The 226,094-nt window shown below is 38.0% G+C and overlaps 1 protein-coding gene, 1 long non-coding RNA gene and 1 pseudogene across 13 annotated transcripts; 2 read left to right on the forward strand and 1 right to left on the reverse strand.

Moving 5' to 3' along the window:
- Positions 1-17,674: 17,674 nt before the first annotated feature.
- On the reverse strand, positions 17,675-217,958 carry Fgd4 (FYVE, RhoGEF and PH domain containing 4). Of its 12 annotated transcripts, none has more exons than XM_040280817.2 (17): positions 217,329-217,953; positions 91,117-91,266; positions 80,888-81,071; positions 74,899-75,406; positions 59,734-59,823; positions 57,494-57,639; positions 56,894-57,050; positions 50,225-50,363; positions 47,546-47,604; positions 47,067-47,213; positions 39,248-39,420; positions 35,131-35,161; positions 34,827-34,919; positions 34,375-34,500; positions 28,185-28,325; positions 24,199-24,339; positions 17,675-23,165 (listed from the first exon to the last, which is right to left on the reverse strand). In XM_040280817.2, the coding sequence occupies exons 1-17, from the start codon at positions 217,603-217,605 to the stop codon at positions 22,908-22,910; spliced, it is 2,820 nt and encodes a 939-aa protein (XP_040136751.2). In that variant the 5' UTR covers positions 217,606-217,953; the 3' UTR covers positions 17,675-22,907. The 12 variants fall into 12 exon arrangements, 10 of the variants coding, with proteins under 10 accessions (XP_040136751.2, XP_077871038.1, XP_077871040.1 ...); XM_078014912.1 differs by lacking the exon at positions 217,329-217,953 and adding an exon at positions 150,357-150,380; XM_078014914.1 differs by lacking the exon at positions 217,329-217,953 and adding an exon at positions 136,795-136,936.
- On the forward strand, positions 77,251-77,421 carry LOC101978709 (small ribosomal subunit protein uS14 pseudogene; annotated as a pseudogene).
- LOC120888327 (uncharacterized) lies at positions 110,680-121,209 on the forward strand. Its single transcript, XR_005731874.2, has 3 exons — positions 110,680-111,216; positions 117,939-118,122; positions 119,178-121,209. It is a non-coding gene; the product is annotated as an uncharacterized LOC120888327 (long non-coding RNA).
- Positions 217,959-226,094: the final 8,136 nt, after the last annotated feature.

Below are 226,094 nucleotides of genomic sequence, written 5' to 3' on the forward strand. Positions count from 1 at the left end.
CTACATCCCCAGACCCTTATTATTGAACCCAGAAGTGCTTTACTCCTGAGCTATATCCCCACTTCTTTTAATTTTAAAGTTTGAGACAGATTCTCATTAAGTTACTGCAATTGACCTTGAACTTGCCATTCTCCTATCTCAACCTTCCTAGTCCTTGGAGCCCAGCCCCTGGAGCCCAGCCCCCAGACCTTTTTTAAATTTTTATTTTAAGACAGGGTTTCACTAAGTTGCTTTGAACTTGCTTTGACACTCAGACTCTCCAGTAGGTGGGATGACAGGGGCCACCAGGATGCCTAGACTAAGGACTTTTTATTCTGAATGAAATGGGGAACGTCTAGAAGGATCTGACTTGTGCTTCAATAGGTGCCTTTGGTTTCATTTTTGAGAATTTGAGGGGAGCATGCTCTGATTGAGAATGGGGTGGGTGCTATGGTTTGAGTATTCCTGCTAAAACTCATTTTGAAATTTGCTATTATAACAGTATTGAGACAGGACCTTTATTTTCTCACAATATTTTTTGGCACATTATAGTTGAACATAATGATGCGACTTGTTGTTACATGTTCATGCACATACTATAAACAATATAATTTGGCCACTTTCACTCCCCAGCAATTTACCCCTCCCTTTCTACCTCCCACTTCTTGGTCCCTTTCCTCTAATGTTCTCCTTTGATTTTTAGGAGCTCCACCCGCCCTCCCAACTTTTTCTTTTTCTCTCTCTAGCTTCTGTATATGAGGGGAAACATACAACACTTGACCTTCTGAGTTTGTCTTATTTCACTTAACATGATAGTCTCGTTCTATCCATATTCCTGCAAATGCCATAATTTTATTTTTCTTTATGGCTGAATAAAATTCCTTTGTATATATGTACCGCATTTTCTTTATTCATTCGTCCATTGATGAACCTCTAGGCTAGTACCATAGTTTTGACTATTGTGAATTGTGCTGCCATAAACATGGGTATGCATGTATCACTATAGTATGACTTTAATTCTTCAGGATAAATACCAAGGAATGGGATAACTGGGTCAAATGATGGTTTCATGTCTAGTCTTTTGAGGAAACTCCATACTGATTTCCAGAGTGGTTGTACTAATTTACAATCTCACCACCAGTGTAAAAGTGTTCCTTTTTCTCCACATCTTCTCCAGCATTTATTATTCTTTATATTCTTGATGTCTGATATTCTGACTGGCATGAGATGAAGTCTCAGTGTAGTTCCCTAACTGCTAATAATGTTTAACATTTTTTCATGTATTTGTTGGCCATTTGTATTTAATATTTTGAAAACTATCCGTTTTTTATTTGCTCATTATTTATTTTATATAATTTGTAGATGGACACAATATCTTTATTTTGTTTTATTTTTATGTGGTGCCGGGGATTGAACCCAGTGTCTCATGCAAGTGCTTTACCACTGAGCCACAGCCCTGGCCCTTCATTTGCCCATTTATTAATTGGGTATAAATTTTCTTGAGCTCTTTACATATTCTAGATAATAATCCTCTACCATAAGAGTACATAGCAAAGGGCTGGGGATGTGGCTCAAGCGGTAGCGCGCTCGCCTGGCATGCGTGCGGCCCGGGTTCGATCCTCAGCACCACATACCAACAAAGATGTTGTGTCCGCCGAAAACGAAATAATAAATATTAAAATTCTCTCTCTCTCTCTCTCTCTCTCTCAAAAAATCACCTCTTTAAAGACCTTAAAAAAAAAAAAAGAGTAGATAGCAAAGATTTTCTCCTATTCTGTGGGTTCTCTGTTCATGTTCCTAATTGTTTCCTTTGCCATGTAGAAGCTTTTAAATGTGATGTCATCCCACTTAACTCTTGGCATTATTTCCTAAGTTTTTTTTTTTTTAAAGAGAGAGTGAGAGAGGAGAGAGAGAGATAGAGAGAGAATTTTTTAATATTTATTTTTTAGTTATCGGCGGACACAACATCTTTGTTTGTATGTGGTGCTGAGGATCGAACCTGGGCCGCACGCATGCCAGGCGAGCGCGCTACCGCTTGAGCCACATCCCCAGCCCATATTTCCTAAGTTTTAATGGTCCCATTGAGAAAGTTGATGCCTGTGCCTAAAAACTGGAGTGTTGATCTTATTTTTTCTTCTAAGAGTTGCATAGTTTCTGGTCTAATTCCAAGGGTTTTTACCTATTTTAAGTTGATTTTTGTGCAGGATGAGATATAAGGGTCTAGTTTCATTCTTCTACATATGGATAACCAGTTTTCTCAGCACTATTTGTTAAAATGGATATCTTTTCTCTTGAAAGGGTAAAGTTTCTAAGCCGCAAAGCCTGAGTTAAAATGTAAAGGACCAGGTATTGTTAAGTTCTTATGCTACACTCAAAACCTGAAATTCCTGTAGCTGTTAGGACAATTCCTGGGACTGCCCAGTAGATATTCCCCCTGACCATTTAGTTGTTAAATAACCTGGACCCTGTGCAGTTTGGCACGTAGGCATTCAGGGCCCAAACCAATCAGTTTAAATGTATCCCCCTCTTTAGGAGTGACCTATCACCCCCGCCCGACCTGTTCCCACCAATGAATGGACTAATCATGTTTGAGAGTTGTTGTTCAATTTTCCCGTGCCTCATGATGATTGCTCTGATGTATGCAAAGTCCCTGCCCTCCCTAAAAAAGTGTACTTAAGCACTGCTCAACCCCTGCTCGGGGCTCTTGGCCGCTCTCCCGTCTTGAGCGAGCCTGGAGCCCCAGCGTGCTGGATTGGATCCTCAATAAATCCCCTTTTCCTATTGCATGAGCTGGTCTCTTGGTGGTCTCTTCCTCCGACGTTTGCCGGACCCTTACACTCCAATGTATGTTTTTGGCACTTTTGTCAAGGATCAGATGACTGTTGTGTATGTATAGATTTGTCTCTGTGTCTTCTATTGGTACCATTGTACCATTGGTCTGTGTCTGTTTTTATGCCAGTACTATGCAGTTTTTGTTATTATAGCTCTGTACTATACTTTAAAGTCAGATATTGTGATTCCTCTTGCATTGCTTTTTTGGCTTAGAATTGTTTTGGCTATTCTGTGTCTTTTATTCTTCCAAATGAGTTTTAGGACTACTTTTTCTAGTTTTGTAAGGAATGTCATTGGTATTTTGATGGGGGAGTGCATTGAATCTGTATATTGCTTTTGATAGTATGATCATTTTAACAATATTAATTCTGCCTATCAATGCACATAGGAGGTCTTTCCGTATTCTGAGATATTCTTTAATTTCTTTCTTCAATGTTCTATAGTTTTCAATGCAGAGGTCTTTCACTTCCTTGGTCAGATTTATTCCTAGGTATTTTATTGTATTTTGAGGCTACTGTGAATGGAATTCAAGATGGTGGGTTAGAGGAAGGCTGTATTATCAATCACTCTGTGACTCGAGATTCAAACGGCAGGATTACTGTTTCTATGCAAGGTGGATGAAAAAGGGATTTCACTAAAACTCAATATTGGACCGTTAGAGTATCTTACAGACTCAGAAATTGGGGTACAAATTAAACAAAGCAGAAAGATGACATTGGCGCCAACCCGGCTGTGGAAGCAGCAGCAGCAGTGGTAGCAGTGCTGGTTTAGCACAGAGGGAGGGAGAACACAGAAATACAACAGATACCTTTAGTATAGAAAAAAACTGAGATCAGAAAAGCAGGCTGCCTTTAGCTGATCCAGAGGCTCCACTGTGCACTGGTGCTTAAAAAGTGCCCCGTGTTTCCCAACTGGCTGAGGGGAACTGAGGCATGAGCCATCTTGAGACAGCCATGCTGCAGCTGCTGCTGTGGAGCCAGGAGATCAGATCAAACACTGCTACTCTGTCTTGGCAAGAACCTACAGTGTGGCCTAGGGTGTACCTAGCAGAACAGGAGAGAAACAGACCCAGAGGATATTTTACCCAGGGGGACACACGTCAGAAAAGTAAAGGGGAGCCCAACTTGCTTCTCCTTTGAGTGTGAGTGTTCACATAACCAGCTGAAGCAGGTCAGGAATCTGACCAGGCAGGTCTGAACACACTCAGGGACTAAACCTGAGAAGGCAGCAGAAGGGATGAAGGATTGGTGTCCCTGCCCCAGGAGTAGAATTCTTAAGAGGCTGCTGAGATCCAGACTCTCATCAGAGATGAGCAACTCCCGGGCCCTAAGGGTGTATTGATCTAATCTCTCTAGAGAAGACACCACCCAGCAAAACCCCTGAGGCCTAAATAAACCTAAGCCCCAGCTGTCTGAACTGCTCTCAGAAAATGCTGCAGTAGCCCCACCATGAGAGTGCACAGATCTGGTCTGTGCAGACAACTCCAATTGACAATACTTCCCATCCTACCTCATACTGGTGAGAAGTTGAGAATTATTTGAACCAGTTACAGTCTTAGACTCTTACTGGCAGTTTGGTGAGCAACATGGAAAGAGGAAGGGGTTAACAACCCCCAGCCCTTACTCTCACTCTCAGTACATAGCTCAAGAAGAAATGGAAAGAAAGACCGTTGGTCATGGACAGTGATCATCTATTCTTGTTGAATATTTTGACCATCTCAGTGAAAATGATTCCTCATTTTTCATTAAGAATCTTTATTCAGAGACTGGGGTCAAGATGGCAGAGTAGAGGTTACTTTCTGAAGTGCTCTGTGGCACAGGACCAGGAAAGAGGACAAACGGCTTCTCTTTGAGGTCAGTTAAAAAGAAATCCGATTGGGATTTAATACTGGACTCTCAGAACAGCCTAGGGACACAGAAGTTTTGACAGAATAAAATTATTAAAAATAAGAGAGAGGGCTGGGGATGTGGCTCAGCAGTAGAGTGCTTGCCTTGCACATGTGTGGCTCTGGGTTTGATCCTCAGCACCACATAAAAATAAGTAAAATAAAGGTATTGTGTCCAACTACAACTAGAAAAAAAAGTTAAAAAATAATAATAATAGGAAAAAAACCCATGTCTGGCACCATTGGTGCCAATGCAGATCCGCCACAAGCAGATCAGAGAGAGAGTCTAAGAGAACCTGAATTTCAGGTGGCACTGACTCTGTCTTTTGAGGACTAGGGTTTTTGATTAGTATTAACTTGGTTTTGTTTAAATTGTTTTTCTGTTTGTTTTATATTTTCTCATGTCTATTTCCCTTGATATTCTTCCTCTCTTTTCTTTTGCTAATAGTCAAATTTTATTGTTCTCTCTTTCACTCTTCCTTAACTCTTTACTCTCTCTCACCCTCCCTTTCAATTATTACATCCTACATCTCCTTCTGCATTCTTCTTCTTCACTTTTTTGACATACCAAACACTTTTGTAAACATAATATCTCCACTGTTGGCAATTTCCTACCATACCATTTCTGTTTATAGTGCCAATTAACATTGTAGATGCCAACATAGGAAATAAGTATATAGTTTAATGCTAATATTGATTGCATTGATTGTTATTATCTGTCTCCCTCTAAAATGTGAGGTACTATAAATCTTCAGGAACAGTATAAATTTAGATTCTTACTGCCATCTCAGGTCCTCATAAATAAGCAGACATAAAAACATGAAAAAAGCAAGAGAACAAACCATCCTAAACAAATCAAAATACCTTAATAAGAGAATCCAATGATATCACAGCAGAGGAAACATCAGAGAAGGAATTTAAAATTCATAGTTGAACTGATCTGTGAGGAAAAAGATATTCTGAGAAGTGAAATCAGAAAGAAAATATGAGAAGTGAAAGATCACTTCAATAACGAGATAGAACTCCTGAAGAAGAATCAATTGGAAATTCTGGAAATGAAGGAATCAATAAACCAAATTAAGAACTCAATGAAAAGCATCACCAGCAGACTAGACCCCCCTTGTAAAGAGTTTCAGGCAATGAAGACAAAATATATAACCTGGAAAATAAAGTTGACCTTGGAGAAAAGATGTTAACAGAACATGAATAGAACTTGTAAGAAATATGGGATAACATGAAAAGACCAAACTTAAGATTTATCAGAATAGATGAAGGTTTGGAGATACAAACGAAAATAATACACAATCTTTTCAATAAAATAATATCATAAAAATTCCCAATCCATAAGAATGAAAAAGAAAATTAAACACAGGAGGCTTACAGGACTCCAAATGTACAAAATTACAACAGACCTACACCAGGGCATATCATTATGAAAATGCCCAACATATAGAATAAGGATAAAAATTTAAAGGCTACTAGAGAAAATTGACAAGTCACATTTAGAGGGAAACCAATCTGGATCTCTGCTGATTGAACCAACCCAACCCCTAAAAGCAAGTGTATACACACACACACACACACACACACACACACACACACACACACACACACACCAATCCCTGAAAGAAAATGGATGCCAACCAATAATACTATATCCAACAAAATTAAGCTTCAGAATTGATAATGAAATAAAAATCTTCAACAATAAATAAAAGTTAAAGGAATTCACAACTAGAAAACCTGCACTACAAAACATACTCAATAAAATATTTCATGAAGAAGAAATAAAATATAAAATTGAAAACCAGCAAAGGGAGGAACTATACTAGAAAAATAGTTAAAGGAAAAACTGATTCAAATTAAAAATCAGAAATAAATCTAAATAATAGGAAATAAAAAAAATATTTCTCAATAATAACATTGAATATAAATGGCCTAAACCATCAATCAAAAGACACTGACTATCAGATTAGTTTAAAAAACAAGACCCAACAATGTGCTCTCTCCAAGAGATTCACCACATAAGTAAAGACATCCACAGACTGAAGGTAAAAAGATGGGGAAAATCAAATCATTCACATGGATCTTGTAAATGACTAGGAGTTTCTATCTTCATATCAGATAAAGTGGACTTCAAACCAGAGTTAATCAGAAGGGATGAAGAAGGTCATTTCATACTGCTTAAGGAAATTATAAATATTCATGTTCCCCAAAAATGTGGCACCTATGTACATCAAATAAACCCTTCTCAATTTCAAGAATAAACAGACCACAACACAATAATACTGGATGACTTTAACATGCCTCTCTCATTACTGGATAGATGTGTCCAAACAAAACTTAACAAAGAAGCTATAAAACTAAGAAATATAATTAATAACATAGACTGAATAGACATATATAGGATATTCATAAAAAATGAATGAATATGGGCTGGGGTTGTGGCTCAGTAGTAGAGCGTTCACCTAGCATGTGCGAGGCCCTGGGTTCGATCCTCAGCACCACATAAACAAAAATAAAGGTATTGTGTACAACTAAAAAATATTTTAAAAAATGAATGAATATGCTTTCTTCTCAGCAGCACATGGATAATTTTCTAAAATAGACCACTTCTTAGGCCACAAAGCAACACTTAGAAAATTCAAAAAAATAGAGGTAAGGCCAAGTGCAGTGGTACATGTCATGTCTGTAATCCTAGTAGCTGGGGAGGCTGAGGCAGGAGATCATGAGCTCAAAGCCGGTCTCAGCAACTTAGCAAGGCCCTAAGCAACTCAGTTAGACCTGTCTCTAAATAAAATATTTAAAAGAGCGGAGGATGTGGCTCAGTGGTTGCAGTGGTTGAGTGCCCATGAGTACAATACTTGGAACCAAAAAAAAAAAAAAGAGAGAGAGAGAGAGAAGAAATAATACACTGCATTCTATTAGATCATAATTGAATATTAGAAATCAATGATATAATAAAAAATAGAAATAAAAAATAGAAACTAACACCTCAAGATTAAATGATTTGCTACTGAATGAACAATGGATAGTAGAAGAAATTAGGGATGGAATTAAAAAAAAATACTATGAGGTCAGGCACACTGGCGCATGCCTGTAATCCCAGCTTTGGAGGCTGAGGCAGGAGAATTGTGAGTTCAAAGCTAGCCCTCAGCGAAAGCAAGGCCCTAAGCAATTCCGTGAAACCCTGTCTCTAAGTAAAATACATAATAGAGCTGGGGATGTGGCTCAGTGGTCTCCTGAATTCAATAACTGGTACTCCCTCCCCCCCAAAAAATACTTTGAGGTAAATGAGAATACTGACCCAACTATCAAAATCTCTGGGACACTGTGAAGGTGGTTCTAATAGGTAAGTTTATAGCACTGAGATAATTCATTAAAAGAACAGAAAGTCAGCAAATAACTAAGCTAGCATTACATCTCAAGTCTTTGGAAAAAGATTATCCAATCAAAACTAAAAGCAGCAGAATGTAGAAAATATTTAAAATCAGAGCCAAAACCAATGGAATTGAAAAAAAATTCAAAAATCAACAAAAATTTCATCTTTTGAAAAAAAATTAATAAAACTGATAAACTTTTAACAATGCTAACCCAGAGAAAAAGGGAAAAAACTCAAATTTCCAAAATTTGTGATGAAAAAGGAAATATCACCATGAACACCACTGAAATACAGAGGATAATCAGAAACTATTTTGAAAATTTTTGCTTCAACAAAATAGAAAGTCTTGAAGATATCAACAAATTTCTACAGAAATATGACCTACCCAAACTGAACCAGGGGGACACAGAAAATTTAAAAATATAAATTTCAAGCAATGAAATTAAAGATGACATGAAAAGCCCACCAACAAAGACAAGCCTAGGACTGGATAAATTCTCAGCCAAGTTCTATCAGACCTTCAAAGAAGAACTAGCACCAATCCTCCTCAAACTATTCCATGAAATAGAAAAGGAAGGAGCCCTTCAAATTCATTCTATGAAGCTAGAGTATCACCCAATTCCAAAACTATACAAAGACACATCAACAAAAGAAAACTTCAGGCCAATATCCCTGATGAACATAGATGTAAAAATTTTTAATAAAATGCCAGCAAATCACATACAAAAACACATAATAAGATAATGCACCATGATCAAGTGGGTTTTATTCCAGGGAAAGTTGTTTCAACATATGGAAATCAATAAATGTAATTCACCACATCAATAAAGACAAGAATCACATGATTATCTCAATAGATGCAGAAAAAGCATTCGACAAAATACAGCATCCATTTATGTTCAAAACACAGGAAAAACTAGGGAATAGTAGGAACATACCTCAACATTGTAAAATTTATCTATGCTAAGGCCAACAGCATTCTAAATGCAGAAAAACGGAAAGAATTTCCTCTAAAAACTGGAACAAGACAGGGATATTCTCTTATACTACCTTCTATTCAACATAATCCATAAAATTCTAGCCAGAGTAATTAGGCAAAAAAAATTAAAGGAGATATGAATAGGAAAATAAGAGCTCAAACTATCCCTATTTGCTGATGACATAATTTTATATGTAGAAGACCCAAAAATCTCCATCAGAAAACTTCTAGAGCTCATAAACAAATTCATCAAAGTAGCAGGATATAAAATTAACACTCATAAATTAGTTGCATTCCTATATACCAATGGTGAATCAACCCAGAAGGAAATTAGGAAAACTATCTCATTCACAATAGCCTTAAAAAAAAAACCCTTGGAAATAAATATAACAAAAGAGGTTAAACATCTCTATGATGGAAAGTACAGAACACTGATGAAAGAAATTGAAGAAGACCTTAGAAAACCTTAGAAAAAACCTCTCATGTTCTTGGATAGGCAGAATTAATAATGTCAAAATGGTCATACTACCAAAAGCGTTATACAGATTTAATGCAATTCCTATTAAGGTTCTGATGACATTCTTCATAGAAATAGAAAAGGCAGTCATGAAATTCATTTGGAAAAATAAAAGGTCCAGAAGAGCCAAAGCAATCCTTAGTAAGAAAATTGAAGCAGGAGGCATCACAATACCAGAACCTTAAATTATACTACAGAGCTATAGTAACAAAAATAGCATGATATTGGCATCTAAACAGACATGAAGACCACTGGAACAGAATAAGAGACACAGAGACAAACCCACATAAGCACACTTATCTCATAGTAGACAAAGGCACCACAAACATGCATTGGAGGAAAAATAACCTCTTCAACAAATGGTGCTGGGAAAATTGGAAATCCATATGTATCAGAATAAAATTGAACTCTTATCTCTCAACCTGTACAAAAGTCAACTCAAAGTGGATGGAAGATGTTAGACCAGAAACAGTACATCCACTAGAATAAAAGATAGGCTAACACTCCATCATGTCAGCTTAGGAACTGACTTCCTCATATAATCAAGAATAAATAAATCAGATGGTATTCAAACTAAAAAACATCTTCACAGCAAAAATAAAAATCAAGAGCACAAAGAGAGAGCCTACAGAGTGGAAAACAATTTTTTTGCCAGCTGCACCTCACATAGAACATTAATCTCAGTAAATATAAAGAATTCAAAAAACTTAATGCCAAAACAGACAAACAAATAAATGAGCAAAAAAAACACAAAATAAAAAAACTGAACAGACACTTCACAGAAAAAGAAATACAATCGCTCAATAAATGTCTGAAAAAATGTTCAACATCTCTAGCAATTAGAGAAATGCGAATTAAAACTACACTGAGATTTTATTTTAACTCCAGTTAGAATGACAATTATCAAGAACACAAGTAACAATAAATGTTGATGAAGTTGTTGTAAAAAGGGTACACTCATATATTCTTGGTAAGACTGCAAACTGATACAACCACTCTGATAAGCAGTATGGAGATTACTCAAAAAACTTAGGACGGAACCACCATTTGATCCAGTTATCCCACTCCTTGGTATATACCCAAAGGACTTTAAAATGGCATACTGTGACACAGCCACATCAATGTTTATAGAAACTCAACACTTAATACCTAAGTTATGGAACAAACTTATGCACCACATAACAGATAAATGATAAAGAAAATGTTCTATACACAATGGAATATTAGTTAGCTATCAAAAAGAATGATTTTATGACATTGAAAGAAAATGGATGGATGTATCTCTCTGATACATGGTTGCTAACATACAATGAGAGGGGAGGGGAAGAGTAGAAGTTTAGTAGATTAAACAAAGGGGAATGAAGGGAAGGGAGAGGAGAAAAGAATAGGAAAGATAGTGGAATGATTCTGACCTAACTTTCCTATGTACATATATGAATATACCACAGTGAATCTCTACATCATGCACAACCACAAGACTGGGATCCTATTTGGAATAAGATGTAGTCCATGTTTGTATAAATAAGTTGAATTAAATATATGAAAAAGCAGAGCCTGTGTGTATTAAAATGGATCACAAAATAAAAAAAAAACCCTTTTTCTTTTTTGTTTTGTGGTTTTATTTTTGTGTGTTTTTGCTGTGATGATTTGTTCATGAACATGTATACATATTTCATTCTTTCTCATTTTTAACATTTTTAAAGCAAAGTTATTTTTCCTTGCCTTGTCTTTTGAGAGTTAGGGTTTTTTATTGGTATATTTTGGTTTTGTTTTATATTACTTTCATTTTTCTGTTTCTCTTGACTCTTTCTCTCTTTTCTTCTGCTAACAGGAAAATTCTATTCTTACTTTCACTCTCTCAAACTATTCCTTTTTTCCTCTTTCCTTATACTCATCACATGATAAATCTCTTCTGCATTCTCTGTTCACTTTTTGAAGTGTAAACTTTATATCTTCCTCTTGTATTTTCCATTCTCTTACCTATACTCTTATCATCTATTAGCACTAATTGGTTAGTTATATAAACTCCTGCCCCCACCATTAATGCTGTTTCAATTATTACTGCTATGGATGAACAAAGTTGACACCTATTGTTTGCTTTAATGCCAGATATTGTTCATGGTTACTTATTGTATTTGTAATTGCTAAATCTACCATTTATATGTGGCAATTAACTTTTGAGATGTCATTGTTTGCACTGGTTGTTGCTGTTGTTTGTCTACCTCTATATTGTGAGGTGCTGAGAACCTACAGGGGGACACTACTAGTTCTCAGGGTAACACTCCTACTGAACTAAACTCAACCCCAAAATAGCACATCTTGTTCCACACACAATTTAATAAGATTCAATCTTCAGCCATCCTTTAATGCAAAGAATAGAAGAGACAAAAAATGAAACTAAACCCAAGTAGAAATGGCTAGGGAGTGAATCCCTGGGTCCCACCTGTGGACATCCACTGCTACAGCAAAAATTGAGAGAAATAACACAAAGGCCGTAGACACCACACCTATGACAGGGTCTCAATCAAGATCACTCTAAGAGGACTGGGGATGTGGCTCAAGCAGTAGTGCGCTCGCCTGGCATGCGTGCGGCCCAGGTTCAATCCTCAGCACCACATTCAAACAAAGATGTTGTGTCTGCCGAGAACTAAAAAATAAATAGTAAAAAAAAAATTTAAAAAAAGAGATCACTCTAAGACAGTTTGGCAAGTGAAGATTGTGCCCTAAAAAAAGCCCACACTAATTGTGGAAGAGAAATCCATTCCAACAGATGCATAAAACCCAACACAGGAAGATAAGAAATGTGAAAGAACAAATTAACATAGCACCTCCTCAAGGTCATAATTCACCAGCAAATGATGCCAAAAATATTGAAGTAGATGAAATATCAGATAAGGAATTCAAAAGACTCATTATAAAAATTGTCACTGAATTCCAAGAGAATACAGAGAAACAACTGAATGAATTAAGAAAGTCAGTACTGAAAATGAATGAGAAATTTAACAAGGAAATAGAAAAATTGAAAAAGAACCAAACAGAAATCTCAGAAATAAAAGACACAATAAGTCAAATAAATTGTTCAGGTGAAAGTGACTCTAATAGAGTAGGCCATGCTGAAGACGGAATCTCAGAGCTAGAAGAGAAAATGACCTTGAACATTCACACAGTATTTAAAAAAAGAGAGAAGAAAAAGAAAGAAAAAAAAAAGAAAAAGGAACTGTGATCAAAATATACAAGAATTCTGTGATGCCATGAAGAGGCAAAATTGGTGAAGGCTGGAGATGTGGGCTAATAAAATGGAAAAACTCTTCATTGTAATAATAACAGAAAAATTTCCAAACCTTCAGAATGAGATGGACAACCAAATACAGGATGCATTCAGAACCCCAAATAGACAAGATTTAAAAAAGTCTCTTCACAACACATTATAATTAAAATGCCTAGGATACAATTTTTAAAACCTCAAGGGACATCAGGTCACATCAGGTCACTTTTAGAGGCAAGCCAATCAGAATAACTTATGATTTCTTAGCACAAACTCTACAAGCCAGGTGGGTTCAGAACAATGTGTTCCAATCCCTGAAAGAAAATAACTGTTAATAAAACAGTTATATCCAGCAAAGGTATTATTCAAAATCAAGATGAAATAAACATTCCAAGAAGCCAGACATGGTGGCACACACCTGTAATTCCAGCAGCTTGGGAGGCCGAGGCAGGAGGATCAAAAGTTGGAAGTCAGCCTGAGGAACTTAGCAAGACCCTGTCTTAAAATAAAAAAAATAAAAATAAAAAAGGCTCTGGTAGTGGGCTCAGTGGTTAAGTGCTCTCCCACAAAAAAAAGAAAGAAAAACAAACAAACAAACAAACACCACCTTAAAAGATAAGCAGAAACTAAAAGAATCCATGACTACTAAACTGGTACTATAGAACCTACTCAAAGAAATACTGCATGTGGCTGGAGTTGTGGCTCAGTGTTAGAGGGCTTGCCTAGTATGTGTGAGGCATCAGTTTTAATCCTCAGCACCATATAAAAACAAATAAATTAAATAAAGATATTGTGTCCATCTATAAGTAAAAAAAAAATTAAAAGAAATACTGCATATGATAGAAATAAAAACAAACCCTGGCACTCACAAATAAACAAATCTCATTTGAAGAGTAGCTAAGCAAATGAGAAACAGGACCAAATTAAATGTGATAAATAAACCAAAGTGGCACGAATTAATAAACCTCTCTCCATAATAATATCGAATGTAAATGGTCTCAACTTTCCAATTAAAAGACATAGCCTGGTAGAATAAATTAAAAGAAGACCCAATTTTATGTTGTTTGCAATAGATACACCTTAGAGGCTAAGGCAGCCATAGGCTAAAAGTAAAAGGATAGGGGCTGGGATTGTGGCTCAGCAGTAGAGTGCTTGCCTCACATGTGCAAGGCCCTGGGTTCGATCCTCAGCACCACGTAAAAATAAATAAATAAAATAAAGGTATTGTTTTAATAAAAAGTGAAAGGATAGATATTAATATGGAGCTTGAAAACAAGCAGGACTGGCTATTCTCATATCCAGCAAAGCAGATTTTCACACCAAAATTAATCAGAAGAGATTAATTTCACATTCATAAAGGGAACAATTCAACAAGAAGATATAATGATAGTAAATATTTATGCCCCAAATATGGTTGCAATTAAGTACATTAAAAAATAACACTACTCAAATTAAAAGCCTTAGATAGATTCCAATACAATAATCCTGGGTTATTTCAACATACCTGATAGGTCTTCCAGATATAAACTTGGTAAAAACTCTTTGGTCCTGAAAAATATTATAAATCAAGTGGACCTACATACATCTAAGGAATATTTCATCCAATGACAGCTAAATACAGTTTCTTCTTAGTGGCTCATAGAATCTATTCCAAAATGGACCACATTTTAGGCCACAAAGCAACTCCTAGCATATACAAAAAAATTGCTATAATTCCTTGCATTTTATCAGATCTTAATGAAATTAGAAATCAACATAACAAAACCCTACAGAAATTATATTAGCACATAGAGATTGAACAATAGCCCCCCTTTAAAATTATTTCTTTTTGTACCAGGGATTTAACTCAGGGGCACTTGACCACTCACTCACATCCCCAGTGAGACCCTGTATTTTATTTAGATACAGGGTCTCATTGAGTTGCTTAACACCTTGCTTTTGCTGAGGCTAGCTTTGAACTTATGATCCTCCTGCCTCAGCCTCCTGAGCCACTGGGATTACAGGTGTGCACCATTGCACCTGGCTGAACAATCACTCTTTTGAACAATGAATGGGTGATAGAAGAGATCAAGGGAGAAATCAAATATTCTTAGACTCAAATGAGAATAGTGATACAATATACCAGAACCTCTGGGACACTATGGAGGCAAGTTTATAGCTATGAATGCCTACATAAGAAAATCAGAAAGGGGGCTGGGGCTGTAGTTCAGAGGTAGAGCATTTGTCTAGGATGTGTGAGGCCCGGGTTCGATCCTCAGCACCACATAAAAATAAATAAATAAAATAAAGGTCTATCTACAACTAAGAAAATATTAAAAAAAAAAAAAAAAGAAAACCAGAGAGATCCCAAATAAATAACCTAAACATGATTCCCAAGGTCTTTGAAAAAGAACAAAGCGAGTCCAAAACTAGTAGAAAAAAAGGAAATAATTAGGGCTGGGGCTGGGGTTCTATGGTAGTGCACTTGCCTGGCATGTGTGAGGCACTGGGTTCGATTCTCAGCACTACATTTATTTATAAATAAAGGTATTGTGCCCACCTACAACTAAAAAATATTTTTAAAATAAAAAATAAAAAGCTTTCCAACAAAGAAAAAAACCAGGACCAGATGGATTCTCACTTGAATCCTACCAAACCTTTAAAGAAGAACTAATCAAATTATTCCATGAAATAGAAAGGGATGGAACACTTCCAAATTCATTCTATGAGACTATTATGACACTCACACCAAAAACAAAAAAAAAGACAAGGAGGAAAGAAAACTACAAACCAATATCCCTGATGAACTTAGATGCAAAAATACTTAATATTAGCAAATCATGTTCAACAACATATAAAGAAGAATGTACACCATGACCAAGTTGGTTTTATTCCAGAGATGCAAGGATGGTTTAATATAAGCAAATCAATAAATGCAATTCATCATATTAACAGAATTAAGGACAAAAAAATCACTTAGTAATCTTAATAGATGCAAAGAAGGTATTCATCAAAATTCAGCACCCGATCATGATAAAAAAAAAATCAAAGAAATTAAGGAAAGAAGGAACTTACCTGAACATCATAAAGGCTGTATATGAAAAACCCAAAGCCAACCTCATAGTAGATGGGGAAAACCCAAAAACATTTCCTTTAAAATTTGGGATAAGACAAGGATGTTCACTCTCATCACTCCTATTTAATATAGTGCTAGAAATTCTAGCCAGAGTTATTAGGCAAGAGAAGGAAACAGAAAGGATACAAAAATAGGAAAGGAAGAAGTCAAATCATCACTGTTTGCAGATGATATGATCCTATATTTAGAAGATCCAAAAAACTCCACCAAAAGACTGCTGGAGCTAATAAACAAATTTGGCAAAGTAACAGGTTACAAAATTAACACAAAAATCAATAGCTTTCCTGTATACCAATTACAAATCCACTGAGAAAGAAATCAATAAAGAGGTGGGACCTTTAAGAGTCGATTAGGGGGCTGGGGATGTTCAGCAGTAGAAGTAGTGCCTAGCATGCATGAGGCCTCGAGTTCAATCTCCAATACCAAATGCAAAGAAATGATTGGTTAGATCACAAGAGCTCCACCACTGGGCAGGGTTGGGGCTTTTATAAAAGGGTGAATTCAGCCCTCTCTTGCCCTTATGCCTTTTGGTGACTGTATCGCAGATCAGCTAAATCACAGTCTGAGAACTGACAAGACTTCCAGGTGATTCCTATATACTTTAGTTTGAGAGGCCTGAAATTGTGTGCTTTCCACATTTCTACCTGGAATAATGTGGACACAAAGAAACCATATTGATGATCCAAGGGCAACGTTAAGAAACCCTTTAACTGATGCAAATTGCTTTTAAGTGTCAATCAATAAATAGTTAATTCTCTGTGGTCAAAAAAAGCTAATAACCTTCTAAAAAGGATTATCTCTGGAAACACTTATGAAATCATAAAGAAAGTCTCTTAGGATTCCTTTTGTTTTAAATATAAAGCCAGAAAAGTAACTGGGGGGTGTAGCTCAATACTAATGTGAAGTGTGTCAAGAAATACTTGGGCTGGGGATGTGGCTCAAGCGGTAGCGCGCTCCCCTAGCATGCGTGGGGCCCAGGTTCGATCCTCAGCAGCACCACATACCAACAAAGATGTTGTGTCCGCCGAGAACTAAGAAAAAATAAATAAATGTTAAAATTCTCTCTCTGTCCCCCTCTCTTTAAAAAAAAGAAAAGAAATACTATTTGTGTAGTGCTTTATAGTCAAATGGTAATTTTTTTGTCTCTTGGAATGATCATAGGAGTTTATTACTGGGATTCAAGGACATATGACCAATAGCAGCAATAAGATTTAAATAGTGGGCTGGGGTTGTGGCTCAGAGGTAGGGTACTTGTCTAGCATGCATGAGGCATTGGATAAAAAAATAATCCTTAGCACCACATAAAAATGAAATAAAGGTATTTAAAAAATATTTAAATATTTCCTTTGCCTTTTATTTATTTGCAAGCTTGTTTCACTATATTAAGACAATAGAATGTAGGCAAATACCATAATGTGTGGGGTGGTAAAGCAGTACTTCTTTGTATCCTCTCCTCCCCAGGATACAAAGAAGTACTGTTTATCAGTTCCTGGAGACAGACTTGGAGTGATTACAGGGAGAAACCACAGATTATACTTGGGAAATGTTGGCTGAATCACACGTTTTATTCTTGAAAGACTTTTATAGGTTGTTTTGTGGGGTTGTGGTGAGGGGATCTGTACTCTATCAGAGTTACTTCTTTTCCCAAGTAGAAAACCAAAATCATTGTGAACTGAATATATATGATTCTAGCTGAAATAACACCATAAGGCTTTAGAACTGATTTAAGGATGTATTTATTTTACAAGATACAAATGTTTAATATTTAATAGGAATTAAAGTGCTTAATTTTACAGTATTTTCAATTATCTGCCTTTATGACCAAATATACATATGTTACACAATATATACACTTTGCAAATATTTTACATTCATATAGCTAGAAAAGAAAACTTGTATACACTTTTTCACATTAGAGTCAATGGTAAAATTCTGATAACAGACCTTTTCAATCTTTGTCACCAAATCAAAAGAAAAATCCAGATAATATTTTCAAATATCAGTCAACTGACACTCACAAGATGAAATGCTAGTCTGGCTTTTAAAAAGTTTTATATACACACACGATTGTTTTGCTAATGAAGACTCCCCCATTGATACATTCCAATATCCATATACTATGTAATATTTAATGTAATTGTGACCCTAATGGTCCCCACAGATTATTGTTTTTTCCCAAACCTATATTTCATTCTATATGTTTAGTATTCACTTATTAAAATATACTAAGAGGTTTTTTTGATTTAATTTTTCACTAAATCTACCACAATGAATTTTAGGAAAAGGGATGACCCTCATATAACTCTCAGTGACTCCAACAAGTAAACTGTCTCGTTGAAGTCATGTGCTATTTCAGCTCAAAACAGGAAAGACTGCATTCTCACAGGTGCTCAGTCCAGAAAGTAAAAGATTATAAATTAATTTAGAGGGATGTTTTGCCTTAGCAAAAGTACAAAAAATATTCTAAGAGAATGAAACTATTTTTAAAAAAACCTAAAGGAAAACAATAACAAGAAGATACCATAGTCTATAATTTAGAGGCCACGGTCAAAGCCTGGGTGCAATGAATCACATCAGCATGCAAAAACATAGATTTGTAATTTATGGTTTATATTCCTTCTGCAGCTTAAGTATTTTTCTCTTAACACACTTTGCTCTGATCTGGAGACTATCTACCTGTGTTCATTCTTATTTGTTTCAATTTCTCATCTTATTCATCTCTACCAAATCTGTAAAGAAAGCAAAGTTACCTTCCCATGACTCAACATGTTGATTCAGGGGCATGTATGAGAATGAATTATATATTCAAAATCCATGTAAACAACTTGTTAAAATATTTCAACTATTAAAATTTCTTTCCTATGGAAAGAGAATTGAAAACCAATAAGTTTTACATATGTACATACAATAGAAATTCACAAAAAGGATTTTTAAAGAAGACCTAGTGGTCTTTCTACTTAATCATAATCTCTAAATCTAGAGAAGCTATAGTAGACAGTAGTATGAAAATAAAAAGTAGCTTGAATCTAATAAAACTGAGTAAGAATGAAGAAGTAACATGATCCACTATAGATGTCAACACAGTCCTAAGAATAGGAACTGGCTAGCCATATAGTCCTTATATTAATACATTCTTGTAGATTACAAAATTTATTAATGAAAACATTGATATTCTTGCCTTTGAAATTTTAGCTTATAAATACCATGTGCTTAATCTTAGACCCACTAACATGAACATTATGTGATGCAGGAAATTTTAATTCTCCTCTAATAGAGCACTATAGCAAGGATACTTACCAAAAAAAAAAAAAGACCTTTGTTCCTTAAAATGTACTTATGTATTTGCTCCTGTTGGTGTCTATTCCTCAGAATATATCCATTGCCGAAAGATCCGTTTAGAGATATATCACAGACAGTATGCTTAAGAACAACTTAAGGCTTTGGATACAAATGAACAAGATCTAATGTTTGAAGGTAGGGAACCCACCTTGTCTCCATAGAGATAAGAAAAAGTAAAACAGAATCATGAACTTCCACATGGATTTTTGAGAAAAGGTTTTTAGAAGGCATCAATGAATCTATAACAACCCTGCAGTACCATGGAGTTTATAGATTTCTTTATATATTTATGACAGAACAAGTGCTCTTTTAAAAAAAATACACAGGGTGCATTTAAAAGATGAATTTCTATAAAAAGTTTGGTAATTTAAAAAAATTGGAGTGGGTTGCCCAGTCAAGGTAACCTGTATATTAATTAATGGAAAACAAAATATAGCTTAATAATATAATACATATATGTGCTTTACTTGTTTCACTTTCCACACTCTTTGAGAAAGTAAAAATGATTTTGATAGCATTCGAATCCAAGAAATGATGCCCACCCCTTCCCCACCATTTACCTCCTCAGTACTCAGCAATTAGAATTATACTACATAGGAAGTCAATCTTCTATATGCTTGTGACTAGGGGTCTTCATACTAAACTTTCAATATAAAACCATATCTGGAGAGTTTATTGCTTGCATATAAGCTGGCATTACAGATGCCATTATTATGAAAGTGGCTGGCACTTTTCATTATTGAGCTCCACTTAAAACCTTGATAAAAGTCTCACACTTATCAAATGGTAGACTTTCAACAAAAGCAAAATTTAAGTGTTTTAAAAGCTGGAATGTTTTCTAATGAATATAGTTTTATCAAAGAAGTATTTTTAACTTTAGAAGAAGGGCACTTAACAAGATGACTTTGGAAAGCACCAAATTAGACAATGACCATCAAAACCCATTTGGAATGTTGATTTTAATAGGAAAGTTTCTTTCTTTTTTTTTTTTTAAGGTTCAGTTTGTCATGACTGCTCACACCAGTTGCTCTTTAACAACCTCCTCAAGGTCTCTTAGTTGAGCAGCTAAGAGTATTTTACCTTTCTCCAAGTAAATGTGTGATTCTTTAAAGAGACACAAATGAGTGAGGCTGCTACCCTGCATCTCTTCGTGCTTGACTGACTGAAGATTTTGGGATGAAAAGTGAAGATGATGACTAGGTAACCAGAAATTTCCTTCTAGTTCTGATATTTCTCCAAAAAAAAAAAAAAGTGAAGAGAGTGACTACTAAAAGCATGGCAATAATACTCTTTGTGAGTATTCTTTCCATAACCTAAGTTAGACAACACTGAATGTGTTCATGTTACTTTTATTCTAAAAGGACTTATTGGTAGGAAAAAATTGAGTTGTTTGGCTGCTCAAATAATTTTCAAAAATAATCTGACTCATAAGTTGTCTAGTTGCCATATATATATCCAATGATCTATTCACATTTACAAGCGAATAGATCATTGGATATATATATATATGCTCTGATAATCATTCTATACTTTTATTGCTTCTCTTTTCTTGAGATTAAGAAAACCAAAGTATTATCTATAGCTGTAATTTTCTCCATAACCATCCTGGACCCGTTTTTCTTTCTTATACACATACCACAGCTGGCAGCTAGGAAAGAGAAGCAATGTACATTTTCTTTCAGTTTGGCCCTGATTTAATAGGGTACAAGAAGCTATCTTTTTCTCTTTGTGGTTCTAAGTATTTGGTTTAAAGTTAATGATCATGGCTGGTATTCCTTTCATGGAGGAAAGGAACCTAATTATGTCAGCCATAATTGGTTCATTTACTCCTTTGGAGTGGTGGGAAAAAAAAAATCTTAAGACATATTTCTTAAAGCAAAAGGGCCTGAAATAAATAGCAGTTTCAAACTGAGTAAATGTAGATATTTACTCATTGTCTACATTTAAGATGTAGTCCTTACAGACTGAGGATAGTAAATTTCTAGCAGATTGGTGTATAAAAAGTGATAATGCTTGAGTTATGATAGTGTAAAAGGAAATGAAAAACTGAGGTTGAGAAAAGAATTAAATAAGCAACTCCATGTGAGATTTTAATCACCAGTAAAATAGAAAAGAAGAGCAGCAGCCTTAATGAAAAAGAATTGCAATCTATTAAAATTCCACAGAGGATAAAAGGGGGAAAAATTCTCCTATTCTTTAATCATTTGTACCTCCTGAAAACCTGCCATTAAAATATTGCTTTTTGAATCTTGTCCTCCCCACCCCCTGCTCGTCTCTGGGGAGGTGTGTGCATAAACTTCCTTTACTATCTTTCAACCCCTGCCCCCAAACATAGGCTATCGTGTGTGAATTTTGTTTCACATCTGACCAAGGAATAGGCCCACAGAGTTATCTTAAGTGTTCATCAGATATAGTCCTTATTCAACCATGCATAACAGTCACATGGAAAAAGGAAACAATGACAAAAAATGCAGTTTCCACATGTCCCAGGTTCTCCGTAAGGTCAGGTGTCTTCTATAGTTCAAGTTTTGGTGAAGATTTTTGCACACGCTGATGTTAATTACTACAACAGTTATATTTTTGTAAAAGGCAAATTAACCCGTATGACTTTGACCATCCCAGTGACTAAAATGCACTTTAATTTCAGAATAATCAAGACTGAAACATTAACTAAACCCTCATCTTATATTTAAATAGGTATTAATAGCACCTTCTAAGAGAGGCACTGTTTTAAATAGGCACAGAACAAAAACAAACAAACAAACAAAACCAAAAAAACTCTAAAAATACTGTTGGAATTCACTAATTTGCCCCATGCCACTTATGCTTTTTCTTATAAAAATATCAACACCCTTAGTTGCCAATCAGTTAAACATAAATCACCCAAAACATTTAAGTTTAGAACACTGCTCAATTCCAAGATAAAACATGCTTTTTATTTTAAAAATAAATTAGAGATGAATATGAACCTAAAGCTGAAGAGAAAAGCATGTATAGTATATATATTTATATTTAATACTATATACAGATAATTGCTATATACTTTATTCTGAAGAGTATTTCTACAAAAACAAGTATTGTCTTTTAAGTCAAAAGGTTGAACACCAATAATTTGTCCTTTTTCTTTTGTTTTAAAAGAACATATATCATTTATGCAGCTTGAGATTTATAAACTAAATAAGTTAATATTAATAGCTAAACTGTCCCTGTATTTATCACCATGGATCTATTTTGGCAACACGGAGGTATATCTTTTAAACTGTTACAGATCCTACATGTGAAAGAGAAGACATTGAGGGATTTTTTTAAATGAAAGTGGCCCATTCTAACCTGGTAGTGATACAATCAACTGACACCATTTTCTTCAAGACAAAAAGCACATATTCTAGTTCATAAAAACTCCATTTTTCACATTATTTCAAAACTTTACCGGGAGAATGGCTCTGCAAATTAATTTTACTAAGAGTACACAAATGGGAAAACAATCCCCAACAGGTGGCATTGATGAGCCTATAGTTTTCAACGTAAAGTGCTAAGAGGTGAGGAAGAAGAGCTGGGGATATCTGGAGCAGAACGTCTTGCTTGAGACCCCACGCTGCAGCTGATCCGACAGTTCAACATTCTGATTTTTTCTTAGGTTCAGGATGATCGTCCAAAGTGGCTTGGTGCTCATTTGGACCATCTGGTGTCTCACCTGTGACAGCTAAAAGAATGATTTTCAGCCACTTCTGTTTCAGTTCCTCACTGTCTGCAGCAAAGCTGTGCACAGACTTGGACTGAGTCAGTTTGAAACTGTGCGGCAGGTCTGCACTCCTTGGCATTTCATCCACGATGTAGCCCAGGAGTGGAATGGTAGCTTGGGCTTTGACATCCTGCGTAAAGAACATTGCACGAGGGAGAGAGCTGTTAGTCTGTTGTGGGTGGCCCTTGTTCCTACAAAACCTCTTTTGCTACTACTGCCCAACCCAGATTCACTCTGAGTGCTCCATGGGCAGAGGGGGTGGTTCCAATGCCCGGACATGAGGCTGATGGAGTTGGCTGAGTGAATGCATGAATGAGAGCCAGCACCCAAATTGGCCAGGACCCACTGATGCCATTACCTCCTTTCTGAGGGAGCTCATTCAGTGCTCTACTTAGTGGTACTTGGGATTTAACCCAGGGATGCTTTACCACTGAGCTACATCCCCAGCCCTTTTTATTTTGAGATAGGGTCTCTTTACATTGCTGAGGGCCTTGCTAAGTTACTGAGGCAGGCCTCAAATTTGTGATCCTCCTTTCTTAGCCTGACAAGTCACTAGGATTACAGGTGGACGCCACCAAGCCCAGCTCAACTTTTCTTAATGTTTCCTATCATTAAAAAGGTGTGCTCTCCCCTTTTACTTTTCCCTCTGCTTTCCTTTCTCCTCCTCATGTTCTTTCCTAACTCAATTTACCTTTTCTCAAACCCACTGAATAGGAATGAGCAAAGGAAGGGGATAAATGATTCACAGGGTGAAGAAAATAGCAACTACAAAATTTATCATTTTAAACAACAAACTTAAGTTATTAATTCTTTTTCTTTTTTGGTATTGGGGATTGAACCCAGGGGCACTCAATCACTGAGCCACATCCCCAATCTGTTTTTGTATTTTATTTAGAGACAGAGTCTCAGTGAGTTGCTTAGGGCCTTGCCAAGTTGTTGAGCCTGGCTTTGAACTTGCGATCTGCCTGCCTCAGCCTCCTGAGCCACTGCAATTACAGATGTGCACCACCACATCCCACCTATTTTTCAATTTTAAGGAGACACAATGACAGCCCAAGCTCTTTTGTTCTAGGGAGGAGCAATGGCAGGATTGAGTTCACTGTCCACATGTCTCCCTCTGTCCCTGGGGGCATCTTGCCTTCAAGCAGATGTGGTTTAGTTACCTGGGGGGCACCGTACATGTACAGCACAAGAGGGTCTTGCTTGGGGATCACACACCAAGCTTTCTGCCAAGGTTTTGTTTTCTCCATGTACTGAAGAAAGCTGCACACCACACTGTTTCCAGATACTTCTGCAGATTCAATCTAGAGCAATTATGATGGGCAGAAAGAATAAACAAAATAAAATCGAAGTAATTCAACTTAGGGAAAATACTCAAAGAATATGTATTCGTATAAAATGTCTTCTAGAATTGTCCAAAAAAGATTAGTTTGCAATTACATTTGAAACTCTGTCACTAACATGGAAAAATACTTAGGTCAACTCTAACTCTTACTAGAAATCTATATTTATCTATCTATTTATTTTTACATGAGCTCTCATTATTATTATTATTATTTGCATTACAATTTTTAATTTTTAATCTTTATTTCCATTACAATTCTTAATACACCTATATACCACAATTTATCATATCTCTGTATACAAGATGACACAGCCACATCAATGTTTATAGCAGCACAATTCACAATAGCTAAACTATGGAGCCAACCTAGATGTCCTTCAATGGATGAATGGATTAAAAATGTGGTATTTATACACAATGGAATATTACTCAGCACTAAAAAATAATAAAATCATGGCATTTTCAGGGAAATGGATGGCATTAGAGTAGAACTCAAATTTAAATAAACATGTATTGACTGCTTTTTAAAGGCAGTTTCCTCTGCTTGATACATGTATTTAATTTAATCATCATATCAACATTGAGAAGTTAGTACTTTCATTATCTCTGAAGCTCAGCTTTTTTTTTCCATCAGGGATTGAACTCAGGGGCACTCAACAACCAAGCACATCCACATCCCTTTTTTGAATTTTATTTAGAGACAAGGTTTCATTGAGTTGCTTAGGGCCTCACCATTGCTGAGACTGGCTTTGAACTCTCAATCCTCCTGTCTCAGCCTCCTATGCCTCTGGGATTATAGGTGTGAGCCACAGTGCCCAGCTAGAAGCTCAGCATTTTTAAACAGTTTCCCCAAGAGCACACATTTAGGAATTTGTGTGCTAGAATTTTAGCCCAGTACGAATCCAAACTATGAACTTTGAGCCACAATACTCCAACAATGCATAAATGCAATAGCAAAAAGCTAAAAACTGATCAATTGTCCTAGTACCTGAGATAATTTAAAATATTTCATTGTGACAAATTTTTGAAAAGTCATTTTATAGTTTTCTGCTTTGCTTTTAATATATTAATTACTGTCAAGAAAGGAAATAAAACCATTTAACTAAATTTTTATTTTACACTTTTATTTCTATTATTATTATTATTATTATTTTGGTATCGGGAATTGAACTCAGGGATACTCAACCACTGAGCCACATCCCCAGCTCTATTTTGTATTTTATTTAGAGACAGGGTCTGAGTTGCTGAGCACCTCACTTTTGCTGAGGGTAATTTAAACTCATGATCCTCTTGCCTCAGCCTCCCAAGCTGCTGGGATTACAGGTGTATGCCATTGAACCTGGCTTCTATTTTTATTTCTGAAATGGTGTGGTGCTACTCAGTTTTGTCACGGAATGTGAATGAGAGAGATAAGAGAATGCATACATACACTTAAATGTATACCAGAGAATTACTTTGTGTAGTGGTTAACAAACTCTGGCCAAAGGACCAGAGAGAAAATATTTCATTCTTTCCAAGCCAAGAGGCCATACCAAGTAACATAGATACATATGTGAAGAAAATAAACTTTCACAAATTTTCATTGACAAAATTTAAAATATTTAGTATGTACTTAAATTTTTTTTAAATGTGCGACTATTAATCAGAATGGAATTCTTCTGGGGAAGATAACATTTTTTTTCCCCCAAAGTGCTGATTTGTTACCAGGTGATACACATTTCTGTGTAAGAGTGAACATTAAGAAACTTTTATAGCAATTTGACTTTGTGATGATACCTAAGTGCATGCTTGTATATTTTTGTTGATCTGTGATGGTTTGGATATATAACTGATGCTTCATCACAGATAGTTTCTTGTGAAACTATCTGTGTTTAAGAGGAAACTATCTGTATTGGCAAATGACAACCTGCAAGTTAACTCCACCTGCTTTTGTATGGCCTACAAGATAACAGTAGTTTTTACAGATGAACATTTACAATCAACTTGATGATAAGAACACTAACTTTAGACTGCAATTAAATGAAATGTCATCTTCCCCCAGAGAATTATATTTTTCTTATTTGTAGACCCATATTACAAAACCTACATTTATAATATTTTTGAATTTTTATATCCAAACAATGGCTCAGCAGTGAAGAGGATAAGCTTGCAAATATAATAAATCAAATACATTGAATTTTTTCAACCTAATTTGTGGAAACTTATTTCTTTTTATTTTAAAAACACCCATTTAATATTCTTGGTCTGGCCTTTTGGTCTGCAAAGAATAAAATATTTTCTCTGACCCTTTTATGGAGAAGTTGACCACTGTTCCACAGCACACAACAGTCTAGCTGGGACAGTGTTAAGTCTCAGATGCATATATAATAAGTGCATGCATGCTTATCTCCTACTTATGGACTGCACATTGTATTTTGTTAAATGAATTAACCAAATAAGTAAATGATTTTTCCTCAGTATAAGGTTTTCTAGAAAACTAGCTACTGATTTTTTATTTCACAGAGACACCCTGAAACTCATCATTTAACACATGATCTGACTCATTATACTGTACCAGTTTCATGAGCTGCTATTAAGTGTTGGGGCTGAAGCTGTGTTCCTGGGGGTAAATGAAGAGTATCCTCCTCTCATTCTTGCCCAAGAAAGCAACATCTTGGTCTGCCATACAAGGAACACTTACATCCCATTAGGATTCAGAATTATATTTAGAATTTCAGCAAATAGGCCTATATTTTAACTTCAAACAGAGAATTTGGAGTTTAAGACCCTTTTTCAGTTAACCGAAATGACCTTTGTATATTTACCTCAATAAGCTCAATTAGCAGCTAATCAGTTATTCTTTAGAAGAATTTTTGTTAGTACCAGGGATTGAACCCAGGGTTGCTTAACAACTGAGCCACATCCTAGCCTTAAAAAACAAACAAACAAACAAACAAAAAACCCTTTTTAAAAAATTTTTAAAAATTATATATATATGTGTGTGTGTGTATACACACACATACATAATATATATATATATATAATTTTTATTTATATGTAATATATATATGCTTTATTTTGCTAAGTCCTTAGGGCCTTAAGTTGCTGAGGTTAGTCTGCAACTTGCAATCCTCCTGCCTCAGCCTCCTGATCCATAAGGATTATAAGTGTGTACTGCCTCTTTAAAAATTCTTGTTAAACCAAATCTCTAATTTTTGGATACATAGAATTTTGATCCTATTTCCAGGCTTCCCTGAACTTCCTGCCACAAAGGCCTTATAACATAAAGGCTTATATTATCTTTGACTGTGAACCCATTTCAGATATATAAGTTCTATTGAACATAAATTCACTTGAGACACTTCAGTAATACAGTTACCAGATTATGTCACTGGCTATTAAATGACTGTAATGAACTGGCTATTTATTTTAATACAATAAGTTGAAAGAGTTGTTCAGGTAAACAGTATTTTAATCTAAATTTGAAAATTTTCATGAAGTGGTTTTCAAAAGCCAATATGTTGAAATTGAAAGAAACGCTTTCCTATAAAGAAAAGATTCTATAATTTGAATGTTAGAAGACATGCAAACTAATACTCTAATATTTGGTTATAGCTACTATGTGCATGTCGGTTAACACAGCTCCTCTATCTGTCCAACCAAGTAAGTTCCTAAAAGTCAGCAAAAAGTTATCTTGCTTATTGTTACTCCAATTATTAAATACTAAGAGGAACAAAGTATATTACTTGTATTCCTCGTGGTTAAGAGAATTCTATGTTCCTGGCAGAAACACCTAAAAGATGTCCAACATTTAACATTTCATACCTCTAGAATTCCTTTCCTTTTCTTTTCTTCACTGTCTGTGAATCCACTTATTATTTGATAACAATCTTTACAGACTTTACTCAGTTTCCCACCATCATACTCAAGTTGAGCTTTGTAGTCAGAACACTTCCAGCAGACCACCTTAAATTTTGAAAAAAGGATAATGAAGAGTGAATAGTCGTCTTTAGAAGACAAGAAGGTTTAATCAATTATCAATTAATTATACATAATAATAAATAAAAAAAATCAAACACACAGGGAGGATTTTTGTTAAAACAACATCCACATAAACATTTGAAGTAAATATCAAGGTGTTGTAATCTGATGGGCTCTGCTTATCCTTTCTTCTTGACTTCCTGGAATAGGAGATCCGATCCCTGAAACCTTGGGTCCAGACCTTTATTTTTATACTTCTGGATAATTCATCCATGTCCTTAAAACTCATGATGTTCCCTACCCTGGGCTCTCTTCATATGGGGACTCCTCCCCTTTCAGCCTGTTCTTATAAATCCTATCACAAGAAATGGCCCAGCCACCCAACCAGTCATAAAAAGTAGGAAATATAGGAATCGTTCCCACCATCTTCCTACTACCTCACTCCATAAATTCACTATTTTAAGTTCTGCTGATTTTACCTTCTAAACCTTTCTTCAGTCTTATCTTTCGTATAATCACTCAAGTCTAAACTATCAGCAGGCTAGTTTGGACTACTTTTTATAGCCTCTTGACTAGTCCTCAAGGAATTCTTACTGGCTTTCAGGCCTCTACTCTTAAACCTCCAGGCTATTTTCCAAACAGCCAGATGCTTTCTGAAATATGCTAACCTGATGTGATCCTCTTCTTTTTAAAACTCCCCAGTCTCTCCTTTGCTCTTTGTTAAAGAACAAATTGTGAAGCATGGACTATAAAGTCTTGTATAACTGGTCCTCTTTCTCCCCTGGCTGTGACTTCTTCTAGTCCCCAAAGTACATGTTCCCTTGCTCTCTCATCTCTGCTTCAGTGAGTTAATTTTGCTAACTCAAATTTCACTTCCTCTTTTCAGGGGTCAGGATTGTGGCTCAGTGGTACAGCGCTTCCCTAGGATGTGTGAGGCAGTGGGTTCAATTCTCAGCACCGCATATACATAAATAAAATAAAGGTCTGTCAATAACTAAAAACAATTAAAAAAAAAAAAAAAAGGAAGAAGAAAGGTTCCAACTTCCAGAATAGAACCTGAGTCCTGTCACTGTGCTACTAAGTTTCCTGTACTTTTTGATTACAGTTTTTAATTATTTACTTGTAAGATTGTTTGTCTCCTTTACTAGGCTATAAACTCCAGGAGATATTATTCTTGAATATTTTGTTCACCAGGCATAGAATAAACATTACAGAATGTCAGTGAATGAATGACTGTAATGCAAATAAATGCATGTTACTTTTTAGTGAATGGTATTCAAATTTCTAATTACTATAGGATAATTGTTTAAAATTTTTCTAGTTTAAGAAATTACTTTTTTATAATTATTATGGAGGTATATCCCCTCACCAATGTATAGTGAACTGTATCTAAGAAATATATAAATATCAGTCAAAAAATTTTTTTCCTGCGCTGGGGACCAAACCCAGGGCTGTCTATGTACTAGGCAAAGGCTCTATCTCTGAGCCACATCCCCAATCCCTAGTCAAAATTTTAAACTAGGTTCATAGCATTTAAAATTCATGATAAAAATGGTCAGGGGTTGGGTATAGCTTAGTGGCAGAGTGTGTACTTAGCATGGACAAAGACCTAGGTTCAATACCCATCCCCTTAAAAAAAAAAAAAAAATCCTACCATTTTCTCATAATGAAATTACTTTAGGGGGATTTAGAATTAGACTTGTCTGTATCTGCTAACTCAAATCAACTGTTTTATTTATTTCCAAATCATATAGCATTTTTAAAATTTTTATTTATTTTTTAGTTGAACACAATACCTTTATTTTGTTTATTTATTTTTATGTGGTGTTGAGGATCGAACCCAGGGGCTCGCGCATGCCACGCGAGCACTCTACGGCTGAGCCACAACCCCATCATAGTATTTTGATATTCTACTAGCACACATTATTGTTTGTTGACCAAAGGCAAGCATGCCAATGCCAGAAATGATTTCTGATAAACTCAATGATGGATTTAAAAAGTCTTACTCTAAGATGTTTGTTATTTGTTTAGTTTTGATTACAAAACTAAAAACTGAGTCTTAGAAAAAGAGAAAGAATAAATCTGCAATAAAATGAGAATAAGCTAAAAGAAATATCAACATAAATTGTTGCAGGTAAGCACACAACAAATAAATCATGATGCTGCAATGCCTACAATGAAGTTCACCCATTCTTCTTAACAGAAAGGATCTAGTCTTCAGCTTGGTTCCCCCCAACCCCCCAAATTGCTGCTACCTCTTTGTAGCTTCATTTCACGCTTTCTCTTCACTCTTTCCAATGACACTCAGCTCAATGGCTGATCAAACTATGTTCAAATTTTATTTATAAGTAGCATCATTACTTTTCTATATAACATTGTAATTATTAATTTGTATCATAAACATATTATTATATAAGTAACTTAAACTTTCATAAATAACCAAAGAATATAAAACATGCCAGAAAATGTGTAAGTTTTATAAGTTTATATAACAATTGAGATATATATATATATATATATATATATATATATATATATATATACACACACTGTGTAAAAAGTCATAATATGAAATATGTAGCCATGATTAAACATATTTTTGACTCTTGATTTTTTTTTATCAATATGGCAGAATAGATACATATGAAGAATCCTTTTGCCCTCATACAACTGGCTTCTAGACACAACAAATGTAACTTTAAAACTTGACTTTAGAGAGAATTCTCCAAGGTATAAAGACTAAAACCCAATGAATAAAAAAAAAAAAACAAAAAAAAACAGTGAGTATAATTTTTAATAAACTGAGCAAACTCAAAGTTTATATTTGGAAAAAGTCCTAGGGCCTCAAGAACAGGGGGAAGTGAAACCGAGACTCCGTCATTTATACTAAACTTATCAAAGGAGGATCATGAAATATCAACCAAACATGAGCTCACAATCAGACTAGCAAAGTATTTCAGAAAATAAACCGTCAGGAACCAGAATTAGTAGAAATAACCACCAACAGACTTTGACCAGATATTGGCATTACCGGGACAGAAATCCTGAAGTTGTATAAGAAGGGTTTGAAAAAAAATAAAGTGGAATACAAAAACTATAGAAATGAACAGGCAGATTTAGAAGGAAAAAAAAAAAACTTTCAGAAATCAAAAATAAGATGAAATTGAAAATGCAAACAATCAATAAAATAGCAGTTAGCTAAGGAGAATGTTCAAACTAATAAAATTAACAAAATACAGATATGCTACAAAGAGAGGCATGGAGATAGAGACTTGGAGGGTAGAATAGGAAGGTCGTGTAACACAAAGACCATATTGTATAACATTTGAATCTTCATTATAGAGGAGTTGAGAAAATTATAAGAAATAACATATACACAATAGTTCCAACAATTTTTTGGCACCAGTACACCATAAATGGTAGCTACTCTTTTTATCATTACTGCTACTCTCTTCTACAAACTTGCTTCATTTTTCTGTATATTTTTATGTCACTTAATGACATTCCCATTTATTCACCTCATCTTAATGTGGGGAGAGTCACTCTTGAATACTCATTTTGCGCAACTTAGAACCATCTCCCTTTCAAACTTGGTCAAATCAAAGCATGGCATGTCTGACTTTCAATGACCTCATCTTTACCTACATTTTTAGTCCCAGCTAGCAACAGCCAGTCCCTGTCTTACAGTGTTTAATATCAAGCCAGCCTGTAGGCCCGATATATCAATTGTATCCTCAGTTCAAACATGCTGCCCCACTAATTCTCTGGAAGCTGCTCTCCCTTCGGCTGCCATGCCACCAAGGGAAACATCTGGGTCTCTGGCAATAGGTCTGGTTGACCATTGTTAACTCAGAGACCTGAAGAATTAACTCCATCATACCTCAGTTTCCAGAAGGCCTGGTCTCTCCAGTTGTTTTCCTAGACTCTTCCCATACACACTGCTTTGTAGTCCCCCATCTTCCTTCCACCCCTCAGAACCCTCTCACAGGGCCCTCACTCACGAATCCTCAAGTAGAGGCTGCCGGTTTCTCTCACCTCCCCTTGTGCCATCTCTGAAAACCTCAGGGTTGAAAGCTGGGGTTGGTAGCCTTTGGTTTTCTTCTTGCCCTCAGAACCCCCTGGCTTTAGCCTTTTCCCCTACTGAGCTATTGTCTCCTCATCATCTGCCTCACCACCAGGATTTTATAGCTAAAATGGATCTTAGTTCACCAGGGTATCACAATGCCTGGTGACTTCAACACCCACATGACTAACCCACTGAACTGACTTGTTAGGTCCCTACTGCCTGTGCCATTCTTACGAGGTCAGTCTCATGGCTACCCATGAGACTGTGTCACCACCGGGGATTGAACCACATTTGACACGACAAGTTCAAACATGACTTGCTTGCTGGCAGCGGTCCACTAAGATGCAGCTTTGAAATTACAGAACTCCTTCTGTCCATTGACCCTACCACTTTTTCTCAGCAACCCTCTGCTCTCCCTCTGAGCTTTCCTACCTTCTTTGTTATTAACTTAGACTTTCCTTATTTGTTATGAACTATCTGATGAAGACACCTCTCTCTCTCCTTGTTTTTCTCACTACATTGACTCTGGATAAACTCTGCCATTTGCCTCCCCTGGCCTGAGCTGAATTTTGTTAGAGAAATCATTGCCCTTAAGCTGATGACTATCCCTTTAATCTATGACCACAGACTACTAATGAGCATCTAGTCCACCTGATTCTCTGGCAGGCTTACCTTTTTCTGCCCAGGGCAAACTGTTTTATACTTAGTCTTCTCTCTTGAATCTTTCCATCTCCCCCTTCCTTCCTCCTTTACTCTCAACTTCCGACTGCCTCATTCTTCAATGAAAATACAACATTGAACCTAAACTCCCTCATTTCACACCACAAAGCCATAAACAACAGCAACCTGTCCCCATTTGTAACCATCTTTCCTTCTGTTACAATGTTCCCCTCTGCCCATCAAAAGACAGAACTTCTACCTGAAGGGTGAGTTCCACTTCTTCTTGTCTTCTCAAAGACACCAAGTCCTCTGGGTATTCTCTCTCCTACCACCTCTCTTGCCACACTGCTCATCATGTTCCAGCCACATGGCTTTTGGCAATCTTGTGACTAGAGCAACCTCTTTCCTACTGCAGGTCTTTGGCTCAGACTCACAGTCTGCAATGCTCCTCCTGCCTCCTCCCTGGGATTAGCTCTTTCTCCCTCTTTAGGTATCAGCTAAGTACCAACCCTTCAGGTAGGTCTTCTTTTTTTCTAAATAAAATTGGTTCCAAATCTTCCATTACTCCTACCTTCTCTTTTAACTTCTTGACCATTTTCTAACTCTGTTGACAGTAATTTGAAACTCTTGTCTTTCTCCATTATAATGTAAGCTCTGTGAAGCTGGGATCATTTTGTTTACCAGTTTTTTTTTTGTTTGTTTGTTTGTTTTTTGCTACTGGGGATTGAACTCGGGGCACTCTACCACTGAGCCATATACCAGCCCTATTTTGTATTTTCTTTTCTTTTCTTTGGTGCTGGGAACTGAACTCAGGGGCACTCAACCACTGAGCCACCTCCCTAGCCCATTTTGGATTTTATTTAAAGAGAGGATCTCACTGAGTTGCTCAGCGCCTCACTATTGTTGAGGCTGGCTTTGAATTTGCACTCCTCCTTCCTTATCCTCCCAAGTCATTGGGATTACAGGTATGTGCCACCGTGCCTGGCTCCTATTTTGTATTTTCTTTAGAGACAGGGTCTCACTGAGTTGCTTAGGGCCTCATTGAGTTGCTCAAGCTGGTTTTGAATTCACGATCCTCTTGCCTCAGACTTGCTGGAATTATAGGCGGGCACCATCACACCCAGCTTTGTTTCCCATTTTTTCCTCCAGGGTTCAGCACAAAACTGAGTGCTTTGCACAAAATTGGCACCAAAATAGGCTTATTAAGTGATTTTTTAAAACGATCTTTCTAAAAAATATTTTCCCAGATGATAATCTAACCACTTACACCATTACTAGTGACCTTAATGAACCAGAAATCTCACTTACATGTCCACATGCTCGACAATGGTGCCTTCTCCTTGTCAGTGCATTGAAAGGTTCCTTGCATTTCATACACATTGTCACTTCATTGTCTCGGATCCATCTTGGGGCTCTTTTCCCTAGCTCAGCAGTCTTAAAAAAAAAAGAAAGAAAAAAAGAGATATAATATTAATAGAAAAATTGTAATTTCCCTTTTTATTAAAAAAACTATTTTAATAATTGTATAAACCATGTTCTGAAACTCAAGACCCCAAGAAAAGAAATCAAAGATTCAAAGAAGTTTAAAGAGTGTCAAGAAATACTCACTACTGTATCCATCAAGAAAGAATGAGATTCTGTCTGAATAGCCAATTTTGGCATTGTGAAGGGAAAGGGTCAGATCACAAAATGATTAGATAGATCTTCTGCAACTCTAAAGAGATAAAAGAGTTTAAAACTAAGAACTTAATTCAACTTACAGAAACCTCAGAGTGAATGTCATTATCCTTTGCAATCGCATTTCTGAAGGTTTCATGCCTTTGATGAAAGGCATCAATGGTCTCTTGAAGGGCCTAAAATATAAATGAAATTCAAAGCACACATTAAAGTATCACATGACAATCATGAATACACTTTATCAAACAAATATCCATAATAGGAATCATCTTAAAATTAAATAAACTTGTTCTGATGATTATATATTTAAGTAACAGAATGATGTGCACAAATTAATGTATGCCTAGGTTGCCATAAAACAAAAATGAAAATAGAAATCAGGCTTACCTTGATCCATTCTTCTTTGTCTTGCTCGGAACTAAAACAAAACAAAATTAAAGTGAATGTGGAGAACATTAATTAATTACACCTGGTGAATAAAACTGCTTTCATGCTGTTCCAACTTCCTGAAAAATTCAAGAATGTCCTGAAAGGCATTACAATAATTACACAGTGTTTGGCAACTGAGCAAATAAATTCTTCTGAGATACAGTATCAAAATTAATAGGTAGTCTTACCTATTAATTTTGGTGACCATATATTTTGTTGGGGGCGGTTAGGTTAAGCTGCCATGCTATACTGCCCTGACATTGAGTGAAATACCCTCAGCTAATGGTGTTTATCAAGTGGCCCTATACATCTAACATACTGGACAAAGCAGCTAATCCTCCAATCTCCTAAAATACATGAAGGCTACTAGTCACAGCCCATCTCAGGAAAAAGACTGCAATTATCCTTGCATCTACAATTCATTACAGATAAACCAAAACAGATCAGCATTTTCAATGCCTGCAGGAAGGAGGTTTCACAGATCAATGGCACCAGGGCTTTATAATTTTCTTTATGGAAAAAAATTTCCTCCACTGTAGTTAAGTCCCTGTCATCCTGTTGAGCCAAGTTTTACTTCCTCTCCCCTATAAGTAGCTTATATAGCTGGCTGACTATTGTCACATTATATTTGAAAAAACCCTTTCAGGAACTCTGAATGATCTCTAAATTTTGAAGAATATCAAAGAGTGCCTGTTCATTTACCATGTTTGGTAGGCTAGAGCCAAGTGTGAGTTCCAACCTAATGTCACCTACCTCATTCCAACAGGTATCCATTATGATTGAGATAACTGGAGGTTTGTTCCCGTGACACCGTCCATCTATCCATTATTTATTATCTCTTTTTTTTTTTTTTTTGTACATGTGATATTGGGGATTGAGCCCAGGGCCTTGCACATGTGAGGCAATTACTTCACCACTGAACTATATTCTCATTTCTTTGTGAGAGAGGATTCTCACTAGATTGCTGAGGTTGACCTTAAACCTGCCAATTCTCCTGTCTCAGGCTCCTGAATCACTGAGATTACAGGTGTGGGCCACCATGCATGGCTCCAATATTTATTACCGAGTATCATAATGTGCAGGAATGTTGGTAGAATCTGTAAAATGGAAGATTCTGCTTATTGCACACCTAGAGGCTTAAATCTGTTTCTCAAAAGCAAAAATATAAGCAACTCCCTATTGCTTTGCTCTGTCACCACAGCTCTCCTACCATGGAAGCATAGTTATTTATTAGCTACTTTTAGTCTACTAAATGCAGACAAAGACACTTAACAAGAATTTAATGTCTTTTTTCTTACTTTTTTACTCTTGGCAAGTTTTTCTACTCCTTCAATTAATTTACTTATTACAATATTTTAAATTTCACTTCCAATATAAAAGTATTGCACAAAAATTAGATAAAACATAATACTTGGGGTAGGGGTGTAGCTAAGCGGCAGAGTACTTGCCTAACGTGTGTAAAACCTTGGATTGGATCCCCGGCCCTGCCTCAAACAAAACAGAACCCTCACCACCACAAAACCCCAGAATTCTTTTTATCTTCTTAAATGTGGAAGAGGAAGCATAAATGCAAGGGGTCAGTCCTGCAGTTGACTCATACCTTAGCAAGAAAAGGGGAACTCTTTTTTTCCCAGCTGGCTTCAGAAGCAAATTCTCTTTAAATATTTCCAAATATGTACCTAATTTTTTGATTTTGATTTTTGTAGTATAGGGGATTGAATCCAGGACCACTCTATCACTGAGCCATATTCTCAGTCTTTTTCAACTTTTATCTTGAGACAGGGTCTTGATAAGTTGCCTAGACTAGTCTCAAATTTGCAATCTTCCTGCCTCAGCCTCCCAAGAGTTGCTGGTATTACAGGTTTGTGCCACCATGCCTGGCTTACACACCCAATTTTTTAACTTTTTCTTTTTTCTTTCTTTCTTTCTTTCTTTCTTTATTTCGTTCTTTCTTTCTTTCTTTTTTTTTTTTTTTTTTTTTTGTGTGTGTGTGTGGTGCTGGGAATTTAACCCTCAGCCTCCTCTACCACTGAGCCACATCCATAGCCCTACACATTTACATGCAATTTTTAATTGCACATAAATCCCTCTGATACGCTTTTTGAACCCTCAATGTTTGTCTCTATTCTTGAGAGCCATTATAGATCAAATGGAAAGTAACCATTTAATCCAGATTTTTTATATTACCACATTATCACAAATATAACTAGGGGAATAAGAAATTCTTAATGAAGAATAACCATGTTTTTGATACTAATTGGAATGTTATAAAGTGATGATTGACTGTGCTTAAGAAAATTTCTCCCATCCTGAAAAGCAAATAGCCCAACTTGCTAATGGAGGGCTAACATTTCCTTGTAGGCATCCAGAAACCTTAGAAAATCTTTGCATTCTCTCCTCTGATGTAATACCTCTTGGGTTTGTAGATTTGGAAGTATGCTGCGATTTTTTTTTTGCAGTCTTTTTTATTTTCTATTTTTTGAAATATGCAGCACCTTAATTCTTCTACAATTAAGATTTCTATAATGATCATAGAATTGATGAGTGCTCCCTATTGCCAGGGCCAATAACTCAGACACTGAGTGAGGCCTCACATCAAAAGCCTACAACACAGCATCATACATTTTCTCATGAGTTTGGGTGGCTGAGGCCCAAATCCTACCATGAGGCAGGATAACCATGACCCTCAAAAGCCAAGCCCTCTACCTTTTAAACTCACTTGAAATGCTACCTGCTAATCTTCACAGTATCCCCTGATTGCTCCCTTATTAATGGGGTTTTCAATACAAATTCTTTGTGAGAAATCAAAGAATTGGCTGTTCCTTCAAACTTTCCCAGTTTGCTACACCTTCCATAGTGGTAATCTCACCAATGATCAGACCTCCTGGGCACAGATTCTAGATAAAATGATATATTCTTGCCAGATGCAGTGTCACACACCTGTAATCCCAGTGACTCAGGAGGCTGAGACAGGAGGATCACGAGTTCAAAGCCAGCCTCAACAAAAGTGAGGCGCTAAGCAACTCCGTGAGACCCTGTCTCTAAATAAACTACAAAATAGGGCTGGGATTGTGGCACAGTGGTCGAGTGCCCCTGAGTTCAATCCTCAGTACCAAAATAAATAAATAAATAAATAAATAAATAATTTTTTTTTGTTGAAAGCTTGAATATTAAACTCCTAGACGGTGATTATATGTAAATCAAGGTGAATTCACCTGGGCAACCGGAACCACATGCTGTGTACAGGGGAACAGAAGGGCTCTCTGACTCTACATGGATTATCGGCACCAACACAGTTAGAACTGGGATTGGTACTTTACCCTCAGATCTGTGATCTTATGGAGTGTCCACATTTTCGCCTTGCTAGGCCTTTGTAGGCTAAATGGAAAACTGTCTTTTAAAGCAGATTTATTTCACATCCTGACAGCACCTTGTCTTTCAGAGGTTCATGCATAAGGTAGTCAGCTATGATTGCTGTGGTTTTCCTAGTTCTTCCTAGGAAAAGTTAGTTCAGAACTCCAACCCTTTCTCTCCTACTCAATAAGGTGCATAATTGGAGCCATATTCTCGAAGTTCTGATTGCCAAAGGACTCCTTCATGTATCTTACAACTGGCTGTGGCAGGGGATCATTACTTTGATTACCCTGTCAAACATTTCTTTCCATCAAAGTGCTCCTAGGCTCCAAGAATACAGAGCCCCTAAAGGACTCGGCAGTTTAGTATGGAATAGTCATCAAACAAATATTTGAGAAGCAAGAGGAGGAATAGAAGGCTGATTAGGGGAGAGCAATTTCTTCCAAGTGTCAAGACTCTGACAACATGCAGCAAACTCATCTTTCTAGTACCTTGTTATTCTGAAGAGATAATAACTGAGTGAATGCTTACTGACCCAAGCACCGTGGGGAGAGGAAGTCATGATGTCTGTTCTTCAAGAGCTCCCAGCTCTCTATTTATATCCAGTCAGATTCCCAGGGGTCTGTAGCACTCACTTGGGAAAAAGCCCTCAGCACTACTCTTGAGCTATAATTTACTCTGATGTTTGGGATAAGCATTGGGACAGCAATGATTCTCTTACCTGGCCTGTAGTTCCAGTGTTCTCTCTTTTCCAGACACCTGGAATGTGTATGGATATTCTTCATTATGAGTCTCTACAATTTTCATTCCATCGATGCCAACCCTGGTCCGAACTGTGAATTTTGAGCCTACCAAGCTGAATCTGGGCACGCAGTACAGTAACATGTTGTTGAACTGCAAGAAACAGAATGTATATCAATACACAAGAAATAGAGAAAATAAGGAAAACTGACCAATTTTTTTTTTTTGAGAGAGAGAGAGAGAGAGAGAGAGAAGAGAGAGGGAGGGAGGAAGGGAGAGAGAGTATTTTTTTTTAATATTTATTTTTTAGTTTTTGGCAAACACAACATCTTTGTTTGTATGTGGTGCTGCGGACTGAACCCGGGCTGCACGCATGCCAGGTGAGTGCGCTACCGCATGAGCCACATCCCCAGCCCAAAACTGACCAATACTAAAAGTAGACCTGGACAGAAATTCCTTGGAATTCCAGGGAATATGGTACTTCCTACTTGAGGAAAATTTACCCCTACATTAAGATTTTTATGCTTACATTTTTTAAAAAAGAAAATCATACAATTTTTGAAATAGTTTCCTTTCATGATTCAAATATTTTACTAATATGTAAGTAAATCAATCACCTTTTTATACCACTGCTTTAAGAAAATTAGTTCAATAAGTCTGATAAAAATTTATTGAGGACCTTTGATATAGTAGGAATTGAAGTTGTTATGTTTTTTTCTTTTGTTCCTGTTTATTTATTTATAGTACCAGGGATTGAAGCAATGGATGCTTAACCACTGGGACATGTCCCCAATCCTTTATTTATTTATTTTGAGACAGGCCTCACTAAGTTGCTGAGGCTGGCTTTGAAACTGCAATCCTCCTGCCTCAGCCTCCCAAATTGCAGAGATTATAAATGTGCGCCACTGTGCCTGGCTTTTTTTTTTTTTTTTGTAAATGGTATTGAGGATCTCCAGGGTCTCATGCCAGACAAGTTCTCTATCACTGAGTTATATCCCCAATCCTTAACTGAAATTCTTTTTTTAAAATTTATTTTATTTTTTGAAGTTCTTAACTTTGGAAGTTAAATTCCTGGTCAGGTGCAATAGTACACACTGTAACCCCAGTTACTCAGGAGGCTGAGGCAGGAGGATCAGTGGTTGAGTACCCCTTGGTTCAGTCCCTGGTACTACAAAAAAAAAAAAAAAAAAAGAAAAGAAAAGAAAAGAAAGAAAAGAGCTGGGAGAAGAGGTACACACCTGTAACCCCTGCTACTTAGGAGGCTGAGGCAGGAGAATTGCAAGTTTGAGACCAACCTCGCAACTTAGCAAGACCCTATCTCAAAATAAAAACTAAAAGGGACTGGGGGAATATAGCTTAGTGGCAAAATGCCCCTGGGTTCAATCCCCAGTATCAGAAAAAAGAAAAAAAAAAGAGAGAGAGAAAAAAAATATCCTGATACGTCAGCACAGACCTATGAATCCTTGAATCTTCAAAATTTATCAAGTAAATTTACAGAAAAACCATCAGTTAGTATCAAGAGGTTTTTAAAGGAATGACCTTATTCTTGTCTTGATAAGGTGTACTTAAAAGAAAAAAAGAAAAGAAAGGTTTTTATTTTGAAACTGAATCAAAATTATTATGTACATTGTGCCTCATTTCTGGTCAACAATGAACAGTCCTTGCTAGGATCATGAACAATATAAGACTGACATAACAGAAACTGATTTTTTAATGACTTTGTGAAAGCATTTATTTCACTTTTTTGGTGAGAGGGGTACAGAGGATTGAACCCAGGGGTGCTTTACCACTGAGCTAAATTTCAAGCCTTTTTTTTAATTTTGAGACAGGTTCTCGCTAAGTTGTTCAGGCTGGCCTTGAATTTGTGATTCTCCTGCCTCAGCCTCCTCAGCTGCTGGGCATGTGCCATCACGCCCAGCTATTTCACTTTTGAATATGTTAAAGCATACAGAGAAATAAAACTCTATAAATATTTGGTTTAATTTGTGGGCAGATTTCTAAGAACAGGTCCATACTTCTTACTTCATATTTGTTATTTAAATTGTTTCAAGGGTTACATATATTTTTCTTAAGCAAGAGTTACTAGGAACTAAAAATTATCTTTTGCTTTTCCAACAGCATTTGCCCTAAATTATAACAGATTTTTTTTTTTTACATGCTTCATCAAGGTTTCTCAATTTGTTCTTTTTCAAATTTTCTCTAAAATTTTACTATAAGCCCTGACTTTACTGCTTAGGAGGTGTGTGAACCCTCATGCTTCGGGGTCATTATCTGCAAGTCACTGGTTGCTAAAAAGATTAAATGAGGAAACCGAATGGTAAGTATTTAGCACGGTACTTTGCACATACAAGTTACTTAAATTAAACAAGTTGTCTTATTTTATGCTCTTCTAGGATTTGATTCTCGAGCTTTCCTCCCAAGCCCTCTGCTTGGCTCCATACTATGTTCTAAGAGGAGACACATCAATGGATATTTAAAGCATCAACATGTTTATGTGACACAGTCCATTGTGCTCATTCTGAAAGTATATTTCTCACCAGTTGTTTCTCGTTCATCATTTTGTAACTTCCTATAACCACTGTCATCATAAATTTCAGTTCCACACAGGGGAACATAGTATTAAAAGAGCACTAAATGCATTTGACATATATTCTAGTATCATCTATATTTCTAGTAGAGGACATAAGCCTTTATCATTAACAGCTCACTAAGTGCTGTGTATGGCCACGACAGCCTCATTGTAGTAAGACAGAATTTGGAGATTTGAAAAATCTCCCAATGTTCTCATTGCCAATTCCATATTGTAGCTTGACTAAGCCCATACCTTACTAATTTTCTGGGGAAGGGGTGGCATTGAGGATTGAACCCAGGGTGCTCTACCACTGAGCTACATCCCAGCCCTTTTTGAGACGGGGCCTCTCTAAATTGCTGAGGCTGGCCTGGAATTTGCAGTCCTCCTGCCTCAACCTCCCAAATTGATGGGACTGCAGGCATGCACAACCACATCTGGCCTGTTTGCTAACTTTTTGAGTTAACATTTCTTTCCCTCTCCCTTCCAATTCCCTCAGGAGGAGATTTAGTTAAGACTGTATGTTGGAGGGGCTGCAGAGCCACCACCACAAGGACAGCTCACACTTAACCAAATTGTTTCTGAAAATGGAGTGACAAATGTAGTATTATAGCATAAAAGAGTCAAGTTACCTGATACTTGTGTTCAGGTTCGCTTTATAGTCTTGTTAGTTTATAGACGTATAAATACATGAATATGGAGGATCTTAGCATTTGCCTTTGGTAGTTATTCTCATAAGATGACAGACAGATATAAATATGTTTCTCTTTCCTTTTCATGCTTTCAGGACTACCTCCCTGAAACTCTTCCTTGGTAGGACTTCACAGAATAAATTGTAAATAACTACATATTATCCTTAAAGAACTCTGATCACAGTCTAATGCTGGGGTTAATAAATACCTTCTGTATTCACAGAGATGAAAGTAGGAGCTTTTACAGGATATAAAATATTGCTTCACAAAGATTAGGTGCCATATCTGTGAAAAAGAAGGTAGCTGGTCCTACTCCCTTTCTGAATCTTGTTCCTGTGGCAAAAGTCCTGTTACCACTACTAAGAGAATCTCTTGTCTCTGGGTTTCCCCTCATACTGAAAGAAGAAGTTGCAGCAGCCGTAGCACCAACAATGACTTTTTTTTTTCACTATAGGAGATTCACTTTCTTCCTATCCATACTTCAGAAGTGGTAATCAGCAAAGCACTGAGTGATGAGGTCATCTGTAGAAGTCCTAGGTTGTGACAAGACCTAGAAGCAAGTTCTCAATCTAATCTTTTTAAAAAAAGGGGCGCGGGGTTGGGGGGAGGAGTGGGCGTGGTGGCTTACGCCTGTAATCCCAGTGGCTCAGATGGCTGAGGCAGGAGGATGGTGAGTTCAAAGCCAGCCTCAGCAAAATCAAGGCACTAAGCAACTCAGTGAGACTCTGTCTCTAAATAAAATAAAAAATAGTGCTGGGGATGTGGCTCAGTAGTTGACTGGCCCCGAGTTTAATCCCCAGTACCACAAAAGGGCGGGGTGATCTCCTCGCTTGATCTCTAGTGTGCAAGTATTTCTAACCTCTTACAATATGTTCACTGAAATAATACAATTTCATTGTCTCACCAGTTATAATTTCATTGAAGTTTGTTTTAGAAGGTAAAAGAAGAGTGTTGGAGGAAATTTACAGTGACTGATCTGTATATTTAAAGTTTAAATAAGGAAAAAAAATTACCTAGCAAGCTCTAACAAGGAATAGAACAACTACAAAAGGCCAAGAATAAAAACTCTTGGGTCATTTTGTGGAATAATTTAGGGATTCTTATTTTAAAACCTTCAGATCCCAGATAAGGTGATTTTATTGTGTATGTGCTTAACTTCTTTTTTTTTAATTGGTTCTTTTTAGTTACGCAATAGAAGAATTCATTTTGATATAATTGTACAAGTATGGAATATATCTTATTCTACTTAGGACCCCATTTTTGTGGGTGTACATGATGGTTCAAAATTCACTATGGTGTATCATGTAAGAACACAGAAAAATTATTTCTGATTCCTTCCACTGTCTTTCCTTTTCTTATCCCCCCTCCCTTCCCTTCATTCATTTTTGTCTAATCTACTGAGTATCTATTCTTCCCTAGTTCCCTTGTTGTGGATTAGCTTCCACATATCAGTAGTGATCTAGTTAACAGAGTAACCTACATCAACATAAAGAAGTGAAAATGTAGTGTGGAAGCAAGCAAATAGAAATGAGTAAGGAGCATTTGGATATGGAATCAGATTCTAAACATAGTTTGACTTTTAAGCCAAATTTAATATCCTGTAGTAGGGAATCAAAAGCTTGCCTTCATTTTCTCACTAGAGAGAAAAGAAAAGGAAAATGCTACTTTTGAAGTTTCCACTTATAGAAGAACAAGATGTTCCCTAGGAATAAACACGACAAGCAGAGTCTCAGAGAGTGGATTCAATGAATGGAACCTACACAATATGTGATTCTAGAATGGCCTTCAAAACACATGGTTTCCTAAAATTCCTACAGCATCACTCCACTCTCCTGGGAGGTAATGGTGTGGTATGTTTGACAGCCAATGGGAACTGGATCAAGATGGGTCTTTTCCTCAGTTGCTAACTGCCATATTCCCCCCATCCCCCACGCCCAAGGCTCCTGCCACCTCTCTTCCAAACAGCAGCTTCATTTGGCTTAGCATCAAGATCCTTGACCTCAAACTATTTCCAGAATAATTTTGAAATGTGAAAATTAAACCAAGACAATTGGTTAGACACAGAACTAAAAAGTTTAACTATAGAGACTGCAACCCTAATGAGGAAGAAGGAAAAGGACCTATAATGTAAAGACAGAGCAGACATTGATTCCTGCAGGATTTTACCCAGAAAATTATATTAAGCTGACTTTTTAATTCTATGTTGTTGATGCCTGGACATCTTCATTCCTTGCTCATACTGAAGGGACTGATCCTCCCAGGTGACCCAGTTCCTAGAGACAGTCTAGGAGTCACCTGTGAGCACACTTTCTGTACGGGAGCAAACACCCTCAAACACTCCTTCCTCATCAAGCTGGGCTGCTGATTCCCCTGCCAGAATTACCCCCAAAGTCAGGCAGACAGCAGCCCCTATGCCCAGGAGCTCACTGCAGTTCAAACTTGCCCATCCCAAGCCTTTTACGGCCTTGCCCATTATCTCCTGTGGAAGCCACAAAGGCTCCTGCCCACCTTGTGCTTGTGCCCTCTGCCTCTTCACTGCTGTCCCCTCCCCATGGTAGGAAGAGCACTCCTGTTGGGATCTGTCTTTTAACCTCCTTACCATTCTTGAATAATAATATTTAGGTCTATTTAGTTCTCTGTATCACCTGGGAAAGGTGGTGTACTTCTCTTTAGCTCAAATAAGGACTTTATAGTTAGATAATATTCATACATTTTAAAAACAAAGAAAATTAATATATTACACAAATTTATCTTTTTTTTTTAAAATTGTTTTTAATATAGTAGTAAACCAACACTACTAGTTCTGGAACTCTAAAATGAAACCTTGTGCCCATTTCTTCTTCCCACCAGGCTTAGGCAACCACCAAGTATGTAATTGGTGCATTTGCCTATTCTAGACAATGGAATTCCATATCAATGGAATCAGAGTATGTGGCCTTTTGTGACTGACTTCTTTCATTTGACAGTTTTCAAGATTTCATCCATGTCATATATTATCAGTACTACATTCCTTTTTATTGACATAAATTCTTTTTATTGACATCATAGGATAGCCCATTGCATAGATGTACCACACTTTAACCATCCATCACTGATAAACATTTGGGTTGCTCATGGTTTGGGGCTAAGATGAATAATGCCATTATGGATGTTGATACACAAGTTTTTGGGTGGACATGTGTTTTCAATTTCCTTGAGTTGAACAGACTTGGAGTGGAACAACTGGGTCACATGGTAGGCAAATGTTCTTTTTTAAAAAAATGACTGACAGATACTGAACATTCCTCTTCATGACAGCTTGTATAAGGTTTCTTTTCAAAGAAGGCTGGACGCAGTAGATAGAAACTTCTCAGGCCTTAAGAACAACTCTGTGAAATGAATGCCTGGAAGCAGAAAAGTCTGCCTAGGCAGCCTCTTCACCAATGAGTCTTTGTTCTTTGCCTTTAATGACCATCATAATAAAGCTGGTTGACTGAACCACTATTCAATGTGTGCTTGCTCTTTGTCAATGCTAGCCATTATGATCCTTATTTTATTAGATACAGAAAATAATCAGAATTCACTAAGGTAACAAAGAAATACAGGTCACGTGGACAGAAACTTAAAATAATAATAATAATGGCCTGGATGCCCCAGAAAGAATACTACATTTGAGATAAGCCCCAGACTGTCATTTCCAGGAAGTGAAGGAAGGGACAAGGACTGGTAATGGTGAAAAGGAACTGTGTAGCAATCACACTTTCCCTATAAATACTTTAGACATAGCCTTACAATCTTGCCCATTCAGTTTTTTTTTTTCACTCTAGAATGATTAAAAAAGTGATTACAGATGATTAGGAGAACTGCTGTCAGGAAATAGTATGGCAACAAAATACTCAGGAAATGGTGCCCATTATGTTGAAAATGAAAGGAAACAAGTAGACAAGGAGGATTTCAGAAAGTATACCAGACCCTGCATATGCACTATTAGCATTATCATGGAATTCAAGGCTAAATTGTCTTCAATATGCTCTACTAAAGTAAATTATACCCATAAAGTAAACCAAAAATAGTTAAATTTTAGTTACTTAGACTATTCCGTCAAACTCCTAACAGTGTTTACTAAATCAAAGCAAATGTAATTAAATATATATATATATTTTAAATATATATATATATTTAAAATATATATATATATTTAAAAAAAAATATATATATATATAGTTTAAAAACATTTTATTTTTATGTGGTGCTGAGGATCAAACCCAGGGCCCTGCACGTGCTAGGTGAGCACTCTACCACTGAGCCACAACCCCAGCCCTAAAAATATTTTTCATTTTATTTCTTTGTGGTGCTGGGGATTGAACCCAGGGCCTTGTACATGCAAGGCAAGCACTCCACCAACTGAGCTATATCCCCAGCCTCAGATGTAATTATTTTGGGGAGCAAGCAAATAAGCATTGTACTTTTCCAAGATGTAAACAACAATTTTTCTTTTTGTAAATTATTCCTTTTTGGTAAATTTTTCTTATGTATCTTGCCAACACTAGAATACTCACTAAGAAAAGATAGCGTTCTTGTGCTGACGTGTTCCGCGCAGCTAGCTTGAGGATCTGTCCTTCTTTTATGAGTTCATTGGAAGGGTTTACAATGTCTTCTTCTTCTCCCAACATTTCATAAATCTCCAAGAGTTTCTTTAGGTTCTCCTGGGAAATTAAAACAAAATACAGCAAGATCAAATACAGGAGGTGTCAATTAAGTGACATGAATAATAATACCATGACCTTAACTAAAATCTGCATCATTTAGAAGGGATTGGGAGTGAATGTATTTTTTTTTGGCATAAAAATGTATCCGTAAATTGAAACCTGAGAGAATAAGGGGAGAGGGTTACTCCAGGAAAAATGAGACATTTTGCAAATGTTTTTTCTTGTTTACTTCTATCTGTTCACTTTGGTCCAAACCTACAGATAGTATTAGACTATGTTATGATAATTATCTAACCATAAAGTTCCTGTCTCCTCTAAAAACCACTTACCATTTTTCTTATTGCACTATTAGAATGGCTTGCTGCTGTAGATATAATTTCAAGTGATTCTAAATGGGAAAAAAAGAAAAGTAAATAAATATGTTTTGTCCTTCCTGGGCTACTATATAATTGAATAATTTACATACTTAAATAAGAAATCTGAGACCAAAAAACACAATGAAAGTAGCAGCAATTTCCACTTACAAACTGTATACCTTCAAAACTTAATTTGTAAGCAGACTAACTGAACTCAAAGGGTACTTCCTTGTATAAAGTCATGTACGATGATGAGGCTCACAGGTATATTGAGTTCATATAGACCATGAAAAGTCAATAAGCATTTACAGCGTACATTAATTAGATTCAAGGAACTTTGTCAGGTGCTTTCATACACAGGTAGTCCTTCTATTTTTTACTACAGTCTGAAAATATTACATGGAAAATTCCAGAAATCAAACAATAAGTTTTAAATAAGTTTTGTTACAGTGTACTATTATAATTGCTATATATTATTATTTGTTAATCTCTTTACTGTACCTAATTTATAAGCTAAATTTAAACATAGGTATGTAGGTATAAGGGGGGAAAACCCAGTACTGAACCCTATGTTTAAGACTGTGGTTTTAGGCTTCTGTGGAACATCTTGGAAGGTATCCCCTGCAGGTAAGAGAGGACTACTATAATCAATTCTTATGTTATTAAAACAGCCTTGAACAGTAAATATATTTGCTCCATATAAAAGAAATGAGGAAGAGATGTGACTTGGCCAAGGTCACACAACTCTGAGGTTGAAGGCCAGATCTGAAACTGGGTTTTCTGACTCAAAGTTCTACAACATTTCGACAGAAAGTATTTTACTAGTTTCGTAAGCAAATGAACCACTAAGCACGATAAAACTTTCTCTGTGAAAATGCACTCAGAATTCTAGCCTAGGTCTGATGAAAGGGAGTCTTCTAGAGTCAGTATTGTTTCTGGGGTGGGTGTTAGTGAGAACTCTCTGATATGGACATTGTAGGAGCTCTGGGGCTGAGAATGAAGACCTGTGAATGCTGAGGGCCTGCTGGATCAACCCCAGGGAATACTTTTCAATCCTAAGTCATGTTCTGTTCTCTTCCCTTCTTTTCTGTCTTGTGAATGCTGGCCTGCTCAATTCTGTTACCGCAGCAACCCCCTCCCTTCTGGACTACATTTTCCGTCTTCTTTGCCCTGCTGAACAGAATGCACTTTTGTTACTTCCCTTTCCACTTTTAGGTCTAAAAGTCCTTCTTCTGTGATTTCCTTAGAATTTAATTGTAACTATTAATGCAAAGCCAAAACAAGTAATGAAATGCCCTACTATGTCCCACAACTTTCTTGCTTTTGACATGAGTATCTTAGGCAAAGACCGTCTTTGAATATAGAAGACACTGCATTTTATTTACATGTTTGAGAGTTCTTTACAGATTTGGGCAATTCTGTGCACCTGAGATAGGAACCAGGTTAGAGGGAGCCAAAGTAAGATGGAGTGGGGCCACTGCTCAAGAGATGAGTTCCAGGAAGAGCAAGTGATTCCACCTCCAATCCACCACTGGCTCTGCCACTGGAACCCAGCACTTGAGCCAGATGGACAAAAAATGGGGGTGAGGCACAGTTCCTGGGGAGCACTGGGCTGGGAGAAGATGGTGAGCCAAAATCAAGCTAAACTACAAAAAGGGTAAATGGAAAGAGAAGTTTCACAGGTCACTTGGATGGTATGAGGAACATATAAGAGGCAGTTTATGTTCAGGAAAAGACTCAGGATCCAGGGTCAAAGATGTTTTATGTTCCTCTTTTTTCATACCATGGTCCCCTTATAATAGAGGGCAAGAAATTAGAAAAGGAAATTGTGGCATTAAGACTGTACATGAGTATCGTCAGTGCTTACTAAATATCAAGCCATTTTGATTCCTTAAATTTTCATCTCTTAACAGTTGAATGATTTTTCAAACTGTGCCAGAGGGCTAGAGATGTGCCTCAGTGATACAGCATGTGCTCAGCATGTGATTCGAAAGGACCCAAGGTCAATCCCCTGCACGGAGGTACAAAACCACATACACAGAAACTGTACAAGAAACCTGAAGTATTAGCAGAATTTATGAATCTTAAAACAAAACAAAACAAAACAAAACCTTTCATTTTAATCTAATGAAAGAATCAAAAACAACTAAAAGAACTGGAATAAAGTTTTCTTGAGGAAAAAGTTAATAGACAATAAAAACACCATTTCCCATTGTATCTTGGGTAGGTGAGGCCAACAGTACTTAGGTTATTTTTACATATTAAATGCCATCTTGGTATTCTTGGTATGCATTGACCTATCTAATTAAACAGCAGCACTTGTAATTTCAAATGGCTGTGTTCTTCCTGTGAGATGGTAATTGTGTATTGCTATTCCGGATGTCTCTAAGACTATAGTTTTATATTTCACAGTTGGTGATTAAAGTGAATCCAGAGTGGTAAATGTGATTTGCATTGCTTTAAACTTGTGATTTGGGCTCAAAACTGCCTTGCCTAATGGAGGCATTGATAATTTCCAGTGAGACTGTTTTCTGACAGCAATATTTGGCTACAGTAGCTAGCTGTGAGATGCATCTCACTTTGAAACAGGCTGCACGGTCACTTGATTATCTGATAATGGAGAAGAAAAAAAAAATTTAAAAAACCATTTACTTTTTGCATCATTCCAGTCCGGGGAATCGGGGGGCAATTTCCTTAGGTAGTCCTTAAGGAGCATCTCATACCGAGGAATCCGCTGAACAGGTTCCAGCATGTGATGCTGCAAAGTTAAGCTCCCACAGATCTTCTGTTTCTGTTTTTAAAGAAACATTTAAAAATTAGGTTAGGCAATCTAAAAACTCACTATAATAACTTCCATCAACTATATTAAATATATTTAGGTTTTATTTTATTTTATTTTTGTGTGTATGGTGCTGAGAATCAAATCCAGGGCCTTATACTTGCTGGGCAATGAACCACATCCATAGTCCCCTGGGTGGCTTTTAAAAATGCAGACACACAAACTCCCATCTATGAAATCATAATTTTAGAGGGAAGAAGCTATAGACTATGCATTTTAAAACACTGCATATACAAATCTAAGGCCCACTAATCTAGTATAACATCAGAAAGGGACAAAAAAAAAATCATGCAGAATTTTTTTGTGGTGCTGGGGATTGAACCTGAGGCCTTGTGCGTGAGGCAAGCACTCAATTGACTGAGCTATATCCCCAGCACCCAGTCAAGCAGAATTTTAAGCCAGAAAATTCCAGATAGCTGGCAACCACTTCAATTAGTTACTACTAGGGTTTGTGAAGTCACATTATTAAGTCATTCTACAGAGATTTTTCAAAAGATGCACCTGTATAATGAGATTCACTAACCACAAGTGCATTAAATGTCTTTGGACTTAGTCGAAACTATTTCATAAATTTCATAATGAGGCTGTCATAAATGGCATTTCCTTTGAAGGAAAAAAAAAAAAAACCTCTAGGAGAATGACAAGATCTGGCATCTTACTATCTGTTGGAACATTTTAATTTTTCATTAGGTCAAGGCATTCTTCATCATTAGAAACTAAACTCCATTTCTTAGGGCAAAATTAAGTCTATTTCACTTGCTTGCAATAGGTTGTTAACAAGAGAAGGAAAACATTCCACAAAGAAGAAACCCCCATTAAAATACTGAACTTCTACATGGTCAAGGCACTGCAGGATAAGAAAGCTGTATTAGGCCCTGGTGTTTTCATTCAAAGCAAACAAGTAACTCAAAGCCTCACAGGGAATGGAGCATTTAGCACCAACTCTGAGTGCAGGCTTTGGTGGGGAGGCAAGTGAGGAAGACTAGTCTAGGGAGAAAACCTGTGCAAGGCAGCGGTACATGAAACATCTTCCTTCAGTAAAGGAGAGCAGTTGGGATTTTGTGGAAAATAAGTATGAGAAAATAGGGTATGAAGAAGAAAAGGCAATATGAGCTAATACTATCAGAACTTCCAGAGTTTAGATGTGCTTTATCTAATACAGATTTTTGCACATGGGAGGGATATCGTTAGATCTGATTACCCTTCTTCAGGATGGCTTTACGGGGATGTGGGGAAACCAGCTTGGAAGTTGATGTTGTAGACAAGGAAGAAAGTTAATCAGGGACCGAAATTGGCATGAAACCTGGGGGAGTAATAGCTTCCTTGTAAGATATTAATTTTACAAGTTTAATGATCTCATTTGATTTCCCCTAACAGATCTATATATCCATACCTTTATCTCTAGGAAAATATGATGAATGGTGTCAAAATTTTTACATGAAGAAACTGTAGCTCAGAGAAATTAGGAGAGTGTTCTAAGGTCAAATGGTTAAAAGTAGCAGACTAAACTATAAACGAGGCTTACTGTCAGTCTACTACTCTTTCCATTGTCATGCCATTTCTTCATATTTGGTGAAGACAGACACTGCAAAGGTAGAATTTAAAGTAACTACCATCCTTAACTGAGTAATTACTATGCAACAAGCACTATGCTAAGCACCTTGAACGCGCTATCTCAGAGGCAAATGAATACACATAGGAGGAGGAAAAATGACAGGTCACAGCTGAGGCCAAACTGTCAAGCTCTGGTGAATGAGAGAACAGTTGTGTTGTCAAGTCTAATCACCTGTCAGAATTACTATCTACTTTGTGCAAGGCATTAAAAAGTCAGATGAAAAGAAATGCTTGGGAGCTAACTATAGAACATGTTGACTTTATTTATTTACTTATTAGTTATAATCAGTTATACATGACAGTAGAAAGCTCTTCAACTCATTGTACACAAATGGGGCAGAATTTTTCACTCCTCTGGTTGTTTGTGAAGCAGTCACACCATTCGTGCAATCATACATGTATCTAGGGTAATGATGTCTGTCTCATTCCACTATCTTTCCTACCTCTTTGCCCCCTCCTCACCTCTCCTCTTTGCCCTATTTAAAGTTTTTGACAGGACCTTCATGTGGAATTGTACTAGAGATTGGGGACAGAGGACTAGACTAAGGCATGTGGAAGTAGGATGTCACTGAGAGTGTGACGACAGACTGCAGAAGACAAACCTTAGGCTCTGCTCACTTTTTAGTACTGCAAGAAGGGCTGGTAAACGATTCAAAGAAGCTAGTGTTCAGAGAGGTACATGAGTATTTAATCTTGAGAAAAGAGATGCTGATAAAAAGAGCAGAGGGGAAGTGGCAGGACTTCAGACTGAGTAAGGAGACTGGTAAAACCTCCCTATAAAAATCAACTGCTGGGGTTGGGGGCTGTGGCTCAGTGGTAGAGCGCTTGCCTAGCACATGTAAGGCACTGGGTTTGATCCTCAGCACTGCCTAAAAATAAATAAATAAAACAAAGGTATTATGCCTATCTACAACTAAAAGGAAAAAAAAATTGAAAGAAAAAAAAAAAGCAATTACCAAGCTGCAAGAAAATTGACAAACAACCATTTCAGCATTTTTAGAAGTTGCTCTAAGGCATATAACAATCTGGAAAGCATTTATGCCTTAACAACTGTTGAACTTTGAGAAAGAATAGTGAGAATCTATGGCATTTGAGCCCGGGGCTGCTCCTGTCCTTTCAACTCCATCCTGTGTTGCCTGGGCAGTAAGGCTGTGAGGACCAGCAGCTTCCCTCCTGATGCTTGGAAGGTTCAATATGGAGTGGTGCACAATGCACACGCCCAGCAGCATGCTCAGTACAGTAGAAGTGAGGATCTCTGGGGTGGAGGAGTGGAGGGTCCAGTGGCTCTACTAGCCAAAAGTAATAGCTGTGGATGGACTAATCACATTCATGGCTGAGACTGGAGAGAGCCCAAGTCAGGATACTCACCTGACCACCCTGAGGCTTTGTACACATGGATACAAAGTTTTAAAGAGCCCAGTAGACTTGACAACTACCCAATCTTTAAATGGGTCCCCTTATTCACAGCCAGGCCCATAAACTGAACACGACCTTTCTGGCTCCAGGTAACCAAACACCTCTGTCTAAGAGCTGTTTGTACCCTAACCAACACAGACATATGGGTAATCCCTAGAAAACCAGGCTCACAAACATAGACATGCCAACAAACAGCTTGAAGGCAGACATCAGGGACTGCATAGCAGAGGAGTAACAGGTCTCATCCATTTTGTGTAAGTTAGTTACTAAACAAAGAAGCAAACAAACAAAAAATAATGACAACCACTTTCAGTGGAGAAATAAAAACCAGAGTTGACATGATTTTGGATTATCTGAAATATCCAATATCCAGAAAAAATATAGACAAAGAAAAAGTAAAGTGGGACCTATAAAAGAGACAAAATGGAAACCAACAAAAATGGTGTGAGTACCTTTAGAAGTTAATGTGGCAGACAGAGTCTTCAATGTATGTTCAAGGAAATGAAATGATGTTTGAAGAATTCAAGGAAAGTATGAAAAAAAATAAATGTACAAATGACAATTTTCAAGGAGGAGTCAGACATAATTAAAAAGAGAGAAGAACCAAATGGAAATTCTGGAGTTGAAAAGTACAATAACTAAAAGAGAAATTCACTATAAGTGTTGGACAGTGTAAGGGTCCAGCGAATGTCGGAGGAAGAGACCACCAAGAGACTGACTCATGCAATCAGCAAAAGGGGATTTATTGAGAATCCAGCATGCTGGGGCTCCGTGCTCACTCAAGAAGGGAGAGCAGCCCAGAGCCCAGAGCAGAGGTTAAGCAGTGCTTAAGTACACTTTTTGGGGAGGGTGGGGGCTTTGCATACATCAGAACAAATCATCATGAGGCGTGGGAAAATTGAACAACTCCTCTCATACATGATTAGCACATTCATTGGCAGGAATAGGTCAGGCGCGGGTGATTGGTCATTCCTAAGGAGGGGATACATTCAAACTGATTGGTTTGGGCCCTGAATGCCTACGCGCCAAACTGCACAGGGTCCTAGGTTATTAAACAACTAAGTGGTCAGCACCGGGCATTGTCTTAACTGCCTCAGGAATTTCAGGTTCTGTGTGCAGTTCAGAAACTTTACAATACCTAGTCCTTTACTTTTTAACTCAGGCTTTACAGCTTAGAAACTTTACCCTTTCATACAGCAGAATCTGAGATGACAAAACAATTAGGGAACTTGAAGAAAAACTAATAAAAATCATACAGTTTGAAGAACAGAGAAGAAAAGATTAAAGATAAGTAAACACTTTCATAAACTTGTGGGATAACATCAAGAATAGCAGCATTTATGTAACGGGATTAAAACAAAACAACAACAACAAAAAAAAACTTAAAGAAATAATGGCCAAAAACTCCTAAAAATGATTTTTAAAATATTAATCTAGAAATGCAAGAAGATCAACCAGCTCAATACAAATACAAAAAGATCCCCACACAGGCACATCCTATTCCAACTACTGAAAGCCAGCAACAAATAACAAATCTTGAAAGCAGGAAGAGAAAAATGATTAATCATACACAGGAAAGTACTGATAAAATTAATGACTGGTGGAGGAAAGAAAGCAGTGAGAGTGACCATGTTCAAAGTGCAGGGGGGACCCATCAGTTAAGTTATTCACTCCTTGGAATACCCAAAGGACTTAAAATCAGCATACCACAGTGATGTGGCCACATCAATGTTTAAGCAGTTCAATTCACAATAGCTAAGCTATGGAAACAACCTAATGACCTTCAACAGATGAATGGATAAAGAAAATGTGGTATGTATACACAATGGAAATATTACTTAGCCGTAAAGAAAAATAAAATTATGGCATTTGCTGATTAATGGATGGAACTAGAGACTATCATGCTAAATGAAATAAGCCAATCCCAAAAGATCAGAGGCTGCTCTGAATGCAGATGCTAATTCACAATAAGGGTGAAGGATAGAAGTTCACTGGATTAGACAAAGGAGAATGAAGGGAAGGGAGAAGGGATGTGAATAGGAAAGATAATAGAATGAATCAGACATAACTTTCCTGTGTTCCTATCTGAAAATATGACCAGTGAAACTCCACATCATGTACAACTACAAAAATGGGAAGCTATACTCCACAAATAATGTCAATATATTCTACTGTCATGTATAACTAACAAGAACAAATTAAAATTTTTTTAAAAATTCGATTTTACAAAAACAAACAAAAAGAATTTGGTATCTAGTAAAAGTATCATTCAAAAGTGAGGGGGGGTGGAGAATATGCCTGGATAAAAATAATGACTGACAGATTTCATTGTTAGCTGATCTACCTTAAAGGAAACAACAGTCATTTTTATACTGAAAGAAAATTATTCTAGAAATGGCAAATACATGGTTGAATATAAATTTTTTATAAATATATTTTTATATCCTCTCTTAACTTTTTTTTTTTTTAAAGAGAGAGTGAGAGACAGGAGAGAGAGAATTTTTTTTAATATTTATTTTTTAGTTCTCGGCGGACACAACATCTTTGTTGGTATGTGGTGCTGAGGATCGAACCCGGGCCGCACGCATGCCAGGCGAGCGCGCTACCGCTTGAGCCACATCCCCAGCCCCCTCTCTTAACTTTTTAATATACATAAAATTTTGTAAAACAATTATAAATTATAAAACATCACTATATTGTCAGATTTAAAACACACAAAAAATGTAATATATATAACACTAATAGCACAGCATGGAGAAAGAGCTGTATTAGAGCAAAGTGTCAGAGAATATAATATGAAGTAGGCTGTGATAAATGCATACATATTATAATCCCAAGAGCAGTTTCTGGAAAGTAACTAAGAGTAGTTTAAAAGGAAGGATTATTAAGATGGTGCCATTATTTATATAATACAACAGAAGGCAAAGAGCCATAAAATCCCAATCCCAAGATCGTTATGTGATGGAGAAAATGCCTTTTCAACTTAACAACTCTTTCAAAGAGTAAGTTATTAACAATTTTGACTAGAATATCAAAAGAAAATTACTATGGAATTATTAAAATGTATTATCCAGATTTGGTAGAATAGAAGAAAATCAGTATAAAGTGACCTAAAAATATTATTGTTATTCCAAAAACTCAAGGTTCATAGCAATCATTGTTTATATTCCATCCAACATGTGAAGCTCTGAAACTCGCAAAGGGGAAATTTGCTCTGCAAATTTATGTGAACCCTAATGCAGTCAGTCTCTGGTCTCATAAACAAATGGAGAATTTAGCACTTAGTATGTGGCCTGTGCCCAACAGGTATTTTAACTTCTTAGAGATATCTTTGCATAATTCAGTAGAATGGGTATCTCAGACAAATTTAGATCAGCAATTTTCGATCTAGAAGACCATATAACCTTGATAGAAAAATTAATTCGTAACTTTGAACAAAACCGTCCTGTTACCTGAATTTCTTCAATCACCGATTTGAACTGGGGAACTCGTTCTGTCATGTTTTTGACCAATTCCATTGCATTATCAAATCCCTTCACATATTCTCCATACATCTTAAGGAATGGCGCCAATTTCTGAAGGATGTCTCCAATCCGAGGAGTGGTTTCCCTGGACCGAATAAAGAAATAAATCCTTAAGTTTTTCTGTAGAACAAGCCAATTCACAGACTGCAGATGAAGTCTTCACTTTCTACACACACTCTGTGCTTCCTCAGATCCATCTTGCTGTGAGTCTGGTAGAAAATAAAGAAGCTCTTTTTCCCAGGCAGTTGAGAAATGCCATAGTAAAGAGAGATGCTATGGCATCCTTGAAGGTCCAGATTACCCCTGATATCTTGTCTTTACTAGTCAAGAGACAGTTTGGAGTGCAGAGATAAAATGCTTTTCAGATTCAGCTGAAAACGTAGCACAACTTCTTAGTCTTTAATGTAAAAAGTTGGCACAATGTCTAGCTAGAGCTGTGTGTGGCATTTCTATTTGAACTGAAAAGCTGAACAATACAGCATATTGTATGACTGCCTTAGACATATCGTTTCTGTCTACTCCTCTTACCATTCTTGCATTCGTTTCTCCAGCTCTGGCAAGAGGAATTTACTATGGAAGGCATTTATTGATGAAATGTTAGAAAAGATTTTATTCACCATCTCTGCTGGAAATGAACCTCGGTTTGCTTCTTCCAATAGTTTGCAATAAAATACCTGAGTAAAAGAATAAAGCAAATATTACTTCACTTTGTGGGTTAACCAACTAGCACTGTGCTAGGCCTGTAGCAGGACTTTTATAGCATTTTACTGAATAAATGGAGAAGTTCATGATTCAAGAAGTCAATTGTTTGAAATGTAGTAAGGATATATACTCTGATTTGGAAGAACCACAAATAAGAATTAGGATGCTTGATTTTTAACCTACACGCCGCTCCTATCTGTGGGATGTTAATAATATACCTTTCTGTGCCAGAGAAAATCCAATTGAGGTTAATAGGATTTACCCTTCCTACCTACAGCCAGAGTTAAGGGATGTGAAAGTACTTTACATGCACACAGTAACTGTGGTGTTTCATTTCCGTTTATGTTTTGAATGACTTCTCCAGCACTTATTACATATTGCCCTTTATTGAAATTGGTTGACTTAAATCTTATTTTTCCGTATTAAAATTTATGTATCTTGAGAAGGGAGGATACAGGATTTAGTTCCCACAACAGAACAGGCCAATGAGTGAACGAAAGTTCATTTCAGTTCTCAAATGTTTATTTGCTTTTTAGTGAACAATAAAACATGAAAAATTAAAACACTGATGGGGTGTTGTGGGGGATCTTCTATACAGAGTAACAAGTCTCTTAGAGACAATTAAGGAAAAAAAAATAATAAGGAAAAAAGAACCACCTTGAGCCTTAGCTATTCTCCACTAGGTCTACTATACCTCTTCATTGCCAATCTGTTAAATGTAGGCAGAAGGAGATCTGTTCCTTCATAATGTCCAGATGGTTGTTAATGTTCTAAATTCACCTCCACTGCATTTTCTTGGGAGGCAAAAAGAACACAAAATTATGTCCTTAGAGATACCAATAGGTAGGATACTATAATAATTAATATTAAGATTCTAAAAGGTCAGCAACTGTAGCTAAGTTAATTTGGCTTAAGATCAAGAAAGAAAAGAAAGAGAAAGAAAAAGAAAGAAAGAAAACTTGCTAAGAGGAAAAAGACATATCTTTACTATGAGCACCTAAATGTTCCAAGGTCTATAATTCCTGCAAGGAAAACAAGTTGCTCGAAAGGCCCAAGCTCCTCATAAATTGATTTTGTTTTATGGTGAAATTTCTTAAAAAGTGGTTATTTGAGCTATACACTATTTTAAATAGTAGAGTATATTAACCTCACTATTTGAGATAGAGAAGTTCTAGTTGAGGTTTTATTTTATAGTGAGGTCATATAAGCTGGCACCTCAAGGGTCACTGCACCAGGCACATAGATCACTCTAGATAACAAGGATAAGGTGTGCCAGGACAGTCTGTTTCCATGAAATTCCAATTTTCCAGTGGCAGAAGTGGGTTAATTCTTACAACTAACACTCAAACAGGGTAGCTTTAACAAGAGGAATTTATTTGCAGACAATCTATTAAATGTCATGTCTTTTATAGCTAATGTAGGATTATGATGCATTAATTTCCAATAGTTATAATGCATTTAAAAACTTCCCTAATAATATATTTGAAATCATACAAGGCTCCCCACCCCCATGATGAAAAGACAAAATGTGATTAAGTTGATCCACATATTCAGCAAATATTTGCTGGATGACTTTATGTCAGTTACTACTACAAGTATCTTATACAAGGTTGAACAATTAAACTCAAAATCCTATAACTGCACCAACTAAGATCACTCTCAGATTTGTTTCTGCTAAACAGAAACAATTCAAACACAATCACATATATTCATGTTAGCGGTATAACCACCAATATCTTAGATTATAATAGTAATATGGCTCCCTAGTCAGGATCAGAGTAAAGATAAAAAACAAAACAAAAACAGGCTAATGTTTAACACTGTGGGACACAGATAAAGTCATTTTGTGATTTGCACAGAAAGAAATCTCTACTTTTGTGAATTATAAAATATTCATACACAGTGAATTCACCAATAATGTTGAAAGTGCTAAAGATTTCCTTGAACAAATAGCTTTCACTGGCTAAAAACAAGCCCACTTTGCAGTTTCTATAACACTTTAATCATTAGGTTTAAATGATGTACAATGCTGAGATATAAAAGGATTCTGAAAGGGAAAACATTACCTGATCTAAGAGGTCAAGTCGGTTGACGTAAGCTCTCTCTGTAAGCAAAAGTTCATTGGCTATTTTGTGAAGTTTTTGTTCATTAGTTTCCTAAAAATAGAGCAGATAATCACACGTCAGGAAATGAACCCTGGACAATATTTCTCAAGTAATAAACACCTCTCCTCTAATGGTCTGATCAAAGCAGTTTGCTCAAGTTTCTCAGGTCCTCAATTCCTGTCAGCCGACAAGACAGAAATGTCTATCTGTTCAGACAGAAATGAACAAAATTAGAACCAAGCAAGCAATTAGGTTGGAACTACAGCTTCTTTAACTTCTGTAGCAGCAGTCAACACTACCATTTGCCTTTTCCTCGAAACATCATTTCCTTTTCTTAGCACTACACTTAACTCATTTTCACCTACCTCGCAGGCTATTCTTTGGAAATGATTTCATTACACTCTCTGATGTCTTGTCTAACTATTGACTCTATGCACAAAACATTTTGCCTTTAAAAAATACTTTAGGGGGCTGGGGCTATAGCTCAGTGGCAGAGCACTTGCCTTGCACGTGTGAGGCATTGGGTTTAATCTTCAGCACCACATAAAAATAAACAAATAAAATAAAGGTATTCTGTCCATCAATAAAAAAATACTTAAGGAAAATTTCAATTATGTCTAGTAGTAGATGAACTGTATGTGTCCCTTGCTGAGATTTGTAGATATCAACTCATTGTTAATGTCTATGTTTCACCTGTGTCCTCCCTCACCTCATTCTACCCCATTATTATTTCTTTCCTTCCATCTCCCTACTTTTGTGTATTGGGAATTGAAATCAGGGCCTTAAGCATAATAGGCTAGTACTCTACTACTGAGCTGCAACCCCAGACTTTTTTTAATTTTAAGACAGGGTCTCACTAAGTTCCTAAGGCTGGCCTTGAACTTGTGATCCTCCTGTTTCAGCCTCTCAAGTAGCTCAGATTATAGGCATGTGTCACCATATGCAGCTCCACCTACATTGTTTTCAACTAAATTCCACTTTATTATTTCCTCAGTTTGTTTGTACTTAACCCTCAGATATATTTGTAAAACCTTGCTTGTTTCATAATTCTAGGGACATTTTTTTTTCCAACCAACAATGCTGGTATTTTGCCCTAAATTTACTGAGTTCATCAATTGAGGAATTTACTGAGTTGACTAATTGAGGAAATGATGACTATATAGTTCTTATTTCAATTTTTTGAGACCACAGATTATTTACACATTATAGACTTCACATAAAAACACCTTATTCCAATGCTTCTGTAATAAGCAACATAATTTTGCACATTGGAATGAATATTACACCGAGAGCATAAAGTACAGGGCCTCCAAAATGCTAGGCAAGCATTCTACCACTAAGCTACCTTCTCAGACCTATAGAAATATTTCTATCTTAGTTTCTCTAGCTCCTGTGTTTACTACAATGCCTCCCTGAAAACACTGACATTCAATAAAATATTGCTGGGTGAGTGAAGGAGTACTAGCCACACATATTAACCACTTTGTCTATCTATTAGTACTTTGATGCCATGTCAAACTCATTTTTTTTTTTTTTTTTTTTTGGAGAACCTCTCCCTCACTACCAAACCCCAAAGTTTCCCATTCTAGTAATGGTACTATCCCTTTCCAGTTATCTGGCTTTGGAAGCTTGAATTACTTTATTTTTGGATCCCTCCCATGGAATTAGACAGCCACCAAGTCCTACTCAGGATATGTCTCCAGCATTTACCCTTTAAGTTTTCATCACTGCCACCCTGTTTTGCACATATCATGTTATGCCCAGACCAATCAAGTTTCCAAATGATCTAATTCCAAAATTTGTTTCCTTACCGGCCCCCACCCTGTATATGGCTATATGAGTAATTGGTCTAAAGGTTTGCTTTGCACACATAATCCTACTTCCCATAGAAACAAAAGCTATCAGTATCCTTCCTCTAACTCAAAAAATAAAATCCACACTCTGTGTACCATTTAGGGTAATTTAAACCTCTACTTACTTCCTCAAACTCATTTCTCACTCTATCTTTAAAGACCTTTTTCCCTCCAAACATATCAACTGAAGACATTTCATCATTATTCAAGTATGTCTTTGGCCATCTCTGCACCTTTCTTCTTTCCATCCTCTCTGCCTGGCATGCGCTCTTACTGTATGTCTCTACAGTCTAAGACTGACTTTTCCTTTGACAGTCAGCTGAATTTCTATTCCTTGTCGATGGAGACTTCTTCAACTATTCAAAGCCCTCATTCTTTGTCTTATTACAATGCACTGTATTTTTTTAAATGCATTTTTTTTAGTTGTAGATAAACACAATACCTTTATTTATTTTTGTGGTGATGAGGATCTAACCCAGTACCACACATGTGCAAGGCAATCGCTCCACCACTGAGCCACAACCCCAGCCCTGCACTGTATATTTTATACTTAAGTCATATTACATTGAGGAATTTCAACCTAGAACTTTGCTGATATACCATTTTGCTCCAGGAGTATAATAAGGGCTTTAGGAAAAAATAGTAGCAAAGTAAACCAAAGTATGTTTTAAGCCAGTAGAATCTCATTTGTGTATAGATGCTACACTTCATTTTATTGTTATTATTATTATTATTATTTTGAGATGTGTTTTCATGCTGTTGCTCAGACTGTCCTCAAACTCACAATCCTCTTGCCTTACCCTCCTGAGCAGCTGGGAGCACTAGCACATGCCACCATGCCTGGCTAGATGCTACATTGTAAACTGTGGATAAAACACTATTAAGTTCTATGAATGCTTCTCTGTGCAACATATGAGATCTACTTTATGTTCTATGTGTGATATTAATTATAATGTGAAAAGCTATGTTGCTCTTACAGAAGCAGCAGAATGAAGCATTTTTATGTGAAATCTTTATAATAATGTGTAAATAATCTGTGGTCTCAAAAATTGAAATACTAACTATGTAGTCATCTCCTCAATTAGTCAAGATTTTAATTTAACTTAATAAATTCAAGGCCAAGTACTAATATTGTTGGTTGACTGCCTGGCATCCTCTCCCACCCCCAGCTCCCCAATTTCTAAATGGCATCCAGATTTGGTTAGATAAACCCTATAGCTGTATAGTAATTTCTTTTGAGGAAACAGACCTTGAATGATTTTAAAAAATCAATACAATGAATAGTTCAGGAGGCAATGAGACAGGATGAAATATATATATATATTGAGGACTCTGGCAACAGGAGCTCCCAATTTTTTTATTTTTTTTAAAGAGAGAGAGTGAGAGAGAGGGGGACAGAGAGAGAGAGAGAGAATTTTAACATTTATTTATTTTTTCTTAGTTCTCGGCAGACACAACATCTTCGTTTGTATGTGGTGCTGAGGATCGAACCCGGGCCCCACGCATGCTAGGCAAGCGTGCTACCGCTTGAGCCACATCCCCAGCCCAGGAGCTCCCAATTCTTATGGAAAATCAGAAGAAAAGAGATTTCTTTGGAAATCTACATGAATAAGGGTTGCTGGAGTTCAATCCATACACAGCTAACCTATAACCACAGGGACAAAGCCAATGAAGTTTGTCATTGTTTAGATCTGGCTAAGTGTTATGTATGATTAGAAGTATCCCAGCTCATATAGAAAACTTAAATACTATGATATGTGATATATTTAATTGTACACACATTCATACATACACACAGTAGATTCCAGGAAACTGAAAAACCCTCAAGCAACTCCTCTTTCAAGGAGAAAGAAAATAAAATTTAAATACTTAATAAAACTAAGGTGACTTCTGAATCTGTAATAAGTGATACAAGTGCAAAATAATACATGAGAAATATCAATATTTCTGGGGATGAAATAGAAAATAACGCTATCCTTCACACTAGAAAGAACACTTGCCTGCACTGACATGACCAATCCTCTGTTTTTAAAAGTCAGATCCACTAAGGCATAATTTACAAATAATAAAATTCACCCTTTTTGGTGTATTTTTCTAGGAGGTTTGAAAAATGCATTAAATCATGTAACCACTACTACAATTAAAATGCAGAACATTTCCATGGTGACCAACCTTCTCTCCATTTCCAGATGCCCATACCAGCTCCTGGTAACCACTGATCTGTTCTTTTCCCAAAAGTCATGTAAATGGAATCACAATAAATGAGCTTTTTGCATCTTGTTTCTCATTTCGTGAGATGCATTGGAGATACCTCCATTTGTTTTCTAATGTCAATAGTTTGATCCCTCATTTTATTCTAATAATGATGATGAGTCTTCTTGACTCACACACAGTCTTTTATATGGTCTGCTTCTAGTCTGTCCTTATCTTTTAAAAAAGCAGTCCAGCAGAATTTGTGCCATCATAAAATATTTTTCATAAGACAGAAATTGTGTCATGTGTTACTACTATGCAATGAAGTCACCCTGGAGGTTTTCCACAGACCTACAGGATCTTAAATAGGATGTTTATAAGAAACAATCTTTTGCTGACTTCAAGGCATATGTTAGCTGAACTTGGCAAATTGTGAACATTCTGGTCAAATTTTGCAAAATCCAAGAGGGATGTCAGCAGTTATTAGCAAAAGCTATACTCCTTCCATACAGATGGTCTTCTGTACATCAGTTCCCTGACCTTGCTAAAGCCAACACAAACATAAGCAAAAGTAAGCTTGCTGACATACGGTTTAATCACTCACTTACATATAGGTTTGCAGAAAAGTTATTAGGAATTTTGTGGTGAGAAAATCATGGACTCATGGATGCTTGCTCTAAGTTAATAAAAAAAAAATCATAATAACAGTTAACACTTATTCACTGATGGCTTGTTATGTGCCAAACACTGTTGTAAGGATTTCACATCAACTGACTATTCTTTATAACTCAATAAAATTGGTACCCATTTTTTAAAAGTTCTATTTTTCATCAACATACATACAACAAAATGAAATCCTGATCTGAAGGAAGTCAGGTAATTGACCCACAGTCACACAGTTACAAAGTGACTGTGTTAGATTCCAATCATATAGGAGAGTCCACAACTTTAAGTAACTATTCAGTACACAGTTTGACTCTCATCTTTCTTTGCAACAAAAAATAAGATTGTGGTGTATGCCTGAGAAGACAGACTGACAAAATACAAACTATATGCTTATAAAATCCACCTAAAAATGGAATGTGGTACCTATTATTCATTTTGATTTATATATTATTTTCCAGCACAAATTCTGTTTAAAGCAAACTTTTCAGCATTTTAGTAACCAGGTGTGTAAAATCCAGCCACTTTAATGGAAAAAAATAATGGCTTCCAACTTTAAGAAATTTATTTACTGAAACACATCTGAATACCTTTGTGGGAAAATATAATTTAGCCACATGCATGGGGCTCTGTGACATTATGATACATATTTTTGTTTTGCACCATAGTTCCTGGCTCTGAACTCCTTCCCCAAAGCAGACCACAGATACTAGACTGTTACTTCCCCAATGTGGATCACAGAAAAATCTAATCTTCTTCCACCTTTCTGTCCTGGAGCTGGTCATAAAGAAATTCTGATTTATCAGAGGTCATAAGACCCTCACCTTCTGGAGGGCTCCCATCCCACACCCTGGAGGAAAGAATCCTGGAGAGAGAGACCAAGAAGAATCTGAATAGACAGGCCTTGCTGGGTTTCCCCATCCAGTCTCTGCGCAATCATACCTGTGCCATGAAGTCTCCATGGAAACTACTAAATCACTAAATGCCCAGAGAAAGCATGACAGCTCCATGCCTCTTCTCCCATATCTTGTCCTATCCATCTTTTCATCTGTATCCTTTGTAATAAACCAATAATCCAAAGTGTTTCCTTAGTCCTGTGAGCTGCCCAAGCAAATTAATTGAACCCAAGGAGGGGGTTGGGGGAACCATGATATATAGCCTGTCCATCATAAGCACACAACCTGGGGACTCTGAGTGGCATCTGAAGGGTGTGGTGAGTCTTGGGGACGAAGCCTCAACCTGTAGGATCTGACTATACCTCTAGGTAGACAGTCGGAGAAAAGGGTTAACTTGGAGGATACCTAGCTGGTGTCCCTGTTGCAGAACTGATTGTTTGCTTTGATAGGAAGAAATCCATGTACATTTTGGGATCACAGAAGTGATCTGTGTATAATGTATAATTGAGTTCAGTTGGTTTTTCATTTTATACCATCAGGCTGTATTTGACGTATGTTTAAATAATAAAATAGTTTTAAAAGTGTTGATACATTAGGGCTCTAGCCTGCAATGTTTTCAAAATAGGAAAGTTAAATAAGTAAATATTGTTACTTAATACTTGCCACTTCAAAATAATATAACTCCTACTTTGTCCTCAGGCGCTTTATTAAGAAGTCATTTATTCTGGTGATCCTTTAGGAAACAGTAATGGTTATACAATATTGATTTAATCAACAACTCACTTTCTTCTGTTAAAATCTAAACAACAGCCTTGACATTTCAAAACAATTTGAATAAATGGCATTAGAAAACATCTTACTTTTAATATCCCTTCTTTAAACTAAAGGGATTTTTAAAAAATAAATATTATATATTAAAAACCAATTCCCAGGGTATTGCATCAAAACAAAAATACATTATATCTAAACTGCCAGACTTGAAAAAGATACATTCCTCCTACAATAATAGAATACACAGTTACTTTTCTCTTCCTGTCTGATGCCTCTGCAGGCTGTTTCTGGAGCGGCTGTGCCTCTGGACCCTCTGGGAGAGCCCGCTCCTTTCTTTTTTTTTAATTTTTCTTTTATTGGTTGTTCAAAACATTACAAAGCTCTTGACATATCATATTTCATACATTAGATTCAGAATACAATAGTTACTAATAGGGCATTATGTAAAAATGTGGATGTGTAACCGATGTGATTCTGCAATCTGTATTTGGGGTAAAATTGGGAGAGCCTGCTCCTTTCCTGGGCTAGGATCAGCCTTGGCTGTTAGTCACTGTGCTCTCTGACTCATGAATGTACTTCAGTCTCAGTTCTGCCTCCTCATTTGCAGATGTCACCAACTCCTGCAGCTCTTTTCAGACCTTCTGGCATGACTCTCCCATATGGCAGGAGGCAGGACAAAGAACCCCCGCTGCAGCTCTCAGAGTTCATTAACCGGGTAGGCAGAAAATGCTTGTGTAGAGCCAGCAATTCATTCTTCAAAATCTTGGTGCCATCCACCCTGCCACATGCCTCCAACTACCAAGAGGGGGAGTAGACACAACGCCCATGGGCAATTTGTTTCCTAATGGATGCTGTAAGAGCAAAATCTTTACTTCTAGAGTGAACTGGATATGGACACTATGCTTTACAACTCTTCAAAACATGTCCTTATATGCAATTTCTTTTTTTTTTTTAATTTGTTTTACTTAGTTACACATGACACTACAATGATCTTGACATATCATACATTTGAATCAGATGGGATATAATTTCTCATTTTTCTGAGTGTACAGGTTACAGAATTACATTTAAGCAGGAAGAGTAATTTTTTTCTAAAAACATTTACTCAAAACTTCTACAAGTTCTTGCAGCTTTCCCCATATGCCAAATAAGGGTTAGATTTAAGACATGCATGTAAGTGATCTATGTAAATTTTCAGGTTTCTATGAGATCAAATGAAATTTTTCTCAATTCTGTCCAAATCTGCTGCCAGTTAATTATATTCTCTCCTATAAGGAGGGAAGAAAAGTGTGACTTTATACAGATATATGCACCTTGGTATCCCCTGAAGCCCATTCTCGCATAAAAATTTAAGATAATTTAGGGAATAAACATTTGTTTTTGTAGCACAATTCATGGATGCATCAAAATTAGATGTGTCATTTTAAATGCCGTGTCAAAGTCTTCAGAGAGGCTCCAGGTGATAATTTAAAATGAGATTGCAATATTTAGTGCCTCATAATTGGCCTATCATCTGAAAAAGCACTTTAAAATTTTATTTGTGTTGGGTAACTTCATTCTGTAATATTCCAAAATTCTACAGATTCTTTCTTACTAAATAAACAAAGGACCAGAGAAATCAAGGGGAGCTATCACAAAAGTGAGAAAGTGACAATTGTTTACATAATTGTATACACAATTCTAGGTGCTTCACATGAATTTTTTCATGTAATCTTCACAATATTCCTGATTCACAGGACTTATCCCTCTGTATCCCATAGAGGGGGTACCTCAGTTTTGAAAAAGAACAGAGAGGTGCTGAGATATTCAGTATACACAATATGTTGAATTCTGGATCTATTCTATGATGTCTTTGTCTGAGTTCACTCATCTTGACTTATAAGAAACAAGAATTTATGTGTATTTAACAAATACACAGCTCTTACAAAGCACCAAGGCACTGTTCTAAGTTTTTTTCTACTCTTACAAGCTCTATGCCTCACAGCAGCACTGGAACATAGATGTATAATCTCCACTTTATAGATGAGAAAATTGAGACTCAGAGAAGTTTAAGTAACCTCTCTCTCATATGGCAGGAGGAAGGACAAAGATCCCAGAGCCAGTATGTAGCTGAACTGGGATTCAAACCTAGAGTCTGCCACTAGTTCATGGTACAGGATTCCCTTTTTTTGTTTGTTCTTAACGCCACAGACAGCTGCTCTGTATGTAAGATCTTATCTTTCCATTTCTTGCATAACCACACTAAACTGGATCTTTCTGCACATGTCCTCCAAGCACTAGATCTTTCCAAATTCTGCTTCATTTCCACATTCTGTTCAACCCCACACCTCCTGGACCCTGCTTGACTTGCTGATCTTGATTAACTCCTACCCACCCCACCCCACCTCATTTGTTTTTACCTTCTTGAATTTCATGCCACTCAGCAAGGCTGAGGACATTACCAACTGGCCCCACTATCTTTGGCCATGGCCCTCAGAGTCATGGTCACAAGTTACCACTAACTAAAAAAGAAGCTAACCACTTTCTCCACTATGGGACAGCTCCATGCCCTTTCAGAATATCCTGCTGGCCTCATCAAGACCCAAGCTTAGAGTAACCTCTACACTGTGGCCCCTTAGAATCTCACTCAGTGAATCCCAGACTCTCCTTAAGACTCTCTTGCTAAGAACACTGAGTTCTCCTTGAGCCATGCTTCAAACTTTTGGCTTTATCTTTGAGTTCTCTCTTTCCACTGACCTTATGATGAAAAAAGTTATGCTTGATGGAGGTTAAGTACAGATGAACTTTTTTCTTTTCTTTCAAGGTAGTGCCTTCCTTGCCCATAGTATATACGCAAAATAAATTCACTCAGTTTAATTCAGTTATCCATGTTCACTGAGCTAGTTAGCCATCAAATCCCACTGAAGACCCAGTCTCCAGATTAATTCCTAATTTCAATTCTAAGTGTAGACAATGTTCTTCCCCTTAAAGCTCACCAACACGTCTGTACCCCTGACATCCCCCAAGCTTTGTGAAACACTGTCATCCCTTTACCTTGTGGACAAGCCTCATGTTCCTTTTCCCATTGTTCCTGTGCTCTATGCATTTTCTATTCCTGCACGCTTTACTTTAGTACTATTAAGCACACCAAAATATACATCATCTTAAATTCTCCTGTTTCTTGGGCTCCATGTGCTTGATTAATATCTCCAGATGAATGTCTTGCAGGTGTCATAAAGCTCCATGGTACAAACTTAACCCAATTAGCAACTGTACTCCATTCTCTCGTCCCCAGTGCCATTACTTTCCTTCCTGTTGGCCATCTCAACCATGTCACCAACACAATAGAAAATCATGGCCTTGAGAATTATGCTAAAGTGGCAGGTGTGAGGTCAGCTGGTTGGTTAAGTGATGGAGCAGGCATGTGAACTCAGGCTTTTAAATTCCAAAGCCTGAATACTTAACTAATAAAACACATTTCCAGAATATTCTAGCTTTGTAGTAGAATCTTCACCCAGACTTCTCAGAGGACTCTCAAATTCACTATGTCAAAATCTACATTTTTTTTCTCCACAAATATATGTATCATTCACCTTCTTGTAGCTCAATGAATGGTCTTTGTTTCTAAACCTCACTTTGTCACCCTCTGCGTCTTGCACCTGGACTAGTGCAGTTGCTTCTTACCCTGCTCCATCTGCTTTTCATTTTGTCTGACTCATTTTTCTAAAACCCACAGATGTGTCATCATTGTCACTTCCATGCTTTAATTGTTTTTGCAACCAGATAAGATTCAGCTTATGGAAAATTTGAATTAACATGGGAAAATACCTAAGTTTAATCCAACAAAACAGGATACAGAGTGGACATACATTATACTATTGAATGAGTTTTCAAACCATAGCTCAGAAAAATAGCTGGAATGTTAAAAAGATCTAGGTGGTACTCCCTGGGTAATAGAATCATGGGTGGTTTTTGTATTTAATGTGCTTTGCGCTACATTTTCTTGTTTTCTAGTGAGCACTATTAAGTCTTTAGTCAGGTTTTCAAAAAATCTTTTTTAAAAAAGTTTGTTTTCAAGTGGGGGTGAAGGGGAGCCCTACTTATCAAGCATACAAAGCCCACTGAAATTTGTCCTTAACTTTTCTTAAGCCTGGCCCTGGTCAGACATGGGTGCTTGCTTGCAGTCCCAGCTACTTGGGAGGCTGAGGCAGGAGCATCTCTTGAGCTCAGGGTTTTGAGACTACCTTGGGCAACACAGCGAGGCCCCAACTCAAAACAAATGAAAATAAGCTTAGCTCTCTACTCCACTTTTTCTCTAACCCTTGTGTGGCCTCATTGTGAGGCCAGACATATTTCCTGAAGCATGGCCTCTTGCTCCTGCTCACTGCTCCTACTTCCATTCCCCCCAACCCACTTTGTGCATGACCACACAGCAATCTCCCACTCCCAACTAGCATTCTTTGAACATAACTGTCTCACTTGTTTCCAAATCAGCAAGTAATTTTAAGAGTTACAATTAAACCTAGTAGAAATGGAAGGAAAAAGAGGAAAAGTAAATTAACTTGGATTATAGCACTGCTTTTTCTTTTATTTTGAGACAGGTATCACTAAGTTCTCAGGGCGTTGCTAAGTTGCTGAGCTGGTTTTGAACTTGTTATCCTCCTGCCTCACCCTCTTGACTACCTGGGATTAGAGGCGTGCGGCCTGGCTAATTGCTTTTTCTTTATTCAAAACTTACTATGGAATGTGATCTTGCCATTCCTTTCTCTATTAAATGACTATTTTCTTAATTCTTATTTTAGTATGTTTAATAGGTATAACCTCTCCAGTCATATATAAAAATGTAAAATTGTAAAAGTAAGTAAAATTGTAATTTAAAAATCAGAAATAACAAGAAAGGGAGGCTGGGGTTGTGGCTCAGGGGTAGAGCGCTCGCCTGGCGCATGTGAGGCCCTGGGTTTGATCCTCAGCACCACATAAAAATAAATAAATAAAATAAAGGTACTGTGTCCAACTACCACTTAAAAAAAAAAAAGAACCAGGAAGTACATTTAAATTTATTTCCTAAAATAACATTTCAATTAATCTCTACACTATGGATTCTTCCTTATTCATCTATCAGCCACTTTATTATACAATTTGTCATTTTGGCCAAATAACCATCTTTTAATCTGCCTGTTATATTCTTGATAAAACTATTGGTTTTGATAATTTATTAATTTGAGCTTGTCAATAACAGAGATGTATTAAACTTTCATCTTAAAAGTATAATTCTACACATTTATATCTGTTTATCATATAAAGCTAAGTATGTATCTAGCACATAAAATATTTATATCTATAAATATATATTAAATTCATTAAAAAATGTATTGGAAAATTAACCTGAGTCTTATAATAGTTTACTTAATATAGTTTGAGATATTTATGATAACCCAAATTCATCACGCCAGGCAGGAATTATCGTATTCCTGTCTCTTGGTGTCCTTGAGGGCACATGCCTGCCTGACTTGGCACACAGGTGCATGTTCACAATACAAAATTCCTTTCCCTTCTCATTTCCTGTAACTAATGGGTTTTAATAGGTCCTTTTGTAGATTTCAATCTTTCAATCTTTGTAATACATAATTAAACTTAAAGATCCAAGACCTGGTGACTGACAGCTGAAGTTATCACATAAGTGCTCACTTTTTTCTTTTAGCTTTAAAAATATACATGCACGCTTGCTTTAAGGTCTCTGGTTATATTCTAGATCACTAGTGTTACAAAAAGTTTAATCATTGGAAGAGTGTAGGTTTGCTAGAGTATGGAAGACTCTACAGATTCAAAGACTTAGCTGTTCTACATGGTAAAAAAATAAAGGTATTCTATACTCATACATGAAAGTGATTCTTCATCATAATGATTCAGATAAATCAATGAAACTGTTTACAAACTGAGACTGTTTTCAAATCAGTTCAATTATTGTTTGTTCTTGATATAATTTAATGTGTATCTATCTTCCTGAAGTTCCTTTGCAATTCTGCCTTCTATTCTTTATCCCCTCATTTTTCCACCCCTGGTGGGCATCTACAAAATGTCTAGTAGCTTAATATTGGTTAAGATGAAATTTATTTGACTATCCTCATGTAGACCTCTATATCCAGTTATTTAAAGACAGAGTAATTTTTCAGTTGCCTGAATTATGATACAATATCTCACTAAGTCTTTAAAGTTCAACTGTTAGATCTACATGTAACAGCATAAAATTAGTACAGTATCACTGAAAAGGGCCTTAAAAACCATACAATTTACACCCTTTAACTACAAATGAAGAATTTTATTTACTTGTTCAAGGTCATACTGCTTGTTAGGACACAAGCCAGAGGAGCATCTCGATTTCCTGGTCTTAACTGTTTGGTCCATGATATACTACACTAAACTCTATTTTTTAAGATTTTCTTTTGTAACTATAGTAAATATACCTAACACAATGTTCCATCTTAACACTATTAACATTTAAGCTTGCCTTTTGGAAGGAGCAAAAGCATCCTAGCAAACTGCAGAACAACAAAGAAAACAGGGTCCTCACATAGAGATTAAATCCTGTTTATAGATGGGAGAGATGTGGTGTGTGGATCAACAACTCTGCAGAGAAAATTTCCTTTTTCTTCCCACACACAGCTTGTGCCATCTACTGCTTAAAAGCCCAATTAGGAGAAAGGCCAGCTGGACCCTAATCCACTCATTTAATAAGAAAATCCTGTTAAATCTCCCTCAAACCAAGTAAGACTCAGCGACAAACATGCAAACACAGCAATATACAACATGATGTAGAAAAAGTACCACCCCACCAGTGCCAGCATCCCCAGTGAAAGTATTTCCCTTAATAAGAACAGCTCTTACTGTTTTATAAACACTTGCTGGGGGCATCATCCCAACTGCAAAAGGTGTTCTTGGTTCTACTCGGCTTCTCCTTTCACCATGGTTCAAGTGCAGAGACACTAAAAGTCTACCGCGATGCGAGATGTAAAGGATTCACTTCGCAATCAATGTCCTGTTTTCTTTACTGTTTCAGATAATGTTACCAAGCATGAGTCACTTTCTCCCACTCACTTCCTGATTTAAACTTTCACTGCTTGAGAGTCAGTATTTAAAATTAATCCACTAACTGGAAGAAATAAGCCATTTGCTCTTTGGGTCTTCCCTACCCTCAACCCAGGGGCAGTGAAAAGTTTTCTTTCATTTGGGTTAAAGTTCTCAATACAACCAACAATCATTTTTAACTCTTATATTTTAGAATGAGTCCTTTTTGAGTTTCTGCCTGTGTTCATGTCAGAACACCATAAAAAAAAAAAAACCTCGTAAGCCTTGTACTTGCTGTTTATAAATTTTCTGATAACTGCAACTTTTCAATTTTCAACCCCCCAAATAGTTATTTAGCATAATCAGTGAGAGACTGAGCAATACAAAATTTTTCTTCTCTTCAGAGATGTAAATAGCCTTAAAAAAAAAAACACAACAGTTTTCTAATCTAGGAAAATTTTGGATGATACTTATATTGTACCTGTGATCTAAGAAGTCCTAAATACTGTATAAAAACTATATTTATGAATATTCCCAAAGAACTAAACTGACATGAATGAAGAATACAATTCAAATGACCTTCTTACTGGAATTATATAACAATCTCTGCAAGTTAGTGGACATGCCAGGAGCAGCAGCAAGATTTCCTGGTTCTAATTGTTTGGTCTATGATATACTAAGTAAACTTTGTCCTTTTTAAATATTTTCCTTTTACTTGTGGCAAAAGAAACTTAACATCGTCTATTATGTTAACATTAAGAAAATTCAACATTTTAATTTACCTGAATACAGGTAAATTATGTGTGTATTTCACCAGCAAATCAGGTGTTAGATGAGATTTGTACAGGAGCAGAAACTCCATTCCGGGAGTTCATCAAACTACTTCCCTTTTCAGGAAGGACATGAACTTCAGTTCACCACTCCAGTAAACTATCTGTGGCTGTGGCAGCCACTGACATTCCTGCATTTTGCTATTTGGATTTGTAATTTGTTGTACCTGGGACACAGCACTGCCCTGAGTGTCACAGCACAAAAGGTCTGGGCCATATATTAATTACATAAAGCAGTAGAACTTGGAAAATCACTGAACCCTTCTAGACTATTTCTTCTATTAATGAACTGCTTGACTAAAATGATCTCTAAATGGCCTCCTAATTCCAAAACCAAGCCACTTAGTATTATATTGGGTATTGAGAAGAAAACTTTAAAAATGAGAAGTCTGAAAAGAGTTATAATCTGTTGAATAATTTAATACTTCCATATTAATGTCTTTCAAAGCATCATCTGCTAGTGGCAAGTTCATCTTCCATGTCTAATATTTTTTTTTACCAGATTAGAGAAGTTGAAAGAAGAAGAGCATAAAATTTCTTCTTGCTTAGCCTGTAACCATTAGGGAGGCAGCACCAACATCTAGAACAACAAAGAACATTTCCTTCCTACATGAAGATCACATGACTGTGAACTCCCTATATCAAAATTGGCACCAGGTTTCTGACCCTTGCAACTGCAATAGAGAGATCAACAGAAACTACACAGAAAGGTGAACTATTCCCTCAGAGATGGAATTAGTGCCCACAGCTTGAAACTGCCTTAACTACTGGATGGGGATGATCTGACTCACTCATTTCATGGGTGCAATGAAATAGTTTTAAACTGCTGTTCGCTGGGCAGCGCTTGCCCTGCTGTGAGTTAGCCTTGTGCTCTACCTTTGTCTCCTGGTGCTGGTCCAGCTGTTCCAGTTCCACAGGGCTGTCTCCATTTTCCCTCTCTTGAACCTTGGCTTCCGCTTCCACTTCTCTTTCTTTAAGGGGGAGCACTGCGCCTATACTTGGAGTCCTGCAGCTACCGTCAGAAACATCTCCGTCATGGTCACTTGTTGTGGGTGATGCAGAATTGATGGCGCTTTCATCTCTTTCTCCGTTCACCAAGTGTGTATCAAGGAAGGGTTCAGCAGTTTGAACAGGAGTAGCTGGGCGACCAGTGGCTGCTTGAGCCTCTTCACATTCCATCTGGTTTGGTGCTGCCATTATACCATTGGCCACACAAGTCTGTTCGCCCTGAGTCTGGTCTGTACCATTTCCCTGCCTCTGCGGTGGGTGCTCGGAGAGGAGTTTTTGTGGAGGTATGGGTGTTATTCCATGCCGTACTGGGGTCCGAGGAGCATTTAAGTTCACAGCAGAATCTTTCTTCATATCACCATAATTTGCTAATGCACTAAAAGATAAAGTACAAAGGAAGAGTGAAAACATTGGCATGGAAGTCTGAGCACCTAGACCAATTTATTGTCGTGGAAAAGGAACTTTCCCCGCTATCTCACATGGCTTTGGAAACATGGTACTGGGGATGCTATCTACATTTAAATAAATAGTTAAACAAAGATTATAAGCCTGGGTTTACCTATGGAATCTGGAACATTTCCTTAAGCTGTTTAATAATATGACTAGTTAGTAAAGATGTAAGTAGAAAATTATTTATATTTAATAAAATCATCAAGATTTTTATTTCCCTTAGAACTTTAAAAACAAGCATAGCAGAGCTGGGTGTGGTGGTACACACCTGTAATCTCATTGGCTCAAGAGGCTGAGGCAGGAGGATTTTGAGTTCAAAGACAGACTCAGCAACTTAGCGAGGCCCTAAGCAATTCAGCAAGACCCCATCTCTAAATAAAATACAAAAATGGCTGGGATGTGGTTCAGTGGTTGAGTGCCCTTGGGTTCAATCCCTGCTACCAATAAAATAAAGTAAAATAAAAATACGCATAGCAGTCCCCAGTTTATGAACTTGTGGTAAACCAGAAAGTTATTTTTATTTGCATGGCAGAACACATTCTTAAAAACTTAATTTTCCATGTTGCAATACCCTCTAACTGGTCTCCTCAGTGGTCTGTTTCCACTCTGAATCCCCTCCAGTCAAATCAAACTCAGAGGGCTTTCTCACACACTTGAGGGTAAATGATATCCTGATGTTACCTTCAAGACTGTACACCCTCCACCCCCTAGTGACCCCAACTCACACATGCTCCCCTGACCATGGTCTTGCTTTATGCCTTGCTCTTTCCTATCCCCAGTAAGCAAATGTGTCTATTTTGGGGTCACTGCAACTGCTGTGCTCTGCCTAGGACACTGGTGGCTTCTTCCTCCTCCTCATTTAGGTTTCTGCTCAGATTCACCTTTTAAGTGGCTTTTCTGATTGGATCCATCCAAAACAGCACACCCGTCACTATCTCCATATTTTATTCTTCCTTATAGACTTATTACCACTTGACATTATATAGTCCTAATAGTTCTCACAAGACAATGGAATCTCACTGCCAGTACAAATCAATGTTCCTATGTAAATACTTGCATGGCATTTTAACCTAGGATTCCAAGTTGGAAATGAGAAGAAATAAAAACAGACTAAAACTCTGCAAGGAGGCACATTGTGCTATCTTGTTCTCTGCTTTACTCCTAACTCTCTGCATAGTGCTTGATTTATGGGAAGTCTTCAATGAATATTTGATGGACTATGAATAATAATGATGATGACTGTGACAATAATACAATAACACAGACCATCACATGTTTACTAAGTCCCACAAGCTATGCAAAGCCCTTTACAGTGATCATTGTGTTTCATCCTCATAAAAACTCTGAAAGTAGGGACCAAAGGAAATCTAGGCTTAGAAAATTGCATGCAGTTGGGCACAGTGGTGCATGCCTGTAACCTCAGCTACTACAGAGGCTGAGGCAGCAGGATTGCAAGTTTGAGGCCAATCTCAAGGCCAGAAACCTAGTGAGATCTTGTCTAAAAATAAAAAGGACTGAGGATGAGGCTCCATGGTAGAGCACCTCTAGTTCAATCCCCAGTACCACACACACACACACAAAAGGCATCTTGTGGCCAGTGTCACATCTGACAAGCACCAAAGTCAGAATTCAAACCGGTAAGTCCAACTCTAAATCTCATGATGATCTTCACCTATGTCATGGTGATGAATGAAATGAAGAGCAGGTGAATAAGCCGCAGACAAAAAGACAAGGAACACTTTTGTTGTCTTGTTGCCCCTTAAAAGTAAGATGGGTCACCAACAGCTCTATGGAGACACCTGCAAAAATGTGGCCAGGGTTCTAGCTCTTGTCGAGTCTGCTCAAACTGGTACAATGTGATCCAGAAATATGGCCTCATCATGTGCTGGCAATTGTTTCCATCAGTATGTGAAGAATACAGGTTTCATTAAGTTGGACTAAGTGATCTTCCTTGAATGGATTGCCCCAAGACAGCCACTTGATGAAAGACAACATGCTAGCTCTTTGTACCTGAAACATTCTTAAAAAAAAAAAAAAAAAACTCAAGGAAAAAAAAAAGTGGGAACAAAGTCCAGTGCTGGTTATCTTCCCCAGTGCAGGTAGTGGGGGTGGGGAGCAATTCCCATGGACCATGCTAAGATGAGAGTTGCCTTCTCTCTTTGATCCATCAACTCTAGCCACAGCTGCTCTGGACAGGAGAATGGAAACAGAATACACAATAGACGGCAAGAAAGTGAGAAGGAGGGAGGGCGAAGGTAGGGGTCAAGACTAGCACAACAGGAAGAGAAGGAAAATTCAGTAGTGGAAAATGTTATACACACAAAAGTTGTAGGTGGCCAACACAAATACAAATGGAAAACATCACCCCTGATATTTGTCTTCTAGGAGAGTATATCCTTGGCCTAGATAATTTCTTCTTGGAGATTTAAGTCAAATTGTCTTCCTTATCATGCCCTCTTGGGTGCTTGTAACCTGGCAGATAGATTAACAGATCTGCTGAACCAAAATGAGGCAAGCTCAGGACTTTTTAGAAGGACTGCTTTGGATGATAGTTGGAAATTTCCCATAAGGGACATCAAGGGTATGTCTGGGGATGTGGAGATAGAAACAGAAGTTGAACCAGTACTTAGAAGATTCCTGCTACTTTGTGGATTTCAAACCTTGAGGTGAAACAGCTGGCCTTGCAGTACCCTTGAAAAAAATCAGTGTTCACCTCAGCAGAAAATATTTATTTCTAAAGTCCTGAAATCTTCATAAATTAAAAAGAATATTCTCTTTTACTTTGATAGAGATAGAGGAAAGGAAACCACACACAAAATAAATAAAATCTACTTGTTCCAAATCACTCTTCCAATAAAACTATGACAGGTGAGGTCTTAACAGCAGTATGATAAGGTGCTGTAGACCATCCTGACCAGACTCTACCCTAGCATATGCTGGTTCTTACTGTCAATTTCCTGCAGTAACTCAGTTGAGTGATCTTCCTTTATCCCACAAAATGCTAGTTTGGGCTGTGATAACTGGGATTAAAAGTGAAAACCACCCTGTAGGTATATAGACATCACTTAACAAAATATAAATACAAATTTCCCACTAAAGAGCTGTAGACCCAGGGCCACTGTCGTGGTTTAGATATTAGGTGTCTCCCAAAAGCTCATGCATGAGACAATGCAAGAAAGTTTAAAGGTAAAATGATTGGCTTATGAGAGTTTAACCTAATCAGTGCATTTATTAATCCGCCGATAGGGATTAACTGTATGGTAACTGAAGGCAGGCAGGGTGTGGCTGGAGGAGGTACATCATTGGGGTATGCCTTTGGGATATATATTTGTCCTTGGTGAGAGGAGAACTCTTTCTCTCTGCTTCCTGATAGCCATGTCCTGAGCTGCTTTCCTCTGCAACACTTGTCTGCTATGATGTTCTGCCTCATCTCAGGCCCAGAGCAACAGAATCAGCCATCTATGGAATGAGAACTCTGAAACTATGAGCCTCCAATAAACTCTTCCTCCTCTATGTTGTTCTTTTGAGGACTCTTGGTATCATCAGAGGAAAAAACAAAAAAAAAACTTGAGTAAAAAACAGCCAGTTTGTGCTGGTAATGCTTCATTGCAAACATATCATTATCTGTTTGCATTGGCAGGACTTTGCCACATGATAGTTGCCCAAACATGTTACACCCTATTTGCACTCAGAACACACTTGCTTAAAATGTCATAAAATATCGCACCTCTTTATTGAGATCAAACTTTCAAGCTTTGCATTAAGAATTGACTTTGATTGACTTTGAATTGGTGTAGCTTGAAAGAGTAAAAGAAAACTGATATTATTTAGCAGAAAAACTCTGCATATTTCATGTGTAGAGAAGAATCCAAAAGCAATGCAAGGGGTGGATTACCAAAATGGTGAGGATGAGAGGCCTCAGTCTTTGGAATACTGACTCTCTGCCTTCAGGTCTTCATAAAGCTATCCCTGAAAACCAGGGATGTGGGCTCTGGCATGCGATAATGACAGGATCTGGGCCCTAGCCCTCCTTCCATTAGGAAGTATCTGAGCATAGCTGCTAAAACCTGCAAACAGGAGGGATCACTTTTCTATTATTATTAAAGCAATTTACCCTGAGAAGCAGGGAAAAAATCTTTTTAATTAAATTAAACCATTCTTGTAAAGACTGCTATCATTTAAGATAGCAAAGGAATTAAAAATCCTACTTTGAGGGGGAGAGAAAGTTTAAAGATTTATGACCAAAGTTCGCACAATTGATCAGGAATGAAAACAGGCTTCTAAGTTACTCTTTTCCAGAATGTGTAGCTAACATGGTCCCATTTTAAATGAGGGACATTGCAGTCCTCACACAAGTCCTTTGTGCTTGGCTACAACTTTCAGGATATTCTGCAAGTATTTCCAACCTCTAATTTCACTACATAAATAATAAGAAATACCATAAATAAAATGATCACATAATGGGAAACCATTCCCAAATATTGCACAGAGATGAATGAAAACACTCAGCTTCTGGGACGAAAGCAAAGATATGTATATATATGTGTATATATATATATGTGTGTGTGTGTGTGTGTGTGTGTGTGTGTGTGTGTGTGTGTGTGTGTGTGTATGCAAACACACAAGCACACACACAGATACATATTCTCTTACCTTTCTGATAAACATTTTAAATACAATTCTATTTAAGTCAGTGATGAGAGTTCTGGCAAAAAAAAAATTCTTTAAAGAAAAAAAGTTGAGGGTCTTATATATAGAAAAGCAACTTATATGGGTTTTTTTAAGTGAGAAATATATAGTATTTCACCTGCCTTCCCCCCAGACATTAAAAAGAATATAAATTCTATCTGTAAGTACCAAACTAAAATTTAGCATGAGTTCTGTTTTAAGGAATAATATCTCTTTGAAAAATCTACCACAAGATGGTTATAGTGTGCAGGAAAATAGGGACTGAATGAATATAGAAGACTCACATTAAATAAAATGGGTCAGAAAAAAGAGAGAGCCATGGATGAGAAGCCCCCAGGAGTCACACTCCCAAACACACAAAGTGAGAAAAGCAGAGACAACTTTGTGTCCTTTCATAACCAGATGGCTGGTAATCCACAAAACAGTCAACAAGGAGTGACAGAGAGAGACATGCACAGATACACAGGAAACGAGAGCGAGCACATCTACACAAAGCAAATGATTTTATCCCTGGTGGCCTAGGGTGCTGTATGTAGGGAATGTACAGAAAATGACAATTCACTCTAGGGCAAGACTAAGTTATTTTAAAAATGCACGTGCTAAAGGCCTACCAAAGCTAATGGAATTACATACTATTTTAATTCAGAAAACCTATGGCTTTATTATCTTTTCAAAGATTGATTTCTTCCCTCTGCCTTCGCCCATTGTTAACTCTTACCTGCCTCCTTCAAAGCGACTGATGAGATCTGAAACCTTACTGGGTTTTTCTTTTGAGACACAAGAAGCAGAGGCAGGTTTAATTTCCTCCATCCTTGGTCTTGCACTAGGTAAAGCTTTATGCCTGGGGGTTTGGTGTATATTGGACGAAGGCGAATTCTGCAGATGTAATGGCTTTGGAGGCACTGTAGAAAAAGAACAGAATTCAATATTTCACCAATACATTGTTCTTTAACAATAAAGAGTCTGGTACCCTGAGTACAAAAATCTTTAGCATTATCATACTGTTTGTAAGGGGTCTTTGCAATCTGAACTGACTCTTAACCAAGTGACCTTTATTTGTCTTGGACATTTGCTTCATGTCCCATGGAAATCCTATTTCCAAATTTAGATAGTTCGTTTACTATTAATTCATTTTAAATACAGCATTGATAAACAATCTAGAAATATATGTAGGACTACAGCATCCCAGAGACAACATAGCAGTTATTCATTTAAACAGAGAAAAGAAGGTGCTAAGTTTGAAACTAATTCCTAGAGATAAACTATTGGCTACAATACAGATTTTCTAATTGAGTGATAATAACTATACCAGAATCCAGAGCTACTGAGTTAAACAACACAAAAGTCAACAGAACAACAACAAATAGCAGCAATACAAGATTTAATTCACACAGCATTTCCCATTTATGAAAGCACTTTACCTCATTTGATCTTAGAATTTTACACTTTATAGACCAGAGTCAGAGATAGGTACTGTTATTCACCTGTCATGTTTACGAACACTTACAGAAGTGATTGGCTTGGGGTAATAAGGCTAATCTAATTTGATGGCTGGTACCTAGACTCTAGGATTCCCATTATCAGTACTACTCTTCCTTGTAAACCCAGCAAAAGGGGATGGAGGGACATAGAAGTACTTTTACTACTGTTTGCCACATTATAGAGTAGGCTTGCATCGATATACCACAAATCATGTTTACTAGTAAGTTCTTCATTCAATTCACAGAATAGGAAAAGATTGGTTCCTGAGATACTAAAATCTACAGACATTCCCTAGCAGACTCTGGATATATAATCGGTATATAATCAGTACAGGTATTCCTTCACTTATGGAAAACCAATATAATTTTTCTTTTAAGATTAACACTGAGGGTAAAAGTTTATAACATGTATTTTTCTACGACTGATTTTAACAGATCAAATAGAATTATCTTCTATTTCTTTCTTAAACCATTCCATCTTTTGGAACAAGGGTAAGGAATCATGTCACCTTCTAATTACATGCCCCACTTTGCCCAGCTGGCTGCCCTGGCTTTCAGTTATCTCATCTCTTATGAACTCAGCCAGCTGACAGTTGCTGGATGCACACTGGCCTAGATTTCATCACTCCTGTGCCAGTTATCAATTTATTACAGGAAAGGAAAAAATATATCACAATGAGCTACAAGTGGAGCAGTTAATTCATTTTATTATCTTTTAACATAAGAAGAAAATCCCTGAATGAAAGAGCATGCTTCTTCTCCTTCTTCTTCTTCTTTTGAAATGAAAATAATATTGTCTAAGATACAGTCAGGGGAAATGGATAGTGTAGTATCCATTGGGAAAGAAGGGGTTTCCATAATAAGTGTGATGTGTTAATTTTAAGGAAAAAAATTCTCACACAGAAAAAAAATACAAAGTAGTAAAACAGGACACCATCCCCACACATACACACAGCAAAACACACCTTCAAGCTTTAGGAATAATTTCAATATTTCTAACTAGAATATTGAAAGGAAGTGAATATGTTCTTTATAATTCTTTATGCTACAATTGTTATAAAAGAAATCATCCATTTACAGTTGACTCACTGAACATTCCTTATCATGTGGGAGACACTGTTAGATACTTGAAAAACTGAAATATAAAGGCTTAGCTAGTTTTCAGAGATGACTCTACTGACCTTAGCAAACTAATTATGCACCTCACCCACCCATACTGGGGTTAGAAGCCAGGGCCTCCTTCATATAAAGCACGTGCTCTATCACTGAGATACACCCCTGCCCTACACCCATCTCTTAAACTGTTTCATAGTACTGTGTACCTTTTCTTCAAAGTGCTTATAAGTTTTATGCAACCATTAGATAACTAGTGATACATTAGTGACACATACAATAGCAACAAGTAGCCAAAAAATTTAGTGTTTGCTGCTAAAGCAAATACATGATCACAATTATATTTACTGTAACTAGTTGTATACTGTGTTTAGTAAATATGTGGAACACGTATAGGCACTAATCAATGTGTCATCCAGGAGCTCATATACTAGTGGGGAAAACAGTTTAACCATGTTGATAAAGGTGGGTGCTGGATATACTGCATTTTAGAAACATAGAGGAAGCATCTAATTCAGTAAGAGAGATAACCCAAAGGCACAATAAATCAGTAATATACACATTTTAAATAAAGGAACTTTGCTGATGCAGCACCTAGGAGATGCCCAGAAAGCACTTGGAAATGCTGACCCCACCATGTAAAAGATCAGAAATAGGGATCGGTGAGGGAATGGAGATTCATTGAGAAATGCAAGTGTATCTTAGAGGCAGTCACTGAAAGCATTGATAACAGCCTAAAGTTTACAGGGGGTGGATATTTCTCCTAGGTGCTCCATCAGCAAATCCAGTTCATTATATCTAAAACTCAATTTATTACTTCTTACAAAAGAGCTTCCCCTCCACCTATATTCTCCATTTTTATAAATATTTAACATCATTCATCATTTGTCTCAGAATCATTCATCAAATGCATATTGACCATTATACCCACAGACTAAATAAACAGCGTTCTGGGCACTGTGCCTATGTTCCTTGCCCTCACAGATGTACAAGTCCACCTTCCCTCTAACATTACTTCTCTTTATAAAATCATTTACAAAGTCCAGCTGATTGTTATCTCTATACTAGCTGACTAAGGCTCCTCCTTTTCCTTCCACAGTTACTGCACTAAGGCCCTCTTGTCTCTCACATATCCCCAGTGCCCACATTTAATTCGAAATAAACAATAAAAATGAAAGGGTCAGCAGTCAGGTGAAATCCTAGCTATTCAGGAGGACTGCAAGTTCAAGGCCAGCCTGGGCAATTTAGCAAGACCCTGCCTCAAAATAAAAAGGGCTAAGGATGCAGCTCAATGGTAGAGTACCCCTGGGTTCAATTCCCATGAATTCGTGTTAACACACACTCATAGTTTGTGCCTAGAAGGCGAATTTTTCATGATCAACTTTTGTTATCAGTCTCAATAACTTTTATAAAAAGATGACAACTCTAATCAATTGCTATTTACTCGAGAATTTGAGACTCCAGGCTTAAAAATGATGATGATGATGATGATGATGATGATTAGCAATGTCTTCCCTGAGTGCAAAATAGAATATTTGCTATTATTTTAAAATCAATACATTAATAACTGTCTCATTTTGTGAGTACCTGATAGCATATGAAATGTGACAGAGCATGCCCCTGACTATACTACTTTGGAATAAGGATTATTTTGAGCAAGACTATAGAAAAACAGCAAGTGTGAGAAGGACATGTTGCCTCTTTTTCTTCCTTAAACCAGAAGGGGTGGGGGAGGCCCTCTAGAAGCTGTCTTCCCTACACCAGAAGGAAAGTAACCTTCGTTTCACCACTGATGAGGAGTTAAGGCTAAGAAAACTGTACACACATAATCTGTTACAGTAACTCCTACTTTCTAGTTTTCCCTCCATAACTAAGGAAAAGTCTCTTTGTCTTATTTTCATAATTTATTATTCTTTATCCAATTTGGTATGTAAGAATTCAGCTTCTTTAGGCCTCCATTTTTCTTATGGAGACTCCATGTACATGTAAAAACTATATGTGCATTGTATATATGTACATTGTGTGTATATAAACACATATAAATTTATATATTTGTTATATAAATAAATTTTATTATATAAATAAGTATGTATTTATTATACATATTTATATTATATAATCTGTCTTGTTTCAGTTTAATTCTCAGGTCTAACCATAGACCCTAAAAGCAAAGAGGAGAAATTTTTCTTCCTCTACTCTTAGAGGGTCATGAACCAGAAAGAATAAATCTTCCTTTCTTACATATTAATACAATCCAGATTGTTAATAATCTATTATAAAACTAAAAAGAAACCTAAAATCTGAAGCTAAAGAAATCATGATTTTAGCCAGGTTCGGTGGTGCATGCCTATAATCCCAGTGACTCGGGGGGGCTGAGACAGGAGGATTTCTAGTTCAAAGCCAGCCTCAGCAAAAGTGAGGCACTAAGCAACTCAGTGAGACCCTGTCTCTAAATAAAATGCAAAACAGAGCTGGGGATATGGCTCAGTAGTCGAATGTCCCTGAGTTCAATCTCCAGTACCCACTCCCCCTCCCCCCAAAAAAGAAAGATTTTATAAATAGACAAAGAACATTGTAAAAGATTCCCCGCCCCCCGCCAATTGCACAATAGGGAAAAAAGATCATAAATTGTAGGCAAGATTTTAAGGCCACAGTTTATTATTAATTCCTACTGGTATTTAAGACAATGAGAATGGAAATGCTTAATGTTTCAATTCCTCTTTCTCTTACTATTTCATTCATTCATTCATTTATTTCAGATATTAGTTCTAGAGATATCAGGACAGTAATGTAACATCTAAAACAGGCAAAATCATTCCCACTAACAGTAGTTTAGCATGCAACTCCAATCACAACTCCAATCACTCCCTACTTGTTTTTGTACAAAAAAATAATAATTATTATAATAAAATAAAATAAATTAAAATTCTCAGGTAAAGGATGTTCTGAATCCAGAATGTGTACTACAACACTTTTCACTGAATCAAACAAACACAGGAGCACATCCTGGTAAGGAAGTGAACAATGTCAGAATTATGTTAGCAAGAATTTTGTTATGTCTACTTGTAAATAAAGACATCACAGCAGGTTGTCTTCTTTTGAAGTAGATTTCCTGGGCTTTTTCTTAGTACCTACCTGATCTCTCCCAACCCATCCCCATACAGCCGTTTTATTCTGAATCGTAAGCTTGCAATGTTTTCCTCGGGCCTTCAGGTTGTCCCAACACCTGGGAAGTCTCTTGCAATCTTTCCGCTCCACTTGGCAAACTCCCATACTTTCAACAAAGCTCACCTCAGGCATCAACTCCTTTTGAGAAGCCCACCCTGAGTATTCCACCCCTAATTTCCCTTGTCCTCCCACCGTACCTCAAAAATCTTCACTCATCTTTCTCAATTAATGTTTGTCATAATGTTTTGTAATATTTTTGAACCATCAATGTCTTCTTGGACTGGGTTTCTTTATGATATCTGAATGAGATCAGCCTACGTCTTCTGACCTGTCTGATTATACGTTAATATTCAACTCCTAAGGAAAATCAATGTATACCAAAACCAATTTATCTTATTGCTCTTATCAAAGATTCAAAAAGTAACATATAGCTACTTTGAGGAATAAAATACTTAGTAAAGGATTTTTTTGGACATTACCCAGAACCACGCCACTTAAGAAAGCATTTTGTAACTGCACAACATTAATAAATATGAGATCTAAAATCTACAAGGAATTTTGTTGTAGGATACAAAGCTTCAAAACTTAGTACTGCCCTTAGTCTTCCCCTGCACCCACATTAGTGTCCCACCCCCTTGTTTGCTTCCAGGATGCTCTGTGAGAACCTAGAGTTTTTCAACCCAGAAGACTGTTGTATTATATATGACTGAGATGGAATAACAACCAGAATAAAGAACTGCAATAGACTATTAACTCAAAGAACCTGTAGCCCAAGAATATAAAGAGGAAAAAAATAGTGTTTACCTGCACTAATAATCCAGGAACTGCAAATTAAACCCACCATATGATAATTTGTTACCATCAGATTTACCAAAAAATTTAAATCTCACAATACCAAGGGTAAGTGAGGGTATGGAGCACTATGAATTCTCATATGTTTTCAGTGAGAGAAGAAATTGATAAAACCACTAAGAATTCAGCCTTTTCATTTAAATATCTCTTATACGAATTCTTGTACACATAAACAGGGTTTTAAAATTTTTACCTTTTCATTGATTCAACAAATACTTAATGAATGACTATGAAGTTCCAGGCATTTCAGCCAACTAGTGAGCCGAATGAAAAACAATTAAAAAAAAAAAAAACAGAAAGAAAATCATGTATCAGTAGTTGGAAGTGATAAGAGAGAACAGGGGAGGAGCTAAAAGAGCAAGATCACAGGGAATGTAGGGAGGGCAGATTTCAGCACTAAACAGGATGTCCAAAGTGGGCTTCTGTGGGAAGCAACAATTTGAAAGATTTCAAGAAGTTGAATCAGTTTCTCAGGGAAGAGCATCCCAGCAGAGGGATAAAAAGCTAGAGACTACTAAAGTCTGGAGCCCAACGTAAGTGCAGCAAAATGATTAAGTGAGCAGAGTAGGTGTTGAGGTCAGGGGGGGCCTGATTTTGTCAAATTTTATGGACCCTGGAAGTGATTTTAACTTTGCAAGAAATGAGAAGTCACTGCAGAGTTCTGGGCAGAGATGTAGCATTGTGACCTACATTTCAACAGCACCACTCTGGTTGCTGTGCTGAGAATATAGAAAAGAACAAGTCAGGGGTTATTATAGAAATCCAGGCACGGGATAAGGGTGCTTAGGAGGTGATAAGATTTGGTTGGATTCTAGATGTACATTTTCTGCTTGTGAGGTATGACAAAAACAGGGAGGAGTCAAGGATGAGTCTGAGACCTTTGGCCTGAACACCTGAGGGAGGCACAGTCATCAACTGAAACAGTGAGTTGAGTAATTTTTGGAGAGAAGATTGGTAGATCAGTTTTGCACATGCTAAGTGAGATATCTGAGTGTTAGTAAAATGAACCATTATAGCCACATTTATATACAAATAAAAAAGAAAAAAATCTAATTATTAAAAAATTTCCAAGTATGCACAGTGATCATGAAGAATGAAGAGAAACTAATTACCAGATTGAAGAGCATTAGGAGATTTCAATTACTGTCAATAAAAATAAAAAATAATACTACATATAAATGCATTAAAAACATACACTTGTTAACGATAGATTATTACACATGAATGGACTGTTTTACGTTACAGGCAAATAAATTAGTTTGAGTATTCCATATAATTTCATAAATTATTCAAATAATAATGTGACTTTTCCAAATTCATGAAACTTTAAAAATATTTAGATTTAAAGACTGAGGCATTATGTAACAAAAATTGAGTTTTACCCCCCAAAAAAAAAAAAATCATGAACTATGGAGAATGTTGTGGACCAAAGCTCTTGAGAGAAAAAGTACTATTTGCTTTAAAAGAAGCTATTTTGAGTTACTCTAGTATGACCAGAAATAGGTCAATAATAAAAGTGGTGAACAAGAAGAAAGACTATGTTGGAGATCGCTCAGTAATGTGGGACTGGTATAAAAGAGAGTCAGCCATGGTTTCTAAGCCTTAGGGTATTTTCTGAGGTGGAATCAAAACAAGCTCTAATATTGAAGAAATCTTTTAAAAATCTACACACTGCCATTTAGATCCAAATGCAACTTTATCAAATCTAAAATTTACCTCTTTTACCTTTTAAAAAATGCATGATACACAATAACCACCACTAATATATATGCATACAACAGTAATCTCTCTCCTTTGAAAACTACCAAAATAAACTATAGCTATAATCTCATTAGCATTTCACATAAGGAAATCAAAAAACACCCAAGATATAATGATGTGATCTTTGAGGATGTACATCAGTGTTTCTCAAACTCAGCATTAATTATGTTTCAGTTTAGATGACATTTTTGGTGAGGGGCTGTCCTGTGTACTGTAGGATATTGAGCATCATCCCTACCCTTCTTTCCTGGCTAGATGCCAGTAGCAACTCTTACAAGTAATGTCAAATAAAAAATTGTCCCCAGACATAAGCAATGTCCCATGGAAGTGGTGGTAAGAGTGTCAAAAATGCTTCTGGGTAAAAACTACTGATATAGAACAAGAGTCATCAATTCAGTTAAAGTCACACAATGACTCTTTAGCCTCAGTACCCTCACCATTCACAATTTTTAAGGGATTAAAGACATAGCAGGATTAAATAAAAATCTCAGTAAGCTACTCCCTTACTCCATGCAGGAAGTCTTCATTAGCACTCCATCCCTTTTTTGCCTCAGTCACTCTAATGTTAAGAGCCTGAAGAAATCAGAATTAGCGCCTCTCCAGTAAAGGGGAGCTATTAACTATTGTTGGCCAGTAAGTCTTACACAGTACCCAATCTATATGGCAGCTCATCTTAGAATTCTAAGATATAGCCTTATTCAGGGATGTTGGTCTTTGAATGGCATACATCTAAAGTTTTAAATAAAGAACAGCTGAAGCAAAGTGGAAGAAATGTTAGGTAGGTAGGTAGGAAGGAAGGAAGGAAGGAAGGAAAGAAGGAAGGAAGGAAAGAAGGACGGGAGGGAGGGAGGGAGGGAGGGAAAGGAGGGAAAGGATGGGTGTATTATAAAAAAGTGGAAGAAATGTGGCAGAGGAGATTATTGTAGACCTGCCCCATGCTATAGGAGGGAATACAAGAGCACAAAACACAGAAAACACCCAAGACAGATGAATCAAACACACAGCAGGTCAGACAGTAATGAATAACCAAAAACAAAGAGGCATGGGTGCTATGATCTCAATGTTGTGTCCCCAAATTCATGCTGACATCCTTACCCCCAAGATGATGGCATGAGAAGGTAAGGGCCTCTGGGAGATGATTAGGTCATGATTAAGTCTGCTTCTCATTCATGGGATTCATTCCCTTTAAAACAGGACCTAGAGAGAACCCTTGCCCCTACCACTATTGTGAGTTTAGTGTCAATCAGAAAACAGGCCAAAGTAAAATAAGGAAAAGGGCTGGGGATGCAGCTGTGTCTTCCAAAACAGGTTTTTAAGCAATGAAAATCTCGCTTTTGATCTGGCCAGTTACATAAACTAGAGTTGCATTCAGTTTTTATCGTCTTACCTCAGATTTTATCTTTTCTACTCTAATGAGCAAGGTCTAATTTTGTATTTTACAAATAAAATACCTTAAATCGAGGTAAAAAGAATGTCTGTGCTTATAGTCACGTCACTATTATAGGGAGAACTGTGGCCCAAAGAAAAGGTCATAAGCTCATGGTGGGGCCTCTTCCTTTAAATCACCAATTATTTGGCCGTGCTTGACATTCCACCATGAATACAGCCAGTAGTGAGAACAAAAAGACTAACATACCATAATCTATTAAGAGTCTATTTCAAATGTTTTTTCAGAAATCCTTAACAAAGACAACTTTAAAAAAAACAACATCAGTTCTTTTACAATGCATCTCCCTAGTATGCTTTTTTCTTTGTAAGAATAGGAAAGAGACCAAAGTAAATACAAAATAAACAAGATATAAATAGATTTCTCCAAAGCACAGTGATTCTAAAAATGTTTTTTTTTTTGGGTAAATAAATGTTCAGTATTATGAATGAAAATCCATCCAGAAGAAACTATACATTAAACCATCACAAAGCTCAGTTTTTGCACTGCATTCCAAAAGGCCTTGATCTCTACCATCAAAACTATAATTTGTGCTTCTCAAAGTTAATACTCAGTTCACTGGAAATTTCTCTGTAAAAGGAAGAGGTCACTGAACAAAATATTCAGAGCTTTCCACTTTATCTTCCCCCAAATGGCTACTCCATCTAAATGGAGGGATTTTACTTTTCGTCTCTGTTCCTAAGAGGTATTCTCCAGGCCCTGTTCTTCATATCATCTAAACACATTCTTGATAAGTATGTTAAGCACTGTTTTAGAATGATCTGTTTTACAGATCCTCTGACATCTAGCAGGCCAGTTCTTCCTGACAGTAGTTCTAAACGTGTTTATTATATAGACAGTAAATCAAGCTCTGCACTAGGTTGAGCATAAGGCATGAACAGATCCCAGGGCCAGGAAGAAGACATGAAATCTCAGCACTGTGCAAAGAACAATGACAGAGAAATTTATACACTGTTTTAGGAGCAGAGCAAATGCTGGCACTGCCTGAAAAGGTGCTAAAAATTAAAGGTACCCAGTTCCTCTCTTTTTATGGTTAAAAACTCCATGTTCTTCTTTCTTCTAAGTAGACTTTCTCAATGAACAAAGCACCGGCCCCCAACCACAACCCCCCACCCACATGCATACCTTGTGGCTTTGGACTTGCAGCTGAGCGTTTCGCTGGTGTCTTCCCATTTATTCCCTGAGCCTCTTCAGATACATTCTGATCGACCAGTGTGGTTGTGCTGCTCGTGGAACCAGGTGGGACTAGAGTGACCTTTGGACAGGTACTGCTGCCTGTGAGTTCAAAAGGAAAGACAGATAAATACCAGAGGCATAACACCATTCTATCTGGTTCGTCACATTTCTCCTAACCCCATAAAACCCAAGCAGTCATAAGATTCATCGTCAAAATACTATTTCCATGAGTGCTGTCCTTGATAAAGAACTTTCCTGGGAAACCCTCTTAGCACACCCAGGAAAACCGGCTCCACACAGACCTTCCTTCCTAGCAGAGTCGCAGAAAGGGCTCAGAATGCAGCTGCTCTGGTGTAGGTGGAGGCGAGGACAGGAGGGGCCCAGCTCTAATCTGTTAAAAGCCTTTCTTACCAGTGTCCAGTCAGTCACCAGTCATCAGCCTGTACTCAAAGAACAAAGCAGGAAAGCCCCAACGTGACAGCTGACCCAAGGACTCCAGAAGAATGGCTCAGACAGAAACAAGCAAATACACACAACCTCTCACCCACTAGCTTACTCGGTGACTCCACATAACGCCCACGAGCAGCAGAGGAGTGACCCAAGCTTCCCAAGGATGGAAAGGCAAGATAACATGGAGAACACCCTCAAGTTTATTTAGAACTCAAAACCCAAATGTTCTTTAAAACAACACGGAGATACATTACAAGACACAGACAGAGAGGAAAAGAAGATCCGTCTTCGGTTCAGTTTCTGATACAAGAAGGTACATCTTAAATTTCAGAGACCTTTGAAAAAGCCATGTCAGTGTCTTCTTTGTGTACATACATTAAATTTCCCTCTCTCAGGGTTGACATGGCGAAATTAACTATAGACTGAACTCTGGTTAAGAGAAAATAACATTTCTAAGTTCACTACAACTGAAACAAAATAGGCCATCTGGTTAAGAAACAAAGAGTTTCATTTTTGTAGGATTCAAATATAAATATCAGAGATTTTTAAAACTTTATCATGCAAATCAAGAAAAGCTAAGTTAAAAAAAAAATCAACTATCTACTGAATCAACAAGATCCTTCTTGGGAGCTGGGGCTGGGGCTCAGTGGTGGAGCGCTTGCATGTGTGAGGCCCCGGGTTTGATCCTCAGCACCACATAACAATAAATAAAAATCTATTAACAACTAATAAAATATTTTAAAAGAAGATCCTTCTTAGTCCAAATTATTAAATAATATTGACTTTTTAAAAAGTACACGACTGCTTTATTTTCTGTGTGCCCTTAAAATTTATTTTGGTGAAACAGATTTTAGGAAGTATTAACAGTTCTAAGTATTGTCTGAGAAATTTATTAGAGAAGCAGTGCAGAAATTAAATGGGCTTTCAACAAGAGACCCTTCTGCTAAAATGGTAAATCTGTCAGTGGGATTAACTATTTTCAGCAAAAGCAAGAGCTATGGATGACTGGCAGAATATTATTAAATCTGTAAATGAAAGAACTAAAAGTTCAAATCTTTAAATGTATGAGCTTATGTCCCCTTCCTAGAAAACCTCAAATTCACAGGGATATATATCAAGCAACCACATAGCCTTTCAGGGGGATTTGGTTGTTTTTCCACAGTCATCTCAACATCAAGCAAGTATCCTAAAGGCCCCCTGCTGGGGCCTAGTGAAGGATGGCTTAGGGGCAGAATCTCAGAAAAGCCACAGCTCCAGTATAAACCAGAGCAAGAAACTGCATCATAATCATAAAAGGAGACCTTGCCAAAGCAAGAATGCAGCTTTAGCCAGAGTGATAACAACAGCAGCAATAAAACCATTAATGTGTTGAATGGGAAGTTAATGTGCTGAATGACAAAACTGAAAGTCTTTAAAAAAAAAAAAACAGACCTCCACTGTTACATATTAACATATGAAACAAGTTTAAAAATTAGTCTATTTAGAAGTGAAGTGTGTCTTACAAAAGTATTAATTTGAAATTCAAAACTAGGCACATAATTTCTGGAGAGCAAGCTTCCTGGGTGTGATGGGTTTTATAAGTGTCACATTTATAGAGATTTATCGCCCAGGAATGTGACAAGATGCTTGCAATAAGAGATCAACTACACATTCATTTCCCCATAAATTCATTAAAAATTCATGACCACAGATCTTTTGCCAGGTATAATAAAGCCACAGTCAGAAACTTCACTTCACACTATTGTTTAAAACAAGTCTCCAAACATCCACCAGTTTCGTGAAACAGGAACACATGCAGGACACAGAGAACATATACGTTTTTGAAAGGTTATTTAAAGAAAAGAAGACCATATGTGGCTATAAGCATACCTCTTTCTGTCCCCCAATTTACTGTCTGGCCTTTTAAGGGAAAAGTTACTGACCACTGAGATAGGTCACACATATCTTGGTAAAGAAAGTTTGCCTCATACCAAAATCATTTCATTAATCATTTCATCTTGGTTAATAGCAATAAAAAGTACAACTTTGCTTCTTTATGACTTGGGGAGAGTTCTCATTTGGGTGCCAGTTGCACAACAAGAAATTGAAACCAAATTATAACCAGATAGTCTACCCATTAACTACATTAACTACAGGGGCTCTTGGAGTCCCCATTATCAAGAAGAACCAGTAGGAGTGATTTACAAGTAAGTGGGTACCTAGGGCAGAGAAATAGTTCTGTATGGACACAGGTCAATTCAACATTATCAAGATTTGTAACAGATACGGATGATCTCCAAGACAAAATTAGATAAAAGAAAATTGTATAGTACAGAATGCATAATGTGATCTCATTAAAAAAAAAAAGCTGTATACAAATGTATGTAAATTGAGTGTGCCTTATCCAAGAATCCTTCAGATTTTGGAATTATCTGGGTTTTGGAATATTAGCATAGACTTTATCAACTGAATATCCCTAATCCAAAAATATGAAATCCAAAGTGCCCCAGAATCCAAAACTGAATAAAGCAAAAGATATTAAAAAAAAAAGTTTTTAAAAATCCTGTCAACACCTTCAAGGAGTTTCAGATTTTCAAATTAGGGATGCTTCACCTATAAACATATTAAAAAGAATGGAAGGTAATATGAAACCTTAATTTTGGGAATTAGGTATGGTGGTGAAATGAGATAATAAATAAAAACTGTCATGTTTTGCTATTTATATAGCTATTAATATTTTATGTACAGCTTTAAATCTTTTATAAATAAAATGTGTTTATTACTTGTATAAAAAAGAAAAAACATGAAAATCAACTACTACATGTATTACAAGACTTTAAAAAACAGATACCCCCTATATTTATACATCCATGTTCATGATATTATTCACAATAGCCAACAGATGGAAGCAACCCAACTCCAGCAGAGGATGAATGAGTATATAAAGTGTGGTATTGTACAGACTATGGATCTTATTTAGCCTTTGGAAGGAAGGAAAACACTGACATGCCACTACACGAATGATTCTGAAAGATATTATACAAAGTGAAATAAACCAGTTTTCAAAAGACAAATACTGTGTGATTCCAGGTACATTAAGAACCTAGAATAGTAAAATTCATAAAAAACAGAAGCAGAACGGATATTGCCAGAAGCTGGAAGGAAGAAGTATTGGGGAGTTATTGCTTAACGAGCATAGAATTTCCGTTTTGCAAGATGAAGAGCTCTGTAGATGGATCAAGGCAATAACATATAACAGTGCGAATGGATTGTGATGCCACTGTACTGTACACTTAAAAAATGATTAAGATGGTAAATTTTGTGTTATATATTTTTTTCAAAATTAAAATTATATCTATTGCTTAAATAAGAAAAACTCAAGAAATTCTAATTTTTCCTTATCTTCAGTATAGCAAGAAATCATATTAGAACCTCTTTGAAGTTTTGGTGCTCTTGAGTGCTATGCTTGGTTCTTTCCCCGTCTGTGCTTGCTCACTTCCTTGATGATCTCAGCCAGTCCCAGGCCTTCTACATGCTGAGACAGGTACATTTACTTTCACTCCAGACCTTTCACCCAAACTCCAGAGTCATTCATTCAACTGCCTACTTGCATCCCCACTAGTATGACGAAGAGCTTTGTCACAATCAATATTCCTAAATCTGAACCTTACATTTATTTCCAACTTTCTCCCTAAACCACTTCCCTTACAGTTTTTTCCACTTTGCTCATGGCACCACCTAGGCTTAGGCAAAATCCTTGGAAGCATCTGAAACTGCTTTCTTCTCACTTACTGTACATCCTTTCCATCAGAAAATCCTGTTGGCTCTGCCTTTGACATTTCCAGATGTTGTCCATCTCTCACCACCTTCATTGCTACTATTCTGGCCCAACCTACCATAATCTCTCTAACTGGATAACAGCAAAACCCTCCACCGAGTCTCCCTGCTCTTTCCCTTATCCCTATTATAGTTGGTATTGTCCAACAAGGCCCAGAGAGATCCTTTTAAAATCCAAATCAAATCTTGTCCTTGATATTCTCCAGTGGTTCCACAATTTACTTAGAGTAAAATGCCGAGTCTTCACAGTGGTTTGCAGACACTGCAAGATCTGGCCTTGGTTCCATTAGCACTGTACTTGATCACCTGCTACTGCTGCTGTCCACTCTACCCCTGTCATGCTGGCTCTCTAATGCCCTCACACAGGCCAGGCACACTCAGGCCTTCCATCCAGCCATTCTCTGCTGGGATGTGTCTCCCCCAGATCATGACCATCTGAAAAATCTTCAACTCTTGGCTCAAATTGCATCTTGTTAACTTGGACCACCCTGATCATCTGGTTATTATAACTGCAACTTCTACCCTACCCTGCTGAACTGTTCATTTTTTTCTCATAGCACTTGTCATCTTCTAACACATGTTATTTATTTTACTTATTGCATGTTGTCTATTAGAATGTAAGCTCGGGGAAAAGAGTAATCTTCTTTTTGATATATACCAGAAACACGACCAGTCATGTAGTAGATGCCTGATAAATATTCTGAATGAATAAATTCCAAAGACCTTAGGTAAGTTGTTCTTTATTTGCCTACAATTTTGTTTCTATTTCATGATAGCTATTTTCTAAATTCTGACAGTTAAGAAATATGTAGTTGTATTAGGGCTCACTCTATGTGAAATTTTAGACCTTTCCATTTTTGTCTAAAATCTAAAATACTCAAAGTTATTTCTACACAAGTCTTAAATACTTGGAAGAAAAAAATAAAAAGAAAAAAAAAAGCTACACCCAAATAATTTTTTTCACATCCCAGAAGCAGATTTGTAAACATCTGGAGTTGTGAAACTATCCAGATGTTTGTCTTTATAAAAGTAGCTGTGGGGTTGGGGGGAGTGGAGAATCCCAGCAACTGACTGAATATTTCAGATTATAACCTGTAATTTTATTTATGTTCACTAGGATCACTAACTAAAATGCACTATGGGATGCCAATATTTCAGAATCATCACTCAATACGACCTAATATTAAAGAATATTATACTGGCTTGTTATACTGTTTTACTGGCTAGATATCCTTAAAGTTAAAAGACAATATGAGGGGCTGAGGTTGTAGCTTAGTGGAAGAGCACTTGCCTAGCATATGTGAGATACTGGGTTTGATCTTCAGCACCACGTAAAAATAAATAACTAAAATAAAAGGTATTGTTATCCATCTACACATACATACATATATACACACACACACACAAAAAAAGGCAATATGAACTCAAAATAAACTCTGAAAACCAGTAACTGCAGATATTTAGTATTTTTAAAGGCCCCACAGGTGGAAAGCCCCAAATAAATATAAGAGGCAATCTTTACTATGATATCTTAAGCATATAATAATGTGTGCATGCAATTTAAATAAAAAAAAATGTTCAGCCTCTAAAAACAAATTTATTTTTATAAACTATGATCAAGTGGACACACTGGAATAGGCCTATAGTACCAGCTACTTGAAGTTGAGGCAGGAGGATCACTGGAGCCCAGGACTTGGAGAGCAACCTGGGCAACATAGCAAGCAAGACCATCTCCCTCCCTTCTCTCTCTCTCTCTCTCTCTCTCTCTCTCTCTCTCTCTCTCTCTCTCACACACACACACACACACACACACAGGAAAAAAATAAAGAAATAAAATTCTGTTAGGTGGTCTGAAACACAGTCCCAATCCCTGTTCCTCCACTCGCTGGGTGGCCAGTTGTTAGATGCTGTTAGCCTGCACAGCAGTGTTGACAGTGAGCTCTCCATGACAACACCTGCACTGGGGCTGGGATTGACTCAGTACATCTTACTCTACCTTGGCATAATGTTTTTTTGTTAGAGAAATAATTTCCTACATCAGAGAGGGCATTTGAGGCCACTTTCCCATCCCTAACCATGCACTGATGAAAGTTCCAAAAGTTTCCCTTTGGCTATGTCCAGCTAAGAATGTTGGTCAACATTATGGAAAGCTCTCCCTATTCAAAGTACACCAGTCACTCTGCATCTGCAGCCATGACTGCAGTGGAAGGCAGGAAAAACCAACACGGATCAATTTTTCTATCTTCTTGCAAAGAGCCATTCTAGTTGACACTCTTGAATCGGAGGAGGTTCAAAGGCTGCTGTGCTCTACCTGACAATTGTTTCCAAATGATCATAACCCCTGTTTCTTGGTCCCTTCCTTTACTATTAAGCATAACCATGTAGAAGTGACTGGGCCATAGGTTTATCAAAACATCCTGCATTATTACTGCACTGATAATGATAAACAGGCCCCCAAATTGCTCTATCATATGATCAGACAAATGCTGAGTTTTCAAACAATCACACTTTTTGACAGAGCCTAAAATTCATAACAGTTTATAATAGCAACTGTTGTCAACAAGACTTCTAAGCTGCGCATGGTGGTGCATACCTGTAATCCCAGCAAATGGGGCAGTTTAGCTAACTATTTTTTCCAAAATAAAAAAATAAAATAAAAAGCTGGGATGTAGTTCAGTGGAAAAGCACCCCTGGATTCAATACTCAGTACCACCAAAGGAAAAAAAGAAAGAAAGAAAAAAGATATCTAAGACCTCTAAGCATATTACCATACAGAGGTGCCTGATACTGATAATTGATATTTGATTTCACTATATGTTTATCTACATCAAAAAGGCAACTCAGATGCTATAAACGCACATACCTAGGCAACATTCCTTGATTCCCAGAAACATGGGGATGTTTGGATACCAGCTATACAAGTTACTGTGTATTAGGTACTGGGTACCTAATACACAGTACCTAATTGCTGTAGAAGTACCCAGTGTACTTCTACAGCAATTTAATCATTCCTGTAAAATAACTATCATTTTTCTGAGTTTAAATCCAGCCTTTACTATTTCCTAGTGATCAATTGGGCCAATGACTTACTTTCTCTACAGTCCAATTTCTTCATCTGTAAATGAGAATTCATAAGATTCATAGTAATACCTACATTAAAAGATTGTTGTGGAGATAAGAGTAGCTGGCACACAATAAATGTTACATTAATCATTTGCTATTATTTTCACTTGTATGATACCCAGTGATGCATGGTGCCAGGGTAGTGACTAGGGATCTAATCATTCTTTTCCCAACTTCCTCAGGCCCTGATCTCTTGCTTCCTTCTTTTCTGTCTCTTCTTTCATCTGGTCTTGCTTCTGCCTGAATTTATTTTCTTACCATCCAACACTGGCTCATACTGGTTTATATCTCAGCACTTGCCATTTGCTACTATGCTATCCACTCTGTTACTCTCTGGGATTACCAATACATGACTCTTTTGCACATCAATAATGACTTATTTACAAGTGAACGGACCTCATACAAACATGAGACCCTATTTCGTAAAGTTAACATTATTAGTAATGATAAAATGTCTGGCAATTGATAAGAAGTAGAATTTATTATAGAAAACTGGAATATTAAATCATTACTCTTTACATTATCTTTACCATATTGCATTATTATAAATGCTTATTCTAAATTCAAACTTCTAAAAATTTTCTGTCTGCATTTTATTTCTTCATTTATTAGTATCTCATTTGCTAGTTTTTGCTAATGATTCACTTTCTAAAAAGTATGTTTAAATGCCTATTTCTACTTTTAAAAAACTCGATATTTATTCTTAATAGATCTCATCTTAGTCTCCAAATTACAAGCTGTTCTCTAAGTATTGAGATACACAATGATCAACTGTAAAAAGAATAACAAAACTGGACAAGTTTCTATTTTATTCTTTTTTCCCTAGTTAAATGCACAGAGTGATAACTCCCTAATTAAAAGTGCTGGTACTCAGGTAATTCCTGAGAACAAAAAGACAAGTAGGGGGCTGGGGCCTAGTGGTAGAGCACTTGCCTAGCATGTGTGAGCCTCGGTTCGATCGTAAGCACCACATAAAGATAAATGAGGGTATTGTGTCCATCTATGAATAAAAAATATTAAAGTAATTCATGATTAAAGAGGAAACAGTTGGTACAGTTAAGATGCAACAGCACCAGCCCAGACAGAAGGACGGGTACCTGAGGGCAGAGGAAAAAGAAGAGATGGAGGACTGTGAGATGCACTAAGAAACTAAAGAGAGACTGGCTGCAGACAGCAGAGACAGAAAGAGAAGGCAGTGCTTACCTGGGCTTCTCACTAGCGAGACAGGGAAATGGTTCCTTTCATTTTTTTTTTCTTTTTTTAATATTTACTTTTAGTTGTAGTTGGACACAATACCTTTTATTTTGTTTATTTATTTTTATGTGGTGCTGAGGATCGAACCCAGGTCTTCGCATATGCTAGGTGAGCGCTCTACAGCTGAGCCCTAGCCCCAGCCTCAGCCCCAGTTCCTTTCATTTTAACAATGAATTCAAGAATGCAGTTTGACATGTGATTTCAGAAGCCTACAAGACAGCCTGGAGCACAGTCTGCTCTGAAATTCATTAGGTTCAGCCAGCCCTGCACACTCCATTAGCCCTCAATCTTATTGTTAAAGTTTTAGATACATTCCCTTTGGACTTTCTTTAAAACTTCATGTGCATTTTAAGTGGGAGAGCCTATTTGTGCAATCAATGGCCAACTACTCTCAGGCTCTGAACCCATTTGTTTTTGTTTTTTGTTTTTCCCTTTTCTTAACCTTTGGTCTCAGTAATTATAGATTGAATCATTTGTTCTTCCTCTAAGAAGGACTAGTTTCCTTAATTGTGTTAACAACAGCAACTGAAAATCAGCCAAGTAATTACACTGGAGGAAGGAAAAATGTACCCAAGGAGAGCCCAGAAAACTCTCTGGACATCACTGAGACCTTTGGAACTCCACAGGATTAAAGAATAATCCGTGGAAGAGCCCAGTGAAAAAGTCAGCAATATTCACAGCATGTGCCATGTGCCCTAGGACTTTTCCAAAGAAGTGTGTGGTGAAACACTGCTCTGATGAGAGGATCCCTCATCCCCACTCTTCCATCTCTGGCCAAGTCTCCAAATTCTATGTGAAATATTTGTGATGACCAAACTTGAAAAATTCGTCTTGTGTATTCATAATGCCAGTGGGTATACTAGAAGCTCTGGAAAGGTCCACAGAAGAAAACGCTATTCAACTTTGAATCCAGCATTTATTCAGGAAATTTCCCATAATGTAGCATAAGTCAACATCCCACCGTGCTAGTGTGTCTCGGATCACATTTGGGAAAAGCTACCCTAGGGACTCTCCCGATTCCTGGCAGCCACCACCTTGGCCATTTTCCACACTTTCCCACCTCCATTATTGGCCCGAACTCCTGATTTCCCAGTAATCATCTTGGCTGCCCTCATGACCTCGACTATAAACTGAAACTCCAACCTTCTCCTGCCTTTTGGACCTGACCCTGTACCCTCCAGCTCTGAGGTTGCTCAGACCATAAAAGCAGCATTGGGGCAGGACCCAGGACACCGAATTCTGTGCACAGAGTCTGAAACTGGAGCAGCCACCAGCCTAAAAAGTCAGATGCAACCATGTTTTGTTATTCTGCTGGTCCACTCTCTCTCCATTCTCTACATCTTCCTCCTGTTTTTCACCTACACACCCACAACCTAACAGAACATGGAAACAGGCAAGTCAGTAATCACAGAAAAGCTCCAAAGGAATTTTTTCTTTCCTTGAAGTGGTTATAAAATAAATTTGCACATTTCTTTAAGCACAGGTTATAAAGTATTATAACAATACAGAGAATAGTAATATACAGTTTTATTTCATCTATATAAGTATCATAAGACCTCTAAAATTAAACCAAACCACTGACCTTTAATTCTGAGTAGTGAACAGATACACTTTTCCTTTGCTCTATTTCCTACCTCTGGGGGTAGACCCAAGATCAGGCAAAACATTGATAAGCTGGATTCTTACTAAGGACTTATAACCCATAAGTATTATAACCCATACATATATCAATAAGGTACCGGAATTGGTTATGTTCCCTGTTTAAAAAAAATATTTCAAAAGGAAATTTTTTCAACTTATTTGTTCTCTAGACACCAGGAGGAATCCATATGAATGCTTTCAACAGAAATAACTGGTGCCAGGAGAAATGTCCGATGGTAGCATACCCTCAAAAAAACTTATCCTGAATGTCACAAAAAATATCAACAACCATAACTTGAGGTTTCAAAGTGTTTTAAAAACTTACAGAGTTCTACGACAAACTTGTTTTCAATACTACTACTATTCTTACTACAAGTAGTAATAAAGGTTCAAGTGTCTAACAACACTGGGTGTTTATTCTGAGCCAAACATGCACTGTGCAAAGCACACTATATACTATTATTTCATTCTCAAGAATCCTATGAGGTCAAGTAAGACAGGCATTTTACTATCCATCATAACAATGATTAAACTGAGTGGTTAGGCTGGTATCCAATGTCATACCTACATTTGGTTCATAGGCACCTTCTGGACAGGGACTCCAGCTTATAGTTCTTAGGCTTTTGCTCAGCAGGTAAATGAGTGCTTACATCTGTTATATTAGAGCTGCCTACTATGACCTGAGCTTCGATTTCAGCCAACACTACGCAGCCAGGAGCTTCAAAAGACCCAGAGTACTAAAACAGGGTACTAAACAATCCAAGGCAAGAGAATGGGAGGTCTTGATTTGGGACAACTATAGACAGAGACAACTCCAGATTACCTTATCCATTTCCAGCTTTGAACCTCTTTCTCATCTGCTTTTTAGCTTCTCAGACACCTGACATCCTTCTTTTTTTTGCTTTCCATTTCTGGCATACACTGTTTCTCCACTCTGAGGCTCAGGAGGCCACCCTTACACTGACTCTTAGACACTCACTCGGAGCAGCCAGTGGGCACACCTGCTGAGTAACCTCCACCCTAGTCCAGTCTCAGTTAGCTCTGGTTACATGGCTGTGTTTTCTGGAAAGCCTGACCCACCCTCCCCTCCTGGGAGAGGTGAGAAAAGGACTCCCAGGGTACTCTAACTCGTGTCATACTTCCCTTCAGCCTCTTTGAAAGTAAGGTTGATTAAAGTGGCAAAGGCAGGAATCACATCAGGACTTTTGATTCCCAGGTCCTTTCTCTGTCCACTATAATCAACAGCCTTATTTTCAGGTCAGTGTGTTTGTCATTAGGAACAGGTTCATAATTTAAAACTATATTTCCTGTATTCAGGGAGCTGCGGGAATCCATCACTGTTCAGTTTTGCCACACACCGCTCACCATGTATAAATACCAGTGATCTTCAATCCAAATGGGTTGAAATAAACATTGTATTGAGAAACTCATAATATTCACAAAATTATTAGGCACTCTATTGTATGTATCACAAAACCAAATTAAAGAAATACTTTGAGGTTTTAAAAAGTCTTAGAAACTAAGATCTTAAGATAAGAATGTCCACAGAGTGAGGTTAGATCTCTAATTCACTTCAAGGATTCTACCAAAACATAGTGATTACATCCTGCCACAGACCACAAAGCATTCTCTCTCCACAGCTGAAATATGAGGCAACTTTTCCCCGCAACAGAAGGATCGGAAGTAGCAGGAGAAAGGTTAGGAGTTACAGGTCTGCATTCATTCAACAAGCTTTGGTTTAACACCTGCAGTGAAGGCACTGTAACAGGACTGGTTTGCAGCAGGCATCAGGTGGGATAGGTAAGATCCTCACTCTGCTCTCAAGGAGACCTCCCTCCAAAAGAAGGGTAAAGTGTCCCTCGGTCACAGTCTGCAATCTTCGGATCACAGGCCAACTTCAGCCAGCCACCTGTTTTGCCAGTAAAGCTTGTCTGCAGTCTACACTCATTCAGTATGTGATGCTTTCTACTGGTCGAGTTGAGCAACAGAAACCACGAGGCCTGCAGAGCCTAAAGTATTTACAATCAGGTCCTTTACAGAAAAAATTTTAAAAACCGTGGACCAAATAATGAAGGCATCAAGGTGTAAATTTATGCAATAATTTTCTAATCTTAATTCTGTCCCCAACTAGCAATGTGATCTTGGGCAAGTGAACTGTTGGTTGCAGGAAACTTATTAGCACCACTGTATCTCAGTGGATCGTGGTATAGAAGGCACTCTGGGGTGTATTTAGTGAGTTAACAGTGGTATAGGCTATAATTTTAGTTTCTTATTGTTTTAAACCCTACATGCCTAGTGTGTTCTTATGTCGGTTTACCTTCTGAATATGTTTAGCCAAGATAATCTTCCTGGGACATGTTTTGCATGTGAGCCATTAATCGGAGGGGGTAAGTCATTTCTCTAAAATCATACTTCTTGGTTGGTGGTTCGCAACCATGAACCATTAGAATCACCTGTGGAAATTAAAATCACCTGGAAATTTTTAAAGAAATTGCAATTCCCAGTTAGCTTAAATCAGAATCTCTGGCAAATTGGACCCAGGTGTCAGTTTAAAGTTCCCCAGTCAATTCAACATTCAGCCAAGGGTGAGAAGCAGCATTCTTGGTGTTATCATAGGCTTGGATCAAAACACCATCTACAGAGGAAGCTGTATGAAATTAATACTATAATTTTTTGGTTAAGCTAAAATTCCAACAAAATTTAAAAAGGGCACATCATGAAGGCTTACTGACATATTTTAATAGAAGCTATTTAGGTTCACAGTACCAGGTGACTCTGAAGTCATAGCCAATATTTATTTATATGCTAAGTATAAAGCCCTCTTCACAGGTAGGCAAAAAAGATCAGCTGATTTGTGACATTGTAAGAAATAAATGGTATTTGATCTTTGTTCCTGGTTTTTGACAAAAGGTAGCTCCTAAAACCCTTGGAACTTCCTGAGTGTTAAAGACAACTAGGAGGATCATGTGTTCCTAACAGAGGTCTTGAAACTCTTGAAATTTCCTGGATATCGGGAGCCTCTTTTGTTCTAATGAGGTGAATCTTCGTGAGATCCTGCTTAGCTTCAGGATAGGGTCCACTGCCAAAAAGTCCAACTCTTGATTAAAAGCCCAGAACTTCTAGCCCCATTCCCTGCAATTTTTGGGGAGAAAGAAGGGCTGGATATTGGGTTAATAAAGGCACACACTTATGTGGTGAAAGCTCTCAATGTCAAGTTCCAGAGAGCTTTCAGGTTGGTGAATGCAACCATGTGCTGGGAGAATAGAACACGAGACAGAGCTCCTATGCTCAGGAAACTTCTGGACTTCACTCGCCCATAATGTAAGCCAACTGCTTCCCTGAGTTCCATGAGCCTTACTGAGTAACTGAGAGGGTCATAGAAACCTCTGATGTATAACCAGTTGGTAAATACTATGGCATGTCTGGAACTTGCAACTAGCATCCAACATGGAAACAGTCTTATGGGACTGTCCATTTGTGAGGGCTAAGGCTAACTCCAGGTAGTTAGTGTCAGAATTAAATTGTAGCACAACTGGTTGGTGTTCAGGGAATTGAAGAATTGGTATGAGGGGGGAAAAAGCCCACAAGTTTGACGTCAGGAGAGCTCTGTGGATAGAAAAAGATCATAGTACCACTTCTGGAAAAAACATTAAGATATCCCCCAGTTTATAAAAAAAAAAAAAAAAAGCCACCCATTAGGAACCTTAATAATTAAAAAGGAGGAGATTATTTATGGTAGACAAAGAACATGGAAGGCTCTTCTACATAACAAGAGACTTCTACAATAATGAAATTAAAATTTGTTTTGACTTTATAAATGTGAATGAAATAAAAACAGATGTAAGAAAAGAATTTGAAGGGCAAAAGCTACAGCCAACTCATTTACTCAAGATGTCTGGTTTATAAACTAACTGGAATTTTGGCTTTTCCTTTTCCTTCTTCCTACTGCCAAACTATTTTTCATTTATTCATAACAAAGCCAGAAAAAAGAAAATCCAACTGGCCAGTGTTTCATAAGTCTTGACAAAGATACTATTAAAACCAATTATAACTGTTTTTCATTACTTCAGTCACAAGTAACCAAGAATGTACTACTGCTTTTCTTCACAAAAGGGAAAACATCCTTTTCATGAGCAAATCCTTCCTGATTTTGTTGATTTGCATTACTTTTGTACTTGCTATCTGGTTAATTTTTCTGAACTTGATTCTTTTTCAATTTTGAGTCCTTGCGGCTAAAACATCTTAGCCTAACACCTATTTTGTAAACTAATTTCTGTGAGCTTCCAGCTGACTTTTACTTCTCAGCCCACCATCCTGAACACTTGGTTTTATAGTTTCTGACACTATTTATTCACTTTTCAAACCTAAGTGGAACCTCATGGTAACAATGGATAAAACCAACCCCACCAAACAGGAAACGCTCCTTGAGACCCAGTTCTTCACCCAACAGCCACTGCTCTAAATGCATGGGTCACCGCAGCCTCAGCCTCAGGATCAGCCAGACCTGCTACGAAGAACAAGGTTGTTTATTGTTGAGAGCCACAGCCAAAGGGGCCCCATGAAGGGTACCCCTGAGAAAGGAGGGGGCCCTTTCATAGCCATATGAACCTTGCCCTCATTCGTCACCTTAGCTAGAGAAGAACTTCTGGAGCTGCTGTTCATGTGAGCTGGACCACATCCTGAGTCAAATCCGTTTCTAGGCATATCTTTTTGATTAAGAGTAGCAGAAGGAGGTCTCCCAGCTGGCTCTGCTGTCAGTGGAGGGGAACATTCTCCACCACTCATGAAAGGGCCCCCTCCTTTCTCAGGGGTACCCTTCATGGGGCCCCTTTGGTTGTGGCTCTCAACAGTTTATCTGGAAAGTGCTTTTTTTATTCCTCCCCAGGAGAAAACAGGGTGGATTAGTAAAATTAGAGGCTCAAAGCTCAAATTTCTGGCATGATTTATCTCATGTCTGTGGGAAAGTTACTTAACTTCCTTAAAAATTAAAGAAATAGTTTTACTGCTCTAAGTGACCTTACTTAGGCAAGGTCACAGGTAAACAGACCTAGACCTCAAAGTTCTTCAATTTGACTCTTGGCAAATTTTAAAAGTGCATCTGACAAATTAGACAGCTCACTTTAAAGGCTTGGTAATACTTTCTACCCCACCCCAACTCTCTGATGCTCTTTCATTTAAGACAAATGTCAGTATAAATTCCATTTTACTATACATTTAATATTTAACAGCTTACAAAGTTAGGAATTTGCTTTCCTTATTCCCTGTTGTCGAATCAACCCAGAAGGCCTTACGACGCTTTGCCCCAGCTAGATTCTAGGCCAGAAGCACAATAGCATCTTGTGTTAAGCTTCAAACAGTGCAGAGGATTGTTCCAGTCATGCAAAACTTAAAAAGCAAATGCTCCATCTAGCTTATCTATTATTTCCTATATTTTTTCTGGCCAACAGAAGAGGGAAGTTTAGAAGAAAAAAAATGGACCAATTCATCAAAGATAGCCACTTTTCCAATTCTGAATTTTAAAACAGCCTTACTGAAGTCATGTTTAGCCAGGTCTAATGATATTGCTCCCACAATAAAATGGTGAACTATTGTATTTATCCAATGAGTGGAACCAATCTTATTACTCCCTTGCTTAAAATTCCTTAATGAGACTTCCAGAGCCATAGGAAAAACATTCCAGTTTGTATAAAGGATTCCTCACCAGACATTGCTCTACCAAAGGGCTTCTTATCTACTCACAGCTGTATTCCTATGTTCTCTGCTCCTGGAATACCTCATACTCTTGTCATACACCTCTCTTTCTATATATGTTGGTTCCCTTAGTGTGATGGTCCTTCTTGTGACAAAAACATAATGATCTTTTTGTGTGTGCGCATATGTGGTTCTGAGGGTGGAACCCAGGGTTGCTCTTCTATTAAACTGCATCCCCAGGGCTGTGGTAAGACCGCTCACCTAGCACATGTGAGGCACAGGTTCAATCCTCTGCACCACATAAAAATATACAAAAATAATAGCAGATGAAGTTAAAAAAATTAAATAAAAAGATACATCCTCAATCCTTTTTATTATTTTTTTTTTGAAATTTGTTTTGATCCGTTATACATGACAGTAGAATGCATCTATGCACTCTGATATATCATATATAAGTAGGGTATAATTTTCCATTGTTTTGATTGTACATGTTGTAGAATCACATCAGTCATGCATTCATATATGTACATAAGGTAATAATGTCTGTTTCATTCTACTATCCCTTCCTATTTCATTTCTATTTTTATTTTATGGGGGAGGGGAGTTACCAGGGTTGAACTCAGGGGCACTTGACCACTAAACCACATCTCCAGCCCTATTTTCTATTTTATTTAGAGACAGGGTTCTCACTGAGGTGCTCAGTGCCTCTGTTTTGCTGAGGCTGGCTTTGAACCCATGATCCTCCTGCCTCGGCCTCCAGAGCCACATTACAGGCATGTGCCACCACACCTGGCTTTATTTTTTATTCTGAGATAGGGTATTGATAAGTTGCCCAGGCTGACCTTGAACTTGTGATCCCCTTGCTTCAGCCTCCTGAATTGCTGAGACTATAGGCTTGAGCCATTGTGCCCAGCCCAATGTCACCTTTTTTGAGGAAATTTTCCTTAATAAATTTGACAGTGAATTGCTCCTTCTTTCCTACTCTCCAAATCTATACTTTGTACCTCCACTATGTCAAGTGTCACTCACAGTCACTGGTTTTAGATGTCTATGGGGAAGGCAAATTTATATATCATTTAAGGCACGGGTATTAAATATTTTGGGGATTAGTCTAGTGAATATAGTTATATTTCCTGTTTTGTTACCACTCTGTTTTAAATTATTCACCAATTTTAAACTTAAGAGGCACTGAAAGTATCTTTTAACTGAGTGTCATGCACCTGTCCCAGCTACTCGGGAGGCTGAGGAAGGAGGATTGCCTGAGCCCAAGAATTTGAGGCCAGTCAGAGGAGCACAGAAAGTTCATCTGAAGGCAAAACAAACAAACAAACAAACAAAAAAACCCTTATTGGCAATATAAGAGGAGAAAAGCAGTAATTGTACCAGTCTAACAATCATTAGGGGGGCTTACATTTACAATACCACAAAAATAATCATTTTTAAGCTTTGTATATTTTCTTTTACTGTCGTCAAATTAGATTTTATCTTACTATGAAGTCTAATAATGTGTCAATATTCAGATAAAGTATATTACCATATAGCGAATAACAGTTCATAAATTTTTACTGTTACTTTTAGATTTTTACATGTAGGACAATTTCTAATTATCCAAATTTGGAAGGAAACAGCATGAAACATAAATACATAAATAATTTCACACTTTTAATTTTCTACCCCTTCAAATCAAGCTTTAAAAAAACTATTAGGAAGAAATGTTTCTAGGTTGGTATTTTTATTCAGTCCTCTTTCTTTGCCTATCTCTCTCCAGCAGAAGTAGAACAACAGGAAGAAAAAAAAAACATGAAAAATTAAAAGGGGGAAGTAGACTCTTAATACACAGCAAAATATCACAAAATTTCTTTTTTTCACGTCATAATTTTCTCCACACTGACAAAAATGCTTCCCAAATTTATTAATTTCACATCCCAAAGTTTCTCCTCCATCTCTTTCCTCTCTCCCAACCCAGCTCATTAATTGATCATCCAAAAACCATTTACTGAACTCATCTGTAGACACCGATCTCACTACGACCCCCACTTCCTTCTGTCTCAGTCTTGATCTTTACAGATCTTTAGATCAAGTTGGCTTCTAAGACCTGTGTGGGAAGAAGCCCATCACTCAGACTTTGCTCCACAAGGGAGACCAGAAGGTGGCAAGCAAGTCTGTTCACTCCTAAAAAGGGGATCAAGGAAAAGAAATGGAGAACTCTACAAAGACTTATACATTATTAACTTGTCTTCTATTCCTGCTGCTCATTTTGCTTTAAGTTTCCTAACAGAAAAAGCCACAGGACTATCAGAAATGTATTCATTCAACAAATATTGATGAACCACTCTGTATTTATCAGTTCTGTTACTAAACCCAAGAGATAAGGCAGTAAACATAACAACCCAAAAGCCATTATATACTAAGTGAAAAAACATGTTGCTGGCAAATCTGGGTAAAGGAGTGAGTGCTATTTGGAGAGGGCAGCTATTGTATTTACACACACAGGCGTGCGCGCGCACACACACAGAATGAATGAAGGCTGCACAGATAAGGTGTGCTGAGCAGACCCAAAGGGAGTGAGGTACACAAATATTGGGGGGATTAGAATCTCAGGCAAATGAAAACTGCACAAATCCTAAGGTAAGGATGTGTTTGCATAGTTGATGTGTTTACCAAGAAACAAGGGAGACGCCATGGGTAGACCAGATAGAGAACAAGCTTGCTGCTGAAGTCAGAGCAAGAATGGGGTCAAGGCTGAGGCTAGAACAGGAGGGCCTTGCACACACTGAAGGGGCAGAGGCTTTTCCTCAATAGAGCTGAGGATCCAGGGAAGGAATCTTGAGAAGAGGAAAATGATGTGTTTTCCATTTTTAAAGGGATACTCAGGCTCCTAGGCAGAGAACAGATTGAAGCCAATAAAAATTAGCTCCCTATTTTAGGAAGAAGAAAGAGCATCCAGAGTAAAGATGATTATCAGAATGTGAGTCAGAAATGTGGCAGGAATGGATAGGTCTACACAGCAGCTAAGAAAAGACCTTTCATTCCCCAAATAAAAGGTCAACTCAACTTTCCCCTGGATTATTGTTAGTAGCTTCCTATCTACCCTTGACCTCCTGAAGTCTATTTGGTATGTAAGGGGACTTAGTTAAGTTTAAATCTGAATTCTGCACTGCAATTTAAGCCACATGTAGGTTTGGATGTATATTAAACAAAGACCAAATGACTACCCCTCAAAAGAAGTGCACAGTGCTTCCTATGGAATCTTCCATCACACTCTAGCTTACTTCATTTTTATGTGAGAAGGGTTTGCCTAGAAGCATAAGTTTTAAAAAGGGGAAAAAAAAATCCCAGTCATTAAAAACAAAATGTACAAAAAACACGTACATTAAATTTGCATAAATTTTTCTTGCCTGACTTAAAAGCAATAAAATGATCTGGGACAGTAGGCAGGAAGTGGCTACATTACTGCCTTTTTCAGTTTAGACCTTTTTAAAGGAACTCATAAAGCCCACATTGTTGTAGTGGCCATGCTCTCCAGGGTGTTGTCCCCTTAAGCAGAAAGGAGGCAAGAGCGTCGCTCTGTGGACCCACACTGCCCTCTGAAGCCTTGCCATCATCCTCCAGCCTCACCGCAGTTCTCCCTCCAGCAGAGAGCTGACTCTCTCCCATCATCCCTAACTGAAGATGGAATGAGAAGGGACAGAAGCCATTTCAGGAAAAAGAGAACTTCACTGATGGAGAAAAGACTTCCCTTTTACTGCATTTCTGCTGCTTCTCCTTTTTGCAAAGTTCACATTTAGATATGGTGGTAAACCGTGGAGAGATCACAGGAACACCAAGAACAGTTGAACCCCTGCAGAGGAATTCATGCTTCTGGCTGGGTCGTGGAAGGAGCAGGAGCAGGCACGGAATCGGCTGCTCAAACCTTCAGCAACTACTAGAACCTGGGAACATAGCCAGCCAGAGCCATGCAGCTGTAGGAGGGGGTTTAGCTCAGCTCTTCTGCTGCAGGACTATGACCAACCAACCCCGCCCCAGGGCTTCATGCACCCCAGAAGTCAAAGGCAGGAAGGAGAGACACCACAAGTAAGAGACTCTTGCTAACTACCAGGATTGCTCGTTCTATGTTTCAGTTCATACCAGTTAGCAGTGTAGACATTCTTCAGGGAAGTCTATATCCATGCAGAAACAAGGGGAAATAGCTAAACAAAATGAATCCATTTCAGCTTTTAAAAGTATTTTTAGTGGGTACTTCCAGTTCACATGATATTTTTACCACACAGTGGAATTTGCATTTCTATATGAAAGTATCAATTTCTCATTAATTAGCTCTCTTTAAAAATCAAGGACACCACTGTGGATTAATACTGCTGCTAACAATTTTTAAAAACAATCCATGCTTATCTGAACAATGTTATTGTATATGGAAAAATAAGGAAAATTTACTCCCTGGAACTTCTTTGCTAAAACAAGGTTGGGGTGGTGGAAATACTTGTTTTAACAGAACAACGCTCCACGCTCTGCATCAGAGGAGGGTAACTGATTAATATGTCTTAACTGTGTTCACACCAGAAATGCAGGGAAAAAAGGAACTTTTGCCTTCTTTCTCTGCATTCCTTCCCTCACTGGCTGAATTTTACAAATATTAGTTATATTTCTCTGGCTCATTGTTACCACCAAACCAATTTGTATCATTTTAGCCCAGAGGAAGCTGCCTGGGAAAGCCAAAAACTATCAATAGTACATATTTTTATCTCAAAGCTAATAAAACAAGGTGAGGCTTCTTCTTAACTTTAAAATGACACTGAACTCTGCCACTTTTATGTCCCTCAGCCAGCAGCATTATTCAGTGACCCACACACTCTGAAAACAGCATAAGAAAGATATTCTAGAAAATGAAACCACTTACCTTGATCAGTGGACATGACTTCACATATACTGATAATTAGTCCATTCTGGCTTAGTAAGGAAACATTTGCCTTTACTCTCTTAAAGTTCATGTGATAAAAATCTCACTCCTGACTTTATAGCTTCGGGGTGATCACCCAGGATCAGCCAGGAGCTCTGGCCAGTACACTGTGGACTTCAGTACATTCTTAGATCTTACTGCCCAAGGACAAGCCCATGCATAATATGCCACACCTCCCCAGAGGATGGGCTGCTGCTGTGTTTTGCAAGAGATGCAGTACATGAGGATGGAGAGATTTCTATTTATTACAGTGAAATAAACAAGGGAGGCACATGGAACCTTCAGTTGCACTAGAAATACAGTTGGGAATAGGATGGTTTATAAACTGACTAATGCCTGAACTATTAGTAATCCTTCTTGAAAAAAAAGCTAACATGAAAACAGTTTGTTTCCCTTTTAACTGGGTCCATGCCCTGGACCAAACGTCACAGATTCACAACTCATAAGCTTTAAGATATTAGGATCTCAGCTGGAATGATGTCAAATGCTATTTTGCCAAGTATGACTTTTCCTTTTAGCACAGCTCATTGATTTTTTTTTGTGTGTGAATAAACTGCAGAATGAATAAATACATCAAGGTCCCAAGGAAACCACATTTTATGTTATTTCAGAACCCTGTTTAACTGGTATATTATTGTTGCTCATTTTTATGTAATTCACAAAATTTGATCATTAAAGATTTCTCAGAGCCCTGAAGAATTAGGAAACGTCAGAATGAAAATATTTACAAAAATCACAATGAGGTAATAGGCTATCAATTTCTCCCACAGGAGACAGCAACCTCTCCAATCCATTCCTCCAAGTGCCCAGATATGGTGGACCTCACAGTCTAGTGCCTAGAGATACACGTGGGTGACTGTTCACACATATTGCTGGCTGCGTCCTATTTCCAAGGTCTGATTCAGCTGGTATGCTGTGGGGCCACAGAATTTGCAATTCTAACCAGCTCCCAGGTGACTCATAATGCTGGCCTGGGCTGACTTCAGGAATCACACTTTGAGAACCACTGACTGAGCAGGTTGCTTCATCTCACCAAAAACTGGAGAGCACATGGCTCAATTGCATACCCACCAGGACCAATTAATGTCCAAGTTCCAGGAGTCTGTTCCCTTTCTTCAACACAGCCTTTACATGGGACTCTTAGTAGCTCGCATTGAATGTGGGCAAATTATTTTTAATACAAATTATAATTTTTAATAAATTTTCTCCCTGTGGTTGGGGATACGGCTCAGTATTGAGAGCACTTACCCAGCATGCATAAGCATGAACTTGGTACTCAGAGCACAGCAAAAACAAACACAAAAACACAAAAGAAAATTGTCTCCATAAAAAGAATGAAGTTTTGCAACTAATCTAATAAAAGAATACAGAATTAGAATGTACAAGAAAGAACTCAAAGAGAAAAAACCTGAATTGTCTTAGTTCCTTCACAAATTCTACCAGTATGTGTTTAAATTTTACCGTGGAAGAGAAACTGTTTAGATTTGATTCCAAGACCACGCAGTCTTGGCACATCTCAGTAATGCAAAAACCAGAATGTGTCTCTGTCACAAAAATGTCCCAGTGTCTGCTTCCTAAGCCTTGATAGTAACATTTAAATTATAGTCTCAGGTTTGGTTTTTAAACAAATTCCTTTTTTAATAGCTAACATTTACTTGGTGCCAGGCACATGTTAGGAACTTTCCAAGCAGCATTTCAGTAAATTCTCACTGTCAGGTAATAATTTATCACCACTTTAAAGAAGAGAAAAAAACAGGCTTAAGAGGTTAAAAAAAAAAAAAAAAACCTTGGCCATTCACACTAATAAAATGACAACCTCTAGGAAATTACATCCATTCACTTTTGTGCAACAAATTAAGATACAATGGTATTCATCTTTTCTTTATACATGAAAGCCAGAAAACCAAAACATGGTTTGCAACTAGTAAGTGATAATTAAAATAAAACACATCCAGGACTAGAAGTGTAGTTTAGCAATAGAATGTGTGTGGAATATGCCCAAGGTCCTCGGCTCAATCCCTGGCATCAAAATAATTAAAATGTAACTATTGTGATTGATACTCTAATGTCCTCAAGTCAATAATCTGCAATTATATGAAGCAGCTACCAAACATGGAAGTAAATTCAAAGCCACTCAATGTAGCCATGGCAGTTCTCACAGAATTAAGATAAACTTGGTCAGGCTCACGCCTAAAATCCCAGAAGTTTAGGAGGCTGAGGCAGGAGGATCACAAGTTCAAAGCTAGCCTCAGCAACTTAGCAAGGCCCTAAGCAATTTAACAAGACCCTGTCTCAAAATAAAATAGAAAAAGGGCTGGGGATGTGGCTTGATGGTTAAGTGTCCCTAGTTCAATCCCCAGTACAAAAAAAAAAAAAAGGACACTCTTGATCATATCACATGACCCAGCAATTCCAACTCAATTCCAATTCCTCACTCAAAAACCTTGGACGTTTACAGAGGTTTTATTTTTAATCATCCAAAAATGAAGACACTTCCTTGTCCTTCAACTAGTGAACTGGTATATCCCTACAATGGCATACCACTCAGCAATAGCAAAGAATGAAGTCAGGACACTCACACATGCACTAGAAAGAAGCCAACGTAAAAGGCTACCCAGATATAATTCTGTGGGACATTCTGGAAAAGGCAGATTCACAGGGGTAGAAACCAGATGCATGGTGGCCAGAAGCTGGTGGTATGCACAATGACTGATCACTAAAGGACACGACAAAATTTTGGATGACAGAAGGACAGTTGTGTATTTTCACTGTGGTGGTAGCTGTATGACTGCATTCATCTGTCAACACTCAGGAGGGCACTATAGAGAGGGTGATATTACTGTTTGTGAATTCTTAGTTGGTTTTTTTTTTTTTAAAAAAAAAATCTAAGGACTACAAACAATTTATTCTTTCTAAAAAGCAAGAGATAGGAAACAGGTGGTTTATCTTTCATAGTATGAACTCAAAGCTACATGAGGTACAGTCCACCTATTGCCCTTCTCATCTTCACAAAGAAAGATCATCATTATTATCTTGTTGGTTTTCTGTGATTTTAAAAAACTTGACAAGTACAAAAAAGTGAATGTAGTAGCTTCCTGCACAAAGTCCAATTGTGAAGGTTGACGTGTATAATAGCACCTTGAAAAGGTCCTTTCAAATATCATGTTTAGACATCTCCTTAACATTATTTGTTATAGGTATCAGCCCTGGAAAATACCTAAAACCCCTGCTAACCAACTTGCAGCTCTTCATAGAACACCTGTGCTCTGGAGTCTTAGCAGGCCTTCACCCTACCCTTTCATCTTTCCTCATTGTAGAGATGTTTATTTCTGTATAAATTCCACTGAATAAGGAACTAAAGAAACTTCTGCCACATATTCACATGATATTTCATAGTAATTTTTACATTATGTTGAATTTAAATTTCTTTTTAGGGACGACTGCTTATGTTATTTTTAGTAGTTCCGTTCATAATGGAAATGTTCTAAAAACTCAAGAGTTCTGTGTGCAACCCATATTTTCTGCATCTGAACCTATAAATGTACAATTTTTGATTTTCATATACCTTGGAATGAACCCAGGAACACTTAACCACTCACTGAGCAACATCCCCAGCTCTTTTTTATTTTCAGACAAGTTCTCACTAAATGGTTTAGGGCCTCACTAAGTTACGGAGACTGGCCTTGAACTTGTACTCCTCCTGCCTCAACCTTCTGAGTTGTGGGGAGTATAGATGTGTACCCCACAGCTGGTTTATAAATCTATAATTTTAAAAATAGATGGGTGACTACATTGTCTGTCTTAGCATATTTATTTAAAGCTAACTAGAACCTCATCTGTCCTATAATTGAAAACTTCCATCTATTAAAATGGCAAACCTCGCTTTAATAAATTATTTACTAGCTTAAATTTTGCAATAAAAGGAAAATTATACTACATGGATGTTAATATTTAGTCTTGTTCAGATAGAAATATGGGAGTAGGAAAAGATAATGGAAGACTCCTATTTTCACTTATGAACTAACAAGTAAAATCCTTAGATTGATTCTTTGATGTTATTTAACTGGAAGAAATCTCAATTTTCATAGGATGCATCCAATCTGAATCTAACCATTTTGCACTGTTAGTATACTAATAATAATCTAATAAAATCAAACAAAAATGTGGTAGTAAAACAATTCCCTCATTGGTTTAAAATGATGCATTTTTTAAAAACCATAACCAACTGGAGCATAATTTTCATGTCGCATGTCTGAGCCTTCATGAACCAAGGTTTAGAAATTCTTGAATGTATGCCAGGGAAATCCTGTTGTTTGAATATTTTTGTACTAAACTTTTTTTTACAGATCTCCAAAGCAACTTTATTATCTTTGAGCCTCTTCTTTTGTTAAAGTTACTAAAAATGTTTTCTATTATCTCTTTAGTTTCATATTCAATTAAAACTGCAATCATACAGTACTGTTGAAACAGCGCCAACCTCTACCTCCAAATCAGGGTTTCTGGATGGATGGGACCACAATCGGACACTGAATGGCTGCCCGTTCATTCCATTACTCTTACACGTTGGAAGTCCTGACAAGGCTACACACCTTTCTAATGGCATGTGAATAGGGAGGTACAGTGTACAATGAGATACATAACATTTTGGTCAATGACTATCTGCTCATAAAACAGTAGTCTCAATAAGATTATAATGGAGCTGAAAAGTTCCGATCACCTGGTGACACTAGCTGTTTTAACACTTTAGCACAAAACATGACTCACCCGTTGGTGGTAATGCTGCATAGACAAACCTTCTGCACTGACACTGTTAAAAACTACAGCACATAGAATTACATAATACTTGATGATAGATTACTGTGTAACTGGTTTATGTATTTTCTATACGACATCGTTATTTTAGAGTATAGTCCTCCTTCCACTTATTAAAAAAGTTTACCAAAAAAACCTACACCATGTCACACTAGCAGTGGCCTCGTGCATTCACCATTCTCCATTGCATCAGAGGCTCTGTTGAAAGCCCGATGTGGTGGTGCATGCCTGTAATCCCAACTACATGGGAGGGTAAGGCAGGAGGATTGCAAGTTCAAGGCCAGCCTGGGTAATTTAACAAGACCCTGTCTCAAAATAAAAGAGGGCTGGAGGTGTAGCTCAGTGGTAGAGTACTCCGAGGTACTGTCAAGAGATTGAACTATATCACATAGGTTTATGTATGTTCTATGATGTTCATACAACGAAACTGCCTAATGATGCATTTCTCAGAATGTGTCATTAGTAATGCATGACCATATTTTAGATAAACTGTTCAGGAAAAAAAAAACCTTTTACCTGTAATGCCATCTGACCTTAATAATTCCCTTCTAATAAAAAAATAAATGATAGCAAGGCCCTGAGCAACATAGCAAGACTCTGTCTCAAAATAAAAAATAAAAAGGGCTAGAAATGTGGCTCAATGGTTAAGCACCCCTGGGTTCAATCCCTGGTACCAAAAAACAAACAAACAAAAAAAACTCATTTGATCCTGCCAGATGTGCCAGATGTGCCCATCAGTCCCAACTACTTGGGAGGCTAAGACAAAGGGTCCTCTGAGCCCAGGAGCTTGAGGCCAGCCTGGGCAACATTGTGAAGCTGCATCTCACTAAAAGAACAAATTTTCAAAAAGATCTATATGGATATAAAATCCCAGAGAACAAAACTGTGCCCTGGCCTCAATTAGGAAATTGATCTTCTCACTCCAATTTACAGTCGGTCTGATCTTATCGATAAGCATTTCCTGCACCACATCACTCAATTCATATGATCACATACTTTAAGTCGGATGTCATTTCCTCTTTTGCAGCATTTTCCCATCATGGACTATTCACCTCTGATATGTGTGCTGCCCCTGGCCAAGAGGTAGCAGGACTCAAAGGGGGCCCACAGCTTTGGGCCCCTGCTGCTGGTCAGAGCTCCAGGAATAACACTTCTGTGCCCCTGTATAGTTCAGTTTGATGGTAAATACTGCATAACGCTGCATAACCCATGTAAGTAAACTAGCAAATGTGATTTTTACTCTTCCATTTTTTTTAAAAAAAGAGGTCAATCTGGTAAATATTTTCCTGTATTTGTACAAGTAATTCTGTGGCGAGATGACTACAAGTGGACTTCAAAGCTCAACAGTCCCTAAATTTAATATTTTGATAACTTACTTTTTAGTAAAGTAAGTTACTAAAAAGAAATGATACCAAATTCTTTCTTCCCTTCATTCTTTTTAATTTTTTAAAATTTGTTCTAATTAGTTTTACATGACAGTAGAATGCACTTGGACACATCATACCTAAATGGAGCATAACTTCTCGTCTGTTTGCACCTGATGTAGAATCACATAGGTCATGTAATCATAATTGTAAACAGGGTAATAATGTATGATTCATTCTAGTATCCTTCCTGTCTCCCCCCACCCTCTTCTCCTCCATTCAGTCCCCTCTGCCTAATCCCCTCTTTTTATATTTAAAAGCAGTATCATTGTTTAAATTTGTATTTTCCTAACCAATAAATTTTTATGTTTATAAATGTTTATTAACCAATTTTCTTAAACTTCTATGAACTCTGCTCATAATTTTTGCCCACTCCTTTTTTAAAAATTTTGTTATATATGACAACTGAATGCAATATAATTCTTATTACACACATAGAGCACAACTTTTCATGTCTCTGGTTGTACACAAAGTAGAGTCACACCATTCATGTCTTCATACATGTACTTGGGGTAATGGTGTCCATCTCATTCCACCGTTTTTCCTACCCCTATGCCCCCTCCCTTCCCCTCCCTCCCTTTGCCCTATCTGGAGTTCGTCTAATCCTACTCATTTCTTATTAAGTTGTAGGAGTCTTTAAAGGATTTCTATCATATCACAGTTATTTTCTCCAAGTCTGGCATATCTCTTATCAAATTTTGCTTTTATATTAACCCTAAAGGATTTGTTATCTTAATTCTGAGCAGAAACAAAATTGTCTAATAAATAATGGTATTTCTTTAATTATTATTATTTTTAACTTAACATGTATTTTCTTTCATCTTTATTTTATTTTTATGTAGTGCTGAGGATCGAACCCAGCGCCCAGTGCATGCCAGGTGAGCGTGCTACCACTTGAGCCACATCCCCAGCCCGACTATTATTTTTATACAAAATTCTTTGGATCCCACTTGATCCAAACTGGAAAGCCCCCTGGTTGCGGGATATAAATCACAGTCACTTCTGTGGTCTACTCCACCCCTTCTCATGAGTGCCTCTGCTTCACCCACCTGCCCACAGACAATTTCTCTGCGAGCACTTTCTACTGCACCGTGGAGTCCTTGATCCCCAATGTTTCTTCCATCCCTACATCATAATGCTGCTCTGTGTTGCTAGCAAAAAACAAACAACAACAAACTGCATCTATTTAATGAATATAGAGTTTCAGCTGGGGAAACTGAAGTTCTGGAGATGGTTTGAATGTACTTAATGCTGTGGAATTCTACTTGAAAATGTTAAAAAGTAAAAATTTTAACATTTATTTATTTCTTATTGTATTTCGTCACAATAAGAATTTATTGTAATAGAACATTTCCCACCATATATCCCAGTGCTTCCCAGTCTTTGCCAGCCTCTCCTGACCTGTTTGTGCTGGGTCAACTCCTGATCATAGACCTTCCACGGCCTGTACTACTCCTTCGCATTCTTTCTTCACTATCCCTGAACAACTGACCCCTGGGGGCTGTAGCTACTCCACTATGCAGAAAACCCCAAAATGTTCATTGCCAAATACAACCTCCCTTTCAGGCTTCATGTCAATCTTGACATCTGGACAAGTACCTCCACTGAAAAAGGGAGGGTTGAGGTTTATCTTGAAGGATGAGTGGGATTTTGTTTAGCAACAAATGAAGAGAAAGAATATTACTTCAGGCTTTGTAGTGAGGGGACCTGTGGCAGATTGGCAAGCTTCACTGTGGCTGACAGAGGGGTCCTCAGTCCCCAGCTGATGGCCTCAGGGGCTGCTTTACTGAGCTTAGAAGGAAATCAAAACTCCCCGTGAGGCCTGCTGACTCTGCCCGCTCACCTATCCACTCTATGCTTTGCAAATAGAGGGAAAATGGCTTGGGAACCTATCAGTCAGCCGAGGTTCTGAGAAAGTTAAGTCAAGAGAAATGTTTTCTTTTCATAAATTTCCACAGGAACCCAGCTATTATTTTTTCCAACTTTGAACTAACCACGCAGCTTCCAGAAAAGGCTCCTCGGAGGCTTTAAGAAAATAAAATGTAAGCTCTGCCCTTGGCAGGTCAGACGAAGGACAAAGGCCAGCCAGCTACCACTTGCTACTAACTTGGGATTGTAAAAGGGAGAGTTTTCATTGCCCTATTTTTTTGATCAGTTGCCTGATCCTAATTTGTTCTAATTATTGTCTCCCTTTTCCCAAGAGACGAATGGAGTTGGTTGGGGTAACAGCAGCTACTCAGACCTCTTGTATCGGCCCCAGTATTCCCAAAGGCTAAAATCAAAGTGGGGAAAAGACACCTGAACTTTCCTTATTTTCTTATCGCCGCCCCCAACAGATGATATTTTTAAATGTTCAACTTCTTTGATGCAATCTCAGAAGTGCATTAAATAATGATGACAATTAACCTTTTGGATAACATCTCCTAAGTTACCATTTTTGTGGTTGGAAATAAGGTCAAGGTTAAAAAAAAAAAACCCACAAAAATTGTGGGAGGGAACAGGGGGCAGGAAGCCAACTCATATCATCTGGGCCTTAACTGACAAATGGATATTAAATAAAATATCAATTTCTTTACCTGAAATTTTCTAATTATTACACTACCAACCTACATATTATGAACTTTAGCAATAATGCTAAAACTTGAAAAAGGTTTTCAGTACTAGGCTAAGGATTAAAAAAATATTCCTGTAGTCTTAGGACACAACACTTAGGTTTGCACATTAACCACTAGTGGAACTTGAGAAAAATAATCTCATATTAGTAAGCAGTCACAGCTCATGGAATATGGCTTATCTTCATCATCTACATGGGACAGCAAGGACAAATGCAGTCACCAATTAGGCAAGTGAAAAAACAGAGGAGACTCAGATTTAAAAGTAGCAATTAGAGTTACCTATATATGGACAAGCTGGAAAATTATTTTTATTATGTTAAAACTCAAAAAAAATGAAATCCCTTCTAAAATGGTTGTATTAATTCATTTACATGGAACTCAAAATAGTATATGTGACACCTCACTTGGCACTTGGGAATCCATTCTGCTCATTATTTTCCTCAATTCCTCTTTCCCTGAGGCACAATGTCCTCCTCAGTTCCTAGGGCTTTAAGGTCTTTATGTATGACTAGGTCTCACTCCCCTCTATGGGTTTCCTTTGAACAGTTCTTTTAAATTGTAATTAAATAATCCTACAATGTCCTTTGTTAGCATTTGTTTTCCCCACTGTATCCCAAGCTTCTGGAGAACATGGATCCTGTCTGTCCTTTTCACTCAAGGCCTTGTGTCAAACACTATATACAATCTCATCAAATGGTCCTTTCTCCAGGAGCCAAATGGAGTACAGGTGGGTAAAATGATGATTGACAAGCTTGGCTAGGGACTTGTCACTGCTGTAGATGCACAGAAGAAAGCTGGGGAAGGATTTCTAGAACAATGATCTCCAATTTTTTTTTTTATAATTAGTTATACAGGACAGTTGAATGCATTTTGACACATCATACATAAATGGAGTATAACTTCTTATTCATCTGGTTGTACATGCTGTAGAGTTACACAGGTCATGTAACCATATATGCATATAGGGTAATAATATCCAATTCATTCTACTATCATTTCTATGCCCATACACCTTCTCCTCCCTTTACCCCTCTGTCTAATTCAAAATACTTCTCCCCCATACCCATTGTAAATTACCATCTATGTATCAGAGAAAACATTTGGGCTTTGGTTCTTTGATATTGGCTTATTTCACTTAGCATGTTATTCTCCAGCTCTAATCATTTATTGGCAAATGTCATAATTTCATTCTTCTTTATGGCTGTGTAATATTCCATTGTGTATATATAACCAAGTTTCTTTATCCATTCATCTATTGAAGGGTACCCTAGGTTGGCTCCATAGTTTAGCTATTATGAATTGAACTGTTACAAAACATTGATATGGCTGCATCACTGTACTATGCTGATTTTAAGTCCTTCGGGTATAAACCTAGAGTGAGATGACTGATTTAAATAGTTGTTCCATTACAAGTTTTCTGAGGAACCTTCATACTGCTTTTCACAGTGGTTGCACCATTGTGCAGTCCTACCAGCAAATATGAGCATATCAACTTTTTGAAGGCATATACCTTTAAACATGAAATCTGAGCAAGCACTCCTAGCAATTGTGCTCCACATTTGAGTGTATACATGAGTTAAATACAAGTATTATTGCACTAGTATACATACTATAAAATAAAAATATATAAAACTTAAACTTGGATGATATAAAGGCAAAATACAACTTTTTTGAGAAGGCATAATTAAATCTGATTCTTTTTTAAATCTTTGTTTAAATATTTCATGATATAGCAGAGTCTGAACGATTGGGTCTAGTCAGTTTACTTCCATAGTTGATATTAATGAGGCCCTAATTGAGAAGGATTAATCGCTGCAAGGGAAGAAGTACATCATTGGCTGTGCTTAGTAAATCACAATGTACATTTTAATAGCCCATCTACCAACTATACAAAGGGTTTCTCTGAAATTCTTCTAACAAATTTCCATCTGCCCTGATATTTTGGAAAGTGGTAGGTTTTTTGGGGAGGGTGTTGTTTTGGGGTTTTTTAAGCTTGGTCTAAAGACTTGCTAAAACTATTTCAAAGATTTAAAACAAGGTTTAAAAAATTCTTGAGTTTATGTTCAGAAATTAAAAAAAAAATTAAAAAAGATATGCATGACTCACTGTTAGTGATAAGATTACACAATAATAAAAACATTTCCAAACAATCATTTTAAAAATGCCTTATCTGTGGTGCACTTACCCTCTGCTCCAGGTTGCAGATACTGGCTCATTTAAATCTCACTTTTACCTGGAAGGACAGACTGTGTTCATTTTTTCAAACATATCTGCTAGGTAAGAACCTACTAAATAGCTATGGACAGATATCTGTCTTTACATGAAAGGTTAGCAAATGAAGACCATTTGTCTTCTGCAAAAAAAAAAAAAAAAAAAAAATTGCAGTATCTTTAGTCTGACACTCGTTTAAAAGTACCACACCATCAGAGAACCCATGATGTTTAAGGTCAGCCTGTTACCAAGAACTGCCGAAATCCCACTGTCTAAGATAATATAATCTCAGTCCACATAACCAGCCTTGCCTAAAATGCCACAGACAGAAGGTCACAAGAGACTGTACTGTCCACAAAAAAAAAAAAAAAAAAAAAAACAGAAGTCCTCATCAGTACCAGATACACTGTTTGCATTTCAGATGCATTTGACAAGTGGACAAAATGAAGATGCTAATATAAGTCCATAAACATTAGGAATGCTAAGATTTTTCTGGGTTTTGTTTTTGTTTTTAACTCTTTGGGCAAAATAGGTAAACTTTACTAAGCATCTATGAGCTTTTTGGGTACTCACTAAAAGCACATCAGACATGAATTTGCCCAACTGAAATAATTACCATTTCCAAATCTACTACAGTATTATGCAATAATATTTCCAGTACTATGTCATAGATAAGCATTAGACAAAATTAGCATCTAAAAGCACTAAGTTTCCTACTCCTTTCTTCATTTGAGTAATGAATTATACTTTTGGCACTTTCATAGGTCAGAGGCATTTTACTAGAAAACAATTTTTGCTCTCATCATTTACATGTAAACCACCTAATAGTACCCTGGAGTTTGAAATAAAGCTTTTATTCTAGCAAGCCTTATTCTAATTTAAATGTAAAAGTTTATGCAAAAGACCACTTTATAATTCACAGTTCATCATATGCATCAGTGTAGGCATGTATTTTCAGAACTGATAACCTGTGTCCATTTCATTGTTATTTCTATTAACCAAGATGGTGTTTAAAGGATCAGAACATACTGAAAAGAGGAAATGCTGATCATATCAATCACAAGTTTGAAAGTGGAAAATTAGTTCCTTTGCTGTGTAATTCTACCCTATAACTTCTCAAAAGGTTTTTTATTTTTTACTGCTTGCTACTGTTATTTTTCTACTGGTTTCTGAGAATACTTTTAGTTCTGCTTTTGGCAATTTTAGTTATTACCTCATGCCCTAATTTTGGATGAACAGACAGTTATTTGCTAAAATCAAGTTACTGGGCTGGGGATGTAGCTCAGTGGTAGAGTACTTGCCTATCATGCAGGAAAAGTCAATGGTTCAACCCCTAGAACTGCAAAAAAATAAATAAATAAAATGAAAACAATAAAGTCAAGTTACTGGTTGAAGACAGGGCTAACTCATTTCTTCAACATGATTATCTCACATTAAGAGTTCATCTGTCTGCTTTTTTAAAGAGGGTATTTCATTCAAAACCAGTTTTCAATTCACCTGATCTTCTTCTATGGGATTTTGACCCTTAGCCATCCCTGATCATTTTTTATATTTAAAAGACACAAGTATTCGCATATATCTTAAAAAGTTAAGTTTCTGGAGCTGGGGGTGTGGCTCAGTGGTAGAGCACTTGCCTGGCACAAGTGAGGCCCTGAGTTCAATTCTCAGCACCACATACAAATAAATAAATAAAGGTCCATCAATGACTATATATGTAGAGAGAGGAGTTAGTTTTTGTCTTTCTGTGTCTCTTTTACCCCTCTGTTAAAAGGAGGTGAGAAGTTAATCATTACTAAACTTAGGAGAGAAGAAAATAAAGTTATCTGAAGTGTGCCACATTGGAATGCTGTCTCAAAAGAACAGTAGGGACAGGTAGAAAAAACAAATGACTGTGGATTTCAAAAGACTTGATTTGTCTTTTGTTGCTGACTCCTCAGACCTACTGTCAATGATATCCTCCAAATTCCTTAGTGATTCTCAAACACTTTGAAGAAGTCTGGGAAAGACACATTTTCCTTATTTCTTCATCAGGTGCTTTACCTAGCAACTTATATTTGCTGGGCTTTATGCAAGCACCTAGAAGTACAAAGAAAGAAAAAAAAAAAAAAAGAAAGAAAACCATGACCTCCAACAGTACCCAAACCAACCAGGAAGAGCTGGGCAAGAAGAGCCAAGACCTGCCCAGGCATGGTGGAGCACATCTATAATCCCAGCAGCTTGGGAGGCTGAGGCAGGAGAACTGCAAGTTCAAAACCAGCCTCTGCAACTTAGTGAGGCCCTAAGCAACTTAGTGAGACCCTGTTTCAAAATAACAAATAAAAAGGGCTGGGGATGTAGCTCAGTGGGTAAGCACACCTGGGTTCAATTTCCAGCCAAAAAAAAAAAAAAAAACAGTAGAACTGTGTTGGTGGAGGACCTGTCCCAAAACAGAGGCATTGGGGCCAGCTGGTAATCACTGGTGCTTTATCTAGTCCCATGGTGTGGTACCTCTCCTCATCCCCAGTTGGCAGTACCACTTTTTCTTTAGCCTTATTTCAATTCAACAACCTAATTGTTCCTATGGTTAGTATGGATTCCATGCCAAGCCAGAAGCTGGGACATAAGATATAAGTAAGAAAGTTCCTTGCCTCAGAAGATCAATCTAGCAAGGGAAAGAGACAAGGTAAGAGTCAATTTCAAATACAGGTGACCCTTGAATGAAGTTCTCCATACATCAGAAAATCCACTACACAACTTTTGATCCCCCCAAACTACTAATAATCTGCTGCTGATCAGAAAGAAGCCTTACCAATAAGCAGCTAACATTTTGTGTATATACTATATATGGTAAAAAATGCATAAGAACCATGAGCAATCACTTTTTTGCTACAATACACAGTTTACTGGAGAGACAAACTGCTCACGTGGAGATGATTAGCTTCACTCGAGTTTCAAGCAGATACTTGCAACACTTGAACTTGCTGCAAAAGCAACAGGATGTGGCTATGAAATTATTACAATATTACAATGTGTGCCATAGTTTATTTTATGCAGCCATGATTTAATAGTGTATCTTTACCTTTGTTTATATTTCTCTTGAGTACCAATGGCACCAACTATGGCTTGTGTTTGGGTGAACATATTATGCTAGATTCAAACTTTTTAGGTTAGACTTGTATATCATTTATGTTAGTAAATTATAAAATAGACTGTTGCCTACATGTATTTTTATGCATTGGTGACATACTGAGTTTTTTCTTAATTCTTTCAACATTTCTAGGCTATGTGGTTTGTCTACAAGTTTTTTCAAATCACTGCAAATCTTTTTAAAAAAAAAATCTGCATATAGGTGAACCTGCGCAGTTCACTCAAAAGACCAGACATCTTACAGCCATTTCTTGCCTCAACATTCACAATGCTTCAGTATCCTATAGCTGAAATATATATATATAACAAATCTATTAACTCACCAGGCAAGAGTTTAGACTTTTTTCATGGGGAAAAAAGTGTACACACACACACACACACACACACACTTGCTTTCCCAAGTTATACTGTGAATTCTGATAAACCCTGTTTTATTTTCTGCTTTCATTTCACAACAAGAGTTTAGCCACCTGTTGATAGGAAACTAAATGGTAGCAAAGGCAAGAATTTAAAGTATGATGCAGGAAGAAAAAGTAGGAGTTTATTTTTTGCAAAAGGGATGCAAACATAATTTGTCATACTAAGAATACTGTACTGGACTTGATGTGGTGTTTGCTTTCAAAACATAAAAAAAAAATACAAATTTCAAACATAAATCTAAACCAGTTAGATGTGTGACAAGAAATTAAATGCAGTTTCTGAGTCAACCAAGGGACACAGTCTGCCTCTCCCACAGGGCCCCAGTATTAGCTAATGATGCATCATCCAGCCGCCTATCCAAGCTGGAACTTGAGAGCAGTTCGACACTTCCCACTCTCCCACCCCCATCAACACATCCAATTAATCACTAAGTCTAATGAGTCCGCTCCTAGCAATTTCTCAGTGCCTTCTTTCTTCTCCGTCCTTGAGCCACCACTTTAACTGGGAGGACTCATCATCTCTCTTCTGTACCATCTGCTCCTCGTGGAACTGCTGAGGCTCCTGCACCTTGCAACCTCAGCTCTTCCTCTACCTACTGTCACAGTCATCTCTCCAGAATGCCTAAAAGACCAGGTGGCTTGCCAGCTTAAAGCTCTCAACCAACTCTCTCCACTCCTGCAGCGGAGTCCTGCTTCCAAGGCAAGGCTTGGACTAACCCACTCCTACACCCAATCCCAACTTTCTTGTATTCCAAACACACGTTATTCTTTTGTAGTTTTTACAGCTTAATGCAGGTTGTTCCCTTCATATTGAAAATGCTCTTCACCACCTGGCAGGTGTCACCTTATTCTTAAGATGCAGTGCTGAGTTATTTCCATGACAATATTTTTCTGGTTCTGGGGCCTGGGCTTGAGACCTTCCTTCTCTCTGTGCGATCACAACACATCACACCCATCTTTGCACAGTTATGTGACCTTGCATTATACTTTGTTGCTAATAAGTGAGGATGTGGAGAGCAAAACTGTATCTTTACTGCTCTAGCACAGCACTGGGCATGGGAAAACACTCAGATGTTTGTTTATTAAGTGAGTGTCCAGGTTGCCCAGACAAGGAAATTAAAAAAAAAAAAAAAATCCATCTAACTTTGGTGTAGGGAGATTCTATTGATTTTTTCCTCCAGTAGAATTTTTATGCAAATGTGATGCCCTTCTTTTTTCTGCCAGTGTTCACAAACAAGAGAATAACCTTTCTGGAAAGATCTTGTACCTCTGAGCAATTAAGAGAAAACAGCTCTGGATGGTGGAGGATGCAGGGAAAATAGATGGCTGCTGTGTATGCTTCAAAGCATCTGACTTCTACTCCATCCCCTTTTTACTTCCATCTGGTCAAAAAATGACTCAATTTTTTTCTAATGTTAAAAAATATGCACCCCCAGAGAAGTGAAGAGCTGGACCCTGGATCAGCCTTTATCAGAGTAACTGCATTTTAGGCAAACTGATGGAATGGCTCACTGATGGTCTACCTGGTCCAGACCTGGTCCTTCTGGGAAAAGACACTCCACCCAAACAATATTCTAGAATGAGGCAGCAGTGACAGATCCTAGTAGAGGAAAGGTACTAATCTGGAGAGTCCTAGGTGTTATAGTACCAACCCACACCTCAAGGTTATGAACACTCCACTCCTTAGAACACTTGAATCAACCACAACTTCAAGTTTAGGATACACACTTCAGAATTAGCCTACAAGTTGTGAACTATCACAGAACAGACTCAATACACGCCAAAATCAGAAAGTAGAAAAGTAGGGTCGGGATTGTGGCTCAGTGGTAGAGTGCTTGCCTAGCATGCGTGAGGCACTGGGTTGATCCTTAGCACCACATAAAAATAAATAAAATAAAGGGATTGTGTCCATCCAAAAAATAGAAAAAAAAAGGAAGAAAAAAAGAAAGTGGAAAAGTAATTCAAGGAAAAGGAATAGCCTATTCACCATTTTTATAATAATGATTTTATATCCATTCCATTTTTTAAAAGGGAAAATTAATTTTATTAAAATTATAAATTAAGTTCCAATCCTGGGATCAGATTTTATTTATGGAATAATGAACAGAAATACATCTTAAACTTCACCTGAACAAAACAACGATGAACTCACTTGGGCCCAGATTCAACAAAGTTCACTGGTTTCTGCATAATTTTAATCCTGACAGTTAAACAAGTCCTTGATTTCACAGTACAGCTGCTAATGTAGTACTGCCACAGTTTGACATCATCACCAAAACAGAAAACAAAAGAATTCATGGCTTATTATCTTGACGTTTTCTTCCCCAAATATGGTGAAGACCACAAACTAGAGAATGAACCAGGAAAATGCCTCTTCTAGCTGGCAAGCCATGTGGCTCCTGCTGTTGAAGGTTTGGTCCTCAGCCTGTGGCACTTTGGGAGGTGGTGCTGAGTTGGAAGTTTTCCAGTCATACGGGGGTGAGCCCTTGAAGGGAATATTGAAACCCTGCCCGAACCCCTCTGCTTCTTGGCTGCCATGAGGTTAGATTCTTCTTCCACCTCAAGCTCCCTATATCCTTCCTTACCACAGGCCCCAAAGAAAGCCACCAAGAGCAACCAACCATGAGCCAACAAAACAAAACAAAACAAAACAAAAAAACCACTTTTCCTCTTTATGAATTGAATTATTTCAGGCATTTGTTAAAGTAATGGATTGGCTAAATCCTAACTGTATCTCAGTAACAATCATTAACAAGATCTTAAAATTATTTCCCTCACATAATCCAATCGCTGCCTTCGAGATAGGACTCAAATTCATTGCCTCCTGCTTAATCCCACAGACTGCAGACTTGTGCATAATTTCACATCTTATTCTCAAAAGGCATGTGGGTTGTATTACAGGATCTTCCTCTAATATTTAATTAAGAATCTTTAAAGAAATCTTTCTAGAATAAATTGTTTTCCTAACAGATCATTAGGGTTGAAAAGGACTTTGGAAGCCATGTAGTTCCATATACCTATTTTCTCCATAACACCTCTTAGAAGTGTTTGTCTAATTTTTACTTGAAAACCACCAGAGATAAAACAGCCCAATTATAAGGAAATCCATTCTTATGTTTTCACTATATAATCTATAACAAAAATATATACTAGCCTAAATTGGTCACTATTACTTGGTACAAGTTTATCTCTTCCTTATCACATATTTTAAAAAAATTTTTAATTGTAGATGGATACAATACCTTTATTTTATTTTTTATGTGGTGCTGAGGATCAAACCCAGTGCCTCACATATGCTAGGCAGGCACTATACCACAGAGATACAACCCAAGCCCCCTTCCCTATCAGGTTTTAATTTGCCTTTTGAATCTTATAGTAATTTACTTTTGCCATAAAATCCATATAATGTCATTGCTAATCAATCATTTAAAATCTACAGAATAACTGTAAAGAAGAAAAGAAATGTCAAGCTATTGATCATGTAGCAGGTGGGTGCTTGTATCGGTTGCTGCAGGTGAAGTCACCTCTGTGTCTCACGGCCACAGTTGACAGAACTTAGCTGACCAAAGCTCAGCCCATTAGTCTCTCCAGGATATCAGAAGTGAGAACTGCATTTATCCACTGGGCTCTGGAACTGGGAAGTGCTACATAACCCGATTGGGGTGGCCATGTTTTCTGCCATCTATAGACAGATGTGTAAGAGGCCCAGGTGAAGAGCAGAAAGCATACAGCAGGGCAGAGGGGACGAGAGATCCAACACCCACAGGAATAGAAAGTATAACTATCTTGGTTCCAGGCTCTTGTGAGGCCTGGACAAATTTACACCCCTGTTTTCTGTGAGATACCTTTACCTGTTTCTATGCATTCCTCTTTTCTCTTAAGTTACAGTACAATACTATTCCTTGCAATATGTACTCTAAATTTTAAAAAAATATATTGTTATTTTCACCAAAATTTCTATCATTGTACATTCATCTGAAGAATACAGTGATACTAATCCAGAACATAAGCAATCAGTAATTTTTTGCCAATATACTCGTGTTATTTCTTTGATAGCTTGTTATATAAAACTTTTTTCCCATATTAGTCAATCATGTTTGTAATCTCTTGTCTCTATGAAAAGTTTCTTCTTCTGATGAGGATGATGTTACCTAGGTTAATGTAATGCCTTTATAACTAAAGAAAATAGGACAGAAAAGCTAAGAACACAGATTGAACCAAAACAGTTTTTATTCTAGTTTACCATTTAACAGTTGGTAAACTTGGATTATTATGTATCTCCTAGCAGGTTTTATTTGTTCAATGAGCACAAATCCCTTCTATTCAACAAGTCTAGCTTCGATGACGAACGGGCTCTGCAGTGTCTGGCATGTTACTGCATCAATTGCAATTACATTAGTTGCATTATAAATACATTTAAGGCTGCTCCGATTGAATGATACATGCTTTGCAGATGAAGAAAAGAGCGGTGTGTGAGTTGAGTGTGTGCGCGCACACAGATACAATCATTTCAGTTGCTCAGCTAACGCTGACCCCAGGTTCATGTACCCTGTGGTGAGGGTGAGGAAGAAATCATAAACCAGCTGCTGCCCCCATTCCTGTTGGTTCCCTTGTGACTTCTCAAGTGTAAGCCCTCATCACCATCACTTTCAGTACTAATTGACAATATTTAACATACCTCTCCTCATACTCACAATAACCCCATGGGTTCTGATAACGGGGAAACTGAGGTTTCCAGAGGTTCAGTAACCAGGCAGCCAGTATGGGAGAGGGGCCTGAACCCAGGTCAGCTGGACTTAAAAAGGCTGCTCTTAACCACGGTCTTGAAATGCCTTCCCATGCTTATCTGTTAAATTCTGCCTTTGAAAAAGAGCACATTTTAAGTCCTGGGGATGGGTATATGCGTGTTGGGGGAGCGGGTAATGTAGTGTAGCTTTACAGTTATTTTAACATGATTTTGGAATGATCCTGATTATTCATGCTCCTGAATTTCCACCTCCATTAAGTGATGATGACAACCCCCCTGCCTGAACTGGATCACACATGGCTGACTCCAGATCATTTTTGTCTAGGTATACATTTCCTGTCTACCCAGTATAAAGCTTGCTACCCTAAACCCTCCTTACCATTTCATGTTTGTCTTCACTAAGTTGCCACTACTTGAAAGTATGCTGTTCACTTATTTCTTCACTTTTGCCTTATGTCCCCCCAGCCTCATGTAAATTTCACTAAAGTCCTTGCCACTATGCTCAGCATCAAATTCTCCATATCTGCCCAATAACAGCACAGAGGAAATTTGTTCAATCATCTTTGATGGTGGGCTGGAAATGATGGCACATGCCTGTAATCCCAAGGATGTGGAAGACTGAGGCAAAAGGATTGCAAGTTTGAGGCCAGCCTCAGCAACTCAGTGAGGCCCTAAGCAATGTAGCAAGACTCTGTTTCAAAACTGGGGAAGTAGCTCAGTGGTTAAGCACCCCCGAGTTCAATCCTCAGTAGCAAAAAAAAAGTATTTGATGAATGAACGAAAAGTTAACATTGACAACAGTAATATCTGATAGGCTGTCTCAATAGTGGGTGAGGTGGTCTAGGGCCAGGGGGAACATGTGGTTGATGAGGGGAGCAGAAGAAAGGGAAACTGGGTAGTGTATCTGCTGTGTCCACAGAAGAGGGACACCAACACATCCCAGGCGTGTATGATCTGAGTGACAGGTGTGCCATGCAGTAGAACTACAGTCATCTGCCCTTCAGGTTGTCCTTCCTTAGTGCTCTACCTGCCACCTGCTCTAGGCTCCACAACTGCCAAACAACATTCTCATCATCATTTTACCTCTCATATACACATGGCTTTAGGAAAGAGAGCATACAAACTGACACACAAATATCTAAGTTGGTTTGCCAGCTATGCTTTCTAAAAGGCTAGGCGTTTATTGTGAGAAATCCATTTCTTATGACTCGTATTATTGAGTAAACCATCTTTCAAACCTGTGCTCCCTGGAGATGCACTGAAAGTTCGTTCCATCTGAGTTCCATCAGCACCCCCACACTCTGCTCCTTGTAAGGGCAATGACATAGAAAGTCAGGTGACCTGACTGAGTCTGTTTTCTGCCTGGTCTCAGATTCCGCCCTCTGCGACTAGCACTTCTGGTTCAAGATGTCACCTGCTCCAGAGTCCCCAGCCCCCATCTCACCTTCTCCACCTAAGACAAGTTGCTTCATCTTTATGGATCTTAGATTCTTCTCTAAAATGAGGATAAAAGAGGAAATGATTCTTTTTAGCTTGGGGTCTTTATATAAATGTGAAAACAAACATCCAGTGATATATTAGGGATCAAAAAGAATGCAATAGATTCAATCTGCCTGCCTCATGTGAATATACTGTGTCTCATGATTTCATTAATATGAGTTCAGGACCAGGAAATTGGGGAAAATATAAAGAAAGAACACAGGATTTAGGCAGACTAGGAGGAAGGAAGGAACTACTTATAGGAAGAAGTCCAACATTTAAAACATTTGTTAAAAAAAAAAAAAGCAATTAGCCCTACAGAGTGGTGTTATTTGTGAAAATACAGAACTTTTCTAAGAATAAGGTGCTGCTAGACATTCATGTGTAACTCCATCAAGCTATTCCTGGGGTTAGAATGATGGCAACTGAAAAGGGATAAGTGCCATCCATCCCCACAGGCGTTCCAAGGCTCCTCTGCAGCCTACGTAGACCTACTCCTTGCCAATTTATGGAAAGTTTGTCTTCTTGTGTTAAGACAAGCACAGGAGCAGTTATAAAAACAGAAGAGCTGAGGACAACTCAAAAGAAACAGCAGCCAATATGCAAATCTATGCCACACACAGCAAGAAAAGCCCGCCAAATGCAACAAGCTTTGAGCCATGGCTTTTGTGCAAATTTACATGATTCCCATGCATGCTCTGTAGGCTAACTATCCTGTAGTTCTATGTCTAACACAGCAATGCAAAATTGCTGATGCAATCAACTCATTCCAAGCATATTCTGCAGCCATGGCAAAATGGAATTGTGGGAGAGGGCAAAAGAGACCACTTTTCAGTACATCTACTTTTAAGTCATGGAAAAATGCTAGCAGATTCAGCCCCAACCTGTGAACATAACAACACTGGTAACAATAGCATTCACAGATGCTCCACTCCAAATTCCTACTATCCCATCATCTCAGACAATTCAAGGATCCAGTGGCCCAAAATAGTAAACTTCAAAATATGGATTATAAATAGGTACTCAAAAAAGTAATGAGAAACACTGACTCAACTTAGGAGTTGGGCAGAGTAAGTCAACAAAACACAGGAAGAAAAATGTATGAAATTCGCCACTGTTTATTAGCTCTGTGGTCCCCTTGTCTGAATAAGTTAGGTCAGGCAGTTTTCCAGCATCATGTGTCAAACAAAATAGCAGAAAGAGGAGACTGCTGAACTTGTAGTGGGTTAATTTGCTGTCTGCACAGACTGCTGAAGACCAGAATCACTCTAAGCACTTTAGTTCACATTTGTGTTCCACATGCTACTTGCACAAGTATCAGTACAGAGAATTCAGTATGTTCTAAGTTCTTGACCACCAGGCATCATGCATATAATGATAGGTTTCCCTGCCGACACTGCTGTGAATGGAAGTGGACATCTCACCAAGCCCCCAAACCATATCCTCTTGAGTAAAGGACAGTCATATGACTGTACTCTAGTCCCTGGGGTGCCCTGGTTGGGGTCACAGGTGCTCCAGGGACTATTCCTGTTGTCCACTCTCTTCACTAATTTCAGTAAAGGGCTCTCCTCAAGAACCACCAAGTATCTTGTCAGAGACTGAAGGAACAAAGCTATCAAAACACAATTTGGAGAACCGCGTGGTTTTATTACTTGCTACTCTGGAAACTAAACAAGGAGCAAATTGACAAATATGCTTTCAAGTGAAAGTAAGTGACCAAATACCTGCAAATGCCCATAAAGTGTTGGGATTGTGTTCTAGCATAAGCATTCAATTAAAAACCACATGCCAGGTATGGTGGTGAACGCCTGTAATCCCAGCGGCTTGGGAGGCTGGGACAGGAGGATCATAAATTCAAAGCCAGCCTCAACAAAAGTGAGGTGCTAAGCAACTCAGTGAGACCCCGTCTCTAAATAAAATACAAAAATAGGGCTGGGGATGTGGCTCAGTGGTGGAGTACCCCTGAGTTCAATCCCCAGCATGCCTCCTATAGCCCCCCACCACAATCTTGGAACTGTAACTCAGTAACAGTAAAAATAGTAAGCTTACTCACAAACACTAACGAACTCAAAAAGTGTACAGATTTACCCCAGCCCACCACAGTGACCTAAGTAACCACATCCCAGGCACACAGAAGCCACACACTTCACACCCACTTGCTCCAAGACTGTTTCAGGTTTCTAAGACACATGTCATTAAAGCAGCATGAACACTCTAAATGTACAGGGTGCTTCTAAATCAGCTCATTTCCTCCCAACCCTTGTACTGCTTATGAATGACTCTTTTTTATGGTGAAAATTTTATCCCAAATAAGTTAAGATTAGCTTAAAAAACTGTACAAGTGATGTTAAGGAAATTTTAGACAAATATGTTATTATTGGAAAAAGATGCTTCTTAGAGGTAGAATGTAACTAATCTAATTTCATATATTAAAAAACAATAAAAATGTTTAAAGCCCAATAAGGGCAAAAGATTCAAAAGAAATTTAATTCACAATTCTTCATTAAACGAATGATTAAGAATTAAAATTCTTAATACCAAGAAGCCACAAATAACAATCAGGCCTGAAAACCTATTCTTGAAGTAAGAACATGAGCCCTTCACTAATATGAGGTTATCTAATTTTATACTATCATTTTAAAAAAGGAAAATCAAGTAGACTCTATTAGCAATGACCTTTTCTAGGTCTCTGGGCAGCCACTGGCCCACTGACACCAATGTCCAAGACGACAGCAGAACAGCACAATTAGAAAGACTAAAACTGCACAGGCGAAGCCTCGCCCTGCAACCCTTCCTAGAGCAGATAAAAATGGCAGACCCAGTTAGACTCACAGCACTGGCGCTATGGTTTAAATGACAGAAAAAAAAAAAAACTTAACAAAAAAAGAAGTCTCCAGAGTATACACAGCACTCTTTTTGTTTTTTCACTTTTATATTTTAGGGCACAGTTTTGGGGAAGGGGATATACAATGCTGCTTTACAAGGGACATAGAAGTCCCTTGTCTGAGCTACCAACCTCTTAGCCACACAGAAAAAATGTCAGTCATCCATTTGTTAGCACCAAAATCTCCTTCTACTGCTCACAATATGCAACACATATTTTAAGGGGCTGTTGAAAGAAAAAATACAAAGGAAGCCCTTGAAATAGAAGGGACCTTCCTAGTTTTGCCCCTGTCTTTACCACTCTGCCTGCACGCCTGCCGATAGAGCACTGTCACATTGTTTCCACATGCTCAGGCCCTTCAAACTTGGGCAAAAAAGCATTGCAAAATAAAACTACATGAACATCACATTTCAAAACATGACCTGGTAATAGTAAACCAGTCATGTGAGCCAGAATAAGCATTGATTAAATTATACCCTACAAACACCCCTGACCCTCCAGACGTTTTGAACACGTTGTGGCCATGGGCGTATTTCAGCAAGAATACCGGTGTAATTCATTCTGAGAAACCATTAAAAATGACCGTCTTTTTGCCACTTTCAGAGGTCATAAAACAATTTCACAAGCAGACATCCTTTTTAAAGATGAAAGGACAATTCTTTCATTTCCCCAACATCAACATATCATTAAAGTGCCTATAAGACAAGTGTGTAAGCTGGACATTTCTTCCAGAAGAGCTCAGAGCTCCCTTCTCCTGGACCACATGGAGATAATGCCCCACACCAAATGTAGTACAAACGGGATAGCAGTACCAGGGTGACTTACCCTAGAAAAAGCTGAATTTATTCCTGGTGGCTAGAAGTCACGAATGGGTGAAGTACGACTCTCTTCATTTGTTCTTCCAGTGAGCCAAATCAAGCCTCCCATTAACCCAGTCCATTGCAGATAATCTCCCACCACACAGGCTCCCCTGCTTACCCCAGTTCCCAGCCCAGCAAGGATAATCACATTCCAGCGGCGGGGAGTGAACAGATGGTGGATTCCATGGTAACCAGCCCTCCTAAGGCGATTGGTAGAAGTGTGTGACTACTGCTTATTGGGTAACAATCGCTGTCTTTGTGCTCCAGCCCTGCAAATCCTAAAGGAAGGAACGTACATAGCCACTCACATGCGCAGGGCTTGCCTAGCAGGTGTTGGGCTATTTAAACAAGGCAAGACAGCCCAACTAAAAGCTTTCTGCAAATTTACCCTTGGTGGTACAAAGTCCTAATGTTTCAGATCGTGAACACAGCTCATTCAGAGAGCAAGGTCACACCACTTAACTTGATAAATAGAAAAAAAAACTTGAAAGTTAACTTGCAAAGTCAAGATAAAGCATTCTGGAAATCTAAGCTGCATCAGTGAGTCATTTTCTGATTTGCAATCCACCTCAGAACTGAAAACTCAGCTTTTTAGGGAAATTTTTTAGCAAATATAAATGTATAAAAAGTTTGGAAATAAAGTCCAATTTCAAAATCGGTTCTGTTAGAAGAAAACTTGTATAAGTAAATTCATTTTTATTTTACTGTTTATTGAATGGGGAGGAAGAAGGCTAAAATTTTATGTTTGAATACAGAATTTTACATTTTCATCTAGAGCCTTACACAATTATAGCCTTGAAATCTCTTGATTTTATACTGTCTATTGGGTTTAATTTGTATCTGCGCCCATGAAGATTAAATATTGATTCTGCAAGAAAACAGTTTTTCCCTCAATAACTAATTTTCACTAGGAAATCAGAGAATAAGTCCTGAGGAGATCAGAATGGCTGAAAATGAAACATACCACACCAAAAAACAGCTGTCGGAGGTGAATATAAACTATAGGCACTCAAAATATCCATCATAAGTAAAATGGCAAAGAAGATTGATAATAAGGATCAGCCTTAAAAAAAAAATGTAACTGTGACAAGGTTTTTAGGTATTGTTTCCTTATTTCATAACCATTCTCTGTCTTCAATCAGAACTCTTTTCTTGACATAAGAAATGTGTTCCAAATATTTAAACAGACGTAATTATTACTTGCACATAATGATTAAATTCCTATCCCCCAATAAAGAATCAAGTAGTATGTTATTTATAGTACCAGAAATTCAGTGAAATAACCAAATATATCAATATAATTTTTTTAGAAGACCAAGAGTTATCACCCTATTATTAAGATCGGGTGTACTAACTAACAATGGCAACCAACCCACAGTGAAGAACACTGTAAATAATATTATCAAGAAATGTATGTGAAACATTCATGAAAGAACCATGAACTCTTACTGGGAGAAATAAAGAAAAACTAAAAGGATAAAGAGATCCACTAGATAGATAACCAAACCTTCTCAATTTACCAAATAATCCTGTAGTAAAATTTCTAATATGCTTATAAAACAATTTAACAAAGTGAAGTTTGTTTGGATTTTTAATAAAAGAAACACCAAAGCCTATTCTATATGATACAGTAAAAGTAGTAATGGGTAAAAGTAACAGTTCCAAATTTTTCAAATATGTCATAAACACCACAAATATACTCACAACCCCCAAACTCAGGACTCCTAGACAAATCTCTCTCCTATGAATTCCAGACTCCTGCATCCATCTACCTATCTTCCATCCTCTGCCTACATATTCAATAAGCATCTCAAGTATAACATTCCAAAATTCAGCTCCTGATTATCACCTCAAATATAACCTAAGTCCTCTTTCTTGCATCACTCATTGGTTTTTGAAATGGCGACTCCATCCTTCCACTCAGGCTGAACCCCAGGAAGCCTGTCCTTGTCTCCTCCCTGACATCATGAATACAACCCATCTGCTCACCTGGTAGACTGGTTTTCTAAATCTGGCCACTTCTTACCATCTCAACCACTCCCAAATCATCTCTCACCTGGATTCCTTAAAAAATTCCCAACTAGACTCTGCTTTCATCTTATCTCCTACAGATCATAAACCTAAGCAAAAAATGCCCATTCTCTTCAAATAAGCTTTTCCATTGCACTGAGAATACAAGCCCCAATTGGTACAACAAATTAAAAAGCTCTTAATATCATGTCCTCCACCTCCATTAACTCAATCATCTTCTACAATCCTCTCCTGCCTTCCCTGGGCTCTCCAGAAACTGACATTTTGTCCTCTCCTCTGGATTTCCCAATATTTGAACCATGATGTATACCAGAGCCAAAGGCTATGCCACGCTGTGTTCCCAATGCCCAGTGAAGGTCCTTGTACTCGGTGAGCACTAAGTAGATAAGATGGATGAATAAAAGATTGTGCTACACAACTTTTTATTCTAGGAAAAGTCTACAGGTAACCTAAGAATCCAATATTAGATGAACAGTTATGCAAATAATAATGTTCATAACTTGATAAGACTATCATGCAGTCATTAAAATATGGCCACAAAGACTTATATGTCAAAGGGAAAATATTACTAATAACAATGTACTATCTACTGAGTTCCTAGTGTGTGCTAGGCACTATAATAAGCACTTAACAAGTATTTTATTTAAACCTCCATGGGACTATGAGATATATGTTATCATCATCATCTTTTAGATGTAGAAACTGAGACCCAGAATTTAAGCTTTAGTCCTGGGTCTCTCTCTCAACACTGAGACTAGAATATCTCATTCATCCGAGACCAAAGCTTAGGTCTAAGTCAGTGCTATACCACCTCCTAGATGTGGAGGAAAACTGAATACAAAACTGAATGCTGACTATAAACATACACCTTTACAATGACATCCAAAAAAAGAGAGTCTTAGGAACAAAGCCGATATCTACCAGTATTCAAAATGTAAAGGGTTTCTGGAGAAAAAAATATTAAGTGATTTCCTGTTTTCCAAAAATTTTAATGTCACAATTATGATTTTCTAAAAAAATTTATTCCTCCTATTTTTTTATGTTCACTCCATAAGGTTCTTGGGTGTATCTATTATCTAGTAAGATAATTAAAAAATTAAAAAATAAAAAGAACTTGGCTCATAGTTTCTAGAAAATTAATTCCATGGGAATCACTCAGAAGGGAAAGAGTGGCAGATCTAAGAATGGCAAGTTAGGAGCAGTGTGTCCTCTCCAGTTCCAAGGTCACCCCTGGGTGTCCTGACCTTGTCTTCATGACGGCGCCTCAAAACTCACTGCTCCCAGAATCTAATAATAGGGCACCAAAGGTAAATGATAGGGCACGTGACAAAGAGCCAACAATTACCACAAAGGTTCTCAAGACTTTAAAAAAAAAAAAAAAAAAGGCCTTGGCAGCAGAGAAGTCCAATAATTTATCTTCTTCAAATACTGGGTGGCGGCAGCACTGCCTGGAATATCTGCTGTAGCAGCCCCTGTGCCAGCCACAGGGCCATCGAATAATCTTGGGAATGTTGCCCTCACTCCCTTCCCTGCTAAGGATGCCAGTTTCACTCACCTCTTCCTTCTTTTCCTTGGCAAGAGGGTTTATCCAAGACCACATTAGTTAGAAGTTCCAGAACTCTTTTAAATCCCAGGGCCCTTAGCATTTCAGTACCTTTTTCATGGCACACAGGGCCAAGAGAAATTCCTGGGAGAGTAGTTGGGGACAAATGATCTGAACTCTTTTTGACCTAGCAACTTGGCACCCTTTGAAAACATAATACAAAATAATTGCAAGAAAAATCATTATTTTTCTTCACTGGTGTTACTTCCTAATGGAATGTGGGTGCCTGTGGGGTCCTGTTCAACCACTCCCACCACAGATGGTATTAGACATCCCAACCTCACTTCCTGCCCCACACTGATTTTCACCAGCTTGTTATCACAGTGCTCACCAAACGCCCAGGTTTGCAAAAACAATGACATCATTGAAAGAAAGAGCACATTCTAAAACGAAAACTGGCAACAACCCGGTGGCAGGAACTCGTAAAGTGTTTAATAGATGTTGCTGTGTTTCCCCCTGAAATTTTTAAGATATCCTAGAGGCAGCAGCACCCCAACAAGTTGGCAGAGGTGCTCCAAAACACCTAGCACCTATTTTGGGAATGATGTTTTTAAGCCCCGAGTTTTTGAAAGCCCAACGACAGAAAGAATCCCTGATTAGATATTCAGACACCTGGACTCTCATCCCTGCCAGTCTGTCCCCATTTGGGTCCTATGCTCTTTAGTCAATAAATGGGGGAGGAGCAAGATTAGGGCAGCCCAGAGTCTCTTCAGCTCTGAAACAAGAGAATGGATGATAGGGGAAAGAAGGTTCTTCCTCATTCTTACTTAGTTGGGAAGATTAGCAAAAGAAGCTGGAGTCACAAAGACAAGAAGAAAAATCTATATTCCAGGAGGAAATGGCACATTCCAGTTTTCAGCAGGATATACCTGGGTACTTCCTACTCCAGGTGTGGGATGACTGAAAGGATGGAGCAGGAGATGCGACCCTAGCACCAGGGAAACGGGCAACTAACAAAGATGCCTTGCATAGGGCACACCTGGAACAGCTGTCTACTGGATATCAGAAAACAAGCACAACATCTATAAAGAGGTGACATTTTGGGGGGGTATGGTGGGTGTTAGGTGTGACTGCAGGTATCCCTGCAATCCCAGAGACTCAGGAGACTGAGGCAGAAGAATCACAAGTTACAGATAAGACTCAGCAACTTTAAGAAGACTTTGTCTTAAAATAAAAGTGCTGGGGATGTACCTCAGTGGTACAGTACTTGCCTAGTGTACATGAGCCCCTGAGTTCAACACCAGCAACACCAAAAAAAGGGGGAAAGAGGGAGACATATCCTTAAATATTTTCAGTGAGCTTCCAAGAATTCTGTGGTTTTGGTTAATATTCTATGAAAGTTTATTTGATGGCTGCGTGTGGTGGCTCACACCTATAATCCCATCAAATCAGGAGGCTGAGACAAGAGGATTGCAAGTTTGAGGCCAGCATCAGTAACTTAGTGAGACCCTGTCTCAAAAAGTAAAAAGAGCTGGGAATGTGGTTCAGTAATTTCCTCCCCCCCACCCCCGTACAGAAAAAAGAAGGAAAAAAAACGGGGGGGGGGGGTGACTGTGACTTTACTACTTTTCTTCTATAATCAGTTTTATAAAAGTGATTTAGAACAAAAATAGATTTGTGGGTTACAGAGTACCTTATAAGCCAAAGAAAATACACAGAAATAAATTAAACTTTCCTGCCCCATTTGGCAAGAAATAAGATAGAAGAGTCTGATTTGATGGAAGGATTTTTTTTTTTAATTGTTCATCTTCCCTCCAAGTCCAACCATCAGGACTCCACCACAGGGGCCACTGGCCAAGGGTATTTTTTTACTAAAATTGGGATGATGACCTGTCTAGTCAAAGGCGAATAATGGAATTCGATTCCTCACATCAACATATTATGCTACGGGCCTCACAAGAGCTAATCTCGCCTGTCCTTCCAAATCCTTAATACTGGTTCTAACACAGGCGTGGGAGGAAACCATCAAGCATTTGTTTGGGTCCCAGTCTCTTTTCCTTCCACACTTTATTGTCATCTCTACTTTCTCAAGAAGTGACTTCACCAAAGAAGTTGGAATCTAGATATTTTCTTTTTTTTTCTTCTTCTAAGAAAATTTCTGAAATACCTGTCTATAGAAAGTGCACATGTATAACAATATATTTAATGTACTAAATTAACAAAGATCTAAGATATCTGTAAGGTGTAATAAGTAGAAAAGAGCTAAGAATAAAGAATGTTCTATAAATAAGATCTGTTGAGTGGTAACTATGCCAAGTTGCACCCTGAGCGCAACAGACCAGAGGAACAGCTGGCCCCTCTCTTAATACCTTTGAGAAAGACTTTTACTTCTTATTGTAGAGGGCGGATGGAGCCAACAACTAAGACAGCAAGAGAAGAACAGCACCAGGTGAGCCTCAAAGATAAACCACACAGACGAAAACCACCACCACACTCTCAGCCTGTGAGCCTCTCCCCCTCCCTCGTATCTTAAGGCAAGCCAGAATGAAAATTATGACAAGTCAGATTTTACCCTCATAAAACCCAATACTGAAGAGCTAATCCCTGCAGCTCAAAAAATATTCTCGATGGAGCTGGATGCTTTGGAACAAGCCTGTAGTGTCAGCTACTCCGGAGGCTGAGGCAGAAGGATCTCTCAAGCCCAGGAGTTATGAGCCAGCCTAGTCAACACTCTGAGACCCTGACATGGGGGTGGGGGGCAGGAGGTAGGGTTTGGGGGAGACAACAAACTAAGGGGCCAATACATGTGAGCTTTTGATCAAATTTACACAAAATCTCTCAAGTTCTAGAGGGTTTCATTTGTAGGGTAAAAAGGGAAATTTTAACAAAAATTTAATGATCAGCCAAACCCTTATTGTTGATACAAAGGTATTTATTTATGGCCTCCCATCTGAACCAATAAAGTCTAAACCTCAGAAAGAGGAAAGTATTAAAAAGAGAAAGAAGTCAAGTTATGTAAGCAAGGGTCCCTTGAGACTAGGACTAAGCTGAGTCTGTGAACATTTGAAGTATAAGAGTTTGAGGTCATGTGTGCTGCAGAGGGGTGTAGGGGGGTGTGCAATGGAGATGTGCAGCAGTGGTGTGCAATGGTGGATGAGATGAGTGTGTGTGCGGGAGATGCTGGGTGCATAAGAGGCAAATCATGGTTAACTAATGCTGCACACAACTCAGCTGGACAAGGTGTGGTAATAGGAATTCTTGCCCCACAACTTATTTTGCTGGGTGACGTCCAAACTGGCCAGCTATTGTGGGCACCCAGGTCTGCTGGTGCAGATCTCTGAGATTTGAGGCCTTCATCTAAGAATCAGGTATAACATAATCCATCTTGTAACATCAGCCAGATCGTAGAGATGAAACTTCTCTAAATGCCAGATGGCAGAACAGTAACTGTCAAGTGACTCTGCCACCAGATTTCCATGTTTCCTGGCTATGACCCAGACTGTACTTCAAGCCCTAACCCTGGCAATCAGCTAAATCCCAACTCTATTCCAATAAGCTCATGCCACAGGTTCTCCTCTTGAAAACTGAAATAGAGTCAGCAGACCTGGGTGCCCACAATAGCTGGCCAGTTCATAGGCATCCAGCTTCATGCTCTGTGTGTCTGGCCCTGAAGAGCAGAGCTCCCTGTGCTTGGGGGCAGCACCAGCTTGTCATCTTTGCTATAGCTAGAAGAAATGCTGACTCTCTTGCCTTCTGTAATTGCTTTAAAAAAAAAAAAACAAAACAAAAAAAACTTTAAGGAGCTGAGGGTATAGCTCAGTGGTAAAGTGCTTTCTCAGCATGCATGAGGGCTTGATCCCCAGAGCTGCAAAATAAATAAATAAATAGATAAATAACTTTATGAATAGGAATTTGTGCTTATTGAGAAAAAAATAAAAAAGAAATAGCAAAAAAATATCAGTAGTGTAGCTTCTTGCCCTTACCTAGAAATAACCTCTATTAATATCTTGGAGTACCAGTTCCAGACTCTAGTATGTATTTATACTCACATACATGTATAGTTCACAAATATTTTACTTTACAAGAATAGCATATTATACATGCTACTGTGTGTTACATAAAATTGGGATTTTTCTGAACACCATGCTCAGTAAGAAATTTATGAAATCATTTTGACAGAGTCATTTTTTATTTTTTCTCAATCATGTCAAGTAGTCAGTTGAAAAGGAAACCTTGATGTATAATTAAGCTACTTAACTAATTTTTATTTTATAGAAAGTGGCACTGCTCAGAAACATAATTTCTCTAACAGTCCAATAAATGTCAGTACATTAATTTTAAGGTTTTTTTTTTTAAATAAACAAACTCTGCCTGAGAAGACTAACCACATGACCCAAAGGGGACCTCTTTATTCTCAGCTAATAACACAGTTTTCTGCTGCAGCTTAAGCTAATTCATTATTCGGAGTCACTACCTGACTTTCTAAAAATGTTTCTAATAATCTCTTAAGTGTTGTTCACTTTACAGGATTTCTAACCATCAGCTGAATAGTGATTGTTGACAGATGAAGGTTATGAATTTTAACAAGCAATTGAGATGTTATAATTTGGTCCTTTTCTTTAAAAATGAACAATACAGTGTTTGAAAGAATGGTAATGTCAGGGGAAAGTACTTACTCATGTGCTAACATGGGCATACACACACACACACTCTCTCTTCTCTCCCCCCCCCATTCACTCTCCCCCCCCCCCAACTTCCTGCCTGAGCACCACTACCCCAAAAAAATGCCATTGCTAGAAAGAGGATCAATGTTACCTTTGGTTTAATTTTTAAAAGACTAAAGGATTTTATATAGATTAAAGCACTGTGTCTGGGACAATATGGCCCACAGTCACACTCAATGTGATTGATATGGTCACCAAGGAGACCCTAAGGCATTCCCGTTTATATAGAGGTTCAGGACACAGGAGACTGAGGCTTTCGTACCAGTAGAGACAGACATTGCTGTGAGCTGGAGAGAAGATCAAACATTCCTAACCACAGAAAGGAGGTTAAAAATTGTTACTTTTTCCAAGGGAAGGGACTTCTCTTACTTGTACCATGTCATTCAATCATTTTATTTAACAAACATTTACCAAGAATGTAATGCCACATGTAGATAATCAAAAGAGTCTTGAAAAGTATTCCTTGTCCTCATGTCCCTTACAGCCTAGGATAGTAATTCTGAAAATGTGGTTTCTGGCGGCAGCAGTAGCAGTATGGCACTATTTGCTAGAAGACTTTAAGCTGCAAATTCAATTTGTTTAGCAGACGTGGGCCTATTTGAGTTTTTCATCTTTTCTTTTGTATAGTTTTGCTAAGTGTGTCATTCAAAGCGACTTGTCTATTTCATATAAGTTGCAGAACATGTTGGCATCAAATCATCCCTAACAATTGCTAATGATCCTGTATGCTGAATACTGACACTGGGATTGTCTTTTCTCATGATCAGTCTCAATCAGGATTTACCAATTTTATTAAACTTTTCAAAAAACAAACTTTTTCTTTTATTTTTCTCTATTTTTTTGTTTTGGTTTTTACTTTTATGATCATTGTTACTTTCTCTCTACTTTGAGTTTGATTTGCTCTTTCTCTAAGTTCACAAGGTGGACACTTAGACCAATAGTGTTAGAACTTCTTTCTACTATACGTTATATAAGTTTACATGCTTGCAAACCACCACAGTACATGCCAGGTTAACAGTTTTTATGGCAAAGTGGCTTTTCCAGCCTTTATCATAGTCAGAACCAAGACATGGAAATGTTTGTCTCAGTGTTTACTTAAAACTCAAATTGGCGGCTGGGAATGTGGCTTAGTGGTCGAATGCTTGCCTAGCATGCACAAGGCCCCTGGATTCAATCCCCGTACCACACACACATACACAACACCCTTAACAAAGGTAAGAGAAAGTTCTCCACCATGTGAACTACATGCTCTAGCCAGACAGCCTAGAGCACTTACAGAACAAATCAGATAGTGTGGCAAGAATTGTTTTAAATGTATAATTCCTGATACTCAACTTTCAATCCAGTGAGAGGGCTATAATCCAAACCTCCCTAAACCTTCAATGAAAAGACATTTAGAGGAAAAGTGCATCTGGGAAGACTTTGCCTGGAAATAACACTCAAACTGCTTCCATCTGGCAACATAAAGTTATTTCTTCTTTCTCATGCAGAAATGTATAACCCAACTACGCCATCTGATGAGTGACATCCTTTTCATGACAGACAAATTCTTTCCTTCCTGCAATGTATTCAGAGCACTCTCCTAGGTGATGTATTATGAAACAGAAAACATGGTCTGTGCTGGAGATCATTTAATAAAACTATAAGAAGCATTTGGGCTCATTTAGATTCTGAAAATGTCAAATTTCAGAATTCTCAGAATAGCAGAAGTCACAAAGTTGCCACGGAAATCTAGTGAGCAAGGTCCATGTTTTCAATAAAGGGTACGCAATCAACCCGGTATTCACATCACACAGGAAAACGAATCTCACATCATTTATGCAGATCAACTCCAGGTGGATCACAGACCTAAATGTGAAAGGTGAAACCTTAATAAAAGCTTCTAGAAGTGCTACAGGACAACATCTTTAAGACCTTCAGGTATACAAATACTTTTAATTAGGACACAAAGCCCTAAATTGTAAGGAAAAGACTCAAATTGGACATCATTGCTCAAATGACACCACAAAGAGCAAAAAAGAGAACTTTAAAAGGAAAACAAAAAAGAGGGGCTGGATTGCGGCTCAGTGGTGTGAGGCACTGGGTTCATTTCTTAGCACCACATTCATTCATTCATTAAAGGTATTGTGTCCATCCACAACTAAAAAAATATTTTTAAAAAAAGGAAAGAAAAACACAAAATTGAAAAAAGAAAGCCTTAGAGGGAGGAAAGTGTGTAATTCATGATTCTAACAACAGACTGCTATACAGTATAGAGCAAAAAACTTAGGAAAAAAAATAAAATTAAGAAGATAATTAAAAAAAATTTTTTTTACAGGCCAGAGTTGTAAATGGGTACTTCACAAAAGAGGATCTCCAACAAACATAAAAACCATTAATTATAAGGAATAAGCAAATTAAAATCAAAATGATACCACTAGACACCTATCATGGCTAAATGTTTAAAAACCAATATACGGTATTGACAAGTATGTGAAACAGAATATTCATACACTGGGAACACTACGGACTTTTAGACAATATTGCTGAAAGCTGAACAAATGCATGTGCCATGACCCAATATTTCCATCAAAAGACAAGTGACAACAATAATAGCACCTTTCATCATAAGAACTAAGGTCCATCACCAGCAGAATGGAAATGAAATACTATTCACAGTGCAAAAGAACAAATAAGTGCAATAGTATGCAATGAATAGGCCACAAACTTTGGAAACAGATGATCTTGGGCTTGAATTCCAGTGCTGGTACTTACCATGTAATACTAACTATGTAGGCATGGGTATAATCTCATTGAGCCTGCTTTCTCCATCTGAAAAACAGGGTCACATCACCTATCTGATAAGGTTATTCTAAGGACAGAAAGATTGTACGTATAACACAAAGCACTAATAGGACCTAATAAATAATAGCAATTATCAACCCCTTATATACATAAACTCCTTTTTATATATAAACTGCTTCTAGTAAAAATAATAGTCAGCCTGATCTGCAAAATAAATATGTAGCATTTCCTCTACAGAAAAGCAAAGGAGGCATGACTATTCTACTGATTCTACCATGTGGACTTTTGAGGGGGAAAAAAAAAAAAAAGTACATGGATTGATTGTTCCCACTCCATTACGAAGAGACTTACCAACTCAGTGATCAATGTAACTATGTAAGAACCAGGTCATGACATTTTATTATTTGGTTACTTTAAGAACTCCATATGCAATTGCAGCTGTTAGCTCTAATGCCAGAGGATCAAGTGAGTGGGAAAGATTAAACAAATGGGCAGGAGAAATGCCAAGACTGTATAAACTGCTAGACAGGAGTCCAACTGGTTCAGTTAAAAGCTGAATCTTAGAAAACTATGAGCAGAGTGTGCTCTCTCTGAAGAGAGGCATATGACAGGTTGAGATGCAGAGAAAAACAAAAGAAAGAAAATGGGGACAAATCAAAGTGGGGAACCTAGTATTAGTGGGGTAGTCACACTCATTGAGTCTACTTTAAGTCTTACAGCTAAGCGTTCATTATTTGTCAGAGATTGACATATAGATCCTATAATAAATCCTACTTTGTTTAAAATTTTACATATATTTTAATGCTTATGATGCCTATTTATACATAAAATCTTAAACTTACCAGCAAAAAATAAAATGAAAAATTACTATTACTATGGATAGCATACAGTCAATAAAATTTTACTTATTTGTATAGAAAAGTCAGGTTCTCATTTTATGTTAACATCTAAACTAGCATAAATACTCTTTGATCTTTAAGTCAAATTTAAAAATACTCAAATTTTCTGATCCAAAATTACACAGAGACTCCACACTTCTACATTTTGATTCTATAATCACATTATCCTCGCCATTTTTATTCTATCAAAATCTATCTTTGTGCCTTGAAGTTGTAAATAGAAGCACTTAAAAATTTATGAGTAACTGAGTGCTCTAAACTTCATTCCATTCATTCCACAAGAAAGGTCAGCACAGCATCTTGGTGCAAGTCTGTGACACAGAGCTCTTCACAACAGGAATAAAGGAGGAAAGCTTCTCTCTTCTGTGGCTGAATTACTGCAAGAAGCTCAGGCCCTTTCTAATCTCATTTAAAAAAAAAAAATAGTGACCAAGGTCTTGTAAGTTTGTATCTTCCTAGGCACCAGTATTTTCATACCTCATTCTTAATTCACACTATGTGCAAGGGTCTGTTTTCCATTCACAGGAGGCTTGGCACATAAAAGAACCTGCCTTAGTTATAATCCTCCTTCCATTTCCCTTCTGGTGGAGCTATTTGCAAAAAGATCTATAGATTCCATTCTATTTTGTCCCGATGAACAAAGCATAAACTGGATGACACAAAGAAGTTTAAAAAGATGTAAGATCCTTAACTTTTAAACAAACATGTGCATAATTTAATATTTGTCCTTAAAGATCTAAGGTCAGGCTATTATTAATATCTTAAAATATTAAGTTCTGAGTTTTCAATTCTACATAGGATGATGGGACACGATGGGTTAAGAACATAAACACAACAGAACCCCGCCCCAGCACCTTGCAAGATTGTCTTAAAAATTGATGTTCTTACAGTTATTCACAAATCAAAATCTTTAAAAATCTGTAAATATCTAATAGTGGACGAGTTAACTGAATTAATTAATTAATTAGCCTGTAAGAGAATATCATACAGCTACTAAAAGATAATTCTTGAAAATGTTTAGTAACCTGAAATAATATAAAGTGGCAGGTAGAAGGCATATCATAAAACCCACATACACTATGACCTCGGCTTTGCAAGACAATAGAAACTAACAGGGAAAGCACCTCATCATGGCATCACAGATTATACCTACCTGGATGTTTTCATTTTTTCCCTTTCTTATGTACCAAAAATATGTTTTAAAAAAAATGGGTTTCTGAACAAAGACATTTCTCTAAAGTGGTTTGGGTTAAATATAAAATACTATGAGACCAATATAGCCACAGTGTTAGAAGGATCTAGTCAAGTCAACTAGACTTCAGATTCTGATAAATCATGCAAATTGATTTCAAGAAATCCTTAAAGGAAGAGAGTATGATATAGAAGACTCAGGGAGAAGGGGCCACATGGATTGCATTTGAACACAGCTCGATTCTACTCAGGAAAATGGCCGTGCTGTGAATCCATAAAGAGAAATGCCATTCCCTCAAGTAACTGCTCCTGGAACCTGAAGACATCAAATAGCACATCTTTATGAAAAATCACAGCATGAAATGTTTCTAAACAAGATTCACAATAATTTTTCAATCATGGCACAAATACCAGCAATTTCATCTACTCAGATACTTGGTATACTCAGAAAACCCAAATGCTTTCTCCCTGAGTTCAGAAAAGGCAATCACAAAACAGCAGTACTCACAGCACCCCATAAAGGATTCCTTCCAAAGAATGCCCAGCAGCACCTTTCACTTTTCTCATCAATTTATTTCCTGCTTCTGGAAGAAGGACTTGAATTGGTGGGATGTTGGTAAAATCTATAAGCATACTGTATTTGGACAGCCGAAAAGCACGCATCTTGTGTTCAACATGTTAAAAAATTAAATAATGGGAAGTGCAGAGTTATGTTTCTTCACTGCTAGCTGTGATGCAGCCTCCAAGAACTACGCAAGTAATACATTTCGACATTCCACGAAGGTATTTCAAAATGTACTCAGAGGACTCGAGAATACTGTGGGTGGAATGGGAAGGATGGGGCCAACTACATGTGATTTAACCGTAGTTACAGTCTTCTGTTTTATAACTAAACCATGTTTTAAAAATAGCTTATAGCCACACGCCAAACTCGCCTGTAATACCAACTACTCCTGAAGCTGAGGCAGGAAGATTGTAAGTTTGAGGACAGCCTGTGCAACTTGGTGAGATCTGACCTCAAAATAAATAATAAAAAGGGCTGAGTGGGTAACTCAGTGGTACAGCACCCTTGGGCTCAGTCCCCAATACTGCTGCCCCTACCACCTCCCCTCAAAAAAAAAAAAAAAAAAAAGGTAGGCCTTGAAGGATCTTCAGGATTTTTTTCATAGCCATTAGAAAATTTAAATAGTGAAGTTGTATATAAACTCTCCGCATCCCAAAAAAGCCATGGAAAGGTATACAGGTCAAACAGCAATTCCGCTTCTTCATAAAAATATCTGGATTGGGGCTGGGGTTGTGGCTCAGTAGCAGAGCACTTGCCTGACACATTTGAAGCACCGGGTTTGATCCTCAGCACCACATAAAAATAAATAAATAAAATAAAGGTATTGTGTTCATCTACAACTAAAAAAAATATATTTTTTAAAAAAAAATCAGAGTTTTAATGTAGTAAAAGCATCAATAAGCAAATTTCTCATCCTTGTGTGTATAAATTACTTATTAGGAAGAGTATTTTAGTTAATAGATCTCATAACATAGACATTTCAAAACACCTAAAGGTTTATCATCATGTAGACTCAACATTTATATAATAATCCAAATTCTAATTTCCCTTTCCATGGGATAGTTAGATGATGTAGTTGGAATCAAACTATAATACCTAAATTTAGTTCCAGTTTATAACACCACTTCTTCAAATATCAACTGAAAGTATCTGACAGTACTCTGAGAACACTTGAGAAAATGTTGATGTACAGGGTAAAAATCATTTAATACACTTAGGAACCAACAAGCAGAATCACGAAGAAACTGCTCAGAGAAGTATACATTAAAAATGTCAGTCTTAAAAGAAAAATTAGGTAAGAAAAATTAGGCCAAGAGTGTTAAGGCAGGCCCGGCACGGTGGCATACACCTGTAATCCCAGAGGCTAGAGAGGCTGAGGCAAGAGGATCGTGAGTTCAAAGCCAGCCTCAGCAAAAGCAAGGCCCTAAGCAACTCAGTGAGATCCTGTCTCTAAATAAAATACAAAATAGGGCTGGGGATGTGGTTCAGTGGCTCAGTGCCCCTGAGTTCAACCCTGCAAAAAAAAAAAAAAAAAAAAAAAAAGTGTGTTAAGGCAGGCTGGATATTGCTATACTGACACTAGGGAGACAAGTTATATATACTTCAAAGCTTCTAACAGACTCTTTTGGTGCAATTTCCAAGACAATATACATCTAACTGATTAGCTCTTTCTTAAACACCCCATCATCCAGTATAATGCCTCCATGAGTGGGGATTTGGAGAGGTAGTAACCCATCTGCAACAATCAGTTGTTGTCAATGACACTGTCTTTATTATAAGTTTTAGGAGCCAATCTCTATAAAGTGAAAGGTGTCACAGTGAGACGTGGAAGGTTCACATAGATTAGTGGCATCTAACTGATGGCTACCTAATGGTTTCCAAACCTCAGCAAGTCAAGCCACCATCTTCACCCAGGTTGGCTGAAAGTTGAAGGTGAGCTCAGCAGATGGAGGCTAAGTTTTGAACAGGAAGTACTCATGTTATGCTCAGGCATGAGTGACACAAATGAGGATGTAAGCATTTGAGTTTCTGTCTTTAGTCAGAGAAGTACGGCAGGAAACTTCAACCTACCCAGACATGCCAGTGACCTGTGGACAAAAATTGGAACTTCCCTGGGTGGCTACTTGGTACTACAGTGGCAAGGAGCCTAATGTGTATTTTTGGCCCTTGTTCTTGACGTCTTTTTCAATGTTTTAGCACTTTGAGCAGCAAAAGAAAAAAGAAAATTTATGTGGAATGTCTCCTGAAGATTGAATTTGATTGCACCTCGTAAATTTTTATGTATCTTTAGAATTGACTAGACCTTCTCATTGTTCAGATATTATGTGGATACAGCTGTAGAAAAACGTTGCAGAGAGTGCACTGAAATAAAATTTCTCATAAATGTGTGCTATTTTTCTGAGTTCGCTGCTTATATGTTGGTTTGCTAGACTCTACAGAAACAGATTTATCTCTCTTGATTTCACATCAAGTGATTTTGACCAATTTAATTATACACACATTTAAATTTCAGAAGGTTTTAGAAAACTCAATTTGTTAGAAAGTTAAATGTATGAAACCCTCCTAAGTATTACATGGCTAAATATGAAGTTTCATAAAAGGAAAATAAGCAAAGCTCCTTATCTGTTCTTAATACCACCATCATTATATTCCATGTCTTTATAAAATCAACATTATCATCAGTATTGTTACTGTATACTGACTTACTATGTGCCTGCCTCGTTAGCAATCATAACAAAAGGTACTATGGGGCCCACTTTATAGATGGTAAAACTAAGACCATCTACAGATCATTTAAACTAAAAACTTCTGCCCTACATCATTGTTTCCTTGTGTTTTCCCTCTCAAAAGAACCTAAAACTTTCTATGCCTGGTAAACTTTCTCTAACTTGTGGTCATTTTCATAGCTAAATTCCTCAAAAGTTTGTATTGCATCTACTTTTAGGCAAATACTTTTACACATAACCCAGAACATGGGATCATTTTAGAGTAACATCTTGCAGCCCTGCAGTTCACCCAGCAATAGTCACTTTTATCTTAATTTGCTGACTGGCTATGAGAAAAAACAAGAAGAGTAAATTTGTCACTTCCTTAAGGTCACTTTGAGCCAGAAATAGCTTTCTGATTTAAGGTCGGCTTGCACTTCCTCTATAGTGGTAAGCTACCAGTGGTAAGCTGGTCACCAAGAAACAGAAAAAAACAAGACCTATGGGATATTAAAAATACTTTCCGAGTTTCTTTTCAAGTTGATTTCTTTATCCACCACCACATCCCCTCTATTTTGCCCATCTCCTATGCATGTTTTGTTGTGATGGGGGAGGGGATGGGAGAAGCAACTGTTTTGGCAGCTAAAGGGGTAAAAACCTTATTCCTATTTCAAACATGAAACAAATGTTTCACTTCCTTATTAAAAATATAAGGATACATTTGTAGCTACTTGAGAGACTGAGACAGAAAGATCATAACTTTGAGGTCAGCCTGGGCAACTTAGTGAGACCCAGTCTCAAAAAATAGAAAAGGAGAGAGATGTAGTTTAGAGTGAGGTAGAGCACTTGCCTAGCATGGATAGGCCCTGGGTTCATTCCCCGGTACTGCATAAAAAGAAAGAAAATTACAATATTTTTTTTAAAAAACATGTGTTAAATGCATTTCTTCTCTTTAATTTTACTAGTACAGACCACTGCTTTTTGACTTATAAATTTAAGACAGTTCACTAAGAAATGTGTAGGTACCGATGCATGTGGCAACTCATACTGCAGAAGGGTTTGTCTTATGTACACTGCCAAGCAGCACTTTTTTTTTCCCCATTTTTTTTATTGATTGTTCAAAACATTACAGAGCTCATGATATATCATCTTTCATACATTTGACTCAATTGGGTTTTGAACTCCCCAAATACATATTGCAGACTCACTTCTGTTACATACTCACATTTTTACATAATGGCATATTAGTGACTGTTGTATTCTGCTACCTTTCCTATCCCCTACTATCCCCCCCTCCCCTCCCCTCCCCTCCCATCTTCCCTCTCTACCTCCTCTGCTATTGTTCAATTCTCTCCTCTTTTTTCCCCCTCCCCCTTGCCCCTCATAACCTCTTATAATTTTGTGTATCACTGAAGGTCTCCTACCATTTCCATATGCTTTCCCTTCTCTCTCCCTTTCTCTCCCCCCATTCGTCTTAGTTTACTGTTAGTCTTTTCCTCATGCTCTTCCTTCCTGTTCTATTCTTAGTGGCTCTCTTTATATCAAAGAAGACATTTGACATTTGTTTTTTAGGGCTTGGCTAGCTTCACTTAGCATAATCTGCTCTAATGCCATCCATTTCCCTGCAAATTCTATGATTTTGTCATTTCTTAGTGGTGCATAATACTCCATTGTGTATAGCTGCCACAATTTTTTTATCCACTCATCTATTGAAGGGCATCTAGGTTGGTTCCACAGTCTAGCTATTGCGAATTGTGCTGCTATAATCATTGATGTGGCCGTATCCGTATAGTGCGCTCTTTTAAGGTCCTCAGGGAATAGTCCGAGAAGGGCAATAGCTGGGTCAAATGGTGGATCCATTCCCAGCTTTCCCAGGAATCTCCATACTGCTTTCCAAATTGGCCTCACCATTTTGCAGTCCCACCAGCAATGTACAAGTGCAAGCAGCACTTTTCGTGGTGACAAAAATGTTCTACATCTCTGACACATAATAAGGTAGCCATAACTGCTGGAAAGGATGTAGAGAGAAAGGAACATTTTTACACTGTTGGTGGGACTGTATATTAGTACAACCACTACAGAAATCAGTATGGAGGTTCCTCAAAAAGGCTAGGCATGAAATCGCCCTATGACCCAGCTATACCACTCCTCCATGTTCATACTCAAGAATTAAAATCATCACGCTATAGCTATACATGAATGCCCATTTTATAGCAGCACAACTGACAACAGCCAAACTATGGAACCAGCCTAGGTGTCCATCAACAGATGACGGGACAAAGAAAATATGGTGTACATACACAACAGAGTTTTATTCAAGCATAGAGAGATGAAATTATGTCATTTGCAGGAAAATGGACAAAACTTGAAACTCTTAAATAAAATAAGCCAAATTCAGAAGGTCAAGGGGCATATGCTTGTTCTCTTATATGTGGAAGCTAGAGAATTAAGAAAGAAAGAAAGAAAGAAAGGAAGAAAGGAAGAAAGGAAGAAAGGAAGAAAGGAAGAAAGGAAGAAAGGAAGAAAGGAAGAAAGGAAGAAAGGAAGAAAGGAAGAAAGGAAGAAAGGAAGAAAGGAAGAAAGGAAGAAAGAAAGAAAGAAAGAAAGAAAGAAAGAAAGAAAGAAAGAAAGAAAGAAAGAAAGAAATGAATGAATGGATGGGAGTCAGGGGGTGGTGAGCTAGGGGTGAGGGGGTGATGCAGAAAAACAAAGGAAGATGAGTAGAATAGAGGAAAGGGACCAAGGGGTAGAAGGAAGGGAGGGATCAGGGAAGTCCCAGGGAGGAATATTGACCAAATTGTATTAGTAAAATGTGTGCATATACTAATATGTAACAACAAATCTCACCATATGTATAACTATAATGCACTAATTTAAAAACGTGGAGAAAAAAAATAAGATAATTACATGAACACTTGAAACATGGCTCATGTGACCAAGGAATTAAAATCAATTTTATTTGAGTTAATTTAATTTTAATTTTAAAAGGAAGCTTTGAGGGCTGGGCCTATAGCTCCGTGGTAGAGTGCCTACACATGTGAGGCACTAGGTTCTATCTTCAGCACCACATAAAAGTAAATAAAGATACTGTGTCCACCTACAACTAAAAATATACTTTAAAAAAAAAAGGAACCTTTGAACTGTGAATAGCACAGTCTAGTCTCTGGGTATATCTTCTTGGTTTTTCATTTTGTTTTTTAACTTTTTACTTTGCAATAATTATAGACTCAAATGAAACTGCAAAAATAGTAGAGAGAGGTTGAGTATTCCCTTCACCCAGTTTCCTTTAATGACTCCATCTTATAGCCAGGCCACTGACATTGGTACAAGGCATTTAGTTCTATACCTTTCTATCACTTGTAGGGACTCATGTCACAACCACCACCGTAATCCACATGCAGACTATTCCATTCCCAAAGAGCTCCCTTGTGCTACTCCTTTAGTCAACCCAATACCCCTTTCTCTGTCCTCCCTAAACCCTGGCCACCCTGAGTGCATTCTTCATCACTATCATTTTATTATTTACAGAACATTATATAAGAGTAATCATACAGTAGTGACTTCTTGAAATTATTATTTTTTAACTTAGCCTAATGCCCTTGATACTCATTCAGTGTCTTACAAATACCAATATATTCTTGTGCACAAAATTCCATTGTGTAGACGTACCATAGTTGGTTAAGTCATTCTTATTTTGAAGAACATTTGATTGTTTATGGTCTTTGGTCATTACAAATAAAACTGATCTAACTGTTCATGTACAGGTTTTAATACAGATCTAACTTTTCACTTCTCTGAGATAAATGTCCAGAAGTACAAATACTAGATTCAATGGTAAGTATCCACATGTGCATGTTTTCATTTGTCATCTTCATTTTCTTTTTGGTTAATTGTGTTAAATACTTTGCCCATTTTCTAATTAATCATTCAGACATGTTTTTTCCATTGAGTTTTGAGATTTTAGTATGTATTCTAGGGCAGAGTTCTATGCCAAATGATTCCCCTGAAACCAATTTACATCTTGCCTTTTTTTCTAGGGTTGGGGGTGGCACTGAGGATTAAACCTGTGGTCTCACACATGAAAACCACAGATTCTAACACTGAATCACACCCCAGTCCTAACCCTATTGACAGTCTAATGCAGAACAAAACTTTTTATGTTAATGAAATTAGGGTTTTTTTTTCTTTTATGGATTATGCTTTTGGTGCTATGGCTTAAAACTTTTTGCCAAACTACAGACACTGAAGATTCCCCCCCCCCCCCGATACGTCTTCTTTTAAAAGTTAATAGTTTTATATTTAAATCAAATTAATGATCTACTTGAGCTAATTTTGTGTAAAGGTCTGAGGTTTGGACAGTTTTAGTTTGTTTGTTTGTTTGTTTGGGTTTGGGCATCCATTGGACAACCATTTACTGAAAAGACCATCCTTCTTGACTGTAATACTTTTACACCTTTTTAAGATCAATTGGCCATAGTAGTATGTGGCTATTCCTGGGTTCTATAGTTCCTGTGTTTGTCTCTCTCTCTTTCAACACCACAGTCTTGATAACTATCTGATGAATCTTAATATTGGGTAGATTGATTCTTCTCACATTATTCTTTTTCAAAATTGTTAACCTAGTTACTTTGTCTTTCCATGCAAACTTTAGAATAATCTTTTTCTAGAGCTTAAAAACCTTCCTAGAATTTTTGTAGGAATTGGGTTAAATTTATATATCAATTTGAGAGAAGTTAAATTTTTGCTATGTTGAGTCTTCCAACCAATTAAGATAACATATTTCTCCATTTATTAACTAACTCTTTGATTTCTTTCATCAACACCTTGTAGTTTTTATGGGTATATCATTTTTGAAACTAGAAATGGTTTGTAAATGCTAAAAAAAAAAAAAAAAACAGGAAGTCCAAATTTTGAAAGTCAAAATGATCTTGGTTAACAAAAATTAAAAAATCAAGAAAAACACTTGAAGCAAATAAGCAAAATATGCCAAAAGATAAATTTACACAATTTATGAAGAAATGAATAGGACATGATAATAAATTTTTATTAAAACAGCCTACTGGGCAGATGAAACATGAAGAGAGTCACAGTAGCACCATTTCCCACTTTTCTGGGTTATGTTGTACGCATTAAGCCTGAACATCAACACATGCAATATCTGCAAGAGATAAATTAAATTCCACAATTTCAAGGACCCATTACAACTCTGACATTATTTCATGAATTATGTATTAGAAGAGGTAGGGGAAGAATATAATGCTTTATGAATTTTGCTGCTTATATATCTATAGAGTAAGAAGGTCAAGTAGAAATTTAATAATTCTGCTAAATATTAAATGTATGTAACTACGTGGCTAATTTATTAGAGCTATGAGGGAAGGTAGAACATATAAGAAAAATTGTAGACAACTAAGATTATTTAGCCCATATATGTGAATTCAGCAAGAAATACCTGGAAGGTAATCAGGAGGTCATGTACCTACTCAGTTGAAATAAAGAACAATTTTTGCATTTTATATGAGAATATATTCTCACCAGGAGGAGGATAAAATAGAATGCAGCGGATTTTACAAACCCTGAAATAAGGTCCTATTAAGTAAGACTGAAGTGGTTGTGAAGGCAAGAGGTGTGATTGTGTGATTGTTGTGATTGTGCCCAAATCACATCACTCACTCAGAGGCACTGAACAATCTGTAGGCGTGTAATCCAGGACTTCAGACAACGACCTCCAGCTTTCAAGTCTGGCTGTGAAAGACCATGAATATTAGAGAAGAAGCAAAGGACAGTGGTTGCAACTCCCTGTCCACACCATCTCTCCCAAAATGCGTTACCAGTCCATGCTCAGCGATCTCTCAATGAATCGAGTGCCTAGCCCCTCCCACAGAAAACGGAATTATAATTTCTGGTAACAAAGAAGAAGATAATGTCTGAAAACAAGTGTGGAAATTATTTTTGAAATTGTGGGTAGTGATGTCATGCCAGAGAACTTGACAAAGGGATGGAGTATCAAAGCTTCTAGAAGAACTCCTCATACAGCATTACGTATGGTATCACAATCAACATGCCTCCTCCCCAGCTCCCAGAGTCTTATTCCTAAATACTTCACCGGACTTGGTAGAGTACGAGGAAGACAGACATGAAAAACACAAAGAACCAAGGGCTAGGGACACAGCTCAGTGGTACAGAGCTTGCCTAGTACGTGTAAGGGCACTGGGTTCAATCCCCAGCACAAGGGGCGTGGGGGAGGGGCAAGGAGAGAAAAATAAGAAACACTCTATCAGTCATATTTGACAATTATTCAGTAAAACCAAAATCAAATAAAGGAAACTAGTATTGCCCCAAACATTTTTACAAATGATCAAAGTGAAGAAAAATATTCAAGTTATTTCTACACTTAATAACAACTAATTGGTGCTCTCAAGTAAATGCATAACCAAAACCAAAAGCATTAGATCAAAAGTCCAACAACCGAGCAGGACACACCTACCTGTAATCCCAGCTACTTGGGAGGCTGAAGCAGGAGAATCACAAGATGGACGCAGCCTCAGCAACTCAGTGAGACCTTGTCCCAAAAAAGAAGAAAAAAAAAAGAGGGGAGCTGCAAGTAAGGTGAGAGGTAGAGCAGCCCTGAGTTCAATACCCAATACTGAAGAAAAAAAAGAAAGCAAGCTAAAAGTAGAAAATAAATGGATCTAATACCAAATTCTATGAATTTTAAAGCTACAGGATGGCTATAAACCCTGTTGAATCACTTCTGCAGCAGAGAAGTAATTAGATTTTTTAAAAATAGAACTCCAAATTGAATAGGGAGAAATTTACTTAAACCTAAGTGCTTGGAAAATTCAGGAAGCCATTTACTGTCCTGTATGAGCAAACCCAATACATGGTTCCAGTTAATGAGTGAAAGCAGAAGCAACTCCTGCTGCCATCTGTTCTGTCCTCCCCTACAAATCTAGACACAGTTGCACACTGAAGGCCCCAGCGGTGGAAAGCCTGAGATCCGTTCTCCCCATCACTCACCCTGTGCTTCCCCACCACCATTTCTACAGCCATCCGATTCTGCCCTTGATTGTTCACAGCAGCACCCGATCATTATCTTGAGAAGCGAAGTCTGTGGAAGCGAACTATTTCTCCACCAATAAGGCAGCCTGTCTTTATTAAAAAAAAAAGTCCAGTACCACAAGCAAATAAGATATATAAATGAATGCACACTTCCTTATCACTTGACAAAATCAACTAGTGACACAACCAGAGTATTATTCTGTTAGTGAGAAATGTTTTAATTTAATTCTTAAAAAAAAAAAAAAAATTCAGTCCAACTGTGAATTGTAACACTTAAAATGTCTAAAACAGATAGTAAGAGAGGTGCTTTATATGTAAAAGATTTTGACTTAATCTCTTTCCAGATCTTAAAACCTTTCTTTGAGTGACAAGCACTTTTTACCAACTCATAACCTTAAGCCAAGAGTGTCTTTTCAGTGCTGCTGAAAAGAAGCCATCAGAATATAGTGGACTGATGATAGCCACAATTCTTTGTCAGTACCTCCACCAAGAAAGGAGGTCTATTCTCTACTCCTTGACTCTGGGCTAGGCCTAGGACTGCTTAGTCCAGCAGAAAAGAGGAAAAATCTCATTGTTCCAATTCTGAGCTTAATTGTGTGTGTGTGTGTGTGTGTGTGTGTGTGCGCGCGCGCAATTATCTGTCTGTGGTGCTGGAGATTAAACCCAGGACCTTGTGCCTGCGAGGCAAGCACTCTATCAACTGAGATATATCTCCAGCCCTCAAGCTTCATTTTTAAGAGGCCTGGCAACTTCTTTCTTCCTACTTTCTGGAGTCCAGCTGCCATGTTCTGAGAAGATACACACACACACACTCAAGCTAACTTGGAGAAGAATCAAGACCCAAGCTGAAAATCTCAACTAAGATCCCAGCTGACAGCACCTACTTGTCAGTCATGTAAGTGGGACATTGTGGAAATAAATCCATACACATAAACAAGATACCCATGCTGACAGTACAGATCAGAGATTAGCTATCCTTACCAAACTCCAAATTGCAAAATAGTGAGCAAGAGAATAATTGACATTTTAAGGTACTAAATTTGAGGATGATTTGTGCTATGCAGTAAGAGATAACTGAAACAAAAAGTATTACCAGAAGTGGGGATTCTGATGTAACAAAAAACAAACAAAAAAAATGTACTGGCTTTGTGTCCATTTGGTAGACAAAAGCTGGATGCTATTAGGAAAAATTTAAAAACAGTATAGAAATATTAATGGTAGCTGAAGAAATGAGGAACTAAGAATAATTAGTAAAGTTATTTAATGCAGTAATGTGGAAAATTAAAAGAGCACCTAATCAATTCATGGATCTGACTAAGGAGAACTCCAAGAAGAATGCTGAAAGTGTCAAGTGGCTTATTTAGCAGCCTGTGATAAAATGCAGGAATAGTGAACCAAAAAAGAAACCGGTTCTTTTCCAAGAATTAAGAGGAAATATAAAAGCTTGGACGTGGGTTTAGAAATCAAACTATTCCTCATTTCTGCATCTTAGCAAAAGACACTCAACGTAAGAAAAGGCCTCAGGGTGAAGATCACAGCCAGTGCTGCCAGTTCCACAAAGCCACAGGATGTGGTTTTAAGGTCCTCTGATGAGATCTCATGAAGATCTTTAGGTGGTCGCTTATACTTTCAGTTAGACCAGAGAATCTAAAAGTGTGTGCATCAGACTCAGCTGGAGGTGCTTATTAAAACCCAGTTTGCTAGGCCTGACCCTCCTAGTTTCTAATTCAGCAGGTCTGGGGTGGGACCCGACCGCTGTAATAAGTTCCTAGGTGAAGCAAGTACTGCTGGTTTTCAAAGACCAGGCTTTCTAAATCTTAGAGCTGGACCAAAGGCTTTGAAGAATTTTCAGGGTGTATGTGTCTTGAGAACCATCTGAAAGACAGAGAGCTTCTATAATAAGAAAGTTATTTTCACACCACATTGTCTTAAAGGTGAACCCAGGTAAAGAGAATCCTGTTTTAAAGAGATTTGTAGGAGTGTTTTTTAACCTAATGTTGTCAACCCCAAGGAGATCCACACAAACCACCACCTTTTAAGAGAAATATAACAGTGGAAGCTCCATCAGCCCTAAGAGAATAGATGGTTCAAAATGAAACCAGCAGGGCCAAGAGGACAGAGATGAGACTCACAGAGCCACCCAACTGGTCCCTAAAGGAAGACATTAACCTAGCTGGAGGTTAGAACTGCTATAGACCACTGATAGCTCTGTGACTCCCGTTTCTTCCTCCTGCCTCTATAAAACAATAATGTAATGAGATAATTTACATCTCATACAATTCGCTCATTTAAAGTTTACAGTTCAGAAGTGTTTACTATACTCAGACGCACACAACAATTTTAGATGGCTCCCTCTCATCAAAAAGAAATCTATATACCTTATAGCAATCACCGCCCCCCGAAGCCTCCCCTGCCCAAAGCAAACACTAGGCTACTCTCTCTATAGATCTGCCTATTTGAGACATTTCACATAAATGAAATTTTACAGTATGTGGTCTCCTGTGGCTGGCTGCTTTCACCGAGCATATTTTCAAGGTTCATCCATGTTGTAACAGGTACCAGTACTTCGTTTCTTTAATGGCTGATAAATGTTCCAGTCTATGGACGCAGACCATTTTACCTATCCATTTATCAGTTGATGGACATTTGGATCGTTTCCACTTTCTGGCTGTTAAGCTGCTGCCACAAACATGCATGTATAAGCTTTCGTGGAGACTTGCTTTCATTTCTTTGGAGCCTATGCCTAGGTATAGAATAGTTGAGTCTTATGACAACTCTAGGTTGAAGTTTTGGGGGAACCATCCAGACTGTTTTCTAAAGCAAACACACCACCATTTTACAATCCTTCCAGCAGTGTGTAAGGGTTCAAATTTCCCCGCAGCCCTTAATTCCTTTTTGAAAGGGAGTGTCTGTTATAAATTTTCTGTGCCTGCCTCACCCTTGTGGGTTGGGTGGCAAGGGGGAAGGGTGAATAACTCATCCCTTTTGGAACTCAGACAAGGTGGCATATGTTGACACATGGTGACCTATGGACTTCTGGGTCCCAACTGAGCTCCCATCCAAACCTCAGGACACCAAAGCCGTTCTAGCACCCGGCCTGGTATGGCATGAAACAGAACTTTGGTTGGTTCACTTACTAAATCATGGAAGAAAATAAAATGCTGTTTTTAAGCGACTAAATGCTGGGGTGGTTTATTATGCTGCATGCAGTCAATAACCAGAACAAAGCCTCCCTTTGGTGATATTTTAAACTTGGTTCTCTCTGGTCATGATGGGAGAGTTGCCTATAAAAAAAAAAAAATGCAATGTGGAATAAACCTTCATTTCCTTCTGAAAATGTATGCATTATACCTAGGATCAATTTAACAATATTTAAACAGATGAATCATACCTTCTAGTCTCAGGAGGGTTTCCTTAAGACCAAGCAGTTGGTAATGGCAAAAATCTAGAGTTTCACCCTGTGCAGAAGATTTACACCTATCTTCTATAGTCCTAACTACTCAGCAGGCTGAGGCAGGAGGATCGCTTGAGCCCAAGAGCTCAGGGCCAGCTGGGCAAATAGTAAGATCTTTAAAAAAAAAAAAAAAAAAAATTAAGAGTTTACATGTTCAGCAGATACAATGAGCAGCTAGCTTACATGGGCCATCAAGATGATCTGGCCATGGTCAAGGATGCACAATCTCAGCATTAGCTGACATCCCTCAGTGCCTAGTAAGGCACACTAGGGCTACACACAATTCTGAGGAAAGGCCCTGTGTATCAAGTAAATTCCCAACAGATTTAAGAAGTCAGCAAGGGATGCACAGATGCCAAATGATATGTGATAATAACCAAGGGGACAGGAATCCTCAAGGTTGTCAGAAGGAAGGTTTTTACCTGTCACTATGACAACCAGCAAGGAAACTTAACATGCCTAACTCCAATAAGAACTTGTAAACTCTTCTTTCTCTTGTAAGAAGGCAGCTGCTGTTCTGTGCGCATCTTTGGATTTAGGGGTCCTCACATGTCTGATCTATTCACCCCCGTCTTTCGGGCCATCCTATGATGGTCCAAACAGCAAAAGAGATCTTAGAGGCTTTTTGAATCCCTAGAACAGGAATGATGATAGTAACTCCCTCATACGACTACAAATCTATGCTTATAATTTTTGCAGGATAGTTCTTAGAAAAGTACCAGACACCTATAAATGCTCAGTATTCCACTGTGAACATTATATGTGGTAAATCTGTTCAATAAGAAGTATATCTGCTCTAAAACAATGATTTTTCAAGGAAAAAAGTGATTTTTAAATAAAAGGCTACCAACCCATGCATCTATTAAGGAACTGGTTTAAACAAATTGTAACATAGCAATAGAGTAAAATATTATACTATCTTTAAAAATATACAGTACATAAAGAAAGTGATTTTTGCAAAATTCATGTGGAAAGTTCCCAAAAGATATAAATAAGTGAACAACCAAGTTGAAAAAATAGACAATTCTATTATTTTAAATAAGTATATACTATATACACACAGAGAAAAAACCCTGGTAGGGCTGAGGATGTGACTCAGGGGTAGAGTACTTGCCTAGCATAAGTGAGGCCCTGAGTTTGATTCCCAGCACTGCAAAAACAAACAAGAAAATCTTGTAGAAACCACCAGGCTAAATTGACACCACAATGTGGGTGAGAATTTCACTTTCTGCAAAACATACGAAGCACATGTGACTTTCACAGCCAGGGAAACATTCATGGAAAGGCACACGGATCCTCCTAACACACAGCATGCTGTTTTACCTGTGCTGGCTCACACAGTTGCAATGTCCACTCTTCTCATAGTATCAAGCAGCTCGGGTCTGTTTTTAGAACAGGGTCAGAGGCTGCTCGCTACATGAGCTGTTTCCTGGAAAAGGGCAGCTATTTTAATTAATGAACATTCTGCTGTACGAGATCATAGAGAAAGGAACACACCACCTCTTTGTCAAGTTAAAAGCTTACTCTCTAAAATAAGGTGAAAATCTAGAAGTAGTTTAAAAGGTGTCCAATGGTATTGTGTACTAAGCACTTTATGTCCCTTCTAATGTTATGATAAGTTAACCTCAGTTAAAAACTCAAGGAACAGATAGAAATCAATTTCCTTAATTTCTCTTAAATTAAGATAAGAGAGCATTTTATTATTCTATCTTCTTATAATAAGCAAACATTGGTTGAAGGGGAAAAATCAGAGGAGAGAGGAAAAGAGAAAAAATACAGAAATAGAACAAGGTTTCTTTTATTTTATTTATGTTTTGTTGGGGGTGGTGCCAGGAATTAAACCCAGGGCCTCACCCACACTAGGCAAACACTTTATCTTTGAACTACACCCCAATTTCATTAAATTTCTCTTCTGTCAAATAGCTAATGAGCGCCTACATGTAAAATACTATACTAAATCCTACACTTATTAGAAGACTTAAAATTGTGGTTGCTCTAAGCATGAGTAGCAACATAAGCACCCCTCCAATTCATTAGATTCTCCCAAGGTGTATATGAGATGATATGGTTCAAATGATAGCTGCTGTGGAAACTTCAATTCCGTGTTTTAGCTTTCCAATTCTCCAACTCTGAAGAGCCAGCAGCAGGGGAAGGAGGTGAGAATTCTCCAAGGACTGGGAGATTTCCCAAATCCCCATACTCTTCTCCACCAGAAGGCAGGTAGGTTTTCCCCAAAGATCAAAGAGGAGGCTCTAGGAAGGCCCCACTGCACTGTGTTTAGTAAGTACATTCCAGGCACAAAAAGAAGAAAGGGGTTATTGTCCTCTTGCCAAACCATAATCCTCAGGACAGGTGACAGTCACAATTATACTGAACTCCACCCACATCCTCTTCACTCAGTACTCCCCTAAATTCCTTGCATTTGTGTCTGCTTCAGAACCCCTAAAGTGCTTTTTTTTATTTATTAGTTGAGTGAATCAAATAGCTTTTAAGATTTCTACCGAATAAAGCATATTTAGTTGAGATGCTGGGCTCTGAGACAAGTTCTGGGTTTGGAATGATGTCCTCTACAGAGGCCTTGCCTGCAACACATCTGGTAGGGAGGGCTGATGGTTAATTTTATGTGTCAACTTGGACAGTACTTGGATGGATTAACATCAGCTGAAGGCCTACACAAAACAGAAAGACGAGCCTTCAGAAGAGGAAGGAATTCTCCAGCAGATGCCTCTGGCCTCAGTCCACACCACTGGGTCTCCTGGGTCTTGAGTCTACTAGCCCACACTGCAGACTTGCCAGCCTCCATAATCCTAGGAACCATTTCCTTATATAAAACAAACACACACACACACACACACACACACACACACACACACACACACACCATCATTTCTGTTTCTATGGAGAATTTTGACTAATACAGTGGATGTCCTTTGGAAGGTCATAACCTGGCTACAAGCAGTTTAACTTCTATATAGCAGGAGTTACTCAATGAGGGACAAATGGCCTCTCCAGACTAGGGTGGCCTGACCTTTCTTCCTGTCAAGGTGCTCTCAAGCAAACCATGCTGTTTGAGGGTGCAGGACTATCCCTGAAATGGCCACAGCAAGGAACTTCTTAATATCCCTACCAATGGGATTCTAAGAGCAATGAGTTTTGGAGGCAGTTCATTGTCTCCTCTTTAAAACTCAAAAACACAATTAGACCTAAGCAATGACCTGCTGAGGTCACTGTGGAAAGGAGAAAAAAGAGGGGAAGTAAGGACAACAGGCGGTGGTAGAGAGTACAATGGCCTCTGATTCAGTGTGTGATGCAATCGTCTTCCACTGTGAATGATGAGTTATTTGTGCTTTCCCCAAATGCCTCAGTATTACCAATGACCAACCCAAACAGTCCTGGAGCTCCTCTATCCAGTTATCGTCCCTTCAGCAAACCTCTGCTTGGCTAAGTTGGCTCACCTTCCCATGGTGCCCAGAGCCAGTGACATCTCTCTCACCAACCTTTAGAAGAAGTCCTTGCACATGCACATTTAAAAATCTGAGGGCTGTACCTCAGGTGCAGAACGCTTACCTACCATTTGTAAGGCACTGGGTTCGATCCTCAGCACCATATAAAAAATAAATAAAATAAAGGCATGATGTCCATCTAAAACTACAATCAATCAATCAATCAATCAATAACAAATCTACTTTCTCTTGTTTGTATCATCTCTCACTTTCCTCTCATTTCCACCATGTATCCCCACTCTATCACCACTACTCTTCTCTGACTTTAATCCTTATCTCAAATTGGAGTTGTAGGTAGAACCTAAATAATCCTTCTACTTGGAGAAGAAGAAACAGGCAAAAAGAAATGAAGTGACCTGTACTACTTCAGACTGTCAATTAGTGTTAAGACTATAATTAAGACCCATTTCCTAGAAACTCTTACTTTAACATTTTTTGCATAGGGAGGCAGTAGATAGTTATTGAAAGTCAAGGATGTCAAGTCACGGTGTATTTATTCTATCACTTAGGAAACCATGACCGTTGGTATTAAGTTAAACTCTTTGTACCTTGTTTTCCTCACAAATAAAACTTAGAATAATAATAGTATCTACTTTCACTGGGGTTTTGGCCACACTTTATGAGACAAAATGGATAAAACATTTTGAACACTATCTGTCATACAGGAACTTCTCAATAAACTTTATCCATTCTTATGTTTTTGTTATTGTTTAATCAGCCTTTAAATGATCATCAAGAATAAACACCCTACTTGCATTTTCTTCTTTAATCTCTTGTAGGATCATGAATTTCAGCTGGATGAGGCCAAACACATTGAAAAAAAGATGATTAATCCAGTGTTCAAATACATAGCATGCTTCATTGGGTTACATGCAAATAAGAGCTTAAGAAAAACTAAAAGAGGGCTGGGGTTGTGGCTCAGTGGTAGAGCACTTGCCTAGTGTGTAAGAGGCACTGGGTTCAATTCACAGGACCACATATAAATAAATGAATAAAATGAAGGTTCATCAATATCAAAAATAAATAATTTTTAAAAACCTAAAAGAAACTTGGAATCAAAAGGAAATCAAACCTCAAAGAATATTTCTACCTGTTGAAATGGCCACTCAATGGCTATGTGAATGAGGTATCTTAAAAGGACAGATTCCTTCTGGGATCACTCTATAGAACACCAACAAAATGGTCTTCACATGGCTACATGGTAAAACCTGAGTGGCAAAGACACTGTGTGGTCCCTTCCTCTGCATTTTTGACCTCAGGTCTGTACTCCCCCCCAACACTCCATTACTCTGCCAGGGCGCCACTGCTCTGTGGGGAGGTGAGCAGGTGGTCAGAAGCCTGAGTTCCCGTTCCAGTTCTCACACAACCCCTTTCAAACCTCAGTGCTACTAATGACACCACCTGCCCCACCTCCTTCACAAGTTTTCAGAAAAACAGTAAGTCAGATGGTAAGACACAGATGCTTCCAGGTTTGCTGCACTGAGAAAAGAAATACCCTACCCATGCTCCTCCTCAGTGCCCGCCTGAGGGAACTGCCGTGCACAGCGGAGCAGAACGGGTTACTGATGTTTAAATGATGACACTCGAATGATATATTCCTGGGCTGCATACTCTTTAAACTAACTTGTTGCCCAAAGAGTGTTTTAATCCACGACAATGTTTACTCTGGATACTGACATTCTTAATGACATAGTGAAGGGCGTTTTTGTTTCAAGATTTTAGAAGAAGGCAGAACCTCAGTGACAGCTTTGCTCTTTCTTTCAAGCTATGTGACTTAGAATAAGCCACCTGAACTTTTGGGTTTCGTGAGCTTGTCCATGGTCACTGTTTTGAAGGAATAAGACATTTTTTTCCTTTCTCTTCCAGGCTAGTCTCTAAGGAGCCAATGAGATCAAACACACCAAGCTATGAACAAGAAAGTAGCACATGGACGGCCCTGTTCGGTTGGCATCTGAGAAAGCAGTCGCATTTCCATCCAAGAGTTCACACTTGAATTTCTAAAGTTGTCTCAAGCGTATTCTCTAAGTGATGTGAGTTAACACAAGCCCACTGATCCAGGAATTGCAAGAAATTAGGTTAAAACCTCCCCACAAAAGCAATACAGGGTGAGTAAGACTCAGCTGTGATTCACAGCACTTGTGCTGCATTTTTTTCCTCTTCTCACCGCCTTGTATTGTAGCTGTGGCCCAAGTTAACAGAGTGAGCAGATGGAAATTACAGTGCCCTTAGAGCATCGCCTGAAGCATCAACCATACATATTTCAAGAGGCCTGACCTTCTCTTATTGAATTTGGCCCTTGGCTGTTGCCAAACTGGAAGATCTTCAGTTAAGACACAAAACTAAAAGGAAGGAATGTCTTCTTCTCTTTTTCTCTAAAGCAAGAGGTTTTTCAAATTGTGGTTTTGTTCCATTAGTGGACTGATAATAAAACACCAGAGTGTATAAGCACCCAGAGAGTGTGTCACATGGACTCACTTGCACGCACACAGCCTTGGCCAAGGCTGTACATAAAGCTGGAAAGCCAAGATTCTAAAGGACAGTCACTGACGGCTGGTCTGGAACCAAGTGGCAAACCTTAACATTCAGTTTCCCCAGTAACACTTCTTTGCAAAAGTTCATCACCATGACAAAGAAAAGAAGACAGTTTAAAAGGTTGGACTATGGAGAGGAAAGTTTTTCTTCCCACTTCAGCACATTGGTTGCAACCCATTACTAATAAACCCAGATTGCTAATACATTTTCAGAACAAGAGACAAATAGGAAGAGGGTTCCAGATATAGCTCTAGGTAAGATTTTTGCGCATTACTCTAAATAACCCGATATGACAGCTGCTGTGACTTTATAATTTTGCATTTTGAGTGATGAAGGTTGCTTTCTTATTGACTTAGGGCTGCTAAGTATGGTCATTAGCCCCTACTGACAGGCAGTATCTGGTTTGAGCTACATAAGGGTCTACATTTAGAATTACAGGTAACCAGAAGGTAGAACCCAGAACATCTTCCAGTCTCTTTTCCTATAAATAGATTACACCTAAAGCAACATCTCAGTTGCCACAGAACTGTATGTAACTCAAGGAACAAGACTGACCAGTAATTAGTTGTCAGATCTTGGGAAAGACAAGTTCTATGCCCCCCTATTTGTACATCTACAAAATAAGAATACTATGCCTTACCTCCTTTAGATTTACAAATTTTCCAACAACTAGAATTTTACAATTTATGCCCTTAAGGTGATATATCCTTGCTGGGTTCGGTGGGGCACACCTGTAATCCCAACAACCTGGGTGGCTGAGGCAGGAAGATCACCAAGTTTGAGGCCAGCCTCAACTACTCAGTGAAATCCTCAGCAACTTAGTGAGACCCCACCTCAAAAAAAAAAAAAAAAAAACAGGCTATAGATCCAGCTAAATTGTAAAGCTCCCTTCGATTCAATTCCCAGTACCAAAAAAAAAAAAAAAGACACATCCTAGAAAATAATTCTGTCACCAGAGGTAAAACAAAAATAAATGGCACAGAAATAAAGTCTAGGGCATACATTCTTTTCCTGGGGCACCCTGACTGACTACTCTCTATCGTCTACCTCTGAAGGTTTGGTTGACCAGACTCCTTAATCTTACCAGTCGGCTTAGAATTCTTCCCTCTCTGTTGCCACCTAGTGGCAGCAGGATTCACAGGCCTGCAGATCAAATATTGCCTCCTAGGGTTCCAGAGACTGCCTTTCATCCCCTGAGCCAACCAACTGCTTTCCTCAGCTTCCAGGCATGAGGGAGCCCAAGAGAGCACTGCTTGGTTTTCATTCTCCCTCCCAAAGCTGGTCTTCATGAAGACAAACCTCATTGCCAGAGAAGCCAGCACATCAGAAGCCCCTACATTGGCTAATTTTTTTTTTAAAGAGAGAAAGAGAGAGAGAGAGAGAGAGAGAGAATTTTTTTAATATTTATTTTTCAGTTTTTCAGTGGACACAACATCTTTATTTTACTTTTTATGTGATGCTGAGGATCAAACCCAGCACCCTGCACATGCCAGGCAAGTGCATTACCGCTTGAGCCACATCTCCAGCCCAAGGCTAAACTTTTTTAAATGGTAAAATATAGATGAGATATTTAGTTAGTTAGTTAGTTAGTTTTGTGGTGCTGGGGATTGAACCCAGGGCCTTGCACATGTTAGGCAAGTACTCTAACACTGAGCTACACCCAAGCTGTTTTTCTGTTTGGGTTTTTGTTTTTTGTTTTTTGGGGTTTTTTTTGTCTTGTGGTCCACGCTGTTTTTAATTTTACTTTTGAGACAAAGTCTCCTAAATTGTGGAGGCTGGCATTGAACTTGCATCCTCTTGCCTCAACTTCCCAATTAGCTAGAATTACAGGCATGTGCCACTGCACCCACCTTTAAATAGTCTTAAAGACCAATGCAAGTAGAAAATGCTTTCACCTTTGACTTTATCCATGTTAGATTCAAGGCCACTGTGCTGTTCAACTCTGGAACAAAACAGGGGCATTCACAACCTAACAAGTGACACAATATACTAAACCTGGAACCCAGACGTGCTCAGGGTCCCTGAGGACACTCATCACTACTGCATGTAACTCGAAGTTTTCTGTTCAAACTTTGTCAGAGCTCTTCCTTCTTGTTTTTTTGGACAACAGAGACTCCATGGCCTTATGCAAAACTAAGCACCAGAAACACTATTAAAATTAGATCCATGGTACATAATGACACAGTGGGAATTCCACAGTGACCATGGTATGGAATTTCTATTCTATCAGCTATTAGTGCTATAACTTTGAAAAGCCTATTACTTAAATTCTCTGAAGCCCAGTTTCCTTCAATATGAATTGAGGATAAAAGATCTCATAATGTTTACTAAACAGCCAAGCACTGTGCCTGGCAAATGTTAGTGGCGTTCCCTCCCCAATTCCCTCCTTTCTTCCTCCTACTTTCTCTCAACAGTTAGTGAGGAGAGGGGAGCAGCGAAGTGGGGTCTCATAAACTGCCTCTAATCATCATCATCATCTTCTTCTTCTTTGCTATTTTTAGAAATATTTGCAAATCTACTTACACAAAAGTAAGTTTAATTCTTAAAAAAAAAAAAAGGTTATACTGATTTCCTCATAGATGAAAAAGAAATAAGATAGAAGGCAAAAGTCAGTGCACAGATGTAAAAGGTTGGGAAAACCCTGGAGAGAATGATAGTGAAAGTTAATTGCCTAAAACCAAGAGAGAGAGAGAGAGAGAGAGAGAGAGAGAGAGAGAGAGAGAGAGAGAGAGAGAGAGAGAGAGATAGAGATAGGAGGAGATAATGGAATAATAGTAATTAGTTACTGAGACTTCACCTGTGCCCTGGACATGGGGTTAGAAACTTTGCATACACCATTGTATTTGACACCCACCAGAAAAGGCAAAAGTTGGGATGAGCTGGGGAGGCGTGTGAAAGTCTCTCCACCAACTTGACTGTTACACAAGGGCAGTGTTTCCTTGCTATAAGCCACCTGATAGGCAGACACCAAACTAAATCCATAAATAAAAAAGTCACTGTATAAACCTTTACAAAGATAAAAAGAAAGGATATTCACAAGACATAAACTGTGCAACACAGAGGCCCAGCTCAGACTTCCATTTTAAAAAAAGCACGACATTCTTGAAATTCTTCCAGGAAGGTTTCTGTTGCTTTATGGCATTTCTCAGCACTCTGTGAAAATATGTGGACTCAAATTCCACTTCTGCTAAATTGCACAGAAGATAAATAAACTACCTGGCAAAAAGATGTCAAAAGAAGTAGAGAAACAGATGAACAAATGAAAATATTACTATTAAATGGTGGCATTTTCTTTAGTTGGTGAGCTTCTAAGACTGAAGAAATCATTTGAAAACTTTTGTTACTAGACTGGAGACACCAAGAATCATAAAGGACCACAAAAATCTTTGTCCGATATTGGGGGGGAAAGGGGGACTGGGTTCATAAAAGTTTGTATTTATACCAGTTTTAATTGCTTGATTAATTATGGCTTTTTCTATATGATTCAAAATACGATACTTTCCCAAAAGAAAAATATTCATCTCCTAACTGAATATTCTTTTATCAAACACAAATTTAGAAGACTCAGTACTAACTTTGAACATGAAGAATAAGTTATGGATCCCAGACATAGAAAAAAAATCACACACATCAATGTATATATATCAAAGGTCTTAGATAGGATTAATATAATCTTATTAAAAATGTAAACCAGTAATCTACTGGAGAAAATCAGTCCCTTGTGTTCTTTATCTAAGCTAATGGCATTTTCAAATGCCTGGTTATTTCAATAGAAACATTATGTAGAAAAAGCTTAGTACTCCATAGGCTGAAATACCAGATAATTGGGATCTGGTCTGGAGTTGTGGCTCAGCGGTAGAGCACTCGCCTAGTACGTGTGAGGCCCTGGGTTCGATCCTCAGCACCACATAAAAATAAATAAATAAAATAAAGCTATTGTGCCCAACTACAACTAAAAAATAAATTTAAAAAAATAATTGTAATCTTGGGCAGGTTATTACACTTACTCAAGCCTCAGTTTTGCTGATTATAAAATGCCACTTTTGATTTATAAGATTCATGTTAATACATCACATAACGTATGCAAAAAAAACCCACAAAGGCACTCCCCTCTGCCCCCCAAAAGTGGGGACTAAACCCAGGGTTGCTCTACCACTAAGCTACATCCATCCCATTTTATTTTTTATTTTCAGAAAGTATCTGGCTAAGTTGCCAAGGCTGGCCTGGAACTTGTGAACCTCCTGCCTCAGCCTCCTAAGTTGCTAGGATTGTAAGCATTCATCACCGCACCTGGCTACACAGTCACTTTTATCTACTGAATGCTTGAATAGATCCTCAAATGACCATCCCCTCTTTACTTTATCAGCGACTTTGTCTCGATCAATCATCTCAAATTTTTTATTATGCAACCCATTGACACTTTTTTCTCTGCATTGTCTCCATTTATTAACGGTATACATGTACTAGTTGTCTAACATTCATCACACAAGAATAGGATTAAGAAAGATTTAAAGATAGATAAAATGGAAATCAGTTTTAAATACTGAATTCATAATATTAGCTAACGTCACAGGCATTATAAAACTAGAGTTGAAGGTCATACTGAACAATGGTGGATGTAAATTCAGACTTCAAAGGTACTTTGTGATAACTCTGATGTGATCCGAGTTAGGTCATTTTATTGTCCTGCCTGGTCAGTTGCTGCTTTTGCATCATCATATGACTCAAAGATAGGAGTAGAACTATTTACTTGTTCTTTACTTGTATTGTTAGCCTTGGCTTCAAAACTGGTTTCAGAGAATACTTTTACACTCACAGCATTTCAAGTTTAAAGCTAGACAAGCCGTTTCATAAATCCACTAAACCAAGCACATCTGACTGCAGTGTTTAGCAAAATGCTAAAAGCAAAACACAAGAAGCACTACCACCCCTGAGTCATGGGATCCTTACTCTTTCAGGAAATTCTATCTACTCCCTGGATGTGACGATAAGACATTCAGATCAGGAAGTATGTGTTTCAAAAAGGCAATTTTTCAACATAAATGTTATTATGGCTCATTGAATTTTTAAGTTCATTTTTCTCCAATGTCTGGGATTGTGTGAGGGTACATGCTCTTAGACTTGGAACAGCCTCCTAGCTAATGTTAGCCTCTTCCCCTCTGCAGTCTGTCTTCCATACTGCTTACAACTGTTACCTTTCTGAATTATAGATCTGATCATTTTACCCTCTTCTCCCCTCCGAAATCCTCAAGGGTACTACACTCTAAGCAGGGTAAACACAAACTCTTTATCATGGCATAAAAAACAATAAAAGTAAAGTTAGCAGCCACATCACCCAACCTGACCCTACCGTTATCTGTTAGGTGACTATAAAAGGCCTGTGGCATAGGTAAAGTCTCGCTTCAAACTCACCTGCTCCCAGCTCAAATGCCTACTCAGTGCCTTCTTCCAGAGCCCCACCAAATTGCTAGATGCTTTCTGAACATGGTCCTTCACAAACTTCATTCATTACACAAGCTTTAATGGCTCCTATAATAAAATAGACAAAACCTTGGGGGAAAGAAATAAGTTCTGGCCCTGGCCCTCAAAGGCTTGGTCTCCTAAGCCTTCACAACTATCACTAAGTAAATAAAATTCCAGCCTAATGTGGAGCACACTGTAATGGAGATTTACACCAAGGACTGCGAAAGCCTGAGGTCCAGGAAAGTTTGAGCACTTCATGCATGGGAGTGTCAGTCCCTACCCACAATTTGCTCACCCCCCTGTATTCCAGGCTCGACACCCTCTTACTAGTCCTTCAGAAACACAGCCCAAGCATCACCATTTCCACTCCACAGACTGCCCTGGAAAGATTCAAGCTGCTTCTCTCCAGAGGCCTCTAGATTATCTTATCCATATCCTTACAACATTTGCAGCTTTGTCATGAAGACATTTTCAATACAAATTTTAACCACCAACGGGCTCTTTATTTTTATTTTTCCACACTTTAGTGCAGGGCTGGGGATACAGCTCAGTTGGTAGAGTGCTTGCCTTCCAGGCACAAGGCCCTGAGTTTGATCCCCAGTGCGTGCGCGCGCACACACACACACACACACACACACACACTATATATATATATATATATATATATGGAAAAGTACACATACTTTACTCAAATCAATTTTCACACACAACCCACTATTGTGACCAGACCCATTTAAGGACTTTAAGTCCCAGAAACTACCTGGATACCCGTAGCCAGACACTATGGGGGTGGTAATCACTGAAGCTTCTTTAGAAAATGAGAACTCTTTCTTTAAAATAATACCAAAATGAGAATGCAAAGAACAGAAAAGTTATAGCAGGAAAACAGCTTGTGAATTATTTAGCTACATAATCAATGTTTTCCTCATAATGATCTAAGCTAGTCTGATTTATTTCAAAATAAATATTTATTTTGAAACACTTTGAGACTTTTTGGGGAGTGCTGGGGATTGAACACAGGTCTTGTGCAAGAGACACACACACTCTGCCACTGAGCCATATCCCCATTCCCCAAACACTTAGATTTCACAATGCAGCAGCTCAGGAGGCTGAGGTAGGAAGACTGCAAATTCAAAGCCAGTCTCAGCAACCTAGTGAGGCCCTGTCTCTTAAGTAAAAAATAAAAAGGTCTTTACTTTTTCTTTCAAATTTTTATTTTTGAAGGAGATAAATCCAGCTACAGAAGCATTTTAAGTGGCTTAAGTTTACATTTTATTAACCTATAAACAGCTATATTCAAATATTCCTCCAAAACCACGATTTACCAACAAATCAATACTTTTCCAAGTAAGTATCTGCTGCTCCAACTCTTCCCATTTTCTAAATCCTTAGTAAATTTTGTCTCATGAGATTATACCTCTCACTACTCAAGAGATCTGTGACAATTTCTCTTCTACTCAGAGCCAATAACATGAAGAATAATAATTCCAGTATAAGACCTTGGTGATTGTCTTCCCAGTAGATAAACTTGAGGCAAATAACTTAAACTCCACAAACTGTTCCCTCATCTGCAAAAATGAGGATAATACTGCTGGACAATGGATGCTCCAGTTTGGATCTGGGTGTCCCCCCAAGTCTCATGTGTTGAAGGCTTGGTTGCCAGCCTATGGTGATGTTGGGACAAGGTGAAAACTTCAGGAGGTGGGGCCTAGTGGAAGGAAGTTAGGTCACGCAGACATGCCCCTGAAGGGGACACTGGGACCCTGTCCCCTTCCTCTCTTTGTTTCCTGACTACCATGAGGTAAGTAGCTTTACCACAAACTTCCTGCCATGATGTTCTAACCTCAGAACAATGGAGCCCTCAAAACAATGAAGCCAACAACTATGGACTAAAACCCCAAAACTGTGAGCCAGAATAAATCTTTCCCCCTTATAAATTGATTATCTCAAGTATTTTGGTCACAGTGATAGAAAGCTAACACAATGGATAAGTACTTCCCAAACAAAAATGCTCTCTCTTGCTGGGTGCAGTGGTGCACACTTGTAACCCCAGCAGCCCCTGAGGCTGAGGCAGGAGGATCACAAGTTCAAAACCAGCCTCAGCAATTTAGTTAGGCCCTAAGCAACCTACCGAGACCCTGTCTCAAAAAATTTTAAAAAGGAATGGGGGGCTGGGGATGTGGCTCAAGCGGTAGCGCGCTCGCCTGGCATGCGTGCGGCCCGGGTTCGATCCTCAGCACCACATACCAACAAAGATGTTGTGTCCGCCGAGAACTAGAAAATAAATATTAAAAATATTCTCTCTCTCTCTCTCTCTCAAAAAAAAAAAAAAGGGGGGGATGGGGATGTGCCTTGCTGGTTAAGCATCCTGGGTTCAATTCCTAGTACCAAAAACAAACAAAAAGCTCTCTCCAAACTCAGTTATATCTGTGAAGTATTAAGTATTACTCTTAAATCTAGAACAATGAAAGTAAAGTTAAAAGCCATATAATACTACCCTGACCCTAGCATTAATTTGTGAGGTGACCTTAAAAACGTCATTGAACCACTCTGGGTCTTATTGGTTAGTGAGAATACTGGACAAATCATTAGTTCCAAAAACTGTTTGGGTGATAGTGCACTTAAAATTCACAGTGCTCTTTGCAGAACATGTTCTGGTGGGAAACATATCAATCTACTGAGTAAGTTCAGTCCTATCACCACAGGGATATCTTATGAGCAGAAAATACAAATACACACACACACACACACACACACACAGGTAGTGTGTGTATGTGTGTGTGTGTATATTTATATATTCAATCATTGGTACCACCCCCAAAAAATTTAAATGAGGAAGTTCTAGTCACTATCCAATTGACAGAAAGGAAAACAAATTTCTTATTATTTCATTGCTCATCATTATTATTTAATTTCAGTAGTAGAACTCCTCACTCATCTCCTGGGAGCAGAGCTGGAAGACCAAGGCATTAGATGGTCTCCAAAGTCCCTTTCAGCTCTACAATGCTATGTCTGGTTTCTCCTGCAATTTACATTCTATGCGTACATGCCACATGATGTTCTGGGCATAATTAACAATAATAGTTTTAATAGTGCCTGACATGCTGACCATTTTTATAAAGAGTCAGCAAACAGATCCATACATACTCACACATTAAACATATACCTTACAAAACACAACCCCTATGTGCTAGGCCCACTGAAGATATTCTGAAGTCCACTAAATACTATAACAACATATTATTCTTCATGATATGGACAAACCAAGCACAGATTATCTTTTACAGAAGACCCCAATGATTAGATATTAAAAAACTTCCCCTATGCCCTACAAACACTTTGGTGTGCTTATGAGAAATAGTTGTGGAACACACATTGGGCAGACTATTTCCAAAATGAAGACAGTTTTAAGCAGTATGACCTGGTTACCACAGTTCCCCATGTTAAAGAGGATCAAAACTAACCCAGCAGGGTGCTGCACACCTACAAGTCCAGGGACTCCGGAGGGGGATCTCAAGTTCAAGACGAGACTCAGCAACTTAGCAAGCCCCTGTCTCAAAAAACAGAAAGAACTGGGGACGTAGCTCAGTGGTAGAACACACCCGAGTTCAATTCCAGTATCGGGGGGATCATAACAGCACTGGCACTATTATTTCAGGTGTATCAATCCTGATATAAATTGATAAGGCATACTTTGGGGCTGGGGATATAGCGCAGTTGGGAGAGTGCTTGCCTCACATGCTCAAGGCCATGGATTCAATCCCCAGTACCACAAAAAAAATAAAAATAAAAAAGGGGGGGAAAAAAAAGACTAAGCATAGTCTAGCTGAAATATATGTCCCACAATGATCTCCATGTAATTGATTTCTAGTTTAAAACAAAACAAAAATAACCACACTATAACAATGTTAAAATAGAATAATTAAAACTATAGCTTTTGGTTTTGGTTTTTTTTTTTTTTTTTTTGGTCAGGTACAATGGCACAAGACTGTATGCCCTGCTACTCAGGACACTGAGGCAGGAGGATCAAAAGTTTCTGGCCACCCTGAGCAATTTAGCAAGACCCTGTTCTCAACAAACAACTAAAAAGGGCTGGGGGATATAGCTCCGTGGTAAAGAGCTTGCCTGGCCTGCATGAGGTCCTGGTTTCAATCCCCAATTAAAAAAAAAAAAATATATATATATATACCATTTCTCTTTAGCAGAAAGTACGTTATTTCCTTGAAATAACTTTTTTTTTCTTTCTTTCTTTCTTTTTTTTTTTTTTTTTGAGCAGAAGGTACAGGGGATTAAACCCAGGGGTGCATAATCACTGAGCCCCATCCCCAACCTTTTTATTTTTTTATTTTGATTCAGGGTCTCTCACTAAATTGTTTAGGGCCTTCATAGGTTGCTGAGGCTGGCCTCAAACTTGTGATCCTCCTGCCTCAGCCTCATCAGTCACTGGATTACAGGCATGTGCTCCACACCCAGCTTCTTTTAATCAGCTTTTTAATAATAATGTAGAAATAAATGGAAAGCAGAGGAAAGAAGCCTTACTTTGATTTTTAAAATCTAAAAATTTCCAAATATTTTACTTCCTTTATTAGTTCACTTCTGCTCATTACACCTGAGAATCAGTTATACCAGTTTGTATTGTCCCATTTTCGTTTTGTCCCAAATATCATCCTGTCAGGGGATGAGTTCGTGGCTCAGTGGTAGAGTACTTGCCTAGCATGCATGAGGGCACTGGGTTCCATCCTCAGCACCACATAAAAATAAAATAAAGATATTGTGTCCGCCCAAATATCACCCTGTCAATGCAGAAACAGTGCACATTCAAATAAACATTTATTTTTAAAAATGCAAAAGAAGTCCAACTCATTAGCTGGCTGGAGACCTTTGTGTCTCAAATACAAAAGAGGTGACGGAAGCCTCATCAGACCATTCCAACAAGAAAACACCGGATTATTTCTTCCCATAGACTTCCATTTTAAAGGACTGCACCCTTTGTGGGAAAGGATCTACTGACTTACTGAGAACACAGAGCAGCTCTGAGTTTTCTGAATGTTCTTCAGCTCTTTCAGCATAGCACTTGATCACTTTGATCAATTCTTTCTAGATTGAGAACATTTAAAGCTGTAACAATGACCTAAACTTGATGAAGTTTTGTTTGAAATAGATCCAGAATGTTCTCTCTGATAAGTAGGTGCTGATCCAAGATGGGGAGCGGGGAGGCATGGGAAACATGGAGGAACTTTGATTGGGCAAAGAGGAGGGAGGGTAGAGAGAGTGCATAGGGCCAGGAAAGATGGTGGAATGAGATGGACATCATTACCTTAGGTAATGATGAAAAGACTGCATATAAGGTGTGACACTACATCATGTACAACCAGAGAAATGAAAAGTTGTGCTGCAATTGTGTACAATGAATCAAACTGCATTCTGCTGTCATATATACCTAATTAAAATAAATAAATTTTTAAAAAGATTCTAAAAAGAACCCTCCCACCAGTTCCTTTGCCTTCTGAATCTACCTTTGGGAACTGAGGAGCAAAAAAATTCTTCCAAAACTGCCAGTTCCAGGAAAACCCGGGGACAGTGTCCTTTTACTGATACTCCAATGCCAGTCACTAAGTAGCTATTATTCGGCATCGTGAAAACAGGAAGAAGGAAGGAAAATAGATAAACCAAAAAGGACAGCTGTCCATCTGTGGTGGTCCCCTTATGAAACAGACTCCCACTGAAATTAAGGGCCTCTTCCTGAAAGCTTATTTTTCTGCATCCTGTATTTCCTTCAAACAGAAAGCAGAGGCTGAAGGGTTGTCCCCCAGGTGCCTGACAGATGCCAAGGAAATTAAAACTGACATGTTTTCTGATGGACACAGCCTAACTAAATCTACATATGTGTAGTATCTGACATTTGTTTAAATTTCAACTGCTTTTGTAGGACCTGTGGAGCAGCAATCTGATTGATTCTCCCCAGTTTGATCAAATTGCATAATGTTACTTTTTCCTTTTTCTATCATTTGTCTATTTCTTACACAGATAAGTTTTGCCAGCCTGAGATTCATGACTGGCATCTTTGTTACATCAATATTCACATGGGTTCATTCTGATCACATAGGACCAGAATACAATTACAAGGAAAATAATTAACATCTTCTGAATTTCAACCAGTTTAAATAGCTTTTAATGATAGCTAAGGTGAGCTGTTGTCTTTGCTAAGATTATTTTCATTTGCTAAAATTTTATTCAGATTATAAACACATAACACTATTTTAGCAAAAGCATAAGTAAAAATAGAAAGCCCCAAATTATCAATGACACGAATTAGGTAATGCTTGTTGAACATTTACACAAGAGCTCAGATGGCCCAGTGAAGAAGGGGGTCTGAAAACTGGAAAAACATCCCTTCATGGAGATTAACTCCTTTGCTTTTCTATTGTCAGGCAACTGCCAGGGTAATCACAATCCTAAATCCTTTTCCTTTTTAAGTACTCTCAAAGAGAGTAACACAATCACAAAATATCCTTCTCAGGGACTTTGTGACTATCAGCAGTTATTTTATCCATCCCCAGAGTTATAGTGAGACTCAGTGGGCAAATATTTTCATATGAAAAGTTCTAAAATGACAAAGACTAAGTTTCCTTCTTTAGAATCCAGATTTTTATACTAGACCTTGCTGCCTCCTAGAGGCCAAAGGTATATAAAAACAACGCAACATTCACAAAAAGTCTCATTTTAATAAATACCACATATCTTCAAATTCAAGTCTTGATAATCACCATAGAGAATATGCCACAATTATTTTTATTTTTGGTACTGGGGACTAAACTCAGAGGCTCTGTGGAGATCAGGCTGTCCTGCTCCGAGTTACTCGGTGACATAGAACAGCAGTTTTCAGGCTGTGCCCAACCCCAAGGTAGAATGACTCTACACCTTGTTTGTACAAGTAAACAACCCCTACCCTTGCCTGGCACAATCATTAGGCACAAATTGATTTATTAAAATAAAATAACTTTTGGTGCAAATTTACCAAATTAAATCAAGAGTACCTGGACATGTGGACACCCCAGCCATAGCAAGAAACACAGGTTCATTAGCTTATCTAACACACCAGACAATGAAATGAAGCAAACCCCTCACCCGAGACCCACAAAAGGAGAAGCACCCCAGGACCAGTCATAGCAGCCCACTAACCCATCATCTGGTCACTCATCACAAGCCTTGTCCAGGAAAATCATCACTGTGACAACCACGCACAGTCCACTCCAACCTGACACTCTGAAACCATTAAATTCTGCGCCCTGACAGCTCTGCTTTCCAGAACAAATTCTTGGTAATCTCACTGACCATATACAGTGACTCCCTCCAATCCTATCTGTATCTGTTCTCTGCCTTTGCTCTCAGTCCAGCCTTCGGAGACCCTGTGGTCACCTTTCTTAGCTTTTTTTTTTTTTTTGGTACCAGGATTGAACTCATGGGCACTCAACCTCTGAGCCCCATCTCCAGCCCTATTTTGTATTTTGTTTAGAGACAGGGTCTCACTGAGTTGCTTAGTGCCTTACCATTGCTGAGGCTGGCTTTGAACTTGTGATCCTCTTGCCTCAGCCTCCCGAGTCACTGGGATTACAGGCGTGCATCACTGTGCCGGGCCCTTTCTTATTAGCCTTTTTGTAACCTATAAAGACATAACTGTATAAAGTGTGTTGTGTGACTTCAGTATTATAGGTATTAGTAGTTAAGATTGGAGCAAAAGAGCCTGTGATTATCCAGCTTGTGACATTATTAGGTGACCCACAAGTATTTGGTGAAGTGTAACCACTGAAAGTCTGTGACTTTATTGTTATTTAATGAATTCTGACACTGTGGAAAGACACAAATGTGTTTGGTCTATATTAATGGCAATGGCTCATTCATGACAGATACTCTACCACATGGCAGGCCTTTCAATTTTTTATTTTTTTAATTTAATATTTATTTTTTAGTTGTAGTTGGACACTATACTTTTATTTGTTAATGTGGTGCTAAGGATTGAACCCAGGGCCTCGCATGTGCTAAGCAAGGGCTCTATCACTAAGCCACAACCTTATTTTTTCATTTTGAGAAACTTTCATTTCAAGTTACCCAGGCTGTCCTTGAACTTGATCCAGCTTATTTTATTATTTTAACTGACTTCTTCTATGGAGATATCAACTTCATTAAAATACGAAATATCAGGTCTAGGAATGTAGCTCTGTGGTACAGCATTATCTAATAGAATGAGGCCCTGAGTTTGATCCCCATTACTAAGGAAAAAATAGCTACAATACATACATTAAAATACTGAAACACCAGCTGGGCATGGTGGCCCATGACTCCCAGCAACTCTGGAGACTGAGACAGGAGGATCACAAGTTCAAGACCAGCCTGGACAACTTAGTGAGACCTTGTTTCAAAATAAAAAAATAAATAAAAAGGACTGAGGATACAGCTCAGTTACACAATGCCCCTTAAATTCAATCCCCAGTTCCCAAATAAATAAATAAAGCCACTAAAATACCAATTAAATACTATTAAAATATCAATACCCAGCATCACTAAAATGATTAGGGAAAATTTCTACAGATGTTCCATTCATCCCTAAATAGATAGAAAAAATGGCACAGATATTCTGTTGTCAGCCACAAAAATGGAACATTAAGAAGTACCAATATTTTTAAATGTATACTTTCAGCTTTACTATAACTATGGTGGTAGTTTATCTTCAAATATCTAAAAGGATTCTGTTACTATACTTCATGTGAGAGCCATTTGCCTAAGTCAGCATTAAACATAAAGAAAACAATGTGTGAGCAGAATGACCTATTTAACAAAACACAAAAGTGTTTCTTGACACAACACTCTGCTCAGTATTGAGAATGAGCACACATGCAATCAACTTGTTGCTAAGTCCTTGTTCACAATCTTATTGCTAAAGAATCTGTAGAAAACTTTGAGATGAATAAAACTTGTTAATTCAAGGAAGTCAAATACAATACAATCTTCCTTGCTTCTTTTTGGCGGCCTGCTGCTTCATTGTGTTGCTGTAATAAAAGATCCGGCAAGTGGCTGAGTTTTTAATGCATTCACATGGGGCAATTCTGCAGCAGAGTTACCTTGGGGATAAACATGTTCCCTCACACAAAGACGCATTCTAAGTAGGTCAAAGCTCTCCAATCAGTATTTAGATCACCAGAACCTTCAAAAAAAAGACTTTAGAACTCTGTCACTTCACTCAGAAAGGAAGAAAAAGAATCACAAGATACTTTGTCAGGAACAAGAACATTGAGGATAAAAAGAGCAACTATTTAAAAGAATTTCCGGAGCTAGGGATATAGCTCAGTGGTAGAGTTCGTGCTTAGCATGCTCCAGAGCCTGGGTTCAATTCTCAAAGGTTTTTCTGAAATTCTAAATTAGAGTCCACAGAATTTAAGATACACATTAACGAAAAATCATGCTGTCTGATCCTGTTGAATAAATTTGTTACAAGCAAAACAAAACTACTAGATTAGAGACAGAGAAAAATAAGAATCAAAACTTGTTTAAGATGGGCATAATGGCATAGGCCTGTCATCCCAGCAGTTTGAGAGGCTGAGGCAGGAGGATCACAAGTTTGAGGCCAGCCTGGGCAAATTAATAAGACCCTATCTCAAAATAAAAAATAAAAAAAGGCTGGGGATGTTGAACAGTGGTAATGCATCCTGAGGTACAATCCCCAGTACTGAAAAAAAATTTTTTTTGTTTTAACTTATTTAAACCAATCATTTGCTATAAAGGAATCAGAGGCTGGGATCTATCACACTCAAAGTACAGTATTTTGACAATTGGAAGAGGGCACCTTGTGGAGAATGCTGGAAAAGCATATAGCACACATACAAATCCAGGGTCTTCTCTGGACTCAGACCAACACTGAGAGGCGCTTGCCACTGTTTTCCTCATTCCTCAACCATTTCTCTCGATGCCCAAGCACTGTAGATGTCCAGAAGGAACTTACTTTATTGATTTTTTTTTCTTTTTTCTTTTTTTTTTTTGATACTGGGGATGGAACCCAGTGCTTTAACACTGAGCTACTTCCCCAGCCTTTTATTATTTTAAGACAGGGTCTCGATAAATTGCTGGCCTTGGACTTCCTCCTGCTTCAGCCTCCCAAGTTGCTGGGATGACAAGAGTGTACCACTGCACCTGGCTCTTTTGTCTATTCTTAGATATGATAGGTAGCATGATTATTTACTAAAATAAATGCTATGGTTTGATAAGTGACCCCCCCCACCAAAGGCCCATGTTTTAAAGACTTAGTCCTCAGCCCATGGTACTATTGGGAGGTAGTAGAATTTTTAAGATGTGGACCTAGTTGCAAGTCTTCAGGTCATATGAAGGTAAGCCCTTGAAGGGGATACTGGAATGCTGGGCCCTCCTCTTTCTCTCTTTGTTTCCTAGCCACTGGCCACCATGAGGTGAAAATCTTGCTTCACTGTAATGTGCCACCTCACCATAGGCCAAGGCAATGGGGCCCAGCAACCAGGAATTAAAACTCTGAAACCATAAGCCAAAATCAAACATTCCTTTTTTTAAGTTGATCATCTCAGGTATTTTGTTACAATACAGAAAGCTGACTAACACAACAAGCAATAAAGAAAATGTAGGACTGCTCTACCCCTTTTTAAATTTTTCTTTTAGTTACAAGTACCCAAGAACATTTAGGGTTAGCTTAAAAATAGGTGAGTTTAAAAGGCGGGGGAGGTGAATTTATTATAAAAGAATGGTTCCTTGCAAAATCCAAATGTGAAGTAAACTTAAATCTCAGGAAGGACTAGAACTAGAAATTGGAAGACCACCAAAAATCAAAGGCATGTCTATTTCTTACCTCTATGTCTCGTTTTAGGGCTACTTGAATTCTCTGCTCACAATTTTCTCTGGTATTTAGTCTCCATGGCCTGCCACAGGTAGGCCCCAACTTTATATATTAATATGACTGGTAATCCAAACTCCATGTTCCTGGAGGGAGATTCTGACTGGTCTGCCTGAAGTCTGCTGAAGTTAGCTTTATTTATTTATTTAGCAAATAGAATACAATTAACCTGTTTTAATGTCTTGCTCAGTAATTCTAATATCTATATCAGTCCTGGGAAAGTCACAAGTGATTATTATCTTTCTTATGAGTTGTGTTCCCCTGTTTTCTTGTATGCCTGGTAATCTTTGGATGCTAAGAATTTTTAATTTTACTTTGTTGGATATTTTTTTATTCCTATGAATATTCCTGAGTTTTGCTCTGGGTTACAATTAGAAGTTACTTGGAAATAGTTCGTGCCTTTGGGGTCTTGCTTTTATGATTTGTTAGGCAGGTCCAGAGCCTTAATCAGTTAAGACCAATTACTCCTCAGTATGGAGGCAAAATCATCTTGAGTCTTCTACCCAACACTCCATGGCTGAAAACAAGTACCAAATACCCTGAGAGCACTGGGCATTGTTTCTCATATCTACACTGAGTAGTTTATCCCCAGTCTTGGGAAGCTTCCACATAGGCACATAATTATTCCTTCCACTTGTGAAGAGCGGTAGAGAAGAAGGAATGAAGAATCCCCCTTCAGATCTCTGGGGATCTTTGTTTTTATAGCTCTCTTTTTTTGATATTCTGTTCTGCAAATTCTAGCCACCAGGGTCTCCTGAATTCTCAACTCTGAGTACTCTGGGTTTTCCCTGGGATCACCCTCTCTGAGCTGTGTCCTGGAAGCACTCCCAGGCAATCATCGAGAGAGGCCTTGGGACTTATCTCCTTTATTTCCCAGGACCATGAGTCTCCGTACTATTTCCCAGGACCACAGTTCTTTAATACCTTATGTCTTGTATTTAATTTGGTCTTTTGTTGTTACTGCTTTTGGTTTTATATGAGAAGATAAATTTTGTTGCTTGATCTTAGGGAGAAATTCAGGCCCTTTCTTTTGGTAGGAAAGGGAAGGAAGGAGGAATTAAGAGATTGGCTATCTGACCAGTAGCTACCCCAAAACATATCTAATGTGGATTCTCTTCCTTGCAGTACTGGGATGGAACCCAGGGTCTTGCCCATGCTTGACAAGCATTCTACCACGGAGCTGCATCCCCAGCCTATAATAAATATTCAAGAGAAATATGGAATTTATTAGATCACACTGGTCATACTTGACATACACTGATTTAATGAAGCATATATATTGGGTGTCTAGTATGTCCATGCCCTCAGAATCCACAAGTGAGAAAAACAGATAATAATAGAGAGGTGATAGGGGATGGAGGAGTGAAAGATGACCACATATTTCAGGGTCCTGAAATGAACGAAATTTTGGGAACTAAAGAAAGAAGTCACAAACGTAGGGTCCCTTGGAAAAAAGTTCAGACACAGTAAAAAAATGCAAACCCTGGATTTATAAACATCCTCTTCTTAATTTAAACTTCACTGGCACACCAATAAATGCTTCACTGTACCATTTAGCAAACTGATAGAAGAATTTTCAATGAACATAATTTTTCATATTGCTATTTTTAAGTATCTGACATGTGTTTTCCCTTTTCACATTTAAATAGGTCACAATGTCCAACAAATCTTTAAATTATTGGTTTGCTTAATATGTCCTTTTTTTTAAGCATGAAGGGCAAAGGCAAAATTCAGCCCAACAACTTAATTACAAATTAATTGTACATGCTTACTAAAGAAAGGACACTATTCTCTAAATGTCTAGCTTCTCTCATTTTCTTCTTAGGTCTTATCAGTTTCAATGCCAGAATCTTAGGTTACCACCTGTCCTCTTAACCTGGAATATACTATCCAACTCACTGAAAAATTAATATTAATTTAATCCCATTAACACATAAAACTCTGACAATACAGCTAACAATACATGTTATAATTTTTATTCCAATAAAAATCTCAGCAGGGAATAGATTCAGTCTCTAAACAGCACTGTATCCACCCATGGCTAATTAGATATTTTGTCACAGATAAAATCTTAAAGGAGGATAAGCACACAAGAGCACATTTAGGGTGTGGGTGGGAGTCAGGCAGATATTAGGACTCAAAGTATCAACAAAAAGGGAAACATGGACAGATGGGAAGGCACATGCCTCTAATCCCAGCAGCTCAGGAGGCTGAGGCAGGAGGGTTACAGACTTGAGGCCAGATTGCTGCAACTTAATAAGTGAGATCCCTTCTCCAAACAAAAAATAAAAAGGCCTGGGGATGTGGCCCAGTGGTAAAGCACCATTGGATTCAATCCCTGGTACAAAAAAAAAAATCTGAAATTTTGTAATGTTTTGAGTCTGTGACTACTCAAAGTTAATGGCCACTTAGCAAAAGAGTAATCTGATCTGACTTACTAAACACCACCAGAAAGATTCTTTTGAGTGGAAACTTACACATCTTAGATACTTCTTAGGGTTTGCTCTACTTTTCCTAATTGCTCTCTACATTAAAATCAGTGAAGTCATTTTGGCAATTTTCCAATAGTTTGAGAAATATGCAATGTTATTGCTCAGGTATACTAGTTTCAATAAATGATAAAGGTTCTTTGTTTCTATGTCATAAGCTCAGAACATTTTTTTTTTTATTATGAAATGATTGACTTAAAGTTCTTGGTAATTTAATTCAAATATCTAACTAGAAAACCCTAAGGACCATGCTGATTCCATGTTAGGTGTGCTGTACTGGGTTACATTTATTTTTTTTTTAATATTTATTTTTTAGTTCCCGGCGGACACAACATCTTTGTTGGTATGTGGTGCTGAGGATCGAACCCTGGCCGCACATATGCCAGGCGAGCACGCTACCGCTTGAGCCACATCCCCAGCCCTGGGTTACATTTAATAATAAACTTCAAAATTATGTGGGGCCAGGGTTGTGGTTCAGTGGTAGAACACTTGCCTAGCACACATGAAACACTGGGTCGAATCCTTAGCACCACATAAAAATAAATAAAGGTATTGTGTCCATCTACAACTAAAAAAATTTAAAAAAAAGAAAAAAGATATTTGTGACCCAGAGTAATCTTAGGTGCCTATGGAACAAAAACCACCTTAAAATTTTTTTTTTAAACCAATAAAATAATTTTGCTCTGAAATCTGCTACAATAGGATAAGAACCTGAAGAGCCAGCATTCACAAGACAAGGTGGCAACCGATATTTTACATTTTAAAGTATGTGAGGCTAATGCTTTATTAAAAGCAATAAAAACTTCAAAAACACTTGCATGGGGTACAAAGGCTTACACCCTAAACCCCTGGATTATTCATTCATGGTGTAAATCATATTAGAGGGGAAAAGAACCTATAGTTATCAATGTGTCCTTTAAAAAAAAAACAAAAAACAGATTTTCCAAAAAAAACTTTTAGCTATAGATGAACACATTACCTTTATTTTATTTATTTTTATATTGCTGAGGATCAAATCCGGTGCCTCACATGTGCTAGACAAGCACTCTGCCACTGAGCCATAATCCAAGCCCCAGATGTGTTTTTTTCTTTCTCCTCAGTACAACTAAGCATTTAATTTACTGGACAGTAGATTGGAAAATAAACAATTTTCATAATTATTTACATTGTATCTTTAGTAATGCTTTTTACAAATAGCTAAAAACACACAGAAGTCTATATGGGCCAGGCCCAGTTGCACACACCTATAATCCCAGAGGCTCTGGAGGCTGAGGCAGGAGGATTGGAGGCTCAAAGCCAGCCTCAGCAACTTAGCAAGGGCCTCAACAACTCAGTGAGACTTTGTCTCTGAAAAAAATATAAAAAGGGCTGGGGATGTGGCTCAATGGTTGAGTCCCCCTGAGTTCAATCTCTGGTACCAAAAAAAAAAAAAAAAAAACTACATGGTCTCCCTGGGAGGCCACAGTATTTATAAAGAAAAACCAGAAACTATTCTTAATGGGAAAGAAAGAAATTAATGTCACCTAAAATATTTTTAGAATGCAAATAAAACTACTACTATAAAGATGCTTTTGATTCATTCATTCAGAAATGTTTATGGGACATTATGTATCACTGGTCTGAAAGGTACTGGGTGTGTGGTAATACATACAAGAGGTAAACCTGCTCTCCTGGATCTTATCTAGAGAATGAGGCAGATGGTAAGCAAGCAAAAAAAACAAATATCTAAAAACTAAAGTGTGAAAATACTATGGAAAATGTAGTTCTTGAAAGATATGCTTATAATTTCAAAAAAATGAGCTCAAATCTGGCTCTTTCCAAACAAGTAGATTAATCTGTCTGAGCACCATTTGCTTCTCTGTAGGGCAAGCACATCATGTATTAGATAAACTGGGACACTTATCCAATGCTAAACAGGAAGAGATACCAGGATAAAAACCAAGAGGGTTCCCGGGAAGACTAGTATTATATAGAAAATGGGGACAGTAACACCTACTACCTTGGAAGGTTACTGTTAACACTCTTAAGGACCCACTGGCAAGCTTGTCACATTAAGAAGACTTCAACTTTTATTATGTTGGATACAATTATACATTTGCCAGAGATTTGGAATAGAAGATCCTTCCCAACTCCCATCCCACCTTCCTCAATCTAAAGTCTAAAAATTGTTCAAAATTAATCATATATATCATTGTGAGGTTTTCATCTCATGAAGTCTGTGACTACTCAAAGCTAACGGCCACTTAGCAAAAGAGTAATCTGATCTAAAAGATCAAACTCCAGAATGAGCTGATCAAAGGAGGAAGAGAAGCAAATTTTGAAGCAGATCAAGTGAAAATCAGTACTTCATCTGTGTTCACTCTGGTGGTAAGACCTGGAGCTCTCCAGAGAGTTCCTGTGTTGAACTGGCAAGGTCCTGCTGGGGAAGATCTCAAAACCAGAGGTGAAGGAATCTTCTGCAAAAGACCTCCTTGAACTCCTTTATCTCATTCACAGGACCACCAACCATCAGTGCAAAAGGCCCTTCGTTTGATTTACTTACTGCTGATTAGGCCCTAAGGACAAGCAAGTTCTCTCTCCAGAGAAGAATCCCAATAATTTCACAAAACAAAGGGGGAACGGGAATAAAGGGTACCTGAAGCAAAGAGGAAATGGACTCCAAGGGAAATTCCTCCTTAGCCATAAAGTCACACACAGATGTGGTGCATTTATAGAACTTCCTATAAAGTACACAATTGCTTTAAAGTTTTATGAGAATATCGTAGACTGAAAATTTTAAGTCCCATTTCATCATTCTTTTGTTTTAAGCTTCATAACTCAAAATTATGGACTATATGACGACAATGATCAAAGCTGGCAGGCGGGCGATGGCGTCACTTGTCTTTTTCACTTGGCCTAAGTTTGAAAAGTTCCATATTAAAAAGTTAAACAGGGCTGGGAACGGTCAGTGGCACAATGCTTGTCTGGCATGTAGGAGGCACTGGGTTCAATCCCTAGCACCATAAAGTAATTTTTTTTTTTAAGTTAAATAAAATTGGGAATCTACTGCATTCTTTACCATAAGGTGCTTGGACACTTTTGGCTATTGAGTCATAAGATTTATGAGGCAATAGTAATTTATAATCCAAAGAAAGGAGGAGGCCCAAATCACTCACTCACCCACTAAGTGTTCACTGAAGCTCTATTTTTTGTTTTAGGATCCCAATCTAACCAATAGCCAGTTGTATTACTTATAGCACAACTGTCCTTCACAAACTGACATAGCTATACCTGCACTTGTACTGATCATTTCTTTATTAGCTTCCTGTTTGTCTCAACAACATTTCATTCTTAGACAAATGAATGGGTTAAACCTGCTTTTAGATGAAGAGTTATCTGCCCACTGCTGGCTGCAATGGTGATCTCTAGATTCACTGTGCAGAAAGGATGATACCTGAATTGTGTCTGGTGCATTCTAGAACTGAGAATTCTGAAAGGCTCATACGTCATGCAGAGATATAAAGCCTTTCCTATAAAACTGCTCCACAAATAACTGAAAAATAATAGCAAAATGGGATGGCTTCCCAGAAGGGTTATTTCACTAGGAGAGACTTAACAATAGGAAATATAAAGAAGAAAATGAGCTTTAAAGTCAGCCTGCTTTTTAATCAGTCATAACCTTGGCGATAAGCCAATAATTGTTCACAGCATCTCCACATTTACAGAGCTTCCTCTAAAGTACATCAGGTACACACATGGAAAAAAAAAAAAAACCATTCAGGAAGTTCTATTTCCCAACAAATTCACTTGTTTGTGAAGGAGGATCTGCAATGGAACATAGTTTAGGAAGGTAAGGAACCCAGTGTTATCAGCTTAATCTTATGCAGTAATTTTCCCTCTGTACATTTTTGAAAGAAAAAGACACCTTTCCAAGGAATCACACAAACACAACAGCATCTACTACACTATTGGTGATGCTTTTAGAATTAGAATATAATCTTAAAATCAGAGAATCATAAACTTATGCAATATTCTAGTTTACACAGGGGATGCTGATATGATTACACAGGTTGAATTCCATCCATGAAGATGAGGATTGCAGGTAGAAATGGGATTTTTAAGCCAATGTTGACATTTTTGTATTTTATGTTGATATATAAACATATAATTTTATTATATCTAAAAATATACCTTCATAAATAACATTTAAGTAACATGTCATAAGCTGCCCAAGAATGATGTGCATAAGCACTGATACAAGAATCATCACATCTGGAGATAAATGTATCCACCACTTTAGTGGATAAGGACAAATCAGGACCACCCCCCACTACTCCCCAACCCCATGTTGGGGGGGGGACCTAATTAGATGAAAAAACAGACAAAAAGAAAAGCAATTAAAGATTAAAGAAGCCAGGCACGATGGTGCACGCCTGTAATCCCAGCAGCTTGGGAGGCTGAGACAGGAGGCTCTGAGTTCAAAGCCATCCCCAGCAAAAGCTAGGTGCTAAGCAACTCAGTGAGACGCTGTCTCTAAATGAATCTGCAATATGTATACGGGGTAAAAATGGGAGTTCATAATCTGCTTGAATCAAATGTATAAAATATGATATGTCAAGAGGTTTGTAATGTTTTGAACAACAATAATAAATAAATAAATAAATAAATAAATAAATAAATAAATAAATAAATAAATAAATAAATACAAAACAGAGCTAGGGATGTGGCTCAGTGGCCAAGTGCCCCTGAGTTTAATACCCGGTACTAAAAGAAAAAAAAAAAAAAGATTCAAGAAATATAGGCAAGATTATATTTACCTCTTCACAAAGCTTTACCAAAAGTACTAGAACTAAATCTAGTCCTTTTGGATTTGCCACACTTAAAAACAGAACCAAGCAAGGCACTACGATGCACACCTAAGATTCCAGCTATGCAGGAGGCTGAGGGAAGAGAATCCAAGTTCAAGACCAGCCTTAGCAACTAACTGAGACCCTGTCTTAAAACAAAACACAAAAAGGATAGGCTGACAATCCCAAAGAACCAAAGGCCAAATGTTTTCTCTAATTCACAAAAATGGAGGAGGAGGAGAATAAAAGTATTTACCACTAGACAGAGGGATGTGAAGGGAAGGGAGGGGGCTTGGGAGTAGAAATGATAATAGAATGAATTGGACATTATTGCCCTATTTGCATATATGATTACATGACCTGTGTAACTCTACATCATGTACAACCAGAAGAACGAGAAGTTATGCTTCATTTACATGTGATGTGTCAAAATGCATTCTGTCCTGTATAAATAATTACAATAATAATAATTTTTTAAAAGGACAGGCTGAATCTCAGTGGTAAAGGATCTCTGATTCCCCAGTACCAAACAAAAACCCAAGAGAACCAAGCACAAGCCAGATGAGGCGTCCAAATGTGGAGGTCAAGGTGGCACAAGGTGCCAGGTCCCAAGTAATATAGGACATCTGCACAGAAGAGGGAGGTGGGGGTATAATAGGAGTCTGGTTACATATGGTGGGATTGATGAAATAGGTAAATATATTAAAGATAATGGGAATCAGACTTCCCATTTTAAAGAAAGGAAATTATGAATATGACAAAAGAGAAACCTGGAACTGATCCTGTAGAGTCAGATTAGAATCTGATGTATCCATTTGAACAGCTTGTGATTTTTAGATAGCATATAAAACTGTGTGTATGTGCAGATAGACGCAGTAACACCCCCAATAGCTGCCACATACCATCTTCACCAAAAAGAACCAGGATCCCTGGAGAATTGGCTGATTCTAGTAGTGGGGTAGGAAGAATGAGACATGCCTGAATAGCTTGCGTCAGCCTGAAGAATTATGGGAACTAGTCAAGAGAATAGAAGGAAGGCAGCCTCAATGCAGAGTAACAGATCAGAACTCCTTAGGAAATGATGAGTATGCATGATATAAATGAATAGACTTCAAGTGCAATGAGAAGCCAGATATTTACAGTTTCAAAATGTTCTCTGCAAAATGCTCTTTAATTACAATAAAGAAATTCTACAGTGGGTAAGTCAGATCAATTCCACCTTCCAACAGCATCAATAATGAGACAAATAAAAATCATGAGCTGCCTGAGAAGATGCGATTAAATGAACAGAGCATCAGTGCAATGATATTCTCCAAAGATGCCAAGCCTGAATGTATCTAATCATAGGAAACCTAAGATAAACCCAAGGTGAAGGACATTCTGCCATAGTCATAGCTAGACTTTTCAGAACATCAAGGTCATGAAAGTCATGAAAAGACTAAGGATCTGTCCCAGAGTATAGGAATTTAGATAGATAGAACAAATAAATGCAATGGTTCAAATTTGAACCAGATTGTTTTGCCACAAAGAGCAAAATTGGAGCAAGTGGAAAATGTTAAATGGGGCCTCAGGATTTGATGGTAATAATGGATCAATGTTAATTTTCTGATTTTGATGGCTGATTTTCATAGCTGTCATTATAGCTATGTTGGAGCATGAACTTGTTTGTATAAAAAAGAAGGCACTAACTACTCAGAGCTGCTGGGGCTTCAGGTGAGCAACTTACTATTCAATAACCAGGAAGAAAGTTCTATGTCCTATAGCTGAAAATTTTCTGTATATTTGAGATGGTTTTTAAAATTTAAAAAATCAATATTAAGGCCACACCTGGTGTAATTACCCTAAGCAAATGTTTTGACTTTAATTTCTCTACCTCAGCTTCTCCATCTACAAATAACCCTTTGAAAATATTATGAAGGCAGTTTTATTTAAAACAAGCATATTCACTTATAACCATGCTGTAGAAATACTCCATTGTGTCTTACGGTTTCACGTTTTACCTAGCAGCCCTCCCATCCTCCTCTTCCGCAGTTCCGGCATGTAGGAAGTGACCAGCTGCTCCTGAGTGGCCAGGCTCTTCCCTTCCATTGCCTTCCCTTCCCTTCCCCCTGCTCATGCACAGTTGGATTCCAAGACTAAGCTCCAGCACCCCTTTTTCTCTGAGCACATGTGATTCTGCTCCAACTGCTTGGAGCTGCATTATCTTGTCATCATACCTCTAATACCATGCACGCCGTGATCTCTTCTATTCATTTCCCTCTTAAGATGAGAGCCAATTTGATGACATGGACCCAAATTCATTCCATGCTCAGACCAGGGCACTGAGTTCTGAAGGAATGGATCCAAAGTGAGGGCTGGGGTCACAGTCTGCAGCATCTGAAGATCTGGGACAAATCAGGGATTCTCATCTAATGTTTGATCAACAGTTCTTTGCCTTGTATCAATGATTTTTTTCCTCTGTAATGAGTTAAAAATCTGGGGTACCCACACACAAGAACACAAAAGCAAAACCATGAAAATATATGCCTCTGTCTCTAACAACACCACAGGAAAAAAACAGGTTTCTCTTCTGCATTAATTTTAACCAACAACCATTTGAGTGCCTACTATTCCTGAGGCACTGTACTCAGTGCCGAGGACCCCAAGGTGAATAAATCAGACACAGTGTCCTGTGGAAGGGCAGTGTTCTGGCTTGTGCACACCAGCCCTTCCCCTATCAAGTATTTAACCAGATTATATTCTCTACTTAACAGGTGAAAAAGTGAGTCATTCGAGGTTAAGTGGTTCGTTCTGTGTCACTGAATAAGTTAATGGATGATCCAGGACAAGAATGCTAAACCTTCCTCATAGTTAAAAAGCCTAATTCTTAGTGAATCAGACTATATCCTTTGTTTCAGGTGGACAGTCCATTTAACACAACACACGTAAATATCATGGTGCCATTTTAAATCACGGATCAAATGCTCAAAGGGAAGGACAACAAATTTTAATTCTGGGCAAGTAAAAGAATAACTTTAATAGCCTCTATTTGAGTCATACAACCACACCCAGAAAACCACTCAATAAGAAATACAAAAGTGATTCTAAAGCAGGAAAGATCTAGTGAGAAACAAGGAAGAAATTTAAGGGACCAGAGAATTAAACAATTATTTCAGTCTGGACCAATATCCTCCTTAATTTAAAGTAAGATGTATGAGGTTTCGTCTTCAGCCCAGTGACCTCACTGATGAAATGACGAGTGTCAACAGAGCGTTGGTGATGACGCTGTGTAGAAAGTTCTTATGGACCACTGGTCTGGTTGGACTGGGGGACTTGTTTTAAGGCTACTTTTTCATAGCTTCAAATTTCCCTGTTCTCTTTTAATCTACACCAGGGAAGAGGGATGTCAGGATTTTTTGAAGACACAGGGGCACAGAAAAAAATCGAACACACCCAGGGCTTGCTAACTTCCTCCCACTGTGTTCGTAGATCATACTGTCTTTTTTTTTTCCAATTTCGCTTCTATATGACTATTCACTCTCCATTAAGCCCATGCATAAACGTACACATATTTTCCCATTTCTTTGGGCCTTCATTTCTAATAGCTCCTGCATCATGTAAAACTTATATCAAATGAATGTGTATGCCTTTCTGTTGCTCATCTCTTTTTTATTTATTTTTATGTGGTGCTGAGGACGGAACCCCAGTGCCTCACACGTGCTAGGCAAGCACTCTCCACTGAACCCCAGCCCTGATCTCTCTTTTATTACAGATGTCTGTTTTGCTCCATTCAAGCTGCTAAAACAAAACAGTTTGAACTGGATAATCTATAAACAACAGAAATTTACTATTCATGGTTTTGGAGGCTAAAAGTCCAAGATCAAGGCACCTGCAGATTTGCTATCTGTTGAGAGCTTGCTCCTTATAAATGTCACCTCTCAGTGGTGTCCTCACAGAGCCACAGATGGCAAAGGCAAACAAGCTCACAGGGACCTCTTTTTGATTTTTTGGTGCTGGCATTTGAACCAAAGACCTCCAGCATGCTAAGCACATGTTCCACCATTAAGTTAAACTGCCCTCCCCCACCCCCACCTCCTTTTTTATAAGAACCCTAATAATGCCTTGAGGCCCCTCTACTATTACACTGGGGACTAGGTTTCAACTTATGAATTTGGGGGTTGGGGACACTGACTTGCAGACCATAGCTGTGCCTCACCCATGAAACCTGCAATGATAATGGAATCCTTTTTTTTTTCCTCCCAGACACTGTCTAGGGCCAGAGAAGGCTTCATGTGCCCACCCCATAGGCATGTCTCATTGGCCCATGAAACAACATTTTTGTTATTTTTTCAAAATAACATTTTTAAATTAGCTTCAAACACTGAGAAATACATAAAACTCCAGGCTTGAGGCCTTTCTTGAAAAATCAACATAAAACTCCAGACTTGAAAAATCACAAGTCCCTCAGGCCGGAGGAAGCTTTTTACAGAAGCTACTTGACTCTGTTTTTAATAAAGAAAATTTAGACCCTGGAGAACAGTATGCATGTTATTTACAATTCACAGTACAGCACAATTTCAGTCCCAGATCATGCAACATTTCCAAAACGACCATATGAAATGCGCCAACTTCAAAACCAGTCAACGCACAGAGGCTGCTGTGGCTTGGGTGTAGTTTGTCCCTGAGAAGATCACATGTTGGAAGCTTGACCCCAGCGGGGAGGTGCTGGGAACTTTAAAAGATGGAGTCTAGTAGAATATAATTATGCCATGTGGGCTCCACCCTCAAGAATTGATTAATTCCTCTCCAAGGCAGTGAGTGGGTCAAGTCTTATAGGAGTAGATTAATCCTCACAGGAGCAGTCTGTAATGAAAAGAACAAATCTGGCCCCACCCATTTCCGTGCCATGTGACACTTGTCTCCTTCCCTCTTTCCCTGTAGGTGCTCCTATGGGAGGGCCTCACAAGAAGTGGATGCCAGTGTCTTGGATCTCCCAAACTATGAACTAAATCAATCTCTTTTATTTATACATTATCCAGCGTCTGGTGTTTTGTCCTATCAACAGAAAATAAGCTAAAACAGAGACCTAGTGATGAACTGTAATAAAGAAGTTTTCCAACTGCCATTTTCACAGAAACAAGAGATTTTATTCAATAATCTGAGTCCTTACCCAAATAGAAAGCCATTGTTCCAGAAAACAATCCCTCTTTTGCAATGTAATCATTCCTAAGCAATAGTCAAAGGGTAAAATTTATACAAGTCAAAGTCAGATTTCCTCAAAACCTACTTTATAGCACAGAAATAGCGAAATGAAAGAAGAAAACCATAATACAGGCTTTTACAAATATGAAACAGCTTGTTTTCAAAGAGCCATATTATAAATACTATATTCCTCTGAGAAGAGTTTTTCTTCTTGTAAGGATTAGACAGACTGAGACTTCACTAAATACATTATTAGGCACCTACTGCTTTTCTAACAAATCTTTTTCTGGCAAGTGCAGGTTCTCCTGTCCCTTTAAGGACCTCTGGTCTATCTTCCCACTTCATTCAAGGCTACTTCAGGAACACACCCGTCTTCCGGTGGCCCATGTTAGAGGAAGGTCATATTTGCATGGGAACTTATTCATCTATTCCTTGCTCCTGTTTCAACTTGAACTGTATTTCCAGTAACTCAGACAAATATATTTACAGTACCAATCATTGTTTCAAATACATTCCTCATACAACTTAACAGAAAACATTTAAATTGCTACAAAGTTGCAACACACTAGTTTTTAGTTAGTTAGTTTTTTGGTACCAGGGATTAAACTCAGGAGCTCTCTATACCACTGAGCCACACCTCCTGTTCTTTTTAAAAATTTTTAATTTACTTATTCATATTTATTTAATTACTTTTGGTGGTGGGAACTGAGTTTAGGAGTGCCTTACCACTAAACTATATCCCAATATTTTTTATTTTTTTATTTTGAGACAGGGTCTTGCTATGTCATTAAGACTGGCCTCAAACTTAGAATCTTCCTGCCTCAGCCTCCTGAGTCACTAGGATTACTGGCATGCACTACTATTCTGGGCCCAATCAACAGTCTTCTTAGAAGCTGGCAACATTTTCTGCTGACTTCCAAAGAAATGCCCCCTTTAATTTGTTTGTGCTTCACCTCACTTCTTAGACTGCCACGAATAAGCACTCTCAGAGAAAGAAAAATTCTTGTCATAAATCACTGCTTAGTTCACAGTTTTGGGGAACTACATCAAAACAAGCCAAAATTTTGTTGCTAAAAGTCAGCCTGTCCATTAAATGTGGGTAAGTTATATGGAGGGTGAACTATAGCTCAATACAGCTATTTTTTAAAAAGGCCTTGTAACTTAATAAAAAATACAAATTAGTACTTTAGTTTGCTTTTTCAAAATTGTCATCAGAATTAAGTACAAGAAAAATAAACTTGGGCTGGGCATGGTGACATATGCCTGTAATCCCAGCTACTCTGGAGGGTAAGGTAGGAGAACTGCAAATTTAAGTCTAGCCTAGGAAATTTAATGAGGTCCTTTCTCAAAGTAAAAAAAAAAAAAAAAAAAATACTAAAGGCTGGGGGGCTGGGGGATGTAGTTCAGTAGTAGAGCACTCCTGGGTTCAATCTCCAGTGTCACAAAAAATGATAATAAAGCGCACACGGTGGCACATGCCTATAATCCCAGCAGCTTGGGAGGCTGAGACAAGAGGATTATGGAGTTCAAAGCCAGCCTCAGCAAAAGTGAGGCACTAAACTGAGGCCAGTCTTAGTGACATAGCAAGACCCTGTCTCTAAATAAAACACAAAACAGGGCTGGGGATGTGGCTCAGTGTTCGAGTGCCCCCCCCCCCCGAGTTTGATCCCTGGTACCGAAAAAAAAAAAAAAAAAAGATGATAATAAGTACACAAAAACAAATGAGTATAATAGAACATAACTCAGAAAATTGGTGAGAGGTTGAAATGAAACCTTGAATATAAAGATCTTTGCTTATCACCTGGCATGTAGAAGGTTCTCAAACATCACCGGCAACACACTTACTCCATAGCAACATCTACAGTTCCCTCTACACCTCTCACAGACTTTTCATTACATCCTGCATTTGTTCCTGGGCCGCTTTAATACTCAGTCAAAGCATTCCTAACAGCCCTGACCTTTCTAATTCTTCTGACCGTTTCATCTTCCAGTTCATGCCTTGCAAAAATGTGGAAATGCAGAATTCTCACCTGAGTGTACCTAAAGAGGAACTAAGGAGAACCAATACCGGCAGCACCTTCTCTGGCCAGGAGGAAAGACTGGCAACCTCACATCCCGGGTAGGTTGTTCTCTGGCACTCTGCCCACAGATCAACAGAGTGCAGAAGAGCCACAGAAACTGGCTTCAAGAGCAACAGCTATTTGGGGATATTAGGTCAAATTAGGAAATTCCTTCTCTTCTACCAGTGCTTGATACTTTGCAAAACATATATGGCCCACCACCCAAAAGTCTAGAATCTTCTGAAATGCGAAGCTCAAACAATGATGAATCCATCCCTGATTGAGTCACAGAAATATTTTTTGGTGCAGCTCCTCAGTATCTGCTGGGGATTGGTTCCAGGTCTCCTGCAATGCTCAAGCACCTTCTACAAAAAGGCACAGCATTGACATATAACCCATGCAATCCTCCTATATACTTTAAGTCATCTCTAGATTACTTATAATACCTAATATAAATGCTATGTAAACACTCGATACACTGTATTAGTCTTTTATTTGTATTTTCTATTGTTGCATTGTTATTTTTATTGGATCTTAAAAAATATTTTCAACCATCAATTGGTTGGATCTGAAGATGCAGAGCCCAAAATACATAAGGCGAACTGTATACACGAATGCACACACATACATACATATTCCATACGCACATCTTCATAAAAATTGTAACTAGCATTTACCGAGTACTGACTATGACAATATACCACATTTTGCATGCATTATTCTATTTAAAACTTCATTGCCTTAAGAAATACATTACCCCATTTTACAAATAAATAGCTACTCCAAATAAATAACTTCAGAGAATGAATTGACTCACCCAAATCTGTGAGGGGGCAGAGGCAAGATCTGAACCCAGACCTTTCTAATTATTTAAGCCAGGCCTCTCAACCAGTTTCATCCTACTTTCTCTTGAAGTTACTCTTCTCAAAACAGGTATTTCTATCATTTGCCATTGATGTTTTTGTTTTGTTTTGTTCACTAAACTCTGATTCTTACACTGTACAGTAACAAAATTCAGTCAAAACACCGTATGGTCTCTCATCACATGGTAGATTTTTGCACTTGAATGAATTTAAACCTTGTTCACAAGTTAATCCTACTCTAAATGTCAATAGCCACAAAAATTTAAAGTACATTCCCATTTTCCTAGCATGAAGCACTGGGAAGGCAATTAAGTTAATTACACCCATAAAGAAACTGGAGTGGGCCCAGATGCATGAAATCCTACTTACATGAAGTGAATGACCTTCCTGAAGAAGACAGTGTAATTAAAGCCTTCTTGTTTGAAAAGGCCAGGCTGTTTCTAAGGAGCTAAGAAATGAATTTAGCCTACACGTTTAAAATTATTTTCATGTGCATGAAGTTTACCATTTGGAAGAGGGGAAAGGAACTATTTCAAATATTCCCGCTGTATAAAAGCTACTGGTACTTATTGTTTTGATTTTGAAATGGCAGGGGTTGAGGGGCCCCCCCTCAATGTGTTGCCCAAGTCGGACTTGGACTTGTGAACCTCCTGCCTCAGCCTCCCAAATAGCTGGGATTACAAACCTGCTGCTTTCAGCAAAAGCTGTTCATATTTAAAATGTTACTGTTCACCCAAGCCTCCTTGTTTGAGCTACAGAACAATCAACTTTTCTTGGATTAGAAGCATGTAGCACAAGCTAAGATAGAGCCAATTATCATTAAGATTCTCCTCCGTTTTCTAAGTGTAAACCAAGTTTTAGGATGTCATATTAACTGAAATTGTTGCAAAGGGATGACACGCGTGAGGAACTTTGAAAACCCAGGGAAAGCGCCTGCATGTTGTGTAATCTGGTTTAAATACATTATCAGTTACTTAGGAGGCTGTGGGCAGGAGGAGTGTCAGTTTTAAGGCCCTTGGGCAACTTAAGTGAAATCTTGTCTCAAACTAAAACAGAAAGGGCTGGGGGCATAGCCCAGTGGTAGAGTACTTACCTAAAATGTGCAAGCCCCTCCCTGAGTTCAATCACAAATACAATCAATCAATAATCAGATAGCCTGAGCAAAATTCTTTGCAGCCCACCCCCAGCCACAATAGAAAATCTCAAAAATGTAACTTTGTCTCAAAGAATCACTAATCAGTGATGTTACTAACTTTAATAGCTATAGTTAAAGAGAATATTTTGTTATGTAATACAGGTGTACTTTTGAAAGTTGTAGTTAATAATAATAATTATTATTATTATTAATACTGGGGATCAAACCCAGGGCCTAACACATGGTAGACAAGTCTACACAGCACTCTACCACTGAGCTGTGAGGTATAGCCCTAGTCCTATCACAGCCTTATTCTTTTTTGTTTGTTTTTGTTTTTGTACAAGGGATTGAACCCAGGGTACTCCACCACTGAGCCACATTCCCAGCCCATTTTATGTTTTATTTTGAGAAAGGATTTTGCTAAGTTGCTGAGGCTGGCTTTAAACTTGGGATCCTCCTGCCTCAGCCTTCTAAGTGTGCACCACCGTGCCCAGCCCACCATTTTATTCTTAAGTCACCTTGATTCCTTGCTCTCCCTCTACCTGCTCCTGTCAAAATAGCGGCCCACAGTGACTCAGCTGCTGTAGCTGCTTGGTGCTCTGGTGCAGAGTTCCAGGCCGAGCATCTTACCTGTAACATCTAACGCTTACCTTCACCACCCACCTAAATACACGACCTGCCACCTTTGCTGTCTCACAGAAGCTGAGAGGAATCCACACTGGGAATCCTGACCGTTCTCTCTTTGAAAAAGAGTTCAACAGATTAAAAAAATCCTGCTCCCATGGAGTGGAGTATTGTGTATTAGGTCAGGGAAGGGACAGAGAACAGAAAATATACAACATAAATAAAATACAAAGTTAGTGATGAATATTGCAGTGAAAATATGGCAAGGAAAGGAATATAGAAGTAGGGTTTCCAATTTCAAATAAGGGGACTGCAGAAAGTAGGAAAATGCCTTGTAAGTTACAAGCACAGAGGAGAGAAACTCAATAAATACTTCTTTAAAATTAAAAGTTTTCAAGTGCCTGAAATTTCAAATTAGACAGCCTTTGTGGTCTATAATAAAAGATTGTGCCATTTCTGGGTGTAGTGATACACACCTGTAATTGTAGCAACTTGGGAGGCTTAGGCAGTAGATTCAAAAGTTTGAGGCCAGCCTCAGAAACAACAAGACCCTGTCTCAAAATATGAAAAGGGCTGAGAGTATACCTCAGTGGTGCCCCTTGCTCGGTTCAATCCCCAGTAAGTACCCACAGCGTAGGGAAAAGTTTTGCCAATTAGCACATAAGCAGAGAAAATATTGGAAGAAAAAAAAGGGGAATTATTATTCTATTTTTGGAGGGGGGTCCTGTTGAATAAAGGAAAATAAGTCAACATAAACTCTTAAACTTTTCCAAAAGTCTATGCAAAGTTTTCTGAATGAACCACTAGAGCTCAGGAAATGATTGTGAGAAACTGGCTTTGAGACTCAAAACAAAGAAAATAAAGTCCTTTTCCAGATGAAAAAGTATAAACTGCAGTGGGACTCAGGATCTGTGCCAACAATGGTCAAATGACAAAAGAATTGAAGGAATGAATACTCCAAAATCAGTGTTTTAATACAGCAGTGATGGGCTAGGGTTATAGCTCAATGGTAGCATGCTTGCCCAGCTTGTGTGAAGCACAGGTTTGATCCTTAGCATCACATAAAAATAAATAAAGGTACTATGTCCAACTTAAAAAAAAAAAAAGCAGTGATGCATGCAATTGCCAGTATAATTTTCCTTACGTTTACAGAAACAACCCCCATCAACAATACCATAATGTACAGTACTGCATACCTGCAATTCTAGCTACTAGAGACTGAGGGAGGAGGATCTCAAGTTCAAAGCCTCCCTAGTCAGTTCACGGTCCTGCAACCAGTTCTTCCACTTTGTAGACCATCTTGACTGTGAACACTCTATGGGCAACATAGTAAGACCCTGTCTCAAAGTAAAAATTAAAAAGGGCTGGGGATGTAGCTCAGTAGCAAAGCACCCCAGGTTCAATTTCCAGCACTGTGCGGGATGGGAGAGTGGGAAAGACCATGAGCAAAGAAACCCTTAATGCTCCTTGTACCAGCTCATCAGAGCTTTCATGACATTATGTGATGACAGCTGCCACCAAAGGTGAGGGGTGAGTGACTGTCTCAATTTTCTATTCCTTTTTTCTGCCTCCCCAATGCCCACTCCGTAGCTGAAGCAAATCTCCCAGGTTAACAAAAGCATGCAAGTTGGTACCTCTGTTCCAAAACTTGGAAAAGGGCATTAGCTCTCGGTGAAAATGAGTTTATACTGGGCACCACGCTGACTTCAAAACAATGGCTGCCATCATTGGCAGTTTCCTCCTGACTTCCTACAGAACACTTCTCTTCCCTTCTTTTCACTGTTTTCAGAGGCAGTGGCCTGGGTTTACCACGTTCCACAAAAGAACTACAGAGGGGCTTTAATTAACATCCTGGTCAGTTCCCAGTCCTGCAACCAGTTCTTCTAGCACTTGGGACAGCATCTCCGTGTGAATTCTCTCACCCAATTCTTTATTACACTAAGATGTTAAAGGAGGTTGGGGCTGTGCATAATTCTTTTAGAAAAATTAAAGTAATTTAACAACAGCAGAAGGACACTGATGTATTTCTTTTGGATACACAATTACATATCCATTCATTATTATAATTATTTCTCTAATGTGATAAATGGAAGAATGAAGTTTTACCTGTTTTTGCAGAATACCTAAAATTTCTTGAAAATAAATGCTATTTGCATATGTCAAAATTCAGTAGGCTACTAGGTGCTTGAGCAGTTAGGTGATATGCCCAAATGTTTAGAGGCACAGCAAAAGCGAAGAAGATACTTTTTTAAAAAATTGTTGTTTTAGTTATAGATGGACACAGTACCTTTATTTTGTCTATTTAGTTTTTTTTTTTAGCTGATGCTGGGGAACAAACCCAGTGCCTCAGGCATGCTAGGCAAGCGCTCTACCACTGAGCCACTACCCCAGCCCAAGAAGATACTTCTGACTGCAATATATATAGCAGTATATATATCTATATAAATATATAAATATAAATACATACACACACATATACTATACATATACACAAATATACACATATATTATACATGCATATGCAATTTTTTTTTTTTTTTTTGATACCAGGGATTGAACCCAAGGGCACTAGACCACTAAGCCACATCCCCAGCTTCTGCTGAGGCTGGTTTTGAACTCAAGATCCTCCTGCCTCAGCCTCCCAAGCTGCTGGGATTATAGGCATGCACCACCTTACCTGGCTACAAACTTTTTAATGGGAAATAGAAAAGTACAGGGACAGCCACACACAGTGGCCCATGCCTATAATCCCAGTGACTGCGGAGGCTGAGGCAGGAGGATTGCATGACCAAGGTTAGCCTCAGCAAGTCAGCAATGTCCTAAGCAACTTAATGAGATCCTGCCTCAAAATAAGAAATTAAAAGGGCTGGGGATGTGGTTCAGTGGTTAAGTGTCCCTGGGTTCGGTCCCTAGTACCCTCTCCAAAAAAGAGAAAAGTACAGGAGTTAGAAGCATGGATTTAAATCTTGACTCCCCCATGGACTAGCCATGTGAACTTGGATAAATTATTTCAACTGTCTGAACTTCTAGTTCCTTTTCTGTTTTGTGGGGATAATGGTTCGAACTTGTGGCAATTAAGCAAGTTTATACAGGTAAAGCACTCAGAATGCATCTGCCTTAAAGTGCTCTGCAAGTGATAGCTGCTATTATTATGACTGTTAAGATTATAATTAAGGGCTGGGGATGTGGCTCAGGCGGTAGCGCGCTCGCCTGGCATGCGTGCGGCCCGGGTTCGATCCTCAGCACCATATACCAACAAAGATGTTGTGTCCGCCGAGAACTAAAAAATAAATATTAAAAATTCTCTCTCTCTCTCTCTCTCCTCTCTCATTCTCTCTAAAAAAAAAAAAAAAAAAAAAATGAAAAAAAAAAGATTATAATTAAGAAGGCTATAGAAGTAGCAAGAGATGTGGAAACAATATTCACATACAGTATGTTTTGGGTTTAGAGGAGGGGGATAGGGTAATTGTTAGCCAGTTTCTCCATTATATAATCTGGGACCATGTTGAATAATCTATATTTTTCAGATGCAGTAAATATTATGCAAGTTTAAAGTGTGGGTCAATCTACATTTTCATACCACATGACTTTAAAAATACCATCAATTGCAAGAGGTATCCTAATTTCAGAAACTTAAAATGTGAAAAAATAACATTTTAGATTTGATGACATACATTAAAAGATGGGAAATAATACAGTGCTATTATAATCTCATCTTTTTCTATGAGAACTGTAAACTAACATTATTACCCTATATATGATTGTATGAGCAGTGTGACTCTGCACCATGTACAGCCAGAGGAATGAGAAGTCATGCTCCATTTGTGTACAGTGTGTCCAAAGGCATTCTGAGGTCACCTGCAACTAATTAGAACAAATTAAAAATAAAAAATAAAATTGGTGCATATTAACACAGATGGGAATTTATTAAAAGGTTGCATGATAGCAATGTTATATTATAACAAATTATGTCTAAATAATTCTGATTAAAATTAAAAACAAAAATGTACAGAAGATCAAAATAAAGAACTGTGGACTCAAATCTAGCTTCTGATCCTATCTCTGTTTGTTTAAGCACGCCCATTAGAAATGCATGCAACTTGCTGGTCAACAAGCAGAAGCAATACTAGGAGTCTTGATCTTAAAAGCCAAGTCCTAATAAAAAATTTAAAAAAGAATTAAAATTAAAAAAAAAGAAGCAAAGAAAAAGGATATGAAAGGAAAGAAGACAGAACAGAAAAAATGGGAAATGAGAAGTAAAGCTGTAAGATAATGACACTGGAAAAAAAAAAAAAAAAACAACCTCCTGAAAACATATCATGCATTGGCATTTTGTAGTCTTTCAGTGGAGAAGCAACCAGGCCCAGGCCCTTCATTTCTCAATATGCTCCTGAAGCCAAGACCTATCACAGCATCAGAAAGGATTCAGAGAAGATCAGGAAGGGAAAGTCAAGGAAAGCTGGGGGAGGGCGGAACTCAGCTCCTGACCTGGAGATAAGATATGCAAATCACAAAAGATCACTAGGGAATCTGTTTGGGAACAGAGACAGAGGTGGGTTGTGTTGAAATTAAAGTTTTAGGGGGGTTTCTTGACATAAAAACTTGGGCTCAAGACAGTATAGAAGGAAAAGTTGAGACAAATCCGCAGCAAAAGGCAGCCTGGCTGGGACTGAGGGGATGAGAGGGCTAAAGCAGAAGGGGAAGAAGGGAGGAAAAGACCCCTGACTGGAAAGACCTTGCACCTGGGGCGGAAACCTGCACAGTAGGTTAAGGATAGCTTATAAACAACCAATCACAATCAAGAGACAAACATTAAAGAGACACAAAAAGGCCACAAGGAACCCAGACCATGAGGGCAGTGCTTGTGTTATTCCTAACAATACTGAAAAAAATAGTTATTATTTGAACATTTTCAAGTCCTTTAAAAATATGAATCTAACAACTCCACAGTGTAATACTGACATTTCCATTTCGTAGATGAGAAACTGAGTCAAAAAGAGCTTTCCAGTCACTGAGCTAATCAGCAACAGAGAAGAAATAGATTCAGGGAGTCTAAGTCCTGCACCACACTCTAAGCTGCTACAGAATATTTCTCTCTCCTTAACTGCTAGGCCCTCACAATGCAGGTCTATAGTAGATGTTCAAATATTTGTTGAAGTAATGAAGGGTTTCTTGCTTAGTGGGAGCAGAAAGAAACATCACATGAGGCAAATTTTGTAGTGAAGGATACAGGGCTTTAAAAAGAACACAGAGATACTGATGAAATTAATGGGATCAGAGCTCTAAAATAAACTTGGAGGTTAAAAAAAAAAAAAAAAAAAATTCCAACCTGGTATAGGTTTCCAGATTGTGTCAGCAGGATGCTACTCCAATCAGATGCATAGGCCAGCAAACTCAGACTCATGGATGACTTTGACCTTGAAAGCTCAAGTCAGAGGTTCAGTCTTCCTCAAGGTAGGATGCAGCACAGTACAAAGTGTGCCTTTCTCTTAACTGCAGCCACCTTCTTATTTCTCTTACAAACAATATTAGTTTTTTTTTATTATTATGTTGCTCCTTCTAGGGTGGAAATTACTCAAGGTGTAGGCATTTGACTTATTCACGTTTGGATTCCCAATGCTATTTACTATATTGGTAAGTCATCAAAGAGCATTGACAGAGCATGTTTCAGGAAAAAGTTACATGGTAGTCAACTTTCTGCAGAAGAAATAAAGATCATTCTTCAGAAGGCTTTTCATAATCATTTTTAATTAAATTTGGCTATAAGTTAATAACTTTCTATAGACTGCCCTGCCTTGCATTTGAAATTATAAGCAATGACCTCTTCGGTTTTCCTCAGAATATCTTATAATTTATGTGTTTCTTCTATATGCTGACTTTTCACCTTCTAAGCACATATCTTTAAAATACAAATAAACTTATTATAAAGTGATTAACACATTTTAAAGCTATTTTTAACCTACAGCCAAACAAAATCCTGTCAGGAACTCCAGCCTTGCAGAGTAGGCTAGACATTTGTCTGCAGCAGCCGCACAGCAGCTCATGCAGTTCCCAGATCAGGGGCAGCTTCCTATTGTCTAGTAGCTCCCCGGTGTCTGCACGCATCACACTTGCTCAAGTTGACAGTTTAATTCCGGAAAATGGATATGCATGTTGAGGCGGCATGGCACCTGGGTTTTCACGGGATTCCTGCATAAGTAAAGCAATGATACAAAGTGGCCCACAGAACACAGAATGACTAATTCAAGACAATGTTCTGCAAAATAATACCAAATTCACTCCTGAAAACACACACACCCTACTCCTAAACTAATTAATGCACATCTAGTCCAGCTTTAATAGTCTAAAAAAAGTCTAAATATTTGTCTGAACTTTAAAAGGGCATTTCTATATCAAGCAGTTACCCTTAGTGAAGATTTAACCAGCAAACATGAAGGTGATCATTTTTTGATATAAACATCCCATTATAGGCATCAAGCCATGAAACATTTTCTGACCATGGTAAGGATATGATCCATATTTAGATTTAAGAAAAGTAATGTAAGATAACAACACTACTGTTGAGATATGTGAGCCTGAAAAACCAGCCTCTACCTCAGAGCAAAGCCTGTCCAAGGAAGGGACATGACCTTTGTCCTTGGAAAGACCCACAGAGCACTCCTAGGCACATACCCACCCTGCTAAGTTGTTCCAGGAGAGAGCTGCTGCACCAGGTGTCCCTGATTCAGTCAGGCTAGGTGGAGACCCATAGCAACCCCCTAGCAGCCACCAATCAGCATGAGACAGGGAAATACCTGGGATGCCAGATGACCCTCCCAGTAGTTTATGGTGTTGGGAAACCATGTAGTTCAGCATGAACACCCCTCTTGGCTTAAACCAATCAGTTCAAATGGATCCCCTCTTGTAGTAACCAATCACCCCTACCCAACTTGTTCCCGCCAGTGAATGTGCTAATCATGTTTTAGAGTTGTTTGATTTTCCCACAGTGTGTGATGATTTGCTAAGAGATGCATGATGTATGTGAAGTCCCTGCCTTCCCCCAAAGAGTGTATAAAACTGCTGCAAACCCTGAGCTAGGGGCCTCTCACCGTCACCAGTTGCTGTGTGCACAGAGGACTGAGCTAGTTCGCAATAAACGCTGTTTTGCTGCTTACATCGATCTTGGTCTCTGGTGGTCTTTTGGGGGCCCCGAATTCGAGCATAACAGGCCAGAAATAAGGCAAAATCTGACATGGTGAAATAACAGAAATAATGATAAGAACCAGTGGCCAACTGGGTGACAAGTAGATAACAGATTCCAACAAATTTAAAACCAAAATTGAAGCCAAACAAAATCAAAACAGCAAGATTGGTGAAATCAGCAGAAAGGGCTGAACTGCAGCAATAAAACGAGTTTTGGGGCTGGGATTGTTGCTCAGAGATACAGCCTTGCTCGCCTAGCATGCATGAGGCACTGGGGTTGATCCTCAGCACCACATAAAAATAAAAATAAAAAAATAAAGGTATTGTGTCCACCTACAAGTAAAAATTAATATTAAGAAATTTAGGGGCTGGGGTTGTGGCTCAGTGATAGAGCGCTTGCCTAACGTGTGAGGCCCTGGGTTCGATCCTTAGCACCACATATAAATAAACAAAGTTAAAAATCCATTGGCAACTAACAAATATTTAAAAAAAAGAAAAAGAAAGAATTTTTTTAAAAAAAGAAGTGCTCTTGGGAAATTAACATTTCTTAAGCAGACCCTTGAAAATGCAAAGAAGATATAGATAGGGTAAATAATTATGCCTTTTGAAGAGACCACTAAGGACCAGGGAAGGAGGGAAATAAAGGAAAGAGGAAAAAGGAGGAATGATGGAGGGGAAAAAGGAGAGGAAGAGGAGATGGGGGTTGGGGAGAGAAAATTAAGAATTGGTGGAAAGAAATTTGGGAATTCACTGACTTTACAGTTGCTAATCCAGTGTTAGGAACAAAGACCAGACTAGAGAAGAAAAGGAAGAATGAGGAGGACACCCAGAGGGGATAAAGAAATCAATGCAGGTGGGAAGGAAGCTCCCGTTGGAGCCTGAGGAACAGTCACTGGGCAGAAGCTCAGGAGAATATGGAGGTTTAAAGTCTAGGAAAAACTCCTGGGGGAGGAAGGAGTAAAAGAAGCCTGTGAAAGAGAAAGTAAAAGATATACATCGAGATTTCATTATAAATCTTTAGGTAAACTGCGTGTGTAGAACAACGTTTTGCAGCTATTCCAATAATGTTCAAGATAGGTTCATTTTAAAAATACACACCTCTTGTAACTGATGTGATTCTGCAATCTGTATATGGGGTAAAAATGGGAGCTCATAATCCACTTGAAATCAAATGTATGAAATATGATATGTCAAGAGCTTTGTAACGTTTTGAACAACTAATAAAAAAAATAATAAAAATAAAAATACACACCTCTTAATGTTACAAATAAGAGCCCCAACATACGTGAACACATATCACCAATTGTTAGTGCTTTCTTTCAGCTTGGCCATTTGAAGCCCTGGGAAACCTTAAGAACTGGTGTTACAAACGGGCACTGAAGCCAGAGATGAGTTCAGGTCCTGTCGCTGAAACTTACTAGCTGTAGGGCATCAAATTAAGACTTCTTGAAATTGTTTTTTCTTCTTTAAAATGGTAGTAATGCCACCTATGCTGCAGGGCTGGCCTAAGAAGAATTGGAAGTAGCACATAAAGTCCTGATTCAGACCCAGAATTCAATAAACAGGACTTATTCTCATTGCTCTGACTCCAAAATATCCAACCCTTTTCTTCCAACAATGGTGAAATTAGTCCACTAAAAGTGCTCAGGACATTGGAGTATGTATTGAAAATTTGAATATTCCAGCCATGGTGAGAAGTTGAAAAGGAGGCGATGCGGTGGTGACTGCCTGTAATCCTAGTGGCTGGGGAGGCTGAAGCAGTAGGATCATGAGTTCAAAGCCAGCCTCAGTAAAAGTGAGGTGCTAAGCAACTCAGTGAAAACCTGTCTCTAAGTAAAATACAAAATAGGGCTGAGGATGTGGTTCAGTGGTCGAGTGTCTGGTTCAGTGGTCAAATGTCCGGTTCAGTGGTTGAATGTCCCGAGTTCAATCTCTGGTACTCCCGCCACCCCACCAAAAACAAAGAACTAGAAAAGGAACTGTACTTGCATACAAACCTGTGAAGTCCATAACATGCAAATTCCCTCACCACAAAACACCCCAGTGCTGAATGGATTACAACACATACAGTTTTAAATGCATTTTAAATATTACAGAGCCCATAAGAAAATAAAGACAATGCTCAAGGACAAGGAAAAAAACTATAAACTTAAATCTATAACTCATCAAATCATGCTACCCTGGGAGTAATGTCATTTCCAGGAATCCTAAAGTCCAGGGAAGGAAGCTCCACTTCCCAGAAGGGTGGCCTGGGAAAAATCCACGTTCTACAAAAGCAAACTGATGAGAAAATTTATAGACCTATACTAATCTTAGGCAGAAAAATAATGATAGCAACAATTTCCCCAGAGCAAGCCTGAGTTGAAATTTATACTACCTTGAAATTAGGGAAATGCCTGGCGAATATATTAAAGCTGTCCAGGACTGAGCAGGAACAAATAAATGTTTTCTTATAGAAAACATCCCCATAAAATTAAGGAGTAATGAAAGAAATAAACAGCCTTGTATTAGAGTCAGCAGAAGCAACATTGAATAGATAAGACTCTCCTCCAAGGGCTTTAGATATTCAACTTTGGAAAAGAAAAAAGGAGAAGGCCTAGAAAAAGCTGGACCAAAGAAAGCACAAAAGAAGACAGAAAGAAATCCAAGCATATCATCATTATAAATGGATTAGAGTCACCCATTAATTTATATTAGCATATTTAATAAATTTTAAATCCCACCTTGCGTATTTTTTCAATGTATAAATTTTCACAATGAAAAAGACTATTTTGAGAGAGGATAACCAAAAACACTTCTGAATCTTTAGACTTCAATATACAGGGCTACAATATACTTTAATATACAGTCACAACATTCCCCTTCCAAGTCTAACAATCACTGGAGTCCAGGACCTTCTTTACTCTCAAAGCCCTTCTCACAATTTGCTGGAAGAGCTGCCTGGGAGACCAGACACACAGGTGTGAATCCTGGCAAACCAATTACCAGTTAATGATTCCAAGTAGCAACTCTCTGTACCTCAATTAATTCAGTTATAAAGTGGTCATAATACTACTTACCAGGATTGTAAAATGTATATACGTGTATATTTGTGTGTACCACACAGTTCTTAATATAGAAAATACATTCAATAAATAGTAGCTATTATGAATGTTATAGTTAGATAGGTGGGGTCTCAGGGAGAAAGAGATCCTTACTAGGTGGAGATCTGGATCTATAAGCTTGACCAGCCATGCTTGTCTCTTTAATGAGATGAATAAAATCTTCAGTGTATGCTTGTACTAGATCAACTGGAACAAAAACATAATCAATTTGAATGTCACTAGATTCACAAAGACCTATACAATGGTCTTTGATTTATAGCTAGCTGCTTAACCAAGAAGAAATATTCTAAACCCCAAATATCAAAATTGACTGACATGGGGTTTGATTTTTTTCACAAAAGCTTACCTGGGAATCTGCACTTTTCTTCCCAACCCTGAGAGCTTCACTTCTCTGAGTGTCTGCACCCTGCCTTTGGGGTGTGTAACTGCCTTTGCTGTCCTTTAATAAAACTTTGCTCGTGCCTTACTTTTCACACGTCTTGAAATTCTTTTCAGCAGTTAAGTCAAGAACCCATCCAACCTGCCCCAGATATGTTGAAGTCCCACTGTCCCTTTGAAGGGAACTCTTCAAAACCTGTCTGGTGACAATATGAGGAGAACATTAATTCATTAACTTGACAAGTATCACAGAATGTCTCCCATATATTGGTCCCAGTGCCAGATTTTTAGCAACACAGAGATGAATAAATGACTCTCTTTTTTTTTTTTTTTTTTTTTTTTTTTTTTTTTTTTTGGTACTGAGGATTAAACTCAGGGGCACTCAACCACTGAGCCATATCCCCCACCCTATTTTGTATTTTATTTAGAGACAGGGTCTCACTGAGTTGCTTGGTGCCTCGCTGTTGCTGAAGGAGGCTCTGAACTTGCAATCCTCCTACCTCAACCTTCAGAGTCACTGGGATTACAGGTGCGCACCACTGCGCTTGGCTAATTAACTCCTTTTTATGACATTATCTAGCGAGTTTATTTTGTGCCAGACATCTACCTATTGGGATTATTCTCAATCCTCCTGTAGTATCCTAAACGAGTATTGTTCCCTCCATTGTCCAGGTGAAGAAACTCAGAAATTGAGAGACTTGGTTCAATTCCCAGTATGATGGAAAAGGGACTAGTATTTGGGTGCTATACCACCCAAAGCCCATGTCACCTCTCTGCTTCACTCAGATGAGGAGCTTCAATTTCAGGCATATACAAAGGATAATGTTAGTAGACTTTATTTTCATTATTTTTGGCCAAAAACCAGATAACTCTAAAAATAGTGGGTTTCATAACCAGAGAATACAGCACTGTTGAACTAAATTCTCTGCCAAGTTCTTGACCTCTCAGTTTTTGTTCCTTCTTTAAGAGGGAAAGTAATGTTTCAACTGAGTAATGTTCACTTTAAAGTATCTAAATTCTATTTTTCACACACAAATATTTTTCTGGATGCTAAAGAATGACCTGGCATTTCTCAGAATTTTTTGTTTATTTTTTGATGGGGGGATGTACTTATATAATGACAGATGGTACAATGGGATTTAATAGGGAAGCAGACTTGATTTAAAAAGGGAAGCACTTTCCGAAATGTTTTTACCCTTCCCAAATTGAACAGGGTGTGGTCACCTAGTGGTTTGTAAAATGTATGTATGTGTATATTTGTGTGTACCACACAGTTCTTAATATAGAAAATACACTCAATAAATAGTAGCTATTATGAATGTTATAGTTAGATAGGTGGGGTCTCAGGGAGAAAGAGATCCTTACTAGATGGAGATGTGGATCTATAAGCTTGACCAACCATGCTTCTCTCCTTAGTGAGATGAATAAAATCTCTAGTGTATGCTTGTACTGGATCAACTGGAACAAAAATATAATCAATTTGAATGTCACTAGATTATGACATTAAGGTACTGTATCCCGATCTGGGTGGCTCAGTGGTAGAGAGCTTGCCTATGTGTGTGAGGCACTGGGTTCTATCCTCAGCACCACATTAAAAAAATTAAATCATATATATGTATAAAATAAAGATTGATAGATCAATAGATACTCTATCCTTCTACAGATGCTACAAATTATATTATAGGAAGGGGAACAGTTGTACCTAATAAGAGACAATCATTATTTCTCAAGACTGAAAATAATTCCAAGATTTTACTTTCAGGGAGTGAACAATATTGAGTCAATGTAACAAATTTTGAAAGGTTATGGCTAGGTTCTCTATTTCTTTTAAAAGTACTCTGGATTTCCTTTGAATTAAAAAAAAAAAAAATCACCAGGGGTTGGAGGGGATGTGACTCAGTGGCAGAGCACTTGCCTAGCATTCAGGAGACCCTTGGGTTCATTCCCCAATACTGTAAAAATAAATAAATAATAAATAAATAAAAAAGGAATCTTTCTTTTATAAGCACAGCTGCCTAAACAATGTTGTACAGACTGCAACAACACCATTCACCCTTAGTTATAACAAGATTTTTGTTGGCCTCTTCAGTTCAAAATTAAGTCAGGTGGTCTTAGTAAAATGTTAACAACTGGGAACCAATTATCCTCAAATTAAAAAGAACTGATTAACAAATTGTGTGGGTTAAATAACTTGAAAAACATATAAATAAGTACCTTTAAAAAGCAAAGCATTTTCACTTGATAAGAAAGAAAACACTTTTCCACTCATTTTTTAGAGTGAATCACACCTGAAACTGGAAGAGAGCTCAGAAATCACCTCACCAGTTTCCTATTTTTGCAGGAACTAAATGGAGACTGAAATCACTGTAATTCAACTTGTTTATATATTTTCTTACATCACCATCTTTGTTGTTACCTAATGTGGTTTTATACATTTTGAATTCATCACTCATCATCTTTTCCTGCTGTATACTGATCACAACTTCAGGACAAGAACTAAAAGGGAACATTTTAAATCTCCAATATGAAATCATATGCAAATCAACAAAATAATTTTATTTAATATCAGAAAATGTGTGAAAGTAATTTATTTGTATTGTTGCTGGTTAAATAAGGGTTTTGTTTCACAAGCTGGTCTACATTCCATACTTCTCTGGTTATCACATAAACTGGTGATAGGAAATTTTAAGTTTTGCAAATGGGGTGGGGGAATTCCTAATGTGTTCTAGTTTCAAGCTTCCCTGGGGAGAATTGAACGCATTTACAAAACAGAGGAGGTGATGTGGCCTTAAATAGATTATCCTGAGAATTTCTCCATTACTAAGAATTGATACGAATTTCAAAATCAAAAGGCTGCATTGCTGAGCCCTAAATTTATCAACATGAAAACAGCAAAATTCCGTTTCCTGGTATTAGGCATGTTTCCTTAATAACAGACTTGCGGCTTTCCCTTCAGGGTGGAAGTTAAGCGTCCTCGGAAAAGCGAAAACCAGGGCACTAAGGATAGGCAGCTCGGGTCACACCCAACAGCGAGGCTGCTGGACCAGGATGAACATCAGCCTCCGCATTCACAGTAGTAGGTCTGCCAAGAGCAGGAAATTAGCGAAAAGATTAGACTTACAAACTTCAGGATCAGAAAACAAGATTTGCTGATACCTAACAAAACTTTCTTTAAAAAGAGTTACACCTTTACTTCCGGAATTCTTTGAGGAGTGACCGACAGAGCAACCTCAGAGCTAGGTGGATTTCTGCCCAAGGTCTTTCCGGGGAAGGGACAAAATAAGTAAAGGGGTATGTGGCCGCGAGCAGTGGTCTAGTACTAGAGGTTTCCTTCTGCAGCTGGAGGAAAGGGTACACCTGCAGGGCACTGGGCGCGCCCTCACCTGCAAACGCGCCCCCTTCCAACCCTTCCCTTCCCTTCCCCCGGCGCACAGGCGCTTACCTGTGGCGTTGGCGGATGCGTGGCGCCTGAAGATGCCCATCTGAGCCGGTCCCAAGTGCGACGGGGGCCTAGTCCAGGGCCGGGGAGTCCCGGGCGGCAGGTAGGAGAAGTTGGACTTTCTTCGGATCGCCACTCGCCTGAAGTTGTAGCCGCCGTCCACGCTCATGGTGAGGGGCTCGTTGGCGGCTCCGCCCTCTTTCCTGCCGGGTTCCAGCCCCAAGAGCCCACTCTGGCGGCTTCTCCCGGACGATCGGACCCCAGGGGGCGTCGCCTGCATGGCCAGGTTCGGAGCGGTTCCCGAGGGATCCGCACCGCAAGTGCCTTGCGGTCTCTTCCTGGGACGCTCCGGGCCTCGCGGGGAGTTTGGCTCTGACTGCTTCTGCGGCAGCCCCACCGCCTCGCTCTCTGCGGCTCTCGCAATCACCTGATGCTCCTACCGCAGCTGCCGGGCCGAGGCAGCCTCCACCCCCTCCTCTCCGGAGCCTATCGCCCGCAGGCCCCCCAGGGAGACTATCCCGGAGGCGGGGAGTCCAGGCTGTTTGCGCCGCGGCGGCCGCCTCCTCCGGCCGGGGAAGCAGCCAAGGACGCACTGTGCTGAGCGCAGCGCCCAGGGCGCGGCCCGGGAGCCGGCTGGCTGTGGCCGCCCCGCCCCGCCGCGGACTCGACCATTGGCCCCGGGAGCCGCGCCGGCGCACACCTGATGCCGCACACCTGGCGTGCTAGGAAGGTCGCTGCGCTCACCTGCGCACAGCGCACTAGGTTGGGAAGAAAATAAGTCCAGCTACTCTTGAACTCTGTTCAGGGTGCCTGCCATTGTCACAAACCCACGCTGAGGGTCACAAACGTTTTTCAAGATGTTGTGCACAGCTCTTGATACTCAGACAAGGAAACCAAAGTGTGGAGCCTACCGTGGATCACCGAGCATTAAGAACCTAGAATCCCTGAGCGTCTGCATCACAATCTGCCACGTGCGCCGTGGGTCCCAGAACCAAGAAAGGAAGAGAAGAGGTGGAGCTAACAACAATGCATAGGTTTCCAGAAAAGTAGACCCTCGTCATCGTGATCTTTTTCAGGACTTCATTAGTAGTGCACTTTAGAGTTCTTTTAAAATTGCCGATTTTTAACACAAACTATAGACAAATTAAAGAAAATGAATTTTTAAGTGGTGCGAGCCTGTAGTACCAACTACTGGGGAGGTTGAGGCAGGAGGATCGCTTGAGCCCAAAAGTGGAGTCCAGCGAACCAGTTTCTAAAAATAATAAACAAACAAACAAACAAATAAATAAATCACTGCTGTTTCTAATAACTAAGAGGCCTTGTTTCCAAACCACAGAGAGAGAAGGGGAAGATCCTCAGCTCAAGCAGATTTTCCCCAGTCATTCCCTCCATCTTGGAGGTCACCCCATGTGGCATGGTCTTTCAACCAGCTCCCTGAAATGTAGCTCATATCCCAACACTCCTCAAGAAACCTTTGTGGAATTCAGTTGAACTCTCAGTCTCCTGAGCTGCTACTCAGAAAACATACAAACTAACCCATCAAAGAAGGAACTACTCCTCTCTTGTTTTGTGTGGTACCAGAGATTGAACCCAGGGACTCTGCATGCAGAGCAAGCACTCTACCACAGAGCTATGTCCCCAGCCCCTATTCCCCTAATTCTTTAATGTATCTATTTTAAATCTTGTTAAAGGAACTTTTTGCTCCTTTAGGAGTTATTGTCCCTTTATCACTGTATTACACCTAGTCATTATTTCTCTTTCTATTTAAATGCAGAGTTGCCTACTGCTGAGAGCCATTGCCAAGTAGGAATGACACATGGCAATTTCTTTGTCAGCCTACCCAATGTTGCTTAGAGGAAGGACTCTCCATATTGGACCCAGGTCATTTGCAGTGACATTGCATGTAAGGTGACCTTGCTCAAGGACCAGGGCGGATCCAGGTTTAGGGCTCTCCTGGGGTTTAGGGCGGTTCCAGGTTTAAGGTGTACCCTGCTGGGAATAGGACTATCCTCCTGCCTCAGGTGCCTGCTCCTGGAGTTCCTGTTGAGTTCTCCCGGGATTCAGAGAGTATTTGGGATTTTCCCCAAGAACGTGATTTTCCCCAGAATGTGTTTGTAGAGGGCCGGTGTGAGTTCAGGAATAAAGAATTGCTGTTTGAATCTACAAAGCTGTGAGTGGCTCGTGATTTTGTGCCCAGCCAGACTGCGGCAGCCTACTGTGCCAAAATATTGAATATCAGCTTGGATATATAGTATTGATATTTTGTTTGTTAATACAGCTAATAAGAAGTTTGCTGTTTATTCATCGACACATATTGAACAAGAAATGCATTAGGCCCCATAATACAGTGCTGAATACCATAGAAGAGTACTTAAACTCCATGTTTCTGTGGCTGGGACAATGCTCAATGCTGACCAAACTGTCTATCTTGGGCAAACAAGGACAGTGCACTTAAACTTTTCAAGAGAAAAATTATGAATGATTTAATTAAGAAAAATCTAACTTTTGCAGCAGATTTGCTCTTATTTTAATCTTACTCCAGAGTTGGGAGTGTACCTCAGTAATAGATCACTTGCTTAATACACAAAATGTACTAGTTCTATCCCCTACACCACAAAAAGAATGATAAAACTTCTCTCACTTGGATAATAAATTGTGTTATTTCCTCAGTAAAATGAGTTGTAAACTTATTAGTTATTAACTTTGATGCTGTCATTAGGTAGGAGTTTATATAAATGTCATTAAAGTAATAAAGGTCACTAAATGGTATGAGTCATACTGACTTTGTGTAGTAGCATTAGGAGATTGACATAAGATAATTTCATAAGGACCTAATTGAAGAAGATGATACAAATATGTAACAGAATAATATAATAATAATTAGTGAACAGTGTAATTTGTGTATGTGTGTGTAGTACTGGGGATTGAACCCCATGGTCCTCTACCATGAGCCATACCCCCACCCATTTTCATTTTGAGACAGGTTCTTACTAAATTGTCCATGTTGGCCTTGAACTTGGGATCCTCCTTCCTCAGTCTGTTGAATAGTTGAGATTACAGGTATTTGCTTCCATGCCTGGCTAACAATAATGATACTTTTGAGTTGGTACAAATTAAGATTTCAATAAGACTTTATGTGTGTATAGTATATACTTTATATATGATTAAGTAATTTCTAACATGTTAATTTTATTTCTGTCTATATTTGAATACACACATACACACATACCATATATGCATACATACACACATACACATACGTACCTCTTTTACACAAATTTGATGTGCTACTGAAACTGCCCTAGTACAAGTTTGGCCTTGTACCTCCTAAAAAGGAAATAATCAATCAATATCTTTTATTCATTTGGAAACTGGAATGGAAGTACTTGCTTTGTAAAATGTGTAGTCCCTGGCATCATGGTGCTTATAGCTTATCAGATTAGGAGAGAGACACCCAAGCTGAACTTGATCTATCAATAGACCATTTCTAAAGGAAGTTAAAGGAGGACCCAAAGAATAAGGAGTTGGCCTGGTCTAGGGGTAAGGGGGTATAGAAACTAGAGTTAGATCATTAAGGACTGTGGAAGTCATAGTAACAAGGGAATAATTTTTAAGAGTTTTAAGCAAGAAGAAATGACAGGTTTGCATATTAACAATCATGTTAGAATGTCCACATCCATTATTTTTAAGGGAATTACACCAAAAATAGTGCTTACTCCTGGATTTTTTTGGTGGGGGGAGGGGTACTAGGGGTTGAACTCAGTAGCATTCTACCACTGAGCAATATACCCAGCCCTATTTTTTATTTTATTTAGAGACAAGGTCTCACTGAATTGCTTAGCGCATTGCTTTTTGCTGAGGCTGGCTTTGAACTGGAGATCCTCCTGTCTCAGCCTCCTGAGTTGCTGGCATTATAGGTGTGCACCACTGTGCCTGACAATCCTGGGTTTTTGTTTTTTTTTTTCTTTTTTCTTTTCTGCACAAGGCCTTGTGCATGCTAGGCAAGCACTTTACCATGGAGCTACATCCAAGTCCCAATCTTGGATAATTTCATCTCAGAGGATTTATACCTCCATGAATAAGTGAATAAATGAAACGCTGGGGAAATTTATTTAGATTATACATGAATAGAGGATTTTAGGAAACGTTCTTTATCTTTGTAGACTATATCTTACACCTTGCTGTTACCTACATCATATTTTTTAGTTTAGTTTTTATTGTGGTAATGTTATGATAGTCTGTTTTGTTAAGTATCTCCTGTATAAACACTGCTGAGCTACCACACCAACGCCAAGTAGCCAGGACAATTAGGGCACAGAGTGATGGGATGCAATCCTGCGTTCCCACTCCTCTCTTTCTTGACCAGGAAACACAAAGCTAAGTCACTGAATATTTAAGCTTTCCGCATGTTATTGAGTATTCTGGTTATTTAATTAGCAGTACATATTGATTTACTAAGACCTCCACCAGCACATGCTTTCTTTCAGCACATGCTATTTCTGTGCTAAAAAACTAACCTGTGAATGAACAGGTCCAGAACATAAAGGTAAGTTTGTTCATTCCAGGGACTGCACTTTTTGATTCTCTGAATTCTCAAGCCACACTCTTATTCCATTAGCTCTAAGATGCCATAATTGGGAGAGGCACTAAGAAGGAACAGGATTGGAAACCATGATGAAATGTTTTCATGGTTCGTCAGTGACCCTTGGTACTTAAAGATATCTTTGATGTGTTTGTTTTGTTTTCTGTAGGGGTTTTGGTTGGGAGGGATATGGATGTAAGTCCTGAGCTACTACAGCCAACTTGTGACCAGGGGGAGACTCTGAAAATGGCAGAGTAGGACAATGACCATACTGTTAAAAATTAGTTCATTCAAATTTTAAGAAAAGGACCTAAAATCTTGAAATTACAAAGTCTTGTACTTAACATTTTATTGCTGCTTAGTAAGGTTTCTTTTAGCATGTATACATGTAACTTCTTCCTTTTTAATGAGATGATTTAGATAGCTGGTCAAGTTATGATCTGTGGGCCAACTCAAGCCCACCATTTTTTTTATTTTTGTAGAGCTTATAAACTAAGCATGACTTCTAATTTTCTAAATAATAAATTTTTTAAATATACATTTTTTTTCTCTTTTGATGTTGGGTATTGAACACAGAGCCTCATTTTTGCTAACTAAGCCTATTCTCCATCTCTAAGCTATACCCCAGATCCTGAAAGAAAGTCAGAAGTATATTTTATGACATATGAAATTATATAAAATACAAACTTGTGTCTGTAAACAAAACTTTTATTGAACCCAGCCAGTTTATGGCTGCTACAGCAACAGAGTTGAGTAGCTGTGACAGAGACCAGATGACAAGCAAATCTGAAAATATTTACTATCTGGTCCTTTACAGAGAAATTATACTGACCTCGATCTTGATACACAAAAGAAATTTTAAAAGGCTCATTTGAATTTGAAAATGAATTAAGGCATTTTCAAAAAATATAATTCAAGTTCTGCTATGTTATACCTTTGTACATGCCATAATAATGTCAACAGGAGGTGACAAGCTGAGGCTATCAGACTATAGTGTCTATCTCTACTTGTAAATTTACAACCTTCTTCAATGACACCATGGCTTCATGACAAGGCTTATGCATCTATAGGCACCTGTAGTAGCCCACATAGCTCTGCATAATTAGAATTTAAAAGAACTATATTCATCATACCATGACATTTTCTGTGAAAGAGGCAATATAAATCTGAAATCAGTGATGTATATGCAGTACCTCCAATAGAATTGTTTTTTTCAAAGACATAAATAGACATCTGATACACATTTTAATGAGAATAATGGCAATTAAAAATATTTTAAAGTAGGGTATAAACATTTTCATGTTAATAATACTCAACGTTTCATGAGAAAACAGTTTCCTGGGCTGTGGTTGTGGCTCAGTAGCAGAGTTTTTGGCTTGCATGTGTGAGGCACTGGGTTCGATTCTCAGCACTGCATATAAATAAATGAAATAAGGATCCATCAACAACTAAAAATTAAAGAAAGAAAGAAAGAAAACAGTTTCCTAATTTTTGGATCTTCAAAGTCCTAATCAAAAACTGCATTCATCATCCAGAGGCTTGAGAAGCTGAGGCAGGAGGATCATGAGTTCAAAGCCAGCCTCAGCAACTTAGCAAGGCACTTAGCAACTCAGCAAGACCCTGTCTGTAAATAGATTTTTTTTTTAAGAGAGAGAGAGAGAGAATTTTTAATATTTATTTTTTAGTTTTCAGCGGACATAACATCTTTGTTTCTATGTGGTGCTGAGGATCAAACCCGGGCAGCACGCATGCCAGGGGGAAGCGCGCTACCACTTGAGCCACATCCCCAGCCCAATAGAATATTTTTTAAAAGGCTGGGGATGTGGATCAGTCGTTAAGCCACCTGGGTTCAATTCCCAGTAAAAAAAAAAAAAATGTGTTCATGAAATGTATCATCTTTCACTGTACATTATAGCATAGATACCTTTGTCTGATTTTCCTTTCTAGATTTTAAGCTCCTTGATGGCCCAGTCTGTTCAATTCATGTTTATATTCTCTGTTGCATCATGTACAGTAGCTTCTTAGTTAAATTCATCAATGAAATTTACTGAACAAAAGAGACCAAAAGGAAGAATATTCATGAACATTAACAGCAACTCTTCTTTCTTCTTTGAATAATAATTCACCTAACAGAAATTTGGTGGTTTTTTTTTTTTTTTTTTTTTTTTTTTGTACTGGGGATAGGACCCAGGAACTAAGCATTCAGGTGAAAATTTTTGCCTAAAAATTTTATTTTTATTTTTTGCAGTCCTAGGGATTGAACCCAGGGTCTTGTGCATATTAGGCAAGGGTTCTACTACTGAGCTATATATCCAAGCCCTATATAAAGATTAAGTTATTTCTTTGTTCTTTCTTTCTTTTCTTTTATTTTTTATTCTGAGACAAGTTCTTGCTAAGTTTCCCAGACTGACCTTGAACTTGTGATCTTCCTGCCTTTACTTCTCTTGTAGCTGGGATTACAGGTGTGCATCACTGTGCTGGGAGGATTCATTTTTTATAATAGTAACCCTGTCTGCGGTCAATTTGTCGGAAAATAACCTGATTTATTCCAGGTGAAATTAATGTTTTTAATCCTGAACTGAGCAGGTCTCACCACTGTCCAAGGGAGAAGTTCTGCCAGGGATAAGTGTACTGAGCAGGGCTCAGCTGTTTATAGGCTTCTCAATTTAATAGAGATGACACTGCCTCCGCAGCCTTGCTGGTGTGATTGTCACTTAGCCAGCCAATTAACACCCCATGTCTTTGCTGATTTAGAGGATATTTAGGAACACAATCAGTTCTTGAATAATTTGTTCAATACCTTAAGCACAGTTTTTCCATCAGCCATAGGCTATCTGTGTTTCTTTTTAAACTTTATCAATGTCGCCTGGAACATATATTTTAACTATGTTACCCTTAATTTGCATTTCCTAAATGATGCAACTGTTTAGAAGCATCAGTTTTTAAAATTTTTTTTTTTTTTTAGATTTTGATGGATCTTTATTCATTTATTTATATGTGGTGCTGAGAATTGCACATGCTCGGCAAGCACTCTACCACTAAGCCTCAACCCCAGCCCCTGAAAGCATCAGTTTTGTTTAGGATAATGCTACAAATGCTAAGAGAATGCAGCTAATTCCATATATATTTTGGTTTTCCATGTTTGGTAGTTGGTGCAAGTGTGCTCAACTGGTTGATCATAAAGGAAGCTCTAAGATTCTATTGATGCATATAGCCTATAGTTAATAAATATTCATTTGGGGCTGGGATTGTGGCTCAGCAGTAGAGTGCTCACCTAGCATGTGCGGGACCTGGGTTCGATCCTCAGCACCACATAAAAATAAAGGCATTGTGTTGTGTCCATCTACACCTAGAAAAATTTTTTTAAAAATATTCATCTACTGACTTTCATAAGAAGTAGTAGGGGCTGGGGATGTGGCTCAAGCGGTAGCGCGCTCGCCTGGTATGCGTGCGACCCGGGTTCGATCCTCAGCACCACATACCAACCAAGATGTTGTGTCCGCCGAGAACTAAAAAATAAATATTAAAAATTCTCTCTCTCTCTCTCTCTCTCTCTCTCTCTCTCTCTCCTCTCACTCTCTCTTTAAAAAAAAAGAAGTAGTAGTAGTAATGAGATGGCTTGTAATAAAAAACTCCAGTTCCATCAAGTACCATAATATGGAGAGAATGCAAAAGAACTGGTGCCTACACTTTGAACTCATCATAACTCATTTAGTTTTCAACAATACAAGAATTATAAAGTTATTCCATTGCCCTAATCTGGCCTCACTTCATAGTAGTAATGAAGTACACAGAATAAGAAAACATGCTTTAAATGTAAGGTATATATCTTTTAGAAATATAGAAACCAGCTGCTGGGTGCTGTTTCATACCTGTAATCCCAGTGGGTCAGGAGGCTGAGGCAGGAGGATTGCAAATTCAAAGTTAGCCTCAGCAACTTAGCGAGGACCTAAGCAATTCAGTGAGACTCTGGCTCTAAATTAAATGTAAAAAAGGGCTGGGAATGTGGCTCAATTATTTAGCATCCCTGGGTTCAATCCCTGGTACCAAAAAAAAAAAAAAAGAAAGAAAGAAAAAAAATATATATATAGAAACCTGGGGGTATAGTTCAGTGGCAGAAGTCTTCCCTAGTGTGACCCCCTGGGTTTGATTCCCCAGCACTACATAAGCAAACAAACTATCGAACT

This window comes from Ictidomys tridecemlineatus, chromosome 6, assembly GCF_052094955.1.
Source record: "Ictidomys tridecemlineatus isolate mIctTri1 chromosome 6, mIctTri1.hap1, whole genome shotgun sequence".
Lineage (NCBI taxonomy): Eukaryota > Metazoa > Chordata > Mammalia > Rodentia > Sciuridae > Ictidomys > Ictidomys tridecemlineatus.

Coding starts and splice junctions, on each gene's coding strand:
- Fgd4 (XM_040280817.2), bottom strand. CDS start 217,605: ATGCAGGCGACGCCCCCTGGGGTCCGATCGTCCGGGAGAAGCCGCCAG. Junction 91,267..217,328: donor CGCATCCGCCAACGCCACAG/GTAAGCGCCTGT, acceptor TTGAACTCACAG/GCAGCAGTACCTGTCCAAAG. Junction 24,340..28,184: donor AAAGGAAAGGAATTCTAGAG/GTATGAAATGTT, acceptor TAATTGCTCTAG/ATTGAATCTGCAGAAGTATC.